The sequence below is a fragment of the Lepisma saccharinum genome, chromosome 4 (genome assembly GCF_977018435.1).
Source record: "Lepisma saccharinum chromosome 4, izLepSacc3.1, whole genome shotgun sequence".
NCBI lineage: Eukaryota > Metazoa > Arthropoda > Insecta > Zygentoma > Lepismatidae > Lepisma > Lepisma saccharinum.
Window position 1 is genome coordinate 110744737 of NC_139232.1, and position 288358 is coordinate 111033094.

At 39.5% G+C, this 288358-nt stretch overlaps 2 protein-coding genes, 1 non-coding gene and 2 pseudogenes across 5 annotated transcripts; 2 read left to right on the forward strand and 3 right to left on the reverse strand.

The window, feature by feature from the left end:
• Nucleotides 1-10670: 10670 nt before the first annotated feature.
• Nucleotides 10671-173954, forward strand: LOC145986758 (5'-3' exonuclease PLD3-like). Of its 3 annotated transcripts, none has more exons than XM_083121140.1 (11): nucleotides 10671-11294; nucleotides 153559-153815; nucleotides 156708-156888; nucleotides 157810-157935; nucleotides 159587-159709; nucleotides 160177-160245; nucleotides 161574-161705; nucleotides 164272-164411; nucleotides 168010-168175; nucleotides 169175-169274; nucleotides 171572-173954. In XM_083121140.1, exons 1-11 carry the CDS (start codon nucleotides 10998-11000, stop codon nucleotides 171757-171759), a joined length of 1779 nt encoding a protein of 592 aa, XP_082977266.1. In that variant the 5' UTR covers nucleotides 10671-10997; the 3' UTR covers nucleotides 171760-173954. The 3 variants fall into 3 exon arrangements, with proteins under 3 accessions (XP_082977266.1, XP_082977268.1, XP_082977267.1); XM_083121142.1 differs by lacking the exon at nucleotides 10671-11294 and adding an exon at nucleotides 96107-96178; XM_083121141.1 differs by lacking the exon at nucleotides 10671-11294 and adding an exon at nucleotides 148099-148238.
• On the forward strand, nucleotides 163578-163648 carry TRNAS-GGA (transfer RNA serine (anticodon GGA)). The gene has a single exon. It is a non-coding gene; the product is annotated as a tRNA-Ser (tRNA).
• A 19249-nt stretch (nucleotides 173955-193203) lies between the features above and the next one.
• Nucleotides 193204-194820, reverse strand: LOC145986760 (sepiapterin reductase pseudogene; annotated as a pseudogene).
• Nucleotides 194821-194828: 8 nt separating this feature from the next.
• On the reverse strand, nucleotides 194829-201084 carry LOC145986761 (coiled-coil domain-containing protein 32). The gene is made up of 2 exons (XM_083121144.1): nucleotides 200932-201084; nucleotides 194829-195145 (listed from the first exon to the last, which is right to left on the reverse strand). Exons 1-2 carry the CDS (start codon nucleotides 201062-201064, stop codon nucleotides 194829-194831), a joined length of 450 nt encoding a protein of 149 aa, XP_082977270.1. The 5' UTR covers nucleotides 201065-201084.
• Nucleotides 201085-209550: 8466 nt separating this feature from the next.
• On the reverse strand, nucleotides 209551-210636 carry LOC145987331 (sepiapterin reductase pseudogene; annotated as a pseudogene).
• Nucleotides 210637-288358: the final 77722 nt, after the last annotated feature.

The following is a 288358-nucleotide window of genomic DNA, read 5'->3' on the forward strand; positions in this document are numbered from 1 at the left end:
ACGCATGCGTTCAGGAGACGCCTCTGATTGTAGTGTATTTATGCTAAGATACCTAAGCCTAAAATTCTAACGTAACAACGAAGGCATTCCGCGCTTACATCGGAAGGCGAAGGGCGAGGAAGTTGTTTGAGGTTTGTGCGATAAGTGAGACCCCCCCCCATTCGATATTCGCAAGACATTCGTACTATAATGTGCTCAAGATAACAACAGACGCAGGATACGCCTTTATGGCAGTGACCCTCTGTTGCCGCGTTTACCTACAAAAAAAACTTGATGTCGGACAGCCAATTAGGTCTAATGCTGCCCTCGGATTCGGCAACAAGCTACCACCTTAGAATCCCTCCTCCCCGAGGAAACAGAACATTGTCAATATAACCGTTGTGAGCTGTGAACGGGGGCCAGGAGATAGAGTGGCCGAAGTCTGCCATCACTAGTCTCGGGAGAGGGGGAGAGGTTGGTCCATAGTGTCGTGTCGTCACAGTGGGAGCAGCACGCCTTCGTAATTATACTCTGTTCCGTTTATGTCTGGGGCAAGGGCGCGAGAAGGGGTGGGCCGAGCGAAGCAGTACGCATTGATGCAAAGGCTGGCTACTGCAGTCGCTCCCCCCCCTCCACGCAATCCCGTTCCCACTCACGTATTCATTGATGGAGCTGCCTCGCGTCACTTCTTGCTCAGAGACTTGTTTTCGTCCCCTTGCTCAAGAGATAACCGAGACGGAGTATACTGCAACACAGGCGGACCAGGCAAACTTTTGAAAAGGAGTGGGGTCTCCCCGATGGAGTAGCGGTAACGTTGTCGCCTTGTATTCAACGGAGCTATATCCAGTGGAGGCATATGGGGAGACGCATTCCGAACGCAACCTTTTTCTTTACAGCAACAGAGAAAGGAAGAAGAAACGACATGAGACTTCCATTATCCTGGCGTCGCTTCCAGCTGTCTCGCTCAATACAGGTGAGCTGAAATGGGTTTCAGCAGCTGGGGAACTTCAATTTCAGCTCAACATAACAGAAGGGAAACTTCCTTACTTCTACTCTGCATTTCGAACTCTGGAGTAAACAAAAAAAAAAAAAAAAAAAAAAAATCTTTGCACAATTACCGCGCATTAAAATTTTATCGTGTCTTTGAGACTCTTGTTCGAATAACCGGGAATACAGCTACGTCATTATGAAAATCGAAAACAAGCATGAGTTAATGGAAATCGGAGCTTGTCAGCCCAGGGGGCCACAACTTTTGTACATTTAGGACAAACGAACACCTGGAGTGATAAGAATTTTAATTACTTCCACGACAACTCTTAACCCCTAATTGGAAAGCAAGTCACTTGAAATTTCAATTACGCACAGATTAATAATTATTATTAATTGAAAATAAATTACCTCCAAGAGTATTTAACTGACTGAAAAAGAAGATGGAAGAGGAACTAAGATTAATTTTGAATGGAATAGGCCAACATAAACTGCATTTCTGGCTGCCTTTGTGCCTCATTGATTTCATTTGTTTCTTTTTTAATGTTGCTTTTCCGTCTCACAAGGCACCGAACGATGCTGGGGGACAAAATAAATGAGCGTCGAATACACCGCTCCCGTGGCGGAGTGGTTAGCACATGGCGCTACGACGCCTGGGGTCACGGGTTCGAATCCAGACATTGGCATGGATGTTTGTAAGTATCCATTCATCAATTTCATCATATCATCCCTCATCCTCAGCTTCGCAAATTAGCGAAAAGTGGCACAAAAAGCGAAGTAAAATGAAGCAAATCAATAAACAATTGAACAATTGACAAAAACAGACGTACGCTTGACAACGTTGTAACGGGGAGAGTGATGTTACCTCTACAGCTTGTACTTCGCAACTGAGGTTCTTGACCCTCATCGAGATACACGCCCTCGCAGACAATTGGTGGTCAGATAGAGCTAGGTAGCAAAAAGTATTTCAGCCGCCAATGTTCCCATGTTCATCATACAAGTAGCGTTTCACCTCCACCAACTAGGCGTTAACACCCTGTTGCATACAAAAATCAACATGCTCTACGTTTGCTCCATATAATATACAAATCTATGCGTATATTATATTTTTTCTGTGTTATTAGGGCATCGCCATTTCTTTCAGTCGAACGAAACGCATGTAACACACTGTGTTTTTCCAAAGGAGAGGCACTCCATCCAATGTTTATGATACACAGCGAAAACTTTGTTGAGCAAAGTGGTGAGGAAATGACAAGAAAATGTTTGGATTTAAGTTTGTTACCCTTGCTTATTTTGATAAATTTATTCAACATTTATAAAGAAAGGAATAGAAAATGTATAAGGTAAAAAGTTAAGGATTGTAAATTAAACGATAGGTTATGACGAAAAAGAGTAGAGTTGATTGTTCCGATAAATAAAACATTATGACGTAATCGAAGGAACACCTATCAAAGTTCAGACAATGTTGATGTACTAATCTTTATGTAATAAATTAATGGCTGAAGTTTTTAATCTTAGATTTATGAGTGTATAATTATTTAATATAAATGTGTAAGTATTTGTTAACAGTAAATTATGTATCAAACCTTTTGAATGATTTATCAAACTCAACTTTTGTAAATATTACACATTATAATGTAAATGAAGAAATAGTTTGTCTTTATAACCTACTAGTCAGGGGTTCGAGAATACAGAAATCGGGTATAAATACGACGACAATTCATGGTAAAAGGGAGTGGTTTCTTGATATCCGCTCTTGCGTGGGTCTGTTACCAGACCTAGTGTTGAGTCTCTCACACCCCGCAAAACTGAGCAAAGTTCGTGGTTCCAAATCCGAAAGGGCCTGATTTCTTAGTCTCGCGCTCCTAGTTTCTGTATGAACTTACATCAATAAAGACTAGATAAAACTCATATCTCTTGGTTCGAGTTTTCGTTCTGCCCGCTTGAGATGGTTCTAGTGTGGACTGATGGAGTCCTCATGTTGCTGACCACAGGAGCTGTGGGTCATTAACTCAGATCTTATCACTGCGTGTGTCTGTCAAGATACAGTGTCGAATTACTCACACCCCGCAGTGGTAGGAACGTAACAAGTTGCTCAGTTCCGAAACTGTTCCATATTCAACAACTTATTCCAATGAATATATGGTTATGAGTTAAAAATAAAATGAAATTTTTACGTCAGAGGTCTGGCAAAATTTTGAATAATCGTACACTCTGTCAAAATTTTCGCTAACTTTCGAAGATTTTTCTTGAACAAATTGTGTAAAAGTTAACAAAACATTTCGTATTGAATGTGTAAAATGTAAAGATTAAAAAAAACTTTCCACTTTGTTGGAACAATATATACAGTTTCTCGTCTGCTAATCGTCCATTCATTCATTTTATTTAGCAAAATCGATCGTGTAGCTGTGTGATGTGTAGACCTCGGTTTTTAGGTTTTTAACCTTTTTTATTTGCAGGTAAATAATAAATAACAAGTTACGTCAGCGTTTCATTAAAAAACGAAACAAACTGATGAAGTTTTATAGTGCCTAAAATAACCTATTTTCCTCGTTAGAACCTATTTTAGGTTTATGCGCCTAAATCAAACCATTTTCTAGGTTTCTAAAGTGTTTTCAGGATTATTTGTGTGACACACATATATTTCCTTGGTTTCGTACAGAAAAAAAATCGATGACTAATGTGTTTGAAACAGCTTCTGTCGATTTCTCTCCCCCCAAGTCAATGCTGTTTTTAAAAAGCCCGAAAAGCAAAATGGCTCTCCCTGCATGATCCAAAGCGCTTGCAAAGTTCTGATCCGTGTGGTCTTGCTCACTTTTGCGTCAGTTCGGTTATTTGTGGCATTCACGGCTTGCGAAATAAAGATTCGGGAAGTGCAGGGAAGAAAAACAAAATGAAAATACTTACGATGAGGGGATGGGATGCTCTTCTCCACATTATGACAGTTCAAAATATAAAAATAATGAACAACGCCATATATATATATTAGTACATAATGGCGGCAGTGTATCTTTGTCACTTCTTCCCTGCACTATGACCTCTTGATGCTAAGCCTTGTCTACCAAGAGATAGTAAACTGTTCTTGCTCCCCACCCCCCAACCCTTTCAAGTTCATGGTTGTCATTATCATTGTTTCCGTCTGTAAACGACAAAATCTTTATATGTATGGGACATTTTATTATTTCCGAGGAAACATTTACCATGGGGGATGTTCGACACTGTAGCACGAGCTTATTTCAAGCCCTGGGCGTGTGCTTTCTCCTTTCTCCCATTCTCTATCGTTTCTTTCAGATCTATTCTCATGTATTTTCTCCATAATATTGCATTCTTTTCATGACATCACTTAAGTTAATAACTTTTCGATTTGACACCCACCCCTTGTGGAATATTTTGTTGGGTTCTACATGGACCTGGCTTTGCAAGGTAAGAAGACACCTGGAATAGAGACTATAATTTTATTTTTTTAAAAAAGTATACATAGAGTTATTGATTGCAAAGCTTCCGCCAGCTTTTCCTTTGGAGAATGCGCCTTACTATTTGCTCCGAGATCTCTTTCTCGTGTCACCTACAGACAGCCGAAAAACCTTAAAACTGCACACTACTTGCTTCTTCTTAATGTTCTTCTCCACAACCATAAAGCCAACGTTCTTTTCATGCTTCCCACCATACTTTGGTGCCGGTAAAAGGGTCACCAACCTTCTGTTACACAAATAAGTTCCATGTCATGAAATGATGCTTCAAGGAATTTAATGCTGATTCGCCAAAGAAATTCCTATCGGTCGATGGATGTTCTTTATATCTTCAATGTCTTTGAGATCCGTACTCAGTTCACCATGGCAGCAGAAGATCTTCTCTTCAATGACCGCTGCTACAGGTAAGCAAGCACTCTTAACAATTCGGTGAACTTTCTCCACAGCGAATCTGAGCACTTCGCCTTGCACTATTTGGCAAACTCGTAGATGCGGTTAAGGGTTCTATGTTCATGGTTCCCCGCAGAAGGAACAAATGCTGAGGGTGGAGAGTATCATGGTCTCTACGGACTGCTTCCCACCCTCTGTCCACGAAGTCTTCCAGGAATAGATAGTTTGATTCGGGAGGGAAGCAGCCGATCTTGAACAGTTCGAGCAGGTCGAAGAACGTCGCGTATCGGAGAAGCGAGCTCCAGAAGCACGAACCCTTTTCTTCCAGCGGAAACGAGGGCCGTCACCTCTTGCTCTGGAATGTTGATAGTCTTCGGAGCATCTTCCTCCTTCGCCTGAAGAGACCGTTTGGGAATTTTCCTAGCGTTAATAGTGGAAGTGGTGATCGTGAGGTTCGGCGGTGGATCCCCAGAACGCTCGCCCCTTTGGTGCTACATCCTGCGTGGACCTGTCACAGAGTTTCAGGACACATTTTGAGGCCTTCTCTGTTCACACATCGTCCACCCATCATGCGTGGTATCCCAGGTGACAATTCACATCTGAAACGGCATTGTTCAGATACAGTTTTCATTCTGTATTGTTTGTTGAATACATGAAAAATTGAATTTTAAGTTTGCAACACTGTCAGGAAGAGGCGATAACATAGAGCATGCGCTATCAGTCAGTGAACAGCGTCGAACTTTTAGGTTCCTTCGAAATTGTTATGTCTGATCTCATTGATGCATTTTAGTGCATCAAACCGTTTGATGCATTTCTGTAAATTTTGATGCACAAGAAGTGCATCATTAGCAGTTTATGCACATTAATTATGCATACTTGTGTGAATTGGCAAGTTTATCTAAGATTATTGCAACGTAAGAAAATCACCCCCCTTTCCCTCTTGTATCGAGTTACGCAGCAAGAAGCAGCCACTTCGGCCGCGAAAGACATGTATTCCTTTAACAGGACAACCACGGGAAGGAAAACTTCAATGATAGCAAATTCTTTGTTTGATACAATGTTGCCACTCCGGCGTTATAATTCCCAGAAACGCTTTTACGAACAGAATTTGCTTCAAGCGAAGCAAACTATTAGAATAAATTTAAGCGATTATATATCTTAACGTTTTATTTCCCAGTAAAAGTATGTATATTTTAAACCTCTCTCACCACAATGAGCCAGTGCACGTTCTATTTTTAACGATAACAGGACTTGGTCGACTGTCTAGAATGTTCGTTAACAATAGTATAATAATAGGCAAAGTAGAGTTTTCAATGTTTATAGCAAGCAATTTTCCATTCAAAAGAGTAGTAGTAATTAAGTTGAATCAAACGGAAACAGGACATTTCTCATAGCACAAGGGAAATTAAAGAAATAATTTCGATAATTTTAACAAATATTTCATTGGTTTCGTTATGAATTCTCACATAAATATAACTAACCTTATTCAGTATCAATCTAATTACATACCTTATTATTTTATGGTTATTAGCTTTCTTTATATTGTATTATCGTGGTAACTTATAAATGTTCATACGAGGAATGGCAAAGCAGTTGAATTTCTGTATTTGTGTTAATAAGTCTAGATCAACACCCCTTTCCTCATTTCCCGTTTACGAAATTATACTTTATCCTTTACCTAAGTCTGTCTATTCATCACACCAGTCAAGAGCTATCAACAGGAGAAGGATTTTCCCAGCGTATCTATTGGGAATCAACATGCAGCAGTTTGGCCAATCACCAGCGAGGAGAACGGGATTCGAACCCGAATCTGCACGCATCCCGACGGTTTAGCTTCCCAGGACAACAGCATGCAACAGCCATGTGAGCCAGCCAGCCTGCCAGTATTTTAGTACATGGAACAAACACTTTCCACCCTTATAAGAAGAAACTCCCAAACCGGACAAAATTCTTCAGTCCCTTTCCCCATCAATGCTCCCACAAAAGAAGAACAGAAGAGATGCAGAAAAGAAGAACAGAAGACATGAAGAGGGAGCAGGGAAGAGAGCAGAATACCAGAGAGAAGAATGAACACCGTAGTGTTGTCCCCAAAAACTACACACAATATGCTCCTGTTCCGAAAGTGCATCGCTTTCCACAAATATCACGGTACTTCAATCAAAAGTGCAGCTTACATAATCCAAGTCATCACTGTGTGTAAACGTTCCCCAAAATCTGCCAGTCTTTATAAATTTCACCCAATGAAGAAGCAGAAATTCATCAAGGACGTATCCTAGTGTTTACACTTCTCACCTCTGTACACTTGCATTACAGAATGTACATGACCCCTCCTAAAAAGTCATTCCGCAGTGTTTACGAAAGTGCATTTTTATGTGACATGTAATGCGTCACATTCAACTCTACAACTTTCATGTAAAGCAGTTTTACACCCACAAAGAAGAACCTTCCAGTGTGTGCAACCTGTCTTTTAACGTCATGCACAGGAGTGTACTCAGTGAGTTTCAACGTCCCATGTCTCATTCACTTTTCCATAAATGCACAAACTATGCTTATCAACGGTGCAATTTTACATGGTTTAAGTGAATATGCTGCATGACAAAATCGTGTTTCGCTAGTGTCTACAATTTTGTCGACCGTTTCTCACTTAGTTCCTTGAAAGAAACGTTGAAATGAAAATCTGTGTGCAGCCAGTTGTGCAACTTTTGCACGGGAGTGTACCATGTGAAAATATTTAAAAGTCGTTTATTCATCATTAAGTACACCGAACAATACTAATCAACAGTGCTTTTAACACATGCCCTTGTCGATCGTTTTCTTACCAGCTTTAAAGAAAACATCGAAGCAAAATTGCTAAGTGCATCAACCTACAAAGGGAAGTCTCACAGTAACTCGACGGCATGTTTCCCCCAAGTGTACATGTGTGCTTCATGGATTCCAAATATTAATTCATACTTACATCCGTAATTCCAGTAGTGCCGAGAGTGATAACAATCCACTGAACTATCGTGACAACTCCAAACACTTCCAGTGAATGCGTGTGCATTGCAATATAAAACAAGAAGAACCCAAGTGGAAATATATTTATTATACACACATACAAACACTACGTAGTGTATCCGCGAATTTACGGTACTTTTTAACTCAAGTGAAAATATGTGTCGTGTGAGTCCACTTGTGTTGACTACTAACGCACACGTGTGTTCACGCCCCCTTTTGGCGACCTCAGGTCATAAGCAGTCATCATTGTTGCTTGGCCACACCTTTAACATGTTACGTCAGTTATGTCAGTGATCATCACATGTCAATCTTCCGCATCTATTACAAAATTGACGGTACGCTCATTCCATGCATGATTATGTGAGCGAGTATCAAAGTGCAAGTTAAGCACTGTGCTATTTTTTTTTTACTAAGCAAAGATGCGAGCTTGTTATTTGTTTTTCTTACGGCCAGTTACACCAGACAGTACATTTATGCCTATGGCCAGTTCTCGCGTCTGAAGTATCGCCAAGTATTTACTCAATTACTATTCTGTTATCATTATTTTTTTTTCTTTTCGGTTTTGGCGGAAACTATGGTTTTATTTCATTTTTATTTTTCTATGTTTTTAATAAAAACTTCGATTTATAAGGATAGATCAACATGGATACCTTAAATATAAATTTCAATTCTGGAAATTTTTTCCAGAGGGGGTAATCGTATCAATCTCTTCTAAATTGAGATTTATAGCTAGCCTGAATTCATAACCCCTGTCGCCAGCCGTTGCTCTCTCAGGCATTCAAAGAATGTCACATCAGTAATTTACAAATCCTTCCTGGTCTATTGGAGTTAAGGTGCTGATCAGCTGGTATTTCAGGGCAACGACCAGGGAAGGAGGAAAGAGAACAAAACAGAGAGCAACGTGTGGTGTGGGGTCTTCTGCCTGGAATCGCCGAACAAGAAGGAACTGAGGAGATTGAGCGATCGAACACGTTTCGATATGAACAGCTATCAGCGGGGAATTGTATCATCAGAGACAGACAGGTATTGTTACTTCCAACCATGTTGATCTAGACTTGAAGGTATAAATCCGAAAGCTTGTGTTTTGCCATTTCCAAGTGTGTAGTTAGTACCTCTCGCCCATTACCATTAGGCTTACCTTGAAGGGCGAGTGCTCAAATGAAGAGGATGAATGATTAAGCGAGCTACATCACCCCCCTCAATGGTGAAGGTTCTTGGTTCGATCCCACGTACTCAGAGTACGTTACGATATGAAACGCCTGATACACGCAGAAACAGAAGGCGTGCTTTCGGGGCAGTGAAGAATGACCTACAATTAGTTACATGCCATGCGACAGCATGACACAAGGCAAACAAAACACGCAAGGCCACATTTTGTTTACATTAACAGACAAGCAAGTTTCTAAGAGGACGGAATGAGAGCCAATCTTCTGCATTGTGACGGCTGAGCAAACTTACCGAAGTAGTTACGAGAGCGGAACGGGGGAGAGGGGGTAAAAAATATTCCAAAATATTAAAAACAAGAAGAAAACACTTTTGAATTTTTCAGAACGAAATAAGACGAGTGGGCGGGGCGTTGTTCCTGCGCCTGTGCAACTGAGTGACCTTTCGAAAAGTAAACCTCTCCTCTTTGGACGGATCGATGACTGGCAGTGCTTCTAAGACGAGGGAAATATCCCTTGGAAGAGGGAAATTTTATGGGAATTTCTGAGGGAAAGGGAAAATTGCAGAAAACTCTTAAAAATGAGATAATAATCTTTTTCATTGGTGCAATCTAACTACACAACTTCAGCACAGTCTATATTTTTCTGTATAGTTGCATTACATTTGGAAAATATGTGAGAATAAATGCAGTTGTTTTTAATAATAGTAATTGCACACAAAGGTTTACCCACTATTTTTCATCTGGAGGTGTAAGCTTAAGGGTGTGCCATGGTAATTTAGAGCCAAAATAAGCATAACTTGGGCCTTTGTGAAAAATATTAGGGGTGTAGAGGAAATCTGGGTGTTACGGGGTGTGAATAAATCATTGGCTGCAGAAATTAGCAGTTCTTCTAACTATAAAAAAACTCTTAGATATTCGTTCTTAATTTTTCCCTGTTTATATTGAGAATTGTGATGTATCTAAGATTTGTTTTAATTTAGTTCTTTGCCAAATTGTGGTGATGCAAACGAATGTATGATATGGTTGAAGGAACAATGTCAAATCCACATGGTTACGTCACAGAACACTCCGGCTTAAACTAGTTGTTTCTTAAGACAGCTGAGACTCGTTAAAATGTGATATTCTACATGAGTATCAATCAATATGTATTTACAACCATTTTTTTGATTAAGTATTTTGAAAATTCTCTTCCGGTTGAGGGGATTTTTGTCATAGAAACTTATGTTTTTGTTAGAAACAGATAAATTTTCAGTTCTTTTCCCATTATTTAGGGTCACCTTTCTGCCACTTTCGGCTAATCGCAACAGTGATGATGGAATAAAATTGATGAAGGGACACTTACGAAGAACACCCATACCAAGACTTGGATCCGAACCCGGGACCCCTGGCGTCGCAGCGCGCTGTGCTATCCACAGAAATCGGCCAGTTTTTAAAAGGAACTTACCGTCAGAAAATTGAATTGATAACGTGAGATATTTTTCTTTTAAAGAGGCATTTTTCTCTCAGAAAACATAAACATTTCTGCACAATACTGACACATTTTTCTTTAAAAAGAGTTTTTTTTTGGGTGGGAAAGGGAATTTTTGTCACGGAAACGGGAATTTTCTCCCGATGCGAGGGAATTCCTGCGAAACGTGAGTAACCATCACTGCCGGACGTCTAGAGGCAGAAAGCACCGTGTTTCTAGACGGGCGGTTTGCAATTCTTGGAGCGCTGCCCCGGCCTCAGCGGGAGCCACGTGTTCCTGCGGGAAGAAAAGTTGAAAAAGGAAAATTAAAAAAAGCTCCGTGCAGCTAAAACAGCAGCCGCCATCGAGATTGTACTCCGTGAAGCAGCTTCAGGAGTTTTTGTTTGAATTGCGCGTAATGTTAACGCAAAATTTCGTGGTCGTTGCTTCAATACAACGGATGAGAACGAGTGATTACTAGCGACGGCAAACTAATTCGAAAAATTATGGTGAACAGTGTTGCCACGGGCATGAAGAAAGCGCTAACGACCTTGTGATCAGGATGCCCTTCTCGATCAGCATCCCGTTCTCCACCTCCCGCTCGGGCAGCATAGACGACTCGGCTGGCGGTCGAAGTCTCCAGGATGGACTCTGGCAGATCGGCTCGCAGGCTTGGCACATTCTCGTTCACGGACCCGGCGAGGTGACCGAACCCGGGCCCTCGACCAATGCTCAGGACCAGCTGTTCATGATATTCCCGCTGTCGGCGCCCCACCACGGAGCGAGGCCCAAGAGCAGCTTGAAAGAAGGACGGGCTCCCGGGTGCTCCAAACGGCAGAAGAAGAGGGTCAAGTTACCGGTAAGTTAGAACATTCTGCAGCTTCTTATTATCTTAAATAGTGGCTCCGGATCGAATTCCCTGGGTTTTTGTTATTTCTAGGACAATTAAAAACATGACGATTTAACACAGGGGCACTGGCGCCAACTTATATGCGCCCCTGGGGCTCGAGACAACCGAATATTATTATATTCTGTTTTAAAAATGAAGTCCCTGCTCTTCAGGAAACAAAATGTTTCAACAATATACACCGAAAGAATTATCACAACTTAATTACTGACTGAATGTTACCAAAATAATTCATAAAAAATTCCTGCATCTTCAATACTATACTTTTCAGTGTTCCACATATTATTTACACTATCGGTGGTTACGTTGTTGTTTACGCTGGCAAAAAAGCATCTGGTCAAAGAACAAAAATGCCATTTTAGGGGCTGCAGCCCCATCAGCTCCTGCCTCTGTATGTCAGTACGTGGAAGAGAGGTTTAACATTTTGGTGTCTTAAAGAAAAGGGACACCCCTTACAACCAAAGTAAAAGAATTAGGACCGTCTTTACTAGTAAAATTGTTCTGATCGGAACATCGACTTTTAAACAATGACTTTACCGAAAGGAAAGTTGAGAACCACTGCCTCAGAAGATTCGAAACCAGGAGCGCTCTCTTTAATGCAACAGAGCCTAAAATTTAACCAACTTTCAAATTTAGAGTGGTGTAATATTTCACATCGTGAGTTAAATTGCTATTTCTCTACCGTGGAAAGAATATTGCTTTACCTACGTGCTTTTTGTAACGAAAAAAAATATTTCAAAAGCATTTGTTACATCATTTTTACTTACTACTTCTCACTTGACAAGTATAAGCCTGAATGATTTGTGGTTCTTCGTCTAATGCTCTCTGGGAATATTACGCGGTTGCATGGTCTTGTTGACCTGTGAGGTGAAGGAACGCCGCTACTACTTCGTAAATTCTTCAATCTTCATAAAATACTCCCCCAAAATTTCTGCCTACGGACGGGATATTATGAAACGGATGTGACGGCAAGCTCTATGCTGTGCCTTGGTTGGTTAGAGGCATTAATAACAAGCAAAAGGTAATAAGGTTACTGCCTGCACATTGCAACATGCGTTAAAGGTGGAGGTGATGCGATCAGCACCACGCTCCGGTCATATTTAGCCCTCTCAGTACCAATTAATTGAAGACTTTGTGAAACCCTGAGCAGCAATAATATTGTTGTAAAAATTCCGATCTGAAATCGCCCACAACGGGAATCAAATCCGGGTTTTACACATGGTAGTCAGACAATGCTTTATACTTTATGCGTTTTGCAATATAGGTAACATCTATCGGACGTGAAGTCTTCCCCTGTTCATTGCGTTGTGATATAAAGGGCTCCGCTCATTTTCGATCTCAGCCATAGTTGTACATTATATTTTGATATCTTCATTTCCGCGTTATTTTCTTTCTTTTCATCTGAGAAAAGATGACCATACCAGGGAAGTAAGCAGCAGGATGTTCCAGCATATTTGACCAAAAACTAGAAATGTGAAGGAACTAAGACATTGGATTGAGGAGTTCGAACAGTTCAAAACCTGCATTTATGAATAAACTATCACTTTGTTCAGGTGTTGCCAATCTTTGCACGGTAATTTGCGTTTTTGTAATTGCAACGAAACCATGCGAAAACACGAATATACAAAAAAGCAAGATAGCACCGAAAACGGGGCCATTATAGTTTGTTATATACGTCTTATTTTCCGTTCAGCAAACGTCTTTTCTTAACTTACCATACAACAGCATCCAGCATACGTTTCTAGAAATAAAGAATATATTTCAGGATTTGTATGACCTGAAACTAATATTCTTTGTAGAAACACCGAATATTGAACAGGTTTTGTATGAGCTTGTCGATGGGTTGTAAAGTCACAAGTTGTTCCTCAAAGTCTGAAAATACGCCTACGTTTTATGCAACCCAAATTACACTACGATTACTACGATACAGCTGCATGCATTCCCCGCGTTCTATCCTCTGTTCGAGCTTGAAATCCATCTTATGCACAGATAGGCTAATTGGGACTGGACCTACAGTTTAAAGTCAGATCCAAACCCCCGGGTATCAAATCCGGGACACTTTGGTAACAAGGCGACGACGGTTTCAAGTGATCGGGAATGCAATGTCGAGATGGCACACCACTTGATCAGTTTAAGCCTTAGAAATATGTGAAGATATGGCTGAAAACGTACCATTTTTTGTGCGACAGTTTGATGTATTGGATCACTTTGGAGTGTTTTCGAGTAGACAGGCTGAAATAACTCCATATGAAAACTTTATTGTTCAATGTAAGTGATGCGTTCTTTAGAACTTTTTCCAAGTTTTACCTAGGTACAATTATTAGCAGTATTATTGAAGTTATTAGCAATGCTATACAAACTGACAATTTAGAAAAGCAATATCAACAAGAAAATAAAATACATAAACAGGTTGTAGCATTTACGTTTAATACGCGTTTCATATTTGTTGTATTTTTAAAATGCATTATCTGTTGTAATATGCCTCTTTATGCGAATTATGAGCAAGCATAGCATCAGGAGTATTCTACCATCTACTTCTTGTAGAAGTTAAATTATTTCATACTCACTTACTTCTTCTTCGCCTTCGTGCTGTTAGCCGTCGGGGTCCTTCAGCCATCAGCTAAAACTCTTCCTATCTTGTGCCATTCTCTTAACTCCCATTAGTGGCTTTCCTCTTTTAGTAACCATCTCTGACAGGTATTGCTCCCATTCTATCCGAGGTCTTCCTCTTCCTCTCCTTCCTTCTGGTCTCGCTTCCATTACTTGTTTTGGTTTTCTTTCTTCTCCCATTCTCATGACATGACCATACCAGCCCAGTGTTCTTCTCTCTATTATCTCTTCAATTGATTCTACTTGTAGCTGTTCTCTGATTTTAGTGTTCCTGATTCTATCTCGTCTGTACTACGACTATTCTAAGGTATTTCATCTCTGTTGCTGTTAATCTACTTTTATGCTTATTTTGGAGCGTTAAGTTTTCTATTCATAGAGCATTGTTGGTATAATTATAGTTTTGTAAATCCTTAATTTAGTATTTTCTTGTACCTCCTTTTTTCCTACTATTGTATTACTTATTTGGTAATATATTCTATTTGTTTTTTGAACCCTGCTATTTATTTCTTCTTCTACTTTTCCATCGGCTGTTATTATTGTTATTTCATTCATATACTTAATGGAAACATAATCCCAAGTCGATGGAAACATGATCTCCACTCAACATCTCACGAAACTAAGCGTACACCCTCTGTGTGGTGATTTGGACGAGTATGTTGCAATTTGAGCCTGTCTAAATCTCTGCAGGCAATCCATGTAGGTGAACGCACAGTAAAGACAGAAGCGGTTAAATGGTCGCGAAACGAATGACATGTGTAGGGGAAAAACCGCGACGAGATAAGCGGAATAATTCCATGGCAAATCCAAAACCAGTTACGGACAACAGGATGTCTACCAAAATAACACATCCCAAATTCTTGATTTTTTCTTGACCTTTCCTTCCTTTTTCTTAGCATTTATTTAATCGCCCCCTACTTAGGTATAGTTTCTCGACAAAAAATGAGAAATAAAAAGAAAAGAAATGCAAATAAGGTGTTCCGAGGAAATTTCACTTTCGCTCTTGTTCTTACGGTCTGGTAGAAATAATGATAATTAATGTTTTAGTAACTTGAAGTTATTTTGTAACGGCACACCACAACGTGCAGGTGTATTTTTAAATTTCTGTGTCAACTGAAAAAAAGGGGGGGGCGAACCGTGCCACCGCCCAGAGCGGCAAATATTCAGGGCGGCAAAATTGGAAGAGAAGAAAAAATAAGCCTATTGCAAACTTGGAAGTTATAATATTATATTACCAAAAAAAAAAAAACAACTTGGAAGTTAATATATGCCAACCCACCGTCCTGAAGGAACATATCAGTAGTCTCACTTTAAAACCTCTGAGTGCCACAAGGTGGGAAAGCAGATTGGATGCCTTAACTCCGTTGATATATCAAGTGGGAGTGCTTCTTTAAATAAGTGGCGACAATAAAACTCTCCGAATGTCACAAAACCAAATCACTTTCGAGGCTTTACATTCCTTTGCTCACTAGTTATCTGGTATGACTTTTACTCCACGTAATGTAATGAGCAAATGTCTTCAAATCATTAATCTACGATGTGTTAGATGCTGTTACATTTCTTACAAATATATCAGTGCTTTGAAAACAGCAGGAGTAACGAAAAATTTCTAAGTTTCTTAGACGGCACTTTGCAGTATAATGCCTGGCAGGGCCTCCCTCCCTTCACTCGTGGAGGCGTCGGGGCCGCCGACCTGTGAGTCCTGGTTGATGAGAAAGAATTGGCTTCGAATTTAGATACACATACATGATCCAAAGATGTGCAACACTGCAGAGGGCCGAAATAGAAAGAAGCAGTTACAGTATGATGAAGCTGTTGAAGATCCACAAAAACTGTACGAAGTTGATTTTCTTAAAAAAGACGATCATTTCGGCTCTAAGGGGAAAAGTTGAGCAGCTTAAACATCATAGTGGACTTTTCATTTTTTTAATGGTATTAGTAAGCTTAAAGATATGCCATCTGGTCTTGTCTGAAAAGTGTACAAAACCTGCCGGTATGTTAACACATAGAAGCTACTGATTTAACAGATGAACTAAAAGTGCTTTCGGATAAAGGGGTCATGATTTTGCACTTAATTTGAGTGTTACACTTCGATTTTTTTAACTTTGTCGGTAACCGTCGCAAGAGGCGAACGAAGTTGTTGTTTTTTTAAATTAAGGCTAATAGAAATACTATCTTCGGTCAATCAAGTCTGAAACACGCTTGTTTTCATTTTATGTATATAGCACCATGTCATGAAGGCACATTTAGGGGATTGGGATGGGGGCATACACATTCTCGATCTCGGCCATTATGGAGGTGACGTGATCAGCACCACTCTCCGGCCACCTTTACCTCCCAGGGTTAACCCCAGGTACCTATTAATTTGAGTCTGGGTGAACTCCGGAGCCGTTTTATGTGAGGACAACGCAGGGAAAAATTCACACCTTAGATCATCCACGCGGGTGATGTAATTCTTTTAAAAATCCAAGCATATATCATAGGCCTACAACGGTAAACATAAGAAGTCAAGCCATTTCTTTCATAATATTTGTTACATTTAAGATACGTTTGAGAGACAAGGTGAGAGAGAGAGTTTTCATAAAATATTTATAATAATTGTCGCATTTTTTAAAGTTTTGCTGTGGCCGAGATATCCTTTTATGCTTAATAGTATTGCAAAAACCGTAAGAGGTTTTATCATTATTTATTTTATACGTAGTTTGATGTTTTACTTAAGAATATGTTGATTTTCAATTTCCCGTTGCTGCGTAATGACGGGGGAGGGGGAGGTGTTCGAAAGGGAGCGGCATCTACCGCCACCGCCCAGGGCTGCAAAATGACTAGCGGCGGCCCTGTTTCCACCATGGGGTTTCTATCAGTAAAGAAGTTTTCTCATGAAAAAAATTAGCAGGTTCTCTTGTGCCTCATACGAATGTCACGTTTCTGAAAAACTTTCCAGGCAGAAAATATTACATAAGCTGAAACAAATATGTTTCAGAATTTGTATGCCTGAAACACTTGTCTATCTAGAAACAGAATATCTTCCAGGATTTAATTGATCTAATAGAAAATATGTATCTAGAACCCACAAGAACACTTTCAGGATTTGTATGAGCTGAAATTGATTTGTTTCTAGAAACATCGAATATGTTTCAGGATTTCTACCAGTTAATAAAATATGCATCTAGAAACACAAAGCATGTCTCAGGATCCATATGACTGCAACAAATATATTTCTAGAAGCACAGAATATGTTCCAGGACTTGTATCAAGATGAGCCAAATGCTGACTAATTGAATTGATTCAATTATGTTATGTTCGTTTTTCTGACACTTTTGGCTAATCGGGACGATGAGAATGAGTGATAGTGTGATGAAGTAGAATAAGTGACACTCGCAAAGAACACCCGGGCCAGGATTCGAACACATGACCTTGGTGCCGTAGCGCGCTGTGTTAACCACTTCGCAATGGAGGTTCGGTCCAATTGTTTCTACAAACACATTTGTGGTTACATGTCTAGTACCAGAAATGGACCTTTATTATGTGTAGAGCATAAATATAGCGACAGTAAAGTTTAAACTACTAAAAGTATATTATTATTCTTTGTAATAATGGTGAAGCGGCTCCAAGAGACAGGCCATTTCTAGACCAGAACTATCAGACTAATGAACCGACCTTAGAAGCAAAACTTAAGGACTGAGGTGAAGTTATTGGACGGAAGATTTGAAAGCCAAAGAGAGTTCAACCGTCATCGATCTCTTGGCCTTCGCTCTCTACACAAAGCAAGCAACAAAGGGTGGTCAAGAAGAGAGAAAGAGGAGGATTCGGGTCAAGGAGGAATGCCTCTGCGTGCAAGTTCAAAATCCCACAATGGCGTCATGAATGATGTAGTGCAGACCAGGGTTGGCGTATCACCCACGCAAAGAGGGGAGAGAGGAAATTAATAGACGACGGGAACACGGAGCGGGTAATTATTTATTCGTCCACCAGGGGGGAGGGGTGAAGAACCTGGGAATGCGGGATAATTCGCCTTTGGACAGTGCTTCAGCAACCAGAGAGAGTCACGACAGCCTCGCCGCTAGCGAAAGTTCTTGGCAATAGTCCGTCTTGCAGTGCTACAAAAGCGCATCTTTTCAAGAGAAAACATTTGTAAAATAAAACTAAACAAGATCTAAAAGCTTAACAAACATTTATCATAGAGACACTTGTTGTTAACGGCTTGGAAGAAATATTGGTTATTGTAGGTACTATTGCAAGTACTGCAGTATTGTTTTCATGAGCGCCTTAGAAGCAACTCTGAAGAGATCTAATTTCTTGGAATCTAAAATTTAACACATCTTGGATTTTGTGCGTATCAATGGATGTCCCCACCTGAATTTGCACAGTGCGGCAGAGTCGGAATATAAGGTTGGAATTTTTCAAGCCTTGTCCCTGCATAAAACGGTTCTGGGACTCGCCCAGTCTCAAATCAATGGCTACCTGGTGGGTAAAGGCGGACAGAGCGTGGTGCTGATCACATCGCCTCCAGAATGGACGAGATCGAGAACGTGTGGGGCCCTACCCCCACATCTAAAATGTGTCTTCATGGCACGGTGCTGTATCCACGGGGCGGGGGCAGAATGTGCCCTGCTATTCCCCAGATAGACGTCTGTGGTTGGGACAGACTCAAACTCCAGCTGAGTCTTCTTCTTCCTCTTGTAAGTCTGGATAACCAAAGTCCGTTCTGCGGCTACAAAACTTGATCATTCCAGAAGCGATATGGTCTTCCTATATGTATTATTCCTTTGGACCTGTAATTTAATACGTTTGGAGGTAAACGTCTATCTGGCATCCTCAGAGCATGTTGATTCCACTTCAACTGATGTTTTAATATATCTTCCACCATTGCTTCGACCTTCCATTTATTTCGGATTTCTTCACTTCTAATTTTGTCTCGTAAGGCTACTCAGCTTAACCCTTTCATGGGCCAATTTTTTCTAAAGGTAGGACGAAATTGATTTCTGCATATTATTTAGTGTATGTGCATAGTATTTAATACTCTGTTGTTACTTTATGTCTTTTCCATGGTTTCCCATAATTTTATGGTGTGGGAAGTATTCTTCCCACTGGTCCAATTCACGTCACAGGTACTCAGGAAAGTTTTCATTTCCATTTGCAACATTATGTGTGTCCAATATGAAACATAAGATTAAATTTCAAATAAAATTACATTTCCTGCAAAATATTCAAGATAAATAACATCGTAAATGGAGAATAACAATGTGGTAACCATGACAATGATACCCTTTGAATGGTTTATTGACATTGGTTTTGTACGTACACACGCCAAACTTCTGTAATTTGATCATATGCGTTATATCAACAGTTGTTTTGCAATTTCATTGAATTTGTAATTATGCATTTCAAGTTTGCACGTTTCCCTAAAACGCCAATTTTTGAAGCATCTAGTAAAAATATGCATTTGATTTTTTCTACACAGGTGCAGAAATAATCAAACTTTAAGTACACAAAATCTTAAAATTATATGTACAGTCGATTATGAACTGTATGGTGTTAAGTTCCCCGTTCGTAAAAATTGGAAGAAAAACTACACTTTTCAGTGATTTTTTTATTATAGTAAGATAACAAAGTTAAGATTAATTTTCAGATAACGCTTATTAAAAAGTAGATACTTGAAGCTTTCCAATGAGGTATATTTCAATTTTTTCCTCCCACGGAGTACAATTTTACAAGCGCGTGAACAGAGGGCTCAATATTTCTGTCACGGATAATAGTTTTATAATGTTGACGAAGAGTCCAACATTTGCTGCCATACACAAGAGCCGATTTTCAAATTATGTTATGGTGTCTAATTTGAATTTCTTTCTTCATTTGTTTTTCAAATGAGCCTTAATCATAAACTAATGTTAACCTCGATTCTTAACAGTAACGCGATCATTTTGTTATCGATTTATCAGTAAACGAGCTAGCAGAACCACAAAACTTGCTTGCGTATCGTTAACGGCGGCCATTACAGCGTGGATGTTAAACGCCGCCTTCTGCGTGCGACAGGGAGAAACGATCACGAGGCTTCTAGGAGTTTCTGTTATTAGTTGAGCAAGATAGCAACGCTTATCGCTCTCCACTGTCCCTCGTGACACCTTGGAGCGCAATCTTCGTAAATTCTCGCCAGGAAATTTCCTCTTCATGAGCGATTATGGCAACCGATCTATCAATTTGGAAAGACGTTAACGTCGTTGGACGAGAGCGCCAGATGTAGCTGTCGGCAATCAAGCGGTTATCTGGTGGCGTTTCTGGAAAACCATTCCGTTAATCTCCTTCCATCTCGGTTTCGTGGTTTCAACTCTCTCTCGATAGGGGAAGTCCTACGCCCAGAGAAAGAAATGCATCAGATGAAACCAAAAAATGCATAAAGGCTGTAGCTCAAACAAAACGTTCAAGAGCAACATCGAGAAAGATGCAGGAAAGTGCATCAAAATACAACTAGCCATATACTAGCCGTTACCTTTACAAAGTGAAGGTAAAGTGCTCCCCTGTGCTTAGCACAACGCCATGAAGGCGTATAGGGGGTGGGGGGTAACGCCCCACACTTTCTTGATCCGGTCATGAGTGGGGGTGATGTGATCAGTATCACGCCCCTCACCGCCTTTACCCCCCAGGGTTTCTTCCCAGGTACCCATGTTATTCGACGCTGGGTAGGCGCCGGGGCCGCTTCCAATATTAGAAAAGTTCCCGGACAAGCGATATAAAAATGCATCGGACTGTAAACTTAGTTCTTGTTAATTGAATTTGGCAATTTAATACAAAAATCAATACATTTCTGGTGCATCAAATAGACTTGATGCATTTAGTTCTCGGAGTGTACCGCCGATTCTATTTCTCTCCTTTCCCTCTCTCTCGTTCTCTATTTCTCCCATTCTACCCCTTCTGTCTCATTCACCGTATCTTCGTCTACACAAGATCTACTGGCAAGGGCGTACGCAAGAATTTTTCTGCCACATTTTGCCTAATCGCGAAGATGAGGATGAATGATGACATGATGAAATTGATGAAGGGGCACTCACAAAGAACACCCATGCTCAGTCCGGGATACGAACCCGGGACCTGTGGCGTCGTAATTCGCTGAGCTAACCACTCCGCCACGGAGGTCGACTAATTATTTTTGCTATTATTTTTATTACTTTATAAAATTAAAACTGAATTGAAAATACTTTGGCGTTGTATACAAGTTCAGACTCTAGTCTACTATTTACATAGAAACTCGATTCGCCTTGAAACATCTCACACTAACAGTTCTATATATTTTTGTACTTTTTTACAAAGCACAGAAATCAAACCGAGACCACTTAATCTATTGTCCTTGACGGTATCTCTGATTTATGTTTTTACGTGTCGAAACGTACTGTAAAAAAATAATAATTCAAAATGACGGGGTATAAATTATCAAAGTCAGGGAAATGATTTCCTGACATCTCGTAATCCCGAACAGCCGAGGAATTCCAAAGGATCTTATTTAAGAGAGGTTAATTCTTTATATTTTCTGTGCTATAAGCATCTGAAATTTCTTCACATTAATATTATTTCAGATGTGCAAGAACAATCCCTTGAAGGGGGCATAGTGTGTACAATTCGAGAATTTCAAGGCATCGGAAAATTTCAAAGATTTTCTGACGTGGTCTTCAAATGGAGAATTTTTTCAGTCCCGAACGTCAGAAATATTAATATTTCCTTTGCAATCCCGTCCCGACCAAAAATTTACTGTTCCGCACAGTGGCGTGCCCAAAGGGTTTGATGAGGTCATACTCCCAGTATTCCTTAAAAAAGAATGTCAAAGGATAGAATGTTGTGGAAAAAACAGGTCTTGCTTGGCTCATGAAGGGCATTTCCATTAGTATTTTGGTGCATATTCTGCAATTTTAATGGATGCTAGTCCTCGTTTTTATAGTGAAAAAATATCAGATCAGTGTTGCCATATGAACAGAAATTTCCCTCGGTGCAGGAAAATTTAGGCAGAATTTTTAAATAGAAAAGGAAAAGACAAATTTTATGAAGGATATCAATATTGCAGGGAAATTTGAAAACAATGGACAACGTGTGTCATTGCGATTTCAATTTAATCTAAGTTGAAGGGAAAATTTTGATGACAAAGGAAAATTTTGGTCTTCCTAAAGGGAAATTGTATTTTCTTGTTACGGCAACACTGAATCAGCTTCAAATTTTATGTCAGTGTTTACGTATCAGCCTGCTTCCGTAGTCTGCTGTGCATTGACCTGCAACAAACATTACATTGATTGAAATAAAAAAATTGGGGTGCTTCAACACTTGGATTATTTGCGCCCGTTACATTATAAGGGGGCCAACCCCTTATCGTAACTTGCCGAGGCTGTTAAGGGGCACTCAGCACATATAAGGACAAAACACAAGAACATTAGAAAGACGATGAAGAAGTTATTTGGGCCGAAGCCATTTCGCGTATCCTTCCGTGAAAGTGCAATTTCCGCGTACTGTCCCTTGTTCCTCTTGAGTATTTCCGGAGAGCGACCTCTCCTCCTCCCCTTTAGAGACGGAGAAAGAGTCCTGTGTGTCAGCAAGTGCCTGCATCGATCAAAGAAAGAGAAGACGTACCGTCGCTTCATCGCTGACGACAGACTTATAACTTTGGCGCCCGGACAGGGACGATGGAGTAATGCACGGGGGCCACTCTTCCCGCTACACGGGTTTCCCATAATGGAGATGCATGGCGGGTTGCGTCTGCGAAGGGGAAGCAATAAAAGCATCGTCGCACAATTGCTCGAGGCCACTAGGCGTGGGTGACAAAACACTCTCAAATTGGCTTTCACGTGAGCACAAAGCCTTGTAGAAACAGTGACACAGATATATCTTACCATTTTTTTTTGTTTTCAAACTTCTTACAACACTTTTCCTCCTTATTTATACTGATCGCATGGCTGGGAAACAACGATCAGTTGAATTCCCTTCGACTGACATCGGGCATTTTCGAGTCACAAGGTGCCGAAAGTTCCTGGATGGTGCCAAACGTACTCTTAAACGGGGGAGAGAGAGAGTTGATCAGCGCTGTTAGCGGATAAAAGATGTACAATAGTACACAAAGCACGGAAAATTAGTACGCAAAACACCCAAACACTGTACAAACAAGCTAATAAAAACAAGTGACAAGAACAGACGTACGCTTGGCAATGTTGTAACAGGAGAGCGATGTTACCCCTGCAACTTTTACTTTACAATTGGTGTTGTTGGCACTCATCGAGCCACCCTTCACCGATGATGATTGGTGGACAGATAGAGCTATATAGCAAGAAGTAGGTCAGCTGACAATTGCGCCCGCGATCAGTATAGCCCAATACCAACGATGAGGAAGAGAGAATGAGTCGGCACACATGGCTATTTTGAACCCTTCACACAATATCAGAAATTCTTTCCTACAGTTTAATGATTGATAACGATTTCGCATTTCTACCACTTTTGCCTTACTGCGAAGATAAGGATGGAAGGTGATGAGTAGGTCTCGGAAGTTGAGGAAAATTCCTTTTTTTCCCTAGTGTCCGAAGACGAGGCCCAACATAACATACGTTCATTTTGGGTCATTGTAGGCCAGAATAAAGGTGGGTTTTATTTGTCCTTTTTTTGCCTTTTTCGACGTTGTTTGGCTTATTGATCCTTTTTTAGCATTTTTTTAGGTCTTAACGGCTTTTTTTTGGCAACCTCATCTTCTTTCGACTACGTTCTTACTGCCCATTCTCAATTCGAATCATCATCAGTTCATCACCTCTTAAATATCCTTTGTGTGGTAAAATAATAAAAGAAAATAAATAAATAAATATACTGAACCATCCCTGAAACGAGAGAAAAACAGTTTTGGACTGAGAGAAGATGCATTTCATTCATATAGTTTTTTCGCACTGTGTGTTTCATACCACCAGAATTTTGTATTTTTTATTCATTATTAATTAATTAATTTGGATCACATTTATACGTCCTTTTTTTCGTTTTTAGGTCCTTTATTTGATATTTTTAGGTCTTTTTATAGATCTTTTTTGGCAATTTATAGGTCTTCATCTTCCGAGCCCTAGTGACGAGATAAAATTGATGGAAGGACAATCACAAACACACTGTCATCATCTCCCAACATGGATGTTAAGGAGTCGAGAAGTTGAAACGTTTATCTGAGAACATTAAGATCTGCACATTCGATAAGAATATTCTGAACCTTAAAGCGAATGATCCAGCCCTTGCCGTATATGGCCATGGGTGAGACACTGGATGTGTCCAGCGTTACCTCTTCTGTGAGAGGGACGGTATGAGGAACGTCATGGACCAGTGATGATCTTTTCTAGTCCATAAATCACTAAACGAGATATAAGAAAAGTTACCTCTAACTTTCGAGAGCGAAGCCCGGTTTCGAGTAGCTTCCTAGCTGTCAACAATCCTACCCGGGAACGTAAGAACAAAAAAACGAGAGCTACATGGAATTCTATGGTTGAAGAAATTTCATATCAGTGTTGTTAAAGGTCCAGGAATTTTAAATAAATTCGATTCCGGTCCAGGAGAGAAAATCAGCAAGCGTAAGTGGGTTCTGGACCGTAAAGAACCTTTTTATCTGTAAAGTACAGAGTGTCCGAAAAGTCACGCAACCCGGTGTTTACGAGCGTATAACGGAATAGCGAAACGGAATGAGAAGAAACGCTTTCTGCCAAGAGAATGCCCTGTATATTGGGAAAATTTAGAGAGACAAACATATGTAAGAACATGCATATTTTAATAACAAATAAGCAAAGTGTTGCCAAAGGCGGAAAAAAAATATTTGCAAATCGTGTATATTGATGCACAGAACTCACTGAGGTAAATTATTGCAACATTTCACAATACCAACGAACAATTTGGATGGCCATCTAATGAATTTGACAGAAAAATAACTTTGACGAAGTTTCAAAAACATTGCAGAAGGGAATAAATGGGCTGTTCCAAAAATCGATGTTTTCACAATATTACGAGGGACACTGGCAACACTGTTGGTGTCACGTGTCACTAACAGACGTGTTTCACCTCAGGCTATCACACTAGGGCACTTTTAAAGACAAAGGAGAAAGTTGGTTATTCTCGAACATATGCAATAAATTACATACACCTTGCAACCCTGAAATGTGGGTACAGAAGAACGTGTATCAATTGTCATGTTTTCTGTGCCTTAGGTGGTTGTTGTTTGTCGCGAACGGCATTCCAGATTGTGTCTACTTATGCTGACGTCGTGTGTGTGTTTTTAAAATGCCATATTCTACACAGGAAAGAGTGTTTATTGTTAAAGAATATATCCGAACATCGTCATATTCTTGCGTGAAGCATTTAGGGATACCCACATTTCAGGGTTGCAAGGTGTATGTAATTTATTGCATATGTTCGAGAATAACCAACTTTCTCCTTTGTCTTTAAAAGTGCCCTAGTGTGATAGCCTGAGGTGAAACACGTCTGTTAGTGACACGTGACACCAACAGTGTTGCCAGTGTCCCTCGTAATATTGTGAAAACATCGATTTTTGGAACAGCCCATTTATTCCCTTCTGCAATGTTTTTGAAACTTCGTCAAAGTTATTTTTCTGTCAAATTCATTAGATGGCCATCCAAATTGTTCGTTGGTATTGTGAAATGTTGCAATAATTTACCTCAGTGAGTTCTGTGCATCAATATACACGATTTGCAAATATTTTTTTTCCGCCTTTGGCAACACTTTGCTTATTTGTTATTAAAATATGCATGTTCTTACATATGTTTGTCTCTCTAAATTTTCCCAATATACAGGGCATTCTCTTGGCAGAAAGCGTTTCTTCTCATTCCGTTTCGCTATTCCGTTATACGCTCGTAAACACCGGGTTGCGTGACTTTTCGGACACTCTGTATTTCAATTCGGTCCAGGAACCTTTTTCAGGATCAATTTAAATACGGTCCAGGAACATTTTTTTCAATGAAAGAATAATCAACTTGTACCGAAATTAAATTGTGCGAGGAAAAAGGTTCGGTCCTGTAGCGGAACCCAATAGAACCCATTAGAATTTATAAAAACTTGGTTTAGAAAGGAGAGAAGACATTTATAAATCCCCGACCAGACTCGAACGGAATTCTCCAAGCTGCCTGTCCCTCAACACTGCGCATTTGTCACGAGAGAAGAGGAGAACGAGTGTTTGCACTGCGGAAAGCGGTTGAAAGGAAAGTGCTGAGGTTCGTCAACACACGGAAGGAGCGCCATCTTGACATGGCGTCAACAAATGAAGTTCGGTTCGATAAGAACGGGGGCAGTAAGTGAGGGGTAACATCTAACACATGCGACGGTTCTAAAATGTTTTGTGCGGGATGTCAGTTATTTTGTAAAACCATTGCCCTGACTTTTTCGAGAGAACAGATATTAGAGACGTGACGAAAGGAAGGCGAACACCTCTTATCACAGAATCACTGTGCAATAAAGCTTTAGACTTTGGGGAGATTCTCACTTAGCGAGGTATTTGTGATTTCACTTCGGGAGATAGTTTCTTTTATTTTTTATTTTTTTTGTTATGCAAATTTGTATGAGTTACCAATCAGTAAACAACCTTGCGGTTCCAGAGGCGTCTCCTGAACGCATGCGGTGCATGCGTCAATTGTTGGAAAAAGGACAGCTTGCTCTGCGACGACATTAATGAGCATTTCTACATTCTAATTTCTTCATATAGGAGAAGTATTTATTTTACACGAGAGCGCTCAACTAATATTATATTACATTTCTTGGATATGAAGTGAAAGAAAGTAATAATTATTTTCCCACAATTGACGCATGTGTCCCTTCAGATCCAAGAAATGCAATATAATTTTAGTTGAGCGCTCTCGTGTAAAATAAATACTTCTCCTATATGAAGAAATTAGAATGTAGAAATGCTCATTAATGTCGTCGCAGAGCAAGCTGTCCTTTTTCCAACAATTGACGCATGCACCGCATGCGTTCAGGAGACGCCTCTGTGCGGTTCTAAGTGCCTTAGAACATCGGTTCCAACCTAGGTTATTAAATCTTGTAACATTTACACATAATTTAGAAACACTTTGTATATTTACATTCTAAGAAAACACAAACACATGTACAAATAGAGCTACCGAACTAGTAACACCCAGAACTTGACCCAATTGTCACGAGGCGGAAATAAAATGCACTGTCATCACAAAAAAGCCAGCCAGCCCCCGGGTGACGAGAAGTCGCCAGAGAAGTGTGAAGAGAGCGGCAAGGCGAGTGATTGGTCTATACAACTTTTCCGGAATGTCTGCAGTAGCGACGCGCAGAGGCGAAAGCTTGTGGGCGGGGCCAGACTAAGTGGAGAAGGGTGTGATTGGCTAGTCGAGTCGCCCCCTCCCGCGCGCCCCTCTCCTCCGCGCGTTCATTGGACGAGACCCACAACCCGCAACGTGCGCCCAGGACGAGTTCGCGTTCTCTTACTCCAGACATTCCGGAAAAGGAATATAAGTGGTGCGACTCGTGAAGTGCGTCCGTGCAAAGGTTGGGCAGTACTCAAAGTACACACCGTCAACGAACCACACGGCGCCGACGTGACCTAACCGACGGACCAGATCAGGTACAGTGATGACACTAGTAATTAAAGTATCAGTGTTTAGTAGTTCAAACCCGACTCGGGCATGTTCAACCCGTTACCTGTTCGGCGTGTACATAATGAATAGGTGAAGGACAAAGGAACATTAATTATTCCCCCGTCTCACATTTAAACCCATCTCGTAGCCAAGCTGTTAGGCCGGAGAACGACCTATCGTAACATGGTGGAGGCGCCGGGCACGGCTTCGGCCTTAGAGGCGTTCAGGCTTCAGCCGACGGACGTAGCTTCGCGCCAAAAAAATCCACATGCAACATTCAACATGGATGCAGAAGAGTTTACATAAGAAATCTGGACAACACGTGAAGAGATTAGAGAAACACAAGAAACACACACGAAAAGGAGAATGAAAAATGGAAAGTAGCAGATCATGCATGGAATGAATCCCATTGAACAGATGAGCAATATGGCAATACTAGACAAAGAACCAAAGGCAAACTGTTACAGAAAATCATTCCTTAAATATGGCTACTCTTTCTCAGGATATTAATAGAATTCGCCATTTAAGGGAGAAAGAATGGTATGAATTTATGGGTGCTCGGTAGAGTAATGGTTAAAATGATTCACAGATGTGTCAAGGTGTTGGCAGAGGAGTTCACGCGAAAACGAGAAAAGAGGTGTTCCCTCGAAACAGGTAAAAGTTATAACTAGGCAATGTGAAATTACTCAATTAAGATAGAATGCTAATACCTATAAGAATTATTGATTAATTTGGTTTATTTTACTTCGCTTTTTCTGCCACTTTTGGATAATCGCGAAGATGAGGATGAAGGGTGATAAGAAACTGATGAAACGCATACGAGCATTGAGTTTTGGTTCTTGCTTTATGTCCTCTTTATGCACAGATAAGCTAATTGGGACTGGACTACAGTATCGAACCCAGGACTCCTTGATTACAAGGCCACGACGTTACCACTACACCATCGGAAAGTTGAAACACATATGAACAGGACACAATCCCCGCAAAGGATTATATTGACTGTGAGTCCAGACGCCAGAGCATCGTTAGTCTTCAAAATGCAGTCCTTGGTGTACTACGTGGACGAGAGGTTGATGTTCCGAAAAGTCCACCCCTTTATACTTCACATGTAGCCTAGCAAATGTAGATCTTATTTTTGATTTATCACGGCAAATTTTCTCGGATGTATTTATTGCTGTCCAGAAACAATCTAAGGTAAATAAAGTTGCTCCTGTGGGTTCCGTTCGAATGTGGTAGTTGTATCTTGGGGTTCCATCCCTCTGGGACTGCTGACGTCACCATTCAATTTCATGGAATAAGCATCTCGTGATGGAAAAGCCAGGACGGGGACCCTGAAATTTGCAAACACGCTGTCATAAACATGTCGGCGGGGGCGAAAACAATCTGCATCTCTGCAACGACCAAACATCCCTGCGGAAACATTCGCCGACATCCAAGGACATCGACCGCTGCAAGAAGGGAAAGGGGAATTGGGGTTGGTTCCCCTACGACAGATGAAAACGTTGTTCATCACCATAAGCAAATGTCGGTGCCGTTTGCTTCCGGACACTGGGAGGGAAGGAGAAACGCGGTATGATGTTTGGCTGCCAATCGGGGGACCCTTGTTCGATTCCCAAGGTGCATTCCCATTCTTGCAGCAATGTCCCATGCACATAGTGACTCTAGGGTTAACATAACCCCTGATAAATTGATACCTGAGGGGGTAAAGGCGGCAGGAGCGTGGTGATTACATCACCTACAACAGTATTCAAAATTGTGAAAGTGGTGGGCCCTACCTCCTCATCCCTCATAGCTCTTTGCAATATTTTGTTTCCTGGCATAGCTGTTAAGCATCCACATGTCGCAGTACGAGGATCCCAGATTAACGTTCAGATTCAGGTGTAGAAAAATACAACGCACCCGGTCCGGTCACCATGGAGTCTGGAAATTTTCACCTGGCGCCTGAATTTTCAAATTCAGTGCTACTTTATTTTAAATTTTTGAGCTTGCTTGTGGAAATTTCCATTAAGTTTTTTTTAAAAAAATAACGAGTACAATATGTGTTTCTTAATGTTTGTGTGTTTTCTGTATCAAGTGCATCATTAAATCAGAATAATAAACATGCCACTATAAGTTGTTTTATTTTTACTGTTTCTGGTAGAGTCGGCCATATATTAGAATGTATTGCATAGTTATTCATGTTGTTACCAGTTGAGCCTCCATTAGGAGGGCCACTCTAGCGCAAGAATTAATTGCTTTTAATTCAATCTTGTATTAATTAATGCATTAAATGTGTTAAGACCATGTTTCAAAATGTGTAGCTTTATCTTAGTAGGATTCATGGTTTTCTTAGACCTTATTTGTCAAAAATATAAAAGCTAGCCCCCTGTTGATATGTATAGGGTGTCCCAAGAAGAACGCCGGATTTGAATTGCACCTTTGCCTTGTTGTTGTTTGAGGATGGAAGTGCCACGACAGTGAAAGGAGAACGTTACAGCAATATTGTTACGAAATGGTTGTGGTCTTATTTGAATGGCGTGGATATTGAACACTTGTGGTTCCAGCAGGATGGCGCTGCCTGCCACACCTGTCACGAGACGATTGCATTGTTGCTGACAAATTTCCGGGCCGACTTTTTTCGCGCAACGGCGACCAGAACTAGCCAGCGAGGTCATGTGACCTGACACCCTGTGACTTCTTCCTTTGGGGGTATGTGAAGGAAATTCGACGTGTCATCGGCCAAATCGAGGAGCAAGTCTGTGTAAGAGTCACCGGAGTGGGGCACATATGATAGATATTGTTTTTCATACTTCACTGGCAACATGTACCCTTTGTATAGTGCAGAAGGCCTTAGAAAGATCGCTTCGCGGGCTTACAGCAGACAACAATATTGGGGGGGGGTGTCTGCGAGAACCAATCAGGTCCGCGAATGAGCGAGCCCGGTTGCCACAGCTAGCTCTCGCTGCACCCTTCTGGAAGGGTGAATGACCTCTGCCTCTTGCTACCTCGGCCTGTTTGTTCGGCTGAGGAGCAGAAGACACGAGAGTATCGGCAATAGTGTGCGAGCGACGTCTGCTGTTAGCCCGCGAAACGCTCTTTCTAAGGCCTTCTGCACTATAATAATATATAGAAATATATACTATTTCATGAAAATGATATATCTTTTTCAAGTTATTATATCCGGCGTTCTTGGGAAACCTTTATATCGGAAACGGGATTTCTACGGTTCTAAGCTTTCATGTGTAGTATCACGATGTCGCCGTAAGTGGCATTGGAAAAACAAGTGATTACCGGTAATTGATTGTAGAGTGTTGCAAATTTGAAAAAAAAAAATAAAGGTTTCTGAAAAGCAGTTAATATGTTCCTGCTTGGACGGGTAATTGAGCGACGTATAAGCAATCACTAAACAGCTGAACGTTGCACCTTCAAGCAGGCTTTCCCGTTTGATCCCTCAATAATTGCTTGATTCCGCTGCCCGCTCGCGAGATCACGTATCACCTTCCGCACAAAGCCCTCATTACCGCTCTGCAACCTCCGTCGCCAACGCTGTGATCCCGTTTCCCAAAACTCACATTAATTTTGTTTTGGAAATTGCAGCCTTAATCCCCTTTCACAAAAGGGATAAATAGAGGGACGTAGTTTGTATACTTCCTCTCGCCCTTTCATTATCCTTGCGTTTCCGTCTGGCTTTAGTCTATGGCCCTCAAGAATACAAATGTCGTCGAAATACCTTTAAATACCATCCTTGCGTGAGTTCGCTAAATATAGTTTCCTAGCTCAATACTCATATGCTCATCAATCTGCTCAGACTAAGCAAATTGCACCATGAGGCATGTACAGGAGGATGTGAGGGTAGGACTCGGCAATGTTGGGGTGATGTGATCAGCAACACGCTCCGGCCGTCTTTACACTAAGGGAAGGGTTGCCCTCAGGTACCCATTAAATTGAGCTGGAGGAGCCCTAGAGCCGCTTTATGCGGAGATAAGGATGGAAAAATCCACGCCTTTGATCACCACCCCGAGAATCCAACCCGGGTCTCCCGCGTGGCAGTCAGACGCCCTACCACCGCGGCTCCAAACATCTCAAGAGTAACTAATAACTTCACACAGCAGTAATTACAGTAATCAGTACATACGTACAAAATACACAAATGTATGGGATAAATAAAAATATCAGAAATCATATACAAATTATGATGCATAGTCTAAGGAAAAACGTTTTGTTGTTGACAGCTTTCTTCTGGCCAGTGCGTACAAATGGAGACAGGCAGAGTATTTAAGGCTTGAAGCAGAAAATAACAACAGGCAAACCTACTTCCAGTACTTCCTACTACCAGCGAGAGGGTATCATTATTTGAGGTAGAACAGATAACTTTTAAGATTTTTCTTGATTCATTTGGTTTAATTTACTTCGCTCTTCTGCCACTTTTTGATAATCGCGAAGATGACGATGATTGATGATATGAATATGGAACATTAATGAAATTGATGAAGGGACACTCACAGAGAACATCCATACTCAGACCAGGACTCGAACACGGGACTCCTGGCGTCGTAGCGCGCTGTTCTTACCATTCCGCCACCGAGGTCGACTTTAGGATTTTTCTGTTTTGAAAAATATATTTACTTGCATATACAGAGAGTCCCACAAAGGGGTTTACACTATTTGAATGTTAATAACAGAGAAAGTATTACAAATAACCTGATGGAACTTTTTGTATCTGGATCTGTCATGATTAATGCTTGTTGCCATTCATTTGTTTTTCTTTAATTTCAGTTCAGTTGCCAATAGTGACAAGTAATTGGCAAGATGGCCGGGAACCTTTCCTTTGAGCAACGGAAGTGGATTATAAAGTGTTTTTGGAAATGTGAGAACATGAAAGAAGTGCAGAGACGATGGCAGCAGAATTTCATGTATGGACTTCTTGGGGGATCTTGTGAAAGTTTGTACCACTGCTTCCATCCCTCTTTCGTCCGATACTGATATCTTCCTGCCACACCGTCCCAGATCACACACGTAATTTCGTAATTGTTACATGTGACGGTGGCGCAGTATCAAATTCTGCCCGCCATCGTCTCTACAATTCTTTCATGTTCTCACATTTCCAAAAACACTTTAAAATCCACTTCCGTTGCTCAAAGGAAAGGTTCCCAGCCATCTTGTCAATTACTTGTCACTACTGGCAACTGAACTGAAGTTAAAGAAAAACAAATGAATGGCAACAAGCACTAATCATGACAGATCCAGGTACAAAAAGTTCCATCAGGTTATCTGTAATACTTTCTCTGTTATTAACATTCAAATAGTGTAATCCTCTTTGTGGGACACTCTGTTCATTACTGTTTCCACTAATGCAAAAATTACACATTATTATAAATTGCAGCCATTATTGTTGCAGAAGTATTAAATTTTGTATGACAGAATAGAAGTATAAGATGCCTATCATATTTCATTTTTAGTTATAATTATCGGGCCTACTTTCCACATTATAGTGCTTCCTTGCCTTCGTTTTATTCCATTTTTACCTGTTTCTATTTTTGCAACATTACTTTACTTTAAGACGTCAGCGAGACAGAAAACGATAAACGTTACCAATTATGTGAACGCCTTCAATTAATCTCCCTCAGCCCCAAGAAGCAACTTCTTAAGCCACGGCTTCCTCTTTCGATCGTCTTCTGTTTAAGTAGGGAACGAAGTTCAGCCGGCTTTAATGCTCTCCTCGGCGTCCCAGATGAGAGCGCAGCGTCGCATGTCATTAGGGCCAAGTGCCGATGCATTATTCAGCGCTGGCGGAGCGCCATCAATCTTCCGCGGGGGGACGTCGCCTTCTGTTTTGGCAACCTCTTCGCTTCCATCGACCGCCGGGCGTTGGGAAATCCGTATTAATGCTGCCTTGCACCGTATCCATGTCTAATGCTGCTCCACGTGCACGACATGAAAGACATTCTTGTTCGTAAATGAACCACGCTCTGTCTAACATGTTTCCAAGCATGCACTTCATGTGCCAAGAACGACATCCATACTTCTTCGAGATAAGGTTCAGGTAAATAACCATAAAACTACTTGGCCATCAAATAGCCATAAACCGCCAACAATAAAACTACATCGTTTATTTATACATCTTCATATGTTTATACAGTATTCGAGGTGGGGCTGAAAAGTTCTCTGCCCCACCCTTCCCAAAACGTAGCGTGCCAATTTGCAGGATCATAACAAAATTTATAATTAGTTTGAAGTTATTGAAGGTAGAATGTGGGGATATATTCTGTTCTTGCAGGACAATGATCGCTCATACAAAGCTGGAAAGACACTTGTTGTTTGAAAGAATTTGGGGGTTTCAGTCCATACAACATCCACCCCACTCACCAGATCTTGCTACATCTGACTATTACCCATTTCCTAACCTTAGAAGGCACCGAAAGGACAGGAATTTTGAAAGGATTCAGAGGTGATAGAAGCAACCGTTACGGGCTAAGGTTCTGTTCCAGGGCTGGTCCCTGGAGACACAATTGGGGGCGTTAAAACATTAGTCGTACCGGATTTCACCCTCTGTGTTTGAGGGTAGGACCCGTTGACCAAGGGGCGACGAGTCAGAGGTAGAGCAGTTAAATTAAAGAAACACTAATTGAATAGTTAAGTGACTGAGTTTATTGTTTGCGAAGCACTCCAATATATTATTAAGAGGGAGAAGTTAGGGGAGAAGGATTAGCACCAAAAAGGGGCAGATACTTATCTCCGGATCTCCTGGACGCTGGAACGGTCGGCTGGGCGCTGGTTCCGCTGGTTGGCCTGAGGCGTCTCACCTCTGGACAGGCCCCGGCTTCTGGCCGGCCCTGTAGACTATTCCCCGTCCAGTATTGTCGCGCTCTTCGCGACCCGATCTTGATCCTTGGCGTCCTCGTTGACTTCTCCTCCTCAGGACGGTTGTTTACCCCATTTATAGTGGTCTCTGGAGTTGGGATATGCTTAGGATAGGATTTCCGGGTATAGCCGGTGATGTCCGGGTATGGCCGGTGACGAAACAGTGCTTTTTCTTTCAGGCCAGACAAAATAATTCCTTTTTGGAAGGGTTAGATAGACTTGCTACACGATGTGCCACACACGGCACGGGGTGAATATGTGAAATAGTTGGTATGTTCGTGTTTCTAGGTCATTTCCTTCTTTCTCGAGCCGAGAACTTCCAGCAGCCCCTCGTACACGGGGGTTCATAAGTTTCCCGCCCAAGAGAGAAATGGTCAGATGAAGAGGTTGTTTGATGAGCCTAGAGTAATGTACAGCTACCACATAAGCATACAATGGGGGGGATGTGGAGGACCGAACTGCGTTATAACCATTATTTGGCGCTTAAACCGGAAGCCAGCCAAACACGTCATCAATGTTTGTTTCCTTTTGAGCAGCGTTTAAATAGTTCGAATATTTCCCGCAGATGTCGTTCGGGGCAAATGGAGGTGTAGCACAGTTAATATTTGATGCCTTCTCTTTGTGGAAGGAAAATCTATTGACCTTGACTGTGACATAATTCCCTGAATTGGGGAGGAAGAAATTACGATGAAGACCTAATTTATCTTAGTTTCGACCGCAAACAGATTAGTGCGAGGTAGGGACTATATGCTCCTCACTCTGTGTTGACTTATGACCCACTATTACGGTAGCATGACCTTGGGTGCTGCGGTATTAATGTTTAATCATGTCGATAATTAACATTAATGGCCACCTTCGGAATGTTTCGGTGGATCTTGTTGGTTTCCACCAGTGGACTCAATTATCCGGGGGCGGAAGAACATTCCTAGAGTAAGCATACGATTCCCGGAATCCATAAGGAAAGATTTCCCCACAAAGGCGGAGAACGTCGTTCTTACCCCTTTGCTCCTTTTATTCCCTAATTTATTAATGTCTGTTTTATCCTCACTTCCATTTTTCCCATTCTCTCTTAATGTCTTCATGTTATGTCCGTTATGTTGTCTCCATATCTTACATTATGTTTCCTTGTTTTTCATTTTCGTTTTTGGGCCTCCCCGATGGCTTAGTGGTATCGTCGTGTCCTTGTAATCAATTTATCCCTGGTTCGATACCCGGTGAAGGTAGTGGTTCGGATCCGACTTTAAACTGTAGGCCCAGTCCCGATTATCCTTCCTGTGCATAAAATGGACTTAAAACATCAAATGAACCAACCAACCAATCATTCTCGTCTCTCCCTACCTCACTCTATCTCCCATTGGTGTTGATTCCAGAGGGGGGTGGGAGGGGGGGTGGAAATTGTGGGCTGGAGATTTAGATCACCCTTCTTCACTGATTGATTTACTTTATTTTACGTCGCTTTTCTGCCAATGTTGGCTAATCGCGAATATAAGGATGAGTGATGATATGATGAAATTGATGAAGGGAAACTCAGAAAGAACACCCACAACCACACCGAAATTCGAACCCAGGACTCTTAGCGTCGCAGCGGTCTGTCATATCCACTTCACCATGGAGTCGGGTGTTATGCCAACCTTCTGCCTACCTGAATGGGCTACCTGAGAAACACTCATGATCTGGAATGGGTTTATATGTACAATGTACATACATATATTCGTATGATGCTAAAATCAATGATATTTTGTATTATCTTTGCAAATCGTGTCTATTTATATATTTTCCTTATTTTTTCATATATTAGCTTTCAACACATATTTTGCATATTTTAGTTATATATATATTTTCCATATTTTCAAACATTTTTGAACATATATTCCACATTTATGCTATTACTATATTTTCCCTTTTTTGTTTGGATTGTTATTTTATGCACAGAAAGGCTAATCGGGACTGGACATAAAGTTTAATGTGGAATCCGAACCTCTGTACCATGTGTTTCCACCTAGTATCAAACCAGGGACTCCTTGCTTACAAGGCGACGACGATTATCCCTTCCGTATTAAATACCAAAGGTTTTTCCGTTCATCTGTTTTCTGTTCGTTTGGATATTGACAATAGGCAATGCATCTGTTATTCTAACTTCTCAGAGTTGGGGGAAAGTTGAACACGCGTGGCGGCATAAATAAGAGAAGGGAAAGGACGACCTTCGACGTACTGACGGCCCACAGACATGTCGTGCCACCTACATGTCCAATGCAAGTCAATATTCTAATCAATTGAGAGTACAGGAATAGTGCTTCATGGTCTGTCGATAACAAGTCTAGGAGATTTAACAGAGGAAGCTCATTATAGGTGGAGGGTTTGATCAAAGAATGACAAGAAGGTGATGTCATACGATTTGATCACTAAAATACCACTTCCTTTCCATCGAAATCTCTTACATAGGACGTTTTCTGAATGGTTTATACTAGAGCGAGAATTTTTTATTTGCTTTTATTTTACTACGCTTTTTGTGCCACCTTTGGCTAATTTGCGAATATGGGGATGAGTGATGATATGGTGAAATTGATGAATGGACACTCACAAACATCCATGCCCATGCCGGGATTCGAACCCGGGACCCCCGCGATGTGCTAACCACTCCACCACGGGGGTCGGCACTAGAGTAAGAATCACACACACATAGACGGATATTGAGATAGATAGATAGATAGAGAGAGAGAGAGACACGAGAAAAATAAAGAACTAGTGAACAGTAGTGAACAGTAGCCAACCTTCGTGGTGGAATGGTTAGCACAGCGCGCTACGACTCCACGGGAATACAGGGTTAAAATCCCGGCCTGGGTATTGGTGTGTTTGTGAGTGTCCCTTCATCAATTTCATCTTATTACCACTCATCCTCATAGTCAAAAGTAGCAGAAATGCGAGGGAAAATAACGAAAATGAAATGAGTTTAAACAAAAAAAAATATTTAGGTTATGGTGCAATGTATAATTATTTTCTGTCTTTAAGAATGATAACATATTGAAATTTAAATTTAAAAAAAAAACAACGTTGCGTAGCGTTTTTAGTGCAAATCAACATGAACACTGTTAAATTTTAACGGTAAAGTGGCGTCGTTTCTCCTTCTGTGAACTGCCGCAACAGAACCCATTTTGACATCTAATAACCGGCGTGCAGATGTCTGCTGAAACCTACGACCGTGTTTACACATCGAATAGGGTCCGGTGGCAGTCTATTCGAAGAAACAGCCGTAAAAGATACAGAACCATGTGATCTGATCATCAAATTCATGAAGAAGCGGGAAGAAGTATGAGAAAAGTAGGCCGGGAATGTTTTCGCAATCCTGTACAAACGCGCACCGTAATGGAGCATGGCTTCCCATAATAGTTTAATGACTTCTTTAAAAGCGCGGCGGGTTTTTACTGAACGCGGTGTATCTTTCGGAGTGGATTCCTTTAGAAAATTCCCGGCCGGGGTCCATTTCGTGCAACATTAAAAAGAGCGAGAGGAATTTTAAAAACACTTTCGTCCGTGGAATGGCCGAATCTGCTTCCATCGGAGACGGCTGTTCCCTGGTTATGCGAGCTCAGTGTTTTCATAAAACGCCGGCATCTTTTGCTACGACACCATGAAAGAACGAAAGAAAGAGAAAAACAGAGGAGGGAAATATACAATGAAGGGAGAGAGATAAGGAACTGAGGAAGGGCAAAAGAAGGAAAAGAGATAGAGTAACATAGGAAGAACGAAAGAGAAGAAAACAAAGAAACGGAGGACGCAAGAAAGTGTGAAAGAAAGGAAGATACAGAGGATTGAAGAAAAATATTCAGTAACAGAGGATGGATGAAAAGATGTAAAAGAGAGAGGAAGGAAAGATAGAGAAACAGAGGATGGGAAAGAAAAATAAAGATACACAGAATCAGAGGAAGAGAGTGAAAAACAATGAGAATCAATAGATGGGAGAATGAAAAATAGTGGATGAATATATAGAGAATGGAAGGATGGAAGAAACAGAAACAAATAAAAATAACAGAGGAAGAAGAGATGTAGAATCAAAGAATGCAAGGAAGAATGAAAGATACACAGAAACGGAGGAAGATAGAAGAAAAATAGGAAGAAAGAAGGACACAGAGAAAGATAAAATAAAGAAAGAGTATAAGAAAATATATAGAAGCAGAGGATGGAAAAAGGAAGAAGTAAGAAATATATAAACGAAGTAGTAAACAGGAACACAGGAAGAAAGAGGGAAAGAAATAGAAAAACAGAGAGAAGGAAAGAGATACAGAAACAGGAAAAAGGCCGAGAAAGAAAAAGAGAAATAAGACAAAAAGATATAGAACAGAGGAAAGAGAGACATGAGTCTAGAGAAACAAGAGACGAAGAAAGAGAGGAAAAAAGATAGAGGAACAAAAGATCGAAGGAAGGAAGAAATGGAGGAAGAAAGAATAGCGAAACAGAGAAAGAAAGATATACAGAAATGGAGGGGAGGAAAGAGGAGAGAAGAGGGGGAAAGAAAAGAGAAGAGGATAAGAGAGGGAAGAGAAGCTGAGAGGAAACGAGACTAGGAGAGGGAAGAGTGGAGGAATAGAGGACAGAGAAAAGCAGAAACAGATGAAGAAATAGAGAAGTAAAGGATTTAAGAAAGAAAAAGATGCAGAAACATAGAAAGTAAAGAAGGTATATGGAAACAGAAAGAAAGAAAGAGTAGAGAGGAATAATGTGAAAGATAGAAAAAGAAAAGAACGTTGGCAGGCAGAGCCGAGCCGGCCTGGAAACAGTTCGTCCACCGTTGAGCCCGAATAGACGGAAACCTTGGAAAGAACGTTGAACAGACCAATGTATCTGCTGAGAGCTCGATCCAGGCCAGCGTGATGGGGGATTTACCTGAGGACAAGCAGCATTTTAACTTCTGGAAGAGGAGGAGAGGATCCGACAGCGGATCCTTGGCTAGGGGAGGTTCCAACGGGAAGAGAGGGATTTACCTGGGATGGTGTTTCCTGAGGAACGAACCGGTATCAACATTTCCCGCAGGATAGAACAAGTCGTGGGAGCTTCTCCGGGGAATCCAGGTCTAAATTAACGTCCCAAGGGGAACATTAGCAACTCCCGACTGTGCGGGTAGACCAATGACATTTTGGTGCACAGTTTCCTCCTTCAGGAGCGATATCGGGGTGGTATTTGTAGGTTTTTCCCGCATCCCCCTCTCTGGTTCCACATTTGCGGGGGTGGGAGTTTCTATGTACAGGGCGAGTCTATAGTTCTTTGCAACCGAGTCACCAATCAAACCAGGTACCGCCTCACTTATTTTACCATTTGAAATTTTTCAGGTTCGCTCCTTGTGAACCATCACATATGTTCAAAATATCAACCCTCGATTTGTCCCATGCGTAAATGCACAGCGTTCACAATTACAATTTGGCACACACAGGACTCGAACCCGGGTCTCTGGAATACCGTGCTGGACAGAAAAAAATCAGGCGAAACCAGGTTGTAACTAAGCTGTAAAAAAAGGGTCCATCTCACTGTAGTCACGCTCAATCTCAACTGCTTAAAGCAGGATCTACCGTATACAGAGTGCCAGTGAAAGTAAGCTGTTGTCCCAGTCCATTCTTCTAGGAAATTATTTTTACGAATTCAAACCAGAACTTAGATCTTTTGAATTTTATTTTTAACAATGCCTGAATATAGAATTCTAATAAACACTTAGTTTATATTTCCATTTCTTTTTATATCAAATTCAAATAAATTTATATCCTACAACTTAATTGATTAATAATTGGGGGACAATACGTGAGTAGTGCCCGCGGCCATACAACCGAGAATGATAGATTAGGTTCCTGGATACTGAAAGTAATAATAATCTAATTATCAATTGAAAATAACAAACCTAATATTGAACAAATAAATAAATATCTAACTAAATAATTAGAAGGAACCCCAAACTACTTACATCCCCCATCGGATAGCCACACTCACCATTCACATGTACAGGAAGAGTCACTCCACTCTTTCCCGCAGGCTTGATTCTTCCTCATGGCTCTGAGCATGCTAGCCAATCAAAATGAGGCAAGACGTCATACAATGATACCAACTCACTTTGTGGGCAGAGGGTTATAAGGTCTGGCACGGTATCGCGGTTGGTGGAGCAACGGCACGGTATGCCAGAGACCCGAGATCGGGTCCTGGGCGAGCCTGAAGTTTTCGTTGGATCTTCTACGTTCACCGCTAGTTTTCGAAGCACATTTGTTACTAGTCAACTCAACTTACACAAGGTGTGGTGTGTTCCATACAGAGTCAGGCTCAATTTCAGGATTTCCACGTGTGAGATACAAGAAAGGAATAAAAAAGAAGTACTATGTACTTAAAATACAAATAAGGCAGTATTATAGTGCAAATAACAAAATACTTCATCAAAGTCATAGAGTTCCCTGCTATTTCATCGGTGATGAGTAGACGTCGGATTTTAAGTTTTGAATCTATTTTTTCCTTTACATTTATGTAACAAATAGTAAATTATGTCAGCGTGTCGTTAAAAAAAATGCAACAACTGATGAAGTTTTATAGTGCCTAAAAAAGACTATTTTGATTGTTATAACCTATTTTAGGTTTATGCGCCTAAATCAAGCCTTTTTTAGGTTTTTATGTATTTTTAAAGGTTTTACATGATTGTTATGTCACACAGAGACATTTGCTTTGTTTGGTCACGAATAAACTCAATGACGAACGTGTTTGAAACGTACACTCTGTCGATTTCCCTTCCTCCAAGTCCATGGTGATTTTTGAAAGCTCTAAACAAAGCAAAATGTCTGGTGCCACTGTTACCTGTGCAATACAAAGTGGTCTGATCTGTGTGGTCTTGCTCACTTTGCTTTGTGGCAAACTAACATTTCAGCATTGAAGTTTGCACCACTGACTATGTTTGTGTTGAAAGATTATTTTCAGCATATAAGATGATCCTCACAGACAAAATTGCGAAGTTTGACTGTGGATAGCATAAAAAAATATTGTTGCCTAACTATATGGCGAAGAGTGGATTTTAATAGCAAATTTCCAATGGTAAGTTCTGCCATTGCCGTAGAGTTAGGCAACACACATAGCGTTATGCAAGATAGTGCGTATTTCAGGATATAGGTGACTATACCTAATCAGCATTTTTCAGGAATTTTGAACTATCATAAGTTTTTTTGAACCTACTTCAGGATTTTTCTGGCCTAACTTAATATTTTTAGGATCTATTTTAGGATTTTTAGAACCTATTATAAGGTTTATCGAACCTATTTTAGGATTTTTAGAGCCTATTTTAGGGAGAGGAGAAGAGAGGAGACGAACAGACAGAATGAGAAGGAGAGGAGGGAAGAAAATAGAAAGACAGACAAAGATAGAAGAGGAGAGGATGGGGTGGAGGAGAGAAATGGAAAGATGGGCAAAATGGAGAGAGAGAGAAGACAAAAGGTGAGGAAAAGAAACGACATGAGAAAGGGGAAGAAGGAGGAAAGAGGGAGGAGAATAAAAAGAGAAAAAGGGAAGAGGAGCGGAGAGGAAACTAGAGAAGGAGAGGGAAGAGTGGAGAAATAGAGGAAAGAGTTGGTGTTTTAAGTCCACGTTATGCACAGTAAGGCTAATCGGGACTGGATCTACAGTTTAAAGTGGGATCCGAACCACTATGTGCCTCCACCGGGTATCGAACTCGGGACCCCTTGATTACAAGGTGTAGACGCTACCACTGCGCCATCTGGGAGGCCTTAATAGAGGGAAGAGAAAAGACAGGAGGAGAGGAGAGGAGAGAGTGGGGTGTGAGATAGGGAATATGCAACATTGCCATATGTACGAGCTTTGCTTCTGCCTTTGTCCTTGTGTGGAACTGCAAGAATTTGTTCTTCAAATGAGACTCTCTCAAAGAAAGGCCACGACTTATATAGGGTGACCAGATATTTGTTGACCAAAAAGAGTATAGTCTATAGGTTGAAGGTGCGCAAAAATCCCGCGCGACTTCTTGACGTCTAATTATCCTGGAAATTATGCAAAATTAAAACTTCCTTTTTATTTTACACTAATTTTGCACAAAAAACTATATTTTGTGACTACATAATATCTATTTTAATATTCTGATGCAATGCTTGAATATTCTAAAGCAAATTTCATGGTGCATATAATTGGAGGAGAATATTTACACACCAATATTGATCAATGTTTTGAACAAATTTTAATTATTGCAATTTTCAAGTATCGGTATCGGTGGGAATCGGTAAGAGTATCGGTTCAAAGTGGTATCATCTCAGCCCTAATAATTATCATTAAATTCCAATGAATTTGAAATATGTTTTGCTTGTTGATGGAGTATGAAAATGACTCTTGAAATTGTTCATAGGAAATTCTTGAGTCAAGGAGTAAATACTTCAGTTTGTTGACATCTTGACGTCTGTGGATTTTAAGGCATTTTTACGCGTAAAATAATGAATGAAATTAAATAGCAAGGAAAAGAGTATATTTGGGGATTTTTGCAAATTGAAAAGAGTATAGAGTATATGAACCTCTAAAAGAGTATAATACTCTTAAAAAGAGTATGTCTGGTCACCCTAACTTATAGTACACGAAAACGGATACTAAGCTTATCTGTCACTAAAATTTATCCAATGTAGATTCGAGACGATTGGGCCTGACTACAGCTCTACAAGACCTTCCACAGAGTGAGGTCGTCGCGCCGAGGAGGAAACATACGAACCCGAAACTAACTTTGGACTTCCGTTTGTGTTAGGAATGGGGGAAGAGCACGTGTTCTCTGCACAGACTTTCCACACATGCAGCTGTCGTTGGGGGTCTCCCTCGTTTCCCTTGATCCCTGGCGAGAAACGGCTCAGAATGATGTTTTCCCTTCGCGAGTCGAGTGGAGAATTTTGTCACCGGAAGTGATGCGCTGCGTTTAGATTGTAGGTTCCGAGCGGAGAAACATGCCGTGCTTAGGGTGTGCTGGGGAGGCCGCAGAGCCAGTTTATGGAGTCTCCCGCCAAGAGGAAGGGTCCGAGCAGAAGTCTGGCTTCAAGGTAAGTAGGGGAGTTTTGTGACATTATAAGTGCCTGAACAGGACGACTGACACGTATGTAGAAACATATTTCGGGGAGCGAAACAAGTGCCTCAGGAAAAATAATAATAATATTTAAATTAAAACACCATTAAGCCTTGTTTCCATGATTATGAAAAACTAAATATGCTGACCAAGGCAGTAATTTATTTTATTAAAAACATACTTGATACAGAGTCTGAAGAAGACCTTGCTAGAAGGTTGAAACGTTACGTTTAGTTTATGTTTTTAATAAAATAAATTACTGCCTTGGTCAGCATATTTAGTTTTTCTTAAATTAAAATAATTATAATTATATTAAATTAAATAAATACTAATTAAAATACGTATATAAATTAATTAATATTATATTGTCAGTATTACACGAATAGGTAAAAAGACTATAAGAATAGAGATATAACAGCACGTAATTCATTATCTATGTAGTTTACATGTAGTCAAGATCGGCATAATTTGTATAAAAACAAGGGCCCTGGCAAAGAAATTAATGTCAAATAAACGAAAAATTGAATATTTATTGAATAACACAAAAGGATGTTAGATCCAGTTGGTGATTATTGATTAATTTGGTGTTTTAAGTCCACTTTATGCACTGCAAGGCTAATCAGGACTGGACCTACAGTTTGAAGTGGAATCCGAACCACTATGTGCCTCCACCGGGTATCGAACCCGGGACCCCTTGATCACAAGGCGACGACGCAGCCACTGCGTCATCGGGAGCCTGATTAATATTTTGTGCAAATTATCAAAAATAGAAGTATGCAAGCATACATATTTGATACTGTCCTTCAAAGCCATATGATCTCAATATAATCCTTGGCTTCCAATAAGTTCAGAGGAAATTAATAACCATCGATTGTACAAAAAATACTAAACAAGTATATTTTCATTATTTAATGTTAGTACTTGGTAAGTCTTTCGGGGGAAGGGGGGGGGGGTTCCGGACCTCCTAGTCCCCTCTTTCAGATTTTTCGCTATGTCCACTAATAATGGAGTTGTCTTCTAGGACCAGACTTTTGAATCATCCTGTATATAACATCTCTCCCTTGCATCGCTGTCAAAAAAATTCTACATCGTTAAATATTACGTCTCTGCTTTCACTGTATACGTAATAATGATAGAAACACTTGGCATCCAATACAGGTGACGATGATGTGTTCAAGAACACTGCACTTTCTGGCAACGCAGGGACAGAATTACTACTTAAACATCTGATTGTATCCCCCAAGCTCATTCCCCTTCCTTACAGTTGAAAATTTGACGACAGTGCAAGATGTTTTCTATTTTCATCTTGGTCAACCTGTATATGAAATGCAGTAAGTTCGACAGCTTGTTGATAATTAATGGATTTATCAGAAATTCACCGGTTACCCTTATTTACTTTACCCACTGGGTGTTGCATCACGGCTTTTTAAATTCTTTTTTACCTTTATTTTTCAAGACTTGACATGAAGGGCTATTGGGTGTAGGTGCATTAAGTATTCGCTTGCATGACTGCAGCGCCGCCCAGTGACCTTTCTGGAAATTAGAAATTTAGCCTCGGTAGCTGCAAGGTGTCTCCTCCGGGAGACGTAGTGTTCCCCTTCCAACAACCTGCAAATTGAATTTCCTCCGGGATTTGCGTCAAACTGGAAATTAGCAGCCTAAGAGCGAAGGATTCTGGGTCCTCTCCTTACGAACCCTTGCCGCTGGTCGGAGCTCTGGTTGCGGCGCAAGGATTGGGCGGATTCGAAGCAGGGTTGTTAAAGATCCAGGAATTTTAAATTAATTCAATTCCGGTCCAGGAGAGAAAATCAGCAAGCGTAAGTGGGTTCTGGACTGTAAAGAACCTTTTTATTTGTAAAATATTTCAATTCGGTCCAGGAATATTTTTCCCGGATCAATTTAAATACGGTTCAGGAACCTTTTTCAAAGCAGCAATACGCAACTTGGACCGAACTTAAACCGTGCGAGGAAAAAAAATGTTCAGGTCCTTTAACAACCCTGATTCGAATCTTAGCGTTCGATACTCGCTGGAAGCACACGGTGGTTCGGATCCCACTTTAAACTGTAGGTCCAGTCCCGATTAGCCTTACTGTGCATAAAGTGCACTTAAAAAAAAACAATCCGAACCTTAGCAGTTTGAGTTTTTGTTCGAAGTCAGCTTTATGCATAGATAGGATATTTGAAAGTGGTCCTACAATTAGGATCCGAACGTTATGTGCTTCCGCCGGGTATCGAAACTGGGACCCCTTGATTATAAGACGACCACGTTAGTAGTAAGCCATCGGGGAAGCCTATTTGGAAGACAATCGAATATCGAACCCTAATAGATTCGGATAATGAAGGTTCGGATACTGGATGCAGGTTTTTAATATCGGATATTTTCGGATACTGATAATTTGGATCCGGTTTCCTAGACTGGCAATGTTCTGCCTACCTTCAGTAACTCACTCTGTTTATGAAGGGAAGGGAACGATAGTTCCAGTTTAATTCACTAAATAAGATTATCAAGCACATCTCTTGCTTGAATTGATTTAATGCTCTGTTAGTCACATATATCTGAAACGCGCCATCTGCATACCATAATTTGAAACTTTGGTCTATTCTGACTTAACTTACCGGAGCAGAAAGTGGTATTCATCAAATTACACATTATTAAAATTATTACCATATTTCTTGGTTAAATTAATACAAGTACTTGACGAATAAGTAGAGATTATTTATAATAATTTATTTATCGCGTGGTTTCACAATTTCAACATGAGAACAAATAAAATGTAACAATTGTATATTTTTAATGCATTTTTAAAATTCTTGTAGTTTTAGGTTATGTTTGCTAAATATTTTGGAATGTTCTGTTGTCCAATACTGTGGTTTTGGATACCTTGTAACATGTAACCTTGTAACCTTGTAACATGTAATACTGCTGTATTAAGGCTGAAAAGCTGTTCTCGGCAGTTTAAAAACATTTTTAAATAAATAAAAATAAATAAATATGACAAAACAAACTATCTTCTTTTTGTCATTAATCATTTTGTTGATATCGAACAAATTCCTCTGTTTTGGTGGCTCGTAATTTACGTTTTAGTGAAGGAATGAGTTTCTTAGTTTCGTTCTAAGTTCACTTTTATGCATCGATAGGATATTTAGGGCTGGATGTACAGTTTAAAGCGGAATCCGAACCGCTAAATGCATCCTCCGGGTATCGAACCCGTGACTCCTTGATTACAAAGAGGACGTAACCACTATCGTTTTAAAAGGAGAACTCCTAAACAGCAGTTTTCCCCATCTAAACATTGTATCAATATTTTTTCTACTTTTTCATTCAGGATTTCAGGAGAGGCAAACATGTCTTACCCGGGATTCGAAACCGGGACCCTTGGCGTCGTAGCGCCCTGTGCTATCTACTGCGCCACGGAGATCCACACTACGCCATCGGAAAGGCTTCAATAAAGGAATGTTTGCTGCATATAACGGTCACGAAATTCCAGTGCATAAAATGAAAATTGTTTTGGGGGTGGAGGTTGTTCAACCCTTGAGGCTAACTAGGAAGATGTTCTTATGATCAACATGGTGACAATGAGTCAGCTTTGTGTAAATGTTTCTAGCTGGGGAGGTACCATCCACCCGCACCCCGTCACTTCGAGCTTCGTTAAATACAATATTCTACGTTGTGATAAATTATCTATTTACATGAAGTAGTTGTGTCCAAACGGATGATTTTTTTGAGTTGGTGTTTTAAGCCCACTTTATGCACGGTAAGGCTAATCGGGACTGGACCTACAGTTTAAAGTGGGATCCGAATCACTACGTTCCTCCACCGGGAATCGAACCCGGGACTCCTTTCATTACAAGGCGACGACGCTACCATTGCGCCATCTAAACGGATGTACGGTATCCGATCATGCTAGGAGTTTACCAAGCTTACATGTGGCAGCACTGACAAAATTTGAGCAACTGCAACAAATATGGCTGCTTTTGTGTTTTAAAGTTCAAACGGTCCAAGAATTCAGAACTTGCAAGGATCGTTTATCCGCTTTAAGTTCGGAGCGATTCACTGGGACGTCACGTTGCTCTCGGTAGTTTCGAATTACGGTTGCCGTGTTTTTCGCCATGTGAACCGTTTCCTATATTCCGTACCGTGAAACTAGAAACGCGCCTCGCGTTTGAGATATACTTCCAGGAAGGAAGATGTTCTTGCGTGACGTAATTCCGGTGATGAATCCGATTGTGCAGCACGAACAGAACATACATGGGAGATGAAAGATTATTTTGGTAATGTTTCTTATCCATTTACGCCCACCTACGTGGCGGCATTGTTAGCACATCGCGCTACGAAGCCAGGGGTCCCGGGTTCGAATTTCGGCCTGGTCATGAGTGTTCTAAGTGAGTATCCCTTCATCAGTTTCATCGTCGCGCTTAGCCAAAAATGACAGAAAAGTGACGTTCAATAACAACAATCAAATCAAAATAATATTACCCGTTTCGCGGCATGAAAGAAACTGGTTTTCAAATATTTTTTTCATGTAATTTTGTAATTTTGCTTAAATTAATTTATTGAAACTTGAGCTGTGGGTGCGTCAGCACACACGCTGTTCCACTGAGTACCGACTCATACTACTGTACTGCTTTGTTACTGTACTGTAATCACGAAACACTGATTGTAAACACGAACTTTCAAACGAACCAGTATCAGGTGCGTCACATCAGCAGGGCCAAGACTGAAAGCACACGTCCGTACGATTGGCATTTAACGTCAGAATCGCCCATACGCACGCGCATGCCCACGCAAGGACTAGAGAGACTGTGGCGTCATCTCCTATGACGTCACCATTCTTCTCATAAACCAAGGTACGTCCGTAGCAAATTTCATTACATTATGATCAATAGTTTGATTTGTATAAGCGAAAATGTGGGGTACATATCATCACTCATTCTCATCTTCGCGATCAGCCAAAAGTGGCAGAAAAGCGAAGTAAAATAAACCAAATGAATGAATGGCAGGTTTTCCATACGTCCGCAACGGCCGCAAAGCATCCGATGGTCTCTTGCTCTCATTGTTCTCCACCTGCCATTTGTCAGTCCGGCCTTGGTACTTGACAGAAACAGGGCGGACATTGAAACGGTGCCAGGGTAATCCTCACGTCTCCAGAACAAGTAGAAACGGGCCGTTTGAAGGTTCAGTGATAGATGCACTCCACCTGCGATTTGAGCCAGCGGATGTTCTCCAGAATGTAGGTCGATTAATTGCCTTTTCAAAGACCATTTTCTGTATGAGAAGAGGGAGGGAGTAATGACCGCACCTAGTTTTCGAAGGTGAAGCGTTATACGTAATTGAATTACGTTAGTTTATTCTTATATCTTTACTTTTAACCAACCTTCCCAGGGATTTCAAGGATAATTTTAAAGAAAAAGTTATCATTTCAGTAATTGTTACAGTGTGAAGTACACAATGACATTTAAAAATAATAAAATAACCCGAAAATATGACCTCGAAATTTCGACTGCATTTCATTTGAATTTTTAAGATATGCACAGTTAGGCTAATCTTGCCTGAACCTACACTTTAAAGTGAAAAGCGATCCACTATGTGTCTCCACCATGCATCGAACCCGTGATTACAATGCGACGACGTTACAATCACTCCATCGGACAGACCCTTGAATAATAGTTATTTTTTTTACATAAAGGGACGGATTTTTTATGGATATTTTGAACGCTACTTTTTTCTTTCTTTAAAATAAGAAACATTTTAATTGCATACTTGTGGGACCTTTTGACTAAGTAATTTTTTTAAAAGTGTATATTTTGTGTTTGGAGATTTTTTTAAGGGGGAAATTTTATAAGTTCTTAAAAGACGCTTTCTGATATTTTTAAGAAGGATTTTTTAAAATGAGAAACTTGTCTTGTGTGTTATTTCATGTAGCGCTTGTGCCTGTCTGGCATAATCGCAACAATGAGGATGAACTGTGTTTAATGATATTGATGGACCGCGACTCGATCCCTGAGTCTTCTGTAACAAACTCGTGTGTCGAACACTCAAGATATTTGTTAAATGTGGGGAATTTAGCGCAAAAGATCCATCAGCGTGCTGTTCTCACGGGAAAAGGGTTATAAAACGAAGGATTTCAACCAAAGAAAGAAAGAAGAGGCGCTGGGAGAGAGAAGTCGAAAAAAGTAGGATATTCCAGGAGAATCCAGGTCATCCTCCCTGGACCATGAAGGGCGGCCCTTTCCCACAAAATGGGCCGAAATAAATGTCAGGCGCCTAATTCTCCCGCGAAGGTCGACGGGACGGAAACAGATGAAAAAGAAAATCGCCAAGAACGAAGAAAAAAGCGAAACGTAGAAGCAACCGATGAGAGCATCATCATTGTGCTCCGATGACGAATTAACGACAATTGTTCGACGCAACGTGCATTAGGATCCCGCTCGTGAAGAGGGAAATGCGTTTTTTGCCTCCAGAATCGGAACAAATACCTTGCCTTGCAAATCCAAGGAGAGCAGTCGTTCTCTTATTGCAAGCGATGTAAGGAACGGGGGGAGGGGGGAGTCGAAATGGGGGCGACTGCTGGGGAACATTAGGGTAGAAAATAGGACAACGAAGCTCCAAGATTTCAAAGTCGGCGTTTGACTTGGCTCATGAATAAGGCGGGTCGACGAAAAACGTCGACGAAAAACGCCTACGAGGTTAGGTTAGGTTCCATTAGCATAAATACAATGAAAATATATTATTTAGGCTAAGAGAACTTAACATAGCTAGCCTAACCTAACAACGAACGCACTTAGACTAAAATTAAAAAGCTGTGTCCCGTGACGTCAGATCACATGGTTGGTAAGTGTTGTGCGATAAGTGAGACGCTGAATAAGGCAATGCAATTGGCGATCTTATTTTGATCTTAAGAATGCAACGGTCATGCTTCTACTTGTCATCAGAGCCGATTCATTCATTAATAAGGTCCCTTTACAACGAAGCATTTCGTGTAGCATTCCGGTTAGCTTTTGCAAAGTATAATATACACAGCATATAAAGGCACACAGAGTTACACGGCGTTTACAAACGAAACAACTAAATTATTCTTCCATACGTGCACTGCATATGCTTTAAAGTATGCATTTAAGCAGCGCCATTTATTTGTTTACTTGATACATTATTTATTTTAAAAGCACATTTCAGTGCAGATGCCGATTCTTTTTATTTTTGTAGTTAATTTTTTTATTAACAATGACACCTGCAGCATATTTTATTGCTGCCAATATAGCAGCCTCTTTATTATCCATTATTCGCATTTATTCCAAACAAAACACAGTCGATGTCGTTCCTAAAGTCGCGATAATAACTACTTTCACCAGGTTCACGAGGCCAGTTACTTCCGTTGTATTCGTGCGTTTCGTTTTTTTAGGTTTTTAACCTATTTTTTCCTTTACAGGTATGTAAGAAATAATAAGTTATGTCAACGTTTGATTAAAAAACACAACAACTGATGAAGTTTTATAGTGCCTAAAATAACCTATTTCGCTTGTTAGAACATATTTTAGGTTCTTGCGCCTAAATCAAGCCTTTTCTTAGGTTTTTATATATTTTTAAAGGTTTTACAGAATTTTTATGTCACACAGAGGCATTTGCTTTGTTTGGTCACGAAAACATTTAATGACGAACGTGTTTGAAATGTACACTCTGTCGATTTCCCTTCCTCCAAGTCCATAGTGATTTTTCAAAGCTCTAAACAAATCAAAATGTCTGGTGCCACTGTTACCTGTGCAATCCAAAGTGGGGTGATCTGTGTGGTCTTGCTCACTTTGCTTTGTGGCAAACTAACATTTCAGCATTGAAGTTTGCACCACTGACTTATGTTTTTGTTGAAAGATTATTTTCAGCATATAAGATGATCCTCACAGACAAAATTGCGGAGATTGACTGTGGATAACATGAATAAAGATTGTTGCCTAACTATACGGCGAAGAGTGGATTTTAATAGCAAATTTCCAATGGACTATCTAATCAGCATTTTTCAGGAATTTTGAACTATTTAAGTTTTTTTGAACCTACTTCAGGATTTTTCGAGCCTAACTTAATACTTTTAGGATTTTTAGATCCTATTTTAAGGTTTCTCGAACCTATTTTAGGATTTTTAGAGCCTATTTTAGGAGTCTAAAAGCACACTTTTTAGAAACTAAAAATCCGAGGCCTAATTCCTACACGTAATGCCTCCATATGAACGTCTAGGTTACCATAGAGCGCATGGATCCAAGGTCACCTCCTTCCCTCATATTAACGATGGCTTTCACATGGGGAATCCACTTAGGCCCCATCGTTCTCATTTCTGTTTGCTTTGCCTCGTGGAATTTTTGCCTCCTGTAAACGCAATGTCGAGAATCGTTTGTTGATCGAAAGCATTTGGAAGGCGCTGCTGACACCATGTTTGCTTCTTATGAAAGCTTCGCGTTCTCGAATTGGGCAGGAAAAATACAAAAACCGTGCGGACGACTATCGTTTGCTGCTAGCGTCATGCTTCTTTTGATGGCGTTTAAATTACTCATTGGGCAAGCTATTTAAAAGAGAAGAAAGTCCTGCTAGGAAATTAGACTTTTGCACATTTTACTTGAGTGGGCTTAAAGTGGAGGAAACGTTTCCATGTTAGCTCTGCTTTGGTGGCCAGGTCTACTACTACTCCCTTTCCTTTCATCTTACCCCTTTTCCCAATTTCTTTTTCTTTTTTCCTCTCTTCTCAATGTCTCTGTCTCTTTTTCTCTTTCTATTTGTTTGTCTGGCTTTCTTTATCTCTCTTCCTTTTATTTTTTTATTCTATCTAACTTAATCTTTCTTTGTCTCTGTTTCTCAATTTAGTTATTTTCTCTTCTCATTCTTTCCCACTCCCTTATTCCTTCTTTTCTCAAATTCTTTCTTTCGTTTCTTAACATTTCTTCACCCTTCTTCCTTTATTTCTCAATCTCTTCCTCCCTTTTCTCCTTAGTTCATCAATTTCTTTAGATTTTATTCCATTTCTCAATGTTTTATCCTTCGTTCCTCAATTTCATTTCGCCGACCTCCTTTGCGGAGTGGTAAACACAGCGCGCTACGACGCTACGAGTTCCTCGTTCGAATCCTGGCCTGGGCTTAGTTATGCTTTTTTAGTGTACCTTCATTAATTCCTTCACATCATAACTCATTCTAATATTCGCGATTAGTCAGAAATGGAAGAAAAGCGACGTAAAATAACCAAATTTCAATCACTTCCTTTCTTTCTCCCTCATATCTCAATCTCTTTGTTTCCCATTAGTTATTACTTTTCATCTCTCTCCCTTTTCTTTATTTCTTCATTCTCTTTCAAAAATTCTCTTCCTTTTTCTCTATTAGTGACTCTTTCTTTTCTCGCTCCCTCCCTTCTACTCTCGCTCTCTCTCTCAGACACTATTCTTCCCTTTCTCTATCTACCTATATCATTCGGTCTTCTTTCTCTCTTATGTTTCATTCTATCCTTATCGCGTTTTCCTGTTTGTCTACTCTTGCGGTTTTTCTAATACTCGCGCGAATTATGACGGAATTGAAGCAAATGTTTGCCTTATGCAAACCGAAAATACTTTATTGTATGGATGTGCCGAAGCCGATTACAGATGTATGAAAATCGGCAGAAATTGACACATCGGCATCGGTATCGGAATCGGCAAAAATCCGATATTTAAACCGGTACAGATTATACTAGAGTTTTTACCTTTTAATAAGTTTTATATTCTAGTTTTGTAAGATTTATTGAAAATTTGGCTATGATTCGTCATTATTGTAGAGTTTTTGTAATACAATTATTGCAAACTCTCATTCAGAGGATCAGCCTAACTCAAAATCGGAAATAAAACAGTACATTGCTGAACCAGGATCTGCTGTTGTATTGGAAATTTAAAAATGAGTATTCAAACCTGAAGCAAGTGCTGAGAAAATACTTGGGCATACCTGCTGCATCATTATTCAGTGAAGATTGAGTGTTCAGTGTTGCTGAACAGATTTGAGATAAGAGAAGAAGTAGGTTACTTCCTGAAGTGCTTCCCAATCTCGTGTTTCTGAAGTTGAATCTGGCAGAACAGGAATTCATTTTGCATTTCAAAGAACTGCTTGTGTACTAATGTTTAATCTCTTGAGAATCCACGTTCTTCTTAAAGGTTCACATAACCTTTTGTAGATGCAAATGTACATTCGCATCTCTTGAGAATACATATGTATATACATATGATATGCAATAGAAATGTTCATAGCAAATTTATTTTTGTCATGCTGAAAATAACATCCCATTTCTGTTTAATAATCTTATGTATCGGAATCGGTTAAATATCGGCATCTGTATCGGTTCCAAAAATTATCGGTGAGTACATCGGCATCGGAAAATTTTCAGCTTCGTCACATCCCTACTTTATTGTAAACTGAGAAGGCATTGGGAAGAATAAGAACCTGCTGGTAGGACTTCCCGTTGGTCTGTTTCTTCATGACATTCCGAGGCATTCCTCGGGAGGAAGTCATAGTAGACGCGGAGTTGATTATGAGGACGGAACGGATTTATATGTAGTTAAAATGTGCTAAATATGTCATATTTACATTTTCACCAAAATATGGAGTTAAATATGGACTTAAAATTTTACACGAGTTACATAAAATACAGTACACTTACATTGACATAGAACACAAAATGTGTTTTAATTTTCTATTTCCAAAACAATGAATAGCAAAATTTTGTTCGAACGTGAATTTCCTAATGTTGTCTCTTAAGATAGATTTATATGGACTGAAACTGCGTTGAATAGTAGTGAATTTCAAATTTGTCAGTTATTTGAAGGAAATTCACCCAATTTTTCTGTCACACATGTACATGTATAGTTATTGCGCGAATATGGAGTATATGTTGAGAAATATCCTGAAATATTGATATAACATGTAAAAATAACTAAAATATGTAAAATATGAGCCAATACCTAATATATGTACAAATATGGAAAATAAAAACTGATTTTTTCGAGTCTACTTGCCATGATTCGCAAAGATAATATAAAATATAACTGATTTCAGCTTCGCATATAAATATGTATTTACATATAAACCCGTTATCTGATTTTGAGGATTGGACGCGAGCACAGAAGTGGCGATTGTATGTGAAGATCAGGAATTTGGATATAAAATTCGTGAGGTCTCTTTCCTGCCCATGTTCGGGTCGCGGAAGTGAAGACATGGTAATAAATAAGAGGAATTTCGCCAGTTAATTGATTGAATGATTGAGTGGTTTATTTTACCTCCCTTTTCTGACACTTTTGGATAATCGCGAAGATGAAGATGAGTGTTGATATGATGAAATTGATGAAGGATAACTCACAAAAGACACCCATGCTCAGCCCAAGTTTCAACCTCTGGCGTCGTAGCGCGTTGTGTTAACCACTCTGCCACGGAGGTAGGCTTTTCGCTACATTACAGCCCCGAATAGGCGCCTTCAACATGATAGGGAAGCTGGTTGTCGATTCCAACACCTCTAGTGTCCTCAACATTCCATTCCAGCAGCGTAAATTGGGATCTAATTTTGTAGATAGAACATGAACCTCGGGTTCCAGAAGATTTAATTGACTTAATTGGGTTATTCTTCGCTATTCATTCAGTTTTGCTTAATCAGGAAGGTGAGGATGAGTGATGGCATTGGTGACGAGACACTCACAAAGAACATCCATGCCCAGGCCGGGACTCGAACCAGAGACCCCTAGTCTCGTAGCGCGCTGGGCATGAAGGTTTACCTAAAAAATACCCCTACGATGTATACCCCTAAATTTCAATATACTTTGAAATTTTTAGTTAAGGGCGGAGTGAGTGTCCCACTTGTCCCCGCCAAGTTACGCCTACGATTCGAAACCCGGGTGATTCTGGTTGCCACCAATACGTTCCGAAGTCTTGATCTCTGCAGAATCAGGAAAGCCACGAAGAATGAATATCCCAACTTTCAAGAAATCAGCCATATTCCACCTCCTCAATTCCGTCTCTACCCCCTACAACTTTAATGCCCGGTTGGCGTGCAACTTCGAAGATTACTCCCACCTTTCCTCCAACTCCGTACATTGCGTTATCAGAGCGTTTGAGGAGCTGTCGTGTCACAGAATCCAACACGAGCATCTGGTAAATAAAAGAGTCATCTGTCCCTTATGCTCCTCGTCGGTGATATTTATAATTGCAATGCGCTGGTAGGAGGAGATAACGCAAAGCTAATAATCGCCGGATGGGGTGAAATCTGCAAAAGATATTCCGAGATAATGTGGGGGGAAAAGGGGGACACGAAGGACGTCACTGAGAAATGTATACAATGCAGAAGCCCGTGTAATCTAACCGATCAGCGTGGCGGAGTGGTTAGCTTAGCGCGCTACAACGCCAGGGATCACAGTTTTGAATCATTGGCATGGGTGTTTGTGAAGGTCTCTTCATGAATTAAATCATTTAATCGCTCATCCTCATCTTTGCGATTAGCCAAAAGTAGCAGAAAAGCGAAGTAAAATAAAGTAAATCAATCAATCTAATCTAACCGATACGCCGATCTCCGTGGAGGACAATTGTGATGGCGGACAATTGCGATGACGGACAATTGCGATGAACATAGTTAGAAGTGAAAAGGCTGGTGGACAATTGCGATGACATTTTAAATCTTCTATCAAATTGAAGGGTGGCCCCGTACCATACCTCTTACAAGAGAATTATGTGAAATATTGATATTTTCGAATAGAACACTGATTCCTCTCACACTTTTACCGGGCTTGAGACTGGCAAGGTAGCTTGTAAACGTTGTAACGGTCGGATTGACCATTACTGGTTTTGGTAATATGTTAATTAATTGTTGGTCAGCTACAAGGTGTAGGGTTGTTAAGTAATATGTTTCCATGAGTGTACTTTTATGTTATTATTGCATGTAAGTATATATGCTTATTGGATTGTGCTTTGCTGGATGTTAGATTCCCCTGTTTTTTACCTCCCCGGTTGGGGGAGCTAGCTGTCTTTCAAAAGACCGTTGCAGTGGAATTTTCCAACGCTACGGGGTCCACGTCCACGGACGTTTACCCCGACTATAAAAAAGGCCAGTGGGCTTTAGCCAAAAAACAGTGTTTCCCCATTGATCGACGAAAGAGGAACGTCTCCTCAAGTTTAGTCCACTTATGGTGGCTAGACTGGATATAATAATGCAGCATTTGGTTAAGCCAACCCCTGTTGCTGTCCCAAGTCCCCTTTTAGAAAAAGCTTTGAATATGTGGATATTTCCGTATTGAATAATTGATGCCCAAAAGAAGGAGTGAAGGCGTAAGGAAACGCATTTGTAATGAACGGAATATCGTTTAAGCTGAGGGTAGGCCCGCAGAGATAGTTATGCTAACTCTGCGGTAAAGGAAGTACCGATGGTTAAGCCATAGGTGCGCAATTATGTTGATTTAGAGATTTGTTAATTTGGTCTATGCAAGACACACATGGAAACGCAATGTAAATATATATAACTACGTATAAGAAACCAATATATCCTACTAGAATGTTATGATTCAAAGAACTACGGTACTGTCCATTTAAAACCAGTTGTATATTCACTTGCTGTACGTGTGTAAACGAACCAGGGACATAAAAATATAAATTGTTATGTGAGACCCCCCTTTTGTAATTCCGGCGCAAATATAATCTGCTCGGTTGGCACCCAGGGTGAGGTGAAAGGAGAGATTAAGGGATAAAGCAGGAAGTAATCCAGAGGGCCGGATATGTGGGCCGAACTTTCACAACGTACTTGCATTACAACCACTTTGGCGTGTTTGAAATCTGTGTTATTCCACACATCGTCAGTCATAGGTATTTCCTCATTCTCGTATTTTTGTCTTTACTTTTCTCTCTTCTTCTATTTCTTGTCAGCACGAAAGTGTTTCGTCAAACTTGGCTGGGAATTTGGTTCAATCCAGTTTTTGAACATGGACTAGAGCCAACAGACACCTTTTGAAGTCACCCGTTTCTTCATATATGCGAATACACTTTCCAACTCTCTCGTCGATTTTATTGTCACGCTTCTTCCTTTTCTGACCTTCTAGATTAAGTTCCATCCGCATGTACTTGATGTTGGCGTCTTCTGCTTGGCTCTTGAGGCAGGCCAGAACATCATGAATTTTTGGATGCGGTCTTCCAAGCCACCTATTTATTTTATTATTCCAACCTTCTACAGCATTATGAGCTCTGTAGCGCCTTTGGTTAGATTAGGTTAGGTCCTGATCATCCCAATTGTCCTACCATTAATTTGTAAAATGACCTTCACCGTGAAAATCATCGAAATTGTCCGTGATTTTGGCTTCATCGCAATTGTCCTAGATTTGAGTGGTTAGCTTATTGCGCTACGACGCCAGGGTTAATGGCGGTTCGAATCCCGACCTGGGCATGAGTGTTCTTTGTCGGTTAATTGAAATTGCAATTGTGGGTTCGTCAGCACTTAGGCAATTTGCACCCGCCACATAGCTAATATCAAAATATCTGTCTCTGAGAACTAAAATCTCCACACCTAGTTAAAGCTGAGGCTGTAAAGGGGGTTGCAGTCGCCAAAGCCTCGTCGGCCTGCAAGACTGCAGTTACCGGGTTGTACTACGTGGGAGTAAGTAATTTTATTATTAAGCCTCACTTTCTTCTTCCACCTTTTGACTCATCGCGATGAGGATGAGCGATAATTATTTGGTACGGTCAATAAATAACCGGATTAATGCAGTGAAAAAGCGAAATAAAGTCACAGAGCAGTAGAGGCACTTGGCCGGTTGACAATAATCTTTTGAGGCTCGAATCATCATTTGAGGCTACCCTAACCTACCCTAACCTACCCTAACTAACCTACCCTAACCTACCCTAACTAACCTACCCTAACTAACCTACCCTAACCTAACTAACCTACCCTAACTAACCTACCCTAACCTAACTAACCTACCCTAACTAACCTACCCTAACCTAACTAACCTACCCTAACCAAACCCAACCCAACCTAACCTAACTAACCTACCCTAACCAAACCCAACAAACTAGCAGTGTTTCCAACTCGTCGTAGTGCAATAAGCCCGGTTCACAAACCGAAAGTGGAGCTCGGTGGAGCTCGCCTTAATGGTTTTCTCTTGTAAGGCATGAGCTCCATTTTCTTGCAGTGTTGCCAACTCCTACCTACACCCCCTTTTTTTACTTGGCAAGGGCTAGAGAAAGAAAAAGATGGATGGATGGCAACACAGTATATGTGTGCGTGTGCGTGTGCGTGTATAATATGTAGCATTATTAACTAGAGAGTGTTAGCAACCCACCTACAACTAAAAAAAAAAAAAGAGAGATGCCAACGTTGCTGTAAGATGAAGAGAGAGAGAGAGACCTATAGCTGGCAACAGTGGTGAGCGAATGCGCCATATCGTAATTTTCCAAGTCCCGGTCAAATGTTTGTATATCGTGACCTTTGTAAACCTCTCTTTTTTTTCGGGAACGATGTGCCACACACACACACACACGCGCGCGTGCCTGTATTGTGACGCAAGCAAAAAAAAAAAAATAATAATAATAATAATTGTTCTTTTTTTTTTAGGATTTCTGGCCTCTATAACCCCGCCAGGAGTGCGTGGTGCCCAACACCAAAAAAGTTCTATATAATGGTCGTGGGGCTATCAAAGCCGCCAACAATGCCTCTGTAGAGAGTTTTGTGAATTATTAATTTTTTTTTATTTGCGCACCGAACTAACTTACATTGTATTTTATATAACTTTGTTGATTTTTTTAGTATGTGGCAATTATTTTACGAATTATTTTTTAAAACTGCTCTGTGACCCTCTCGTTCTTCACGTCGTGGACGAAGGACTTCTCTGCGACCAGGATGACGCTGCATAGAGTATCGGCGGGCAGCGGACTGTTGAACTCGCAGACGATCTTGATGTTGGTGCGATCGTTGACCACCACCTGCTTTCTCTTAGATGTGTTGATGACGAACATCGGCCTGTGGGTTTTGAATTCGCTGGGCGTGTAGTACATGTCTACGTTTCCCTCGGTCACGCGTTTGTAAGCCGAGAACGCTTCGTAAAGTTTGAGGTAATCGTCTTTGGTCATGTCGAGGTTGTAATTCTCGCGCGGGAACACTTCGTTCCTACCATTCTTCAGATAAATGTTCTTGATCTTGCAGTCGTCGAACTTGCTGGAATCTTTTTCCTGGTTATTATCGCGCCCGGTCTGAAAGAGCACCACGACGAAATCTGGCATGTCGAACTGTATGTTGTTGAACTGCGTCGTCACGTCGAATTCCATGTGACTTCCGGACGCTAACTTCTGCACGCACTGGTAACCGTGAAAGTGAATCGACACCTGGGGACTTTTCAAGATCTCCGCTTTGTACTTGAGGGCGTAGTTCGTTTCGTATTCCACGATCGGCATTCTCAATTCCATGCTCCGGATGACGCATTTCGCCGCTTCGGGTAATGTGTTGGCTATCGGCGTGCCGTCGGCGTTCAAGTTGGTGTATCGCATCAGTGCGTCGTTGTCGTTGGCCGCTCTTCGAAACGTGACGCGCAGTCCTCCCTTCCACATGATCTCCTTATAGTCGGAGAAGAAACCGGGCAGCAGACGCATGGGAAAGAGCGCCGTGTGACTTGTCGTCGATATTTTGGTTCCTGCTTCGAAGCCCCCGGCCTGATAGTACGCTGCGTCCGTTTTGGATAATTTCAATGTTCCCACTGCCGTCGACGTGATGCCTGGATAATCGATTCTGTCGATGACGGTACCGTGTTTCCTCACCTCCACCTGCGAGAACAGGTGAGGCACGAAGTTGTCCACGAGTATCAAATTGGCATTGGGCGGAAAGGCTTCTCCGCTTTCTTTCTTCACCACGTCGAATTGAAGGTAGAGGTCCGCTCTGTGAGGATGAACGAACCCGTCGCCTACGTCCACATCGTATTCGATCTCCCTGTTCGCCTCGTTGAGATTGGCGAACGTGCGACGGTTGGGAGGGAAAGATTGCAATTCGTAACTTTCGATTTGCTCCATTCTCACTATGTGTGTTATTTATTATACGCTGATCTCCACGATGGCAGTGGTCGTTGCACCTGCGAAATCCACCACCTCTCCTTTCTCGTTCGTCACCACCAACTCTATGTCGTCTATGCGGTTACGACATACTGGAAAATAGATCGGCGAAGAGGGCGTGTAGATGATCGGTTCCATGAACTCGGAACTTGGTTTGAACGTGGCTATGATTCCCGTCTGCTTGTGACTTCCTAACAATCCGTCCGAGGATTTCGTGATCATTCCTTCCGCCACGTTGCAGTGTACGTTCAGAGTCTCTATGGCTAGAAATTTAGGAATATTGACTGCTACGTGCTTGATGCCAGCTTCGAGTTTCGTGTCGTTGTCGAAACCTAAAAGTTCTCCCATGGTGCCAAGGTCCACGGTCTCCGTCGCGGATAGGATTTCCACTCTGTGCGTGACCGAATTTTGAGAAAGGTACGTGCCTTTGGGTAACTGAGCTTGCAAAGTGGAAAGATTGTATTGGCCTGGCGTGACGACGATGTGTTCGCTTCCGACACTAATTTTGTTGTTGTGATGCGTGACGTTAGGTATGAGGTACATGCTGTAGAATGCACGCAGAGCCACGGATTTAGGATAGACGATGTCGTCGTGCAGCGTGAGTTTCAAGATTGAAGATTCGCTCGTGAGATGGAACAGGCCCATCGTGTTTCAGGTTCCACAGTGCTTTCTGGAAATCTTCGATCGTAGGGTTATTTATTTTAGAGAGAAACGCGAGCACGGAGAGGCAGAGATGACCGCAGTTCACGTCTCCGAAATCTTGAATGCGTTCGTCGTTGTAGTATATAGAGGTTTTGTTCGTTTTCAGATAATGGGCTAAATTTGTAGGTGGAACGCCTCCGAAAGAATCGAAAACGAATGCTTTGTTATTGTCATCGTTTTTGTGGTAACATATCCAATGCGTGCCAGGATTTTCTTGATTGTCCAAGTTGACTACTCCACATTCTCTTCTTTTGACGGTTGAAGGTAACGAGTCGGACATGAAAACTCCTCTGAAGTGTTTGATTCGTAACGGTTCGATCAGAGATTCAATGTCTCGGTTGGTGAGTGCTGCTGTTTCTTTTTTTTAAACTTTTTCACCACGCCCTTTCCTCCTTTCTTCTCCATGGCCAGGTTGTGACGTTTCTGTTCTTCCAACTCGGCCTTGTTCTTCTTCGAGTCGATGACGGTTTTCGCGATGGCGGCACTTCCGCCGGCCAAACTTCCAACGGCCCCCAATGCTGCCAGGATGGCCGGGATGCTGAATATGAAACCTCCGATCTTTTGCTGTTTCCGCGAACGCTGCAATCTTTTCAATTGAGGTGTGCTGAGCAGCAATTTCATTCCGTGTCCTTTCGACAAGCAAGAACGTTTCTTCTCGCGTTGTTTCTTGGTGAGTAACCCATCGAGGGCACCTAGATTTTTTAAATTGGAGTATGGTATCTGGTACACGACACCCTTGGGCTTCATGTTGATGCTCTATGTGTTATTTTCACGGTATGTTATTTATATATAAATGTTCTGAGATTTTTTTTTCAATGAATGTTATTTTATATATACTCCGCGTAGCCCCGTTACACAAATTCTATTACATGCTTTGTTTTCTTACCAAGAAGTTCCTTTGTCCCCTTGTACACGATTCGAGTTTTGTTCTCGATTAAGATAGCTAGCTTCTCGTCGGATAACATGCTGGCGTATCGATCTGGTAAAAATAGACTGTATTGTCCGTTGAGCAACAGACGCACCTTGGGACCATACTGGGTAGAAACGATTGAACCAGAAGTTATCGTGTAAGGTTTGTCGACTTCCAATTCCTGAATTTTTACATACTCGACTGACAAATTTAGCATTTGTTTTAATGCTTGGAGGTCACTCATTTTTTCACTCGTCATATCAAAGAGAAATTTCAGGGTGTTAAAGAATTTTTAATTTTTCACAATGTGTGTTATTTATATATATATTTTTTTTCACGAGATTTTTTTTTGTATCGAATATTTTTTTAACAGAGGAAGAAAGTTCGTGCTTCCGAAAACGCGATGATGTGCGTGATGATTTCTTCCGTCTCCTGCTTAGATTTTCTCCAATCATCGGTGCCCCGTGTTCTCCCCTGCCTCGCCTCGTGCAGTTCGTCCAACCTCTCGTTCAATTTTTCCCCTGCAGCCGACAGAAGTGTGTCGAGATCGCCACACCTCATTCCACTGATCTCCCGAAGACGGTCCTTGAGAACTATTTCGCATCCCATGTGAAATGCCGGCTATGATCACAAGTTTATTAACATCTCCGTTAACTACCTTTTTGAATATTTTAGATAGTAGTTCGTGCGGCAAATCAGTTATGCAAGCCATGTTGTTGTTTTTTTTACTGTATGTTATTTATATACCCCACCCCAATTTTTGTTTTGTGTTCATGGCGATGGTGGTACCCAGTGCGGCGACCCGTTCACCCAACGATGCGTCTCTGCTCACGAACCTTTCGAAAGCTGCATGTTCCAATTTCTTGTCTGCTTCGTGACGTGCGTCCAGATTCGTCTGCGTGGTGTTGTAGGCGATGTCGTGATCTTTGCATGCCGCGTCCAACGGATTCACACCCTTGTCTCCTCTCTCCAATCTTTTCTCGAGTTTGGTACCCGGTCCGCAGTACTGGTAGCCAGGTAGATGCATCTCGAAAGGTAACTTGTTGATGATGTCGTTCACGAGTCCCTTTCCTTCAGCCACGTTCCAAAATTTCGGAGGCAGCGTGTTGATGATTTTGATCAGGTAACCTATGCCCTTGTCGTCGTTCACGATGAAGTTGGAAAGTTTCGTGCTGATCATGTCCACGATGCCAACCTTCTCGTTGTAGAAATTACGATTGCCTGCATTCTCTTCGCCGGCTATCACCAACAATCGGTCCACGAGTTTCCTAACGTCGTCCACCCAAACGAATTCTTTGGGTAACGTGTTGTAGCGTTTGACGCCGCTGCCTGTTTTGACCTGGTTCCAAATCGGTTTGATGAGATTCCTGTACTTCTCGCCGCTGCTCGATTTCACCCTATTCTGCGAGGCGTCGTTGTTCTGGTACAAGGCATCCGTCATGATCAGAATTTCCTTGTAACTTTGGTAATCTTCGTCGGTGTAATCTTTCGGCTGCTTTTTGGCGACGAGTTCCCACAGTCCCACAGTGCCGGGATACCTGTTCCAACTATCCTTGTCGCCTAAATTGACTTTAATGTCGTTGCCTTCGAAGGTCACCTTCGATTTCCCAATCTTCCACACCACACCGCCGCCTTCGTTGCTTTCCATGCTCGGATACAATCCGAACACTTCATCCTTGTCGAACTTCCCCGTGCTCAGGTAGTCTCGTGCCAAAGGTCCCAACTCGATCTTATCCGAAGACGACGTGCTGCCTATGGCTCGACGTCGTGCCGGTACGTCCTTCAGTTCGAACGGCGTCGAAGGAATGCTCGAAATGGGCGTGGGTACAGCGTAACTTTTAGCTGCGAGTGGTACGAGTTCGTTGATCAAATTTTTATTTTGTTCCGTAACACTTTTAATTTCTTTACCTAGACCGCTGATGGCATCGATCACGGGTTGATCCTGACGTTTCTTCTCTTCGTAGAATCCGCGATTCTCGGATTTCCAACCTTTGAAGCGTTTCGCGAGGTATTTTCGCAACTTGAGATTTTCGTCTTCGATTTTTCGTTTCGTCATGACGTTATTTATACACGTCGTTTCTCACAACGTTGCAACGTTTAGAAAGTCGTTGATTTTGTTTCTGTATTTTCCGTCGATGGGTTTCCTCGTCATGTCGATCGTCGCGAATCCGAAATCGTCACTGTTCCAGCAAGAAGAGCAGCGTTCCGAAAATTGATTGTAGTTCATGTCTCCGCCTACGTAGTCATCGTACGCGTGCTTGAGGTTGGTGTGATCTTGACGAAACAAACATATGAAATTAGCGTTGTCGCGTAGTAACTGTTTTGGAATTTTGGAAAACGTTTGAGTTAGGTAAAAGCAATCCATTTCTTTGTGACGACCTTGCGTGAAAAAGTTGCGAATTTCATTTTGATTTTCCAGGATGACGTCGTCGAACACAACGACTGAATTTTCACGACAATCGTCGAGTGGTTTTATTTCCGAAGCGAACGTTGCAATGTCCAGACCATCGTACACTTTCATCAGTTGCTGGTATTTGGATTGCTCCAAACTTTTCGAGAACACGTACAGGTGCCTGTTCTTCCAATCTAACCAATTCGGTGCGAGGAGAAAATTGTCCACGAGCAGTGTCGTTTTCCCACACCCCGAAGGACCTACGATCAGACAGCGGATGCTGTCGGGAAGCAACTCGCCGTTCTTTTTTTTTTCTCGTTTGACTTTCCGGATCCGGTAGACGCTTCACCACATTCCACGTACTCACAAGATCACTTCGCTCGCGTCGATCCAACTCTTTTCCGGAAGTCCCAGCCATTTGACAAGCAGTTTGTTACCTTTCCTGCGTAATACTTTCTCGATGAGGTACGTGTCGGGGTGTTTCGTTTTAGAGAGTTCCTCTTCGTAAAATCTTCCTTTCAAAATCTCGCCGCTACTATCTTTTATTATATACGTGTGTCGGTTTCCGGGTAGAACTCGAACCACCGTAAAAAGTTCCGTGCTCCAATTTTTTGTGAATCCCTTCTCGAAGGTGCGTTTGAATTTGCTGATCCTCACCTGGTCTCCAATTTTGTATTTAGCTTTTTTTGTCGTGGGTGTGTACTTTGGACAGTAAACTGTAGAAATTAAGCGCTGCTCGTCAGATTTCGTAACGTCAGCTGGCTTCATGCCTATCGTTCTGTGTACCGTATGATTATAGGTGTCGACGAGTTCCGGCAGGATGTCGACCCATTTGTAATTTCCCTTAAGCGTGAATCGTTTCCACATGTGTGTTTTCAAGGTTCGATTGAATCTTTCCACGATGCTGGCTTTGATGTGACTGAAGGTCGAATAATGTCGAATATCATGTTTTTGAATAAACTTTTGGAATACAGCGTTGTAAAATTCCTTCCCCTTGTCCGTTTGCAGAAACCGTGGTTGTCTGCCGCCGCTTTCGCGAAAAATTGTCTTGAATGCTTCCGTGACGCATGTTCCCGTTTTCGCCTTCAAAGGTAGAGCCCATGCGAATTTCGAAAACGTGTCTATGACGGTGAGGAGGTACTTGTTGCCCTTGTTCAATTTATGTACGTTTTTCAAATTGCCGCTGCTCATCTCCACGAGGTCGCTTTGCCAGAGGTCGTCGATGCCCTTGGTTACCACAGCCAAACGTTCGTAGTTGCGGCGTGCAGGTTTATGCAATTCTTCGACGATGGCTTGCCTAGACATTTTTTTTAGAGATTACGTTTCAAAAGAAGCACCAGCGTGATGGGATTCAAAGAGGGTGGCACCTCGCTCGTGTTTTGAATGATCAGCTTATCGCCGGCACTCACGTCGAAAACGGTAAGATCTTCGTCTTCGTGTATTTCATATATGTTGCGCGCTTCGTTCCAACGTGCCAGAGGAATGTTTCCTGCTTTCTGGACACCGCGATTCGATATCAAAGTCATGGTGGGAACGCTAGCTTTTCTGCCGTGAGACCAGTACGAGAATTCGTTTATCTGAATCGTGCCATCGAGGAGAAACTTGTAGTACGGATGATAAGGATGCAACATGTACAGTTTGTTACCTTCGACGAACGTGGAGATTCTCTGTTGATTGGGTACGCTGTTGATTTCGATGGCCTGCAGAGAATGCAGTTTAGCGAATTTAGTGTCGACGCCGAGCAGATTACTGTGAACGTGTCCGAGTTTATTTTCGATGGGCAGCAAATGCTCGACTATGGTATCCGTTACGGCAGACAACGACGGTTTGATTTTCACTTCCACGTTCAACTGCTTGTAGTTTTCGTTGAGTTCTTGTAACTTGGCACCGAAAGAAGCCAGCGTCGATTCCTGCGTGGATTCCAGCACTCCGACTTGATCTCTGATGTTGACGACGATGTTCTGAAGGTTCTCGACTTGATTCAATTTCGAGCTCTTCTCGGTAAGATCGTTCACGATGCTTCGCATCTCTGTAAACTGCGTGTGAAGATCGGCGACGCTCTGCGAAGTGGGCAGCGTCGACACCAGCGAACTGATTTCGTCTCGAATCTGTTCCACGTTCGCCGTTTCCGTTTCCAGTCGTTTCAGCATACGTGATATGTTCCTTTTCAAAGCGTGCAATTCTTTGGAGGTGGGGAGATTGGCCACCCTACTCTCGAGATCGCTCAAAGAAATTTTGATGTCGCTCGATTCGGATAGTGCCGTCACCGCCGTTTTCAATTTTTCCAAATCTTCGCTCGAAGGCACGCTCGTCCGTAACGATTCCAAGTCACCCTGTATGTTGTCCAGTACGTGATGAAAATGAGCGAGATTGGATTCGACGTTCAAATTTTCTAAATATTCGATCTTCTGCTGAACCGTGCTCAACGTGTCTTGAATGCTCGTCAACGCTTTCGCTTCAGCGTGAATATTTTTAATTTCCTCGTTGATCAATTCCAAGGACGCCTGAAGCGTAGCGATGGTGGTTTGAATGTGTTCGAAATCTCGATAGGCCTCCAATTGAATTTTTATGTTCGCGACGCTTTTACCGATGACCTGCAGTTCGTCCGACGATGGTAGGTTCGTCATGGTATCTTCCAAAGTCTGTAACTTGGATTTAATTTCTTCCAACGTGCCGGTGAATTCTTCTTGTAATTTGGAAACGACGACCTGCAAGCGTTCTACGTCAATATCGTTCACCACGGTTTGAAGTTCGGAGAAATTTTTTTCGATTGCGGAAGTTCGTTCTTCGATTTCGAGTTTCAATTTTTCCAAATCTTCATTTTTCGCTTGAAATTGCTGTAATTTGGCCAAATCATTTTGAAGCGAATCCACGCTCAACTGTATATTTTGAACGTTGTCGTAAGAAGGTACGTCGACATAATTTTTTATGAGCGTTTTCAGTTCGGAATCGATTTTCAGAATGGGGTCGAGACATTGAGTTTGGAGCGTAGCGATTTCCGACTCTAAACTTTTGTTTAAGGTCTCCTGCAAAGCGATCAAATCGGTCCTCAACTTCTTAACACGAACGTCCAACATGAGAATCTCTTCTGCATGGTCTACACGCTTGGTGTTGCCGAAAATGTCGTTAGGCATTTTTGGTTAATGGTTATTTATAATAGGATAGACGATTCGTAATTCTACGAAGAGAGGAATGAGTTTGTCGTAATCTCCGAGGAGTTCTATGTAAAAATAATCTCCTGCTGAAACATCGTATGCAATGTTAGAAAGCATCTTGTCGTGTTTGATTCGAAAAATGTTCTTGCCGGTAGAAATTTTGATTTCGCCTACGTTTTCCGGATTCACAGTGATTTGAAGTTTCCCACCGATCGGAATTTCGTAGAAATGTAAATTGTTATTGAAGACGTAAAAAGTTTTGCCGACGTCCTCATCCAATTTCGTCCAAATGCTGTTGAGGTGAATGATCAACAGACCGTTGAGTTTAGGTAACATGGAAGGTAAGACTTCATGATCTGGTATGGTTTCCATGATGATCTGTATTTTGAAACCGAACAAATTCATAGGCATGCTGGTTATTTAAGACTACGGTCAAAGTTTTATTTTGTAATGACAGTCAAAGTGTTTTTTTTTTTACTGAGTAACAAAATGTTTTTTTTTTTTGAGTTAGTGAAAATTCTTGTGTGTGGCGGTGAGTGCTAATTATTTGCACTGTGCGCAATTCTTATTTATTTCTAAACGACGATGCCCCCAAGGCAATGTGTGAATACCACATTCAAGAATACACCTCTTGTCGTCGTGTGCATCTAGAGCAACTTTCCTAACAATATTAGTTGTAAGCACATGATCAACGCTTTGGATACGATGCTCTTTTTGTAGAATGGGCGATTTTGTTCTGAGGCACTCGAGGTAATCCTCAAACTTGAGGTGCTCCCGAACCACTTGCCTGCTTACACCCTTTGCCTTTTTTGTTACAGAACCCTCAGCCCGGATCGCATAGGCTTTGGCCCGAAGTCCAGCAAACTCCACAATCACATCCCCGTCTTTCTTGTCCTTGAGTTTGCCGGGTATTTTTTTGTTTCGGGGCAGAATTCCATACCGGTTTGGCTGGGGATAGCCCGATGTGTCGAAGAGCTTGACAAGAGCTGGAACTTTGGCTATATCACCATACGCATCGGCCGTGCGAACATGGTACACCAAGCTGTCTGTGTCTGTGTAGAGGAGCGAGATATTGTGGTTGTAGTGTGCACGTAGTATGTCGTAATATGTCTCGAACATGCACAACTTGCTCAGATCCAAAACTGCAGCTCCCACATAGATGGGCTTCTTGAGTAACACCTCGCCCCGGTTCATGTGAACCAGAGACATCTGTTCCTTGTAAATTGTTCGAGACCTGAACAGCGGGCTTGCAACAAGTCGACGACACTGTGTTTTCTTCGTCACCAACCTCACATCAACGCGATTTCGCACATTCTCCATGGTCTTCCCAAATACCGCATTGTTCATTAATTTGAAAAAATCACGATCAAGTTCCGAAATGGCGGCAGTGCGATGTTCGGTGTTCAGTTCGATGTACGACTTCAACCATGGAGACTGCCTGAACAAGAGCACGCGGTGAACTGCTTTGACCGAGACCCCTTGCTGCATTAACCACTGGAGGTTCCGGTAGTGTAGCACATAACGTTTTTTGGGCTCCAAGTCCATGACGAGCTTTGGTTGATCCGAGCCAGGTGGACATTTGAATTCCGGAGCAGGCGAAAGGTCACAGAATGTATCCTGCAGCTTCTCGGGGAAGTCAAGGTCCACCTCGGTAAAAAACCCAAACTTGTCGCACTCTTTTTCGATGTCGTGGTATAAAGGATCAACCCACTCAAACTGTCCTGTTGGGAGTGGCTGCATCATGGAGTGCCCGTAAAGGTTGTTCACGTCAGTGTACATGATGTAGCTTGATGGTTGGGAGGGGTCGTAACCAGTGGCCATGTGGTGATTGTTGGCGTGTGCGAAGCGTTGCGACACTTGGACCATGCCGCCCCGGATAGCTCTCTCGATGAAAAGCATGATATCAACATCGAAGATAAGTGAAAGTTTAACTTTAGTCAGCAGGAGCATGGCCGACCATGCCAGTCCAGGAAGGCTGTAAAAATATACAGGGTCCAGGTTGTAAATGTTTATCGCAGTCGCCCGAAACGCCTGGAACACATCGGCAAGAAGCGTCACATCAAGCTTCAGGTATGCATCGTGGTAATCACCAAAAGTTCGGCAACCCAACTTGACCCACATAGACTGAGCATGCTTGTACTCCTCGTCGGTAATACCTGAACCTCTCAGCTGGCTGTAGAACTTATCCTGGGGAGGCAGCAACTTTTCTTCGAACTTGGAAGGGTCGGTGACGTATTCGTAGGGGTAGACCCCTTTACGTCTGATGAGTGCGACATCTAAGTTCGGGAAACTTGATGTGGTAATGGCTAGTTGGTCGTCTCTGAGCTTCCCAGCAAGAGCATCCAGGCTTGCCTGGAGGAACCTCAGAGAGTCGAGGAACCGAAGCTCGATGCTGCTGTCTTTTAAGTCGGGGATCGGCACCCACTTGCTGATGCTAATATAACGCTCCTCGTTCTGTGCCAGGACCTTGATTCTCGCATTGTCGTACCCTAGATGTGTGACCAAGTGATGGAAATCATATCCCGAGCCATTGTGAAAAAAAACCGGTATGAAGCGCGGGTCCCTGGCTCTCAAGTTACATCTGTTGCACCACGGGCCAATGTAGCTTCCGGTCTCATAATGGTCATGGTGGTGGACCTTTTTGTTATCGTCAGTGAAGACTGAGTTGCAAACAGGACAATTTAGAGCTATTTCGTGCTGATGCTTGTCTTTGGGAGACAGAGGCAGCATGGGCTTGGGGGCCAACAGCACCTTCCCTATCTTGATGGCTTCCTGTTGCATTCTCTCCAGGAAGTGTTTGACCGGGTCGGGACCGCGATACACATAGGGCTCGGAGGCAATATGTTGGTCTCGCCACACCACAACATAGGAGTAACTCGAGACCTCGTGGATTTGGAAAGGAATGGTAGAGGATGTTTCGGGGTTGGGCTCGCAGTTAGACAGAGGTTGAAGAAAGGCCTCGAAGTCTGCTACAATAAAGGCAGGATGCTTCACCATAGCACTGTGCATGCGAAAGCTCTCTACTGCACCAGGTTCGGGCAGGATAGTTCGTGCAGGCTTGTTGGTACCACAGTAGAGCATGTGGCGAGCTAGCTTCTCAGCAGCAATGTTGGGTCCTCGAGAGTGTTTGAATTTATATTGTTTTCGGTTGTCGAAAGTGGACAGGCACCTGCGACACACCTCAACATGGTGACTATGACTGCTCCGTTGGCTCGAAACAAGCCGAGAGAGGGAACGGATAAGGGTGTAATGGTGATGGGTTTCGTTTTTGATGAGTAGGAGGTCAATTCGCTGTGCACTATCATCATCTACATCACTTACCCGAATAGGGTAGACGTTGTTTGCCTCGGTGAGACCGTAAACATTGATGGCTAATTGCAGGCCCAACAAGTCACGAGCACGAACCTCAAACTTGCGAATATGCGAGACTTCTACAGGGTAGGCAATCCCGGTCATTGCATCCTCCAGTTCCGACTCATACTGCTTGTAGTGTGCAACATAGCGTGGACTGTTTTCCCAAGGTATAGGGTGCAATGCTGCCAGCACCGACCAGAGGAAGCATTTGGTGTCTTTGTTCTGAATATTGAGAACCGCTTTCCTTGCTTCAACCTCGGGTGGCAGGGCAATATAGCTAGACCCTGCCAGTGGCAGGAATTTGTTAAGTTTCAGACAAAGTTCGTGGGGGTCGCCACACAGCGAACCGCCCGAGCCTTCAGCCTGATGCTCCTCGTGCTTTGCCACAAGCTCCTCGACAAACTTGTCGTAGATGCTGTCGAGGTCAGTGACATCTGCCTGATGCAGTGTTTTTGCTTTTGTGGCATGGAAGAATTTATATATTTCATCAGTCGGTTTCTTATACTTGCAGCATAGCACAGCATAGAATTTAGTGGAGTGTGTGGCCAATGCATCGTTGAGGATGGATATTATCTTAGCTCGCTCGCTCCCCAGAAAACTACGCACATCGCAGAAGCTGTCTGATGTTATGTCAAAGTCTTCTAATAAATGCTCAAACACAAACCGGTCTGCTTTCTTCGCCAGCTTGACGCGTTTGGCAGGTGCCGATGCATCGAGGGAGGTTACTTCTACCTTTCGCTTGGAAGGTTGCGATAGAGATGTTCCAGTGCTCTTGCAAGTAAGCTGGTGTCGCTTGAAGTTGGCAACAGTAATATTTTTTTCACACTTAGAGCACAGTTTGGTCGCACATATTCGCTTTCCCGGCACACAAGTACGACAGTGCCTTTGAAAATTTTTACTTGACACAGCAGTTTGGCACGTAGGGCAATTTTTTACAGAACGCATAATGCAGAGATTTTTTGGGGGTATGTTATTTAATACCCATTGCTGTGCAATGCAAAATATAATTGTTAACTTTTTTTAACTATTCTCTATGACCTTACTTGGTTTTTTTTTCGTCAAATTATATGCTTCTAGTCTCCTATACAATACAATATACGTACAATATTGTCAACAGTATCATATTTGAGCAGGTCGCTTGTCTCCTACACACTACAGCTCACAGGTTGGTAAAATCTGACATGAAGGCAAATAATATGCTTAAGTCTTATTTATATATAATTTTCACGGGCGTACAATATTGTCAACAGTATCATATTTGAGCAGGTCGCTTGTCACCTAAACACTACAGCTCACAGGTTGGTAAAATCTGACATGAAAGCAGATAATACGCTTAAATCTTATTTATATGTAATTTTCACGGGCGTACAATATTGTCAACAGTATCATATTTGAGCAAGTCGCTTGTCACCTAAACACTACAGCTCACAGGTTGGTAAAATCTGACATGAAAGCAGATAATACGCTTAAATCTTATTTATATATAATTTTCACGGGCGTACAATATTGTCAACAATATCATATTTGAGCAGGTCGCTTGTCACCTAAACACTACAGCTCACAGGTTTGTAAAATCTGACATGAAAGCAGATAATACGCTTAAATCTTATTTATATATAATTTTCACGGGCGTACAATATTGTCAACAATATCATATTTGAGCAGGTCGTTTGTCACCTAAACACTACAGCTCACAGGTTGGTAAAATTTCACATGAAAGCAAATAATACGCTTAAATCTTATTTATATATAATTTTCACGGGCGTACAATATTGTTAAGAGCGTCAGTTTCCGTAGAGCTCTCTTTTTCCATCCTCCCTCTATACAGTGAAGCTGTAAAAAAAAAAACGCAATAAGCTAAATTTACTCAAGCTTTTATTTTTCATAATGTCAAGAGCATCTACCTCTAGCGCAGGTTGCTTGTTGCTAACTTACAGACTGATAAGAGCTTATGTAAGAGCACCCTGCTTGGCGACGAGCTGTAGAAGCCACAATTACCTAACCTATTTTTTTAAATATATTTATAAAATCCATCTAATGTCTGAGGTTAGGTTAGGTTAGGTTAGGTTAGGATAGGTTAGGTTAGGTTAGGTTAGGTTAGGATAGGTTAGGTTAGGTTAGGTTAGGTTAGGTTAGGTTAGGTTGGGTTAAGTTAGGTTAGGTTAGGTTAGGTTAGGTTGGGTTGGGTTAGGTTAGGATAGGTTAGGTTAGGTTAGGTTAGGTTGGGTTAGGTTAGGTTGGGTTAAGTTAGGTTAGGTTAGGTTGGGTTAGGTTAGGTTGGGTTAGGTTAGGTTGGGTTAAGTTAGGTTAGGTTAGGTTAGGTTAGGTGAATTTAAAAAAATATATATTATATTTGTTAACTGTTTAAGGAAATTTTTTGCAAAATACCCCGACAACGTTTCAGCTACTAGGACCTCATTACCATGAGCCTAATCCTAGTAAGCCACATACACACCTGTTCTTCGTATCGCATATGCTAGTAAGTCAGATGACATACTGGGAGAATCACATTTCCCCCAATGATCCCACCACAACAAACGTCGCACATGCTAGAAGAAACAGGATCAGGATATTTTATGCTAAATTTACGGCTGCCTGTATGCAGTTATAGGCAAATCATTAAAAGAGCGCTCTAATATACAATGATTTCTCCTACCATGTACCCTAACATACAATTTAACATAACAAATAAAATTTCGATTTGTCTATATATACCCAACAAAACTCAAAAACTGTCATACGCGAGAGCTAATATTTTGCAACAACTATAATTACCCAACACTAGCAGCAAGAACAAAAAAAAAATATATCAATTACTTGTATAATATTAATTAGTAACTTTAGATAATATTAATTATTAGTTTTCAGTTGTAATTAATTTTAAAAAACAATTAATAACATGTTAGGTGATAATAACCAAGTGCAAAAAGCATTGCATTTTTTACACACAAACAAAACACCACTTAGTTCACAAAACCTCCAACAGATGGCAGATAGTTACATGGTTCTAGTTAGGATGATTTTTGGGTTTTTGGATTGGGGTTGAAGAAGACTATTTGTTGTAGTGACCACAGTATTGTTTTTTTTTTTGTGTGTGTTTTCTGTTCTCTTACGAGAATTAATATAGGTTGTCATAGAACCCTCCAATTCATGACTTAGGAAAAATCTGTTTGCGGATTCATCATGTACACCTATACGTGAGAAAAAGTATGAATAGAACCTATGTTCGGAAATCCAAAATGGCGACCGGAAGTGGGGTTATCTTGGAAACGGTAAGACTTAGGAAAAAATCTGTTTGCGGATTCGTCATGTACGCCTATACGTGAGAAAAAGTATGAATAGAACCTATGTTCGGAAATCCAAAATGGCGACCGGAAGTGGGGTTATCTTGGAAACGGTAAGACTTAGGAAAAATCTGTTTGTGGATTTGTCATGTACGCCTATATGTAAGTAAAATATGAATAGAACCTATGTTCGTAAATCCAAAATGGCGACCGGAAGTTGGGTTATCTTGGAAACGGCAAGACTTAGGAAAAATCTGTTTGCGGATTCATCATGTACGCCTATACGTGAGAAAAAGTATGAATAGAACCTATGCTCGGAAATCCAAAATGGCGACCGGAAGTGGGGTTATCTTGGAAACGGTAAGACTTAGGAAAAATCTGTTTGCGGATTCGTCATGTACGCCTATATGTAAGTAAAATATGAATAGAACCTATGCTCGGAAATCCAAAATTGCGACCGGAAGTAGGTTATCTTGGAAACGGCAAAACTTAGAAAAAATCTGTTTGCGGATTCGTCATGTACGCCTATATGTAAGTAAAATATAAATAGAACCTATGCTCGGAAATCCAAAATGGCGACCGGAAGTGGGGTTATCTTGGAAACGGTAAGACTTAGGAAAAATCTGTTTGCGGATTCGTCATGTACGCCTATATGTAAGTAAAATATGAATAGAACCTATGCTCGGAAATCCAAAATGGCGACCGGAAGTAGGTTATCTTGGAAACGGCAAGACTTAGAAAAAATCTGTTTGCGGATTCGACAACTGCAAAATCAAGAATGTTTATCTCAAAAATGGACGCAACGAAGTGTTCCCGCGCGAAAATTACAACCTCGACATGACCAAAGACGATTACCTCAAACTTTACGAAGCGTTCTCGGCTTACAAACGCGTGACCGAGGGAAACGTAGACATGTACTACACGCCCAGCGAATTCAAAACCCACAGGCCGATGTTCGTCATCAACACATCTAAGAGAAAGCAGGTGGTGGTCAACGATCGCACCAACATCAAGATCGTCTGCGAGTTCAACAGTCCGCTGCCCGCCGATACTCTATGCAGCGTCATCCTGGTCGCAGAGAAGTCCTTCGTCCACGACGTGAAGAACGAGAGGGTCACAGAGCAGTTTTAAAAAATAATTCGTAAAATAATTGCCACATACTAAAAAAATCAACAAAGTTATATAAAATACAATGTAAGTTAGTTCGGTGCGCAAATAAAAAAAAATTAATAATTCACAAAACTCTCTACAGAGGCATTGTTGGCGGCTTTGATAGCCCCACGACCATTATATAGAACTTTTTTGGTGTTGGGCACCACGCACTCCTGGCGGGGTTATAGAGGCCAGAAATCCTAAAAAAAAAAAAAACAATTATTATTATTATTATTTTTTTTTTTTTGCTTGCGTCACAATACAGGCACGCGCGCGTGTGTGTGTGTGTGTGGCACATCGTTCCCGAAAAAAAAGAGAGGTTTACAAAGGTCACGATATACAAACATTTGACCGGGACTTGGAAAATTACGATATGGCGCATTCGCTCACCACTGTTGCCAGCTATAGGTCTCTCTCTCTCTCTTCATCTTACAGCAACGTTGGCATCTCTCTTTTTTTTTTTTAGTTGTAGGTGGGTTGCTAACACTCTCTAGTTAATAATGCTACATATTATACACGCACACGCACACGCACACATATACTGTGTTGCCATCCATCCATCTTTTTCTTTCTCTAGCCCTTGCCAAGTAAAAAAAGGGGGTGTAGGTAGGAGTTGGCAACACTGCAAGAAAATGGAGCTCATGCCTTACAAGAGAAAACCATTAAGGCGAGCTCCACCGAGCTCCACTTTCGGTTTGTGAACCGGGCTTATTGCACTACGACGAGTTGGAAACACTGCTAGTGGGTTGGGTTTGGTTAGGGTAGGTTAGTTAGGTTAGGTTGGGTTGGGTTTGGTTAGGGTAGGTTAGTTAGGTTAGGGTAGGTTAGTTAGGTTAGGGTAGGTTAGTTAGGGTAGGTTAGTTAGGTTAGGGTAGGTTAGTTAGGGTAGGTTAGTTAGGGTAGGTTAGGGTAGGTTAGTTAGGGTAGGTTAGGGTAGGTTAGGGTAGCCTCAAATGATGATTCGAGCCTCAAAAGATTATTGTCAACCGGCCAAGTGCCTCTACTCAGAGCGATTAAACTTAAGGGATATATAGGCCAGGCTGGGGTACGCCACATGTCTGCGAGACGAGTTCCAGACCGCGTCGCTAGGTGGCAGCACTAGCAGGGAAGGGAGGTTGTGTATGTGCAATTTGCCTCCAAGGCGCCAGTCAGTCATTCATTGAGCTGAGTCATGGCGTTCAGCGTCAGGTGCCTCAACAACGTAGGGGAGTATGCCATTACTCAGCTCATACGGGAGTGTCGGGGGATTAGTCTGAATCAGATTGCAACCGAAATCGGCAGTAGTCATGGTACAGCATACGCTATTGTTCATGAACACCTTCACTATGGTGTTGCCTTCTGCTGTCAAAAACTGTATCACGGATCGCTGAACCTCCTTTGTGGCACCTGACACTGTGAACGCCATGACTCACCTCACTGAATGACTGACTGGCAGCTTGGAGGCAAATTGCACATACACAACCTCCCTTCCCTGCTAGTGCTGCCACCTAGCGACGCGGTCTGGAACTCGTCTCGCAGACATGTGGCGTACCCCAGCCTGGCTTACATATCCCGTAAGTTTCATCGCTCTGTCACTTCATTTCGCTTTTTCACGGCATTAATCCGGATATTTATTGACCGTACCAAATGCATAATATTGATATAGGAACAAGGGTGAACCTCCGAAAGATGACCAACCTCCATCCGCATTCAGAAGCATGTTCTTATCGCCCTGGTGCCTTTAAATCAAACCCAGGGCAGGGCGTCTGTATCCTCGGAATTGTGGTTCCCCCTTTTTTTCTTGTGTTCTTTATTTGCTTTATTTAATTTTGATTTACAATAATTCCTTATTTTACAATATATGGTGCTATGGATTATTTGTTTGTGTATAATGATATGATATAGGAACACTCTAAAGAACATCCCAGGCCGATACTCGAATCCGGAACTTCGGTTGCGAGACCCTTTAACGCATTCAACCTCCGAGCCAGCAAAGTCCATATAATGGAACATTAATATGAGAGCCTATTAGTACAAATCGTTGACATTCTAGGGTTTAATGCACCAAAATGCAACGGAAAAATGTAATTACGTAACATTATCGTCACTTAATTACGTAATTATTGTCACTTAAATTACCAGGTCTGTATCAAGACATATAAAAAAATCTAAATTATTCCATTCCTTCACCAATACTTCTATTATTAATTTGCACAGAAAATATATTAATTTTTACACGTTTCCGGATAAATAATCTTGAAAATTTAAATGTCTCCCAATTTAGCTATTACACCCTTACATTAAAAGAGGAACATAAATTGAGAGTATTAAAAAATAAACCCTTAGAATAATATTTGGACCTAAAAGGGATGAGGAGACAGGTGATTATATAATTTAGAACTTTATAATTTGTAATCATGTCCAATTTAGAACTTCATAATTTGTAATCATGTCCAGATATTATTAGAATAATTCAATCAAGAAGGCTTAGGTGGGCAGGCCATGTGACACGAATGGGAGAGAAAAGAAGAGTTTACAGGATTCCTGTTGGGAAACCTGATGGTAAGAGACCTGTAGAAAGACCAAGGCGAAGATGGATGGATAGCATTGAGATGGGCATGGACGTCCGCAGGATTTTTTCCAGGGAGGGGCAAGGAAGGTATTTTTTTCCAGGAGGGGCAAACAAGGCACATTTTCTCCAAAAATATTGTTGTTCCCTAAAAAAACATTGCTTAAATTTGAATTTATGGTGTTCATGCAATAATTAACACATATTATTGTGGCTAAAATGAAATCATATGTGTGAAATACATAATTTTTGGTTGACTTTCATTTTCCAGGTGGGGCCACGCCCCCCCCCCCTTGCCCCCCCCCTTCCGGACGCCCATGGAGATGGGCGTAAAAGAAATCGGTAAGGATGGAAAGATTGGATGATCTTGCCCAGAATAGGGACAGACGGAAAGCTTGTGTTGCTGCAGCCATAAACCTTCGGGTTTAAGAAGTCTAGAGAGTTAGTTACTTAGTTAGTACATCTTTAACGTGAGGGATCTGGTTCGTTCCCCTTTAGGCAGTTCCTTCGCGAAGCGCCTCTGGGGATGCATCAATCTCTTGAAACATGACGTCATCTTGGAAATTGCGTTCATCGTTTCTTTTTCGTCAACCTCCGCACCCCATCCACCTGCATTCCTTCCCGCCCTTTTGAAATTTACAATTACGAGGGATGTTTTTTTCAATATATTCCGAGGATGACTGACTACAAGGGAAGTACAAAACAAAATATGACGCAGGGATATATTGCCTGATTTAACTTCCAGTACGCTTTACATAATCAACATTGAAATCGCAACCGTGGGAATGGCTATAATCAAGGCAACAATGACGCGTCTCTCCCACACCATATTACGTTGTTTCTAAAACTTATCTAGGTTAATTGCGACGATGAATTGATGACATAGAAGGGGTCAAAGGGAATGGACTGTGCATGTCTTACCCAGGATTCGGACTTAGGACGCTGCCCACTTCAATGGAGGGTTTACGTTGAGAATGACTGATAAATACGGATCACATCCGTTTAGATGGCGACGATACTCTTAAGAAGCCTGACAGTGAACATTTGTCAACCTCCGTGGCAGAGTGGGTATCACAGCGCGCTACGACGCCAGGGGTCCCAGCTTCGAATCCCTCTCTGTCCATTAGTGTTCTTTTTTAGGATTCCTTTATTAATTCAATCATATCATCGCTCATTCTTATCTTCGCGATTAGCCAAAAGTGGCAGAAAAGCGACGCTAAATACAAAAACATCAAATCAAATCTGACAGTGAACAGTTTTACTTTTGTAGGTGGTAGAAAGAGGCTGTGTTGGCCCTTCAACCAACGAAAGAAGATTCGTTGTCATTTGTCGATTAGCTTTTGTTTTGTACCGAGATTGCCAAACCTAACAGCCGCAACGGTTCAGAAACAGCGATTGGGTAACTATGTAGGAACGCCTCTGCCTTTCCCTAACTTATTGGCTGCGAACGGACAAGGATGGTTTTTTATTGATTGATTGATTTGCTTTATTTTACTTCACTTTTGTGCCACTTTTGGAGATAGGGATGAGTGATTCTATGATGAATGGACACTCACAAACATCAATGCCCATGCCGGGATTCGAACCCGTGACCCCTGGCGTCGTAGCGCGATGTGCTAACGACTCCGAAGGATGGTTTATGGCGGGTGGAAATAGGGTGAGTTGACCCTTGAAAAAATGAAAGTAGGTGCGTTAATATGATGTTTGTTCTGTGCAAACCTAAGACCCGCAAAGGTTTAGCAATGGGGGTTGGTATATTACTGGAATGTTTTTGATCTCCAAGAATATTTTGGTTCAACCGCGAATGGAAAATAGACGTTGAGTAATCAACATTGGCTTCTTCCTTCATTTGGAGCCTGTTCCTTAGTGAGCGTGGCTCGCTTCCTTAGCGAGCAAATATGTCCTTCGCTCACTTAAGAATTACCTCAGAGAATGTTGGGTCATTCCACGTCAATTCATCCAGGCCATGTCATCCACCATCCCCGATATGATGAAATTCGGTATGCTTATAGAACTTTTGATGCTGATTACAAAAATGACAACTTTTTAAAAATTGGTCAAGGGGTTCAGAAGTTACGCACTTTTTAAGATCTCCGTGTACGCCACATCCGGCTACAATTTGAATGACACGCATTAGGTTATAAACGATCAGATCTTCCCTCGGGTTTGCCGTAGAAACTTCAAGTTTGTTTTCTTTTGTTCAGAATAGTATGAGCTTTCATTTAAATAACGTTTCAGATGAATGCATCAGTAAACATGTATTTTTATATATAGTTTTATGTAATTTTTTTAGAAAATAAATGACTAACTTCAAGAGCGAATTTCATGCAATGAAATTTCAATTTCAATTTCAATTTCAATTTCAATTTCAATTTCAATTTCCCCCCAATTTTATATGTAGGTAGCTCAGAGTGTGTACTAATGCCTGATGAAAAAATTGGGATGGGCGGTTCAGACAGAGGATGATAAAAAAATCATTTGCATAAAATGACATTAAAAGTAAATCTTATTAAAAATGCTTATGTATTTAGCACAAAGCCTGAAGTACAATATGTTTCAAGTTACATTATTCAAAATTTATGTTCACTAAGCATAGACGTAACCTGGCGGGGGCAAAGGGAAGCACTTTCCCTCTCCAAAATTTATAGATTAATTTTAAAATTTGCAAGTAATAATTACAGTGGAAACCCGATTTAAGTTCCTCGATTTTACATTTTTCTTCATTTTGCATTCAATCTTGATGGTCTGGTTAGAAATTTTCCATGATTTTATATTTTCCCGCGTATTAAGTTTTTTCAGTTTGGTCTCTTGAAGTTAGTCATTTATTTTCTAAAAAAATTACATAAAACTATATATAAAAATACATGTTTACTGATGCATTCATCTGAAACGTTATTTAAATGAAAGCTCATACTATTCTGAACAAAAGAAAACAAACCTGAAGTTTCTACGGCAAACCCGAGGGAAGATCTGATCGTTTATAACCTAATGCGTGTCATTCAAATTGTAGCCGGATGTGGCGTACACGGAGATCTTAAAAAGTGCGTAACTTCTGAACCCCTTGACCAATTTTTAAAAAGTTGTCATTTTTGTAATCAGCATCAAAAGTTCTATAAGCATACCGAATTTCATCAAAATCGGGGATGGTGGGTGACATTTTCACAAAATTCTGGATGATTTGACATGGAATGACCCTGTTTTGAAATGAAAATTAATTTCTCCTTATGTTTTCAAGCTCTAATTCATTTCTCGTACGCAAGATTTTATTTTCACTTCATGGTTTACCAAAATAATAATAATAAAGTGACTGTAAGTTAGAACTCTAGCCAGAATACTGTCCTTTTTCACAGTCATTAACTTTACAATATTTTTCTCTGGGTGTTATGTAACTAACCAGTTGTATGATGGAAGTTCTGTTACTTATTCTGCGTACAAAGGCAAAGAACAAATAGGATTGCAAACCCTTTTATTTCTTAAATGCCGATCATCGCTTGTTGTTTTAAAAAAATAACACAAAAATTTCAGTCTCCTACTTCCATATTAGCAGCCGCGGTGGTATAGTCAGTAGGGTGTCCGACTGACACGCAGGAAACCCGGATTCGATTCCCTGTGTAGGTGATCGAAGGACAGAAATTTCCTGCCTTGTCCCTGCATAAAACGGCTCTGGAGTACACTTATCCTGAAATAAATGGGTATCTGGGGGCAGCATGGAAAGTAAAACCAGCAGAGGCGTGGTGCTAATCGAATCACCTTTGTTTTTTTTTAAAAAAAAAAGATGAGATCGAGAATGCGTGGGGCCCTACCCCCACATCTCTCCTACATGACACGGTGCAGTGTGCACGGGGAACTTTACCATTTACCTACTTGTATTTAAGCCTTACTCACTTTTGTTCGCAAGTGTACGGGTTGAGGGGATGGATGCGATGGGTGTGGCTCTCTTGGAGGCATGCGATCGAATGATATCCCGAACAGGTTCCCCCCTCTCCCTATCCCGACATGCCATTCCCACAGGAACAGGTCGGGGAGTCTGGAGAAATGAGAACACCGGTGGAGTTTCGTATCGCCAGCGGGTGTGACCTACTAGACGCGTTCTCTGACTGTGCCATAGTCTTAGAGGAGAGCAAGTGGAGTTCGTCTATATAGTGCAACATGGGTATGTATGTACGCTTTGTGTGGTGCCACAAATACAGCCTGTTTTCTATACTGTCTAAGGAGTCTGTGGAGCAAGCGAACGAAAAAGGAATCCCCTGCACAAGTAGTTGGTGTTTTAGGTCCACTTAATGCACAGAAAGGCTAATCGGAACTGGATCTACAGTTTAAGGGGATGAGGGACAATTTCGCACCAGTTGTGCATTTATTTCAATATCGTCCGAATGGGCAGTGCTACTGAGAAAAAAGCTGGTGTTCAATAGAGCATGAATTTCTCCACATGTTGCAAGTGAAAGTGTTTTTTTAAAGTTGATTATTAAGCTAGATACGATGTTTGAAAAATATGATGAATAAGAATTTTCAGAAACCCATGTATTCCTTATGGGGAATCAACTTCAACTTAAAGTTACGGCTAATCAAATGGAAGTTTCGACCTTTCCGTCTATCAATTACTACTTCAGTCTGTCCTTTTTCCGTTGATATATTTTCTATGCCATCGGAAGTTTGATATTCTCAAGAGAACAAATGAAATATTACTTCCATAAGAGCAGCAATGTATTTCTCCTTGCCTCCTACGGCCATTCTGGCAGTGTTGCCAAACCTGATGCACATAAAAGAGCAAAATTTCACCGTAAACGGAGTAAAAACGTTCAAGGAGCTAGATTTACGAAACATGGATAAAGTGCCTCCTGGGGTAATTTTAGGTGTCAAGTGAGTGGGGGTGTGGGTGAGGAGGCGCTGTTATTACCGTTAGCTTTAAAGTGTTGGCAATTTATTCCTAGTTTTCACCGTCTAGATCCGGCGGCATCACCCATCTCAATAATCCTCCGATGGTCGTATGAAATCGAAAATAAAGTATTCCCGGATAACAATATTACGTTCTCTTCACGTCAGCGAAGATGCTATGAAGAAAAAATAGCTGGGGATGTAAGATTAGGTGGGGCGACGCAGCCAATATAACAATATCACGTCACATGCAAAATGTATACTTATGACAGAAGTTGCCTAGGTAAACCGGAGCCAGTGATGGCATCTTAGTGGGACAGGAGGCGGGTGCCATAGTTCACATCCAAACGGGTGCACGAAAGATCCAGATCTGGCTCCAAAAGAGCGCAGCTGGCAACATTGATCGGCAGCTGCCAAAGAGAGAAGGACCTAGGGAAAATTGTCCCTCTCCCCCTTAGTGCCTACATGCGAATCGAATCCGAAACCTCTTTATTACAATGCGACGACGCTACCACTGCACCATCGTAGTTACTCGAGGGGATCGGCAAATGAACGCGTGAGAGGGAAAGGTGGGAAACGGAGGACCAACGCGACGTTTCGCTAAGTCCACTCGCTTTCTCCTCTTTTCTATCATTATACAGCAATGAAGACCTTACAAGACATTCAATAATTTAAACAAATTCTGTAAGCTACTGTCCAACACGTTACAGTGCATGTGAACAAACAATTTTCTTCCATGCAAAGCATGGCTGTGTGATCATAAGAATAAGAATAAAAAAATCTCGCTGTGTTATGTTTCATATATAGATGCTAGTGACAATGCATCGTTATTAGCATGTAACGTTAATTGGACATTATCAATTGACTAGTGATTTTGCATTACAATATTTTGACTATGCTTCATGTGAGAGCACCTCCTCTCTTGCTTTCATTCAGGTGAACTAATTTATTTTTGCTTGTGGTAGAGATCGAACCTACAACACTACAACAAACCTGAGATTTTACTACAAATACGGTACGCCGTTGAGTAGTTGATTAGCGCACCAAGAACTCCAAGGTGACTTTTTATTATGGGCTCAAATAATGACGACTATTCTCTTCACGTTTAGCGCCAAATGTTGCGCATTGGCCGCCAAGTGGCATAAATGTGGAAGTCCAACGAACACTGGGACAGAGTATTCTCAAAGTACTAAAAATAAGTTATCGTATTAAGTGTAGCAAACCGAACTCTTGAGAAAAGTTTTAGCTGCAATGCGTGTCGTTCTCGGAAGTTAGGAATGAATGAATCAGTTAAAAAAATTATTTGGGTGCGTCGGCACAAATGGCTATTTTACACCCTTCAAAGTATACGAGGAAAAATCCCCTTATGTAGATATCCCTACCTGAAAGTTAAAACGGGGGTGTAAAAGTCCCTCGAGAAAGGTTAATAGTGCAAGATTGTAAATGGACCTGCACAGGACAATTTTGCAACTGCACAACACTTTAAAAAAGGCAAGGAGGCACTGAAAGCTTCCTCGGAGACAGTGGAAAGGGCTCGTTCTTCTCAAAAAGCTAAAAACTTGAAACCGATCTTGACGCACCCGTTATAAAAGTTGACCCGCCCTCGCTGGCGAAAAAAGGGCGGCACGAGAAGTTAACGTCTTTTCTAGCGAACAGTTGATGTGCGTTGGGGAGAAGATAGTCCGGGTCAAGCATTGATACGATTAGGATCCGTGTTATATTGGTTATTGGTTTCACGAGCCGTGAACAACTGTGAGTGAACTAACGGCCATGATCTCTGCCGGAAAGAGAGATAGTGTCTATAGAATAAGCTGCAAGTGAACTAACGGCCATAATCTCTGCCGGAAAGAGAGATAGTGTCTAAAGAATAAACTGTGAGTGAACTAACGGCCATGATCTCTGCCGGAAAGAGAGATAGTGTCTAAAGAATAAACTGTAAGTGAACTAACGGCCATGATCTCTGCCGGAAAGAGAGATAGTGTCTAAAGAATAAACTGTGAGTGAACTAACGGCCATGATCTCTGCCGGAAAGAGAGATAGTGTCTAAAGAATAAACTGTGAGTGAACTAACGCCCATGATCTCTGCCGGAAAGAGAGATAGTGTCTAAAGAATAAACTGTGAGTGAACTAACGGCCATAATCTCTGCCGGAAAGAGAGATAGTGTCTAAAGAATAAACTGTGAGTGAACTAACGGCCATAATCTCTGCCGGAAAGAGAGATAGTGTCTAAAGAATAAACTTTGAGTGAACTAACGGCCATAATATCTGCCGGAAAGAGAGATAGTGTCTAAAGAACAAACTGTAAGTGAACTAATGGCTATAATCTCTGCCGGAAAGAGAGATAGTGTCTAAACATTGTTATCGTAATTATCCCAACATGGATGACAAACCGTTGGTAAGCTTAAAAGTGTGTCTAGTAAAATTAAAATCGTCACATTCGAGAAGGATGTGCCGAACGCTTAAAAAAACGGTGCACGGATAGCACAGCAAAAGATCCTGCCCTTGTAGCAAGTGATGACGTGGGAGACGACTGTGTCCAATACAACGCCGAGTTAAAACTGCCTCGGAACAGTTATGATTTCAGTTCTTATGTACAAAAATAAAAATAAATAAGTGAAAAATGAAGTGTGTACTTACATTGACATCGAACCTAACCCAAATGGAGGAGCTCCCTGGTCTTGGCGCATAACTGAATTTAGTTACCCCATTTTCAAAACAAGGCAGCTCTGAAATAGAAAACAACGGAAATACATTTTAATGCCGATTAATTATAAAAAATATATTTATTTTTAATGGAAGAGTGAGGTATACAGAACTGAAAGCTGATTTAGCTGTTAGCCCATAACCCAAGGCGCTGTCAACGAACATAAGAGTATACGGATTCCTGCTATTATTTTGTTCTGTATCAGAAATCATTACACCAAACTACGTTTCCAGAAGAAAAAATATACGAAATACTAGGCCAGAAGATTTTAAAATGCAAATAAATGCAATGCCGGAGAGGGAGAGGGCGGTGAGCCCTTAAGAGTAATACGGAAAAACCCAATTTGAAAATCGTTACATCACAACGCACATCCACTCCGAAACTTTGATTAGAACACAGTTCTGTAGTTCGGCATTAACGTGAGACTTGATTGGATTTTCAGGACAAATATACTCGTTGCGACTCAATCACGTGATCACTTTGAAAATCTTGTCGAACGCAACACTCGGATAAAAGCAGGATAGGTGGCAGGACATTCAAAAAGCCAGCTTAGAAAGTTATTTGTTTACTCAAATACAGGGTACCCATGAAGTCTCGATCCAAAAATATGGGGGTGAGGTGTTACAGGGAAGTAGAAGTCTGCAAACGTTACTGAAGCCAACAATGAGTTCTACAATTTATGAAATGGGAAGTAACCTTGGAAATAGAATTCGGTCTCTGGTGGGCAGAAGTACAACAGATGCGTTGCAAATTGTTTCCGGAGCTTGAACGCTATGTTGGCTGTTTTGTGGCCAAAGGGAGGGAGCCACGGTCCATTCTGCACCCACGAAATAAAACTCTCTGCCCCATTACTCCATATTTTTCACCCTAATGATAATGAGTCATGACTATGGGCATCTTGTATACCACGTTAGTTAAGAATCATATTATGTTAACCCTATTAAGCCTTTTTTCTGTGTTTAATTAAAAATACTGATCAAGGCAAAATTTATTGTAAAATAAGACACTATAAACGTAACGTTTCCATCCTCTAACAGGGTCTTCTTCAGACAAAGGTAATACTAAATAAATTCAATTTATTGCGAATTTTTGTCTGAAGAAGACCCTGTTAGAGGGTGGAAACGTTACGTTTATAGTGTCTTATTTTACAATAATTTTGCCTTGGTGAGCATTTTAGTGTTATATTAAGAATCATATCTGCATGTAGTTTTAAGAATTTCCCACAGACCATTCTGCATACTTTATAGTAGCCCCAGTCCCGATTAAACAAAAAAATAATTAAGAACTCAAACATTCTAATTACAGCCTTAAATGAATGTGGTGTGGTCAGCACCACTAGCAACCGCCTTCTTTCCGTAACATCTGTGTATAGAAGACTGAGCGAGCTCCAAAGTCGCTCAAAGCACACAGTACAGTTCTCAGAGCAGTTGCAAATGGAATTCCGGCAGACGCCCCATCGTCGGTACAACTTAGTAAAGCTTAACGAACACTACATATAAGACGCCGGTTGTGGCGCATAATTTGTTCGTGTAACCAAGGACGTATTTAGGAGGGGTCCGGACACCCCCCCCCCCCCCGAAAGACTTATCAAGTACTAAAATTAAATAATGAAAAATATATTCGTTTATCCTTTGTTTTATAATTTCCTCTGAACTTATTGGAACAGGATTATATTGGAATCATATGGCTTTGAAGGACAGGAAGGATGTATTCAGGTGGGTCCGGACCCCCCCTCCCCATCGGAAAGACTTATTAACCCTTTCAGCCCTGGTGTTGTTCGTGAACAACGAGATGTTTAAAAATGTATTCTTTGTAAAATAAGATTATGCCGCCATTTATTCCGATTTTGTTTTCATAAGAGAAGAATGGAAATTGGTCTCTTGCAAGAAAAACAGCCTGTGTCTTCATTTTGCCAATTTTTTACGCTGTTTCTTGGTTGTGTGTTTCTCGTGTTAAAAATGGCCTTGCAGGTTGACTAAAATTTGTGGCATTGTTGGGTTCACCTTTCCATTTATTGTCGAGAAACATATATTCTTACAAAACAAAGACTCGCTGGACTGTGATGTTGAAGTATGTTTGTCATTGTTTCATTTTTATTTTGCTGTGCGATGTTGCCAAATTTGTTGTTGTTCACAGACAACATTGGGTTATAATGGTTACGTTTCTGTGCGATTCCGAACAGCACAGTTCTTTGTCAGCGAGCAATGTGCAGTGAGTGAATCTCTGCAACTTTGAGAGAATCGTTCCCTATACTGGCAATATAGCAAGATGAAATCTCTTGGATTATCTGTAGAAGATATAGGGGTAATTATAGCAGATGGTAACCTGTCGGAAGTGGGTGACATTGGTTCTGACATTGACGACGACGAACTTGATAGATTACTTGAGGAAACGTTTCCAACGGATGAAGTGCAAGGTACTGAAGATTATGGCTGTGACTTGGAAAATATTTCTGGACATATTGTGCCTAGTAGTCCAGATTCTCCTCAACCCAGTACTGAGGCTAGTTCGTTACAAGATTCTCCAATAGTTGGATGTAACCAATCTTCCTCAGACAAAGTACGATCACAAAAAGACTCCAGAATGAACAAGTGGAGGTTCAGGAAGTTGGACTTCGAGTCGCCTGATGTAAGTTGGAAAGGCTGTATGCCTACTCCTTCTGATAATGATTTTACACCATATCAGTATTTTAAGAAATTTATTCCTGACTGTATTTTGAAAGAAATATCGGAACAAACAAATCTGTATGCACATCAAAAAGATGGCATCCTGTTGAAATGTTCGAAAGATGAGATCGAACAGTTACTTGGAATATGGTTGCAAACTGGCATAGTAAAGATGTCAAACCTTAGGATGTATTGGTCTTCTCAATGCAGGTACCCACCTGTCGCTGAAGTAATGAGCAGACAAAGATTTGAGCAACTAATGAGGTATTTTCATATTAGTGACAACAGCCAACAGAAACCAGCAAGTGATCCAACCCATGACAAACTTTTCAAAGTCCGTCCCCTTCTGAATGCAATTTTGACTGCCATGCATTCTCTTCCACCTGAAGAATATCAGTCTGTGGATGAACAGATGATACCTTTCAAAGGACGCAGTCACCTAAAGCAATATGTGAAAAACAAACCACACAAGTGGGGTTACAAAGTATTTATGCCAGCGGGAGCTTCTGGAATCATGTACAATTTCAAAATATATACTGGAAAAGGCACTTGCGAGGAGACCGGTCTAGGAATGTCAGGGGAAATAGTGATGGCTTTATGTGCTACACTTCCGTCGGGTCAGAATTTCAAAGTTTACTTTGACAACTGGTTTTCATCACTTCAATTGGCAGTGGCTCTCAAGAAAAGACAGATATTTTGCGTTGGAACTGTTCGAGCAGATAGAATTGGAAAATGCCCTTTGGACAGTGAAGAAACTTTGAAGAAGAGGGGCCGTGGAAGTCAAGACTGGAAAGTGGAACTGGAAAACAATATTGCTTTGGTGCGGTGGTATGATAGGAAGGCGATCAACTTTATTTCCACCTATGCAGCTATTGAACCAGAAGGTAAAGCTAAGAGGTGGTGCAAATCTGAAAGAGCACATGTGGAAGTAAGTCAACCGTTTGTCGTCAAAGAGTATAACAAATTTATGGGAGGAGTGGTCAAAGCGGATATGTTGCTTGAGCTCTACAGAATTGATCTACGGTCAAGAAAATGGTACATGAGGATTGTGTATTGGTGCATTAGTGTAGCTGTGGTGAATGGTTGGCTCATCTATAGGCAACAACGTGCACAATTAGGTCAAAAGAGCGAATACTCACTGTGTCAATTTCAGTGAGAGATTGCAAGTGTCTTAGTGAAAGTAGGTAAAGCAGAAAGGAAGAGAGGCTGCCGTCTCCAGTGCCTGAAGTGAGACATGATAACGTTGGTCATTGGCCCGAATATGATGCAAAGCAGGGAAGATGTAAATTCTGTCCAAATGGTTATGCTCACATAATCTGTAGAAAATGTAAAGTTAAATTGTGTTTGACAGCGAAGAAGAACTGCTTTCTCAACTTTCATACGAAATAATTGAATGAAACTAATAAAATATTAAGATTGTGATTATGTTTACCTGTTATGTTAAATGCAACCAAATTGTGAATCATTATTAGTGCCACAATAATATTTATACATGATTTGTACTTCATTTTGTAATAAAGAAACAATTTGCTCAAAACAGAACATTAAATCCTGAAGTTGTTTCTGAACAACAAGTAAATTATTGACAAAATGTACCTTAAGGTCCAATGTTGTTCAGGAACAACATTACGTCACACCCCCACCTTTTGAGATTTTGGGGGAAAAAATGTTATTTTGCATTAAGGGGGTCCAAAGTATAATGAAAATTCAAAAAAATATTTTTTTCACAAATACAATCATTGTTTCGTCCTGAAAGGGTTAAGTACGAAAATTAAATAATGAAAATATACTCGTTTAGCATTTGTTATATGATTACATCTGAACTTATTGGAACACAAGGATTATATAGGGATCATACGGCTTTGAAGGACAGGAAAGACGTATTTAGGGGGAGTCCAAGGGTCCGAAAGACTTACCCAAGTACTAAAATTAAGTAATGAAAATATTAGCATTTTTTGCATAATTGTATAATCGATGGGTATTAATTTTCTCTGAACTTTTTAGAAGGCAAGGATTATATTGGGATCATACTGCTTTGAATGACATTACAAAGACATTGACATTACTATTAATTTGATTTAATTTAATTATTTTAATTTATACATTAGCTATTATTATTATTCCTGAGACACTTGGTTTGGACCCCCCAGAACATATTTCTAGATACGTGCCTGCCTGTAGCATATGAAACTACCTGTCGGTATTGTGTACGATTGGGGTCGAAGTAGTGATCTGCGTGATCTTTCTTGAGACCTTTGGACTCGATTCTCGATTTATTCTTCTGCAAATACGTTCACCTTTCCAAGAAAATTAATATCCCTCCCCCTCCCTCATATTGGGCCTCAAAAGCCTTCAAAGGCCAGCTTTTCATTTCTGCGCAAAAGAAACAATTATATTACAACATCGAAATAGCTCACCCTATATCAAAACGTTTACGTAATATCCTGCAATAGGATTGCATCAAACTTTGTATTAACTTCATCTCAACCTCAAATCGATGTTGCCAACTTCTGCCACTAAATGTTATTAAGATGTGCTCGTATATATTTCCCCACCGCAGCAGACTGACCTGGCAGTCTTGTCTCGGCTTGTTAATGAAACACCCTGTCTCGTCCTCGTCTTTAGGTTTTCTGCCATTTTTTGGCTATTCGCGATTAGATTAAGTCTTCCCGATGACGTAGTAGTAACGACTTCGCCTTGTAAGCAAGGGGTCCCGGCTTCGATACCCGATGGAGGCACATAGTTGTTCAATCCTTGTCTATACTATAGGTTCAATCTTGATTAGCCTATCTGTGCATAAAATGGACTCGTAACATACTTCAAACGATTATTAGATTGAATGCTCACTGCATTAAATTGACGAAGAAACGCTCACACAAAGGAACACCCAGGAATCAAACCCGGTACCTTCATTGGCAAGATCGTGAGTAAACAACTCAACGAGCTCTATCATCAAAGCGGCCAAATAAAAGGTATTAACATCCTTACACGTTAAACAAGACACATAACCTAAAAAAATAAAAATAAAAACTATAATGAAGTAATTTTAAGAATATTACCTATAAAATTACTTTAGATATTAATATGTAATTGATGGATTTAGTTTGTTTATCTTACAACGGTACGCCATACCGTACATTTTATTTTGAAGAAAATTGCGTGTGTATGTATGCGTAACTATTAATAAATGGATACACGATCATTTGTGAACATACTACATTATTTTCAGTGGTTCTTATGGCAACACAACAATAAACCAATCAATAACATTAACAAACCAACTTGAAGAGTACCAGAACTTCTTCTTACAGAAAAAAAGCACAGCTTGTAGGCCTACTTATTTTTGACAATGTTGTGCCACCTGGAAATAGCGGTAATTTTTCATATTTCAAACTCTTTGCGCAGTCGGCAGAAAAAGGTATGAAGAAATAGCGAAGTTTTGCGGTGTAGATCCGTATGAACTTGACAATAACGAAATGAAAAGAGGCCTAAACCTTTGGCCAACTGCAGTTCACGTGTGTTTATTTACTTGACCCACCTACCTGGAATCAATTTGTTCTCGCATTTATTAGTGGTTTGGTTAGGCTTCTCCTCATGGCCGTATTTAGAGGGGTGTTTCTAGGGTTCAACCCCCCCCCCCCGAAACTTCTGACATGTTGGATTAATGGAAGTTCAGAAACCAAAATCTGTAACAAATTTTCAATTTTTTTTTTCGAAGCATCACAAAAATACAAGGAGACAATGTTGAAATGATCGAGCTAGAATTTTCATACATTTGGAATTCTGAAAGTTGAGTGAAACAGGATTTATTCTCAGAATCGTAACCAACCCGCGACACCTCCATTTTCATTTCTGCTGTCATCTTTCCAGTGTTGCTCCTGCGTCACAAGGAATATAGACTGAAAATTCCCTTATGATTGTCCCAAAATTCCCTTTAAAGCTTTTAAATTTCCTGTCCGATAAAGTTGAAAATCCCCCCTTGATAGGAGTTCAAACCTAGGATCTCCAGTTTCGTAGCGCTACGTTCGCGATTGAGGTTACAATCCATGCACCAGGCTAAGTTTTTAAAAATAATAACTGCTTCCACACTTTTCAAAATTCCAAAAATGTAATTTTAAAGTTAAACAACAACAACTTTATGACTAAAATTTCCATCTAACTTTTAAAGCTTTTTCTTGAAGGTGTCTAAAGTTTAATGACGAAGTATAATAATTGTGCATTTCAGTACACACTGTATGAAACGTAAAAAAACAAAAAGAAACTTGTGCTGGATATTCACTCATCTGCTGGATTGAGTAAGCCCCCCCCCCCCTCAAGGATATAACAATAATATAATAATAATAATAATTATTAGTATTATTATGGAATAAAATTGTTTTATTATTATGAAATTTTAATAATTATTGTACAATTATTGTTATTATTTCTATTATTCAAATTTCTGGCGACGCCCATGGGAACAATTATGAATGACCCCCCCCCCCCCGAAACTTTTTCCTGCCTACGGCCGTGCTTCTCCTTGAAACATTTACACCCAGTAAAGGTTAACTGTAAATTCCAAGGTTTTGCCATTATCATCTCTGTTTCCTTTTAAGGTTTGTTGAAGCGCTGTAATTTAAAATGTTGAGGTGCTCGAAAACAGTAATTTCACACTTGCTTTAACAATTTGCGATATACCGGCCTCCGTGGCAGAGTGGTTAACATAGCGCGCTACGATGCCAGGGGTTCCGGGTTCGAATCCCAGCCTGAGCAAGGGTGTTCTTTGTGAGTTTCGCTTTATCAGTTTCAACACATCGTCACTCAACCTCGTCTTCACGATTAGCCAAAACTGGCATAAAAAAAACACTCCTATCAAAGTATCCCAAATTGATTGATTGGTTTGGTTTATGTTTTTTTTCCTGACAGTACGCAAAGCCTACTACCGGCACCTTTTCTCATCGATCGAATAACAATTAATAACAGTTTGCTTAACGAACGAAATATAACAAATAACAAGTACAAACGTACAATTATCAAGATGAATTAAACTTTGAAGGTTATCATTTTTATCGTCAAACTTATCGGAAGTATCAGCACCTTTCTACCAAAAAGCAAGGAAACACTATTGCAAGTATGATTAAACACGCAAGTTCGATCAATTTGTACTAAAAGTCACAGAGAAAGGTGGCATATGATTCATGAACTTACCTAAGAGGAAATGTTCACTGCATACTCTGTAATGTTCGCTTTGTTCATTAGTGTTGGCACAATTTATATTCGCCAACCAGACGACGCGGTATCTTCTGATCAACAATTATCGAGTCCCGTGCCGTGAAACGCACCTTCTGTTCTTCCTCGGAAAATTCGAGGATAAACGTGAGTTTCTGTTATGCAGCCGAATACTGCACAGTAGTACCATCGTAAACAAGGTTGCAATCTCTCGCCCGCTTGAACTGCGTATCTTTACAAGAACCGGCCTCAATTCAATCATGGCTGCTCGATCCTACAATGCATCATGTTTGTGACGTAGGTGAAACACATCTATTGTTACAGTCGAATTACTTTCGGAACATCTCCAGCGGACTGCGCGAGTCTGTCTAGCGAGCCTAGTGGGCGTGTAGAACCTGAGGAAGGAGCTTAGCGATAGGTTCTGGGTTGAGATGACGTCAGCGGCTCGTTTGGTCAATTGGCTGCTTCGAGAGTTGTGACTCGTTCCGAAGCTTCAAATGCAAAACTACCAAAGATGTTACGGAAATAATCTCCCTCTAGCATAGGTAAATAAGCGCCAGACATTTGACGATGTCCAATTAACATTGCATAATACTAAAAGAAATGACCAAGACCTCGAAAGAGATCAAAAAATGCGAAATAAAAATAACGGAAACGGACCACTGTTATGTTTACTCCTCACCCCAACTTCCGATCCCAAATTTTTATGGACTAAGAAAACGCGATAACCAAATACAGTTGAGACTACTTTATACGTAACTGAGTTCTGGGTAATTCTGTTTTATACGTAAATTACTGTAGTTACTGGCAAAATATAATTTAAAAACATGTTAATTAAACCTTATTTGTACGCAGTGATGTGCCGTAGACTATAAGTTTACGTCTACATGCGTTGTCTACACGTAATCTACGCGTAGATTACATAGGGTTGTAGTTTACATAGGCTACGTAGACAATCTAAAGTGCATTAAAATTAATTTTCAAGGCTTTCATGAAAGGAAAGTGACATTTTCAACTATATTGGTTCCTAACGAAATGAAAAGAACCCTATTTACAACAAAATTTCTCTTCTCTTCTATTACCAACTATGGAAGAAGATAAATAGTATGCAGAAAACAACAACAGATGACAGTCGTGAGGCAAGAGTGGTCTTTTCCCCATAAAACACTAGAATATTTCCTATATTAGGTTTCTTCCTAGGTGAGAAATTGTTCGAATTTGGAAGAAATAGTATGAAAAGTTCTCCTCACACATCAGCAACTGATACGCAGTATAATTTTCTTTTATTTCCACGGCGTCCTTTGCTAAGTTATCGCCTTTCGCCATGTTGTTTATATAGATTACGTAATCTACGTGTATAAAATAGTCTACGTGTAGAATGTAGACTATCGTTGTTTACGCGTAGACGCACATCACTGTTTGTACGTAATGCATTTATACGTAATTTCTGTGTTATGCGTACTAATTTTCATAAAATACAATTGATTTGTACGTAACCAAGCTACAACAATGTCACAGAAGTGACAGTTTTCAGTTGCTACTGGTCGGCCATGGAGAACAGAAAGAGGAAAAGTTAATCAGAAAGTAAAATTTATACGGGAAGTGGACGTAATACACATAAAACTAAAACTGAATACAGTAGACTCGCGATTAAACGAGGCTCCGGGTTAACCGAGGGAGTGGTTGGAAAACATCGCACTTCATAACGCACCCTCTGTTTGTTTACTAGTAAGTTGCAAGTCAAGTCACCTTCCGTGATGCACGTGTTCGTTACATTGTCCGTGTATCCGATTGTTACGGTGGTGTTTAAATCTGTGTAGGCCTATTCTAAGCGAGTAATGTAGTATGAGTGGAAAAGGAAAAGGTGTGTGGTTTCTCTGGAAACAAAATTCAACGCAATAAAAAGGTTGGATAAAGGTGAGTCTATTAAAAAGGTTGCTGCTGATTATGGAGTCAGGGAAGTGACTGTTGGAGATTGGAGACGTAAGCGGAAGGACATTGAAAAGTGGGTGAGTCAAATTGTGAGCGGGGGAAGTGGTTTAGCACGGAAAACGATGAAGAAAGTGAATATGAGCGGTCCAAAAAAACTATGAAAGACTTTTTGAAAAAGTAATCTTCTCATTTATGTTGTACTAGTAATAAATAATTACTATACAGTTTTGAGTGTTGTTTCGTCATTTAAGACCTATTAGCACATTATCTCCGTATTATCCGAGGTTTTCCGTATCCGAGGTAGTCTCGGTCCCAATTAGCTCGGATAATCGCGAGTCTACTGTACGTGGTTGCCTACCCTTCGAAGGTTTTGGCTTGTAACTTTTAACTGGGGCCATTTCCGGACCAGGGTTCCTTATCTAATGTTTAGCGTTTGTTCCCTTCCATCAATTATCCCTGCAAGTCTGTAACACGGTCACAGAAACACCCTGCATATATATAATACACATCTGGGGATAGCAACACTTCTAATAATAAATAGAACCAATTATATAGCAGCACTAGGATTGCGTGCGGGTCCAGTGAGATATGATCTTTCATTTTATTGAGCACTTCCGCTTACGCTGTAATGGGGTACACGCACTCACGAATAGCTGTGTACAGGCGACGAGGAGTTGGCGCCAAGGCACCGCATTGGTAGGTGTCCAACAAAACCATTCAGGCGTCGATTCAATAGGAATCAGAGTGTCGAAAGCCAGGGTCGCCGTTTCCTCAGCGAAGCCAAAAGTGAGTACTACTTGGTTTGGTTCAGTTTCCTTGTGAGGCTCAATCAGCAAAGATGTATTTGTGGTGCATGATGCGTACACTCGCCTCCATGGGCAGCTTAAGGCCGGACCCCGTCATAAGAGGGGCGTCAAACCGGGGTGTCCCCCGTGAATAACATCAAAAACTTATTTCTGATTACTTAAGCGTGGCTCCACTTTATGTACAGAAAGGCTGATCGGGACTGGACCTACAGTTTAAAGTGGGATCCGAACTAGGGATGGCCAGATCCGGATCCGGATCCGTTTTGCCATCCCACATGAGCGCTTCTTTGGAAAGTAAGAATGTGTTTATAACATATTGTTACCTGCTAATATACATATATATATATATAATATACATACATATATATATATATATATATATATATATATATATATATATATATATATATATATATATATAGTGTGTGTGTGTGTGTGTGCGTGCGTGCGTGCGCGATTTGTAATTAATACCCTTACAAGGGAGATCTAAGTCTCCCCCTCCGATTTCAATGAAACTTGGTAGGTGTATAGAGGGGCCAAAAGGAAGAAATATGTGTTTTTTTGTTTCGGCTAAAAACTGTTTTAGGGGGCAACCCCCCCCCCCTTTCAAATGTTAAGATGAGGACAAATTGAAGTGGGAATTGACCCCTGTGTCCCTCTCCGATTTCCATGAAACTTGGCAGGTGTATAGAGGGGCCCAAAGGAAGAAATACGTGTTTTTGTGTTTCAGCTAAAAAAAACTGTTTTAGGGGGCACCCCCCCCCCTCAATAACAAGATAAGGAGAAATTGAAGTGGGGATCTGACCCCTAAACCACGTAAATATGCCATAGGAAGAAACAGGGGGCATAGCTCCCCTCTATACACCTGCCAAGTTTCATGGAAATCGGAAGGGGACACTTAGAAAACCTCCCTTGTTAGTCTTACACTTTGTAATTATATAACACTGCATATATTATAATGTTTTATTTTAATTTGTAAAACTGTAACTGCAGAACCATTGTATAATTTTTGCATAACATTTCTATCTTGTTGCATGTGTTAAAGGTTTCATCCTGGAATGGAATGTCTCACATTTATTTGTGTTTCCATTTCCAATTCATTCGAATGAATACATATTCGTTTCAATGCCATTTACAAAATCACCTCTGACATTTTATGTTAAACAAGTAAGATTATTTTTGTACACGAGTGTGTTAGCGGATGCGTATTTTAGGAACAACACTTGAAAAAAAATCTTGAAGGACTAACTAATGAAAAATGTCTTTGTAATCGAAGATCATAATACCTTTTAAGGTGTGGTAATAGTATAATGGGATTGAGACACCAAACTCTCTGATCCGGATTTTCGGATCCGGAACTTTCGAATCCGGATCCAGATCCGAAACTTTCGGACCCGGATCCGTTTGGCCATCCCTAATCCGAACCACTGCGTGCCTCCACCGCGTGCGTGGCTACTTCTTTTTAAAGGAGCTTGATTTATTGTTGACAAGAATTAATTATGTTACTCGTACATAACATAATACGTTTGTTGCAAAATCATGTAGCATTTTAAACTAAGAGATTACTGTTATTTTGATGTCATTATGTAGGTATGAAACAGACCAGACACATGCCTAAAATAAACGTGTTCTTTGACAGTAACCCTTAATATATTTTTAAAATAAGGCTATTATTTTCCGTCATGAGTTCTTTATTGGAGGAAGGTGGAAAATTGGACAAGGGTACAAAGAAGCGGGGGCCAAAAATCAACCTCGCCCAGCCCGGGTGAAACTTTTACCTTGAGCCACCCCTGCTCGCCTCATAGTTCCCTAGTGCAGTATTGTAAGCAGCTGTGAGCAGTGCTTGTTATCGGTAGTATTTGCATCAGCGCTACTGTAGTTAGCTACAAAACTTGTAGCAGTGCTGCAATTATAAAATTCCAGGTGTAGCTTCGCTGTAATAATCTTGTAACTTGTAGCGAAAATTTAGATACAACTACATTTCTTCTCGGCGTTTTGAGGTAAATTTTGTATGCGACAACAGTGTCAAATCTTACAGAATAGCCGGCCCCCGTGGCGGAGTGGTTAGCACATCGCGATACGACGCCTGGGGTCCCGGTTTCGAATACCGGCCTGGGCATGGATGTTTGTGAGTGTCCATTCATCAATTTCATCATATCATGACATCACTCACCCCCCCCCCCCCCCATCTTCGCAAATTAGCCATAACTGGTACAAAAAGCGAAGTAAAATAATGCAAATCAATCAATCAATCTTACAGAATAATATCAATACTGTAGACGGAAGAGACTAAAATACAAATAATTCAGATGATAAATATCCTGACATCACAGATTATAGATATCTGCGTAATTTAGTTCTTGAGTATCTGAATAATTCTGATAAAACAACTGGCAAGGACGTATGTAGGGAGAGAACCCAGGGGGTCCTGACCATCCCCCTCGAAAGACTTACCAAGTACTAGAATTACACAGTGAAAATATACTTGTTTATGAAAAACTCAATATGCTGACCACGGCAGAAATTTATTTTATTATAAAACATAAACTAAACGTAACGTTTGAACCTTCTAGCAAGGTCTTCTTCAGACTCTGCACCATGTACAAATGTAACAAGGTACAAAACAGGACGATATATAATGTTTGTATATATATATCGTCCTGTTTAATACCTTGTTACATTTGTACTTGGTGCAGAGTCTGAAAAAGACCTTACTAGAAGGTTGAAACGTTACGTTTAGTTTATGTTTTATAAAATAAATTTCTGCCTTGGTCAGCATATTGAGTTTTTCATATCATGGAAACAAGGCTTAATGGTGTTATACTTGTTTAGCATTTGTTGTATAATCGATGGTTAGTTATTGGAAGGCATGAATTATATTGGGATCCTACCACTTTGGTTGACAGTATCAAAAAAGATTTATGCTCGCTACAACTTTTGATGGTATGCATAACATATTAATCAGGAACTTTACTTTTCGTCAACTGGACCTGACATCCTTTAACAACCTAAACGTAACATGTATAAGTAACCTAACAACGAAAGCATTTAACCTGACTTCAGAAGGCTAACTTGACGAAAAAGCCGTTTGAGAAATGTGCGAAAAGTGAGACCTTAAAATCATAGGAAACGATGAGATCGGCTTTAAGATGGTGTAAACATGGCGATCGGAAGTTTGTGGGAGAAAAAAAAATTCCTTTTAACTCCCAGCAAGTTGTCTCAGCTGCCAGACTCGATAGAGAGGACTCTGACCTTTGTGGAACTTTGCAAACCGGACGCTACTTCATCGCTCGACAGCCATTGAAACTCTGTCAAATGCTGACACTTCAACTTTTCTACTTCCTGGTTCAGAAGGGAAGCTTATTTGTTCTTTGGGAGTTCTCGTCTCTGACTTTAACTGCGAGTTTAACCTGGGTTAAACTGACATGTTAGTGTTCGAGTTCATAAAGTCTCTTCACTTATCGACTTCCAGGCGCGGATCTACGGGGAGGGCGATAGGGGCGATGGCCCCTTCCAACTGCCAGGTTTTTGGATATATTATTGATTGATTGATTGATTGATTTAGTTTATTTTACTTCGCGTTTTGTGCCTCTTGGCTAATTTGCGAAGATGGGGATGAGTGATGAAATGATGAAATTGATGAATGGACATTCACAAACAACCAAGCCCGACCGGGATTCGAACCCGGGACCCTTGGCGTCGCAGCGCGATGTGCTAACCACTCGGCCACAGGGTCGGGCAAGATATATTATTATGCCTAATATTTTTGAAGACTCAAATGTTGTCTTTTATCACCAAGTTTAACAGGCTCGAGAATACTTTCTAAAGTTTGATTTTATGCTCATGATAGGCTGATCGGAACTGGACCTACAGTTTAAATTTGAACCCGAATCTCTGTGCAGCATGCCTCAAAAGTGGATCGAACCCGAGACCCCTTGATTGATTGATTGGGTTGTCGCTTTCTGCCACTTTAGCTTAATCGCAATGATTGATTTGATTTATTTTACTTAGCTTTTTTTGGGCCACTTTTGGCTAATTTCCGAAGATGGGGATGAGTGATGATATGATGAAATTGATGAATGAACATTCACAAACATCCATGATCAGCCCGGGATTCGAACTCGGGACCCGTGGCGTCGCAGCGCGATGTGCTAACCACTCCGCCACGGGGGCCGGCTCCTAATCGCGACAATGAGGAGATGAGGATATGATGAACAACTGATGCTCATGCCCAAGCCGGGATTCGAACCTGACATTCCTGGCGTCGTAACGTACTGTGCTAACCACTTCACCGGAGAGATAAACACGAGATCTTTTGAAATATTAGTAGGATTTTGTTTTCTTCACTTTTCTCCTCATATCTGATCGTACAGTTTACGCGACAATGGGAGAAATTATAATAACTACATACAACAACAGTCATCTGTTCCAACCCTGGACCACTGTTCTTGTAAAACAATGCTCCGATCTCTACAACATGGGACGCCCGGGGTCCCGGGTTCGAATCCTGGCCTGGGCATGGATATTTGTGAGTGTTCATTGTAACGAACCTGAGAGTTTAAGATTTTATATATGTAAGACGTTAAGATTTTTAAAATGTTTGTTACTTCAAATAATGTTCAAGTTGTCACAGATAATTATAGTTAGACTGATACAGTTGTAGTTGGCACTTTTATATATGTTTATAAATACGTCAAAATCTGTTCGTGTTGACGTCACTTTCTCATCCCAGCCGAGGAAGTGAACCCACCTAAATGTTCCTCACCTGACGACAGACGGAGTTTGAAAAACAGGTGAAGGTGAAAAATAATAAGAACTTGGAAACGGAGAGAATTGAAGTATAAATTTTGGGATTTCGAGTTTTCTTCTTGCCGATAAGTTGAAAATAAGCAAATAATTATGTCATTTGACTTTCGTTAAATGTGAGTGATTTGCCCACGTTAGTATTGAATGTTCTAGTGTTTTTATTGGTAAGTGATTAGGAAATATAAGCGATTATAAAACTGTGTTTAACTTTGAAAAGAATGGTGTTGTTTCTTTTCTACCCAGCAAGCCCTGATGAGTGATAAAAGAGTCTCATGTTCCCGACAAAAGTAGCAGCGGACTAACTTTGTGACGACTGGTGTACAGCCGGGGTGGACGTTGCATTGTTCATACATCAATTTCATCATATCATTACTCATCCCCATCTTCGCAAATAAGCCAAAAGTGGCACAAAAAGCGAAGTAAAATAAAACAAATCAAGTCTACAACATGGAAGTCAGCTTGGTTCCTATTTACAGTACCAGTGTAGGTTAGAATTCATTCTCGGTGAGGTGACGTCCCCGATTGAAATTCGCCCCTCCCAACTGCAATTTCTGGATCCGCCACTGACTTCCACGCATTTTATCTTAACATTGTTCCCATCGATCTAGCCGTTTGCTAAATTGCTTCTTCGATCTGTGTCGTTCATGTTGATGAATTTTTCCCCATGAACCATAACCTAGATATAGTACGTTCATCTATTTTAACGATCACTTGCGAAGGGGGAGGAAGTGTTACGTTCGTGAATGCGCATGCGTCACGTATTAAACATATGAGCTCGATGGACCGGTAAGTGGGGCACTCCGCGAATAGAAGTGAACACAAGTGTGAGGAGGTGGTCAATCAATCATTCTGTAAAATAAGGAATGAAGGAAGGGTCTTGCTACAAAAGAGGAGATGGCGTTCTTGTCATGGAGGTCACCTTTACTAGGTATTAAAAATGTTTTGCCACAGACTGTTTTAATTAAACGATTTCTTTAAGAGAGGAACAACTAAACTAGAACCTTTTCTGAGTTTCCTCTCATCTCTTCCTATATATCTCTTTCTTTCTCTCACATACAAACTAAATTGTCCCGGCAATAAAAATGGGACATTTATATCCTGAAATACTTCCGTGCAAGGTGTTATGTGTGTGTTGCCTAACTCTATGGGCAATACTGATAGTGAAATAATGATAAAAATGTAAGGTAAGATTTTTAAACGAATTACAAACATTTCTTGCTTGCATCTAACGAAAAACTGGAAAATTACCCCATGATACAAGTAATTGTGTAAAAAATTAGAATGTTTTCATCCAACACATTTTTTAACATTATTGCCCTTTCCTTATTACATTCCAAATAGAAGAAAGTATATTCGTCTTTCGAGTATAGAGCCTAAATATCGACATGGCTATTAATCGATAGTTCCTTAGACTACTATTCGAGTGCGTTGTCTTCCCCCACCAGATGGTTCTGCTTTACTGGGGTATAGTAGCCTGTGGTTTGCAAAACGTGTTCGCACAAGTCAATGGAAAAAGCTACCAATGTCCCATCCTGTAAAACACATTATCCTTGGGAACGTCGTCGCCTTGTAATCAAGGGATCCTGGGTTCGATGCCCGGTGGAGGCACACATAGTGGTTCGGATTCCATTTTAAACTGTAGAACCCGATGGTGCAGTGGTAGCGTTGTCGCCTTGTAATCAAGGGGTCCCGGGTTCGATTCCCGGTGGAGGCACATAGTGGTTCGGATCCCACTTTAAACTGTAGGTCCAGTCCCGATTAGCCTTCCTGTGCATAAAGTGGACTTAAAACACCAACTTAATCAATCAATCAATCAATAAACTGTAGGCCCAGTCTCGATTACCCTTCTGTGCATAAAGTGGACCTAAAGCAAGAACTTAAAACCTAAAATAAAAAATCTTAACCGAGAGTGACTATTGGATTCCGTCTTCCCTCTCCCCTCCATTGAAGTCGGTCTGTGACAACAAATGAGCCATAGTTACTACAAAAAGTAACTAGTTACAGTAATGTTTGTCGGGATAAAAGTAACCATTACTTCCAAAGGCTGCCCTATCCGTACAGAATACTTAATTGCGAAGAGTTTTCAGAGAACGGCCTTGACACATCCAGGCTCATTTCTCCACAAGCACCTTCCATGTAAACACATGCACATAACACGATCTAGAACAGGCCAGACGCCCAATTCAAACAATGCCGCTATTGGGTCAAGAGTCTTGTTTTCCGACCAGGTAAATATTTGAATAAGCCGCGGAATTGTTAAGAAATCAATAGGAATAAATGCGCACAAGAGAATTGATGAGATCTTGTCTTTCTTCGAACAGTCAGTAAACACGGCTGCTAGCATAATATGCGTCAGCTACAATTCACTCTATTTGAGGTTAGACTCTCCCTTTCCTGTTTACACTGGCAGAGGATGCGAAAGAATAAGCAATGGCTTCCAAAATTCTTACATCTAACTTGCCAACCTCCGTGGCGGAGTGGTTAGCCTAGTGGTCTACAACGCCAGAGGTCACAAGTTCGAATTCCAGCATGGGTGATCTTTGTGAGTGTCTCTTCTTCAATTTCATCATGTCATCACTCATCCTCATCGTCGTGATTAGTCAAAAGTTGCAGAAAAGCGACGTAAAATAACCTAATTCAATAAATCAATCCTTAAACGTAATTTGCTTATCAGGCGAATACGTCAACATTTCTCGTCTCGGACTATAAAAGAAATAGTATATATTAAAAAAAAAAGCATTAAGGGCATGCGATAGTTTCCACGGGAGTCTTCCCAAGCCCTTCCGTCCGCGGCAGTGTGCCAACTCAGCTCTCTTGGAGCCAGGTCTGGCTCTTTCGTGCACTCGTTCGGCTGTGAACTGGGACGCCCACCCCCGTGCCACACTATGATGCCATCACTGGTTCAGGCACACATAGACCAACTTTTGTCATAATTATACATTTTGCACGTGACGTGATATTGTTATATTGGCTGCGTCGCCCCACTCCCTCTTATCTCCCCAGCTACTTCTTTATAGCGCAATGTTTGACGTGAAATTGATATAATATTGTTATCAGGGAATTCTTTATTTTCGATTTCATACCACCATCGGTGGATTATTGAGATGGGCGATGCCGCCGGATCTAGATTTTGAAAACTAAGAATAAATTGTCATCAATTTAGAGTTAACGATATTAGCAGTGCCACCCCTTTGACAACTAACATTACCCTAGAAGGCACTTTACCCAGCCTTCGTAAATCTAGCTCCATGAAAGTCAGTTTTAACTCCATTTAAGGTGAAATTTAGTTCTTTCATGCACATCAGGTTTGGCAACACTGCCAGGAGGCAAGGAGAAAAGCATTGATCATGGGAGAATGATTTGATTCGTTCTCTTGGGGATATAAAACTTCCGATGGAATAGAAAGAGATGTCAACGGGAAGGGGGCAGTTTGAAGATGAATTTCACCAGCGGAAAAGTCGAACTTTCCATTTGATTAGCCGTAACTTGATGTTGAAGTTGATTTCCCATAAGGAATACATGGGATTCCGAAAATTCTTATTCATCATATTTTTCAAACATGTTGTCTAGCTTAATAATCAACATAAAAAAACGCTTCCACTTGCAACATGGAGAGAAATTCATACACTTGGATACTTGGATACACCCAGGGTTTTTTTAATACCAGTGCCCATTCGCGCGATATTGAAATAAATGCATAATTTGTGCGTAACTGTATCTCCTCCCCTTAAAACAAACTAAAAAGCATTTTTTTGCACGTTAAACAACCTATATAACAAATGCCTCCTTGCAAGTTACAAAATCTGATTAAGTCACATAGTAAAGCAATTTTGGTTTACACCCTGTCCCGGGAATCTGTGGAGCAAGGCCGCGCATATCGGTAGAAAAGGGAAGACTGCGAGTTGGCGGAGCCTGCAAATGGCTGGTAGGCGCAGTCACTTTTCCTCTCACGAATTTATTGGCCGAGCTCTCTCGAGTCACTACTTCCGCAGAGACTTGTTTTCGTTCGTTCGCTCCGTAGATACCCGGGATAGAGTGTAGGTGAAATTTCCAATACCAATGACAGCGCCAAAAAATTAGTGGGGAGGCAAAGAAATGGTGGGAATATTTTCTAGGGGAGCGGTTAACGCCGTAATATAATAGAAATAGCATATTCGGGCAAAGAAGGTATTTACCTAGTTTATCTTCTATACTTGTGAAGCGTCACTGCTTATATTTTAATTTACTACAATTTCGTTATGTGAAAGAAGATATCCCAATAGCTAGTCTCCGTCTCGTCTCGATTTTGTAAACCTCTGTCTCGTTCTTATATTAGGCGCATCCAGAAAGTAAGTTTCCCACTCGCCCACAGGTGGCAGGCCATGCGTATTGAGACCGGTTTTGCGCATGCGTGAGAGGCACATGCCCTGGCTAATGAATGTCCTAGAAGACGCCTCCCGAAAGTCCCCAGTAGCGTCGCGGCAGCGATGAAACTTGTCGGCTCTTATTCCATCTCCCACCGAGTGCAAGGTTCGTTCGGTGATCAAGTTCTTGAACGCACAAAATATACAGCCGATCGAAATTCATCGTCAGCTGTGCCAGGTGTATGGACCAGACGTCATGAGCAAGCAGATGGTGCGTCGTTGGTGCAGGACATTTACTGAAGGCCGGCAAAATGTGCATGACGACGAGGGCAGTGGGCGGCCATCAGCCGTTATGGACGAGCTTGTGGAGCAGGTGCAGCAGCGCATATTGGAGGATCGTCGCGTCAAGATCACGGAACTCAGCAGCCATTTCCCGCAGATTTCTCGATCGTTGTTGCACGACACTGTTACCAAACGCCTCTTGTTCTGGAAATTGTGTGCCGAAACACCTGACGCCCGAACACAAAGGAAAACGCATGGGCACGGCGCTGACATTTCTGCAGCGTTACCATGATGATGACGATTTTCTCAACCGGATCATCACAGTGGATGAAACATGGGTTGCATACAGAACCCCAGAAAGCAAGCATCAGTCCTTGCATTGGCGTCACAATGGCTCTACATGCAGGACGAAGTTCAAACAGACTGTGTCGGCGCGAAAAGTGATGTGCACGGTGTTCTGGGACAGACAAGGCATTCTGCTCATCGAGTTTCTGCCCAGAGGTGAGACTGTGAACGCTAACCGTTACTGTGAAACACTGGGGACATTGCGACGAGCAATTCAGAATAAGCCACGCGGTAAGTTCAGTGCAGGGGTGATCTTGCTGCACGACAATGCGAAGCCGCATATGGCTAGGAGCACTGCAGCCCTTCTGGACAGGTTCGGTTGGGAGGTGTTCGATCATCCATCGTACAGCCCGGTTCTCGCTCCCAGTGATTACCACCTGTTCTTGCACCTGAAAAAGTTCCTGTTCGGTCAACATTTTCACAGCGACGAAGCGGTTCAGACGGCTGACACACAGTGGTTCGGCGCCCAGGCGGCGGACTTCTACGACGCAGGTATACAGAAGTTGGTCCCACGCTATGACAAGTGCCTGAATTCCGGTGGGAATTATGTTGACAAGTAACTGGACAAGTACTGTATCTGTGGCAATAAATCATTGAATGAAATAATGTTTCCTTTTTGTGCACGACCCCAGGGAAACTTACTTTCTGGATGCACCTAATACATGATCATCGTGAGGTGGGGGGGGGAGTCGTTTGGCAATCTCCTGGAAATTGGCATTGTTCATTTAAAAATAGAAAAGGAGGGAACATAATTGAGATAGTCGACAACAGAAATAAAATTGGATGTTGTACTGCAATACTAATTTACCGAAAGGGTACAAGCAGGGGTTGAAATGGACCGGAACAGTGTTCCGGCTCGTGAATATATGGAACCTTCCCGTTCCGTCATGTCATTGTCGTAATCGGAGACAAAAACAGACAAACATGTTAAAGAAAATCAAGCGTTCCGTTTCGTGAAAATTTCCATTTCGAACCATGGATACAGTGGGATCCATGAGTATTACTGTGCAAATTGTCCATGACTATTTTCATTATTTTTTTCTCTTACATGCTGTGTGTTTTGAAGCGATGGATTTTTCTGTATGCTGGTGCAGAAGTTGTCAACAGCTTGTTTTGAGTTTTCTTTTAATTATTGAAGCTCTTATTGGGGCAAATAAAGTGCACGAACATGGTGATGGACAATTTGCAGGGTAATACTAAAGGATCCCACTGTACAAGCCACGTAGCTAAAAAAGAAAAATTCGTATATTAATACACGTAGCAATATTTTCAAACAATTTTAGTTTAAACAAATATTGGTAAGCTAAAAATCTCCCCACTGAGATGAAAGTAAATTAAACGTAGGCTATGTTTCGAAACGCAGTGGCGGCCGGCGGCAACTATGATGGGGTAGTGCCAACGTGATCAAGTAAATAGAAAAAAAAACTCCGCAATGCCCCCCCCCCCCGCCTCCTCCTTGAGGTTGCGCCACTGGCCAAGATGTTTATCCTCGTTTGGTAACATGGAAAACAACATGTGTTTAAGTAATAACGTACTAATCCGATTCATCTTCACTCACTAACCTATCTTTATACACTACAGGACACTTCCCTAAAAATATAACAATTACAAGAGGAAAGGAAAAACAAATCCTATCACCTTCTCCTCCTCCATGCACACGTATTCTAACTGGATATCGAAAATATCTTTGTTATGAAAAGAAATTGTCGAAATGCCAAAGGAAACTCGCATCATCATATGATTTTTACTTTTATATTATTAAAAAAGTCTCTCTTGGTGCATCTATCTGTTATCAAAAATGTTCATTTAACTTTGGAAAAATGTTAGGTTCGTTTCTCCAAAAGTAGGCAGAAATTACTTCCCCAACGGGTTTTACAAACCAGTCGTATTTAGCGACTTTTTTCTGAAGGTGGCAACTGTGTCGTGTCAACACTGCGAAAGTTCCCTCACCAGGCCAGGCGAAGACGGGCACGGTTTCTTATGGGCTAACCCCGCCCCCTGCCACTTTGTTCTCGGGTCATGGTGGAAATGTTCCTCGCTGAGACTTCTTCAACCCTCTGCACGTATGTCAACTTGGTTAGGTCCATGGGTTAGGCCAGCTCTTCCGCGGCACGGACGATGCAGTGAGGAGGTTAGGGCGGTCGTCACGTCAGCTTGACCGATTGCAAGATTCGATCTCCTTGTCTGTAAACTATCAATGTATTCATTTAACTTTACTTGGCGACGTATGCGTATCTTCTGAGGGTAGTGCCATGGCACGGCGGCTCTACCCCTTGAGCATGGACGTCCGCAGGATTTTTTCCAGAGAGGGGCAAGGAAGGTATTTTTCCAGGGGGGGGCAAACGAAGGCAAATTTTCCCCAAAAATAGTGTTGTTCCCTAAAAACATTGCTTAAATTTGAATTTATGGTGTTCATGCAATAATTAACACATATTATTGTGGCTAAAATGAAATTATATGTGTGAAATACATATTTTTTGGTTGACTTTCATTTTCCAGGGGGGGCCACGGCCACCCCCTTGCCCCCCCTTCCGGACGCCCATGCCCTTGAGCCGCCGCTGCCGAAACGGAAGAATGATTTCGTTATTTCTTTCTCGAGTCAAAAGCTTCCAACTCAAGAAATTAATAAATAAACTTCTAGGACTTTTTTTTTCTGGAAAAATATGTTCCGGAAGTCTTCATAAGTAGATTAGCTATGTTCGAAATCGATGACATCCTATCATGGGCGTCCAGAAGGAGGGGCCGTCCCCCCCCCCCCCTGGAAAATGAAAGTCAACCAACCAAAAATTATATATTTCACACAAATAATTTCATTTCAGTCACAATAATATGTGTTAATTAATGCAGGAACAAGATATATTCAAATTTAAGCAATGTTTTTTGAGGGAACAACACTATTATTAGGGAAAATGTGGCTTGTTTGCCCTCCTGGAAAAAAATACCTCCCTTGCCCCTCCCTGGAAAAAATCCTGCGGACGTCCATGCATCCTACCTAGGTATTACACTGGGGAACAGTGAAATTGCGGCACAGTGTTTGAGAGCTAATTTAGGGCAATTTCATGCTGCTGAATAATGATATAATAATATATTTCCTGAATTGGCTCTAATTTATGAAATAAATGCAACTAAACCAAAATGGCGGAAACATAAGACATACATATAAATGAACTTCCAACAACAATTTAATATTTCTTTTTGTGATTACAATCATTATTATAAAAATAAATTTATATAGGCCTATGATCAAAATAATGCTCAAGGTCCCGGGTTCGATCCCCGGCCGGTTCAAATCCGGGAACTTTTCTAAGGTTGGAAGCGGCCCCGGCGCCCACCCAGCGTCGAATAACATGGGTACCTGGGGGAAACCCTGGGGGGTAAAGGCGGTCAGGGGCGTGATGCTGATCACATCACCCCCACTCACGACCGGATCAAGAACGTGTGGGGCGTTACCCCCACACCCCCTATACGCCTTCATGGCGTGGTGCTATGCACAGGGGAGCACTTTACCTTTTTTACCTTTTATGATCAAAATAATTAAGAAAATATGTACACAATGAAGTAACAAACTATGTGAAACGTTTTCTATACGATTTCCTGCTGTATTGCTTTTGAGGACAATCCCTCTGTAAGCTCCAACAGTAGTCGGCCATCACGTGGCGATCCCACCGTCCCTGGTACCTTTCTTCCATTATCCTTATATCCTGATGGAACCTTTCTCCCCGTTCTTCGCTAAATCACCAACGTTCTCAGGGAATCTGTCAATGTGGCTGTGTAGAAAATGTATCTTCACACTCATATTAGCTCCCAATTTCTAAAAAATTTTCAACATATTTCCAAATATATCGGAGTACTTTTCTGCTCTGTGATTCCCCAAAAAGTGTTTGACGACGGACACAAAGCTCAGTGAGGCCTCAGATTCGATGTAAGACATGTAAGTTGTAAAATTGGCATCATTTATGAGTACAAATTTGTGGTGGTCCGTCAAAGATTCCTGCCTTCAATTTTTCAATACTTAGTCCTGGAAAAGTGTGGCATATATATTTGAAACAATCACCACTTGTAGCTAAGGCCTTGATAAACTATTTTATCAACCCAAGTTTAATATGCAGTGGCGGAAGGATGATTTTGTCCCTATCTATCAGCGGTTCATGAGTGATATTAGCTTTTCCCACTAATATTTTCCCGTGGGGGCCAAACTTTTATCGTCCAATGCTTTTCTCTAGCACGACTATCCCACAAACATAGGAAACAGGGATACTTTGTGTACCCACTTTGCTGTCCTAGTAAAAAAATCACCATCTTCAAATCCACACACACGAGCCACTTCTGTTCAGCATATTCAATTATTTTCTAAAACCATTTTTATATTTTGGTATTCTTCCTTAAGGTTTGTTGAGTGTCCGATATATTGCCTAGCGATGCTTCATAAGTTGCCTAGCAACAATTTACAAATAAATAAATAAGTTTATTATGGGAATTTCAGCCCATTATCAAATTTTCATATTAACGAGAAAAGCGTAGAGTAATTTTACCTCCTATATTTTCCATGGTGTGTTTATTTTTATAACTGGAGTCAATTCAACTGAACCAATCATACAATTGGCAATAATAGCTGTCTTGTGTGCTGAAATTGTTATTAAACTTTATGCCGCAAAATAAAATCTTTTTTTTGTTCCCCAGTGTTATCATTGGCTATGGTGAAACTAATGGATAATAATGATGCAAAGTATCGTACAAATGTACTGGGGTTACAAATAATTTTGGATGTATCATACTTTCACACATATTTATAGATATCCACATTCTCTTGTTAACACAGACGATTACTAGTATTTATCAGTGGCGTGCGGTGACATTTAAACTAGGGTACGCAACATGGGCCATCCGAAATGGATTATGGGGACCAGAACCCCCCCCCCCCTCTGGCCATCATGTTATTCAGAAAATAACTTCTTTCTACAATTTTATAATGGAAAATTTCTCGTCCTTGTATCAATATCCAAATGTAACGAGGTAAAATATATGTATGATATTTTATATTCGCAAATATATTCGGATAGTAGCTACGTAGAGTCCAACAATTCAACTTCGATTATTTCCTGCATGCAGTGCGATGAACAATGAACGGAAAGAAATGGCACAATCATTTTCCGTCCTTTCAAATTTCATGTAATAAATTTGATAAATCTCAGTATCCTCTACTATTTCACACCTTTCGCAGAGGAAACCAACGAATAAGGCCAACAATAAAGTTTCACTGTTTTTCTACTGTCAATCACTCTGTAGAGATATTTTTTTCTTCTTCTCAAAAATCAAAATGCCTAATATACTACTTACCATCCTTCACAACTCCTGCCTGAAACAATTCTTCCAAATCATGAACAGACCTTCCATTTCGGATTGTTTACACTTTTTTCGTAAATTCCGAAAATCCCTTCTCCAGTATGTCATCAATAACTCCCGGTCCCCCTATTTTATCACTTCACAGCACCGACAAACAATAGAGATCCTGTAATGTAAATAATATGAACGAAACACTCGCTGCAAATTTCACACGACAGAAGAAAGCAAAAGTCAACCTCCCACGATACGTTGTGTCCGGTCCCGCTATGCCCGAAAACCACGCGTTCTTGTGGACGAATGAATCGGAGTTGCCAGTCGACAAAGTATTTTGTAGAAGGGAGATAATTAAGGGCAAGTAGAAAATACGTCAGCATAGATCCCAGAACACTTCAAAAGCTAAACTACCGTACATTACTTTACAATGTCTGGCGGGAGGGGGGGGGGGGGCTCATTCAAATTCCATTGTAAGTGTTGTGTTTTATTATGTTTTTCTTTTATCATTCATTCATATCGTCGGGTCACCAATCAACACCCATGCTATGGAACTCAAAGGAAATGTTGATCCCGAAAGGAGATAAACAGATACTTTCATACACTGAGAATTGTGCGAACACTTTTCCCCTCGACTCGACACAGTGACAGTCCAGTCTTGTCCTCACCTCCCTATACGAAAAAAAACCTTGCTAGTGTAACTTTACCCTCACATAAATATTTTATATGTGATAGTTTACGCGTATATTAAATATGATCTTCCACCACTACATATTCTTGCCCTCCTCTCTGATTCCTGTATCACTTTTTATAATGTATTTTTATTGCAACCCAACACAGTGATCTATCTACGCGTGGCTGCTAAATGCTAGTAAGCTAAGCATTCCAGAAAAAAAAATATATGTTGACTACTGTCAATACTGCATACGCTGTCAAAATCTTGGGTACCCTCGCCGCTTAGAACCGGGAAAAAAGTGGGAGAGAGGGTAAGCGCGGGCAGACCCAAACACGTGGTCGAGGCTGATATGAGCCAATGGGGCTACCTTCCGAATTTCTAGGGTACCAAGCAGAAGAAACAGCGTCTTTCTGCGGAAATCGGCAACGCGGATCGGGTGGGTGCCGAAGTCACAATCGGGATCATTCGGGACTGCCTTCAGGAAGGCAGCAGCGTGTTCGTGCGGAAATCGGAATTTCTTGCAGTGGAACTGCTTTCGGAGCGATTACTGTTGAATTTTCATGTTCGGGAAAGACGAAAAAATGTTCATTTTTTCTTATTTCGTTGTGGGTACGCAGAGCGTACCTTACGTATCCCGAATGCACGCCGCTGGTATTTATTGCTAAGTATGAAAAAATATCATATGTCAGATTTTGACGAAAATGGTAGCATAGAAAAGTTAGGGAATAGAAGTGGAAGCTACATTTAAACCTCGCTGCGCTTTGAAATTGCATTTCCATCGGTGGCCAGTAGATGGCGCGGCCGTCTTCTTTTGCTGCTCGCAGTAAATAGGGGGGGAGATTCATTGTCCCACTGGAGTGTCCTTCACCACAGAAAGGACAGGGGTGGGTTGTGAAACAGGTTTTCTGAAAACGAGGGGGAATATATGTCTTTTTCTGATTTCATGCAGTTCGTGAATTTACGGAATGAGGACTTTGCCAGGCAGCTACATACCCTACCATGGCGCGAAATCATTGAAGATTGATTTTTTTTTTCAGGGGGGGGGGGCGCAAGAAGATTGTGGTCTACACAGACATACACAAACTATACATATATATTATGTATGTGCATGAAACTTTTCAAATTTTCTACCAAGCATCTGAGAAGAAAGAGCCTATATGATTAATATTTATAATGTTATTAAATATAAATTTAAATTACTAAACATGTAAAAATACATTAGTATTTAATACATATAAGGGAATTTATTTGATATTTTTTATGTATCAGATATTTATAACTGCCTTCTCGATTGCGCCGTGAATACGTTTTCGCCTTGCAATCAAGGAGTCCCGGGTTCGATACCTGGTGGACAGGCACGTATCCAAGGAGGGGGCTTAGGGGGCTCGAGCCCCCCCCCCCCCGAAAGTTTTCAGTTTACCCTAGATAAAATGAGGTTTTTGGTTCCTTGTGGTGTGAAATAAAATAAAATAAGGATAATTTAAGAAGATAATTAATTATGGAAGAAAGACGGAGAATGTTCTGTAACTATATTATTGATAATAGCTCGTATCCAAGTTGGGAATCAGGGGGATCGAGCCTCCTTCCCCAGGAAATTTTCAGTTTACACTAGATAAAATTAGGTTTTTGGCTTCTTGAATAATGTGACAATTATTTAAGGAGAGAAATAATTATCGAGGCAAGACGGGGAATGTTCTATAACCCTGTTAATAGCGTGTATCCAAGGTGGGGATCATGGGCTCGAGCCCCCTTCCCAGGAAATTTTTTAGTTTACACTAGATAAAATTAGGCTATTGGCTTCTTGGATAATGTGACGATAATTTGAGGAGAAAAATAATTATCGAGGCAAGACTGAGAACGTTCTATAACATTGTTATTGTTAATAGCACGTATCCAAGATGGGGATCAGCGGGCTCGAGCCCCCGTCAGTAAAATTTTTCACATTTCGTTAGGTTATTGGAGATTTAATAATATGATGATAATTTAAGAGTAATAATTATAGAGGCAAGACGGAGAATGTTCTATAACCTTATTATTGTTAATATCATGTATCCAAGGTGGGGATCAGAGGGCTCGAGCCGGCCCTTAAGGAAATTTTTCAGTTTACACTGCATAAAATTATGTTTTTGTCTTCTTGAATAATGTGACGATTCAAGGAGATACATAATTATAAAGACAAGACGGAGAATGTTCTATAACCCTGTTATTGTCAATTGCATGTATCCAAGGTGGGGATCAGGGTACTTGAGCCCCCCTCCCACACACATACACACAAACAGGAAATGTTCAGTTTACACTACATAAAATTATGCTTTTGTATTCTTGAATACTGTGACGATAATTGAAGGAGATTCTTAATTATAAAGACGGAGAATGTTCTATATAACCCTTTTGTTGATAATATTGCACGTAAACCATTCTTGTGCTTTTGGTGTTGTCGCAGCAAACTTTTTGGAAGCTGCACAACAAAGGTAGCGCAACTAGTAGGACGATTCGTTGTAATTTTTAATCTCTGGAAAGCACGAGAGGGAACGTTCTTGAATAAGAGGAGTCGAACTACTGGCCATATTAACGAATCGTTTTATCTGCGGAACGTTCTAGAATATAATGAGGATATAAATATGCTGCTTCAATTTACCAGTTGATTTGTACAACAGAATCGGTTAATGAGACTTCAGAATTTCCAGAGTATGGCAATTCATACAGTCGATTAATGATCTGTGAGTGTCCATTGCTTGCTTTGTAAGATCTAGTGATTCTAAAATAAAATGGACTGAATATCGTAAAGTAACGAAGTCTACTAGTTCGGGTCCAAAGCTGAAGACATTGACGACAGCGGAACTTCCGGAGCCTCAGTGTAGTGCAGCTAGTTCAGGTCGAGGGCCGAAGAGATCGAAGGTCTCTCTCTCTAAAGTGAATATTTCAGAGGTTTATTAAAACAGAAATATGCTTCACAGATCAACTGAAAATCAAAGTTTTGAGTGATGATTTAGTTGTGCCCGAACAAAATTTCATGTATGCAGTCCGAGAATTTCATGGCATAAAAGAAATAAATTTGTTTAAGCCTACTGGGTTCACACACACACAAATACTTAACTACCATGAAGGGACAGCCGAAAATTTCATGAATGTCGAGAAGAGAAACAAGAAGATGTTGCATATGTAGTTATTTTAACGGAAATTACAGGCTCTACCAGGACCTGAATCAGGGCTCTGGCACACCATGCCATTGCTCTACCAACTGATCCACGAGCCACCCTTGACTTCGACTGAGCTTGCGCTAAAATGTATAGGCTACATAGTACATGTTCTGTGTATGTCAAATTGTAAGATGTTACCTGTTTTATTAACAAGCACAGAAAATAAAGGAGAAAGAAGAAAACTGATGGGCATTCCCACCGGTTGAGGAGACATTTTTCTTCGGTGGTCAACACGAGCTGCTGCTCGTGGCCTATTGATGGAGTTTTCACACTGTGTTGCCCGAGGATTTCACAAGTCGAACGTTGGTTTGTGAGGCCTTTTGTGTCGCTACGGTGTGAAACGTTTTGTTCATTGTCTCATTCCATACGTCATGTATCGCGTATCACTTCGGTCTGAAATCTACTTAAGTTTTGAAGATCCAAGTCACAAGGGTGGAAAATTAGGGCTTTGTTAAGGTTAGGTGCGAAGGCAGGCGAAAGCACTCTAAAGGATAAAATCCAAACCTGCAGGAAGACTTTACTTAAGTCTCGAATACGAAATGATAAAAACTTCTGGTGAGTTGATTTTAAAAAAAAAATGTGTCCGAGATAAAGAATGGCGTTCCCAGGATTATCGGTAGGGAGAAGGGTTACGAATACTATTTTTGGTAGTCAGTCCTCATTTTGCCATCCTTTCCTGTCTTTGAAGTTTTTTTGTTTTTTTTGTTTTAAGGAATACTGGATCAAATGGAGTTATGACCCCACCAATGCTCCCTTCGGCACGTCAATAGAAATAAATAAGTAAGCATTTGATCATATTGGGAGACGAAACATTAGATGTGTTGGGAACGGAAGGTTTTTTAGAGGCCTGAATATGAACAATTTAGTGGGGTTCGGCTTTTATAAGAGCTGCAAACATGGGAGGACAAGACACAGTAGTGGTGTTCAGGCTCGAATCAGAGAGAAATATTCGAGAACTGTCTGCGTCCAACTCGCAGCCCACAGTTTCAATCTTGCATTGTCGAGTGGATTGTCCATCCCGTGCATGTGTAACGGCTTCTTAAAAACACTCAGGCACCATAGATGTGTTGATGCCTGATGAGAAGAACTGGACAAACACACACACTCAGATGGTACTGGTACACAATGTTAATGCATGGAAAGAGGGGAGTCGAGTGATAAAAAACGTTCCGATTTCACGTTGATTAAAATGGCAGCCTTAAACAGTGGCAACAATTTACTTTATAGTTGCTCCCCATTTTTTTGCCTCTTATTCCTAGGCCTTGTCTACCAAGAGAAAGTAAACTTTCCTTGCACCCCCCCCCCCCTCCGTTTTGGAACCCAATCGCCACCACAGGCCTTAAACATACAATTGTGAGGTTCTATCTATATATCTTAAAGAGATGATGTTCAGCCCCCCCCCCCCCGAAAGGAATTCCTGGATACGTGCCTGCTGGTGGAGGCACATAGTGATTCGGATCCCACTTTAAACTATCGTTTGATTGACTTGTTATTGATTTTTAGTTTTGGTTATTATGTATAGTTTTTCTACCTACCTGTGGGTGATCGCGGCGATAGGGTTGAAATAAAACATTATCTCTTATGCCTTTAGAATCGGTTTGGATGGAAGGGGGAAGGGTGCGTGGTATTCGCATTAACACAAGGTTAGTCGAGCAACTGTGCAGAATAAGGTTGACTAACAATGGCAGTGAGCCTAAAGTATCCAAAGTAAACATATATTGCTTAAATATGTCTGCATTATACAGTGACTCAACTACAGGGGGGACAGGAGCTAATGCGAGCAATTACCCCTTCGATTTCAAATTTTATGCAAATAAAAATTCATTTTGTAAAATTTTCTTCCTTGTTTCGCTCGCAATATCTGCTATTCTTGTTTTCATCAAGTTCAGAGGGGCGGCGGGAGCCAGCCATTGGGCACGAATGATCTAAAAAAAAAGTTGTAAAAGAGAGAATGCCATGGCGTCCAGGGAAATTAATTGCGCACTAATAAATCAATATTGTTTTCAATTGCACAAATTGGATCTAAAAATTTTTGAGGTATCTATCTGCATTTTTACGGACCTTCTCATCGGACTAAAATGTATGATATAAAGTAATCCCCTCACATTAGCCTTCTAATACTAATAGTAACTAATGTATTCAACAATGTGCTCATTTCTGTTTTGGGGGTTGAACTGGACCTCTAGATTTCTAGTGTTAACCCAGCATCACAAGTTCAATTGAAATCTAGTAGAAGGAAATATGGCGGAACTCCAGCCTTGAAAGACGGGTAATAGGGCGGTGATGGGACTTCATTCACTGAAAATTCGTCACTCAATGAAAGTCGATCGGAAAGACTGAATTCCGAAAAGGATTTCAATTTTAATAATAGTGGACATTATTAATAATAATTTCAACAATAGCATTTCTTTTCGATATATTTCATGAAACAAGACCTTTTTATATTAATAATAGATCGTCAGTGCTGGAGTTGTGGGTGTGGAGAAGGAGTGCAGAGGGGTGCTTTTCCCCCAGTTATGTACATTTCCATTAACCATCGCCTCCTGCTAGGATAATTTGCATAAGCATCCCCCACTTCTTCATTGTCTCCATGCTGATCTACACAAAGACCCTCCTCGACCAAGAGGCCTCCCTGATGGCGCAGTGGTAGCGTCGTCGCCTTGTAATCAAGGGGTCCCGGGTTCGATACCAGGTGGAGGCACAAGTGGTTCGGATCCCACTTTAAACTGTAGGTCCAGTCCCGATTAGCCTTACTGTGCATAAAGTGGACTTAAAACACCAAATCAATCCAATCCTCCTCGACCAAGCATACCAGCTATAGGAGTATCCACTTCGAGCACTGTAGATCATAAAATAAAAACACACTGGAAAGAAGGAAATGTCCACAGAATTTCAATATGGAAGAAAAATGAACTTCACAAAATGCCCCCAAATAATGGTAACATTTAACCCATACGCTGTGAACCCTTAGGGCAAAGGGATAATTCGACTCCACATCAAACTGAGTTTTGGGACCACTTTGAAGTAACATGGAACAGGTGTAAACTATTTTAGAGTTTTTTTCAGCTCTTATTTGAATATAAAAAGGCTTAGAGCCATCTTGAAAATATTTGATGTGAAGTTACATTCAAATACCACACGTAAAATTAAAATTAGTGATAAAACTTCATGATTTATCAAATTTAATTCTTTATATTGTGCAGCAACAAAGCAACGACTGGTTGAGTAACTGGATCTTTCTATACTGGATTCATGCAAGAAATAATAAGTTATGTCAGCGTTTCGTTAAAAAACGCAACAAAAGTTTTTTAGTGCCTAAAAACCTATTTTGCTTGTTAGAACCTATTTTAGGTTACACTGTGACCTGTGCAATACAAAGTGGTCTGATCTGTGTGGTCTTGCTCACTTTGGCGTCACTTCCATGCTTTGTGGCATTCACGCCTTGCAAACTAACATTTCAGCATTGAAGTTTGTACCACTCACTATATTTTTGTTGTAAGATTTTCAGAATATAAGATGATCTTCACAGACAAAATTGCGGAGTTTTACTGTGGATAACATGAAAACAGATTGGTGCCTAACTATACGGCGATGAGTGGATTTTAATAGCAAATTTCCAATGTTGAGTTCTGCCATCGCCGTAGGGTTAGGCAACACACATAACGTTATGCAAGATAGTGCATATTTCAGGATATATGTGTCCCATTTTCATTGCCGGTGACTATACCTAATCAGCAGTATTCAGCAATTTTGAACTATTTTAAGTTTTTTTTTTTAACCTACTTCAGGATTTTTCGAGTCTAACTTAAGATTTTTAGGACCTATTTCAGGATTTTTAGCAGTGACGTGCACTGAGGAGTAGCTAGTCTAGCAGAGATAGATCAATCAATCTCAAATCTCTAATTATTTTCAAATCACAATATTTATTGTTTTGTTGAAGCCACAGTTTATATGCAACACTTTTTTCACGCGCTTCTCGTCCCTCGGTGCGTTCAGCGGCCTAGCTCGCTCTTTCTCCGCCTCACAGTTCCAGGTAGAAACGGGTTTTCGAAAGGGAAGATTTCTGCCTCTACCTCCCTTGCCCCCTCGCCCCCGCTGCAATGGTTGAAAGCCTGTGCTTTCAGGTCCTCCAGTCTATCTCCTATAGGACAGATAGGGGATTGGTTTCCCTTCGATTTCTTTGAAATCCTCTAAAGAACTAAGGGGAAATTTTCCTGCAGTACTTCTGTCTTCTGTATTTACACTACTTTTTACACGTTGTACAATATGTATGTATACTATGGGATGTGCTTTTATCGTTTATGCAATTGGAACGTCTTCTGTGCAGACAAAATTTTATGCTTTTTTTTTAAAATATGGAATATATAATGGTTAAATAACAAATATGTGCTCACACTCTCTCTTGATCTCGTTTTAGTAGTGTTTTATTAAAATATACAAATCTCTTGGCCTCCAATAAAAAAATGGATAAGCTAAACAATCATAAATACGGATTTATTTATTTGGGAAAGTGAACGCTCGTTCTAATTCTTGTTGTTGGTTTATTTTACTTCGCTTTTCTGTCACATTTGGTTATAGCGAAAATGAGGATGAGTGATGATATAATGAAATTGATGAAGGGACCTCGCAAAGAACAATTCAGGCCGGGATTCGTGACGAGCGTGCATTCTTGTTCTTATGTGTTGTACTCTGCCTGCAGTGGATAATGAGAAAATTAGAAATGAAAAATGTATCCCAGAACTCAAAAAGCCAAATGAATATCATTGAAGAAAGTAGAAAAATGGTTTGTTTAAAGTTGTGTTTTGTTACCCATCGCTTTTCCTAGCTGTATAGATTTAATCGGAATAAGTAGCTAAGAGCTTGGAAAGTCGTGAGGGACAATCATAAACAGAGAATTCTAGGCTCCTGATTTCACAGTACCCTGCAGATGCACTGGGAGGAAATTATTTGTATTTTCTTCTCTCTTCCATTGCTTTTCCTAATTTCTGCCATGACGATGAACGTTGATTAAATTAAACGAGTGAAGAGTGGTTGCAAATAAACACTCATGCACAGGCCAGGGCTCGAGCCCGGATCCTTCAGTAACGAGATCGTGAGAAATTATGGAAATCAAGCAATGCAAAATTTTTTAAAAAACGAAAGATGGTATTTCAAAAATTCAACTGAAAATTACTACTCAGGAAAAATGCAGTTTGCTTTACCGATACCCACGTATCCGAATGGTTAGCGCCTTCCTCACATGTTTGTTGTCGGCCGACCGGATCTGTACCCGATGGAGGCCTATAGTGGTTCGTATCCCACATTAAACTATAGGTCTAGTCCCGATTAGCCTTTCTGTGTGTAAAATGGACTTAAAACGTCAAATCAACCATCAAATCAACCAACCGTGGGGGAGTGGTTACCACAGCGCGCTACAACACCAGGAGTTCCTGGTTCGAACCCCTACCTGGACATGGGTGTCATTAATTTTGTCGCATCATCTTCGCGATTAAACAAATGTATAAAAAAGCGAATCAAATCAAATCATTGATTGATTGATTGTTTGATTTAGTTTATTTTACTTCGCTTTCCGCCATATTTGGCTAATCGCGAAGACGATATGATAAAATTGATGAAGGGCAAGGGACACACAAAGATCACCCATTGCCAAGCCAAGATTCAAACCCGGCATCTCTGGCTCAGTAGTCAAATCAAATCGTTTTTGATTTTCGAAAGTGGGTGGAAGTTATGTGTACAATTTTTTGTAGTCATTCCTAACTTTGCAATTTTTCCTGTATTTGACGTTCTTCTTTTAGGAATACCGGGCTCTAAAAAAGGGGGGGGGGGATTATGACCCGTTTGGCACGCCACTCATTGCTACCCCAAGTGTCGACGTCACTGCACGTCACTGATTTTTAGAACCTATTTTAGGGTTTTTCGAACCTATTTTAGGATTTTTCGAGTCTAACTTAAGATTTTTAGGACCTATTTCAGGATTTTTAGAATCTAAAAATCCGAGGTCTAGTTATGAGATATGGGATTTTTCCTATAGATGTCCACCTGCGAGCAAGGAAGTTAATTCTGCATTTCGGAGGAGGACATATGTTAAGTTAGCCGGGCCCCTTTGGCCGAACCAGAACGCCCCTGCTTATTATCGAAGATGTCGTATCATATGTTACTGGAAACCAGATTTCTGTCTTGTAAATTAAATTATTTCATAAGCGACACTTCCTGTTGAATTTCTAAGCTATATAAAATTTCAGAAGCAGAGAGAGAGAAAGAATATTGCGGGGCTGGTTCTACACCTCGCCACACCCTGCATTGCCGCTAATTATCATGATCAATTGAGCTTTCGTGACTGCCTTCAGTAGCTGTTATGTCAATCTTCGCAGGTTTCAGATTCAAATCTTCTGTGGAAAAATAGCGACGCATTGGCTTCGAGGAGGAGAGGGGGGGGGGGGTAACCTTGAGTTAGGACTCACTCACTGCCGTAATGTTCCCAAGTTTACGACCGCAACCATTACCCCCCCGATGCCCAAACTGCTCGCGGATCTGATTCAGGTTTGGCCCGCTTTTGAAGGTCCTACAGGCATTTTCTTCCCCCAACTCTCGTGTTTACAATCCCGCCAGAGCCAGTTTCTCTGTGACGCAGGCCCGTAGCCAGGAATTTTTAGTAGGGGGGCGAAGTCAATCCTAGAGGGAGCAAATTTTTAATATATTGTGTTGCATTGGAAGATGCCCCCCTCCCCCTCCTCCAAAAGTGATAAGTAACAGGAAAGGGATGATATCTTGAAACTCCAACGAACAAAAAAAGTTCGAGCAACATCAAATAACAATATTTCGATAATGACATTTTCGGACTACCAAAGAATACAAAGATAAAGTTTAACATAAATAGGCTAATCGGGACTGTATCTACGTTACATTTACAGGTCAATAATGTTAATACACGATTAATATGTACCAACAGCTTTGGGCTTCTCTGCAGAACTGATTAAGGAAGACGTTTATAAATCGTGCTTCATAATGTTTTCCTCTAGTTTCCAGTATGCAAGATTTTTACGCTCATAGGAATCTAACGAGAATCCAAGAACACCATTGTGTTGTGTTAGGCAAGAAAAATAGAATTAATTAAATAATAATGGTTACATATTATCTACACTTTGATGAATTGTTTAAACATTTACATTTTTTTAAGGCCTACTTGCTAAAACATTAAAATGGGTCCCTTAGTCCACCATGGATTCTATTTGCTTCAAATGAAAGACTCTTGCATCACTTCAGACAATCTTTGCCTACGTTAACCATTTTGCAAAATATTGTGTTGACACCTGACAAACAAATAGGAATCCCTTGATTGATCAGCGACTTCTTGGATTACACTGTCATCATTAATATTTCATGTTTTATCAAGTTTTATCGAGGGAAATGCTGTATCCTCTTTACATTTTGAAAAATACCTTCCTTAATGACTATGGTACGAAACCGAAAGATATAAGGGGCCTCCTTCGCTTTACCCCATTTCCGCGGCACGAAGTCTCTGAGCAGCTTATCGTCACCACTTTTTGAGCAGAAGAGTACAAACCCCAAATATCAGGGATTTTTATTCTGATACTAATTTTTACCAGTCACACAATGGCTTAAGATATATGAATAAAATTAGGAGAATCCACTACATAGCAGAAGAGTTGACATAATTATTTGTCAAAAAATTAGGTTGTGCCTGAGGTAGGTTTAACAGACAACTTCTGCTACAGACACAATTTATTATTATAAATATAAGAAAATAAATAGAATGTAATTTGAGAGATTTTCAATCGTATTTATTTCACTGCAGCTTTTTTCTACTTGTCATTTTCTTGAACCTATATTCATAAGGTGCCGCCTGATAACATCGACAACTTTCACAGTGTGTGCAGGACATCAATGCAAGCAACTTTTCTCAGTCACTATTTGCGCCTCTAATTCAACTTTCGATGTTACAAGGAATCAAAATAGGCATCTTCTGTCCTTAATGAATGCAATCCCATTGTAAGCTTCGTAGTTGCAAATGTCATTTATTTTTACTGCCGTTTAAAATTCTGAGAGCAATATATAACATGCTATTGAAACGATATCATGCAAACAGTCAGGGTTAAAACTTAACTTTTCCTTTATAAAATGGATATCATAACACACACCTATGTTGCTTACCATATTTGATGCGTTTGCATAGAGAAATGATTCATAAGATTTGAAATTGATATTTACACTCCATAAGATGCTTAGTGTAACCCTATCGAACTACAAATTTTATCGCTTTCTAACCGAAATAATAAATGTGAAACACTATCACATTTTCATCGTGTTTGATAATAATTTGAGCCAGTAAGCTGTCCTACATCTTTCACTAGCCGACCTACATGGTAGGATGGTTACATAACGCGCTGCGAAGCCAGGGGTTCCAGGTTCGAGCCTGGGCATGAGTCTTCTTTGTGAGCAGAGGCGAAACCACAATTTTTTATCTGGAGAGGGGGTCAAGTACCAGGACAAACGTGCCAATAATAATAATAGTAATATAGTGCTGGTAATGGTAGTAATAATAGTAGCATTACAAGACGTTATTATCGTCGTAAATCATGCAAAAGGGGATAGAAGTCGGTGCTAAAGCATTTGTGTTTGAACAAATTATTTGAAATATTTTTCCAACACGTTCAATTTCATATTAGCTAATAATGGAAAACAAGCACACAAACCGTATTTTTCAAGGACAGAATAATTACGAACATTATTATTTTGTACATATGACAAGTATAACTTTCATGTATACAACATATATTTTAAACATATGTAACATAGAGCGACATAAAATAAGAAAACACATATGCAACATGTTAACGCTAAATTGTGTACGTATTCAAAGTTTCCTTAATATATATATATATATATATAAAATTTAAATACATTACATTGTCAATTCATCCGCCAAATTGTCTCTCAAATGTGAACGCTCCATTTCCTCAAAAGAATTGTTCATGCATTTAAGCAGCAACAGTCTGAAGTATATATATCTGGCCTTACCTCTCTCTCGGGTAATTTAGAATGCATTACAGAAAATAATCATATTGGGATCGAAGCGAGCAGGAAAATCTTTAGTATCAAATATTTGCAAACTGAAAACAATATTTATTTAATAGGGCGCAACAAATTTCACGGCGAACATGGCATTCTCTTTAACATTTTTTTATTTAGATCGTTTTGGCTCCCAGGGCTGACTCCCGCCGTCCCCTAGCTATAGCTCTGAACGTGGGACTATAAGAATAGTAGATATCGAAAATTTTACGAAATGTACTTTTATTTGTAAACAAAAATTGAAATCGAGGGAGCAATTGCCCCTCTTTGTCCCCTGCAAGTGCCCTTGGCCGTCTGGAGGAAAATAGCAAGAAACACTTGAAAACTAATTCCAACTTGAGTATCCATTTTGTTCTACTATACTTAGATTCTGCTAGTCATGTTTCTTTACTTCAATGTTTGCCCCCTCCCAGATTGGACTTCCGTTCAAGATTGGGGGGGGGACAATGCCCCTACCCCCTGTGGTTGCAGCACTGTTTGTGAGTGTCTCTTCATCAATTTCACGTCACTCCCTCTCTCTATCACATGAATCGCTATTACCAAAAGGTAGACTTGGGAAACAAAAAATTATGCTGTTCAAACTTCTTAGCAACACATCCAAGAAAAACTTCCAAATACATTAGGCACTTTTAATACAAGACTACTCAAAATATCACAACTGTTCTACATACAGAAAATTGATAAATCATTTCCCGAAGTTTGAATCTGGAAGAGATTTTATTCCCCAAATCCTGATCCGACATTATACGGAATCCCACACACCTTCATAAATCACAAAATCAATAAATGTCTTTGTTATGTTGCTAGAGTAATACAGGATCAAATTGTAAAGATTAGTGAGAATTCCAGGTAGATATGTATTCTGTATTTTTTACAGGGGGGGCAGTTGCCCCTCTGCTCCGTATAGCTACAGGCCTGCTGTGACGTCACCTACGTAGGTGAAACTTCTTCCGAGGGTCGCCATTTCAGCAACGAAAACATGTTGATTTGAAGAAGATTTATGTCAGGCTCACACAAAGCATTTGTGAGGGGGGGGGGCAGATTCGAAAGTGTTGAATGCTCAATTGATTGAATTAGGTTATTTACGTCGTTTTCTGCCACTTTGGCTAATCACGGCGATGAGGATGAGTGATGATATGATGAAATTCATATGAGAAAGCTTATGAAAAGTCTGTATTGCGAAAGCGGGAACGGCTATGATCAAGGGCATTATTGCTAAAGCACGGCGTGCTATGTGTTTATTTATTCTTGCAAAATTAAATTTAAAAAGTAAAATACAAAAAAGTGAAACTATTTGCCTCCGATTTGTGTTAGCATTTATGTAAATAATTAAATAAAACTGTTAAATATTGTAAATATTCGCTATTTTTATGGGTACGTCAACACTAAGGTTCTTTGCACCCGTCACATGTCCTTTCTTTACAAGTCTGTTGCGGACATTAAAACACACCCATGCCCTCGCCGGGACTCGAATCCGACACCTCCGGATCAAAGCGAGTTGAGCCGACCACCCAACACGCTCGGCTACCGAGGCCGGCATAAAACTGTTATGTTGGCCTCTTAATTTAAATACATAGCCTACTTTTAAATAAAAATGTTAACTGTTATCTAAAAAACAAATGAGCAGACACACATTTTTCATGTTACATTTCATTTGCATGAGGAATATAATAGCTGCTTAAATCTGCTATACGAAGACGTAATTTTTATTTTTAAGAAAGGGAGGGAGTGAGTCATTCATTCATTTATTTCAGTGATCAGAGCCACCCCAATAATTTTGACAAGTCGGCGCCCCTGGGCACCCAGGGCACGGTGTTATATGCACGGAAAAATTTACATTACCTCTACCTATGGAACTCACCAGAATACATGTTGCTAAATTCCACTGAGTCCATTTTTGCGTTCAAAAGTAAATTTTAAAAAATTGCAACGCATTAATCACTTCTAGGCTATTCAGAAAGCACTTCATCAACATTATTTACTGATGTAGATGTAGATTCAGTACCACTTGAGAGTTCACAAGGGGATACGTAATCAATACCGGGAAGAACGTTCGCAATAACGACGACCCAATGCGACGAGGCAAGGAATTTTCACAATTCTGGCAAGAGTCACCGCGTGACTTTTTTGGGGGGGCGGGGAGCGGGAATGCAAAATTGAATTTTGCGGTGGCGGTAGCTTACATGGTTTAGACATATCAAAAGTTCTCAAACGACACTGTAAAGATTTGTGATAAACCTCCAATACCGCTCTCCAAATTTTCCATTATATAATCAAAGCTCAAGAATGGGTTTAAACTAGGGATGGCCAAACGGATCCGGATCCGAAAAATCCGGATCCATTCGGATCCGGATCCAAAAGTTACGGATCTGAATCCGGATCTGAAAATTCCGGATCCGGGTCTGAAAGTTTCGGATCTGGATCCGGATCCGAGGGTTTCGTATCTCAATCCCATTATAATATTACCACACCTTAAAAGGTATTATGATCTTCGATTACAAAGAAATTTTTCATTAGTCCTACAAGAATTTTTTTCAAGTGTTGTTCCTAAAATACTTTGCTACGCATCGGCTAACACACTCGTGCAGAAAAATAATCTTACTTGTTTAACATAAAATGTCAGAGGTGATTTTGTAAATGCCATTGAAACGAATATGTATTCATTCGAATGTATAGGAAATGAAAACACACATAAATGTGAGACATTCCATTCCAGGATGAAACCTTTAACACATATAACAAGATAGAAATGTTATACAAAAATTATACAATTGTTCTACAGTTACAGTTTTACAAATTAAAATAAAACATTATAATATCTACAGTGTTATATAATTACGAAGTGTAAGACTAACAAGGGAGGTTATCTAAGTGTCCCCCTCCGATTTCCATGAAACTAGGCAGGCGTATAGTGGGGCCCAAATGAAGAAATACGTGTTTCTTTGTATCGGCTAAAAATCTGTTCTAGGGGGCAACCTCACCTCAAATGTCAAGATGAGGACAAATTGAAGTGGGGATATGACCCCTGTGTTCCCCTCCGATTTCCATGAAACGTGGTAGGTGTATAGAGGTTCCCAAAGGAAGAAATACGTGTTTTTTTTGTTTCAGCTAAAAACTGTTTTAGGGGGCAAAATCCCCTCAAATGTCAATTGATTGATTTATTTTTTTATTTTACTTCAAGTTTTGTGCCTCTTGGCTTTTTTGCGAAGATGGGGATGAGTGATGATATGATGAAAGTTATAACGGAAAATCACGCCTTACAGATTAACAAATCTGATTAAAATAATTATAGATTAAATTATTTCATTTAAGACACGTATTCAGTATAATTCTATACTTAGTATAATTTGAACTAAGGCAAGGTGCAAGTGGATAATGTTTAATGTTGCATTTGGCCACAACAAATCGTCTCTGAAACAGTATTTGTATAGGTTCTTATGGACATTAACGAAAAAAAGAAACTTTTGATCTAGTGGACCGATTGAGCAGAAATTCAAGACCATGGTAAAACACATTCTAAAAGTCAAGATTCCGAAGTTTAATAAAAATCGAGTGAAGGATAAAGCCGTAATTGAGGATCAAAAATCACAGAAGATAACAAAAGGGCGCTTGAGAAGATAGCATTCACGCTGAGCTGTCCTACTTTCCATGCTGATGGACAATGAACGGGTCAATCACCTAATCTCGTCAAGGGTGCATTTCATCAATACAGGGGTAGATGGCGGATAACAAGTTTTTCTGAAGGGAAAGTAGAAAAGGACTTAAGCATAGAGGCTAGACATGGAAGTCTTCGCGCGAAGCTGAAAGAAAACACAGTACTAGTGGAATATTCGTTCGGATCGCATCCGTGCTAGCTGATTTCGCAAAAGAGTCTTTGTTAGTTTTCGAAACGTTGAACAGCCACATCATGGGTGAGTAGAACGCTACAGAGCCGCAAGGGGCTTTTCCCCTTCCGATCGCGCCTACGTCTGCGACAAAATTCCATCTGTCGTCGCGAGAATTTGATTACCGCCGTGATAAATTATAGCCCGATAATTACATAACATCGTAGAAACGCCGCCCGAACTATATTTAAAGATAACCGCCGCATTCGTAGCCCTGTGAACTCTGATTTCAATGTGTGAGAGATCGTGAACTGTTGAGATGCCGAACCATTGTTGAGATGCTGAACCATTGTTGATGTGCCAATCCACTGTTGAGATGCCGAACCATTGTTGAGATGCTGAACCATTGTTGATGTGCCAATCCACTGTTGAGATGCCGAACCATTGTTGAGATGCTGAACCATTGATGAGATGTCGATCCATTGTTGAGCGAACTTAAGATCCTTGCTTCAACGAAGATTACTCCAGAGAACGGAAGAGAGGAATACGGGTTGACAATCGTAAGTTAAGTACTGGAAGTGAAAGTGATTCCGTTAATCGAGTGTCCATCTGAGATGTCATCCCAAGTAGCTATGACCCAAGTCCAGCCGTAAGGTAAGAAAGCATTTTATAAACGTCGGAGATCATTCCAGAATATCGGCGCGTTATTCTAAATATTGGATTACACAAGATTCCGTAGCCAAATTGACATAAACATTATCTACTTCGCATATTAACAAGTAATAAGCATTTGAGTATAATTATTAGTCTAAAAACCACATTGCGTTGAGTAAAAAAAAATTGCTAACAACCGTCTTTAACTGAAAGCCAGACAATGATATTATTCCACAAAAAATGAAAGTATTTGTAGTAGAATTAGTATTGTGTAATCTGCCGATGAATGTGTGAGTGAGTGTGTGGTTTGTGCGTAAGAGGGCAGCCTGTATAATATAAATTGATTTATTTAATTATATAGATTTCACACCCATTTTGTCGTGTTACGTAATTTACAGAATAGAATAATATAACGGTATAAACAAAGTTACCTCGCTTTAAAGGTCCAACTGCGTAAACACGATCCCTGAGACCATATTTATTATGATATTATTATATTCCTTATGGCTTAAATTACAGTTATACTTGACATTATTGAATTAATTAATTAGTGTACATTTTACTTTAATTGCTTACCACCGAACCCGTCGTCGCGCATCTTTACAAAGTGATGAATGGACATTCACAAACAACCGTGCCCGAGCGGGATTCGAACCCGGGGCGCCTGAGGTTGCAGCGCGATTTGCTAACCACTCAGCCACAGGGTCCGGCCCTCAAATGTCAAGATGAGGACAAATTGACGTGGGGATCATCTGACCCGTGTGTTCCCCTCCGATTTCCATGAAATTTGGCAGGTGTATAGAGAGGCCCTATGCACCCTGTTTCTTCCTATGTCATATTTACGTGGTTTCAGGGTCAGATCCCCACTTCAATTTCTCCTCATCTTGACATTTGAGGGTGGGTGCCTCTATACACCTGCCAAGTTTCATGGAAATCGGAGGGAGATACTTAGACCTCCCTTGTAAGTGTATTAATTAATTACAAATCGCGCACGCGCGCACACACACTATATATATGTGTATGTATGTATATTATATATATATGTATATTAGCAGGTAACAATATGTTATAAGCACATTCTTACTTTCCAAAGAAGCGCATGTGGGATGGCAAAACGGATCCGGATCCGGATCCGAAAAATTTTAAGATCCGGATCCTAAGGATCCGGAACCAACCGGATCCGGATTTCGGATCCGCTAGGATCCGGATCTGGCCATCCCTAGTTTAAACTCGGTACACTCAGTATACTCCACTGATGTTTTTATTTCTATACGCTTCCACGTGAACACATCACAGGAAGGCAAGTTCTTCAAGCCGATGTGACGATGACGTCACAGAATTTTCAGACCGCGAGGGTTGACAAAATCCCATTCATTCTCTTTGCAAAAGGGGATGAGGCCTTGCTCGAAAAAGGTTTTATATCCCTGCAAAAGGAGACCTTCAGGCAGTGGGCAGAGAACACAACGTAACTTGACTGCGGGACAGAAGGGATGCCTTCTTGCGAGGCATAGAGGACCAGTCGTCCTTGAGCGAGGGAAGGTTGGGGGAGAGACGGATCCATTGACCATAGTTTGATGTCGTGCGTCAACGATTTCTTTAAAAACAACCCGCAAACTCCGTGCTGTGACTTCCTGCGTGATGTAGGCTTTGTCTTGGTTGGGACCAGAGGCGCAAACACGAATTTTTGTCTGGGGGGGAGGCAAGTACCAGGATAATCGTACCAATAATAATAATAATAATGTTAATAAAATAATGTTAATAATAATGTTGCTAATAATGTTATTGTAACATTATTATTATTATTATTATTATTATTATTATTGATTTACTTTATTTTACTTCTCTTCTTGTGCCGATCACCACTACTAGTTAGCAGTCTTAAAAATATTCCCGAATCAAACGATAGTATTATATATATTGTAATATTGGGCAATGTTTGTTAGAAGTTTTAATTTAAAGTTTAGATTAACTGAATACTTAAGAAGAAATGATGCCTCTCGCTCAGGGTTGGCAATTTTTTTTTTTTTTTAAAGAACAAAACAAACTGTTTTTTTTGTTTAAAATATGTTTTTTTGTTTTAAACATAGTTTTAAACATGAGTTTTAAAAAACAAGTTTTAAACGTGTTTTAAACAAAAGAAAGTCAACTTTTTCCAGTAAATTATAGTTAAAGTCGTTAAAGAAAAAATAGGGGTGTGCGGAATCCCGAAGAGTCGGGACCAGGATCTGGAAAAAAATTTCCCGACTTTTCGGGTTCCCGAGCAGTTAGTTTTTGTACCAGAAATGCAAAACAAGTACTTAAGATGAAAATTACGTGTAGAATTCGAGATTTTTAGAGCTTCGGGAAATTTCGATCATTTCCCGTCCCGAAAATTTCCTGACTTTGTCGGGAAATGGCAAATATTTCCCGTCCCGAATGTCGGGATTTAAAAAAAATTTCCTGTCCCGATCCCGTCCCGACCAAAAACATTCTGTCTCGCACACCTATAGAAAAAATACTCATTTTTATGAATCTATATTACTGAAGTACAGTGGCTGCAAGGACAGTTTATATCCCTTTGTAGATAAGGTTTACCATACTGTAGGATAGGGGTGTGCGGGACAGAATTTTTAGGTCGGGACGGGAAATTCTTTAAATCCCGACATTCGGGACGGGATATGTTCGAAATTTCCCGAAGCTCTTGTAATCGCGAATTCTACACGTAATTTTCATCTTAAGTGTTTGTTTTTGCACTTCTGGAACAAAAACTAACAATTTCCGATACGTTCCAGACATACATTTACATTGAAGAAAATGTTCAGAATTGGCGACTTTTTAAAATGACCATTCTGTATTTCCCTACTGCTTGGAACCTCAAAAAGTGGGGATTCGGACGGGAATTTCTTTTCCCGATCCCGGTGCCGACTCTTCGGGATCACGCACACCTCTACTGAGGGACAAAAGTAGGGAGTAATACCCCCATTTTCCGCCACTGCTGAAGTAGATTAGGATTCATATTCATCTAAATCTCAAGAAACTAAATATTATAGAATTACTATCTTCGTCGTGTAAAAATCAGTGTGAAATAGTTCCTGCTGCCTGAACAGTTTATATAGGAGAAAACAACCTGCAGTGTCATAATAGATTCTCCAGGTCAATTTATCTATCCAAAGTACAAAATTGTGTTACCAAAAGTAAGCGTCTGCGCTTTATTCAGTTATACAAACGAATGAATCCTATCGCAAGAGAAAAAAGTCACATCATCATCAAAATCACGCATTGTGTATTCAGATACTTCCACCAGTCTCAAACTTACAGGACGGTACGAAACAAAGAACTGAGAAGTTTCCATTTCTACAGTAAAGTACGGGCCCTTCTTGTCGCAAAACAGTTTTTCTACCTTGTGCATACATAGCTAGCCTGCCTAACCAACGTAGCCCGTGATGTCAGAACATGAGGTTGGTCAAGTGTTGTGCGATAAGTGAGACCCGTAAAGCACGGATTAATTGACACTGATTCAATGAAAAGACAGGGTTGCCAAACAAAAAAATTATCACAGACTATAAAATATCAAGTACCAAAATGTGTTTTAAACACTTCTAAAAAAACATGTTTAAAACACATTGTTTTAAACGTTTAAAACATTTGTAAAAAACAAAGCCGTGTGTTTTAAACGTTTAAAACAAAGTGTTTTAAACACTTTTGTTTTAAACATGCCAACCCTGCTCTCGCTCGAGCGCGTTCGTCTCCCGAGTTTTCCCCGTTTGCTTCTGAAAGAAGTAATCAATTCCACTTCTCCGTAACTATTGGACTTATGACCTTCAAATTTTTATGGGACACTTTTCAAAGGTTTATTTCATAATCCATTCATTCAAATTTTCATTCTCACAAATGGTTTGATATTTGGTTTTATTTACATTAAATTTGGCAATGTTCATTCCAAATGCCATAAACAGGCGAAGTCAAAATCGACCCTTTACACGGAACGGGGTCTTTCCCGGCGGTTGGAGTTTTTTCCCCCTCATTTCGGCAGGACCGCGAAGGAAGGGAGGGGTGCTGCTAATGAGTGCCAAACCTTCGTTGGAAGAGTAAACCTTCAAGAAATAGAAGATCGAAGAGAGAAAAGGCGCAGAATACCACATTCAAAGGTTCCAAAGAAGAAATCTCGGCAGGGTGCTCTTCTTCGGAATTAATGGAAAAATCACAATTAATCTCTTTTCATTTAGATCGTTCGGCGCCCAAGGCCGACTCTCGCCACTCCCAGCTACGGTTCGGAACTTGATAATACTAAGAAAATCAGGTACTGCTAGCGAAGCGAGGAAGAAAATTTTACGAAAAGTATTTTTATTTACATAAAATTTCACAATATTTTTTATTAGCTTTATTTTTACTTCAACTTTTGTTCACTTTTTGGCTAATTTGCGAAGACGGGGATGAGTGATTATATGACGAAATTGATGAATGGACACTCACAAATATCCATGCCCAGGCCGGGAACCCGAGACCCCTGGCGTTGGAATGCAATGTGCTAACCACTCCGCCACGGGAGCCGGCTGAGTTCACAATGAAAATTGTTTGCATGTCCGGGTAAAAACAAATATTTAATTTCGATTTTGTGGTTTGATTGAATTGGTTTATTTTATTTGCTTTTCTGCCACTTTCAGCTAATCGTGAAGATGAGGATGATTGATGTTCTGATGAACCGACACTCACAAAGAACAACCATGCAAAACCCTGGCTTCGAACCTTGCATCCCTGGCATTGTTGCGCACAGTGCTAACCACAGCGTCATGTAGGTCGGCGATTTGGTGTATTAAAAATAAACAGAGAATCCTTGTGTATTAAATCATTCTTAAGCGAAGTGATAGCAAGGGACACCAGATCACCAAAAATAAAAATAAATAAAGACAAAATGAAATAAAAATAAAGAATACTGCTTCGGTAGTCTACTCGGTAGGGCGTCTGACTGCCACGTGGGAGACACAGTTTCGATTCTGGAGGTGGGCCTTGTCCCCTCATAAAGCGGCTCTGAGGCTCACCTAGCCTCTAATCAATGTGTATCTGGGGGCAACCCTTGGGATAAAGGCGGCCGGATCGTGGTGCTGATCACATGACCGAGACCGAGAATGTGTGGGGCCCTACCTCACATCCCCTAAATGTGTGTTATGGCACGGTGAACTTTGCTTTACCTTACCTGTGAAAATAATGACGTCCTATACAGAAATTTATCCACGCACCCCTAACGACTACAAAATTTCTCAACTCTCACCAAAAATTTTTCACTGAAGTCAAATTTATGATTATTTCGGCTCTAAATTTACCCTTACACTTCTGTAAAATTCTAGGTTGACCCCTGGTCATATAAAATCAGTATCGTTCGGCTTGCAATTGCAAAACAGTGATAGACTTTTTGCTAGCTTCCTAGTAATACAAACTTTCTAGTAGAACCATATCAAATTCTTACTTATTATACTTGGAAAATATTTCTACTTAGTAACAACTTTTCTCCCGAAAATTTTGGCCAGGGTATGAGGCCGGAGGGCACTCACCATCGTGAGCAAATTGGGGAGCTACGAACGATTAGTGTAATCAGGTCGTGGAAACCTATAACAACAACTGAGGGTTCGTCGTGCTAATCACACGTCATCCCGTAACTGGTAGCATGACAGAGGCGGAACCACGAATTTTTTAAATTTTTGTCTTGGGGCGGGGCAAGTACCATAATAAACGTACCAATAATAATAATAATAATGTTATTATTATTGATTTTCTTTATTTTACTTTGCTTCTTGTGCCACTTTTGACTTATTTGCGAAGATGGGGATGAATGATATGATGAAATTGATGAATTGACACTCAAGCCGGGATTCGAACCCGGGACCAACATTATTATTATTATTATTATTGGTAGTAGTAGTAGTAGCGGTAGTAGTAGTAGTATCAAAGACGTTATTACCCTCGTAAATTATGCAAAAAGGGGTAGAAGTTGGTGCTAAAGTATTTGTTTTCGAACAAACGATCTAAATTATTTTTCAAGACGTTCAATTTCACATTAATAACGGAAAACAAGTACTCAAACTATTTTTGAAAGATAGTAATGCTTGATAAATGCATTCCAAATATAATTCCCTTTTACATTAACATGTATAACTCATGCACGATATATGTTTCGCACATATGCAACACTAAATTGTGTACGTATTCAAAGTTTCTTTAATGCATATTATATACAATATAATATATTATTTAAATACATTACACAATAAATTCATCCATCTCACAATAAACCAACAGCAAAAATTACATAAATTGTGCACGCTCCTTTTCCTCAACAATTGCTCATACATTTAAAACAAAATCAATTAATAAAAGTGTTACTCTCTCTCTGGTAATTTACAATGCATTACAGAAAACAACCTGCGAGCAAGAATATTTTTAGATCCATTTTTTTTTAAATTTAATAGGGGGCAAATAATTTCACGGGACGCCAACGCATTCTCTCTTTTACAACTTTTTAGCTTCCCCGATGGCGTAGTGGTAACGTCGTCACCTTTTGATGGAGTCCCGGGCTCGATACCCGGCGGAGGCACATGACAGTGCTTCGGATCCCACTTTAAATTGTATGTCCAGTCCCTATTAGCCTTTCTGTGCATAAAGTGGACTTAAAACCACAATTCATCTCTTTTCATTTAGATCGTTCGGCGCCCAAGGCCGACTTTCGCCATTCCCAGATATGTTTCGGGACTTGATAATACTAAGAAAAGCAGGTACTGCAAGCGAACCGAGGAAGAAAATTTTACGAAAAGCATTTTTATTTACATAAAATTTGAAGTTGTGGGCGGTAATTGCCCCTTGCAGATGCACTTGGCCGTCAATGTTTCCCCCCCCCCCCAGAACTCATTTCCGTCCAAGGTTGGGGTGGGGGGCAATGCCCCCCTGTAGTTGCGCCACTGTTGCATGATCTCCCTCTGCTGAGGCATGTGGGAGTGATGCCGGCAGTATCTTGACCTGCTTGGACCTTTGCGCCATGGGTTATAATTATAATTATTGTTTACACGGAGAGAGAAATTGTATTGTATACGCTTCATCATCCTCATACTCGCGATTAAGCTAAGAATTATAAAAGCAACGAAAATAATAAATACAGTCAGTTTATGTGAATTATAAGACTGTGTTTTCCATAAAGACCTCGTATGCTTTCTTTCAATTTTCTTTATCTTGAAACTTTTTCCCATCAAAGTTGATCTAACGGTGAGGTGAATATAAGTGTAATAAACTTAAATACATTGCTCTTTATATCATTAGATTAAGAAAGACGAGATGGAGGAATAAAAATATGAAACTGGGAGGAAGAGCCTCCATTATGGTTGCATCTCAGAATTTATCCGGAGTGATTAAGTACAAACTGATACACGTACCTATATTTTCTACATTTAATGGACAGCCTCAGTGGCCAAATGATTTGAGTTATCGACTCAAAATCTCACCGCCGAAGATTCCAGGTTCGAACTTCGCCCTGGGTAATGTACACGTTTTCTTGAAAATTCTATTAATGTTTGAATTAGTAAGATTTTCGGACAGATTTCATTAGTGTATATCCCACGACATATATTGATCGCTGATCATATAAATTAGAAACTATCTGTTGAAAATATAAATTACAAATTTGCGCTGTCTGGATGTCGTTCAATTTGTCTTTCGAACATGGATTCGTATAAAGTGTACGCAATTGAGGCTTTTCAAATCTCATTTCACAGTGGATGTTTTTTATGTGGAAGCAATTCTGTGAAGACTGAACTAAATATAATCTAAAAACTAATTTCTGACATAAGCACAGAAATAAGCATAATATTTCTAATGACGCCTTCTTTGACGAGATCCCAAGAGAAGAAATGGAGGACCTCTTCAACCTGGACATTAACGATAGGTTAATTATCATCTCTTAAACATGTAATTCAATTTCTGTAACAGTGCATTAATTATTATAATAGGCCCGAACCCGAAGTGACATTGGAACATGCTCTTCACAGGAATATTAGAAAATGGAATCCAAGAAGTTAAATGAAGATAGAAGTGTTTTAGTGTTCCAAGGTAAAAACCTGCAATTTTGTGACTGTCTTCGTTTGGATATCACTTTAATTCATTCCTGAATTAACAAACTTACGGACAGAAAACGGCAGCAAAAGTTTCACTAGAATAACTTACAAAAAAAGAAGCTCAGTTGTAATAAAATAAGCCAACTAATTTTTCAGCGAGTTTGCAGATTCAAAATAAAATACCAGGCTGTTCCAGAAGACCTGCACCATACTAGAACGAAAACGAAACACAGAATATCAGAAACAAAGACAGACTTTATTCAGCAAAGTACAGGCCTCCATGTTCAGTTACCTTCACCCACCTCTGCGACAACAGTTCAATCTGATGGCGATACCAGGTGGCAGGTTTAGAATTGAAAACCTCACGACAGGCAGAATTTACCTCATCATATGAACTGAAGTGCCGACCACACAGGAAATGAGAGAGAGCGAAACAAACCGTAATCCGATGGTGCAACTTCCAGACTATAGGCGGGATGAGGTAACAACTCAAATCCGTAAAGCTCAGCTAGTGTGTTGGTCACTCTTCGAGACCGGTGACTGGGAGCATTGTCATTTTGCAGCAGTAACCTCTTCCTCCTCGTTAATGCCGGGTATTTCCCGTCCAGAATGGCATACGCTCGGCGTAATTGTTCAGAATACATTTCACCTGTTACAGCATGGTCTTCTGGAACAAACTCATAATGGACAATCCCGTCAATATTCCACCACACACTCAGCATGAGCTTTTTCCCAAATCTGTCCTGTTTCACATGGGCGATGGCCTCCTGCCTTCTTTTCACCCACTGTTTACGTGTATCGGGGTTTTCAGAAACACATACTTCTCGTCTCCTGTCACAATTCTCCTCCTAAAACGAAGATCATGCGGGTTTTGTAGCAATGTCTGGCAAATTGCAACTCTGCGCTGGGCCTGCACCTCTGTCAGCTCGTGTGGACTTTGTCGAGACTGTGTATTGGTGTAATCCATGTCATGCAAGCGAAGTTTTACTGTCGATTTGGATGCCCCAACCACTCTGGCTAACACGTGTGCTGGATTGTGGTGTAGCATGCACAGCATCCTGCAGAGACTCGTTAATGTCCATCGGAGGTCACCCCGTGCGGGCCTTGTCCGCGAGGCGTACTTCACCCGAAGCGAATTTTTTAAACCAACGGGAAGCTGTCCATCGATTCACCACTTCTTCGTTCTCCACACGACAAATTTCCTCCGCTGCCGCTTTTGCTGTTAGACATTTTTTCCATAAAAAAAAGCTAGCACTGCACGAAGTGCAATTTGGTCCTCACTCATCGTGCCCACTTTAATTTCAAAGGAACACTCGCTACACATGCTGCGCGTGCCTTCACTTGATCCCACGAACCTGTCCTCTATGCCTGCCAACAGCCTTTCACCGGTGGCGCCACCCACCCTCGCAAACTTCATCTCTTAGGGCTCAGTGTGCTGATGGTGCAGGACTTCTGGGACAGCCTGGTATTAGTGTTGAACTAGTGTTTATTGACTAAATTATATATTTTACGCATGTACATATTTGTTGTGTGTATATGATAGGACAGGGTTTCGCCGATAAGATGTCATTCTTCTGCTGGCTTCCTGCTTAATTGACTTCTATAGTGAGTACAGTTTTAATTAAAATTATTGATTTGATTTGCTTTCTTTTACTTCGCTTTTTGTGCCATTTTTGTCTAATTTGCGAGGATGGTGATGAGGAATGATATGATGAAATTGATGAATGGACAATCACAAACATCCATGCCCAGGCCGGAATTCGAGCCCAGGACCCCTGTCGTCGTAGCGCGATGTGCTAAGCACTCCGCCACGGGGGCCGGCAGTTTTAATTACACAATTAAAATCAATCAATTTAATAAAACAATAATCAATTTTATACGGAATAATATTATATATTTTTTATCAGAAAGGGGTTTGTCAATAATAATGAACAGAAATTAATTTAATGATGATGGCTTGAGGAACTTATATGCTATAATATTGCTTTGCTCCAGTGATTGGTAACTAATTTAAATTTATATTTGTCAGTCTTTATGATTATACCACACTTTCCAATTGTTAGTATAAACTATAAAAAAAATGAAAAGTATTTACGAATAAATTTGTTGGGATTGGGCATCGTCCTATAAAATAAAAAAATACTAGGCCGAGGTCTCGAAAAGGTTGAGAACCACTGGGATAGAGTAACCAACCTACCATCTGCTCTGTGTTCCTATGGACACAAGCAAGTGGAGAATAGAAGCTGCTGCGAATTTTGTCACGCTGCCCCTGCCCATGGCTATAGTAAAAGACCGAGGCTATTTATTCTGGAGGAGGCAGTTCACTCCCCCCCACCCCCTCTCTCAATCCCTCCCATCGGGCGAAACACTAGAAACCACTGCCCGCTTGGTCCCGTCGATTCTCGAAACCTGTTTTGTTTACCCTCGGAATCGGAAAGTGAGAAGCCGACCATTTAGTGAGGCAATTGTACGCTGTTACCAAACTCAATATAATTAAAATCAAGTATGAAATCATTATTGCTACAGAGAATTTGAGTGAATAGATTATGAAATAAACCTTTAAAAAGTGTCCCATAAAATATGAAGGTCGTAAGTCCAATAGTTACGGAGGAGTGGAATTGATTACTTCTTTTACAAATAAACGGGGAAAACTCGTCTTTCTAGGAAAGGGAGGGGGAGACGGTCGCGCTCGGGCAAGGGGCATGATTTCCTCTTAAAATACTATTTTTATATTTATAAAGTTACTGGACAAATGACAGTTATACAAAATTTTATTGCTTGAGACCTCAATTCGAGATGTTGGAATGAGCTCTAATTTATATGACTGAAAATGTAAGAACATAACCATCAACAAAATTTTCAATATGCAGTTATTCTCACAAAATACTTTAAAAATGAGTATTTCACAAAATAATCGTTTATTTTTTAAAAATAGATTTATTGATTTAGTGTGAAAGTTTATACTATTTGGAGCACTTCTGAGAAAACCAGACATTCATAGGCGTCACCGTTCCCGAGAAATATCAAACCAAAATAAATCTAATACGGTGGACTATTTTGAACATGGGAGGCATCGGCACGCACATAGCGATTGGCTCCTCGACTGAAAATTCCTTAAATGGCATAACAATTATACTACCAAGTCTCTTGCTTTTATCAAAAAGTGTAACAATTCGTCAATCATTAGGGACTTAGCCGCTGGACAGTGAACAAGAGTGTGGGTACGAGTCCTCTATTTGGAGACACATCTTATGGAGATTCTTTGATTAAATACATTAAAAGTTATATCAGTTTAACGCTTGTAAATTAGGCTATAATTTTTATTCCAAATAATATTCTGTCGCATAATTTATCTGATAGTTACAATCGAGAAAATTCTAAAAGTACAGGAAGACTTGTCTCTATTTTACAGGGGAAGACAAGACTTGTCTTTATTTTAAAAGATGATTTCTTACATAACGTGAAAACCACTTACATTCGTATCATTGCCTATCCTTCCAATTTTCATTTATTTCGAATTGAAATAAATGAATATCCCACATCTATCACCACGTGGGATCGTACTACGGGTAATGTAGCTCATTCATCATTCATCACCCCCAACTATTGGCATACTCGCTGTTCATGGCAAACCTGATGGTAAGGTGCAAGTGGTACTGACTAAACACATACGTGTGGCTAGGGTTAGCACTTAGCAGATCGCTGTAAGGGAAATGTAGGACATGCTATCCAAAATGTAGGTAGGACACAAAACATTCTCAATAAATAATAGATATTTCTATAGAACACTTTAGAAAGTAGTTGAAAAGTGACACTTTTCAGTTTTAAAAAAAATAATTCTTAATGAATTTTTAAATGCAAAATTTCAAAACTTGCAATCATACTAATCAATGCACCTCTCACTACATGATTTAAGCGGTACTTCTCAGAGGAGACAATCTTTATCAAAATTTCAGGTTTAGCCAAACTATATTTATGTTAGAGTGGACAGTCAAACTCTTTGAAATTATAGGGACCAGTACCAAACAAACATTTTACAGACTTCATGAAAAAATAATTTCTCTCGTGAGTCTGTTGTGCTGATGGTAATGAAAGTACTCTCTCAACATTTGAATTATGACCTGTAATGGCAAACAAATATTCAGCAGTTACCGTAATTGAAAATGGTTCGAGAAGTTTCATCTTGAGTAGTGTCCAGGGTGTCTACCAAAATAACACATCCAGAATTCTTGACTTTTTCTGGACTTTTCTATACCTTTTTCCGTTTTTCTTAATGTCTATTTATTCGACCGCTACTTAGGTAAAGTTGAAAATTAGTAATTAAGAAAATAAATATTTATTTAATGAAAAACCCTACTAAAGGGTCTGAACTGTGTTTGGCAGATAAGCGAGGCTTTGGCGTCTACTCATGTGGGGCTTGTGTCGGTTGTCCCTATATGTTTGTGACTGTCTCTTCATCCATCTTATCTTACCACCATTCATCCTCATCTTCGCGATTAGCCAAAGGGACAGAAAAAAGTGAAGTAAAATAAACTAAATCAACCAATCAGTCATTATGATAGCAAAACTTCTTGACAACAAGAATAATTTATTGCCTTTTTATTGACTTCTTGACCTACTTGTTAATATATTTACTTTTTCTTGACTACCGTGACTTTCTTGACTGGCAGACACCATGAATAATTTTGTTATCTATACCCCTGCTTTACAATCAAATTGTATTGAATATTGAATCAGAATGGGCAAGACCTTGTTCCATCAGTATAAACCCTAAGGCAAGAAATTCTGCTCAGGCATTGAACAGTGACGTTATCAGAAAGTGGTCCCAAAACTTTGTTCATTAAGTGCTTCCGTTTTCCTGTTTGTTTAATAGCAGGACAATTTTTTTTTTTTTTGGGGGGGGGGCAATGACTCATGGCCGCGTTCACCAACTCCGATTATTTCGAAGTTCAGATGAACGAGATCAATTTTAATCCACAATAAATGAACTTGGTTTAAGGATTTGCATTGCACCAACGAAAAACGACGTTCAGGAGGTTCCGTTCAACTGATCCGAGATTAATTTGTAAGGCTATACCTGATTGGTTGGCTAACACAAATCACAACCAAGAACTCCATAGAGTAATGTGATGTGGTAAAGTATCAACATGTAGGAGAAGAAGATAATTCGGGCTGCAAACTTCTCTGAATTTGAGAGATGTACTAATCAACCTTGTCAATATGTACAAGGATGTAGTGGAGTGTAAAGAAATAATGATATTAAAAAAGAACTGACGGCACAACACAAAAGGAGGAGAAAGCATGGAACCTTCTTCTACGGGACTTTAATGCCTTACGAAATACATTCGATTTTGAGAGAACAGTGTACGCTGAACCTCGCCCGCAATAAAGATATATTATTATTATTATTTCTATTATTACTGTACTGTGGTAACTATTTGAATTTTTCATTTCTTAATTCTTATATATTTATATTGTCGTGTCGTGTAAATAGCCAGTAACATGTATTTTCGTAAATTTATACAATCATATTTCCAACACCATGTAGCAATATCGTAAACATTGCTGTGTTCTAATTTACCTTGCGCGTAATATATGACATTTATATATGTTTTGTGTTCTGGGATAGAAAGTACAGTATTTATAAATATTACAACTTTGCACCACAGAACCACAAATTATTATTATTATTTTAACAGTTTTTAGTTTACATAGTTCTCGAATTATTAGCATTGTACATCCAACATCTCTAGCGTTTGCACGCCCTCGATATCACTTTCCGCTCTTTTTATATTAAAAAACAACTGCCTGCAGTCGAAGCGTCAGTATCGTGAACCAGGATCACACACCAAAACGGTCGCGAATGGCCGATCAGAAGGCAAACAAGTGTTGAACCGTCTTCGTGCAATGGAATTTTCCAGTGATCCTTTCCCGATCCGAGTTTAAAATTTGATCTTCGTTCGTGCACACGGACATCAATGACTGAAGCAAAATAAATTTCACTATTGAGTTTGGAAGCGTAGTCCATAGACTTGTAACTAGCATGATTTCTTTCTGTTACCTATTTTCCTAATTAATATTTTGTGACGCTCAAAATGTAGGACTTTTATGATATTTTTCAAATTCCCCCCGGACGCCGGACATAAGGCTAAAATGTAGGACATGTCCGGGAAAAACCGGACGTCTGGTAACCCTACGTGTGGCAAGACACACCACTTGAGTTTTAAACCCCCAAAGACTGGATCAACATGGCTTATTGGAAAGGGTATACTTGTCTCTGCACTACTGAAGATATGCGATGAGAGGTTACGCTCGAGACTATACAAAGAGTCTGACTTGCGACTCGTCTCGACACGGTCTTCCCAAGGCGTCCTCTTATCTCTCTTCGTAATCCTCGTACTCGCTCCTCGATTGACTGACTTAGAACTGACCACTGACCTCTCTCCTTCCAGACATTTATTCCAATCGAATTTACTAAGTAATGCCGACTCAGTTATCTGTAGACTCTTCCTTGATTGCGATCGTTTACACCTGTTTGCAACGACGGCGATCAAGGAAGCTCGGCAATGTCTAACAAGACATTCCTTAGATGGTTCTAGCAATTTCCTGATTTGGAAAGTGATGGCTAAATGTCTGGGATTTTAGAGTTCGTTGTACGTTACATTTAAAAGATTCTACAGATCGTTACGATGCCCCTCTCCGGAAAATAATTCCTTTGAATTCGTCTTTATATGTGATCCAATCTTATAGGGGCATCGTTCATTACCAAAACATAAAATCCTACAGATCGTTACGCATTATTGAACAACGAAACATTACCTTTTCTTCAGTCTATCTAATGAGGATCAAAAGTTTAATAGAAAAATAACTGCTTAGATATAAGCCAGTAACTAAGAGTCTGTGAATCCGATGCTTGAGGGGAAGCACAGGGGAGAAGGACGTGAACTTTTGAGATTTTTTTCTTCTAGTAGAGGTCTAACAACTGACCAAAATCCATCTTTTACGGAATCATTCCCAACATTCGTCGTTTTCAACTTAATTTTTTTTTTTTTTGGCTAACACAGAAGTTTTCACAACACTCCCACATCTCGTCCCCATGAACGCGGCTAAAAATATGAAAACAGTAACGTATAAATTAGCAATAACAGCACAAAATAAAGGCTATTATCAAGAGGAATATCATCTGTCCCTGAACAGTACGTATGTATATCCTCTAGCGCGACACAAATGAAAAGTCTCATTATAGCTCAGTTCATTGCTGATGCAGGACAAATTTCAAATTCATTTTTCTCTCTTATATAAAAAAAAAACCTTCATAAAACTTTATTAGTATGAAGAGGAAGGATGGTAGTTAAAAATATTCAAAAATGAGAAAAATCGATGAGGGGATGTTTTGAGCTGTTCAAACTTGAAATTTGAACATTTGAACAGTGTGTTCAAATTTTACAAAGTTTCAACATTTTATCATCTCATAATATGCAACCGTTTTTCCCCTTTACAACGAGCTCAAGAACGCTTCTGTATCTTCGTTCGTTCCCGAGATATACTTAATTGAAAAGAGCATGATGCTCAAAACTGACATTTTGAACAACCCTCATATAATTCGTAATAATCATATTTCAGCAAAATCCTTTCACAGGTTTTGGAGCAAAGCAAAGCTGTGTCCGAAATATCATCAACATCGTGACTATGAGGGTCAACTCCTGCCTGATTTGACATGGAATGAATGACCCGACCCATATTTATATATATAATGTCATTAAATGTCTCAAATTATTTTATAATATATACAATATATTATATCGACTGTCTTTCAATCAAAATGTATAATTACAAATAGATGAACAATGATGTGCATAAGGGAGGAGGGATAAAAATTAAGATATATTAAGATGATATAGTTTCATGTATAAAATTCACATATAAATGCTATTACGTGTTTTATTAATATATCTATGTACTTCGTGGTTGCTAACGAAAGACGATGAGAAATGGAGAAGAAGTAACAAGTCGGTCCAATTTCTGTGTTCTGGGGATTGCTGGGTTTAGTGTCCTTAGAGGTGAGGCTCTTTGTTGTCCGTTCTTTTTGTGTTCTCGATATTATTCCAGTCATGTATATTCGAATCTCAAACTAATTGTTTATATTTGTTGTTAAAACAAAAACTCTTCCCCCCTTGGAAGAATTTTTGTGGGGGGAGGGGGGAATTTCAAGACAAGATCGTTGGTGGGAGGAATTCCCCCGTCCCCCCGGGATTCCGCACCTTGGTTTGGAACATTTATGTTACATATTATGCTGTTCATTAAATCACATTTTTGTAATCTGTAATTTTAAGGCAGTATATTGTTTGAAATAAAATATGCCAAACCATTTCAAAGGTAGAATTACAAGTATTGTCAACTGACCCCGAACATATCGTCAACTCACTCCACATACAGGTTGAATTGACAATTGTCACTCTTCAAAAAAAAAAAAAAAAAAAAAAAAAGCAATAATTTTACAAGTTTTTTGGAGCATGGTGAATTAAAAATTTGTAGTGGTTGAGGAAAATACAAATATTGCTCGTAGGATTTCATCAATAGTATATCTTAATTTTTAAAAGCTGCAAAAATTTAAACATAAAAACATGGTCAAGTACGATTTGATGTTGCTCTTAAAGTAGGGTGACCATAATATTTTGACCCAAAGGTCACTTTACTCCCTCCTGAAAAATTGGTTAGGCCTAATTAGCTATAAAATTATTGTCATTAACGTATTATTATTATTATTTATAGTAACCGCTGTAGCTCAGTCGGTGGTCGGCCTCCGTGGAGGAGTGGTTAGCATAGTGGTCCCGGGTTCGAATCCCGGCTAGGACTTGGATGTTTGTGTTGTCCGTAAATTTAGAAAACCGAGAATATAGAGAAAAACTGATATGTACGAATGTTGAGAAAATGTGTGTGAATGACGGGGGATACCACCGAATAGGGGAATTTCTTTATTTTATATATAAAAAAGTCGGTATTGCGTCTGACTACCATGCGAGAGGCCCGGGTTCGATCCCCGGCTGAGAGAACCGGGACTTTTTCCACCTGTTTATGCGGCTCCGGCGCTCGCCCAGTGTTGTATAAAGTGGATACCTGGAGGAAACTCTGGGAGGTAAATGCGGCCAGGGGCGTGGTGCTGATCACATCACTCCAAGCTTCGGCCGAGATACGCCTTCATGGCGTGGTGCAAAGCACAGGGGAGCGCTTTACCTTTTTTATTATTTATTATAGTATGGATCACATAAATGATACATCATGAACAATATCTATGTAAAATATGATCTCTCGTTGTCAAGAGCTATTAATTTTTATAATCTCGGTATGACTACTATGCCAGAAGTATTTTGCAGAAGGACCAATCTTCTTGAGAACAACTTTATTCTTTACTAACCGTTAATAAAGCTCCCCGAAAAAGTTGCATCACATATTAATATCTAACACAAAACGCGGGATTTGACATTTGAATTTCCGCCAAGACACAGAAAGTCATTCTTTTTAAGAATCTCTCAAATTTAGACTTGGTTTTCAAGCTAATTCCTAGACTTTTAAAAAACGGGACAAATAGTGTTTCTTGTATAATATCGACGGGACAACTGGGACACGCCTATGAAACGGGACTCTCCCGGTCAAAACGAGACGAATGGTCACCCTATCTTAAAGAAACGATTTTATTTCGAGCAAAGTGAAACAAAAATTATTTGAATTTCACGCTATTCAGTTCATTTTCATTTCTTGTGCGGCAAGGCCGAGTAAAGATTGTTGCAGTCAAGAAATGATTGTTGCGCCGGTGCATGGAATTCGCCGCCCCCCGTTTGTACTTCAGTTATGAGCTATTATTTTTTTCTTTTTGCTCAGGCCAATCGGGACTAGACCTACAGTTTAAAGTGGGATCCGAACCACTTGCAGCTCCACCGAGTATCGAACCCGGAACCCCTTGATTACAAGGCGACGACGCTACCACTGAGCCATCGGGGAGGCCCACACACTGTACTCGTTATTTCAAAAGTGGTAATGAAAATTTCCACAAGCGAAGTTGAAATATTTTTTAAAAAAAGTTTTTTGAGAACTGAATTTGAAAATTCAGGCGCCAGTTGAAAATGCCTACATTTTACATTCCCAATTCCGCCTTCAAATAAACACTCAAAGAATCTGTTAATTGCATAGGAAAGGCAACCTTACTTTCGAGTAAAAGATTCCGAAGAACTTTGCGGTGGCGGAAACGCATCACCCATCCCATCTCTTCACCCCACCCCTAACAGCGGTGCTTGGAAGGGAACCAGCGAAAAAGGAAGCCCTTGCCATTGGTAACAGCCTTGATGGCATACAAGAGATCTGACCAATAAGGACGTTTGAAACCCACGTGACTGTCACCGAAAGAGCTCTCCCCCCAATTTGTGCTGGAAACAGCAAAAGAAGACGGCCGCGCCATCTACTGGCCACCGATGGAAATGCAATTTCAAAGCGCAGCGAGGTTTAAATGTGGGATAATCCTCTACTCCCTAACTCCTCTATGATGGTAGCTATTGCTGTGGAATTCGACTTTTCTTGTGTCAAAATATACAAATTGAGTGGGAAATAGTTTATTTGATATGTGAAGAAATTTATCTTAGAAAATATCATAATTATATGTGACACTTACCTTAAAAAGAAATTATGTTGAACACTGCGAATTTATTACATTTTGAACCAAAGAGGTCTGTGGATGCAGGGATCCTTTTGATTTGAGGGTCTTCCTTGTAGCACAACAGTTTTGCTACCTTGTGTTCTGATGACAGACGAGAAATGCCTACGAGGTTAGGTTAGGTTCCATTTGCATAAATACAATGAAAATATATTATTTAGGCTAAGAGAATAAACATAGCTAGCCTAACTTAACAACGTAGGCATTTAGCCTAAAATTAAAAAGCTTTCTTCTGTGACGTCAGAACACGAGGTTGTTCAATTGTTGTGCGATAAATTTGAATCCTCTGCCTTCTGCTATCGACTCTCGAACTCGAACATTTCGATTTTTGTTGTATTATAAAACTGAATAGTATACAGCGTCCTTGTTTGATCTCATTTATCCATTTATGACTCTTTTCTTAGAAGTAAACTCATTTTCATTGATTTGTTTGAAATTTCAACTAAATAAGTTATACTGAAAGCCTTTATCCAAAATCTTATGAAAATAAAAAATGAGTTTGAAATTAAAGTATGGCAATTACACTGTACAAAACATCATGTTTGTTTATTATGATTCGTGTTTACGACAGGAAAAGGACGCCGTGGGAAAGTTATTAAAAATGAAAATTAAAGTAAACAGGCCTTATTTTCTGAAGCGAAATAATAAATTATTTGAATTAATTAAATCTACCAAATCGTATTTGCCATCTAGACTTCATCGTAAGGTAAGAGTTCTTCATATGGACGATCTTTTCTGTGCAGAACTTCTCCAATAGTGTAGTTGTTAACGCACTTGCTTTACAATAGAAATGTTTCCAAAGCACCTAGTATAACTGCCTATGACCGACCACCAGTATTCCTAAATAATGTGGAAAATAAAAGATTCTACAAATAAAAGTAAATATTCCCACCTTTGATATTCGAAGCAAGAAAATAAAATTACGACATGGTGGAATATAATTTTTCTCTCATTGTATCCTTCATGTAATTTAGAGTTGCTAGACGTTTACAGAATAACTTGTGAAAATTTACATCATGTATTTCTTTAATACATAACATAATTAGTATTAGAATTCATAAAATATATCACTGGTTTGTGTTAGGGTATCTAAGAGTATATATGTACAAAGGAACCAAAAAAGGTCTTGCCGTTCTACAGCAGTGATAAACAAAGAGCAATACAGTTGACGGTACGTACCTTTTTAGGTTTCGAAGTAATCTCCATCAGCATCCAACACATTTTTCCAACGTTCCTGCAGCTGCACAATACCCTGGTGATAAAACTCGGCAGTCTTGGATGCAAAGAAGTCCGTGAGTGCATTCCGCAGGTCTCCCTCATTTGCGAAGGATTTCCCACGGAGGTGGTTGTCGAGGGAATGAAACAGGTGGTAATCTGTTGGTGCAAGGTCCGGTGAATATGGTGGATGGCACAGTGTCTCCCAGCCAAGTTGCTGAAGGGTCTCCCGGGTCCTGTTTGCCACATGTGGCTTGGCATTGTCATGCAGGAACAGAACACCCTTGTAATTCACCAATGCCGGCTCCTTCTGCTGCAATGCACGGTGCACCCTTTGCAACTGCTGAGAGTAGAGGTCAGCAGTGATGGTCTGACCAGGTGGAAGGCGCTCATAATGCACCACTTGCCGACAATTCCACCATACAGAGAGCATAACCTTTCGTGGGTGCAGAGGTGGTTTTGAGGTGTGAGGAACAGGGTCACGTGGCGACAACCAATGTCTGGTACGCTTGAGAGTGTCATAGAGGACCCACTTTTCGTCACCAGTGAGCAAGCAATCAACTATGGGTGTGTTCAGGTGCTGAGTGAGCAAGAACAAACAGGCTGTCACTCGTTCCTTGTTGGCTGCTGACAATGTATGGGGTACCCACTTGCTTAACTTGTAAAACTTCCCTATCCCATGCAGGTGCAGTCTGACTGTTTCAGCGGAAACATGGAACCTTTCTGCAAGTTCATCACACGTTAGACCACTGTCCTCCTCGATGGCTGCTTTCAGGGCCTCGTCATCCAACACATGTGGTCGTCCACTGCAAGGTTCATCCGAAAGGCTCACATCTCCTGAACTGAATTTCTGGAACCAATGCCTGGCAGTGCGTTCATTCACTGCATTCTCCCCAAATGCCTGGCAAATGTGGCGACTTGATGCGGCATCTGACAGGCCCACTTTAAAGTCATACAACAAACACACACAAACAAGCTGCTTCGATACCTCCATTTCTCTTCGACACTGGATGAGCTATGACTGCTGTGTGTGCGCAACATGCCTGTATTACTGACAGTCAATGGTCAGACTAACTCCCGATCGCTTGGCAGGCACGTGTGTCATTTCGTTTTCTCTCTGTGAGCGCATGATTAATGGGATGGCAAGAACTTTTTTGGTTACCTGTCTTACTCGCAAGAAAAAAATTTGGTGTGATTACTTTCAAGTGATACTCAAGGATTACACTTGCACTTTATATAGATTTTAGGAATCATATATTTCATATCAGGGTACCAGTTTCATAGATTGGAGACACATTAAAATCGGATATTTTGTGTTTCGCATGGTTCGTACTTATCAATTGTGTATTGCAGAACATAGTTCAAGGTGCCATTATGCTTTTTACACGAAAACAATCACTATTTTTGGAGCGATTTTACAATACCGGAAGTTTCTCCAATTTGTTTCAAATTTGACATACTCACTAATTTTGCCCTCCTAATCACGAATCTGCAGTTAAAATTTGGCACTCACACGTACAAATTGCAAAATAACTGAAATTAAGTGGTCTGCGATCGGCACAATTTCTCATTATTTATCGGAAAATTTTCTGTTTCGAGTACCTATAAACGATATATACACCCCTGAACAATAATCTGGAGCGCGGAAAGAAGTATTTATGAATGTATAGCCGTTTAAAGTTAAGATATTGCTGTTTTAAATTTTTGAGTCCAAATTTCCAACCAATTACGGGCTCCGCCCCTGGGGTAATTGACCTACCACACCCTACCGCTACCGCAGCCCCGCCTCCGCTATGCTCCGGCTACCTGGCTCTCACTAGAGTCCCTTTTTAAGGGCATGTTAGAAATTGGCCGGAGTCACCTGCTTCCAAATGAGCGCCAAATTGCAACTGCACATTCATGATTACAAAACCAAAATTAGTAAGTATACCGAATTTGAAACAAATCGGAGATATTTGCGTTACTGAAAATTAACGTAACCTATCCTTACCGTCAATGATTCGTGCAACAAACATACAATCAACACTATGCAACACGCCATTTTCTCACATACAAATGAACGCTCCATGCAACTGGTATAACTTTCAGCACAACACTCTAGGAACCGCACAGTTGCCAAACTTACCTCTATTCGAACCCCCATTCCACAACCTCTTCTCCCTCCATATCCTCATCATCACTGTAAATAATTGCACCACATTAACAATCTTTTCACTCCTTCCCTCCTCCATTGTTCCACGATCAATGATCTCCAAGTGACTAATTAACAATGTCGGAATGCTGGAGACAGTGTATCGACAATCATACTGTTAATAATTGCACATAATTTCGCAATTTCTATACACCAGCACCAAATTTCAACTTTAGATTCATAATTAGGAGGCCAAAGTTAGTGAGTATCTCGAATTTGAAAGTAATCGAATGAACTCCCCATATTGTTAAATCATACCCAATTTTTCACATAGAGAGTAATTTTTGTTTTCGCTTCCTTAACACACAATATGGTAGGCAAAACTTGACTACTGTAGTGGGTATGCAGTGCTTCCAACCTTCTTCACCGAAAAATACCTACTATCATGTTCGTCACGTGTGCAAATTGTATATTATGCACAGGAAGCTGACCCATGAACCATTCACGGATAGCCCAACGAAACCATTCCGATAAGGTTAGGTTAGGTTTGGTTAGGTTAGGCAAGCTTAGTTAAAATAAAAAGGGGGTTGGAAACACTGACAGGGGGTTACGTCATTAAACATACGCAGCATCTGGCTCACGTAGGGAAAGCAATGGCAATTGTGCATCTGTGAGATATTTCTCTTGAAAAATACGTGATTTCCCGGTCAAATAGATTCCACGATGAAAGAAAATACCTCGATGGACGTTGGAAACCTTAGAGAAACTCATTTCCGGAAGTAGTTTCTTCATTAACAATGAAGAAATGTGACTCCGATATATGAAACTGTTACCCATATCAGTAGTTGATCGCAATTAGCGTGGCACTTTGGACTCCTTACCTCCTCTGCATATGTTTTGAGGACCCATCAATTGGGAACTATTGTCGTAGACATTGGTTCAAACTTCCAACAAGTTAAGTGTACAATTTATGCACAACTTAATTATGACAGAACCTACAGTTTTATAAAAAGTCAAAACCACTTTGTACACATGAACTGAGATTCCTGTAAGATCAGTAGTAATCTGGAGTTAGTGAGTTCATGATTGTGCATTCCAGATGGTAAACAAAGTATGGGTGAAAGACATGTATTGATGTAACCAATTAGGAGAAGAAGGTTGAAATTTTCTGTTTTCTGATCAGTTCCTGATCCATTTCTTTGTTGTCATAATTTGTAACATCAACACACTGCAATTATAGTAAGAATAGAATAGAATGGGTCTTTATTTAAGCAGGTGTGTTTTCGTCTTGTGGTATTCTTACAACCAACCTTTTTCACAGATACAATGATTTAATAAAATAATAATAATGATCATGATCAGGGGTAGAAAAATACAGGGTGCCCAGTCACCATGGTGCGTGAAAATTTTCACAGATGTTGTTAGAAGAGCATGAGTTCAAAGTAAGATGAAATCTTATGCTGAATTGAAAATGAGTAATGAACCATTTGGACAACATAACAAAAACAAATGTAACTACTATGGTACATCTGTCAGACTACTCACTGAAAATAGAATTCAATAAAATTTGAACAATTTCAAGTTCTCATGACCTTCACAGCCCTAACTGAAAGGTATGGACAAGGGTTCACTTGTAGTTGGAGGGGTGCGAGAAATACAGTAAGAGAGAAAGAAATTCAGAGAAGTCTGGGAGATGGTCCGTAGTATAGTAATTAAAAGTTAAACTGTAGGCCCACTCCTGATTAGCCTATCTGTGCATAAAGTGAACCTTTAAAAAATCAAATTCAAATAAATGCCTTCCTTGTACATATATATATGATTCATAGGTGTCATATATTTCACACTTTTTTACATTGCTAACGTACTATTTTGGAAAGCGGAACATTTCCTAAGGTGAAATAATGCATTTCTAACTAAGATAATGTCTATTTCTTACATTTACGAGTACTTACTGTTACTTGTTATTTCGATTCTGTAACACATTATGGTGGGCAATAGCGTACTGGTTCAGGGCACCTTGTGCGAGTGTTTTGTCGATTTATGCAGTGTTGCAACCTCGTTCACTGGAAAATACCTACTTTTGTGCCTGGATTTGAAATTATGCTAATACCTCGCAAACCATTGATGTTAGCCTCACAAACCATTGACGTTAGCCCCACAAACCATTCACGTTAGCCCCACAAATCATTCACGTTAGCCCCAAAAACCATTCACGTTAGCCCCACAAACCATTCACGTTAGCCCCAAAAACCATTTTCCGTAAGGTTAAGTTAGGTTAGGCAAGCATAGTTAAAAAAAAATTAAAAATACTCGACACGTCATGTTCTAGTGAAAACACGGCGAGGTTGAAACACTGACTACGGGGTTACATCATGTAACATACTTAACATTGTGCTCTCGTGCAGAAAGCAAATGGTGGCAGCACAAACAGCATGTCAGACAGAGATTTTCACAGAAAACAATATGTATTCGCATTAAAATGGATCAAAACTACATTCATGAACTTCCACAACACTACAGAAAATGATTTCCGTAAGTACTTTCTCCTGTAAATTTGAAGAAATCCGTCACCCCTATACTATAATGTTACCAAATACTTTTGCTAGGGTATGATGATGAACTATATATTTAAAACTATGTTTTTCATGTTTAACCAATTGCCTTCTTTTTTCCATCCCAGACTGTGGTTGAAGGTAACGGGAAACTGGATGTTGGTGAAGTAGAACTTGAACTGTGGGACTCTCACTATATGTTAAAGGACGAAGACACAGAAGAGAAATGGCACGGTTGGTGCAAGCCTTCATGTATACCAATCAGCATCATCCTCGTTCTCATTGTTTTGGTCGTTCTACTGCCATTGTTGGAGCAAAAATGGGACACTGAACAGAGGGAACCAAAAGCACAACCCCAACCAGAAATATGCAATGACACGTGCAGGTAAGGCACTACAACTTCTGATTCAGATTTATTGTGGGCTTACCAAGGTGGTTTGATTTAAATCGGGTATTTTTTTTTAAAGAAAATCCTTGTTTTAAATCACTTTAAAGAAATAATTTATAGAATAATGTACACAAGAAATTTGTAGAAGTCAGAATCACTTTTGGTGAAAGTACATTAATCTTGTAATCATTGAATGGTGTTTATTAAGCTCTAAGAAAGGAAATGATAGGAAACAAAATATATGTACTGATGGGGTGAAGCTCATACGGAAGGAAATGTAATATGTAAACTGTAAACACATTTAAATTTCTCTTCCTTTAAAAAAAATAAAATTCATTAATTTATATAGACAAAGAAAATACTAATCATATTAAACTGTAAATAGTGTCATAACATTAAGCTGTGAATAAACATCTTCTTCTATGGCGCTCCGGTCTGTATTCGGTCCATGGCCTCCCCAATCTTCCTCTTCCATCCCGTCCTATCCAAGGCTTCCATTTCTTAGTTCTAAGCAGTTGTACTGCATCTGCTCCAACTGCTTTTTCCCCATCTGTTTCTGGGTCTCCCCACTGATCCTTTCCCTCCAAAACTTCCTTGCGTCACCTTCTTGGTGATTCGGCTGTCATCCATCCTGATTACGTATCCTGCCCACTCTAACCTTTTAGCTCTTATATAAACTGAGATGGGTACATCTTTGTAAAGTTCAAGTAATTCCTGATTGGTTCTTAGTCTCCAAATATCTTGCACTTTTATTGGTCCAAATATTTTCCTCGGTATTTTCCGTTCAAACAAGTCCACCATTTCAGCTGCGCTTTGATTTAAGGTCCATGTTTCACTCCCATATATAATAATGCTTCAGGGTTTTATACAACATAACTTTGGCTCTATGGTTTACTCCATGATATTTAATCAATGATAGTAATGAGAAGTATGCTTTATTGGCTCTTTGTAATATGTATATTTCTTACTTCTATCATCTCATCATTTTTGTCTGTGATCAATACTCCTAGGTAAGGAAAACTTTATACCACTTCCAATTCATGTTCTCCAATTTTTATATGATTTACCTTAGACTTTGCTTTCTTTGTTTGGACTAATATTTTTGTTTTATTTGTGTTAATTTGTAATCCAATTTCCTTCCCTTTCTCATCTAGTGTTTCCACCACTTCTTTAATTGATCTTATTGATCTTCCTATAATATTGATGTCATCTGTGTACCCAACTATTTGGGCCGACTTATATTCTAATGTTCTTCTGGTATCTATCATTAGTTTCCTTGTCACATATTCCAGAGACATATTGAACAGGATTGATGCCTTGTTTGAGACCTTGTTTAACTGAAAAGCTCTCTCCCATATTTGCTTGTTTGCTTGTATCTTCACACATGCTTTGGTGTTCTGCATCGTCATTTCTACCAATTGAATTCATTTTGTAGGTATGTACTCAATATTTTTCCAATTTTAATTCTATCAATGGAGTCATATGCTTGTTTAAAATCGACAAAGACTTGTGTTATTTCTATGTTCCCAACACTTCACCAGTATCTGTCTGACTGTGTGTATTGGATCTATTGTAGACCTTCCTTTTCTGAAGCCGGCTTGGTACTCTCCTAATGCTTCTTCTGCATATGGTTGTAGTCTTTCTCTAAGTATGCTTGTCAATGTCTTGTATGCTACACAAAGCAAGGATATTCCCCTGTAATTTTCACACATATGTTTATCCCCCTTCTTGAATATAGGGCAAATTTTTCTCTCTCTCCAGTCATCTGGCATATGTTCTAAGCTCCAGACTTTGCATAGGTGTAAATGTAGGGATTCTAACAACTTCTTCCCTCCATATTTCCATATTTCTACTGGTATCCTGTCTTTCCCTGGTGCTTTGTTATTTTTTAGTTTCCGAATAGCTTCTCAAATTTCTGCTAGTGTGGGGGGCTCTTCTGGTTCTTCTGACTCTTCTTGTTCCCTACTTGGTCTCATTCCCTGGTCCTCATTTTGGGGTTCTGTGTTGTTCAGTAACTGTTCAGCCCATCTATTTAATATTTGCTTTTTATTCCCTAGTAGTTGATAGACCAACAATAGTCAGCAAGCATACTTCCGTTGCAACCACTTTTCAGAAAAAGCCCACATGTGAGTCCAGAAAGTATAATTTGAGGTACATGATATCCCATGATATGGAATCAGTGTACCATGTCACGAACAGTGATTCATATTTGTGTGCTTTGACATTACCCAGGAAACTGGAACACACCAACTTGAATGCCTGCCATGATGCATTTGTTGGGTCAGAAAGTGCCCCTCAATATGTGCTAGAAGCATACGGCTTTCACACTTCAATTCTGTATCCTTTGTTTAGTCCAATTCACATGATTTCATCTAAAGGACAGAAAATGTCTTCAAATTTGTTGTGCAGTGCTATCTGTCTATCCCTGGACAAAGGGAATGCCATGCAATAAACAGTATCATTTCAAGCATATATTACCAAAAGCCTTACTGAATTTCATATTATTTCATGTTAAATATTTTTCTGCTTGCACTATTAAACATGCACACTTGGCATGCATTTACATATGTGTATGTGTGTGTTTAGTGTTATATGTATACATATTCTCCTTCATGTATGTTTACAGTTCATAGTGCTACTTTGATTTTCAATTACTCATACATTGTTCTTTCATCTTTTTAATTTTCTGTTTTGTTTTCTTTTGTTATTTATTGCATATTTATACTGTTTGTAGGAAATGTATGTTAACTATGGATTGTATTCTGACAAGTGTTAGGTGGGAGAACACTATGTGCTGAACCTCGCATGAAGAAAAGTATTTGCGCTAGAATGATTTCTGTTAACGTAGCTTATGTATAAAATCATATTTTATGCATAATATCTTTGCAGGTTCTCTCTTGTTGAAAGTATTCCAGAAGGGTTAACATTTCCAAATAGCAGCATCCATCATCAATCAACCTTTGAGGCATGGAAAGACTTGATAAAAATTGCTGAGAGTACAATTGAGCTTGCATCGTTCTATTGGACCATGAGAGGGGTTGATGTGGTACCAGATCCATCGGCAAGACCGGTATGTTTTTTGTGGATGTCTGGGATGGTGAAATTATAAACCCACACGCTATAATTTCATTTTATGTCAAACAATATGCTATTTCACTATGCCATATGGTGGTGTAGCAAAATAGGCCATTACAAGAATACTGTAGGGACTTCACAGTTTGGTTGTTACACCACAACACATTGCAGATGAAATTTGCTGTGATGCATTTGACATAATACCTACTAGCATAGAGTTGTCAGACATGTAATAGTTTGATCATGTTACAATGTAAAACCAGAACAAAAAACATGTGCCTGAATATTCTAATAGAAATTTCTTCATTCATGAACAAAAGCTGAATGTATGCGTCTATACACAAATGCACGCTTGTTCAAGCCCTGATGTTACGTGAGACTTGTGTGTACTATGTCTTTGCTCCAAACCGAGTCGTTCCCTACTTTATAAAGTTTATATGTAACGAAAGTTTACTGTTTGTGTCTTTGTCTTGTTCCATTTTCTCTCTTTGCACTTATTTTCTTTTTATGCTTTCCCCTTGGAGATTTGAACCACTGTGTGTGTCCAGTATCCCGAGCCCAAAGCCTGATACCTTAGACCGCACGGCCACGGTGCAGGAATATATATTACCTCAGTTACTTTTTTCAGAAATCACACCATGACACTTGACCTCAAACCACAAACACTAGGATTTCACCTCAATGCTATATTATGTGACCTAATTCATGTCTGAATTTGTTTGTTCATGGGTCAAATAAACAATATGCACTAAGTTTTCCGATATGTGATGTAGTTACGTCATGTTCTTATTTTTCCCACGGTCATAATAGATGTAATTAACAGAAAAAGATCATAGATTGCATGTTTTGCCCTAATGTAGATTGTGTGAAAATTATGGTGCAGGTGTTACTTAGTAACTATTTAATTCTATTGTAGGGTGAGGAAATATTCCACAAGCTGATGGAGGCTGGCACGGAAAGGAAATTAAAAATTCACATTGCTCAAGACAAGAAATTTCCCAACAAGGACACTGAATTGCTGGCCAAAAGAGGTGCTGCAGAAGTAAGTGCCCAATATTAACACATTTCCATATCCCATCCCAGTTGTAATACAGGGTGTTTCACTCGCTCTTTGCCTCTGATTTTCACTTATAAAAACCATACTATTGATCATAATGTAATGGAATTTGCTATGGACATACCTTGGTGTGTGAGAAGCATGGTGACATCATTGGAGATGGTGCCACAGTCTCTCGAGTCTTTAACGTGGGCAAGTGTGTGTGTCTGGGTGATTCCACCGTTAAATTCCAATCGTACGGACGTGCGCTTTCAGTCTTTCTTGGCCCTTCTGTTGTGATTTCTTCCTATGGGGCTGAAAGGAACAGTCTATCGCAACAAGCCGTGGACTTTCATGGAACTGCAAGACAGCATTCAGTGGGGAAATTGACACTGTGACTTCTGATGTGTTGGTACTGGCTACCTTCTGTAACATGGAGAGGTGTACGCAGGCATGCATTGATACTAATGGCGATCACTTTCAATGCTGCCTGTGACATCACCATGCTTCTCTTACACCAAGGTATGTCATAACATTATGACCAATTGTTTGATTTTTATAAGCAATAAACAGGGGCCGAGTGAAATACCCTGTATATCAGTTAAAGTGCTGTTGTTCAGAGATTACCGAATTAATATTCTTTCGAGGAGTTATTAACCCTCCGTTGCTGGATCCTGTGGCCAAGTGGTTAGCACATCGCGCTGCGATGCCAAGGGTCTCGGGTTCGAATCCTGCTCAGGCTTGGTTGTTTGTGAATGTCCATTCATCAATTTCATCACTCATCCCCATCTTTGCAAATTATCCAAGAGGCACAAAACACGAAGTAAAATAAACTAAATCGATCAATCATTAACCCTTCGTTGCTTGCGCGGCATCTACGAGACACCAGAGAGTCTATCAGTAACGATAACTTCTGAAACTTCTGGTATTCCCCGGCCCGGTACCTTCCTGGTATGAGCAAATGATTATTCAGAACGAGCTACGACAGTTCAAGTTTGTGAGGTGAGAAGTTATTAGTGATATTGTCTGCACTGAGTCTCTCAGATGCCACGCGAGTACTCGTGTTACAAGATTGTACATACATCATGTTATAAAACACGAGTTCCAGAAACAACAAGGCTAAGTCGTAGTTATTCTCTCTTATTTATAAGGTAAAATTAAATATTCTTCTTGCAGATGGACTGCAAAAGGCTTTATAATCCTTTGAATGTAAGTTTTGTATTTTAGAACACTCAACGAATATTTGTTGCATTTGTGCCCAAAACAAATAATGTGTTTTATCCAACTAAAAATGTAAGTTTTTGTTGTGTATTGCTCGAGTTTTGTATTTTTTATTAAAGATGTAGGTTTTGTATTTTTTTAATAAATATATTGGTTTGGAAAACAATAGTGTTCATGTTTCGGTTCACCTGAACCACAATAATCCTCAAAAAGATATGTTTTCAACGCAGGTCATCACGTGAGTCTGTCAGATGCCACGCGAGCATCGGTGTTAAGAAAATTGGCGCGAGCAACGGAGGGTTAACCATCAGGTTTACCATGTATAGTAACTATGTGTATGTACTTGTAGTAACAGTAGGTCTACGGAAGACGTAATTCTATTGTAACATTCAATGGTGATTTTTTTTTTTTCCGTAACATCTCTGTTTCATTGCAGGTGAGGTCATTAAACTTCCCCCATCTTGTCGGGGGTGGAGTTCTTCATACAAAAATGTGGCTGGTGGACAGGAAGCATTTTTATATTGGCAGCGCTAATTTTGATTGGAGAGCTTTGACCCAGGTTGGTTTACTGTGATTGCATGGTTTTTAGCAGGTTAAAGCATATAATCTTTGCTCATTTTATTACTATAAATTTTGGCAATTGTTTTTAGTAAGATGTTGGGGGAGAGTAAATTTTAGCTATTGTTTTTTGTTTTTAATTAATATGGTATTGGTTCTAATTATCCAAGTAAGAACTTCTAATTTTTCTCTTAACATTAAATATGTACTTGTATTTAACAATTAATCATTTCAATCAACAATACACAATTCTTATTTTTGCAACAGTTAACAGAAAAATGTATGAAAATGTAAAGGATGTTAAAAAAAGGGTTTTATGTAGATAATTTCTTTCTTCCCATTGTATGCAATGCAATTTTGTGTTTTGTTTTTCGATTGTCTTTGTTTTAATCACAGGGATGTTCTAAGTAAATGATATCAGTGTTCTTATCATTCTTCCTCCATTCTTTTCAACTAACTCTATTTCAGGTGAAGGAGCTAGGAGCTGTTGTGCACAATTGCAGTTGTCTAGCTGCAGATCTTGGCAAAATATTTGATGTAAGTTTCGTTAAAGCATTTGATTATTGTTTGAAATGAATTGTGTAGATTCCTTTAAAATTGTAGTGGCATGCATTCGTTTTTAGCAGTCCTATAATGTCCTATTTTCTGTATATCAGATGTTGTTTTTTATTTCCGGAAACTCTGGAATAAAGTGAGAGGGGGGGGGTTAACCCTTACTCTCTCTCTCTTGTGGAAAAGGCACTGTTTTTTTTTTTTTTAGCATCATGGTATTGGAGAATTTAGGTGCACTCAAGTCTCTCACAGAGATTAATAAGTATGTGTTCGTGCCCCAAAATTTTATGTTTAAATCTGTAATGAAAAACTAAACTCCTAGGTGTAACAGTCATTGTCGGGTCAAGGTACACGAAGCAACTTTTCATTGGTGTAAGTCGACACATTGAGTCTGATCATTGCTGTTGTCTAGCTGTCTAGACCAGAGTACAATTACCCTCATGATGCAGGGAAAACATTGACATTTTTGGGGCTCTCATAAGGGCAAGAGTTCCCAACATGGTTAAATGGTTTAACACATCCTCTACATATGTGCCAATCTTAATTTCCTCGGATACACTTTTAACGTTTCCAACGATTTACCGTCCATGTTGGGAAATGATGACAGTGTTGTAACTAATGTTTTTAGCTTTTTGAGAGGATCGGGAGAAGCTTTTAGTGTATCCTCGCCTTTTTAATGTGTTGTGTTTGTCGTATGTAGAGGCTGAAGGGTGCAAAATGACCATATGTGCCATGCTCCCAAGAATTTGAACTCATTCATTCCTTGGTGAGAGGTCCAAAATTTTGGTGTTGTGAGGACAATTGAGAAGCTGTTTGAAAGCAAACTTTAGTCTTGAAAGGCAGAAAACAGGGCTGACGGGACTCGATGCACTGGCCACAAATTTAACTGAACTGGCCAGATTCTCCAGGGGAAAAAACAGGACACTTCAGTTTATAATTGCTTCAGTACTAATCATCCAGTGTGTTCGATACAGCAGCTAAAACCACATGAAGTCCACAGCTATCAGCAACTCTAGAATCTTTAAAATTGAAAGAGGGAAAATTTGTGAAACCAAGATAATTAAGCATTTCAGTGATGTATCTTGAGTACGCCAGGATGTTTAGATGAAAAGTGTGACTGGGATGTTGTGGTGCTCCACTTGTAACCCTATAAAAAGTTACCTGGCAGGACAAGATTTACAGAAACGCTAAAATTAAATTTCTAAGCAGTATTTCTTCACTACATCATAAAATATAGAGAAATTAATTTAGTTTTGTAAGTTCAATAATTTTTCAGTTCATATTATCTATATTGTGAATTGCTTTGGTTGCAGGCATATTGGCTGTTAGGACAACCTGACGCTAAGGTACCACCTAAATGGCCAGATGACTACAGTACAAAGTACAATAAAGATACTCCAATGAACCTGACAATTGACGACACACCTGTTGAAACATATTTATCTGTAAGTAAGCTTTTAAGTAAATCTAATTAGTTCCACACTAACACTCATTCTAGAAGAGAAATGCTGATTTTGAAAGTTGTTAGGTACAGTGAAGAACCTAAATAGTTAATTCACCTTCTTAACCCTTTAACCTATATCTGTCATGCCCACTTGTTACCTGAGGTGTGTTTGATGGATATATCCATCCTCACTTTTGACAACAATGCCCCCTCCCCCTCTGACCATGACCTGCTTCCGCATGTTGAGAAGGAAAACATTAGACAAACGATTTCCTCATACGTCACTTTCCTGCAAGGCATGAGATTGTAAACAACCATTGTAACCAAGCATTTACAACGGTGCCAACTCACTTCTGTGAGCTTTGTCATTCGATGCCTCTTTTACTGTGCCGACAAAGAGGTGTAAATTTAGCAGCTGCTGCTGACGTCATTAGGGAGCTGAAGAGCATCAGTGTCGCTGTCGATTCATATTGAATCATGGATTCAATTTCCAGCCACTTGGAGGCATGAGCATCGAAAGTGAACAGGGTTGCAAGGCAACAAAAAAAATGTTCTGTTCCATCGGTCAGCATATGACCTTTATGTAGAGAAATTTGACAGATTTTATGTTTTGTGATACACATTGCATTGTTATACACACTGCAAGTACTTCATGTGACCACCTTTGGCGTTCAACTTTGGCTCTTTTTGAGCCCACTTTAATCATTGTTTGTGTACAATTCCTTTTCACTCTTTTTTCTAAACTTCAAACCATGTGGTTCATGAAATTACATGTTGCTCCGAAGATACAAATAAAGAACACCCTTACAACAACCAGAATTAATATTATTTCCTTCGTTATAACCAAAAAATAGCATAAATAACATGGTAAACAATGTACGTATTGTTCCAGGCATTTTTCGAATATGCAAAGAATCGTGCTGCTAGATTCTTGGGACACAGTAAAAGAAAGGATTGTGGGAAACAAGATTGTATCGAAGCAGAAAAGCAGTTTAATCCCATAAAAAGTTATAACAATCGTCAAATATATTTAGTTAGAACACTTTCCAAAACAAGGAAATGTGCTTTTTTTACAACGAGTCCAATAATAATGTATGTTACAGAACAAAGGTATGTGAATTATACCCTACACAGAATGTAAGAGCCCTGACAAGTCTGTTTAATTGCCTTGTTTAAAGCAAATTAGAATATGCAAATAAAGTTTGGTCACCTTGCACACAATGTAATAAGACTGAAAGAATACACGAATTTCTCTGTTACAAAAATAATCATGTCAAAATCAGATTTCATACAAATTACTACTAGGTGAAGCCACCTTTGTACCATTGATTAATTTTATGTAAGGTAGTTAACAGGCTAGTTGATAGTCCAAACCTCCTCCGAACATTACATTTTAAAACAAAGAGGGATCCATTCAGCACAGTGCTGTAACTAAAATATTGGGGGCCCCAAGTGAATTGTTTTATGTTAAGAAAGCATACTAGATTCACATTATGTGGCTGATTTTTAGTGAAAAAAGTATGTGTGCCTTTAGTAAAAGCCTGTTTTATTTAATAGGTAATTGATGCATGACCTCCAGTTTTATTGTTATTTATCTGTAGTACAAAAAGATATACAATTGTTCTTTCCAAGTAAAAATAAAGAAACAATGGCTGGGAACGCCAGGGGTTTTTACAACACTGATTGAGCATCCATTAAATTAGGCACACACAGGAGATGTACTAATGGATTGACATCTCTACGCTGGGAGGAACCAGGCAACGTCGACGTGTATAGTGTTTCAAAGGCAACAGATCCCCGTTGCAGTAGCACTTGCAGAGACGATTTCACACAGGTAAAACAACGCCAGCGAAAATGCAGGGGAAGCCAGGCCGGCTCGGTAGCTCAGTGGTAGAGCAATGGCACGGATTGCCAGAGACCCGGGTTCGAGTCCTGGTCGAGCCTGCATTTTTCGCTGAAAATCTACTCTGATTGAGCAGTGTATCAGAGTTTGCCTCTGATGAGATTACATAAAGCACAATGAAATTGTCAGAAATGGTTGAGATTTGCATTTCACTTTGCCATTTAAAAAGTTCATCTCATCAGTGCAAAGGATACAGAGATTAAGCTAAAATTTTCTCTGCTTCCCCTCCCTTGCTGCTCCCTCAGTGCCTCTCCTATTTTAAATAAGTATGCATTAAATAATGTTTTGCTCTTATATTTTTATGCAGTTTTAAATGCTTCTGTGTCATCAATTTTTTTTATATAATTCCTTCATTCTTTCATATTCTAATCTATTGCGCTTGTTATAGTGGGATAATAGCTCTGTTATAGGTAATATGTAAATACATATTTTTTTAAAAAATAATAACAGAATTATAGAATTTTGCATTACATTACAGGCTGTTTATATATATAATTAATTATCATCAATTTCACTGGCACCAATATGCCAATAGTCTATTCGTAATCCTATGAATGTTGCATTATTGTACTAATAGTGTATGCATATGTGGACTACAAAATTGCAAAGAAATTCTGCAATTTTTGTTCCAAAATTTAATTATCTGGTTTTTTTCTTTGTCTAGACCTCTCCACCAAAGTTGTGCCCTAAAGGTCGAACCGAAGACTTGCAAGCAATCATAGATGTTATTTCTCATGCCGAGAAGTTTGTTTACATAGCTGTGATGGACTATATTCCCCTTACGTTATACACACCAAAAACCAGGTAAAATTTGTGACAATAAGTTCTGTGAATACTTATGGTATTTCGTTGTTTATGTTGAGTATGAGAAATTTATTTTCTCTGTGTATCAAAAAGTACAGCTTAGATCTCTCTCGACATAACTTAACAAGCTGAAAGATGTGTAAAATACATCAGTTTTATTCTGATAATATTTTGCTCGTTGCAGCCTTGTTTCAATGCTATGAGCCATTGAAAAATTACATTTTGAAAAAAAACACTAAGTTGCTGACCAAGGCAGTTTATTAAGATATAAAAACACTTAACATGTAACGTTTCAACTTAGTGTTTTTACTATGGAAACAAGGCTTAATTATATTACAATTGTACATTTTGAATCCTTTAAATATGCAATTCAAATTCATGGTTGCCACTGCATTTATATTTTCAGTTGGAATGTTTGAAAAATCTTTAGTCCACCACAGGGAAGCGCTACCTTCTGGTGTATCGATCAAAACAATGCTTACAAAACCTGAATTTAATGCAGACTCATAAAATGCAGTAACAAACATGGTGATAAATGCATAATTTAACATCATAAGTCCAGTGACATAACTTGACTGTGCCTCTACTGGCTTGCTTTGCATAGTATGCTATTGCTTTGAGTACATGATCTACCATAAAAAATAAATATCAGTGGCAACCTTGAATTTCTAACATACATTCAGTATACAATTCAGCTGGTATTTCTTATCTATCTGTATAATTTGCCAAAATAACATCATAAATTTTGGTCAAAGTAAGGGTTTCTTTCAGTAACTTCTCAAAACACTGATTCTGGTTTAATGAAGGAGTTTTGTTTTGTATGTGATTCTTACAGGCAAACTAGAATAACATAGTGTTTTTGCATTGATATCGTAACCTGTGTTGTTTGTCATGCTGAAGATTGTGAATTGCTGTACATGGGGATTTAAACCAATAATCTCTATCTTTGTAAGCCAATTAAAAGAGCTTTATTTCTAATAACAGTTCAAAATGAAAGTACATTTGTTTTTTCTTCTCCCTCATTGTGGAGTTCATTCTTTTTGTACAAGTAACTACATTGACGACAGTCCATAAGTTCGTGGACTGGCACCTCGAGTGTAGACAGCCACGCAACATGTGTACACTTACACAGATTCACATGGTCCATCAAAATATTCGCCGTTGGCTGCTAATCATGTCAGCCAACGTTGGTATAACTGTTGGAAACACTACTGAAAGATATGGGCAGGAAGATCCTGTACGACTCCTCTTGTGGCAGATGCCCACGTACAGGGTGGCTACTCACCGGAAATTACGTGTGAATTCTCTGTGAATATTTATCCGTTTAAAATTGCAACTTTTATTAATCCAAATCCAATTGATTTTATACATGCCGTGAGGCAATTTTTTCACAGTTTAGTTTTTATTTTTATCGAGGAAAGCTGCATGGAAAATAAAATAAAGTTCTCTCAATCCGTTTACTTCGTTAGTGTCCTTTGCTGAACATTCTGACATGCGAAAAATTATTGCAAGATAATATCTTGAAGTTGATTAGGCAAATTTGAGTTTGATATTCTTATACAATTAACTATTTTCGTAGATTTGTATATCCTGTAACATTTGTTACTTGAGCTTGTAGATATATTTAGAGTCTTGAGTATGTAAAATGGCACCTTAAATTAAATATTTTAAATGTATATGCCGTTTAATTTAATTAAATTAGAACTTTTGGATACTTTAGAATTGCACAGACCCTTCATATTGTTAATATATTTGTGTGGGGGGGGGGGGGTGAGAGGTGGTAATATGTAAGGTTAAAATGGAGAAAACATCTGCTTGTACCCTTGAAGTTTTAGAAAGTTTGCCTTGAAAACTACTTAGCGGTTTTGCCTAATTTTTGGTAGAATTTGGCTTTACCCGTTGCTCAAACTGCGACATTCTCGAGTTCCACCACTCGCATTCTACTACCCTTCACAACAGAGAACGTAGTTCTGCTTACACTGTATGCACGCAAGTTGTAGCAACACTCTGCAGCCAGTATATGAACTTATTGACTGTACTACGTAAATAGCAAAGTGGTTATTCCTATCTCCTAATCATTGGTCTTAGTAGAAGCTCTTTAAAATGAAAGTCCAGTTCTCATGATACCTCTGCAAAGAAAATAAACTTTTCAATTTTGAATTTCTTCTATTTGTTATTCTTTCATGTCACATTTTTGCATCACAATAATGAGAATGAATGATGATCAGACGAAATTGATGTTCAGATTGTAGGTTGACTGCTCAACATGCTCGGCCACCAGCACCTTCAACCATTTGGATATTTTTAAGAGTTGAAACGTGGCCTTTCCAACATCTTGCAATAACTGTAGCACTTGATGACTTTTTCCATAGAAATCAATTATTTCATACATACCTCTGAGCAAAGAGTAGACGATGGTGTTTCATCTTTAAATGAGACTACCTTACGGTCAATAATACTGTGTTTCTTTAAATATCAGTCTATATGATGACAGTATGTGTGTTGAAATTAATTAGAAAGCATGTTGTAGTAATTTTTAGGGCTGAATCGATACCTATGCCAATGTATTGGTTTCTGCTGATACAAGTAGTGTCAGTGTCACACTATTGGTTGGATTATATTTACCAATACTGGATGTTTCAAGTGTTTTGATTTTTCATGGGGTCCGCAAAAATGCCACTTTTGCAGTCTAATTATTCTGGATTTTGTACCAATATTATGTGAAAAACTGTATTTTTTTAATTATAACATGTATTCTGATGTAATTTTTTAATATTTTAAAGCAAATCTGACAAATTGATGCTTATAATTGGAGTGAAATACCTACTAATGTTAATCAATATTTTCAACTACTTTTTAAGTACTTGTTAATATCAACATAAAACACACAAACATTTTAAAAGTTTTTCCAAGCTTTCGATTCCATCTCAGAATCATCAGGGCTGGTCGAGTAACGACAAAATGGACGCGGTTGAAGTTCCACTGACGCTACTTGCTGTGTCAGAGGCACCTGGCACCTCGAGTGTAGACAGCCACGCAACATGGTGTACATTTGCACAGATCCACATCGTCCCTCAAAATAGTCGCTGCTAATCATGTCTGCCAACAGTTGGTAACACTACTGAAGATTTTGGCAGGAACATCCTGTTTGGATTCTCTTGTGGCAGTGATTATCTCCTTGGCCCAATATGCCCACATACAGGGTAGCTACTCTCAGAATTATGTGTGAATTTTGCATGAATTTTTATCTGTAGACGTGCAAAATGTAGCGCCAACGGAACTTCAACCACGTCCCCTTTGTCATCAGACCTGATGATAATTCCGAGATGGAATCGAAAGCTTGGAAAAACTTTTACTTTTAAAGTGTTTTTTATCGTGCTGTTTATGTGTTTTGTATTGATTTTAAAAGCATGTTGCCAGCACGTGATGTGAGTTTTTTATTGTCATATTACTTTTTAAGTGTTTCAATTTTCAAGCATTGGAATTGGTGAGAGTTCACAAGAGTATCGGTATCGATTCAAAGTGGTATCAGATTAACCCTAATGCTTTTGTCTGTAAAATATTGTTTTTTAAAATAAATTGGTATTTTCTTTCTCAGGTTCTGGCCTGAAATTGACAATGCGCTGAAAACAGCAGCCGTGGAACAAGGAGTTAAGGTCCGGTTGCTCATCAGTTGGTGGAATCACTCCAGGCGTGCAGAGCCGTATTTCCTCAAGTCTCTGGCTGACATTTCCAATGACTACCTGGGAGTGTCCATTGAAATTGTAAGTTTGAGGAACACAAGGCCTTGCACGGTCTGAGAAACATTGTGCCATCTCATTACCAATCTCTCTGTGATCCTAAGTTTGAAAATCCCAGGCCCTTTCTTACAGTGGTACAACACAAAGCAATTGCCGCATTTTTTCTAAGAGTAATATATTCCTGAAATGTAGAGATCCATGTTTAAAAAAAAAAGCAGTACATATATTCAGATGATTTGTTAGGGCTTATGTAAGCATACTTTTATATTTTTCCATGATTAAGGACACTGTAAGCATTTTCTGCTCATATTCAGTATATATTTTTATTTTCTTCTAAGTGTAAAGAACTTTGTTCACTGTGCTCTTTCTAATGTGGTTAAATTTTGCTTCTCTTGTGTCAAAGTACAAACCTTTCCTGGCACATTTGAAAATTTGGACACAAAGTAATCATTGTTCCTGGTATTGCAACTTCGGATTTGTAAAAGTGAACTAATATAAAATATGTGAATATAGCATTATTACTAATCTACATATCACTAATATCATTACAACATTTATATTTTATTAAATATCTTTTAATATTTCTAGTGTTAGTAACAGTGCCACACCACACCAGCACGTTGAGGATAAAGCTAAAAATATTTTAACGATGAACACAATAACACACTAATAATAACAAACCAACTTAAAGTACTGCAACCTTTCCTCCCAGGAGAAGAGAACTGGCTAGTAATATATATTACTTACTATAGTTATTTATTATAGTGACCAATATATAGAAGGAGGTTATAATATAAAGTCCTTAAGTACCTCGTTTCTTTTATCTGTGAGATGTATAATATTTTTAATTCTGTCACATAATGCTATTAAAATTTCATACTTTTTACGTGTGTACTGTGTTTTTCTTATGTAAACAGTTCACCCCATGAAGTAAGTTATATTGTTAGGGCATATTTAAGAAAATAGTAATTCATAAAAATCTCCACGCTAATAATTTTTTTGATGTAATTTTTCTTTTTCCAGAAACTGTTCAAAGTTCCTAGCACATCGTCTCAAGCACAAATTCCATATGCAAGAGTAAATCACAACAAATATATGGTAACGGACAACGCAGCATATATAGGTAAGTTCTGGGGTATATTTTGGAGAAATATGTAATAGAAAATTGTTTCATGAGGAATTACGTATCAACTGTTATCAGAAAGTACTGATTCCGTACATCTCGCCGATGGCATAGTGGTAATGCTGTCGCCTTGCAATCTAAGGGACCAGGGTTTATTCCCCACTGTGATTTGGATTCCACTTTAATCTGTCCTGATTAGCCTATCTGTGCCTAAAGGGAACTTAAAATCAACTTTGACACAAGCACACCCATTTTTTAAAAGGGGGAGTTCAACTGCAAAAACAATATTTTGTATGACATTATGAGTACAAAGAGTTATTTTACCTAATTTTCTTCAGGGAAATTGAAAATCTAAAGTGAAAACTTCCGATTCCCCCCAACTCCCTTTCAGTGTTATAATTAGTTATTGTATTGTTTTTATTAATGCTATGCTTTCTATTTCTATTGTATTGCACTGTAACACAAACTACACTACCGACAAAAAGTTTAAGACCACCAGGAAAATGTGCCAAAAATCAGTAGAAATGAATGTATTTCATAATTAATGTACAAGAAACATATGTAAGAATCTGCTTGGCAATGTACAAACATAGGTACATCCACTATACATACTAATGTCACCTCATATTTTGCTTTCATCAATATGTCCACCATGGGCCTTAATGACAGCAGCGCAAACATGTGGCATGCTCTCCAATAGTTTTTCCAGATAGGATAGTTGACTGTTACGCCAGGCATCGTTGATGACTTCCCATAGCTGTTGAGTGTTGCTGGGTACCTTCTTCCTGATGTTCCTATCGATTTGGTCCCGTAGCAGTTCAATTGGTGAAAGATCAGCAGACTGTGGTGATCACGTCATGAGAACTAATGACCCTTCTGTTGCCTTGCATTCCAAATACCGCATGCACAATGTGGATGTATGTTTGGGATCATTATCTTGTTGAAAAATAAACCCATTACCAACAAGACAACGACCAGAGGGGACGGTATGGTGCACCAATATCTGATGATACCCTTCTTTTACCAATGTTCCCTGAATTTTACGAAGGTTCCCCATCTGGTTTCCTGCAAAACATCCCCACACCATTACACTTCCACCCCCATGTTTCACTGTGGGAACAAGACACTCTTCTTTCATTCTCTCGCTGACCTTTCAACACACAAAGGTTCGCCTATTGCTGCCAAATAATTCATATTTGGATTCGTCGGTCCAGAGTACCCATTTCCAGTTATCCACAGTCCAACCTTGGTGCATTTTAGCCCAGGCCAATCGTTTTGTCTTGTTCACACATCGTAACAATGGCTTTCTACCAGCTGCTCTGCTATGCAGCCCTTCTTCACGCAACCTATTCTTCACCGTGGATACATACACAGGTGTCACTCTGCTGTTATTCAGGGAAGCAGCGATGACTGCTGCTGTTAGGCACCTGTTCCATTTGCTAGTTACTGTAATATATCTATTGTCAGCTGCAGACATTACACGAGCTCTTTCACTACGTGCACGGTCAGCATGACTGTCGGTTTTACGGTATCTGTCCAATGCACAATGAACACCAGTCTTGGAAATATTCAGTTTTCTTGCTATTTCGCGTTCCGAATAACCTTCATTTTTCAGTGCACATATCACAGCATGCTTTTCAACCGAAATCACCTGTTCCCCACGATGACGGGCCATTTCACTCAGCTCCACTTACTTTGCACACCTCACACACAATAATGGGCTCACAATGTCACCTGCATGAACAGCAGCTGACCCTGAGCCACTAATAAGGATGCGCATGAGGCTGGCTACCATACTGACTGGTTTCACGCACACAGCTGCAATGTTGCCAGCTTCAGCAACGTTTTTGTCACTTTCCATTTTGCCAACCACATGCTACACATTCGGAAAAAAATTGGTTTCGCGTTTTGCGAAGTTCAAACTAGACTACATTGCATTTTCCATGTGTATCATCGTCACGTCTTTCTTGGACAGGAACCGTTGGTTCCATACAACACTCCATCCTGATTTTTTGGCCGTTTTTCATGGTGGTCTTAAACTTTTTGTCGGTAGTGTATTTATTCAAAATTATAGTATGGCTATGTAAATAGGTTAGGTAAACTAAACAGAATGCCTAATCTTATGAAGCACATTCTGTAATACTTGTTTTTCCAAATCCTATTTGTTCATTTAATTATGTCCTTTAAATAAATAATATTTAATGATAGTAACAAAATCAAGAGTTCTGGTGGATAATGAGTTAAAACTGTAAAGTATGCAACACTTGAATTCTAACATAAGTAAATTTTCTTTAAAGGTACTTCCAACTGGGCTGCCGACTACTTTATCAACACCGGAGGTATAGGATTCATTACTAAAGAACCACTGAAAGGCCGGCTGAAGAGGGAACACTCAGATTTCAGGCTACAACTGCAGGAAGTGTTTGAACGTGATTGGTCCTCGGAATATGCACATCCACTCGAGGTGAACCCCACAGCTCGGTAGCAGAGAAACATTGCATTTTGACCATAATGTCATTCATTTCTTTGACGTCAAGCAAAATGGTTGTTCTTTATACTCTCTTGTTCGTGGTTCGGTTTCAAGATGTGATAGAGACATTAAGCAGGCAATGTGATGTTAATGGAAGCCAACAAGTTTTTTGTGAACTCAATAATGTTTTTTATACGAAGACTTGTTTTTATGGTTCAAATATAATCATGTTGATGAATTTACGCTGAAATGAAACTAGGTGTACTAGTATATAGGAACTTCATAAATTTTCTGGAGGTCTTTTGCAGTACAATCACCCTCCTTGTATCTTTTTCATTTCTGGACATACGTGAGTTTAGAGGAACACGTAAAGTAAAATATTTGAACTTCAATAGATAATAATAACTACTATTATTTTCCATTGACTTCCTGTGATTAATGTTCATTTTTGCTACATCTCTCTATGAGCAACTTACCTGCCTTTCTCAAAATAAAAGCCAGTCCCCCAAAATGGGGTTAATGGTCGTAGCATTTTCAAAAGTAATTTTAACTGCAAATTTCCAAATTTTCACTAATATTATCCTAAATTAAACAAGAGGTTTAACTGTTAAACACCTAACTTAATACAGCAAAATGGCTGAGTGGGCCTCCCCAGTGAATGCAATGCAGTGGCATAATGACCTCCAACAGGATCGAACTTGGGACCTCTTGATTACAAGCATTGCCACTACACCACCAGGGAGACTCAAGAGGTTTTTGTATTTGTGTAAATTTATACAGTATTATTTTTTCATCTTTAAGAACAACAACAACAAATCTTTCACATCAGTAATGCATTATGAGGGATTGTAGCCTGTGAACTGAACTATCCAATTTGTGGAAACAACTTATTTCAGTTTTTGAAATTACTTTCATGCAGAATGGTTGATGTGAAACCATGCACAACTATTACAAGTTTACAACCAATGATTATATATCCACACGTCCAGGAAATTTATGAAACTGTTGCATATATTTAATTTTCTATGCACTAAGTAGTATATGTATTACATGCATAACACCTGTTTTTATCAAAGCATGCGTGTTTCTCGATAGAAATATATATACTTATATTTTAGATCAATTTAGCATCGAGGAGGATAACTTAGTAAATATTACATAAACTGCAAAGGTATGTTATTAGAGATATGATGAAATTGATTTTCAATATATGAATATCAGAACCTGGTATCAAATCAATAAAGAACTGGTATATAAACCGATTCCAATATTCAGTTTCTTTCAAGATGTTGATCATAGAGGAGACCTAAAATGTGATTTTGAAACACTGTTTTCTTGTAATGATTTCAAATTTCATAACTTGTATCACTAAGTGCTCGAAGTGCAAATTCCTAGCTGAGATGCTTGTATGGATAAACATGAAGGCAATGCAGTAGATGGAGGGATGCTTTATGAAAAAAAAAATATTTCATGACATTCCCCCCACCCCCACTTCGAGTACTTCTCATTAATACATGAAAAATGTTACTGAACTTCTGTAAAATATCTAAGCATATTTATAATACCTACCTCAGTGGTGACCAGGAGCATTGAGTGGTCATCTACGATCTCACCACTAAAGGTTATTAGTTCAAATCTTGGCTTGGGAATGGGTGTTCATCAATTTTACCTAATCATCATTCATCTTCGTTTCAAATAGCCTAAATGAGCAGAAAAGCAAAGTGATGAAAAATGTTAAAATGCAAGATATTACATAATTTTCATTTTAGCCATGCTGAAAATAGTTCTATTTTTCTTAAATAGTCATGTACATTGTAATGGTTAAATTTCCTGAACCATCACATCGTTAAAAATTAGTACTTATGCAGGTTTTACTATACAATTTACATGATCTAAGTGTATAATACTAAGTGTCGAAATCAGTTGTATTTTCCTCTATGTATTCTACGGGTTATTACCTTAAAGGATTTACTCTGTGTTACTATTATAGCCACAATATAGATCTAGATTCATAGACAATCTCTCGTTATACTGAATCAGGGTGCTATTACATGTTATGTAATGTTCTGGTAATGTTTTCTTGTATCTTTTAACACTCACTTGACATCATTGTTGATTTTAAGAGCAATTATGCTTTACAAGCGACATTCAAATATGATGAGAATTTGTCTTTCTTAGCATGAGAACATGCAACGTACCGTTTTCCAATAGTACCCACTAACTAAAACACTTCACCAATATTCTTGTAGCTCGTAAATATCACCTTCAAATGTTTCTTTTTGCGCATTTATCCAACCATGCTCACTGTAAGGACCTCATCATTGGTCAAAACAAATGAAAGATCGAGAGAGCCAAGTCAGGACTATATGAAGGAAGAGTAGAGATGCACATTGTCATAGGGGAAACAATAAAATATTGTCATCTACTTGTAGGAGAAAATCCATATCTAGTTACCCTTTAAACAAGCTGATCAATTGTGGAATCATTTCAAAGAGTCATATAAGTTTTTGACTATTTGCTGTGGGGTCCGTTCTCCACACAGTCCTGTCCTGCTTGAAACACCGTTGCCTGGGACAATCATCCCCCAACTGTGCTTTAAGCCTAGGAAAAAAATTCAGACAGAACAACATACTTATTCATCCAAAATGTCATGATTATTTTCAGCGGCACCAACTTATATGGGCTTGAGCTCATCCAATCTGTAATTTCTTCTTATATTTGTCATGATTTGTGAAATCACTATGTAACAGTTTTTTTTATTTATTTTAAATAAGGATGCCACTGTTGCTGGTAATTAATATCATGATACATGGAAAGGAGGATTTCTGAGATTTTTTTGTAAACAAGTGTTTGGGCCCACCCAATTTTTTTTTTTTTTTTCAAAAGTTGGCACCACTGATTATTTTATATTCTGATTATGACTGACTGATGCAACAGAAAGCTTGACACACTGTGCTTATTTCATGTGTTCCTGGGAACCAATTCTCATATTTTTAATGTCCCTTGTAATTGTTAGCAGAATTTGAGATGTTTAGTCAAAAGTATGCAGTCTTCATGCAATAACATGAAATTGCATGGGTAAGTGCTCAATTATGAGGTAATGTGTAGATATAAATTTTTAAAATTATTTTCTAAATTCAACCATGAACAAAATCTTCATTAGTATTAAAGTTCATCTGAACTGAGTTTGGGAAATATGATTTTACTCTCGTTCTTTCCCCACCTCTCTTCCCCTGTAAGACTATTTTTGACAGACATCAACAGATTGGTGCAAAATTCATATTCTTTTTCCCTTGTGCTTGCTCAAGAAACATGCATGTATATTATTTCGGTACAAATACTAACGTGTTGATTTACTGTTACTTTGACAAAGCTATACTGCAAGGCTGTATATAGTGAAAATAATAATTTTGGCACAAATACAATATGTTTGTTGGATTAATATTAATAATATGCTTTGTATTAATAAGAATGAGGAATTCTAACTTGGTAATTTTTCATGAATACAGGGTGGCCGCGGTGGCTCAGTCGGTAACGCGTCTGACTACCATGCTAAAGGTCCCGGGTTCAATCCCCGGCCGGTTCAAATCCGGGAACTTTTCTAACGGTGGAAGCGGCTCCGGCGCCTACCCAGCGTCGAATAACATGGGTACCTGGGGGAAACCCTGGGGGGTAAAGGCGGTCAGGGGCGTGATGCTGATCACATCATCCCCACTCACGACCGGATCAAGAAAGTGTGAGGCGTTACCCCCACACCCCCTCCTTCATGGCGTGGTGCTAAGCACAGGGGAACACTTTACCTTTACCTTTACAGGGTTGCCCAAAAGTCCCGCTCCATAGGCGTATGACGATAAATGTGAAATGTTTGCGATTTCATCTTGTAGATCCATGTTGACTACGGCAGAGCAGGTAGAAGTCATTCTGCTATGTAGACTTGAAGGCTACTACTGCACAGAGAGGGGGTCACCCAGATCGAAAGCCAGAAGCACACACCACTATTGACAACAAGGACAAACAGCATCTGTATGAGCGGATTGCTTCCGAGTGCTGTGCTATTTCGCGGGGCGTGGTGATCCACGTCCTGCGAGCAATGGGTCCCCTACAGTTGCGTATTGAACAAATATTGTAATGCAGCCTATTGTGCGGGACTTTTGTGCCACTCTGTATATAACACAATATAACTAAGTCACTAGTCTGAAATGCACAGTTTCTCAGTATTATTATGCACCAACTTGTTCGAATGATCTCAGCATTTATAAAAACACTGTCTCCAGTGCATTTTTTTCCTTAGTTAGACTGGTCTTAAATTAACATATTTACTTATGCAACTAGAATAAATATGATGCAAATAAGTTTGTTCATTGTGACGACCAGTTCTTGAAGTGGAAATGTCTAGGTGGGAGGATGTGTATGCAAATATTCCTAGCCGGGGGATGCTTTATGAAAATGTTTGTAACTGGAAGGATAGCATTCCCCCCCCCCCCCCACTTCGAGCACTGGTAGCAACAGATATTATCGTAATAATTAAGTTAGCATATATTGGTAATACATTTTATGAATATATTTGCTACAAGTTGTGTACTAAGTGTGGAAATTGACAGGGCAGTTGCAACATAAATTGATTGTAGTTTGAAAAATTTTGTGTGTTTTCCAGTGAAATAATTATCCATTTTTTATTGATAATGACTTTTTTATATTTTTATGTAAGTGTATTAAGAAATAAATACTGTAAGAAATATGTATCTTATCAACACATGCATTTTTTATTATATTAGCATTGTAACAAACATGTTTTTTAATTTCATTCCATATTTTTACCATTTCAAAGGCTTCTTCAATTGATTTTTTTCAAGTCTTCCTAGGTCGGCCATGCCTTTAGTTTTCCTGAAGGTTTACGATGGTCCTCTCATCAATTTCACATCACTCATTTTCATCTTCATCTTCATAATTAGCCAATAAGTGTCAGAAAGGCGAAGTCAAATAAACCAAATCAATCATTTATATATTTCTATATTACACTGCTTTTCTACCTCTTGGGTTAAATGTGATGAAGAGGATGAATGATGAGCCGAATGAATGGAGATGGGACAGACATTATACAACCATACCTGTCCAAGGTCCAAACCTTGGACCTCTGGTTTCGTACCGTGTTATACTCAGTGGAATTCATAATTGGGAAAAGAGAGACGCTGTAGTATATAAATACGGAGAAACTAGTACTCACTTTTATCCGCGAAGCTGTTTTTTCCAACGAGGATGGTGGCAGTGGCCACTGAAATTAATCGAAAAAGAAGAAAAAACAGCTTCGCGGATAAAAGTGAGTACTAGTTTCTCCGTATTTATCTGTGGAATTCTTAGGAACAAAAACTGTAAAAGTGGGGTGAAAAGAAGCAAAGTTGTATGATGCATAAAAAGCCATGTTTAGTTCTTTTAAAACCTTCCAATTATCGAGTTCGTGTTTAAAGTCCACTGTATGCACAGTAAGGCTAATCGGGGACCCGAAACACTATGTGCCTCCACCGGGTATCGAACCCGGGACCCCTTGATTACAAGGCGGCAATGCTACCACTGCGTCATCGATGAGGCCCTAGTGATGGGTCGTTCGTGAACGAGTCATTCAAAAGTAACGACTCTCTCGTGAGCGGTGAATGACTCGTTCACCAGAATTGAATGACACGTTCAAAGAGTCGTATGTGTGCCACGACTCCTCCGCCCGCCAAGCAACTATTATTCCCTCTCCTTTCCACGAATTTTGCGAGGAAGGTGCATGCGCAAGTGTATACTCGCCTGGCAGCCGGAATTTTTGAAAGAAAGCAAGTCGATTCTGCGGGCAGTAAATGGGGACTGGAGAGGGAGGGGGGGGGTCCTCTCTGTTCCTTTTACCTACCCCTAGTTGAGTGAAGCTGGCTGAAACGTGCCGTGTACGATGAGAGGGGAAGGAGTCACTAAAGTGTGCCACGACTCTTTGAACGAAGGAAAGAGTCGAATCGCGAGCTCGTGACTCACAAGTGTTGTTTGCAGAGAGAGAGCACGCAACCCCAGGCCATAGACAAAATTAGAGCTAAAATTACAAGAAATGAAATGTTAGTAAAAAATATTAGGAGAGTCTTGTGAAAATTTTGGGAAGGTGTTAGATAGAGACCTCTTGATTACAATATTCCGATTAGCCTATTTTGAGTTGTTATTGTTTAAGTCCACTTTATGTGCAGATAGGATAGTCGGGACTGGACCTACAGTTTAAAGTGGGATCCGAACCTCCACTTTGTATTGAACACTGTACCCCTTGATTACCGGTGACGTTATCACTATGCCATCGGGGAGACCCGATTAGCCTATTGGAGCATAAAAGTGGACTTATAACAATTTTTGCCACACAAACCATTTTAATACATGACAGCGTTAACCACTATGCTATTAGGGTGAATCAGAAAAAAAATTTGATGAAGTGACACTCAATTCAGGGATTCCTCTTAGGGCGCTGTTCTAACCACTCCTCCACAGAGGCGACTGAAACTGTGGGAAGTGAATCAGTTTCACAAGTAGCAGGACATTACAAAATCGCAATGAAAACAGGGCCAACCCTTCCAAAGTTGGTGAGATGATGAGACACACACTGTGTAAAATCTACTGTCCGAGAATCTCGTCTCATTGGAGTAACGATACCGATTTATGCTTTAGAAATCGATAAGCGAACAAGACCAGACAGGTGTTTTTAACTTGAAATCAAATCGCGAACAAGATATGCATTCTCATTCACGAGTTGAAACGATGTGCCAAGTCATCTTGTCTCACCACGATACCCGATCGAGTTGCTCTTCCTCTTTGTGCACATGTAAACCTTTTAATTTACACATTCAATTTTATTTATCCAAGAAAACAAATCTGTTAACATGAGAATGAACAGAAGAAATAAGCTACTACCGAGGCTGTTCAGCGTATATTTGACCAAACGCGATTCCTTCCCCTCGTGCTCAGAATGAACTCGCCCAACCTTGGTCGGGCACGTTTGTAAGTGTAGTGTGTGAGCTGTAAAAGAGTGGTTGTGTTTTCTCACTGGGCCGAAAATCCCGCCCAAACTGAGCCACTTTTGGGAAGAGTACGTTGTATAACTTTCCAAGTGTTTGCGTTTTCTCGCTTGGCCGAAAATGCTGCCAAAACTGAGTCGCTTTTGGGAAGGTTATGTTGTAGCCCTTTATGACGCAAAGTTCAGTGTGTCAATGATCAGGAAGTAGTGTAAGAGCAAGGATTGTGACGTTCGTTTGACTTTATTCAAGAATGTGATCGGCAAGTATAAGGATTGCATGGCCCCAGCGTTCGGTTCTCCAACAAAGGGAACGAGAACACGACCGTGCACACAAGCCACCACCAGTATGCAGGTGCAAGGTGCGGTTAACAGTTTCCAAAGACAGCATACTGGTGGTGGCTTGTGTGCACGGCCGTGTTCTCGTCCTCTTTGTTGGAGAACCGAACGCTGTGGCCATGCAATCCTTATACCTGCCGGTCACATTCTAGAATAAAGTCAAACGAACGTCACAATCCTTGCTCTTACACTACTTCCTGATCATTGACACACTGAACTTTGCATCATAAAGGGCTACAACATAACCTTCCCAAAAGCAACTCAGTTTTGGCAGCATTTTCGGCCCAGCCAGAAAACGCAAACGCTTGGAAAAGTTATACAACGTACTCCTTCCAAAAGTGGCTCAGTTTGGGCGGGATTTTCGGCCCAGTGAGAAAACACTACCACTCCATTACAGCTCACACACTACACTGACAAACATGCCCGACCAAGGTTGGGTGAGTTAATTCTGAGTGCAGGGGGAAGGAATCGCGTTTGGTCACATATACACTGAACAGCCTCTGTAGTTATTTTCCCATTAAGGCACAAACATTTTTCAAAATGCTATAATTTCTTATAAATTAGCATGCAGTAATTATGTTTTATAATTTATTAATTCAATTTTAATATTTTAACTGCCTAACATGCTTTGTTGTATTTTATGCATCTTTTATACCTAATTACTTAGTATTGACAGTGAGGATGAATGAATTTTACGTACAGATAGGCTAATCGGGACTGGATCTACAGTTTAAAGTGGGATCCACCAGGTATCGTTACAAGGCAATGACGGAGGATTAGAGTAATTGACAGGTTAAATACAGATTGCCACTCATCTCTGGGCAGGGGTTCGGACCCGGAACTTTCGGTGTCAATAGGCTTACTTTGAGGAGGGCGACACCACTTATCTGTCACTCCAAGATTTTTTCAAGCTGGCCAACATAGAAACCAAGAAACAAAGAACATGCACCATGGAGTTTGTTTTATTTATGTTATTCAGCCATCCTTTCATTCCTTGTTAAATCCTGGTAAGGAAATCGCTTCCTGTCTCGGATTCGATCCTCGGTGGAGGCACCTTGCCCAGTAGCTTCACTCCCGATTAGACTATCTGAGCATAAAGTGAACTTTAAACATTGTCTGATAAAATCGTTTTCATAGGACGTGAAATATTTCATTAACATTAACGTGTAAATATTTTACTAATGAAAACAGCATTAAAGAATAAATATAGAAGTTTAATTATAAATTTCATCATACATGATACTGCAAAAAAGCTTTTATTGAATGACTGCAGAATTAGGAACAACTAAGTAAGATGGACATGGGTCATGTTCACGAGTGATATAAACAGCTGTTGGCCATCTGCGGTGAGCCTACGTGTTAAGGTGTTTTACTAGTAGAAAGCAACATTAAAAAAAAATGCATACGTATAATTTGGCCCGCTTTATAGAAATTCGATCATACATTATGATATTGAAAAACACTAAGTTGCTGACCAAGGCAATTTATTATTAAGATAAAAACACTTAACAGGTAACGTTTCGACCCTGTATCAGGGTCTTCCTCAGACGAAGAACTAAACTAAAATGATGAAATATACTTCACACAGAAAGATTACATACACATATCAGGGTCACTAGCCACACAACAACAAATCAAGTTGACAGTCCTTATCTAGGAAGATTTCCCCAAAGGAATTAAACATATCACTTCCTGACAGTTGTTGACTAATTGGTCTACTAAACTGACAGGTGATTGACAGGTCAAGATTAGCAAGAGTCTAGAACCACCTGATTACCACTACCCCACCCCTCCTGCCTTTTTGGTTATGGATGAATACCTCCTCCTCTGGTCTTCTTCTTTTCTCTTCTTTCTTCCTTGTTCATACTTCTTTTTTCTTCATTCCTTTTCTTCATCCTTTCAACTTTCTCTAACACACTCTTCCATTCCTTGTTTATCTTGAGTCCTCCATTCCAATTCATGATGTCATGAGGCCAACAGGAGAAACAGGACATGAAGTTGAATGGGATTCGGCAAGGCGAATAAGAAAAGAGAAGAGAGAACTAGTGAGAAAATGGAAGGAGGCCAAAGAAATAGAAAAGAAAGGAGAAGAGTGGGTGGATCCCACTTTAAACTGTAGATCCAGTCAGCTGGCGAGACTGCCGCCGCTGCGCCTTGTGTAAGAGAGCTCGCGACTCGTGAACGAACGATGAGTGAGGAGAAGAGTCGCTAAGGTGAGCGAGTCGTTAAAGTGCTCCACGACTCTTTGTGCCATCTCGAGAGTCGTGAACGATGAGGGAGGAGAAGAGTCGCTAAGGTGCTCCATGACTCTTCGTGTCATCTCGAAAGTCGTGAACAAACGGAGGGAGAAGAGTTGTGGTGCTGTGCTGTGATTCTTCGAGCTGCCAGGAGAGTCGTGAACGAATGATGGGGAAAGAGTCGTGGGACTGTGCTGTGACTCTTCGTGCTGTTTAAAGAGTCGGCAAGCATGTGTCGCAGCGCAGATCTGGAGTGCATTTTGTTGACTCGCTTTCTCACATTTGTTGCGATATTAAAACCAGTGATCGAATGCAAAAAACGAAGAATATGTAAATGCATGTTATTACTAATAAAAGGTTGATATAATTATATAGCATTTCTGTGCATGCTATCGTACTGCATAATTTGCATTATCCGCAGCATGAAATGCAAACAAACAAGATACAAATATAGAAAATCTCACTCATGAGGCAGAGTAATGAAAACAAGTATGTGCAAGAAATTTTGTTTGTATGTGTGTGTGTTTACTGTTTACACATATATGTAATCGTACAAATATCTGATTTTAATAATGTTTAGTAGTAATTAAATTTACTTCATTAACAGGATTAAACATCTTGTATATGGTAAGTTGCAATATACCAAGAAATTCATCTTCAGCGCATTTACCCCTCCCCCCAACCTTTTCGTCTTTAGATGGCGGCTGCCAATAAGGGATATGCCCCTTCCTAAATCAAATTCTGGCGACCAGCCTGATTACCAGGGATCAAACCTTGAACCTTTCAATTGCTTGATTAATTGAACTGGTGTTTTAAGTCCACTTTATGCACAGTAAGGCTAATAGGGACTGGACCTACAGTTTAAAGTGAGATCGAAACAACTATGTGCCTCCATTGGGAATCGAACCCTGGCAGGTTGTTGAACCTGCCGAACCAAAGACGAGAGCGTAATTATTTGAGCATGTGGGAACTTTGTTTTATCCAGTGCCATCATATATTCAGTTTTTTCACACACAAATAAGATTAATTTTAAGAAATTAGACGTGTGCATAAAAATTCTTATCGTCATCATTCTCCAAGTGAACAATCAGATGCCATAGAAGACTAGGGCCCACCCTGTAGAATAGTGCTTAACTCGGTCACCTTGAACTAAGAGATATCAGATTCAATTCCGGTATGAACTGTATACATGAGATGCCTAGCACATTTCATATTTGCACTATTGCTAATACTTGTAAACCTGGTTCCAGCACTTTATATTTAAAACCACAGAAAAGGGTTTTATCTACTCTCAATTTTCTTCCAGCAAATTTACAAATCTGAAGACGTAACATTGTTCTTGGTGTACCAGAATGAGTTCATTCTGCATTTATTTTCCCGAATAATGGCTGTGGATTTCGCGAGAGTATATCCGTAGACTGTTGGGGGCTACAGAAGAAAATGATGTTCCTTTCCAATTTATTGATTGATTGAGTTGGTGTTTTAAGTCCACTTTATACCCAGTAAGGCAAATCGGGACTGGTTCTACAGTGTCAAGTGGGATCCGAACCACTATGAGCATCCACCAGGTATCGAACCCGGAACCCCTTGATTACAAAGCGACGATGCTACCATGCGTCACCGACGAGGCCCTTGCTCCTTTCCTTTCCAAGACAATATATATATATATATACAGGGTGGGTGCAAAGTTGCTTTCCCCAATAAATGAAGCTACTTGTTTTGGGGAAAGTGACTGTGCCCACCCTGTATATACCCAAACTGATGAAGGGGAAGGTATTAGTCTGTCAACAGCAGTCATTGGTAGTGCATTAGTATATCGTACGCTCTCAAGAGATGCTGCAATGTCAGACCTGACAGAGTTCCAAAGAGGCATGATTGGCTGGAGCCACGGTGACAGAAACTGCAAACCTTGTGCTATTGTGGGGTGTGCAAGGAGCACAGTATCAGCCATTATGACAGCGTACACAACACAAGGTAAGATGGCATCTTCAAAGCATAACAGTGGACGAAAGACAAAGCTTGCTGCTCGGGACAGGAGGGTGTTGAAGTGCATAGTGGCCAGAAAGCACAAGCAATCGTTATCCAAGATAAAATCTGAAATGAACAGGCATCTCCAGGACCCCTCTTCAACCAAAACTGTCAAAAGGGAACTCCATGATGCAAACGACGCCAATGGTGCAGAGCTCACAGAAGTTGGTCCCCACAGCAGTGGCAACAAGTCATCTGGTCTGATGAATCAACATTCACATCCTTTCAGACCACCGGGCATGTTTATGTGTGGAGAGTGCCCCGAGATGCGTTTCATCCTCACTGCCTCTTGCAGACTGTGAAGCAAGGAGGTGGGTCCATTATGGTATGGGGTGCGATATCTTGGCGCTGTGTGGGACCACTTGTATTTCTGCATGGGAAGATCGACGCCAATCACTATCGGAGCATTCTGGGGATCATCTCCATCCTTTTGTCCAGACTTTATTTCCTGGGGAGCAGCCGCTTTTTCAAGACGACAACGCTCCTATCCACACTGCTGGGTCTGTCCAAACATGGTTCGAAGAACATGACGAAGTAGGACATCTTCAATGGCCCCCCACAGTCTCCTGACTTGAACATTATAGAACATTTGTGGGGATATTTGGAGTCCAAACTGCATGCTCGAAGTCCGCCTCCAGCCGCACTTTCGGAATTTGAGACTGTTCTGGAGGAAGAATGGCTCTATATTTCCTTAAACATTGTGCATGACCGCTATGCGTCCATCCCACGTCACATACAAAGTGTACTTTAGTCACAGGGTGGTCCAACTCCATATTAATAAAGATTTTCTCTAATTTCACAGCTGTTCATAATATTTTGTCCCCCATCTGTATGTGTGTATCTTATGTTAAAATAACCAAACTTTATTATCATGTATTTCTATTTTACTCCGTGAATAGCCCACGTGATGAGGTCAGTGGAGTCCTTTCCCCTCCCTTTAGCTTCAGGGACAGTTTTTTCCGTCAGGCACCCTCACCCCCTCCTCCCCGACTCAGCTATTGTCAATCGCCGCTCCCCAACAGAAGCTAAGCAACGGCCTCGAGTCATTCCCCAAAAAACTGAAAGTGTGCCACTTCAACACGGAAGGTCTGCTAAATTCTTTTGACGAATTTAAATACATAATAAACAAATTAAATTTTCAGATCATAGGAATTACCGAAACGTGGCTTAAACCACATATTTCGAATAACACGGTAGCATTAGATAATTATGATATTATCCGTAATGACAGATGTGATAGGACTCGAGGAGGCGTTTGTTTATATATACACAAATCATTACAATGGAAAGCACTCGAATTGCCTATTCAAAAATATAATGACGTCGAAGCCTTAGCTGTCGAGGTAACCGTACAGAAGGTGAAGGTCGGGATATTAGTCGCATACAAACCTCCTAAAGTTAAGTATACACATCTAAGCGATATTGGGGATATCGTGCAATATTTTCATTTGAATTATGCTCATTACGTTGCGATTGGTGATCTCAACGTAAATATGCTGAAACAAAATGAACCCAACACGCGATTCTTAAACGACATCATTGCCGAGGCTCACGGTAAGCAAATTATCACAAAGCCCACGAGGGTAACGTCAAGGACTTTAATCGATGTTATCATCTGCTCTGATAACCTGAAGGTGACCCACGTCGATCAGAATATAATGTCCGGTATATCAGACCATCACCTAACATACGCCGTGTTCAGAATCAACTGCACCAAAAAATATAACAAATTGGTTCAAGTCAGAAGCTTTAAGAACTTTAACGAAAGCGAATTTAACAAAGACGCGGGAAATATTAATTGGGAGTTAATATGCAGCAAACACAACGTAAACGAATCCGTTTTTCTCTTGAACAGCAACATTATTGCGTTGGCTGACAAACATTTTCCAGTAAAAACGTTTCGAGTAACTAGACCACCCGCCCCTTGGATATCTGCAAAAGTAAAAGAATTTTGGAAAATACGCGATTACTTTCACCTGAAGTATGTTAACACCGGAGATCAAGACGCGCTTCTCTCTTATAAATATTTTAAAAATCGTGCGAAAAAAGCCGTGAGAAACGCAAAATTCCACCATTATGACCGGGTTCTCAATGAAAAAGTTAAAAACGCTATAGCATTTTGGCAGACATTAAAACGAGAGGGAGTTGTTACTAATAAGTTTAACCAAAAATTACCCTCAAGTGTACTCAATGCGGATGCAATAAATGACTTTTTGTAAATTCTGCTTGTCAGCAAACAAACACGACCGAGGTTCAGAAATTAATCGAGTCATATAAAACACGGCAGACAAGCGGAACCTTCAAACTGAAGAAGGTTAATGAGGCTACCGTGTTGAAGGAGGTCAAAAAACTACATTCCAATGCCAAGGGTCATGATGGCATCAGTCTAAAAATGTTGAGACTCTGCATCCCGCATTGCCTACAGAGCCTAACTCACATCATAAACTGCTCTCTTTCTCAAGGGGTATTTCCCGACGATTGGAAAAAGGCCGTAGTGACGCCCGTACCGAAAACCACTGTTTCCCTTGATGTTAAAGATCTAAGACCAATAAGCGTACTGCCAATTATGTCTAAAGTTATAGAACGCATAGTAAAAGAACAATTAGTGGACCATCTGATGTTCCATGACCACTATTCTCCACATCAATCAGGCTTCAGGAAACAGCACAGCACGGTAACTACTTTAGTTAGCGTTGTTGATGACATAGCCAAGGGGATGGATAATGGTAAAATTTCGTTTCTGGTACTCCTTGATTACACCAAGGCATTTGACTCCATAAACCACAACCTTTTGGCAGAGAAATTGAAAACTATCGGCATAAGAAATAAGGAATTGTTATGGTTTTGGTCTTATCTAACGAACAGGCAACAATGTGTAAAATTAGTACACGAGAATAAATCGTGCATGTCTAAATGGCTTGATATCAAACAAGGAGTACCACAAGGAAGTATTCTAGGACCTATCCTATTTTCGCTATACATCAAAGATTTTAATGATTCACTAAAACACTGCAAATACCACCAGTATGCGGATGACACACAAATATATATACAAATATATATACAAACACCATTAAGAAACAGTGCAATGGCCCTAGAAGCATTGCAACAGGACCTAAATTCAATATCTAAATGGTCTGAATGTAATGCACTCAAATTGAATTCATCCAAGTCTTACATTTTAACTTTAGGTACAACGAGTAACCTCAAAAAGTTAGAACAATTACAACTCCCCCTCCCTACACTGAATAATTCCAAAATAAAGAAAGTAGAAACAGCACGCAACCTTGGCATAATATTGGACGAGAATCTACAATGGGGTTCTCATGTCACACATATAATTAAAAACTCAATAGCCAAACTCAAATCACTTTTTCCATTAAAACATATGCTAAGCAAAGAAACGAAAACTCACCTAGTCAACACACTTGTAATGCCAAAAATTGATTATGCTTCCCCAGTTTTTATAAACATCCACAGTGCTCTAAATTACAAGATACAAAAACTTCAAAACAGTTGCATAAGATTTATACTGAATGTCAAAAGAAGAGAACACATATCCCCGTACTTACAGGAACTTAATTGGTTAAACGTTAAGAATAGGAGAACATTTTTGGCATTGTCTTTATTGTACAGGATCCTGAACAATAAGGAACCAAGATATTTATATGATCAAATTGCTCCGTACAGGAAGAAAGGAAAACAAATTAACCTTCGTCAAAAAACACACTTCACGATTCCTGTACACAGAACAACATTCTATGGGAATTCTTTCATAGTCACCACAATAAAAGAATGGAATGACCTCCCCCCACCACTGACCTCAGGGGAGCTTAACCCTGCAACATACAAAATAAATCTAAAGAAACATCTGCTGTCCAAACAATAGTGCCTGGCTTTGTCTTTTCTGTAATGAATGGGAATGAGGTATTGGTTGTAGTTTTAGCTGTAATAATTGTATTTTAATTGTGGTATTTAACTCTGTACCTTCAGTACATTAATTGTTTACATTATAAGTAGGAATGTTTTTTTTTTTAATTTCTTTTTTTTTGTATTTTTTTTCTATTTTTTTTTCTTTTTATTCTTTCTACTGCAACAAAGATTTTCAAGAAGTGGAAAGTGTCAATTGTAATATGTTTTTTAAAGGGTTTGTTGTAAGAACGGCCCGCGAGGCCGAAACACGCCCTCTCAATAAAGACGATATTATTATTATTATTATTATTATTATTATTATATACTACAGATGTACCTACTTGTACAAAATTGTAGTCCTTGGATGCACATAAATCATATCATATATATCATATCATAGTCATAAACTTGGATTTTTCTCATCTTCATCTGTTCTAGGGAAACTAGGGCTTCAACGGCTACTCAAGCATACAGTGTTGGTGATTTTAACCTGTTTTTTTTGTGAGTTTTAAGGGTTTTTAACAAAGGTAGTTTTAAATTTGTATGTGTAGAGCGCCATGAAGTGTTTTTAACCCCAACCTTTTACCTAGTATCCTCGTATGACACTTCTCCGACGTGGCTTGATGTTCCGAGCCTAAAATACGACCACCTGAAGAAGGAAGCAGAAAAGCTTCCGAAACGTAGTTTACAACAAATATATACTCACTTACATAAGTAGACGAAATTTAATACTTTTAACGTATTTTTGTTTATCCATGGAAGAACATTTCTTAATTGTTTTCTGCTACTGGTATGTCCTTCAATATCAAAGGGGTTACAGCACTGTGTACGTACATAATAGTTCTTATCCATTGTAATCTACTGCAAACAGATCCACACACACACACTTACCAGACGAAATGTTAATAAGCACACTGGCACAGGACACCTCTCACTGCTTGAAAGACTGTAGCTGCACTGAGAACAAAGTGACTGAGCACGTCTGAACTTGCTTCAATCTTCAGTGCAACAACTGCCTAAGTCCACTGCACCAGTGGACAGTAAATATCATAGCTCCTGTTTCCAATGCCATCCCAAGATGATACTTCTGTCACTCATAGACAACATCTTAATGCCATATGTATTAGTTTCAAAAATTTCAAAAATACAGTTTTGAAAATTTTCAAAGTTAACATGAAGATTCTAGCTTACCTGCAACAACAGTTATTTTTTTTCTTCGGCAGTGTGTCAAATTTTTCACCTTTTCCCTAAGTTGGCAACCCTGCTACATGAAAAGTATGCATAACTGTTGGCTGTTATTGGGCAAATATTCTTTGCTCCTCAAATACTACTAACTTTGAGAGTTTCATGAAATTCGAAAATGGTGAGGTCAAAAATTCCATTTTTTTGAGTGATTTGGCATGGAATGACAGTATTTAATATGTAGGAAATGTTACACACCGTATTCCAAAGTTACATCCTACAATATGCTTATTCTGGGCTCACTCATTTTTTGTGTCCCTCCCAAAAAAATAATCCTGGATCAGCTTATGTGCCCAGGCAGCCCCTGTGCACATGCCTATGTTTATACACTGCTGTTTGTGAAAATTGCAACACCAAGAAGGATACATCTGATTGAAATGAACTTCATACCACAGATTAGGTACATGCCAATACACAAATTATTAGATTAGGATTACAGAACTATCCATGATCTCTGACCTTGAGAATTCAGTATGGTGTGAAGCCCCACGTGCTGCATACAGAGCCTCTACAAGTCGTGGCATTAAATCAAAGAGGGCCTGGATATGTTTCTAGGGAATTTCCCTCCACGCAGTTTGTATGCGAGTCCACAAAGTATCAACAGTGGATGCTGGAGGACCGTGACAAACAAGTTGCCGACCAGCCATATCCCAGACATGTTCAATGGGTGACATGTCAGGCGAACGTGCAGGTCAGGGAAGCCGGGCATTGTACTGCTGAAATATGGAATGTGAAGTTGCCTGAAGGAGGGGCAGTACCTCAGGCTCTAAAACCTCCCTGATGTAGTGGTTACTGTTCAGATTGCCTTCAATACGTAGGAGGCAAGATCGCATGTTGTATCCAATGGCGCACCAAACCATCACACTTGGTGTTTGTCCGCTATGCCGCTAAACAATGCAGGCTGCCAGACTGCGTTCACCACGGTAGCATCTAACACGTATGTGGCCATGACTGTAGGACAAGTTGAAGCAGGACTCGTCTGAAAACACTACATTTTGCCACTCACCACGCCAGCATTCATGTGCCCATTGCAGTGTGAGGTGTGAGGCAGTACCTCAGGCTCTAAAACCTCCCTGATGTAGTGGTTACTGTTCAGATTGCCTTCAATACGTAGGAGGCAAGATCGCATGTTGTATCCAATGGCGCACCAAACCATCACACTTGGTGTTTGTCCGCTATGCCGCTAAACAATGCAGGCTGCCAGACTGCGTTCACCACGGTAGCATCTAACACGTATGTGGCCATGACTGTAGGACAAGTTGAAGCAGGACTCGTCTGAAAACACTACATTTTGCCATTCACCATGCCAGCATTCATGTGCCCATTGCAGTGTGAGGTGTGAGGCAGTACCTCAGGCTCTAAAACCTCCCTGATGTAGTGGTTACTGTTCAGATTGCCTTCAATACGTAGGAGGCAAGATCGCATGTTGTATCCAATGGCGCACCAAACCATCACACTTGGTGTTTGTCCGCTATGCCGCTAAACAATGCAGGCTGCCAGACTGCATTCACCACGGTAGCATCTAACACGTATGTGGCCATGACTGTAGGACAAGTTGAAGCAGGACTCGTCTGAAAACACTACATTTTGCCACTCACCACGCCAGCATTCATGTGCCCATTGCAGTGTGAGGTGTGAGGCAGTACCTCAGGCTCTAAAACCTCCCTGATGTAGTGGTTACTGTTCAGATTGCCTTCAATACGTAGGAGGCAAGATCGCATGTTGTATCCAATGGCGCACCAAACCATCGCACTTGGTGTTTGTCCGCTATGCCGCTAAACAATGCAGGCTGCCAGACTGCGTTCACCACGGTACCATCTAACACGTATGTGGCCATGACTGTAGGACAAGTTGAAGCAGGACTCGTCTGAAAACACTACATTTTGCCACTCACCACGCCAGCATTCATGTGCCCATTGCAGTGTGAGGTGTGAGGCAGTACCTCAGGCTCTAAAACCTCCCTGATGTAGTGGTTACTGTTCAGATTGCCTTCAATACGTAGGAGGCAAGATCGCATGTTGTATCCAATGGCGCACCAAACCATCGCACTTGGTGTTTGTCCGCTATGCCGCTAAACAATGCAGGCTGCCAGACTGCGTTCACCACGGTACCATCTAACACGTATGTGGCCATGACTGTAGGACAAGTTGAAGCAGGACTCGTCTGAAAACACTACATTTTGCCACTCACCACGCCAGCATTCATGTGCCCATTGCAGTGTGAGGTGTGAGGCAGTACCTCAGGCTCTAAAACCTCCCTGATGTAGTGGTTACTGTTCAGATTGCCTTCAATACGTAGGAGGCAAGATCGCATGTTGTATCCAATGGCGCACCAAACCATCGCACTTGGTGTTTGTCCGCTATGCCGCTAAACAATGCAGGCTGCCAGACTGCGTTCACCACGGTACCATCTAACACGTATGTGGCCATGACTGTAGGACAAGTTGAAGCAGGACTCGTCTGAAAACACTACATTTTGCCACTCACCACGCCAGCATTCATGTGCCCATTGCAGTGTGAGGTGTGAGGCAGTACCTCAGGCTCTAAAACCTCCCTGATGTAGTGGTTACTGTTCAGATTGCCTTCAATACGTAGGAGGCAAGATCGCATGTTGTATCCAATGGCGCACCAAACCATCGCACTTGGTGTTTGTCCGCTATGCCGCTAAACAATGCAGGCTGCCAGACTGCGTTCACCACGGTAGCATCTAACACGTATGTGGCCATGACTGTAGGACAAGTTGAAGCAGGACTCGTCTGAAAACACTACATTTTGCCACTCACCACGCCAGCATTCATGTGCCCATTGCAGTGTGAGGTGTTTGTGGTTTCTGGACAATGGAAGCCGACACAATGGCATGCGTGCCACGAGTCCAGCCTGCAGCAGACGGCGTCCAACCGTCAAAACAGTCAGATCCACAACTGTTGCATTGCTCCAGCATCGAGCCAACACTGTGCGGTCCGTTACAATCATGCAGACAAGATGGCGGTCATCCCATGCCATGGTCACATTGTGTGGTCCAGTACCTGCCCGTCGCTGCATATAACATTCTTCTATCCACTGGTTCAACACACGCATCACTGTCATAGCAGCATGCCCTGTACGAGCTGAAATGTCACGGTATGACAAACCCATTTCACAGAGACTGATCATTCAGCCCCTTTCGAACTCACTCACGTGCTGATATTGTGCCTTTTGACGTTGACAAGGCATACCGGAACTCGCTTTCACGTTTCCACTTCGTTTGACGGCTCTTCACTGACTGAGCTTGGCGTAACACTGACCTTTCTGGTCACACAAGAAAGCACTGCTGGGCATATGTGCCTACCATCTCTCTGCAATCCTAATCATATATTGCTGGTACACTGTTCTACACATCCTCAGAGTTTGGATTCTTTCTGGGTATTGCAATTTTCACAAACAGCAGTGTATATGAAGTGTAGGAATTTTTCTAGTGATATCCCTGCAGAAACATTTCACTCAGTCTGTAATAAAGGATACCTAGGGCCAACCCTGGTTTGGTAACAGCAAAAACTGAGTGTGATGCTGATCGCATCACCTTCAGAATGTGTAAAACCCTCCATCTCCTTGGTAAGTTGCAATGTGTCAAGTACAATTTTGGAATGCACAGAACAAAACTATCAATAAATATTAGGGACTCATTGTGGTAATATAGCATAGTGAGTGTGTCCAAGACCAACAAAGGGTACATGAACCAATCTTGCGACCACTATAACTATATAAATAAGGAACTATGACTTTGGGCCAGTGACTTTAGGACGTAAATCACATAGTTTGTTAGATATTTGCTGTTATTTGTGTCAGAAACAAAGTTTTACACCAATTCTAAAAATTAAGTAAATAATTGGAGTTTTCTAATTCAATTAGGATGCAAGGTAGCTCCATCAAACAAAAACCATAACTTATAAAATTTTCTGCTCTAACATTTTGGTTATCTTCACTTTTTGTGTACAATTCACCATTTTCGAGATATTATTTTTATAAATTTTCAAGATGAATTTTGGCGCCATTTTTTAAGATGGCGGCGATCCTACAGGTCAGAGAGTGGTAAACTCTTTAAAATCGGATTCTTCACATTTTTAACTATAAAGGCAGTTGGTTTCATTTCTGTTGCAATTAGTTCACCAGACGACATTACTTTACTAGACTATAAGGTGTTTCACTCAATAAAGATTTTTTTATTCCTAGTCCCAAGACCATCCCACCATAAAACTTACACCAAACAAAGATTACACTTAACTATATAAATATACCTTATTTCCACAAAAATTAAAGATACGTTTTTTAGGTATTCAAGATCAAAGGTCATGTGACACTGAAATGAAATTTCAATATTTTCATGAGAGTAATTTTTATGAAACTATGCTCCCTTTGCTTCAAAATAAGCCCAAGATGAAAGTTATACCATAATTAGAAGAAAAGTTGTGAATTTTGTTTTGACCTTGTAAGCATAAATTTGACAAACACCATCCATCACTGATGGCTAAAATTTTACACATATACATTACTTCATGTCCCCTACCATTGTACCAAATTTTATGACAATCTGAGGTAGCCGGGTTGAAAACTTCATTTTTTGTGATGATTTGGCATGGAACGACCCCTATTCTACAACTTAATCCCATAATTATATGATTAAATGATTAAAAAGTTCAAAATAATAATAAAATAAAAATATATTTTTATGCGAGAGGCCTGGAAAAGTTTTGAATACCTGTACACTTTGATAAAATGTTTCTGCGAACCTTCAAAGATTTTTCTTGAACGAATTTTGTAAAAGTTAACATACCGCACTACTACCTTGCTAGCATTCCTCTCCTCTGCAACCTGCAAGCAAAGTGCACTTCTCCTGCCTGCTAGCAAACTCCAATGCAGCATGCTGCATTACACACACATATATATAAAGTTCAAAAGTTCAACATTGTGTATCTATGCTATACATAGCACAACAATGAACATACACAAAGAAAAAATAAGAAAAGAATTCAAGAAAAATAAAATTATGTTGTGAGAATGGTGACAATACATAATACATGTCCATTGTTACACAAAATGCTATGTAAATTTCTTGACTATTTCTGCACTTGCCAAATAAGATTAATTTTACTGGCTGTAACAATCATTGAGGGCTAAATCAAAAGTCAACTTAGCTCATATCACTCCACAATCAACTGTTTGGTATTTACAATAAAATATCACATTAATATCTAATCATTTTTATATCCCATCAACAATATATACATTAATAATGAAAAATAACATGTTGTCCATATTTTGAACAAAAAATGATTTGCTAAGATTCCAAGACAACTCAAACATATTAGAACCTAGAAAATATGACAAGTGTTTACAACACCCCATGAAACAATACTGAGACTTATAACTTTCTTCTTTAAAGAACCATATCATCATAGTAAACAATCCCCCTCCCCTTTAGTAACAAACTAATTCTTTTTTATGCTGATAAGTATGACTATTCTACATCAAAATAATCAATGTGGTCACCTGACTGAAATTTTTGATCCACTAAAATCCTTATCAGTTTGTTCACAGTTTGCTCTGTGGTAAGAATTGTCCTTTCCTTCCGCATGGCAATGTAATTCTTCCTCAGCTCATCATCACTGCTATCGCCTATGAGAGTATCAATCATGGCAGTTTCCACCGGGCCGGGAGAGTAGTTGAGGACAGTTATCGAAGGGTCTTCAAGTGCCAAAACCTTGAAGAACATCTCGCGCGATGCCTTCCCCGTACAGTATTGACTGCAAGACTTGAATGGCTGGATTGCACAGAGAGATGTGATGTTTATAGCCGTTCGCTTCTTCACATGCTCTGTGAAGATGCTGAAGAACTTTGTATTGAGAATTATCATTGAAAAGACATTAAGCCTAAAATAATCCTCCCAGCTTGAAATGTTATCCATTGCGATCGCCTTTCTTGTAATATCGCCTAGCGAACCAGCATTGTGTATTATCATTGCATGGTCAAAGTCTGAAGGTTTAACGTTCAACACATTGAAAGAATCTTGAATTAGTTGAGTATAAGTACCGCCATCTGCCTTAGACAAGTTGACAGGATAAACTTCTACTTTCACCGGAATGTGAGCCATGCTTGCCTTGGTGTCATTCAAGTTTGTCTCGTTTCTCGCAACTAAAATCACTACGGAACCTTCCTTGAGAATTTTCGCAATTTCAATGGCGCACGTTCTTCCGATGCCTTGACTTGCGCCAGTTATCAGGCAGTATGTTTGCAGGTTGGAAAAACTCTCGGATGTTGCCATGTTGAAAATCACTCTGGATTTGCAGTCTTCCCAATATCTTCCTTGTGCAGTTCTTCCTGGACGTTACTGTTCTCCTCTTCGAGCACCTTTGCCAGCTCGTCAGCCTTTAGTAGCTCCACCAGTTCACCTAAAGTGAGTGCTTGCCTGTCCGGCGCAACCTTTCTCAGGACAAAGTTCGAATTCACGGGAGCATCCAAGTCATCACCTTGCAAGGAAGAGTCACCTTCGGTCATCAACCTGACGATGGCAGACTTGTGAGTCTCTTCCAGCGATTTCACGAGATCCTTCTTTTGATTGCCGCCTTTCAACCTCCTCAGCTTCCTCTCTATAAATATACATCAGAGAATATTGATACAAACTAGTAAGCTTCTATTTTTTCGAAAGTTCATGCAACCTACCTACCACTCATCCTTCACATTAAGAATGGGAGGAAAGCGGGACACAAGACGTATTGGAACAAGAAAGATGGGAAGGGCTGAAGGGCCATATGTATAGGCAGTGCTTTTTTTTTTCTGACGGTACACAATGGTATGTTGTACCGGCACCTTTTTATAGGTGAGAATAAACCTCATAACATTTTAGCGCAATGCCTGCCTGCCCCTCTCCCTCTCTCTCTTCTCTCCCCCCCCCCCCTTTTGCATGTGTAACTACATTGATGCACAACTTTTTTCAAAATCCAAACAGTGCTCATTACTTTAAGCAAGGTTCAAATTATTGCTAAAATTCTAATTATAATTAGTATTCCTGCTAGGAGAATTTTAAAAATATCATAAAACAATCGGAACCATTACCAAAAAAATATACGGTACCAGTTTCATAGATCGGAGACACATTAAAATCGGATATTTTGTATTTCGCATGGTTCAGACTTACCAATTGTGCATTGCGAAACATAGTTCTAGGTGCCATTATGCTTTTTACACGAAAACAAATGCAAATTTTCACATTCTGAGTGCTTTTTTTAATTCCTTTCTTCGCTTCTATAACACAGAATATGGCGGGCACATCTTGACTCACGTTGTGGGTATGCAGTGTTTCAACCTTCTTCACTGAAAAATACCTACTATCGTGTTCGTCACCGGTGGAAATTATACATGGATAGCCCCACGAACCATTATGCACGGTAGCTGACCAATAGCTCCATGAACCATTCATGGATAGCACCACGAACCATTCACGGATAGCATCACAAAACATTTCCAATAAGGTTAGGTTTGGTTACGTTAGGCAAGCATAGAAAAAAAAAGAGGGATTGAAACACTGACAGGGGCTTATGTCATCAAACGTATGCAGCATCAGGTTGTTGTAGGGCAAGCAAATGAAAGCAATGGCAGTTGTGCGTCAGTAAGATATTTCTCTTGAAAATAACATGATTTCCCGGTCAAATCTATTCCACGATGAAAGAAAATACCTTGACGAACGTTGTAAACCTTGGAGAAACTCATTTCTGTAAGTAGTTTATTGTGCAAAATTGAAGAAATGTGTCTCCGATGTATGAAACTGTTACCCAAAAATTCATTGGTGTACCAAATCCATGTTTTGGGGTTATTTGAGGTTATTCTCCATCAAATCTCATCTAGTATTCACTTACACTCATAGTCACAAGGGATTCAAATTAAGAAATATTCCATGTTCCAGCACTAAAAGATTCAAGAACACACAACTCCTGGCACCATGTTTAAAAGAATGAGAATCTCAGAGCTTGTGTAAGGTTCTCCAATATTTGTTGTATTAGGCACTAAATTTGTTCTTCCTTCTAAAAAAAATATTTGTTTCAGTTGCATTAGTGATCGAGTTACACAATTATGCACAGTTTTCCAGCCAAATTTTATCTTGTCTGTTTATTTGCAAATAGCTAGTGCATGTAATAGCAGGCAAACTATTCTCTACATTGTGTATTCAGTGTGGCATCATGTATGGTTCATTCAAAATAAATTTTGAGTCAAATGTACCCCTTCTGTGAACAAATTTTAATTGATTTCTTTGGGGGTGTTCATATTTAAATTAATATTTAAGCAAAGTCAATAACACTGAATCACTAATTATGACATTTATGAGTAACAGACAAAGAATACTTTGCCAAGAAAGCAAAGGGGTGCTTTGCTTTGCAAGGTGAAATGTTAACCATCTTGCCATGAAAGCTAGCATATCTTTAGTTGAAAAACTTAACAATACACTTTATTTTTATTTGCTTTTAGAACAATCCCAGAAATATTCAGCATAGTGATTTAAATATTGCAATTGGGATTACTTAGTACACAGTGAAGTGACCATGCATATAAAATTAAATTCAACTGATACACAGAGCAGATAGTGGAGAGTGTTAGGAGAATAGTACAAGATTGGAACACCGTGGAAAGAAAGGAGTGGTGGAAGAACAGAAGAAAATGGAGAAGTTTGACTTCTATGCCGACCCAGCCAGAGGCAGGAATGAGCCAAAATTCAATTAAAATACTTCAAATCTGAGCACCAACCATTTGTTTTATACTTGTTTGTTTTACCAAGATGATATAACAAAGTTCTCAAAAGAACTTGTCCCCTTACAGTTAGTTACACAGCAAGAAACCAGTTGTGGATATGTTCGTTCCATAAAATGAAGTGTTTGAGAACTGAAATTAAAGCTCTAAGAAAGCAGAGAACCAAGTCCACTCCAGCATTGGTGCAACTGATTCCGAAGAAACCAATTGAATGTAGAAGAGAATGAAACTAGCAATCGACAATTTGCCTACCATTGCATTCTTATAGTGTGTTATAGTGCAATACAGATATCTTTGCCATTGCGCAGATACCAATTTTCATTTTGTCTCTCTCTCTCTTAGCATCACGTGTTCTACGCTGCTCGCCGACCTTCGCCATTTTGTCATTCCATTCCTGGACACACTCGCGCAAACATCATTGAAAACAACTGAATAGAGCTCCAGCTCGCGGTTCACACCGTTCAGCAGGGATGGTAATGTGGCAATATAGCATGGCGTAGTGGTTGCTTATTTTATGCAGAGCATGTTCATTGGCTAGCTAGTGACTAGTGATGCCAAATGTAAATATGAAGCACTATTTCTGTTACGGAAGGAGAAAGGCAGAATGACTGTGAGTTTTGTTGGATTGTAAACAGCATATTTTTATTTTAAGTATTTGACTGGTTTGACATTGTGAATTACGTGTGTGTAAGTGAAAGTTCATGTGTTTGGTTAGTGAAAGTTTAATTCCATAATGCCTCCAGTACTATTGTTCATATTTCATCACTTCAGAATCGCTCAAAAGAAATAAATTAACGTGGATGCATGAGCATTTCAACCCTCGTCTCCCGGCACGTGTTCTTGTAGGAATTGTATGATGGAAGCTGTTATTTTTGCTGCTTAATATGATGCATGTTGGTCTTTTTTTGTGTGTGTATTAAAATTGGCATGTTTTGATGAGTGACAAGTTCATAACAAAAGAATAAGCCACGCGGCTTATCGTCTGGTGCCAATATATGTACTTCTTATTCTTGTTGCAGAAGCAGACATCCTTTGTAAATGTACAACAAAGGCAGCTGACTGTCGGCGATCACAGAGAGGCAATAATACTGCTTAAGGAGGAGTGTTTGTGGTCCAATTGTTGCTGTTTAACACGTTCGCAAGTTACACTGTTCTACAAATTTTTCACTTTTTTCTGTTACAGAAAAGAAAGTAGCTCTTTCTTACTGAAATTGACCTCCTGAACACGAATTTCATTTTCTGAGATTGGCTCTTAATTTGAGTTACGGCATAATTCATGTTACCCATAAGCAATACGTTGGTTCTTATTTTTCAGATAGCATAATTCATGTTACATAACAATTAATCATAATCAATGTGGGCATAACTTAATAAATATATTAAGTGTGTCTGCAAAAGGAGGCCAGGGGAGGCACTTGGGAAGAATTAATACAATTCAAATTTTGAAATTAAAGCGTGAAAACATAGATGAGAGATGCCGTGAAAGACAGATGCAAATTAACTTAATGCTGGTGATGCTTTATGATAATTCTATTAACTGGGGGAAAACATAACTCTGCACCTGTTTCCTCCACTTTAAACACTTCCGTATTCAGCATCCTCATATTAGTAAAGATTGGGTACTCTCATTTCTGTACCAAAACATTTGTAGAACAGTGTTATTAGTTCTCAAACCAGTGGTAGTGTCAGTCGTGCATCATATGTCATTGCAGTTCCAGTACCAGTGTGGACGGGCTTATTGGGAGTGAACAGTTAAAATGCCCCCAGGTCCATTAATGCAATGGAAAAATAATAAATTGTTTAATTTTATTTGAAATCACTATGCAGAAGTCTTTACATCATTTTGGGTAATTTTACACAAGGATTAGTCCACACATAGCGGTTTTAGTCCATATGTATGTACATATAAAGCCACTTGTTAGCACATATAAATCCCAGCCCTGGTTATAATGCATGGCGTTTAAAACTCAACGTTAGATAGAGCTGAGTTCTCTAATTTCCTTGTTCTACGAACAGCTGTGCCTCGGCGCACTGTAGCGATTTTCTATCGAGCAGATTAGCAACACTGGTTCTCCCATTCTACTGCGCCGATCACGCAGGAATATCTGGGTTTGACTATATGTAACACAAATACATTTCATATGTATCTCACTAATATGGTTGTTTAAGAATGTATTCAAAAGTAAAAAAAAATACATTTTCCATGGTCTAAAAATCATTTAATGTTGCCTTAAAAAACCTACATCTTATAAAACATGCATTTTTGACAAATCCACGGAACAGTTCTGAATCTTTAATGATCTTCACAATTTTGACAGGAGTATTAGGAAAGTTCGAAGCTTGGAGAAACTAATTAACACAGTTAAAACTTCTATTATTTACTGGAGAAATTATGATTTGAAAATTAGCTTACTCAAGTTGCCAATCTTGGTTTACGGTCGTCTCAGACATGCAGTTCTGGCAGATTTTCTCACCAGGCTCAAACAGGGTTTCGTGCTTGAGACTAGATATTATGTGAGCACGTGCTGGAAGGATTTTTGGACATTATTTTAATGCAAAGAGCCATAAACCTGGCCTACTTAACCTAACTTAACAGCGAAAGATTTTGCAGATGTAATACCCTTTTGCTGCTCACGCACATGAAGTAGATGGCAGAAGCCAGAACTTTTTTTTTTGGGAGGGGCTCATTCCTTTTCAGCAGCCGCCACCTAAAGGTCAAAAATGTTCCGCTATGCATATGAGGTACGTAGAAATGATTTTTATTTGAAGATAAACGAGTTAAATGTGTCTCCGGCATATCTAACTGGTACCCTTTTAACTTCAAATTCGTCATTAGGAGGCTTCAATTAGTGAGTATGCCAAATATGAAGAAAATCGGAGTCCGGTCATCTTAAGCCGTTCCTATAGGAGTGTATGGAAGGGAAATATCGTTCTCAAAACAAGATGCAGTAAATAATCAACGAGATTCTGAAGTACAGTAGAGCGTCGATTATACGAAGTAATTGGGGGACATGGGTGTTCGGAAAACTGGTTTGTTCGGATAATCGAACTGTACATGTTTATTTGCCAAAAAGAAGTACTGTACAGTAAATTTATTCATAAAAACAGGCATCTCTTTAAGTATGTATTACAAAGTAACGTACAAAGGCAACTTTAGTAGGAATATATAGTATGTGGTACAGTTTATTAAACAAAAATATGTACATATTACATACGCATTTTGCATGAACAATACACACAGTACACAAAATTAACGTTTAAAAAAATCCTTTATTTTGGTCTGTCTAAGCAAGCCTACACGCTTACGAGCAGCTAAGTCACGTACTTTTTTCATTACAGATATCTGAAAGTGAGCGAGTACACAGTTCGGTTAAGCGGTCGTTCGGTTGACCGACGTTCGGATAATCGACGCTCTACTGTATATGTTAACATACATAAGTAGAAACTGAACAATGTAAAAAATGTCTGTGCACCATGATTAATTCCGAATTAAACATATGGAACTTGAGCCCACTGTACATTTTTTCCGTGAATTGGAATTATATCAGTGTTCTCAATTTTACAGTCACATTTTATTATAATTATTCCAGTACAAATGTTGACATTAAATATAAAAACTATAAATGTGTCTTACCTAAAGATGCTAAATATTCTGCTGAATCTGGGAGCCGATTGTAAGGTTTAAAATCGTCTTCAAATTCGAGACCACCTTTGCTTTCTCCGGACGGGACTTTTGACCGTGTCAGCTCTGTCAACCAAGGATCCATGTTTTCGTGGAGTGTCTCCAGTACCACTGAATATAGCAGAGTTCCAAAGTTGAGATGTAGCGCGTTTTATGCTTTAATCACGTTTTATTTACCCTTATGTAAATGTTGGCGATTTTTATCTCCTTGTATATTGTGCGATTAAAACATGACATCAACTTTAAATTAATCATGAGATGACAAAACTGGACATCTTTCAACAAGCAGATTTTTGTTAACCCGGCGGTTTACCGAAGCTTACTGCTTAGCATTTATACGAATTTGAGCGATACTGGAGGGTTCCGTTGCCAGCTCATATCATCCAGCACAAAGTAGTGAAAGAACTCAATAGATGGCAGAAGTGCAGTTTGTATGAATTAACGTATGTTTTGTTAGTTCCCAGATTCATCACGAGGTACGCATAGATACTGTTGAGTATCTGATTTTGATTCTTTTTTTGGTTGCGTTAACACTTGGATTATTTGTACCCGTCACATGAATCAAGTGTTGGCGCACCTAGAAATTTTAAATTCAAATCAAACAACAGCATATATGTGCACCTCGTGGCGAATGGTATCTTTCCCACTAAGCTAAAAATAGCAAAAGTCAACCCAGTATTTATAAATGGAAGTAAAAACATGGTTCAAAATTACAGACCAATTTCATTACTACCTGTGCTAAGCAAAATTCTAGAAAACTTACTAAAACGTCGCCTTCTACAGTTCCTTAATAAACACAACATACTATCAAAAGAACAACATGGATTTATTGAAAATAAAAGCACAGCAAGTGCAACACATACATTAATCGAAAACATCTTGCAAGGTATAAACGATAAAAAATTAGTTCTCGGAATATTTTACGACTTGACAAAAGCCTTTGATTTAGTAAACCACAAAATATTAATTTCTAAAATGGAACACTATGGGATAAGGGGTAACGCGCTTGAAATTATGAAATCATACTTATCAAACAGAATGCAATGTCTTGAAATTAGCCACGAAAGAGAAGGAAACGTAAGAAAATACAAATCCACTCTAAAGACATTAAAATATGGAGTTCCCCAAGGATCAATATTAGGCCCACTACTTTTTCTTTTGTACATAAATGATTTACCATTTAATATACATAATACAAAGATTTTGTTGCACGCAGACGATACTAGCGCAATAATAAAGGGAAATGATGTGAACGAGTTAGAAGCCAACATTGAAAAAACAATGGAAGAAATGAAATCTTGGTTTGACAGTAATAAATTACTATTGAATGAACAGAAAACAAATTACGTGCTATTTCACACAAAACAAAACAATAAAATTAAAGATGTAGTAAAGAATAGCCATCTTCCAGTAATATTAGTTAGAGAAACAAAATTTTTAGGAGTTACTATAAATGAAATCTAAATTGGTCAAACCACGTAAAAATACTTGTTAAGAAACTAAATTCCAAGATATTTGCACTGAGGTTATTAAAACAAACACTTCAAACAAATTCACTAATTCAGGTATATTATGCAATGTTTCATTCACTAATAAATTATGCAATAGAATTTTGGGGGAACTCACCAGCAAGTTTAGAAGCATTTAGAAAACAAAAGCAAGTTATTAGGATTATAGAAGGTATAAAGCCTAGGGAATCGTGCAAAACGTTGTTTAAGAAATTTAAAATATTAACCCTCCCTTCTCTGTACATATATGAAATGTCATTATATGCAAGAAAAAATATTGCGCTGCGAAGTTCAATAGAACACACATATAACACCCGAAATAAACAGCTCTTAAAGCCTTAATTCACCAGGCTAACATTAGTTCAAGAAGGACCCCAACAGATGGCAATTAAAATATTCAACCATTTACCAAATGACATAAAAGCAGAAAGTATGACAAGTTTCAAAAATAAATTAAAGAAACTATTAGTTAATAAGGAATATTATAGTGTTAGTGAATATCTAGATTGTAAATTATAGAAAATTTGTAATTATATATTTTTCTTTTATATGAACTGTACTGAACCCTCCAAATACCAATGTATATGGTTTATATGGAGTAATAAAATTGAAAATTGAAATTGAAAATTGAAATCTGGTGTTATTATCTTCAAGAGAATTACCAATTTTCAATTTCTTAAATAACATGCTACATTTCTGCTGCCACTTCCCCAAGCAGAAAATATATTGTTTATTAATCACCAAGTTTTTGACCGAACACACTTAAACAAGCAAAATCAACAATAACAACAAACAGTTCGAGTACTCACCAGGCACGTATCCAGAGGGGGGGCTTAGGGGGCTCGAGCCCCCCCGAAAGTTTTAGGTTTACACTAGATAAAATGAGGTTTTTTTGTTTCTTGTGGTGTGAAATAAAATAATGTGACAATAATTTAAGGAAAGAAATAATTATCGAGGCAAGACGGAGAATGTTCCATAACCCTGTTATTGATAATAGCACGTATCCAAGATGCGGCACAGGGGGCTCGACCCTCTCCCCAGGAAAATTTTCACTTTACGTTAGATAAAATTAGGTTTTGGCTTCTTAAATAATGTGAAGATAAAAAATTTATAAATCTGAGAGAAATAATTATCGAGACAAGACGGAGAATGTTCTATAACCCTATTATTGTCAATAGCATGTATCCAAGGTGGGAATCAGGAGGCTTGAGCCCCCTTTCAGGATTTTTTTTCTGTTTACACTAGATAAAATTAGGATTTTGGCTTCTTGAATAATGTCATGATAATTTGGGAGAAATAATTATCGAGACAAGATAGAGAATATTCTATAACCCTGTTATTGTTAATAACACGTATCCAAGGTGGGGTTGATGTGGCTCGAGCAGCTCCCCAGGAATTTTTTAATTTTACACTAGATAAAATTAGGTTTTTGGCTTTTTGAATAATGTGACGATGATTTAAGGAGATAGACAAGTATCGAGGCAAGACGGAGAATGTTCTATAACCCTGTTGTTGGTAATATTGCACGTACACTTTTCTTGCGCTTTCGGTGTTGTCGCAGCGCACTTGAGCACTATGTAGAGACTTGTCAGCATTTGGAAGCTGCACAACAAAGGTAGAGCCACACGTAGGGCGATTCGTTGTAATTTCTAATCTCTGGAAGGCGGGAGAGGGTACGTTCTTGAATGAGAGAAGGAGTCAATTACTGGTGATATTAACGAATCGTTTTATCTGCGGAACGTTCTACAATATAATGAGGATATAAATACGCCGATTCAATTTTTCGATTGATCTGTACAAAGAATCGGTTAATGAGATTTCAGAGGTAAGTGTGACAATTCATACAGTCGATTGGTGATCAGATCAGTCAGCGTCCTCTGGTTGCTTTATAAGATATAGTGATTCGAAAATGAAGACATTGACGACAGCAGAACTTCCGGGGTCTCAGAGTAGTGCTAGCTCGGTTCGAGGGCCGAAGAGATCAAGGCCTCTCTCTCTCTCTAAAGTGAATATTTCATCAGTACCGGATATTAAAACAGAAATAAACTGCATAGATCAACTGAAAATCAAAATTTTGAGTGATGATTTAGTTTTGCCAGAACTAAATTTCGTATATGCAGTCTGAGAATTTCATGATATAAAAAAATACTTTTGTTTAAGCCTTCTGGGTTCGAAACACATTCAAACACTTAACTATCATAAAGAGACAGCCGAAAATTTTATGAAATGAAGAGAAGAGAAAGCAGGAAGATGTTGCATATGTAGACATTTTAGGTGGAAATTGCAGGCTCTACCAGGACCCAAATCAGGGCTCTACCAACTGAGCCACCTAGTCATCCTTGACTTCAACCGATTTTTCGTTAAAATGTCTACAAAGTACATGTCCTGTGTATATCAAATCGTAAGGTGTTGCCTGTATAGTGAACAAGCACAGAAAATATAGGAGAGAGAAGAAAACTGAGGAGCATTATAACCGGTTTAGGATAATTTTTTTCTGTGGTCAACAAGAGCTACTACTTCAAGGTGACAATGACAGTGGCCTAATAAGGGAGATTTTACACCGTGTCGCCTGATATTAGGTTTGTGCGGCCTTTTGTGTCGCTACGGTGTGAAACGTTGCTGTTGATTGGCCCATTCCAATCGACATGTATCGCGTGTCCCTTCGGTCTGAAACCTTCCTAAGTCTTGAAAATCCAAGTCACAAGGATGGAAAATTAGGTTAAGGTTAGGTGTGAAGGCAGGCAGACGACAGCACCCTAAAGGATCATATTCAAACCTGCAGGAAGAACGCATCATACTTCAATCTCCAATACGATGATAAAAACTTCTGGTGAGTTCATTTTAAAAAATGTGTCTGAGATAAAGAGAGGCGTGCCCAGGATTTTCAGAAGGGAGAGGGGTTACGCATACTATTTTTGTTAGTCAGTTACTGATTTTGCCATTTTTTTCCTGTCTTTGACGTTCCTCTTTTTTCTTCTTTTTTTTTAAAAAAAGGAATACTGGGTCAAATGGGGTTATTACCTCACCAACCCTCCCTTGGGCACGTCACTGGAGATAAATGAGTAAGCATTTGATCATACTGGGAGACGAAACATTAGATGTGTTGGGAACGGAAGGGTTTTCACTGTGCATTAATTGTTTCGTGATCCACCTGTATTCGAGAAGACTTCCTTTATTTCGTGCCGATATATGACAAGACAGCGGAAGCTGTGACAGGCATTTTTGAACACTTGTGAGTGCTAAGGCCTGAATCTGAACAATTTGGTTATTTTCGGCTTTTATAAGAGCTGCAAACATGGGAGGACAAGACACGTTAATGGTGTTCAGGCTCGAATCGGAGAGAAATATTCGAGAGCTGTCTGCGTCCAGTTCGCAACCCACAATTTGAGTCTCGCGTTGTCGAGTGGATTGTCCATCCCGTGCATATGTAACAGCTTCGTAAAAACACTCAAAGATACCATAGATGTTTTTATACCTGATGAGAAGAAATGGACAAACACACATACTGAGATGGTTCCGGCACACATTATTAATGCATGGAAACAGAGGAGTCGAGTGGTAAAAAATGTTCCGATTTCACGTTCTGATTAAAATGATAGCCTTACAGTGGCAACGATTTAAGGGATAGTTGCTCCCCATTTTTTATTTTTCTGCCTCAACATTATGGCCTCTTAATGTTAAGCCTTGGCTACCAAGAGAAAGTAAACTTTCCTTGCAACGCCCTCCGCACCCTCCCCCCCCCCCCCCCGTTTTGGAACCCAATTGCCACCACTGGTCTTAAACATACAATTGTGAGGTTCTTACTATACCCCTTAAAAAAATGGTGTTTAGCCCCCCCCCCCGAAAGGAATTCCTGGATACGTGCCTGGTACTCACTATTCACGAATTGGGGAAAATGTATTCCACATCAGTCTGTTTCGTAGTAACTAACTAAAACTAACTCCCTAGCCTTCTTAAATCCGAAGGTTCATGGCTGCAGCAATACACGCCTTCCATCTTTCCCTATCTTGAGCAAGTTCTATATACTCTTTTCCATCCCTACCGATTTCCCTTAGGTCCATTTCAACGTTGTCCCTCCATCTTCGTCTTGGCCTTCCTACAGGTCTCTTACCATCAGGTTTCCCAACAAGAATCCTGTAAACTCCTCTTTCCTCTCCCATTCGTGCCACTAGGCCTGCCCACCTAAGTCTTCTTGATTTAATTATTCTAATAATATCTGGACATGAATACAAATTATGTAGTTCTAAATTATGTAACCTTCTCCACTCACCTGTCTCCTCATCCCTTTTAGGTCCAAAGATTTTCCTAAGGATCTTATTTTCAAATACTCTCAATTTATGTTCCTCTTTCAATGTAAGGGACCAAGTTTCACATCCATATGATACTACAGGCAAAATTACTGTTTTGTATATTTTAACTTTTAGTTTCTTAGATATTAAACGAGAAGACAAAAGTTTATGAAGAGAGAAGTAACATGCATTTCCTGAATTAAGCCTACTTTTTATTTCCTCTTTAATGTAATTTTCATTTGTTAATATTACTCCTAAGTATTTGAATTTGGAAACTGGTTCAAACGAGTTGTTATCAATAATTAGATTTTGATTATTACATAACACTTGGTTTCGGCCTGTAAGCATATATTTAGTTTTCTCTTTGTTAACTTCCAAACCTATCTCTTTAGCAGTTTTGAAAAATATTTTAGCATTATTCTTAATTGTATTCACATCATCCCCCAGTAAGTCTACATCATCTGCATATGCTAACAACTGAGTCACACCATTTAATTTTAGTCCTTCTTTAGTTTCTTTTACCTTCCTAACACTGTTTCGTAGTGCAAAATGTATTATTCACTGCCACTCAATGGATGGGTCTTTTGCCCAAAGTCATAATCACCATCGAGTGCGCAACTCTTTTTCCTGCACATACGTAGTTGTTCCTCCTGTGGTGATAGACTCGCATTCTGGCTATCGAAAGTTCGGGATTCGAATCCTGGGTTAAGCATGGGGGAGACAGTGAAAAATCATGTAGGCCTAATAGCCAACAAACAGTAGCTACATTTCTTGACCGTTTTTAGTTCGTTTTCATTGTTTAGTGGTTATTGAAAGCTCCTAAATGTAATTTCCACGTACATCGATTGTTGATTTATTCCCATCCGTGAAATTGTTGGGTATTCATCTTTATCCCAAGTTAACATGGAATGTTCATACTCAACAACTTTGTAGTATTTATTTATTTTATTCCGTACGCCCTTGATTAAAGAGCATGTGGTGTAATATTCCTATTCAGTAATTTGAAATCTTGTGAGAGACAACTATTGATGCATATTATGCCATTTTTCATTCCCATATAATATACAGGGAACTTTGGTGTTCTTGGTGTTTTAGTGGGAAAAGAAAGCAATTAGGTGTGTTAAAGGACTAACAAATATGGTATCGTGAAAACCTACTTTTCAAGAACTTAGATCACAAGTGTTCTTCTGTTCTAACTAAAAAGGAATATTTCTCAATTTACAGATAATGCTGTACATAAGTATAATACTGGATATGATCCCTCTCAATATGTCCTTCGCTGCAACGTTGTAGTATAATGGCACATATTTACTTTAAATGTTAACTTTGGTCTGTCCCAGGGAAGAATTTCTTGGAAAGTTACTTTCGTTTCTAAACAACCCGACCGTCACAATACTCCACATTTTGAAAAATTACATCTGATTCGAATTTCTTCTAGAACATTCAAAGGAGTTTTCTTGCAATTTGCTTTTATTGTGATGGAAAACTCGCTTCTGGTGCCACGAATCCACTGCACATGTCCAGACAACGGCGAAAGTAGATCACACAAAGATTCAGTTTTATGATCTAGAAGTAATTCTAAGGGGACGTAATTCTTCAGAAGTTGGAATATAGTGACGATTTATTTCAAGAGGGTTATTTTCGCAGAAAGCCTTGGCTTTAACTGGAAAAGACGGAAGTTCTGTACTCTCTTTTTGAAGAATATATTATCACTTCACTATGTGTGTGGGGTGTAAGTGGGGTGATATTTTGAAAGGACACCCAAAAGTCAACCTCACTTCTATATTGTACACCCAACGGCAAAAGAAACAATAGGCGAGTTGTCCACCACCATTTTCATTCGGTCTGTATTGCACAATGTGATGACAATGAATTGAAAAAAAAAGACGTCAATAAGCAGAGGGCAATGCCTGTTTCGCACCAACATAATTTCATTCCTTAAAACAACACCGGATGTAGAATAAAAAGTAATGAAAATAACAATGGACAATTTGCCTACCATTTTCTTTGCCGTTGACTGTACTTACATCCCAGTAAGTTCATTGTTTAAGGCCAATGTAGTTCTAGCGTCTGGATTAATTGATTTAGTTTATTTTACGTCGCTTTTCTGCCACTTGCGACTAATCGTGAAGATGAGGATGAGTGATGATATGATGAAATTGATGAAGGGATACTTACAAAGAATGCCCAGGCCGGGATTCGAACCGCTGTGCCTGTCACTCCGCCAGAGCGGCGCATAAGGTCATTTTGCACCCTACAAAGTATACAAGCGAAAATGCTCATATCTAAAACTCTTACCGTAAAGTTGAAAAGGGGTGTAAAGAAACACTCGAGAAAGGATTGTAGCGTTCTATTTATAAAGGCTGTGAAGGGACCTGCACAGGAGAAACACAACACATTAAGAAAGATAAGACTAGACTAAAAATTTCCTCACAAACCGTGTAAGAGGCTCGCTCTTTGCAAAAAGCTAAAAACATTGGTTAAAACACATTCACCATGTCCCACCATGGACGTAGGAAGGTTAGAAAACTGTCTGAAGAAAGTAAAGTCGACACATTCTAGAAAAATATGGCGAACACTTAAAATGACATTACATACAAGTCACAGCGGAGGGTCCAGTCCTTGCAGCAAATGACCATGGGTGTGTCCAATTCGAAGTCGAGTTAAAATGACTTCGTATCGACGGGATGAACATCATTCACCAGCGGTGGGCTATCACTGCATATGAAGGAGTATCAGAGAAATAAATTGTTGTAGAAATTGTTTTATATATATATATATATATTTTTACTGCCCTTTATACTATATCAAAATAATCAATGTGGTCACCTGAGGTAAATTTGTCATACGCTAAGATCTTAATCAACTTCTTGATGGCTTCTTCGGATGTCAGATGAGTCTTCTCCTTCCGGGTTGCTATGAACGATTCTCTCAGCTCTCCTTCGATGCTGTCCTCGATGAGGGTGTCGACCAGATCGGTTTCCACAGGGCCTGGGGAGAAGTTGAGGACCTTTATGGAAGGTTCTTCAAGAGCCAGGACCTTGAAGAACATGTCTCTGGAAGCCTTCCCTGTGCAGTACTGGCTGAAGGTCTTGAACGGTTGAATGGCACACAGTGAGGTCATGTTCACCGCGGTTCTTCTCTTCACCTGATCCTCTGTGAAGACGCTGAAGAACTTCGACGTGAGGATCGTCGTCGAAAAGACATTGAATCTAAAATAGTCCTCCCAGTTTTTCAAGTCATCCATTCTGACCGCTCTCTTTGTGATGTCGCCCAGCGTTCCAGCATTGTGGACGATCATGGCGTGGTCGAACTCGCTTGGTTTTATTTGCAACGTGTCGAGAGAGTCTTGGATCACGTGAGCATACTGAGCGCCGTCGGCTTCTGGCAGGTCGACTGGGTATACCTTCACGATGATCGGAATGTGGGACATACTAACTCTGGTCTCCTTGAGTTCTTCTTCACTTTTGGCCAGCAGGACGACTACGGAACCTCGCTTCAGAACTTTGGCGATCTCGATCGCGCACGCCCTCCCGATGCTTCGGCATGCACCTGTAATCAGACAATACGTCCGCCATGTTGAGAAGCACTCGCAGGCTGCCATCTTGCAACTCCTTTGCTCGCCCTTGCTCTACGAGATTCAGCTGTTACAACTCTCGTTACGATTCCACGAATACTTCTAGGGATTCCTGAAGATTAAGTCCTTGCTTTGTTACAAAACTACTTCGAATAAGTAAGAATTCAGTTCAGTTAGAAGAGCTTAGATATCTTTTTCACAGATATCACACTTTACCATCAACATTCAACATGTATCCTTTGTATCTTCTAGATCCTTTTCTTGACTACCATCTTCCGATTCATTGAACTTCCTATCTGAAAATAAACAATTTAACAAATATTATGAACCTCACACTCTCTCCTATAACAAAACACTGTATGGCAACTGCGCTCTCGAAGTTATGAATAAATAAGCAAACATTTTATTTGTGCAATGTCTATGTTCTTTTAAGCGAGTAGCTCATATACCGCATGTTCTCCCTACCTCAATGAATGTAGCCGGAAGATCCACGATCATTATACCGAAAGTTCAAGGTTCGAATCCTGACCCGGGCATAGTTGTTCCTTTGTGTGTGTGTCCCTTCATTAATTTATCCACTCCTCATTCATCTTCATCGTTGCTATTTGCCACAAGTGACAGAAAAGCAATGCAAAATAAGAAAAATACAACTATAAACATCCAGTGATATTCAATTATAGGCATAATGTTAAAAAGAGACTAACCTCCAAATATGTTAAACAGTAATTTTCATTTAGTTTTTTTTTAAATTTGAACCATTGACTGTTAAAAAAAATAGTCAGCTTTGCTAAATCTGGCAATCAAAATAGCTTCAAACATAATTTCGTCAAAAGTGACAACTGGCATTTAGTCAGTTTATTTCAGTGTATTATATATTGAGATGTAAGAAATCTATTTAGTCGTTTTTCTAGTAATATTTAGTCAAAAGTGAAGAATAACTCACATTACAAAGCAACTGCACTCAGCCTGGACTGCACATTACAAATTACAGCGATCTATCCACAACACCCCTCCACCAAATTTTCTTCAGCGTTCCCTCAAAGGTTTCACAAAGGTAATATTGATGGTCATTTTAACACTAAATTTACACTTACACCACCTCATAAACGACATTATACCTCCAAATGGGGAATTCTGGCCCTTGCATTACAGTTCCTAACTTTGAATATTTCTGTGACTGACTTATCTGTAAACCTACATTATTTAGTACAACAAACGTAACATCAAGAATCGAATCGTGAAGTGATAACATGTTACCAAAGCTAGATAAACAATCGTGGAAAAGGAATTACAGCACAACTATTTGTTTGACTTTGAACGCTCTGAACTGATGAATCTGGTAAGTTGGTGATCCTGAAAATAGAATTTTTATGTTGTTTTTCTTAGCCTTGTCTGTCCATGACGCTTGTTGATACTGGTAAAGTTACTGGATTGGTTCCCACTGCTATCAGTGAGGCGCGTTACGGATTCACCTTAGACGTTTACAATGAGGAGGAATTTGGCAAGATTCCCTTCTCCAAAATAACATAGTTTCATGGTCGAATGTTGATTGAATCGGCGGCCAGATTCTGCAAGTTACGAAGAGGAAAGCGTTTAGTAGTGAAGCATATACACTTTGTGCAACATTAGCTAGTTACTGGCCAATTGAATCGGCAGGTTTAAGAAGGGAATAAGTCCAAAATGTAAATTTGTGGGAAATCAAGAAAAACTGTAAAATAGGTTCAGGATTCAGTTCCTTCTTACACCTTTCGTTGATTTCAGGGTTCTATATCTTCCTCTAGGGACTGATTTTTATCTTTCTTCACACTCACGTGTAGAGCGACGCTTTCCGATGATGTCGAGTAGTCGACGCGCTAGCTACGTTAACGACCGGCTGGCTTTGAAGTCCACGGAGCGCGCCCAACAGCTGCAACAATCGCATTCAACGCACAGTGTTGCTACTCTCCACATCTACTCTACGCCACCTTGTCCCTCCGTGCACAAACACCTTCCCACGGTCTCCATATTGAAGTTGCAAAGTACGGCAACAGCGTATCCGCAGTCATGTGACTGAGACTCCACGTGGAGTAGACGAGCGGAATGACAGCTGCGCCCATTGGCTGAAGGTTGAGTGTGATTGGACGTAAACAACTCGCCCGCTATTTATCTCCACCCACGTTTGAGGCGGCGGCATTCTTCAGTTCTTCGACGTTAACGAAGTAAACGCGTGGACTATACAAAAGATCATTTTGCCATTTTTTGGTCTTCATTCCCTTCTTAATCCTGCCGATTCAATTGTGATAACTTTCTATGGTGGTATATAATAGGCTTTGTGATAAAATCATTGACATTATATTGCACAGAACTCTAGTGTCAGAGTAGAAATATTTTTACGCGTACTTAAGTTGCAAACTAGGAGCCACTAGCGTACGCTACAGCCCCTCCCATAATTTAGAGAAAAATCAAAATTTTAAAATGAAAGCAGTAAAGAACTCTGGAAATACCAAAGTGAAAATGCGAACCCACATTAAAATGGTGCAGATTACCATTTTTTCCCCTTTGAACTAATTTTAAAACAAGTTAAAAATTGAAATTACGAAATATTTTATAGCGTGCAACGCCAACCCCCTAGAACGCAGCTATGCAATATTCACCTCTACTTGTTCCAGCCCCCAGAATAAAATCCTGGGTACGCTAGCGCTTGGAGCCAACAACTTTCAGGCTGGATCATTTGCTGATTTAGCGAGGGAATCTTCCCCCTTCCAAAAACAATGGCTAAATATTATTTAAAAAGTGATTATATAGTTATACTCCAACAAATTAAACTATGCGAGCAACATAAAATAGACCCCATCCATAGCTCGTTTCAGTTATATTATGTTTCAAAGAAAACAACACAGTTTAGAACGAATATGTTAATCGACACTGCGTCTATTGTACCCTGAAATTAGTGTTGCTCACGGGACGGGACATGTCCCGTCTCGTCTCGTGTCTCGTCTCGAAAACGAGACGAGACACGAGACGGGACAAGCCTTTTGAAATTCGAGACGGGACGAGACGGAATGCCTTTCTCGTCTCGTTTTCGAGACGAGACACGAGACGGGACGGGACGGCTTTTGAAAAGTCTCGTCTCGTCTCGAATGTCTCGAAAAAATAAAAGCAAAATTTTTAATCAGTTGCAAATACTTGTTTGCTTGGAATAAAGTATCTCAATTAGAAACGTTGATAAGCGTGTATTAAGTCAAAATAAGAAGACTATTCTAGAGAGAGGCATAAATGAATACCTAAACTTATTTCCTGTACTCTTTCGAAACACAGCGTTACTCCCCATTTTTTTTAAAAAAAAATATTCCAGGTTAATAACTTTATGTTACGATAGTACTCCAGATACTAATACAATTCTGAATAACATCAAGTAAAAGGGCAGGTAGAGAAGGTTGAAGGAGGGGCCAAAAGATCGTGGAATGTCTGCGTCCGTGGTTTATCTTGTAAAAATAGTCTCAGCTCTATAGGTTGGAAAGATAAACGGACCGACGGATATGGTTTATTTTTATTATTTAATTTTTACATCAAAGGGTATACAGAAGTGATTGTTATTAGGAAGTAGGAAATGCATTGTAGGAAACATGGCAGTTCAAATTCATAAGGAGTTGTTGGGAAAGTTATTAAGGAGTCCAAGATATAAGCAAGACTAAGAGAAGGAGATGATTAGGGCCAAATAATCTTGCATTATCCCACTCCGAACAGCTGAGAGCTAAAGAGGAGGAGAAAATACGGGAAATATGGAAAGAAGTAATTTGGTGATTTTAGTGTTTACAGGGAACCACGACAAGATTTTACTACATGATTATTTGCACGGGTTGCGAAATTATTAGAATGTTATGGAAATTTCGGATATGTCTTTGTTGAGAAAATTCTTGTTGTTTCCCTCAGGCATTCTGCAGGTGGTTGGATTCGATTTTTTTACGTCCGTTTGAAAATTATTTCTAATGTTTTTTTATTTCTTTACTTCTTATTTAAGGAGAATACTATTCCTTGGATTGTAATAACGAAATACTGAGGCTGATATAGAATAGATTTCAAATGAAGGAAGTGCACTAAGTTCTGTATAATCGTCGTAGAAGGAAACTTTGTTCTATGAGGGGATTCCCCGATGGTACAATGGTAGCATCGTCGCCTTGTAATCAAGGGGTCCCGGGTTCGATACCCGGTGAAGGCACATTGTGATTTGAACCCCACTTTAAACTGTGGGTACAGTTTAGCCTTTCTGTAAATCAGATGAAGGAATGTTGTAGCTGTTCTTTTTATTCTGTAAATTTAGCCTTCAAGTTTATGAGCAAAATACATGTCGTATCTACTGTCTACATTTTCACTCGTTATTAAACACATTTCACAAAGTAGTTTTATCGAACTTCAGAGGGAAGCTGACAGCAATGTCAGGGTGGCGGGAGCTTGTTTACGACCAGGGTGTATTCCGAGACTATTTTTCGCCGTCCCCCACTGACAAAGGTTTCGCTTTGAACAATGGACACCGTTGCTTCAGGGGGCAAACACCAAACATAGGGCGAGGTTGACCTGCAGTAGAGGGTACGTGCCATAAATCCAGGTCTAAAGTATGAATGAAAGTTGATGCAAGGGAGGGGCAATAAAAATTCTGTAATTTGGTTAGCTTGCTGACAGGAAGTTTTGCAGGAAAAACTGAAAAGGAAAACGGCAGACTTTGAATGAAAGACAGAGAGTGACCACAATTTCTTTGTATTATTTGCCGACACACAAGCTTCCATTTCGAAGGTGAGGCTATCTGCAGCGAAGTTTTTAGAGGGTTGGAAGCAGTGACGACGCCAGAGGGGGCAGGGGGACGCCCCATGTCTGACACTTCGCCCCCCCCCACCCGGGCCCCCCAACTGAAGTTAATTAATATCGAATAATAAGAGCGTTCATTTATAAGAGTATGACGATTTTCACCTTTTCAAAGTGGTGTATTCTGCATGATATCACTTTCCTGCTTATAATACCAACTTGATTAACAAATATTAATTTGCTTCGTCCAAGATTCGAGCGCCGACCTGGGCATAGGTGATTTCTCATTCATTTATGTCCTGTAATAGCCGAGATTAACCTAAGTTTTAACCAGTCTTAAGAACTGGGAAAAAATATTGAATGTGGATGGTTTTAAAACATCGCGAATATTTTGAGGACCGCAAGACATCATCTGTAGTACGGGCAAATTATTCTAATCGTGGTCGTTAGTGACAACGCTAATTAGTAAAAGACATTCAAAGTTGATTCAAGATTTGGTTGGTTGGTTGATTTGATGTTTTAAGTCCACTTTATGCACAGTAAGGCTAATCGGGACTGGACCTACAGTTAAAAGTGCCTCCACTGGGTATCGAACCCAGGACCAAAGGTGATCGAAGAAAACCTGACACTCAATGTCAGTTGTTGTGGATTCATCGCGGTTTCTTACTATTCAGGGACTTGAATTTCGAGATGATGAGTCTGAGGAAACCTTAACAAAGGGATTTCTTCGATACTCTTGAAGCTAATGAGGGGATATTATTTGGAAATGTATTGAACGTTAACCTTAAAATGCAAATTACACTTAAAATTTGATTCAAAACATATCGCGGGCAGGTAAAAGAACGCTTATTAGGATTTGCCACTCTTCAATCATTAGATGCAGGTTCGCTCTTTCTCGTACATATCAAAATCGAAGAACTTCTTCCCAAGAACTTCATAGGTGCCTGTAATTGGGTAGCACAGACATACGTTGGAGTGGTAGAGTAAGAGTAAGTATTGCCAGGGTCAGAACATTTCTTGAATCATGAGATAACTGTAACCTTTGTCTGATTTTTTATCCTGTGATAACATTTCCCTGAAAGGTGAAACACAAATTTTGCCCAAAACTCTTCAGCGTTACGAAGATGGTTGTCCTTAAAATCTTTGAAAAGGCTTGCTCGAAACAGGATACTGGATGCAGACTGCTTCATTTGGCTGTTCTTGCCATTGAGAAGAAATGTCAAGTCCTGGACGTACCAAAGATGCGCAATGTGTTCTCCAAAGCACATAGAGCAGAATTCTCCTACAGGAGAATTGCACTTCACTAAGTGCCTCACATTGTTTCTAATACTTAAGAAGATTCATTTCTTCCAACGTCAGTTTATTTTGCAAGAAAATTAAACTCTTAGAAGCATTATTTTCATCATTTATATTATTATCTTATAACTTAAATATTTATATCAGTAGTTTCATCTCAAGAAAGACGATGAATTTTAAAATTATGAATGTCTTTCAATACTGAAATAGGCCACTAGAGACAACGCAACTTACCAGTAAAAAGAAATTAATGTCTTTATTAAAATGAATCATGTGGAGATAAACTCGTAATCAAGAAGTAAATTTAGGCAGTAAACGTCCACTCTAAATAAAAGACACACACAAAACACCATACATGAATATAATAATAATTATAATAATAATAATTATTATTATTATTATAATTATTATTATATAAGTATATATATGTGTAGTGTTTTCGGGCGTTTTAATGTGACTGTCCCCTTACAATATTTTGTTGCCAGCCTTCCTCCCCCCCCCCCCAGTCAAATTTCCCTGGCGCCGTTACTGGTTGGAAGTAAATTTATTAGGACGAGGAAAGTAACATTAGCTGTTGACAGTGTTGCACCAAAGGACGTGATATGTGCTACTGTTTGTATAAATGATAGGAAATGTAAGCAAAAATTTATAATTGTTGAGACTTGAGAGTTGTTTCCTTCATTTATTCTTAGGAAGAGGTTTTCTGAGACAGAGTGGGATTATTTTACACATACATGGGAAAGGGTGGTTGTTTAAAGATAGAGACGTATTTTGCACATTTTTTAAAAGTTCAAATAAAACGAGAATTTAGCCTTACTGTTATGAAAAGAAATAACGCAGTACGGGGAAATAATAACTTCACATTTTTCGCACCTGGTGGGATGCAACACAAGAGTATTGCAGGAAGTCTATGAAAGAAGATGAAGAAGGATATGTGAAATTTGACTTACCTGCGGGTGAATTAGTTTATTCTAATATTCTTAAGGTTGATATTGTTGTTTTTTTTGTTTTTGTTTTTTTAAGTCCACTTGATTCGCAAATAGGCTAAATCGCGAACCGACCTACAGTTTAAAGTGCGATCCGATCCACTTTGTGCCTCCATTGAGTATCGACGCGAGGACCCTTCATTACAAGACCTCGACGTTATTACTACGCCATCGGGGAGGCACCTAATTTACACAAATATGTTGATTCCAATAACACGTTATATGCATAATATGATAATGATGCACTTTGGGTGCATCTAAACATATTTTTTCAACTATAGCATGTCTAAAAGAATCATTGAAGTTGGGATTTTCATAACTTCAGGAGGCGCGGCTCTGTAAATGTGCGATATAAACTAATGCAGGTTTGCCTTCCATACGTGGTGGTTTTGTCACGTTTCTTCGCTTCGTAAAACATACACTTTTGCAGGAAAGGCTTCTTGCATCCTCCTGGGGCCTTGCTCTAGCTAAACAAAAAATATATTTGTTTAGCATAATCGAGGGTTACATATTCCTGCCGAACTTACTAGAAAACAAGGATTCTATTGGGATCATACTGCTTTGAATGACAGTATCAATGAAGTTTTATGTACGCTACTACTTATAATAATGAGCATAAAATATTAATCAGGAACTTTATTTTTCGTCAACTGGATGTAACATCTTTTTTTGTTATCCAGCAAATACTCAATTCATCACCTTTTTTGACATTAATTTTCTTGCCAGGACAGCTGTTTTTATGCAGATTTTGACGATCTTAACTACACGTAAGCTAGTTATTAGCTAATATTTGTGCTGTCATATTACTATTCTTCTACCATCTTTGTAACATGTCATGCAATAACAATAATAGAATTGATTAATTTACATATTCAAGTGAATAGACCTATGAATTATATTAATGCATTAATTTAAACATTTGCTTAATTGTTGTCGTTAATGTTATTATTATTATTATTTTCTGAAACACTTGGCTGAGACACCCTCCCCCGACATATATTTCTAGATGCGTGCCTGCCGAAGGATAAATTAGATCAAGCGGTGGTGGTACCGGACTTAGAGGCTAAAGGGAAAACAAAGAAGTATGTGCGTCATAAGCTGAGCATAAGAAACAGCACAATATGACAAAGAAACACTTGTTGAAACTTATGTCATAGAAGATGTTTAACAATATTAAGAACAATAAATGCTTTCTATTTGTAATATACTAAATATTGAAATTTTAAATAGTTTTTTTTTGTTCGTACTACACATTGAAAAACTTTTTTGTTGCTCCCCAGCGCCAAGCTTAGAATTTAAAGAAAAAATGTACATTTTCATAGTGCACGGAATTCGACATTCAGAAAGAAAGAAGGTCTATTGGAAAACATTTCAAGACTTCCAAAAGGTATAGCAGTAATGAAAAAGAGCACTCACTTATACCGTGTTTGTTACAACCTGTCCGGCTTCCCGCGGTAGCTGATCGCTGGCTTTTCTAGGATAAACCAAGCGGTGTTGCTGCTGAAGACCGCCTGAACTCCGTGCTGGGGAAAGCCAAAGCCAGGCAGCAAATTAAAATACGCAACGTGGCAACAACGTCTACGTAAGCTCCTCTCTTCTGGGTTCCATTCGCTCCTCGCTGCCCAGCAGACGACTTTTTTCTCGTTTCTCATTGGCACCAAAACTGTCGAGCGATCGCTAGCGCGGGAAACTGGACAGGTTCTAACAAACTTGGTATAAATGTACGATGGATAGACAGTTGTATGAAGCGAGAAAAAACACAAGGTAGATTTCATAAGATACCTAGCAATCAGTAACCAACAAACCGCATTTTTAATATTAATGTCCTCATGATTAACGAACCTTATTTATTCTCACCACGCAATGGGTAAAATATTTGGAGCATTATCCCACTTTCCGGAAAAATATTTCGCGTTTCTGCTACTTTTGACTTTTGTTGGCATGATATCCCGGATCAATTTTACGAGACGAGACGGGACAAAACGAGACGAGACGGGACGAGACGAGACAGAACCCTTCGAGACGGGACACGAGACGGGACAAACGAATATTTTCGAGACGAGACACGAGACTAGACAGCATTTTCACGAGACGGGACGGGACAGACCAAAGTCTCGTCTCGTCTCGTCTCGTGGGCAACACTACCTGAAATGTATCGACACCGGAAATCTAATCCTGAACTTCCTGATTACGACGAGAATGTCAATATTACACAACCGGGAGACAGTTCAAGAATAATGTAGTGAAAGAAAGGTATTGTGGCAGTTTCGCTCAGGGAAGTGGATGCTTTATATCTTTAGGCATAAGCATCGTTATCTTTGAGATTTTTGGTGGTGGTGGTGGGGGGAATGGGGTGGAGCGAGGAGCATGAAGTATAAATACAGATATCTTCCCATAATATTTTGGGGCATGTCCCTAAACTCCGTTTACAAACACAAGTATTATAGTCATAGGCGTAGCTAGAACTTTATATTTGGGTGTGCACAAAAAAAATGAGGTCTTGCACCTTTTTAATAGCATATTTTGCAACACAATCACTTGGCTCTTTAACTGCACTGATGTTTGTAAAGGAATATAAATTCACTAAATGACAGTGTTGGAAATTTCTGAATATATGTAGTAGAAAAAATCAAATTGCATAGAAATTACACACACGCAAAATGTTCATAAATGTTACAAACAAATACATCAAAATACACGTCATCTATAACAAGAGACGTCTGTCAAAGGGTACAATGTTCTTAAACTCATCAATAACTTCATTTACATCAATAGACTAAGTTTTTCCTGTTCCACAAATAGCAAGAGGAGGGCTTCCAATCTTTCCTGCTTCTGAGTTGCTCTTAATTTAGTTTTAACTTGGTTAAGCTTGGAGAAAGCTCTCTCACACGTGCAGCTTGTAACAGGTATAGAAGAAAAGCGCTGCAGTACAGAGTAGAATGCAGTAAATATCTTCTTTCTCCAATGACAACAAAAATCGAAAAACTATAGACACTCGTTTCATCAGCGATAATGCACACGTTTGTACCAAGTAATGACATTTTCAACTTCTTACAAACTGCCGCATATTTTCCCTCTTATTGAAATATCTGTCTTTAATTCTCTTTGATAAAGTAGCCCATTAGGGTGTGCCTAGGCACACCCGGCACATCCCGTAGCTACGCCTATGATTATAGTGTTTCTCCTTCACATAAAATAACACTGTCAAAGGGTCCTTGGTTCGGGGCGTTGCACAGTGTAGTTCGACTCTCACTTTAAACTGAAATCCGAGTCCCGATCAGCCTACCTGAGCATAATGTGGACTTAAAACAAACTTTGACAAACTTCTATGTTTTCTCTTGTGACTAATGATCTATGAAAAAAGATTGCAGTCGATTTTTGAGCGCATACAGTGTGCACCAGAAGTAAATAAACTTGCGAATTGAAACCAAAAGTTCAAGATTAACTTCCTTCTTGAACCTCTTTTCAAACTTGAACCAAATTGAACCGATTTCGGGGAGGAACTTTCAAACAGTCATCCCTGTTCCATCGCACGTAACGAGTTAGGTCAATATTCAAAATTGTTGATTCCGCGATTTCCTCCAAGAAGCTCCGAACATCATTCCTCACAGGAATTCCTGTTTGATTAACCAGTGTCAAACACGAATAGAACTCGCCCAAGTTAGCTGATGGAAGTGAAATTCAGAAAGCATCATCTTAGGCAGTTTGCAGGTAAATGTCCTGGTTTTACACTTGTACATGGACGTCCGCAGAATTTTTTCGAGGGAGTGGCAAGGAAGTATTTTTTTCCAGGGGGTCAAACAAGCCACATTTTCACCAATAACAGTGTTGTTTCCTCAAAAAACATTGCTTAAATTTGAATTTATCATGTTCGTGCATTAATTAACACATATTATTGTGGCTGAAACGAAATTATATGTGTCAAATATATAATTATTGGTTGACTTTTATTTTCCAGAGGGGGCACGGCTCCCCCTTGCCCCCCCCCCGCCTTCCGGACGCCCATGCACTTGTACAGTCATTTTAAAATATAACTAAACAGTGGGCAAATCGAAAAAAATGCCGAGAAATATTACATTATAAATACTGCATTTGATTTGATCTTTGTTATTTAGTGCCGCTGTTCTACCACTTTTAGCTAATCGCGACGATGAGGATGGGTGATGACATGAAGGGACCCTCACAAAGAACACCCCTGCCTAGGCCGGGACTCCAGGCATCGTAGTGCGCCGTGCTAATTACTTCGCCACGGAAGACGGGAAAATTGGTGACATCCATAACTTTGCCTAAAGCAAGCAAGCAAGCAAGCAAGCAACGAGTCTCTTATCAAAAGTCAGACTTCTGGTTCCCTCACTGAGAACGAGACACAAAAATGATATATTTTTAATTAAGCAAGCTAAAACTGATATTCTAAAAATATCACCAGTATGTAGAATGTGCAAGAGTTACAACTGTCTAGTAACTAGGAACCAAAAGATCGACATATTTTCTATAAACCTAAAATAATACAGAATAAATATGCCCAATTCAATTCAAACAATAGACGCAGTAAGTTGAGAAACTATATATATATATATCGAATATTAACCCATTTACGTGTATATCCTTGAACTTGGTTTTTGAAAAATGTATCAACGTTATTTTTATTATTGAATGTATTGTATAATTGTATCAGTTAATTTTATAATAATTATTATGAATGAGTACAATACCAGATTTAATAATAATATTTATGTAAGTGCAAACCATGTTATGATTACAGAAAGCATTTTAAATTTCGGTAAGATGCCATGAATGAGATTACAACGGTACTCAAATCAGTCTGTGTTATTTGCATTGTCACACTTGAGTTTAGAGAAAGCTGTAATTGGACATATGCCTGTTGTTTTCTTATAAATAAATAAATAACTGAAATTGCGTGGCATCTCCGGTGGCGTAGTATTAACGTCGGCGCTTTATTATCAAGGGGTCCCGGTTTCGATATCCGGTGGAGGCATTTTAAAACTGGAGGTCCAGTCCAAATTAACCAATCTGCGAACTTAAAAAGAAAATAATAATAATAATAATTAAAGACCTCAATAACTGAAATTGCATATAGCGCGCATCACCGAAGTGATGGTGAGTAAAAGTTGATTGGTTAATTGGAAAACCTGCCCCCCCCCCCCTCTCTAGAATAAGTTCCGACGTAACTGGTGCGAGTTGCCTTAACATATAAACATATATAAATACGGACCTGGGCTTCCCCATTTAATCCGAACGCCTAATAGGCAAATTGTTCATGAATTCGTTTCATGGAAGTCTTCTCTTGGAGATCCCTGATAAAATGTGCAGGGAATGAATGATAAATTTAATCCATAATCTTGTACAGCCAGGTTCCAATAACAAACCGTTACAAATCCCTCCTTTCCACTCGACAAGTTATCGGATTCATCAAATAATGGTTTGTGTGAAACTGTTAACTCGCACTCAAGCAATATTCTCTGCGAAACACATCTTTGCTTCGTTTTAAAAAATGAATTACGCCGAAGAGAGCACAAGCGCATGGATATTACGACTTCTTTTGATGAATGAAGTGTTGAAATAAAAGTGTACGCGCCGTAATATTTACATGAATTCACAATGTCTAGGGTGAAAACACTCATGTAGTTTTATCGAAACGAATAATGAATGCATAGGACTGGATTCCACCGCAAATAATGGAACTACATTTATGAGAGGAGGTAGCAAGCGAGTCGAGGCTGGGACAAGAAGGCTGGGGTAGTTGTCGCAGTTTTAAAAGTTATTTCAATCGAAATAAGATTTGCAGTCCAGAATTGAAGTATATTTTGGTTGCGGTATAGAGCTAAACATTCAGAGTATATTTCGATAGATTAATACCTGATGTAGCTCGTCAGGTTTCGATTTGTACGAAATTACATGTATCGACTGAAATTTACGTTTTGGTTCGTATTCTTGAATTCGTTTCAATTACGGCCGGATAAATTGTAATATATCTTGGCGTTTAAAAATGATTACATTGTAAAGTATAGTGAATCGTGTGTTTTAGTGTGTGTTAAGCGTGCCGTGATGTGTTACAAGTGTTGATCTTCGTGTGTTTAGTGTTTAGTGCCATTGTGTTGGAAGCCTGCAGCCGGAACAAGGTAAGATTATTTTTAACATTTTTGCCGGTCTAAATTCATGAAGAAGCGTTTTGCTTCAATGATCAGAAGAAAATATAAATTGAAGAGTGTAATTGTCGGGAAGATAACAATTTGAAAGTTAGGTATAAGGTCAAAGGTTGTTCGATATGAAGGTCTTACCAAGGACATCGTCCATTACTTGTGGTGCATCATGGGAATAAGCGCCCCGGATCAAACCATGAACAAAATGATCTTAAACTTTGTTCCACTGTTGCATTTTTTCTCATTAATATGTGTTAAGCCACATTTCTTATATTGTGGCCAGTCAGTGTCTCATTCCCCCGTATACTACTGTGACGGGAGCATGTAAGTGATCACTTAGTCAACGGCTACATAATTAAACGTGAAATCTCACACTAGGAAATGCTCACACTAAATTGCGTCCAATTTTGGTAAAAACAAGTTGAAAGGTGATCCGATCGAATCGAGTCTTAGAGACAACGGTGATTTTTCTTCTATTTTGTTCCTTCCCTATGGCATAGTGGTAATGTCGTCGCCTAGTAAACAAGGGGTTCGATACACGGTGGAAGCACATAGTGATTCGGATCCCGCGTTAAACCGTGGGTCCAGACCCAATTAGCCTTTCTGTGCATAAAGTGAACTTTTAAAAAACTGAACTGAACGGTGACTTTCAACAGTGAATCCGTGATTACTGACTATTATCAGACGTGAATACTAATGGCACAAAATTACGTAATGAACATCAATCAGATGGTTATATTATTTTTCTCATTTGCTGAGAAGGTGGGGAAAGGGGTGCCACCATGGTAAACTGTTGTTGGGTTGTTGCCAGCCCTGAATCAAGGTTATTGCACATACATAATTATACAGATGGGACAGTAGTGATTGCACAGGGGGCGGGCAGGGAGATTAACTTGCCCTGTAGATCAGCTCGCCTCCCTTCTGCCCTCCCAGCAAAAAAGTGAAACAGTATTTTAGCCAGATACAATTTTTTATGATTCGTGAGTCGGGTACGCTACTGACAGCGGCGACTCGTGACTTTTCACAGATGCGTGCTACAGGTAGATGTTGTTTCTTGCATTTACAATAATCCCCCCCCCCCAAAACACATACACATTTACACACTCACTTGGAGACGCTAGCGTACGCAGGGTTTTTTCCCGAGGGGTCTGGTATTGTAAAGGTCTGTATCACATAGCTGCTTTCTACGTATGGCCGGAATAAATTATAACATATTTTGCAATTTCGCCGATTTAAACTTACATTTTAAAAGCTATTCAAAGACAAAAATGGTAATCGGATATAATTTTAAGGGGTGATTGCATTTAACACTGTTTCTTGTTTCAGAGTTCTTTGCTGCTTTCATCCGAAACTCAAAATTTGGAGATGGTATGTAGCCCCCATCAATTTCCTCGCCCCAGCCTCGTGTAGGCCACTGATTGGAACAACAGTCCTTTACAAGGACTGCTCCATATGCCACGCGCATGACCATGAACCGCGCCAAAAAAATTCGTGTCTGCTGATTCTGTAAAGCTATCCGCAAACTTTCTTCTTATAGTGAGATGACAACACTTACCGTGCTGTGAATCTGTGTAGCACGCTAGCAGACGGATTTCCCGAGCTGATTGGCTCCGATCCTACCTCCCCTGCAGAACCGACGGGCATTCGGCCAGATTCGGCGCGGCGCGAGGTGGCGAAAACGTGCTATGAAGCCAATAGCACAGTATTCGTTGTAGCTTACCAGAGTGCGGAAAATACATAGCGCGCTGCAAATTTTTGAGCCTCTCTCTTAACGTGAGACGTTTCATTTCACTTCAGTGTTTTATTAAACTTCTTCAATCTATGAAATGTGTCCTTTTCTTTCTTTTCATTTTAGTAAATTGAGTTACGTGCTATAGCACGGTAGCACGTATTAAGCAGCCGCCACTACTGAGTTGCGTCAATTCTGTAGCCTTTTCTTTATGTTTATTTGTGTTTTTAAGTCTACTTTCTGTACAGAGAGGCTAATCGGGACTGGATATAAAATGTAAAGTGTAATGCGAGTCACTATGAACCTCCACTGGGAATAGAACCAAGGCCACCTTCATTACAAGGCGTAGACCACCACGCTTTCGGAGAGGTCCTGCGTGGTCCTTTTCAACCCCCCCCCCCCCCCCAACTGGAGGCGCTGGAGCTGTAATCCCTAAATCCCTCTTAAAGTAGAGCTATTTGCGATGATAAAAAATGGTGATTGGATGAAACTGATCAAGGGACGCTCAAAAATAAGTTCACACTATTCTCCGGCCGCCGTACCAACCGGTGTCCATTCACAGCGCAGAGCGGTTATTTTGACAAAATCCTGTTTCCCTGCTTTGGGGAGGAGGGATTTTAATGTTGCCGCTTCTTGCCAAAGCAGTAGGCCTAATTGGTTGTTTGAACGCGAGTTTCTTCGTAGGTAAACAGAGGCAAAAGAGGCAACAGAGGGTCACTGTCGTAAAGGCGGTCTCCACGCTGGAAGCTAGGCCGTCGCGGCTTTAGCACAGACTATAGTGTTAACTCCGAGTCTCGAACCCGAAACCTTCGGTGACGAAATTTTGAGTCGATCAATCAGGACCACCGTAGAGGCTAGACAATATGGTGACGATTCATTTGTCCCTTTTATATCCACGGGTTTCGGATGCGGTCGCGCGGTTCCCCACGTGCAACAAGACATGCACTCCAATTTATCAAGCACCGATGGCGCCGTTTATTTCCTGCTGCGATATAACCGTCCCTGGTGGGGCGACAGGCAGCTACGCTTCTAGTGGAACAAGTGGGAATAGTACTTCCACGGGGAGAGGGGAGGGGGAGATTTGCATAATAAACCGCTTAACGTTGAAATACAGGGACATCCTGCCGGTAGAACGTACATCCAAAAGGTTTTATTTTTTTCGCTTATGAATATGTGCAGGGATACTTGTGATAGGAGAATCGTACTGAGAGTCAAGCATTTCATTGTTTTTGCTTTGTGCGGAATAAATATTTGCCAGTTCTCATCTGCAGAAACGGTTAAGGGGGGTGTGCAATGCGGTATTTCGAAAATTGCCAGTGGGGGGAATGGGTTCCAGTAACTACTCTTGAGGTATCGTTTCCCAAATTGTCAAAAATTAACAATCCCCCGCTCCCCTTCGTTGTGAATTACGTCATTACACCAGGACCTTCGTTGATTGAGTTTGTGTTAAAAGTCCACTTTATGCACAGTGAGGCTAATCGGGACAGGACCTACAGTTTAAAGTGTGATCCGAACAAATATGTGCCTCCACCGGGTATTGAACCCGGGACCAAAGTAGTACCTTCGTAGGTCTGTGGCCAGGTAAATTTACTTTTTAATAGTAGATACCACGAGCCCAACAGTTTCACTCGTAAATACTAGCTTTCCATTTCTATTAACTTTATACGTTACTTAATATGTACCCTTGGAATTTAATATTAAGAACTTAATAAGTCAATTATGGCATAATCGTAGAGAGTATTAGTTCGATTACGTCTAGGCTTGTTGAAAAATATAAAACATGTTTTAATTTAGTTGGCAACAACTGGATGTAATGGAATCTTCGATAACTGATTATGCTACTGATTGTGAGTATTGTTCACTAATGCATTTAAAAGTTTATAATTAATATTTCTTAATATATCACTCTACAAATCGACGTCCACTAATTATATTAACAATTACAATTCTGTTTTTCATTATGTACATCCAGATTTTTCGAATTTTCAAATTATATATCAACATTGTTCTGTGCATTTTTAATATTTTTTTCTAATTTTGGAAGTTGTAATTCTGATACAGTTATTCTGAAGATATGAATAAAATAAAATTGTTGAATATGGAGAATATATCGTGGAATACTTCTCAACTATAAGATTTATTTTCAAAATGATTTAAAAATTACAGTGTTTTGATCTAATGTTGATAGTTTTAGTCAATGAATGCAAAATGTTTATAAACCATTAGGAGAAGTTTGGACTCGTTAAACCCTCCCATTATGTACGACTATAAGTGAGATGATAGGTTTTCTCATATTCTTTTTGGTTTGTTCATTTTATAGTTATTTTGAAAACTATTTCTCCTTCTCTGAGTAGTCTTAGTAGCTGGAGCCCCAACCCCCCTCCCCCGCCCATTTAACCAGAGCTGGTTTTAACCTTGCAGGTATAGAGCTTTATACCCTCAGCATTCACGCTTGAGTAGTGGGATTTGACCTATAACCAGCACCACTTACAAGTGTAGAAAGTATGAACCCCCCTCAAGCAGAATTGTCTACACTTAAACCTAGCTCAACATGCCCATATGAGCTTTTTGCTCAAGTGTGGAACCCCCTCTAATCTAAGATTTTTGTAAAAAAGCTCTCATGGATTCCATGAGAAAGTATGACCCCCCTCAGATTGATGTGCCTACACTTAAAAAAGGCACTTCTGTGAGATTGTTGTCCATAAATTTGTTAAAAATATGCCCCTCTTGATATTGTTTTTGGCCACACTTAAAACTAGGCCAAGACACACCCACCTACACACGTATATACACATACATACACACACATATTTACTTCTGGTTTAAGTTCAATTGGATACCAGCTTCAATTTGTTTATCTAATATTAAAACAATGTAATATGCAGAGACCCTCTAGAATTGCTCCGTGACTCTCTCATTTCTTACATCATAAACATATGATTTTTCACCTATGAGAATAACACTACATATGGTGTCATCAGGTAATGCCTCATGGAATTCACAGATAATTTTAATATTTGTTCTGTCATTCACCACAACCTGCTTTCTTTTTGAAGTGTTGATTACAAACATGGGTCTCTGTGCTTTGAATTCATCTGGTGTGTAATACATATCAGTATTGCCAGTAGTGACTCTCTTGAAAGCCGAAAATGCCTCATATAATTTAAGGAAATCATCCTTGGACATGTCTAAATTGTAATTTTCTCTAGGAAATACCTCATTTCTGCCATTTTTAAGATATATGTTCTTGATGTTGCAGCTATCAAATTTACTTGAATTTTTTTCCTGATTGTTGTGTCTCCCAGTCTGAAACAATACTACCACAAAATCAGGCATGTCATATTGAATACTGGAGAATGAATTTGTGGCATCAAATTCATAATATGAACCAGATGCGGGCTTCTGTACACATTGATATGTATAAAATTGCAGAGGAACCTGTGGATTTTTTATTATATCAGCTTTGTATTTAAGAGCATAACTGGCCTCGTATTCAACAACAGGGATTCTTAACTCCATAGTCTGAATAATGCATTTGCCTGCATCTGGTAAGGTATTAGGCAGAGCTTCTCCTGTGGGGTTTATTGCACTGTACCTCATCAAGGCATTATTATCATTTGCAGCTCTTCTAAATGTGATTCTTAACCCACCCTTCCACATAATATCTTTGAAATCTGAGAAGAATCCTGGCAATAGGCGCATAGGGAACAGCACAGTGTGGTTTTTAGATAATATCTTATCACCAGCCTCAAATCCACCGATTTTGTAGTATGAAGCCTCGGTTTTGGATAATTTTAATGTGGCCAAAGCTGTGGAGGTAACAACGCCATGCTTTCTGATCTCAATTTCAGAGAATAGATGCGGCACAAAATTGTCTACAAGTCTTATATTTGAATTTGCCGGATAATCTGTACCATCGAGCTTTACAACATCAAATTTGATGTATAAATCTGCTCTGTGGGGTGTATAAATCCATCCCCTACATCAAGATCAACCTCAATCTCTGTGTTGGGTTGATTTAAATTTGCAAATGTCCTCCTGTTTGGGGGGAATGATTGTAGCTCATAACTCTCAATATTTTCCATTTTTTTTGTATGTATTTTTATTTAAATATTAATCTCTATGATAGCAGTTGTTGTGGCTCCAGCAAAATCAACTAATTCTTCTTTTTCATTAGTGACCATCAATTCAATATTATCTATTCTATTATGACACACAGGAAAATATAATGTTGGGGATGGATTGTAGATAATAGGCTCCATAAATTCAGAATTAGGCTTGAATGTTGCAATGATGCCAGTTTGTTTGTGAGTGCCTATGCCATTTGATTTGGTGATCATACCCTCAGCCACATTACAGTGAATATTCAGAGTTTCTATGGCTAAGAATTTAGGTATATTCATAGCAGTGTGTTTGATGCCTGGTTCAAGTTTTGTGTTGTTCTCAAAATCTAACAGCTCTCCTATAGTACCCAGATTCACTGTTTCTGTGGCAGATACAATTTCTACTCTGTGAGTGACAGAATTTTGAGTTAAAACTACACCTCTGGGTAATTGAGCATTTAGAGTGGATAGATTATATTGCCCTGGAGTGATGACAATTTTTTCATCCCCAACTGCAATTGTGTTGTTGTGGTGTGTAATATTGGGGATCAGGTACATGCCATAAAATGCCCTGAGAGCTATTGTTTTGGGATATACAATATCATCATGCAATTTGAGTTTCAATATTGAATTTTGGCTGGTGAGATGAAATACCCCCATGATGTTTCAGATACCACAAGGCCTTTTGAAAATCTTCAATTGATGGTTTATTTATTTGAGACATATATCTAAGAACAGATAAACACAAATGTCCGCAATTAACATCTTTGAAATTTTGAACACGGGCATTATTGTAATAAAGATTAGCTGAATTTAGATATTTTATTAAATTTTCAGGAGGAACACCTCCAAATGAATCAAACACAAATGCCTCATTTTTTAAATATTTAAGATAACAAATCCAGTGAGTGCCCTGATTTTTGTACTCATCCAAATTAACAATGCCACACTCTTTGTTGAGTGGTTGTTCTGGCAAAGAATCAGACATGTACACACCTCTAAAATGTTTGATGCCCAGTGGCTTGATTAAAGCTTCAATATCTTGGTTTGTAAGCGGCTCTTGTTTTTTTTAAACTTATTCATGGCTCTCTTAACACCTTTGCCTTGTTTCTCCATTGCCAGGTTATGGCGCTTCTGCTCATCTAATTCTGCCCTATTTTTCTTGGCATCTATTACTGTTTTTGCTATGGCAGCTGATCCCCCAGCCAAGCTCCCAACAGCCCCGAGAGCAGCTAAGATGGCAGGGATGGTAAATATAAATCCCCCCACATGTGATTTTTTTCTTGATTGCTGTAATTTTTTTAATTGGGGGGTACTAAGTAACAATTTCATACCATGCCCCTTTGCAATACAAGAATTTTTTTCTTGCGCTGCTTTTTGGTTAAAAGACTGTCAATAGTTTTAAGAGATTTGAGACCTGCATAAGGTATTTGATACATAACACCCTTGGCCTTCATTGTAGGTTTATTATATACATATTCACAACCCCCACCCCAGTTTTTGTTTGGTGTTCATAGCTATGGTGGTTCCCAATGCGGCTATTTTTTCACTTAAAGAAGCATCTTTGCTTACAAATCTGCCAAATGCAGCCTCTTCTAATTTCTTGTCTGCAACATGTCTCTTGTCAAGATCAGAATGTGTGTTGTATGCAATATCATGGTCTCTACAAGCAGCATCTAAGGGATTAACACCAGGATCACCTCTGTTTAATCTATGATCCAATTTTGTGCCTGGACCACAATACTGATAGCCTGGAATATGTAATTCAAATGGCAGCTTGTTTATAATGTCATTAACCAAGCCCCGACCCTCAGAAATATTCCAAAATTTGGGGGGTAGAGTATTAATAATTTTTATGAGATATCCAATCCCCTTAGTGTCATTCACTATAAAATTAGACAATTTGGTGCTTATCATGTCCATAATTCCAACTTTTTCATTGTAAAAATTGTGGTTCCCAGCATTTTCCTCCCCAGCAATCACCAATAGCCTATCTACAAGTTTCCTGACATCATCAACCCACACAAATTCTTTAGGCAGGGTGTTGTATTGTTTGATTCCACTGCCAGTCTTGATTTGTGACCATATGGGCTTGATTAAATTATTGTATTTTGCCCCACTGCTCGACTTAACCCTATTTTGTGTGGGATCATTGTTCTGGTATAGAGCATCTGATTTTATTAATATTTCTTTGTAATCCTCATAATCCTGATCTGTATAGCTGCCAGGTCTCTTCCTGGTCATGAGTTCCCACAATCCAGGTGTTCCGGCATATTTAACAAAAGCACCTTTTTCTCCAAGTCGAGATTCTGAATATACAATTATATCATCTCCCATAAATGTTACTCTGAAATTGCCAATTCTATGTATGATGCTACCATCAAGCTCTGTGTCAGCATATAAGCCAAACACCTCATCCTTATTGTCTTTAGGTGTGGTTAAATATTTTTGAGCAAGAAGACCCAATTCAATAGGATCTTGACTAGCCTCAATTCTTCTAGGAGCAATAGGACTAGGTGTATGAATACTTGAAAGTGGGGTGAATGGATAATCTAATATGTTCCTTGCAGCTACAGGTACAAGCTCTGTGATCAAATTTTGATTTTGCTCTGTAACAGTTTTGATATTCTTACCTAAATTATTAATAGCATCAATTACAGGCTGTTCTGTTTGTTTGTGTTTTTCATAAATTCCACGGTTCTCTGATTTCCATCCCTTAAATCTTTTTACAAGATAATCTCTTAACTTAAGATCATCAATGATTGGCCTTTTCATGGTTATTTATTTATGTTTCAATGTCTAGAAAATTGTTGATTTTATTTCTGTATTTGCCACTATTGGGTGTTCTTGTCATATCAATTGTGACAAACCCATAACTGTCCTGGTTCCAGCACTTGCTGCAAAACTTGGAAAAATCATTGTAGCTCAAGTCCCCACCTACATATTCATCATGTATGTGTTTGAGGTTGGTATGGTCTTGATGAAACACACATATAAAATTGCTGTTGTCACGGATCAGCTGCTTGGGTATTTTTGAAAAAGTCTGTGCCAGGTAGAAGCAATCAATGTTTTTGTGCCGGCCCTGTGTAAAAAAGTTTCTAACCTTGTTTTGATTATCCAATATAATGTCATCAAACACAACAACAGAATTATCGAGACATTCATGAAGTGGCTTAACATCTGGTTCAAAAGTGGCAATATCCAATCCATCATATAGCTTCATCAGCTGCTGATATTTTAATTGTTCCAAGCTCTTAGAAAAAATATACAAGTGCCTGTTTTTCCAGTCTAACCAGTTGGGTGCCAATAAAAAATTATCAACCATTAGTGTAGTTTTACCACAAGCAGATGGCCCAACAATAAGACACCTAATATTTTCAGGCAGCAATTTTCCATTTCTCTTATTCTGTTGTTCAGGTTCTGGCAGCCTTTTTATAACATCCCAGGTGCTCATATTATTATTTTGTTTGCATCGATCCAGCTGTGTTCTGGAAGTCCTAGCCATTTGACAAGTAACTTGTTGCCTTTTCTGCGGATGATTTTTTCTATGAGATATGTGTCAGGCTGTTTAGTTTTGCTGAGCTCCTGTTCATAGAACCTGCCTTTGAGAATTTCTCCTCGGTGATCCTTTATTATATATGTGTTAAGGGTCCCGGGTTTAATTTGAACCACTGTAAATAATTCAGTGCTCCAGTTTCTTGTAAAGCCTCTCTTGAATAAGTGCTTATATTTACTGATTCTTACTTGATCCCCCACCTTGTATTTGGCCTTTCTTGTTGTTGGCTGATATCTAGGATAATAAACAGTGCTGATCAATTTTTGCTCATCAGATGAAGTTACTTCAGAGGGTTTCATGTTGATTGTGGAATGGACCGAGTTGTTATATTTTTGTATAAGTTCTGGAAGAATATTAATCCATTTATAATTACCTTGCAGTGTAAATTGTTTATACATAAGATTTTTTAAGGTTCTGTTGAATCTCTCTACAATTGAGGCTTTGAGGTCACTGTATCTCGAATAATGTTTTATTGCCTGGCTTTTAATAAATTGTTGAAACACTGAATTATAAAATTCTTTGCCATTATCTGTTTGCAAATAGCGCGGGGATCTTCCACTCTGATTGATGATTGTTCTAAAAGCTTCTGTAACACATGCCCCAGTCTTGGATTTGAGTGGCACAGCCCAGGCAAATTTTGAAAATGTGTCTATTACAGTGAGTAGATACTTGTAGCCCTTGTTGGTTTTGCTTAAGTTTTTCAACTGTCCACTTGCCATTTCAATCAAGTCGCTTTGCCATAAATCATCTATGCCCTTTGTGACTACTGGGAGTCTCTTAAAATTATGTCGGGCTTGTCTGTGTAATTCATCAACAATAATTTTTCTAGACATAATATGTAAACAAGAATATTGCAACTATGGGGTGTTCAGCAGCTGATACTGCAGGATTTTCTAAATATAATTTGTCCCCTATTTGTATTTTAAATTCCAAAGAGCCATCATCTTCAGTATAGGCTGTTTCTAATGTATTGGGATCTGTAAAATCCTCCAATTCTACACTGGTGATTTTCACTTTGTTATCAGCATTTGTTATTGATAAGGTAGGGTAGTGGTGTGCCTGTGGCTGAAGCCAATATTTGATCTTGATTGGTCTCAATGTGCCCCCAACAAAAAATTGGTAATAAAATTGTGCAGGGGACAGCATATATATTTTGCCACCTGGTGTAAATGGAGAATCATATTCTTTGTTGGGGATGCTGTACAATTCAAGAATTACTGTATGTTTGGGATTTTCAATTATGCCTGTTATTTCCTTTTCTGCTGTGAGCAATCTGCTTGTTACAGATTCAAGGTGCTCATTGATGGTCCTAACAACATCATCATGGCCTGGCTTGATTTTTATGTCCACAGCAAGTCTCTTGTATTGTTGCACAATATCTTGAAGCTGGGTGGCAAAAACAGACAGGGCATTTGCTTGATTGGATTCCATGGTCCCTAGCTGTTGCTTGATATTAGCTACAATTTGTTGCAAATTTTCAACAACTGCCAATTTTGAATTTTGAGCTGTAAGATCATGGACCTGCCTTCTGATATCCTCAAACAGGGCATGCAATTCATTAATATGTTGATTGGTTGGAAGAGTGGCCACTGTCTGTGTGAGATGTTTGATCTCTGCCTGGATATTCTTGATATCTTCTGATTTTAATATCCTATTCACGGCTCTCTTAATATTTTTAAGTTCCTGTGATGTAGGAAGATTTGACACTGTATTTTGCAAAAATTCAAGTGCCAATTTCACATTGTGTAATTCAGATGCATCGGCCACATTTTGCATAGCATTTTGGAGCAGGGCTATATCTGCCTGAGAGGGTGTGGATTGTTGTAAAATTTCAAGCTTTGTTTGGATATCATCTATCAAGTGATGAAAATGGGATAGTTCAGATTCAGTGTTGAGGTTTTCAAGCTTTGTGATTTGTTGCTGGACACTGACAAGGGTATCTACAATACCAGGCAATCTGGATTCAAGTACATTTGCCAAATCACTTTGCACTGCTGCTATTGTACCTTCAAGATGGGTTATGGAACTTTGAATTTTTCCAAAATCTTCATATGTTTCAAGTTGCAGCTTAATATTTGCTACACTGCGAGTTATTGCATTCAAAGCATCAGAAGATGGCAAATTGTTCATAAAATTTTCAAGTGTCTCAATTTTTTCTTTAACCTCGGCTATGGCATTGTTCAGAGGGTCCAGATTAGGTATTTGGAGCGACTGAATCTGTTCTTTTAGAGTGGAAATCACTAGATCAAAATCTTCTTGTGATTTTATGCTTTTGACAATTGTTTGGAGCTGTGCCTGGACATTATTTATCTGCTCTTCCAATTGTTGTTTCAATTGCTCAGAGTTGTTAGCCTGGGTCTTAAATTTGGCTTGAAGAGCTGCTACAGCTTCTTCCAAACTTTGAAAATTATCTAATGTGGCCAGGTCAGTATATTTCTGAAGCAGCAATTTGAGTTCAGAATCAATTTTAAGAAGAGGGTCCATGCATTGTGATTGCAAATTTGTAATTTCTAATTGAAGACTGGCATTGAGTGTTGTTTGTAAAGCTTGTAAATCACTTCTTAATTTCTTGACTCTGACATCAAGCATCAGAATCTCATCACTGTGATCTTCATGTCTTGTATGGCCAAAAATATCATTAGGCATTTTGTTTAGTAGTTATTTATTATTGAATATCTGATTCTTAATTCTATAAAAAAGGGTATAAGCTTGTCATATGATCCCGGGACTTCAATATATAAGCAGTCACCAGCAGAAACAGTATAAACAGTGCCAGAAATCATGTTTGAGTGCTTAATTCTGTAAATATTTCTCCCTACTGAAATTTTAACATCACCCTCAGGAGTTGTAATAAATTGCAATTGCCCACCTACAGGTAATTGGTAATGATTTAAATTATTGTTAAATATGTACAATATTTTGCCTGTTTCATCATCAACATCTGTAAATATGCTGTTCAGATGAATAATTAACAAGCCACTCAGTTTAGACAGCATATCAGAAGAGGGTTGTGGTGTTGGCAGCTCCATAATAGCCTGTTTTTTGAACCCAAATAAGTTCATAGTCATGTTTATTTATTTCAAATCATGCTCTGTGCTTGTGCATTGTTTGCCATTTTTCAAATCACAATGACCCCATGGTAAAGTATGAATGCCACATGATAAAATGCATCTCTTATCATCATGTGGGTCCAGAGCCACTTTTCTTACAATATTTGAAGTCAATAAGTGATCCACACTCTGGATTCTGGATTCTGATGTTTTGATTAAATTCTGGGATTTGAGACAATTTTTATAATCTTCAAATTGGAGCTCTTTTTCAACAGTTACTCTGCCAATGCCCTTGGCCTTTTTGACAACAGCACTACATGTTTTAAAACTGTACATCTTGGCACTCAACCCAGCAAATTCCACAATAACATCACCAAGTGTCTCATCTTTTAACTTGCCGGGCACTTTTTTGTTGTGGTGTTGTTGAATCTCATTATGTTCACTGGTATCAAAGTATTGGAACAATTCAGGCTGTGCCATATCTTGATAAACATTTTCTGTTTTAATATCAAGAACAAAACTATCCGTGTCCATGTACATCAATTTTATATTATCACCATAAAAAGGTTTCAACACATCATAATACAATGTTAACATATGTGATTTGGCCATTTCCAATATTGCAGCCCCTACATAAATAGGTTTATCAAACTTAATCTTTGTTTTTTTCATGTTGAAAAGTGCCATATTTTCATCATAAATTCTTCTATAATTGAAATTAGGCTTTGCAACCAATTTTTTGCTCAGGCTGGGGTCAGTAATTATTTTAACATCGGTATGTTTTCTGACATTTTCAATTGTTTTGCCATACACAGAATTGACCATCAATTTAAACAAGGCCTTATCAAATTGGCTCTTTGCAGATGTTCGAAGCTCCGTGTTTGTATCAATGTATGATTTCAACCATCTTGAGTGCCTGAACCTCAAAACTTTTCCAACTTTGGTCACTTGGATACCATGTTTCATCAGGAACTGGAGGTTTTTGTAATATATGACATAGCCCTGTTTTGACTCCAGTGTCATCATGAGCTTCTTCTGTTTAGAGCCAGGTGAGCACTGAACCTCAGGAATTGGGGGCAGATCAGAAAATTTGTTGTGTAAATCATCAGGAATTGTCAGATCAACCTCTAAGAATAGGCCATATTCACGGTCATCATAGTTCTGAAGATCCTCAATATTGAAATCTTCAACCCACTCAAGCCCTGCATATGGCAGTTTTTGCATCATGGCATGACCATAGAGGCTGTTTGCATCCACATACAATATATAATTTGATGGCCGTGCTGGATCATAACCACGAATATATTTGTTATTTGCTCTGGCATATCTCTGAGAACATTGCACCACCCCTCCTCTTATACCTTGCTCCATAAACAGATACATATCTTGATCTTGGATCAGATCCAATTGCATTTTAGTGTTTAAAAACATTGCAGCCCATGCTAGGCCCGGGGCACTGTAAAAATACACTGGGTCCAGTCCATAATTTTGCATAGAAGATTTTCTGAATGTCTGCATTATATCTGCTAAGATGGTCACATCAAGTTTCAAATATGCCATGTGATAATCACCAAATGTCCGGCATTTTAAATTGTTCCACATCAATTGGGCATGGTGATAATCTTCATCTGTGATTCCAGAACCTCTGATTTTGCTGTAAAACTCTTCTTGTGGAGGCAGGGAACACTCATCAAATTTAGAAAAATCTGTAGCATAATCATATGGATATACACCCTTCCGCCTAATTAATTTCAGATCCTGATTTGGAAACAAGGCACGTGTGATTTTGAATTGATCATCAGATAATTGAGTGGCCAGTATATCCAGGCTAGCAGATAAAATTCTGTATGAATCAAGAAATCTTATGTGAATAGGAACACCATTAACTTTAATTATTTTGCTAATAGCAATATATTTCTCATCATTTTCAGCTAAAATATTTAAATTCTGCTTGTCAAAACCCTCATATCTGATCAAATGATGGAAATCATAATTGGATGCTCCATGGCAAAATATGGGGACAAATTTTGGTCTCTTGATCTTAATATTACAGCTATTACACAGGGCCATTTTGAATTTACCATCTGTATGAGAATGGTGTTTCACCTTGATATTTGTATCTGAAAATTCAGAATCACATACCGGGCATTTTTCTGCATTGTTGAAATCTTCAATCTGTTTCTCTGTTAAAGGCAACATGGGTTTTGATTTTAATAAAATATTAGATGCTATGTCACGGCACTCATTTTCTATTCTATGTGCAAATATTTTGATGGCATCTGGCCCCATGTATGAATATTCTTTACTAACAACACCATCCTGTACAACCACATAACAAAAACTGGAAGGTTCATGTAGCTGGTATGGTGTAATTGAAGATTCTTCAGGATCTGGATTGCAGGATGCAATAGATTTGAGGATTGATTCAAGATCACAGACAATATATGCTGGGTGTTCCAACAAGGCTTCAAACTTTTTGAATTTGCAATTCTCACTTGGCATTGGCATCACCATATGAACAGGTTTATGATTGCCACAATATTTCAGATGCTCAATTAACTTGTTTTTTGCAATTTCTGCATTTTTTTCAGGAACCCTATTTGCCATTTTTTGACCATCAAATACAGTTAAGCATCTTCTGCACAACTTAAATATTCTATTAGATTTGTCTAGTTGTGTTCTCACTAAAGCTTCAAGATTATGTATCAGAGTGTAATGATATGTGCCATCCCCTTCAATTAAGAGCAAATCAATTGGAATAGCAGATTCATCATCAATTGTACTGATTCTGAGAGGTTCTATCGGGCAATTGCCAGTGGAACAAGTAAATACATTAATAGATAATTGTTTGCCATTCATATCCCGGGCCTTTTTTTCAAATTTATAAATATTATGAACAGACATTGGATATTCTAAACCCTCCATTGCATCGTCAAAATCATGTTCATGTTGTTTGTAATAATTTATTCTCTGAGGATTTCTTGAAACTGGAAACAAAGCAGCTAATATACACCACAAAAAGCATTTCTGGTCGGTATTTTCTATATTAACCACGGCTCTTCTGTTTTTAATATTGTCAGGTAATGGCAAATATGTAGAACCTTGTAATGGGCTGAATTCAGAAATATTAACATATAACCTGTGTGAAGAGCCGCATAGGCTCCATCCAGACTCTTTTGCTGCAAATTCAGAGTGTTGAATATTCAATTGATCCATCAACCTGCTTATTATTGTGTCTGAATTTGCATTTGAATATACCGGTACAGTTTCTGTTATGTGGGGCTGTGTAAATTTTGTGCCATTTGGCTTCTTATATTGTGTATACAATTTGAGGGACAGCTTATAAGAGCCATTTTGTGCATTTAGAATTGCCTGTATATCAGGATTTACACTGTTCAAAAAATTCTCAATGCCACATCTTGGCTCTGATACAAACCGATAATCTCTTATTTGGCTATTAAAACTGCTATGGATGGGTTCATAGCGTGGCTGCTTTGCTGCTCTGGCATTAAGAGGTGCTTCATGCTTCCTTTTCAGACCAGATGTGGATGGTTGTGGGGGCAATGTTGATGACTGTGCAGAACAAGTATCTTTATGTTTATATGTGAAGTATTGCATGTTATATTTTCTATTGCATTTGGGGCATATTTTTGTGGGAGTTCTGTATTTGTCTGGGTCACAAATCTTTTGGTGCTTGGCCCAATTGGGGCTGGATATATTCTTATTGCATTGATTACAATATTTTTGACTTGGCATTTTTGTTTGTTGTTTATTATATACAATTTCCTGGGATTCAAATCAAAACTTTATACTGAATAAAAAATATAAGTTGGGTTCAGCAGTGTGATTTGTGTGTATATATATGTGTGTGTGTGTGTGTGTTAATATTTTTGGCCTTGGTATTTTTGTTGTTGGTTTATTATATAAAATTTCTTGGGAATCAAATCAAAATTCTATGCTTAATAAAAAATATCAGTTGGGTTCAGTGCAGACAAAAAAACTGCATAGCTCTATGTCAATTAGTTCTTGAGATATTGTATTTAGGAACCACTTTGGCCCCCCTGCCAAAAATTGGCTTTTATTGCATCAGTGTATATTGTTTCTATGATCAAAATTCTATGCTTAATAAAAAATATCAGTTGGGTTCAGTACAGACAAAAAAAACTGCATAGCTCTATGTCAATTAGTTCTTGAGATATTAATTATTTTGTATTTAGGAACCACTTTGGGCTTTCCCCCCCCTCTTCCCCACCCCTGCCAAAAATTTGGCTTTTATTGTATATTGTTTCTATGACCTTACTTGGGTTATTCCGCCAAATTATATGCTTCAAGTCTCCTATACTTTGGTGGAGCCTGTTCAGGTTCTGCCCCCCACTTGTGGGTTCCACTGCCGATCCAGCAATGGTGAAGAATCTGCACTGTGCCCTGGCTTATATAGATTTACAGAGCCAATAGGAACTCTGCTTATTTAAACCAATCAGGAAACACCACATCATCACATTATGTCATAAGCATTTAATCAATTAATATTGCACAACATGATGCAATAGAACTGGACTGGGAAGTAAATATGTATGATGTGGGTGGGTGTGGTTGGGGGTGGGTGTGGGTGGGTAGGTGTGGGTGGGGGTGGGTAGGGGTGTGTGGGGGTGGGGGTGGGTGGGGGTAGGTGGGGGTGGGTGGGGGTAGGTGGGGGTGGGGGTGCATCTTGGCTTAGTTTTAAGTGCTGTGTTCAAAATAAAAATATAATAGCTGGTAGCTGTATCCAAGCCCTATTATAATTTTTGTTTCTCTATTCTGTCACTAATTTTGATCCTAGGATAATTATATTTATGGGGGTGACTCTGCATGGCCCCCAGAGCAACATACTGAAATTTTGAAAAAATCGATTATTTTATTTTTGCAATTTTCACTAGTTTTGATCCTAGGCCAGTTATATTCCTGGGGGTGACTCTGCATGTTCCCCAGAGCAACATACTCAAATTTTGAAAAAATCGATAATTTTTTGGATTTTGATTATCTCTGGAACCATAAATCCTAGAGACATGGGGTTTGTTGCTTTGGCCTGGGCATGGCAAAATGCAACTTTTTGATCTCTATAATTTTTCAAAAATCTCTTGTTGTTCTCTAAATCTTGAATAACTTGCCTATTTTTCAAGATAGGAGCATGGGGGTTGCATATTTGAAGTTTAGAAATTTTGTGAAAAAATCGATAATTTTTTGGATTTTGATTATCTCTGGAACCATAAATCCTAGAGACATGGGGTTTGTTGCTTTGACCTGGGCATGGCAAGATGCAACTTTTTGATCTCTATAAATTTTTCAAAATATCTTGTTGTTCTCTAGATCTTGAATAACTTGCCTATTTTTCAAGATAGGAGCATGGGGGTTGCATATTTGAAATCTAGAGGCTGTTTAGAAGTTTTGTTAAAAAATCGATAATTTTGTGAATTTGAGATTTTTTCAAAAACTATCAGTGCTGGAGACTTGAAATTTTGTAGGTATATTCTAGGCATGATTCTCTACATTTTTTGTCTCTATAATTTTCCTGATATATGCAATATTTAAGCTGTAAATCTCTGATTTTTATAAATAGAATTTTCTGAAAAATACAATATTAACAAAATTTTGAAATCTATACCTGCTAGGGCACTATATCAGTCACTATACTTTAAGATATGATAAAATATCAAGAGGGGCATATTTTTAACAAATTTATGGACAACAATCTCACAGAAGTGCCACTTACAAGTGTAGGCACATCAATCTGAGGGGGGTCATACTTTCTCATGGAATCCATGAGGACTTTTTTACAAAAATCTTGGATTAGAGGGGGTACTACACTTGAGCAAAAAGCTCATATGGGCATGTTGAGCTTGTTTTAAGTGTAGCCAAATCTGCTTCAGGGGGGTTCATACTTTCTACACTTGTAAGTGGTGCTGGTTATAGGTCAAATCCCACTACTCGCTTGTGTCCGTCCAGTAAAACAAAATTTTCTTTCGTGGCTTCTCAGCCTTTCTCGAATAAGTAAAAACTTCTCGTAAAGACTCAAAACCGAACAACATGTCCATTTTCACAGTCATTAAAACGTTTAGCAGGTGTTTACCATCTTCACTTTTATCTCGTTGCTTTAGATAACTTTCTACTTTTCGATGGAAATTCAGCGATTTTTCGTGCCCCAACGGTAGCAACACTGAGTACAATGGCTGTTTGAGCCTCTGCGATGGAGAAGGTCTTGGTCTAACCCTTGAGTGCCAGTCTTGCGAAAGACCCGAGTCCTTACGACCAGGTTGATTCTCTCATTGAAATTAAGCGCCTTATCAGATGGGGTCCCTCCGAAGCGTTCCCTGGGCAAATATGATGGCGGACTCCGGAGATTGCTCTCATCAAGTCGGGATTGAAATTGCTCCGGGGAAGACTTTTGGCCGGAGCGGCAGCTCCCCGGGATTCTATCAGAGGGCGTGTGAGCGTTCGCGTGTCCGTCGTCGCAAGTTGAGAGAGAAAAGTAGTTGCATTGGAGGGACAGGAGGTTGAAGAGGGGGAGGAGTTAGAGGGTGAGTGTGTGTGTGTGTGTGTTTTTTTCATTAGAACACAAAAATTAGAGACACTCGAATTTTAGATGAAAAAATTCGCCAAAGTTCGAAGGTGAATATTTATGGGCGACCCCTGCCCACCGATGAAAGGGTAAAAATGGGATTTTCACAAGGGATATGTGGTAGACACGCAGAAAGATACTTCTGACATCGAATTACTCTTTTAGTAACGCAATCTGCAGAGGTGAAGCATATCTCACACATGCTGTGTATTGTGTGTTACGAATGTGTATGTTTATGTATGTGTGCACAAGACTATCCTGTAATATGTATCATACTTTTGACCCTGGTTTCTTTGTTTATGCTCATGCCTTTGTACTAGGATAATCTATAGCTATATTCTCTGTTGAAGGCAAATAAATAAATACTAACTAATTCTCTAGCCTTCTTAAACCCGAATATTTATGACTGCAGCAACACAAGCCTTACATTTGTTCCTATCCTGGGCTAATCAACCCAATATTTTCAATCCTTACCGATTTCCTTTAGGCTCATCTCAATGTTATCCCCCTATCTTCGTCTTGGCCTTCTTACAGGTCTCTTACCATGAGGCTTCCTTAAAGAATCCTGTAAACTATTCTTTCCTCTCACATTCGCGCCACATTGATTGATACATTTAAATTAAATGAAGAAGACTTAGGTGGGCAGGCCATGTGGCACGAAGGTGAGAGGAAAGAAGAGTTTACAGGATTTTTGTTGGGAACCTAATGGTAAGAGACCTGTAGGAAGGCCAAGACGAAAATACTCGTATTATAAAGTTTCAAGTGAATGCGCCAAGCAATTTCTCATACCCGAGCGTTGGTTCAAGAATTCACCACAGCCAGCGAATGTTCACTTGCAGCAGCCAATAGAATGAACGGCTTAAAAATCTATCCAGATCATGCGATCATTGTTTTGAGGTGAACCTGCGTTGAATTTCTGTTGCTCTCGTTCGACGGTGTTCTTTGATCTCTGGAGAAAGCAATTTTTCTCCAGCAAAGTCAGGAAACATTAAAAGCAGATGGCGGAAAATTTCCTTCTTACCCGACCCCGTCCTTCCTTGACTTTACGACGAAATAAAAATAAACCGAACGTTTGGAAAAGCTGTTCGGGCTTTACTGTCCCGGTCCGGATGGCCCGTTTGCATTGGTACTAAAAGCAGCATGGAAAATGATAAAGTTCCAGTTCTCATCGTTTTCCTTGTTTCCGATCAGGGACCTTTTTTTTTTTTTTTTTTTTTTTTTTTACTCTTATATTGAGTTCTGTTCGGTTTAATATGATCTGTTTTTGTGTAGTATAGAGTCTTGGACCTACCGAAAATTTCAAATATCCTTCCTCATAATCTTAATAAAAATATACGATGTGCATTTGTTTCACTATAGTGGGACCACTAGCAAAAGAACCTGCGCAGAACCGCGTGTCGTGTGCATCATACTCGTGCGTGTAAGGGAAGGGTAGAGTGGGGCAGGTTTCCCGGTGGTCCGAGATGAAGAGATGGAGGGGACAATGCGCGAAGGCTTCTGGCCGAAGGTTCTTTTGATTGTGGCCGCTCTACGTATAATAGTGTCAAATTTGCAATCTGATAATATCGGTTCTATAGTTGCATCGTTACCCTGGAACATCCGGAATTTTTTAGGGTGGGTTAATTGATGAACAAACATTTTGAGTATATTTATGCACAAGAAAACGGAACAAAATATTTATACTGCAATATTTTCTTCAGGGAAATATAGTCCAAAGAGAGGTTCTGACCTACATACCCCCTCTCTTTTTCGGTCTTCATTAATAGTTTCAAATTTGCAGTTTGCTAATCTTGCATATTATAAAATACGATTTAACGGTTCCATGAGTCAGTCCAATATATACATATTGTATAAACTAGAATGCTGCAATGGCCGTTTTTCGCTCGAGCGGCAAATAGGTCGCATGGGCAACGCTAGATGGCCCACAGAATTGATAGTTCTTCCGCTCGAGCGAGAAACGACCGAACGAGCGAAATACATTCGAACTCTCGAACCCTATTAGTAGACGTATTTCCGTAATTTGGCTATGATAGAGGGTCCTCAAATATGAATCCTGAAGTAAAATACGAAGTGAAATTAAAAAATAAGTGAACATAGTCATCATCTCCATGTTAAAATCCAGTTTTGTGTATCTTACCTAGATATTGTCACGTGCCAGTTTCGATGACACAATGAAAGTTGCAAGGAGGAATGGTTTCTCGGAATCGACGAGAGATGGCAGCACGCTCTATAAAGAGGAGCAAAGGAAATTATAAAAACTTAGAGCGGAGAAGAGGGATTATATATATTATAGTAAATTGAGAAATATATAAAAGAAGAGTTCAAATACTATAAAAGAAATAAGTAGAATGTTGTATATAGTAAATTAAAATAATTAAGAATATGGCCGCATATGAAACGTTTAGGAAAGTTATTAAGTAAGCGAACGAATTCAGAAATCTATCTCTTTTTGATTCTCTGGCGAGGACAACGTCGCCATGTTTTGGTTGCTTGTCCCCGGTGGCGCTGTTGTCAAATTAGACGCCCCGAAGCACTTTACGATTGCGCTCTTTATTAGTCGCACTGGGCCATCGGCATCGCTTGTTATTAGAGATCCTGGTTATTTCCCTTGGTTGTTGTTTTAGGAGGAGGCGCTATTGTCAGATTAGACGCTCCTAAAAATACTCTATAGCTTTGGTTCAATTCTCTACAAGGAATGCAGCATAATGATTTGTCTATATTATTGAGAAGAGATATGATAAGAGAAATATTTGCGATAAATGAGAGAATAAGATTTTTTCCAGTGGCAAAAAAGAATAGAAGAAATAAGAATTTGCTGTGGAAAGAATAAATAGAAGAATTTATCAAGAATATAAGAATATCTCATCGGAATATAGAAGATAATAAGAATTGCTGCTGAAAGAAGAAATAAGAATTGATATGAATAGAGGAAATAAGAAACAGCGATGAATAAAAGGGGATGACTATCTTTTGTAAATAGAAGAAAGAGATCGTCATAAAAGGTAGAAGAAAGAAAAAGAAGATTATCCTTTTACCAAAGAAAAGAAGTGGAAATTGAAGCCTTTCCATAATAAAAAAAGAAGAAGCCTATTCTATAATCAAAGAAGAAAGGAAGAAGAAGCCTTTTCCATAATAAAAGAAGAAGAAACCTTTTACCAAAATAGAAGGAAGCAAAGAAGAAGAAGCCTTTTCCATAATAAAAGAAGAAGACACCTTTTACCAAAATAGAAGGAAGAAAAGAAGAAGAAGCCTTTTCCCAAATCAAAGATAGGAAGGAAGAAGAAGCCTATTCCCCAAAATTGTGAGAAGAAAAGAAGAAGAAGATTTCCTTTCGATTATACATATATTTATTATATATTTCAATGTATATACATCGCTATATATTTTCTCTGTATTTTGTATAGTTCTCAGAATATAGATCCGCATTTAACTATATCCTCTTGGCTATAAAACGCTTTCTTATTTGGAATTCTCGAATAAAGAACCTATCCCCTGAGATTAAGATATCTGTAGCCGTGGTAAATAACATTTGAGTACGTACCCCCAAGGGACGTAGCAATATGTGAAAATGAAATAGATGATTATGGGCTAAAACTGCGTAGGCTGACATTTTATGTTTCTACGATTATTGTCACATTGAAATGATGTTCGATTGAATGTTATAACTAAAGTTCAAATCACAAACCCTGAGACCTTCTGTAAACAAAACCACGTGCATACAGAAAGCATTGCAAACTCATAGAAGTAAAATAATCCACACGAAAATCCAGCGTTGTTACAGAATTCATTACATAAGGTAAAACAATGGCCAATTTGTAGTATGGGATACGCTGCCGCAAATGACGTCTCACTTTAAACCCAATGCTCTTTCTTTTGTACTTATTGCTTCACCTTTATGGTTAACTCTTTGCACCAGTAATGATTTCCCATAAATTTGGCTTCTTTCTTGCATGCGAATTGAATACATTTTACTTGCATTTTTTTTAGACAAAATGATATAACATGGTAATGTATATTTTAAGGATGATATAGATAGGAGTGTATTTGAAATTTGTTTGTAGATTTTATGTAAATTGTATCTTATGTAAATAAAATATATAATGGGCATAAACAGCCATATGCATTGCTGTAAGTCCAATAAATATATTGATGATGATGATCAAAACAAGACAAAGAAAGTTCGTAAATTTATTGCGGTTGGAAACTTTGACAAGCATCCTAATAACGATTTTTGTTCTGCTAAATGTAGTGCACTTCGTAAAATAACTTGGTGACATGGCAAGGCAAGATAAGTGTGAACATTTTGTAGGAATATGCATTGTAACTTTCAATGAGCTTAGAGATTTGTGTACATAATGATATCTTATAACATTGGTTATTTTCTAAAAATAATCATGTGAACAGCAAGAAAGTAGTGCAACTTAGTAATTTTGCCTGACTTATCCTTAGAAAAATAACATGCCGTGTTCTATGCGTGCGGGAAAGTCTCCGTGTTCTCCGAGCTTGTTTTCAAAACACCAGCAAGGACAGCCTTTGAAAAGGGGTGAGAAACAGATTCTACTCAATATTTATGTAACGTTCTGTCAGTGGTATCCTGAGAAACCAGTAAATGAAGTGGTTAAGTTGGTATCCCAGTGCAGTGGTGTGTCAGTGTCTGCAGTTTTAAGGGTTATGAAAGAGAGAATGACCGGGAGAGTAACAATGTGGCTGCATATTCGTCTGAGGTACCAGTAGTATAAGCCGGAGACACATTAAACTAGTTTGTTTTCAAATAAAAATCATTGCTACTTACCTCATATGCATAGCGGAAGATTTTTTCAAGCTGGAGATCACTTTTTTCCCCATGAAAAAAGCGTTATTTTTAACATTATAATCATTTATTGGTCGTTGCTAATTCGGCGCGCAAATTTTGACTCACGTTGTCTATCGTCAGCTGATATGCAGTATCGTCAGCTGATGTGCAGTGTTTCCAAACTTATGAACCGATAAATGCCGCATAAACTTTTCACAAAAGGTTTTCAAGCGAAAATTGAGGCTAGACTCTACTTTACGTCCTTATCTGCATGGTGATTGTTTCTTTGCGTTCGCGGTGCGCGATCGTTGTGCGGCACCCGACATCTCTTCGGGTAAATACCTTTTTCTTTTTACACTTTCTGTTCACGATAGCCCCACTATCCATTCACGGGGTCGAGGTATGCCTACGAGGTTAGGTTAGGCCTGTTAGGTTAGGTTCCATTAGCACTCATTTCACCCCTAAATATGTGCTTCATCATATAAAAAATTCCTCAGTACGTTCAATTGCGCATATCCGGACAACATCGGTTTTTCTCGATTTACTCCTTCAGGAAATTTTTGCTCGCTTTGGGATTTACGTTGTTCAATTCCTTATAAAATAAGCTTTCCAACGATATATGACACGTATTCCTTAGGAAAAGGACGTAAACTAGAGTCTTACCTTACATTGGAAAAAAAAAACCTCGCTCACACGTCATCTTGTCAAACTACCGCGTGGTTGCTACACTGTGAGGGGGTTACATAACCGAAGGCACGGAACATTTGATTCACGTAGTCGACGGTAATGGCGGCACGAGCTATCGTACAACGGAGATGCATGATTGACGAAAAATACCTTATTTACAGGCAAAATACGTTGCACGATTCCAAAAAACAATTTCCCCGGCTTCAGAAAGTCCCCAAGAACGCAATTCCGTAAGTACTTTCTCGTCTTTTCTCCTGTAAATTTTACCTTCAAAGGAAAAAATAGGTTAAAAATCTAAAATCCGAGGTCTATAGTGTAAATCACCAACCCTGAGACCTTCTGTAAACAAACGGTCTCACCGATTCGATGTATCACTCCGCGTCAGCTGATTCATGACCGAAATCATCTGCTGTTACACTCATAGTTCGCCGCACCTATTCATTTTATATAAGAGCCTCTGAATGTGAGAACCCGCTCTCAAAACATCAGACGAAGGTAACGGTAGATGTCTCCGGCTTATACTACTGGTACCCTGTCTTTCCCCACCCCCTCTTTCAGTTTTGGCACCCAACCATCTTTACTGCCAGCACAGTCCCAAGTGAGAACTTCTGATCTGTGGGCCTTGCTCACTTTCACGTCAGTTTGGTCCTTTTTGGCATTCACGCCTTGCGAAGTAACGTTTCAGCATTCAAATTAGCACTACTGACTATGTTTCTGTTGAAAGATAATTTTCAGCACATGAAATGATCCTGGAGTTTGAATGTGGATAACGCAAAAAGATTTATGGTGGTCGCTAGGACCATGATAAAATTCAAGTATAATTCCTGGTTTTCAAGGCAAACTTTCCAAATATTCAAGGATACAAGCAGATGATTTCTCTATTCCAACCTTACATATTACCGACTCTCACCCCCTCCCCCCCGCCCCACACACACAAGTAAAGGATTGAGAATATTTTGTTTCATTTACCATGTAGCTTTCTTTTTCTTCCTAAAGAAAACTAAAATGAGAGAAACTTGCCTCAGAGCATTTATAAACCTGCATAAATTTTATGGGATTTGGATTAATAAAAGTTGCAGTTTTTCACATCTATGGAGAAAAAATGGGAAGAGAAAACATCCGCTTGTACATTTTCTCATGTTCTACCAAAATTCATGAGTAATTTCCAGAGCCAATAATTCACTCATATTTCCTGGAATTCAAGTAATCCCAAGTGAATAGCCACCTTGATATTGTGCAGCAAATTATACATACGTGATTCATTTTTCATATCAGCAAGTAACTTTTGCTAACAGCACAAGTGTAGTATTATAATAATTTGTAGATAATTTTGAAAATGATATAATGAAATGAAAATTTGTTTAGAAAATTAACATTTGGATATTACGGTTCTTGTGAAATTTTGTTTTTAACGATTGTATGTAATCAGTCTTTTTCAGGAATTTTGTGCCAATATTAGTTTTTTTGCAACTTACTTCAGGATTTTTCCGAGCATACTTTAAGATTTTTAGAACCTATTTTAGGAATTTTAGAGACTATTTTAGGAACGTAAAAGCACACTTTTTAGAAAATAAAAATCCAAGGTCTAGAACCAAGGTTATGTTATAACTGCATTTTATTATTTCGCAGAATATGATTATCCTTTTCGGTAGGGTAAGTGAACAATGATGTACACATACTTCTTGCACTGTGATATGATATTTGTAATTTTTAGGCAGTTCTGTGAGCTGTTCCACCTCCACAAGAATGTTCCACCTCCTTCCCTTCTCACAACCACATGTTTACACTTGCAGCGTCTCTTTCTCTGCATCATAGAATAGAAATAAATCGTATTTTGTAACTCGTTGCTTTCTTTCATAATCGATTTCAGTAGCACGTGCTCTGATTGGTCAACAGTCCGTCTTGAAAAACTCTACATAGAATCATTCCCATGTAAGAATTATTGAACGTTAATATTGTACACAAGGATAAATATGATGTGTGCTCTGACATCGCTTCCATATAGCGTCCAATTCAACGTATTAGTATAGGGTTATTTTATCGTGTGGTGTATGGACGGCTTTAACCCAGGGCCGGCGTTAGCCATTTCGCGGGCTTGGGCAACCGCGGCAAATGCCGCTCCCTTTCGACCCCCCTCCCCCGTCAATACGCAGCAACGGGAAATTGAAAATCAAAATCAATATGTTCCTAAGTAAAACATCAAGCTATAACATAATAAATAAAATAAATAATGTTACACTATTGAACAAACGGATGTCTCTACCACACCAAAACTGTAAAATATGCGACACTAAATTACAATTTCATTATGTGTATCTTAAATGTAACAAATATTAGGAAAGAAATGCCTTGAAGACTTGTACTCATATTTTTACCATTGAAGGTCTATGATATGATTGGATTTTTTAAAAAAATACGTGTAATGTTATTTTTCGTATGGTCTCCTTTGGTGCACTGTTCTGTTTTATGACAGTGTGAAACGCCCTCCCTTGCCCGGGAAAACAAATGCTACCACTACCTAGATAGAGGCGGCAAAATTTCCCTCGGACAAGCGAAATAGCGTTACGGTCCAGGTTGAGTTCGTGTGTAGGAGCCGGTGACCAACAGTGCATAGTAATTAGCCGTATCGAATAAAAAAAAACATATATACTTTCAAATTACCACCTCTTTACCTGTAGCCGGGAATCGGCTAGCTGCATACTGAAAATCACGGGTAGCGACATGCGTACGAAATGATATAGCCCAAAAATTAACATGAAAATAAAAAAGTATATTCTATTCATAACCAACAAAAATCAATTTACTACATCTCCCCCTCTTTTACTCTCACTTTCACTCACAGAATCAAACCTTTCCTGGTCATCAACACAAAAAATTATACATGACATGTACAGGTTTTATGACGACAAGCCCTAATTATTGCATTCTCAATTAATTTTACCTTAATTTTTGTCTAATCGGGTCATTTGTTATTTTTCTCCAGTGCTACTCAAATCCTAGCCAGCCCTTACTTAAGTTCACCTTTTTAAAAAGAAACTAGGTCGGCGCGGTGACAATACATTATGTGTCCGGCATAAACAAAGGCGTCTCAACGGCAATTACGCTCACGTGGGCGGACGTTTTCCTTTTACAAGACCTCACGTGGTTCCAAACATAACAATAACCTCCGTTGAGTGACGCAAACATATACTCTCTAGCAGGCGGGACTTAAACACTTCGCCGCGACGAGCAATTCATATTACCAGGCAAATACTTAAACAAATAAACACATATGCGACCTGACGTAGCTAGCAGCGACACAGCACTGACACATAAAAAATGAACAAACCTCAAGTAGATTAAACAATTAAGTGGGCGCACTTTAATAGTACGCACTTTAAACAAATACAAAGGAGCACAAACAACAATGAATTTAAGATCATTAAAAAATATCACAAGGAATAAGAAAAATTGACCTGAGACGAATAAATTACAAATGACAAGCGCGACGGGAGTTTGGTATGAAGTTCGAGTTGAGTGGACGTTTTCAAAATGTTGACGAATTTCAAGGGCGTTCTCTAAATCAATCGGGCCGTCACGTGCTGACAATCACACAGATGAATACATTACCATCTCTCAGCTTCCGAGGTGCATCCTGGCATCTTTATGGGCGATTGAAAACACATAGTATTCACACGAAAGGTTTCCTTGGTCGCGACGATGAAGATGCGAAGAGCGTTCATACGTCTGGTTCCTCGGCTTCTCTCCCTCTCGGGATCGGTGAACATCTCCGTGGTCTGGGCGTCGGGACGTCAACATGGCGGCGTTCAACATCTCTCTCTCTGTGGCGGCTGGTAGGCGTCGTCGGGGCATCAACAGGGCGGCGTTCGTCGTCTCTCTCTCTCTCCGTGGCGGCTGGTAGGCATCGTCGGGGCATCAACAGGGCGGCGTTCGACGTATCTCTCTCTCTCTCTCTCCGTGGCGGCGGGTAGGCATCATCGGCGTAGCTCGTTGTTTCTTGGCATGTTGTAGGCATGGGTCGTAGTCTCGTCTGACATCGGTCGAATCGACGGTAACGCCCTCATCTCTGTTCTTCCTCTAGCCCGCCATAGTTTTCGATGTTCCTCGTTTCACAAAAATTATAAACGGCGTAAGGTAATCACGGAAACACGGTCTCGCTCCAACTACCCCCAGCGGTTGAGGTAAGCGCACTCGTGTAGACTTACTGCCTATCACACACTGGTGTTCGCAAAACACAACAAGGTCCACTGTATACGAAGCGGTAGCACGAAGGCGCTGTCGCTACAAGAATCGCGGCAAAACTGTATACGGAGAGGTAGCACGGAGGTGCTCTCGCTACAAGGATCGCGGTAAGACTGTGTATCGAAAAACCATGTCCTTCGTTTTATTTGGATTTTGAAGAAGGACGCTAGGCGCTCGTTGAAGGGACGCTTCCGGAGAGGTCATTCCACTTCGCTCTATTGTCTCCCAACTTGGACGGGCCGTGCTCGAAGTTCGGTTTCTGCGGATTAAGCTTCCGCCTCGCTGTCGCCCATAGCTCAATTGCAGTCGGTGCCCACAAACTGATCAATTACAACCGATTTGATCTGGCGTCCGTAATTGTTGCTTGATCGCGACGAAACTACACACATCCGTCCTTGCACACATGCTGCTGCGCTGGTATAAGTTTCACATGAATCTGACTTCTGGAAACCGAGATATTTAAATGTTTGTCATTACGGTCGAATTTCCTAAGCTTTAGACGCATAACGTGACCCTTCAGGTGCTCACCCATAAGACACGCGAACGTCTCCTTCCTCCCGTCGGCTTGGCAAAATCAAATATGTATTCTTACAAATTAAAACACTCAACACTTTGATTCAACACATTTTTTACCGCTACAGACATGAATAATAATAATAATAATAATGACGGTAAATCTGACTGTCACAACAGTCAGCAGTACTTTCAGTTCATCTTTTAAATCAGTAGGGTAAATATATTTGGAGCCTTCATGTGTTAATATACAGGCAACTTTTGTACACTTTTGAGACAAAGGATGAGATGCATGGGCGTCACCACATTTTTTATAGGGGCGGTCAGGCCATTGATAAAACTTGAATAGTAGTAATAGCAACAATAGTATTAATTATTAACACTGTCTTGATTATTATGATATAATATCTTTCATAAACCAATGAAAATAAACCCACTTTTTCCAAATTTATTATTATTATATCGTTGGGGAGAGACTTCTAATCGATCCACCGAATTAGTGAATACTCGTATCCACTTCAAACAGTTAGCGTACTGAAATGCATAGCTATTTTACTTTGTTGTTAACTTCTGCATAACTTTTCCAAGGAAAATATAAATATTTGGGAAAATGTTAGTAATAAAATTCTGTTGTTTCGCCTCACCACATAGAACTAACAGAACTCACTTTTTTGGAATTTTGAAAACTGCAGGACCATTTATTATTTTGCTTTAAATGGTAAAATATGAAAACTTAACCTGGTTGCTGTATTTTACACTACTATATTTTCGATCTAACGCTGTTTTTACTTTGGTTATTCTGTTCGAATATTAACTGGTCGTTATTTCTTCAATTAACAATAAAAGTAACGAGCTCCAGATCTGACAAAACTTTTTTCTTCGAACTTTAAATAAATTATGCCAATTTCTAGGAGTGATCGACGGACCGGTTCGAATCCCCTCCCGACGTCCATGTTCAGATGGCATATCTTTCAGCTTACTAATATCAAGCAAGAAATCAACTTTGTACTGTGTTTGCGGATCTTCGACAAGTTTCGTCATACTGGAACTAATGCTTCTTTCGATTTCGGACCTGTACAGTATCGCCTATCTTTGGATCGTCTGTATCTAAATTTGATGCCATTCTTTCGCATCAACTAAGTACAGTGGTGCGATTAGAGGGGGTGAGGGGGAAGTCCCCCTCACTTCTCGCCACTTGTGCCTCCGCACTATGCTAAACCTTATCTACAAAGGAAAGTACACTATCTTCCTCCCCACCAGTTTTGGCACCTTGCCCCCCCCCCTGTTTTTGGAACCCAGTCGCCGCCACTGACTAAGTAACTGGAATTTTTCATCACTTCTTCTCATTTCAAAGTGCTCTGGTATATTTGCAAGAAATCTAACAGCATCTATCACATGGAGATTAATGTTTTGTAGATATTTGCTCACTACATTTATGTGGAGTAAAATTGAGCCTATTTCGAACAAGTTTTATCAGTAATATTATAACTTCCAAGTTTTCAATAGGCTTATTTTTCTTATCTTCCAATTTTGCCGCCCTAGAAATTTGCCGCTCTGGACGGCGGCACGGTCCCCCCCCCCCCTTTCCGCCGGCCTTGCTTTAACCACATAAACACGTTTGAAGGCGGAATGTGAGTGCTCCATATAAATTTTACGTATTTGGAAAATGTGTAGAATCATTCTTTCAAGTCATGATCACACAGTTGCAAGTCACGAAGATAGGTTTTCTAATTTGTTTCCTTTTTAATTTTCTTTCTCTTTACGAAGCAAACAGAGGAGTCTGTCTGTGAGAACAGAATTGTTGACGTTATTCGGGCACCCACGCCAATAATATTCTGCGGGAATCGTGTCGTTCAACCGATGTATCAGTATCGGCTGTTATCAGTGGTATTGAATCAGCACAGTGATTTAGTCACAAACACTCCTAGAAAGAACTACCACTCATGAGACAGTTACCACGAATATCCAATGACTAGTGGTAGACCCTTGTCAATTCTTCATCTGCAATGAGGTGCTAAGGGGAAGAAGAAGAACCACACTTTTCACGGGTCAGTTTGACGTTTGTGGGGTGAGCACTGAGCAGACGACGGAACTCCACTCCTTCGTGGAAGGGAAACCCAGCTGTACGTACTACTGTTGCCAACTTAGTATTTTGGAGCAAGGTTTGTCCAAATCACGAATCACACCAAAGAACTATATTTTCGTGTATTACCTAACTGGTCTCAGTTGTAGTTCAATCCAGCCTTGGCTCTGCAGTCTACCTCTAGTTGCTTCAGAGAAATTCATATTTTAGGCGGATTTTTTTTTTCTTTTCTGCCAATCAAATGTGACAACACTGGCTGATCCAATAGGTCTGAACGGCAACAGGGCCCCTTAACAGGCATATGAATAACCACAAAGCGTTGCCCCAAAGTCCTTTCCCGCTCTTTCCGTGCATTGGCGCCCTCTTCTCCCTTGTTGCCTCTTCAGGGTAGCGAAAACGGCCTCCCTCTTCGCTTCTGTCGGCTGCAGAAAAAATGTCCTAGGCAATATCTACTCGACGGCAACGGTGTTCATTAACGTATTTAACAATGTTGTCATTTTATTGAAACAACTTTTCAATTCTTTACATTTTGCTGTTACCTGCGGTAACACAGACTACATGCACGCTAGAGGTCTGCACGGGCTCGGGCCAGGCCCTCGGGCCATAAATAACCAGAACTTCTCGGGCTCGGGTCGGGCCCGGGCCTCGTGGCTATTTTGTTAGCGAATATTGTCATCGAAAAATAATTTTTAATTATTGAAATTATGGTTTACTTCGAGAATGAGAATACATTTTTTTATAACAGCTAGTTAACGAAGTACAACAGTGCCCATTTTTTTTTCAAATGCTGAATTGGAAAGTAATTTTAATTAAGTTTTCGGGCTCGGGCCGGGCTCATGTTTACTTATTATCGGACTCGGGTCGGGTTCGGGTTTCTTTTCCTCGGGCCGGGCCGGACTCGGGTCTTACAATTTAGGCCCGTGCAGACCTCTAATGCACGCCACGCCTCTGGTAAGAGTATCGGTTCAAAGTGGTACAGATTCAGCCCTAGTTAATTATATTTTTCTTTCAGCGTAGCCTTTTCGAACAATTTTTCACCCGACATGTTTTTACTGAATATGAAAGAAAGAGAGAAATATATTGCAGAGAGTGGCTTGATATTCGAAGTTTTAACCGAATTCCGTAAAAAAAGGAAAACAGCCGCTACTTTATTACGTAAGCTAGAGGCACAGAGGGAAAAAAGAAGAAGAAGAAGCAGGTTTGGAGTTGCAGAGCCAAACCACACACGGTGAAAAATTCTCCACTGCGGATTTTACGGGCAGAAACAAAACACGATAAAAGCCGCCAGCATAATGCAGCAGAAGCGACCCATTCGCGTGGAATGTGAGGAATCTGTTTTTCGTAAAAATTCCTTGTCCCCCAATTTCTTTCTCACTCTTCCGTGTCTTTCCATTGTAATGAACTGGCAAACTTGTACACATCAGAGAGAAATAAACTATGAATTTGCTTTTCATTGCTTCATTTTGTGACAAATAAAGTAGAATTTTGTGATGCAAGAAATAGATAATTAAAAATGAATCTGAATAAAGATGTTAACGACATGTGACGGTTCCTTTTTAAGTTTATAAATGTACTGTTCACTTTAATATGTATCCTGATACTGATGCTATATCTTCAAACTGGGATGCTAAATGAAAGTCTATGAAATGTAAATTGCAAATAGTTTGCGATCCACGTAATGATTCATGAAAAAAACTTAAAATGTGTGAATGCACATTTTCCGTCATTTGTAGGGTCAGATCAAATTAGATTTCACATACTTCACATGAGAGCTGGTGGACTGTTCGAATTATGTTTTTATTATTTGGGTAGGTTTGAATTTGAAAAATAGTTCTTAATACAGTGCAGTCCCAGCTGTTTACATACACAGGTGTTTACTTAATCTGTAGGCATGAAATGAACAATGGTGCGACTTAAATAGTGCTGCATGAAAGAACTGTTAGAAGAAAGCTAATTTCCCATGCTTTATTGTTAGTAGATACTGTTTCGAAGATACGTATTTCTGAGGTGGCACTTCTAAACTAAAGTACCCATAGGCCCTTCCTTTCTCTTTTAAGATCCGATATAAGCAATCATCCTGGGGAAACGACGTTTAAAACTAATAATAAAGCTTAAATTAACTTAGGAAGTGTAATGAAAAAAAATCGTCCGCATCCTCCGACAAAAGGTAGTTTTCCGCCACTAGTCCTTTTTCGACAGATTTTACGGACTTCAAATGCTTTTACGGCTATACCAAGCGATAACGAGCACTGAAATACAATTAATACTGTTATCTTTCTGTGTGAATATTTTCTCATGTCTATGATAAAAGTTGTGCTGTAAATTACCTAGTTCATCGCTAGTTAAACTGCATTGATTGCAATTTCTAAGGCGTGGTACGAGGAAGAGAGTTGAGTTCGTTTGTGTGCATATCTAGAGATAAGAATTTCTCATTGTACTGAAATGTTATCAGTAGTACATCATACTGACACGTAATGTATTATCAGCAATTTAAACAAAGATATGCATTCTCGTTCCTTGAGATCTTGCGGAACTCATGTTTATTGTATTACATTTTCATCAAAAACATTGTGCTCGATTTTGTATTCTATTGTCCGTAATGCTACGTCTAACCCAAGATGAAATTACACAGGTGGGCTCATACAGGATATTCATTGAACATGATTATATGACGTCACGTGGAGGATCTTGATTTTCTGAAGAATAGGATTATAATTTTAACAGTTTCAAACAATAAATTAGGTATTTTGTTGTTACCGACGAACATTTCGTTAGTTTAAATACATGGAAATTATTAACGAAATAAATGGGCCAAACTAACTTCATGCAGTTCAGACTCATTTTTAATTTCAAGGAGAAGACTCCAGGTTGGTTGTTTTTCGTTAGTTTTTCAAATTGGTCCCATTTGGTTGCCGAATAGATAGTGGAGTGAAACTACAGTGTGCCAGCATCAACACTTAATTATGAGCAGAAAATTGTTTATCGGCAAATTCTACTACTTAGTATTGGTTAATCATGAAAAGGATTGCTTACCTTCCAAATGTATCAAATGCATTCACGAAATCAATGCATGGGCAAAGTGTGAAGTTAGCTCGACCCAATTTTAATTTCAAACAGAAAACCAACCAGATCGGATGACTTTCGTCAGTTTTCGCATGTTCTCGTATATTCTTAAATAAATGTGTGAAGTTGGCCCGACAAGCTTTTGCACCTTGTTTCTGACAACTGTTCGTCGTCGTACGAAAATTTTGATGATTTTTGGCATATTTGTTTGTGATCTGAGGTCACTACAGTTCTGCGATGTCTTTTTCCAATTAATGCTTTCTAAGGATAAGTCAATGTAAGTCATATGTGTTCGTGGTATATCCCCAACGGTCCCTACTCTATGAATTCAGCCTTGAATCTGCGAAATCACGGTGTTCGAGCATTTCTGAAATTTCAGCCGAGTTCCACGCTGTCTTTTTCTGCCGCCGGTAAATAATGTTGCGAGTCTGAAGAAGAAGATAGCATATTGTATTCAAATTGTCCACAGGCGAGGCGTGGGAATTTTTCTACGTTCTGGGGAATAAAAATGCACTTCCGTTTGTAATTTACGACGCATAAACTTGCCAAACAGAAAGAAAAAAACATTATAATGGCATTTGTAAGAACCTCTACGTCGTAGAAATAAAGAAATAATGGGCATTAAATCGCACGGGAATGTGTATAATCTCTTTACATTTTTTACATTTCTTGTGATGTAGATCTAAGTTGATAAACTGATTTAAAATGATAGCGTGTTGGTTTCTTTTGTGTTACACTAATATGTGTGTTTAGATATATTAGCTACTTTCGCGATCGAAATCGGTTACGTTTATGGTTCGTTAAATAAGGAATGGTAGGTATGTGCGTGAATTTATTAAATACGAGAAGTTTATGATATTCTTAACAGTCGCGAGAACACCAACGATAACGTATTCTTTATAGTCTGTGCCACAGACAGCTAATATGTATCAAACTAGAAGATCCCATTAGTAAAACTAAAGCCGAAAAAGGCACAATGGCCAATGAGAGCTCTATTTCATAATGATTGGTCATCATACCCTTTGGAAGTTAAAGTCATCTGCAGGGACGTCGTTAGGGTGGGGCCGGGGGGGCACTGGCCCCCCGAAACGTTCACGTGGCCCCAGCAAACTGTTGCTGAAAATTTTACTTTCATGACAAATATTGCAAAATAGTTTTTCAGAATTATTTTTTTCCAGTTAGAAACACTGTTCTTAATTTGAGTGGCATGAACCCAAGACCACATTTCTTTCTCGTTTTCCTGGTTCTAGCTATAGTGGATGTCAGTGTAGAAACCTAGAACTTCGTTGTTTCTCGGAATTTTGAGGGAGCGGTCTTTACACCCCCAGCAGTCGCAGATCAACAACAGGCAGGGTTGGGCGTTGAGTGTTGCCGTTGCGTCCAAACCATGCCTTGAGTTTGAGTAGATTGATGAACGACCGCCTGTTCAGCGGTAAACGACATATATGCAAACAGTTACAACTGGTCCCGAATCACAGCGCAATACACGCTAAATAAGCATAATGGTGGCAGGATGCCTCATATCTCCAGGTAAGTAGTATTATTCGCACCAAATATCTATTCTACTATTGAAACAGTCTAAAACACGCAACGTGTTAAAAGTAATTATCTTCACAAACTGTACGATTTCTCGAGTCGCATATTTTTCTCGATATCATGAAGACCAATTTTGAGAATCCTCCTCAACAAACGATGCCTCCCCGATTGCGCAGTGATAGTGTTGTTGCCTTGTAATCGAGGGGTCCCGAGTTCGATACATGAGTGGAGGTACACAGTGGTCCGGATCTTACTTTAAACTGTAGGTCCAGTCCCGATTTGCCTTACTGTGCATAAAGTGGACTTAAAATCACCAACTCAACTCCTTAACAAACTTTACGAAGAATCGAAAATTTAAACAAGAACAAGTAAATACATTTTTTGTAATTTTGAAGCAAATTATTATTATTATTGTTATCATTTTGGGTATTTTTGGTTCGTATGAATCTGCCTCACACAGAAGTCACTGGAAAGACATGAGGTTGCACATACATTTAAGCATCTATAAATAAATAATAACCTGTGGTTCGACAGCCCTGGAAGGGCCTTGGTCTATCTCCCGACTGCCAGTCCCTCCCACAATCCTACCTAGAGGTGTGGAGATCTTTAACCAGTAACGGGGTGACGTGGGGTCAGCACGTCGAACCCCCTAACCGTTATAGGGGATATCCGTAAAGAATAATTATATTCTTGTGGTAAGGAGTCGTTGTCATTTAACAAACTTTATTGATTTATTCCATCAGCATTATTTAAAATGTAGTGCCATACTGAACTTACCAACTTATCAAAGGCACATTGATTGCTAAATGAGGCATTTTCCTTGTCTTGCAGAGCAGGTTCAGTTTTGTAGTATTGCAATGTTTTATACAGTCCGTTCGAAGAATTTTGAGAATATTGATGTTTTGTCAAAGGGACCACCCCCGAATAAATATCTGTGGATGTTTTACAGGTTTCATCGGTATTTAAGAAGGTAATTTTTCCGGTGCAACTTTCCTCCGTACAACATGTCTTTTGCCACTCAAGCTGAAGAGCCGATTCATAGGTGCAACGACCTTGGCAGAAAGAAACTCTGATTGGCACCATGTTGACAAAAGACTCAAGAAGTCCCGCAACCGACAGAACTCGAAGCGCTCGGATCCTACGGTGACATACACTTTGGTTGAACACAAACGGATGCATTGGTAGGAAATGCGGTGATTTTATGGGCCGACCCTTTCTGGGAAGTCGGGGACCTTTTGAAAACACACTTTCCCTTCATGCACACCAGGGGGCCTAAGCTAGGTCACCCCCTTCCCACAAAATCTTCTCTTCATCTGGCTCTGGTTATCGTCCGTGCCGAAACGCACTGCAGGTAGCTAGGACTTTCTGGGTTAATTACTTTAGGGTTCAGCATGGACATCGGCTTTTCAAATTGCAAGAGACAAAATTCTACTGTTTGTCCCTTTTCTGGCGGGAGATGAATGACAAATATGTCGCGGTTCCTTCAGGTTCCCACACTCAACCCTTGTGCTCATAACCTGCAATGAAGGGAAAGGCCATAATAAGCTCTTGTAATGTACCGACTTTATATCCTTCTGCTTCTTTTTGCCCTACTGTGTTGATTGGTCGACAATTGATGACTGTCAGCTAGTTCGAAGAACAGTTTGATCCAAGAAGTGGTTTCATAGTTACCTTCCGTAAATGTGAGACTCCTGTAGGATCACGGAGTGCTTGAGATCTCATTTTCATGCAATGAAATTTCGATTGATTTGGTTAATTTTACTTTGCTCTTCTGCTACATTTGGCTAATTGTGAAGATGGGGATGAGTGATGATATGATTAAATTGATCAATGGACACAACAAACACCCATGCTCAGTCCGGAATTCAAACCCGGCACACCTGGCATCGTAGCACGATGTGCTAACCACTCCGCCACGGGGGTAGGCGAAGTGAAATTTCGAGTGTGAAGCTGCCAGCTCGTTTTCCTCTCGAAAGAATTGAAGTAGGATCGACTGATCGACCAAATGTCCAACACATTGACTTTCTAAATTGGTGTCCGACTACCACACACAAGACCGCGTTTGACTCCCAGGGCGGTTGATCTCACATGTGATGAAGAATAAGTCACATTTCAATTAAGGAAGCAAACGAGGTATGTAGTCAACTTTATATAGTAGTGTGCATGCTCTAGAAATAATGTTTTGTGATTTTTCTTCATTTAGCCTTCACTTGGGTTGTCAAAGGTACATCTACCTATAACTTCTATGGGTTTTATTGGGTTCTGTTGCAGGACCGGAACCTTTCTTCTTGACAATTTAAATTCCATTAAAAAGAGGTTACTCGATCGTATTTAAATTGAACCGGAAAAAAATCCTGCACCGAATTTTAATTGATCGCGGAAAAAAGGTTCTTGGACAGTGTTTAAATTTAGCCGCAAAACAAGGTTCCTGGACCGTATTTAAATTCATACGGAAAAAAGGTTCCTAGACCGAATTGAAGCCTAGAACCCATTTACACTTGCTGATTTTCTCTCCCGGATGGGAAATGAATTTATTTACAATACCTGGACCATTAACAACCCTGGGATTGTTAAAGATTAGGGAACGCATATATTCTTATTTGTTCTATAGGATTCCGTTATAGGACCAGAACCTTTTCTCTCGCACAATCTAAATTTGTGCCAAGTTACGAATTGTTTCATTTCAATGCGGAACTTTGACCCTCTTTAAACTGAATCGGAAAATATGTTCGTTGACCATATTTAAATTCTTCAGGAAATAAGGTTCCTGGACCGAAATTAAATTCATCTGGAAAAAAAATAAATGGACCGAATTGAAAACGTTACAGATGAAGAGTTCCTTACTGTCCAGAACCCATTTATGCTTGCTGATTTTCTCTCTTGGATGGGAATTGAATTTATTTGATAATCCTGGACCTTTAACAACTCTGGCCTCCACCAGCAAATGCAGACGCTGTGGCTGCTGCTTAGGCGGGAAAGTTCACTACACATACAAATAAAATTAATCCAAAGTTATATAGCGAATAATAGTTACTTCCATAATAATATCATGAAATATGGAGAGCCAAATTATTTATCAAGCATTTTCTGTTATTTGTCTATCCTAGTGGGAGCGAAAATCTTTTTCCCTTGCTGGTGAACTCGGTACCTGCAAATTCAAGACGGCATTTTCTAATTTTCATTTCTATTTGGGCCGACAACTCCGTGGTGGGGTGGATAGCAGGTTACGCTACGAAGCAGAATGTCCCGTGTTCGAATCCCGGCCTGAGAATGTGTCTTCTTTGTGATGGTCCTTCCATCAAGTTCATCTTAACTCATTCTCATCTTCACGATTAGCCAAAAAGTGTCAGAAAAGTGACGTAAAATGAACCAAGTCAATCAATAATTTCTATTTCGTTATTTTACGCCGCTTTTCTACCTCTTGGGTCAAATGCGACGATGAGATTGAATGATGATGCATGTCCAATAGAATTGTGGGTAAGGGTGTCGCCTTGCACTAAAGGCAGCCGGATTCGATTCTGGTATAAACAATATACATGGGATGCCTGCATTGAACTCAATACACAAACATTTCATTTTTGCACCGTTGTCATACTTGTGCACCTGATTCCAGCACCTTTTTATATCTAAACTGACGGAAGAGGGTTTTCTCTACTTCTCAATTTTCTTCGAGCAAACTCACAAATCTAAGGAGTAAGGACTAATGACATTGTTCTTGGTGTCTCAAAAATCTGACATAAGAAAAAATACATGGATTTTTAAAGACTGTCTAGATGCCATTAAGTTAATAAGTTCAGTCTGCATTTAGATTCCAGAATAATGGCCGTGGATTTCGCGAGTCTATATCCGTAAATTTATTTATAGGATATATATATATATATATATATATACTTATGTAGGCCTATATGGTATATTAATAGTTTGTTAGTTTTTAATGGTTTGATAGAAAAAATCTTAAGTTTTGGGCCCCGCCGAACTGATCAACCTAGCTACGTCCCTGGTCATCTGTAATGAAGGTTTGTATATCAAAAGGGGATTCAAACACGTTTTTTTTTTTTATTTAGTTATTTTCTGGGCTCATACTAGCATGAAAAATATAGTTATATACAAAGTAAAGAGGGCAGGTATCACCTGTACAGTGACCAGCAAGGCCGTGAAATCAGGGGGTAATCGTTAATTCGTTGAAGTGGATAGTAGAAATGCGTGATTTCTACGAATTACTATCACCGCTATTTGTTGTATGTAAACAACAGGTAGTTAGTGGTCTGCGTAATTTTTTCAGGGACTGCCAACATAAAGTTGTATAATCACACTCCTCACAGTCGACGCGCTAGTTACGTCCACGGAGCTTGCCCAGCAGCTCCAACAATCACGTTCAACGCAAAGTGTTGCCACACATCTACTCTACGCCACCTTGTCCCTCTGTGCACAAGAACCTTCCCAAGGTCTCCACGTTGAAGTTGCAAAGTACGGCAACAGCGTATCCGCAGTCATGTGACTGAGACTCCACGTGGAGTAGACGAGCAGAATGTCAGCTGTGCCCATTGGCTGAAGGTTGAGTGTGATTGGACGAAAGCAACTCCCCCGCTATTTATCCCCACCCACGTTTGTGGCGGCGAGTTTCTTTAGTCTTCGACGTTAACGAAGTAAAGGTGTGGACTATACCTTTTTTGTAAGTTCTAATGAACTTTATACAAAAGTAAACAAGTATTTTGCTTCCCATGACCCCGGTCTAAATACGTCCTTATCTTCAAGCACATAATCTTTCATCTGTTGTCCTAGCATTCAGTCGATCATACAGTCCCTGTATTCGGAGCATATATTGTAGACTGGGTAAGCTATCTGCGAAGTCTAAAGCCTAGAAAGTGAAACACGGGAGAAAAAAACGGTTAGGAACTGCGAATAAATTTACTCGTTTCAGTAACAAAATAATGGCGATTCTGAAGTTGGCAACCTGAATTCTTAGGAGTTGGCAACCGAATTCTTAGAAGTTTGCAACCTGGCTGCCGTTGGGATGGCAACGTGGCTTCCTTAAAGAAGTAAAGAGCGAGCAAAATGTCTAACCAGTTATACCGGAGGTTTATGCGAGTCAAGTCTTCTCTTTTCCTCCATAGCCAGAGCTAGTCCAAGTTTTGGATTGGATTGGATTGGATTGATTTGTTGTTTTAAGTCCACTTTATGCACAGTAAGGCTAATCGGGACTGAACCTACAGTTTAAAGTGGGATCCGAACCACTATGTGCCTCCACCGGGAATCGAACCCGGGACCCCTTGATTACAAGGCGACGACGCTACCACTGCGCCATCGGGGAGGCCCCAAGTTTTGACTCAGCATACGCCACTGCCCTGTATGACTGTGACGTCACCATCATTATCGAGGGGGACTATTCGCGATTAAAATTGCCAGCTGAGCGCTAGTGTCGCTTCCAATATGGCCGCTCTATGTAGGATAAATGTTTGTTTACATTCAGTACGGTAGTAGTACGTAATAACAGCGTGTTGTCATGGCTGGTATGAAATAAACTTTTAAATTACGCGATATATTTAAATATTGCGAATGCGATGTGAATTGCAGGAACTATAACGAAGATAAAGCTGTGCTGACAACAAAACATTTAATTATGAAAAGCAAAAATAACACGGAAAACGCAGACGAAAGTAATGTATACGCACTGGTTGTTCAAAGCAGTGCTGTTTCATCTGCACCTCAGGTTGTAACGGGGCTCTCGGAAATGATTTGAAAATAAAGCAATTCACCTCTATTTTGCAAAACTTGTGCAGGAGGAAAATGTAAACATACCGTTGCAGTTCTTCCCCCCCCCCAAAAAAAACCAGACTGGTTTAATAACAACACAGAGGATATTAATAATAGAATTGACAATTTCATCGAGGCTATCTTCACTGAAAAAGGACTTTAATACTAAATGAAACAGCAGCGTTAGCATGTCGATTTTCTTTTCCTGGTTACCTTTATGATTACAGACATTAATTAATTCTCAAACTATTTTCATCTTCGCTCCTAATCGACTTGCACCTGTTCCAAGTTTCCTACATAATATATTGTTTTTTTTTTAAAAAAAAAGTTTTATTCATAAAGAACAATTTAACACTTTACCTTCATGGTAATAGAATCATCATTCGGAAAATGAAGTGAACAGACTCGTGCATTCTTCGTAATTTAATTTCCTTTCCGCATTTCCCCATGCGAATCTACTGTCAATCGATTCTGTCTTCCCTGATTTATTTACAAATTTCATTTTGTTGATTCCACGGGGTGGAAACACATGTTAACTTTTCACTTGTCCTGACCCACAAAACGATTTAGAGCAAAAAACTGAACAGTAGACGTTACTCTTTCGAATATTTCCCATGCTTTGAACTCCCTTCAACCGTATCCTACATAGAGTTCCGGAAAAGCCCACCAGATGGCATATCGGATAATTTTAATCGCGAATTGGAACAGCAACAGTTACACCAAGCAGCACATTCCCAAGACAGTTGTCTAAGTTTCAATAATTCCATTTGCTCACATTGCATTCGTATCCTTCATCTCCATAATGCGAGATAATCAGGGTTGCCAGAAGATCCTTGCTAAAGAACTGTAATCAATTCAACAAGGCACTTAGACCATTCCCATGGCCAGAAGATTCCTTTTCCATCGCGTTAATGACAGGGTTTATTAGTTCGCTGTGCAGCGCCTGGTCATCATGTCCCCCGACTCCTTCCTATTCAACCCAGGTCATTAAACAAAAGACTGTCCATTAAGCAACACCATGTAAGGTGTAAAATCATGAACCCAATTTTTTGACGATCCCTCCTTCTGAGGTTGATGAATGAAAATGCCGCTGAAAGCAGGAAGCTGGGATAATCACCGTGAGAAAGTAACAAGGGAAGACAAAGGGAAATGAAGATAGAGAGCTGATGGAAAACTGGAAACATGAACGAGGAAAGTAATTGCTATCTTCCCGGAGCGAATAGATTTTCTATCCTCCGTGCCTTTACCATCTTCTTCGTCTTACCTTGAAGTCTGGGCAGTGTTGCCAACTCAACTGGCATGTTGCCACATTTAGACGTTAACGGCATTATTGTTGCGACATCAAAAGTTAGCTTATTTATCCTATTTTTGCATTTTGAAGCAGATTTTTCGGTTGTAAAACATGAACATATGATCATGCTTAAGCCTTATTGCAGATGAAGAGAAGAAGTGTGCATAATGACAAGTGATTACACATGAAACATCATTTATTTGTTCGTAGTGAACTCAACAGACTGATGCCAGTTCAAGAATTCACACAACAATGATTCGTCATACAATAAAAATATAATACTGTACAAGTTATCAACATTCTTCGTTAAGAGTTATTTGACTCCCTATATTTCATAAATGACGTAACGAACATATGCATCTCCGTATTCCACATTTCCACGACACGTATTCTGCTGGTAAGCGATCTTTCCACATTGGCCTCTTACTTTACAACCCATTTGGTAAAGGTTCCATTGTCTAAAAAACAGTATAGGTGTGTTTCACCTACGTCACAAACAGCTGAATTGTGGCTTCGAGCAGCCATGATTGAGGCCAGTTCTTGTAAACATACGAAATTCAAGCGGGCGGGCGGGAGATTTCAACCTTGAATACGATGTTACATTGTGCAGTATTCAGTGCTTCAAACAGACACTCACATTATTTCAAGATATTTCCTTCCAGACGACAAACAAAATTGGCCGCAAACATGGCGTCTTTGCGCCTCCTGACGTCACATGAAACCCACCTGTAATATTGACCCAAAAAGACGCGCTCTGCTATCAAATCGATGACGCGACTTCGATTCCCGGATTTTACACATGTCTGTGTACTCAAGTACAGTGGCCTACTCAAGGGGACTATGTCTTCTTTTTTTTAGAAGCCATCTTTTCCTAGATTCGACGTTTATTTAGGAATGCTGGATCAAAGAGAGGGATTAAGTATGGCCGCCACCAACCCGTCTTGGGCACGACATTGTCAATCAATTCTAGCCTCTGATTATCTAAACATTTAGTGTATTCGTGGAGATTCGAGGCGATGGGAGTATGGTACAGTCACGGACACTGCTGGGTTGTAACGAACCTATAGAAATAAATGGGTTTGTTACAACTCAGAAATGTCCGTGACTGTACATACAATTTAAACTGCTATTCAAAAACTATAATGCGTGAATCATTCATTATATCTCACCTAAGCTTATCTATCTGCTTTAAGAATATCACTATCTTTTGAGAAAATTTTGATGACTGATCTCTTTCTGGGGTACAGTCACGAACATGTATTGGTTGTAACGATCCCAATGAAACTCGATTCACGCCCTCACAATAATGATCAAACTAATTGGGTAACCAGGAATCTCGTGGCAAGATTCAGGATTCAAAACTCAGGTGCCCTGGATAATGACCGAAGTACATAAAAGAAATTGAGTAAGGTGTTTGTGATTATGCCAGTAGACCGCCGGAAGGTGGGGAAGGGAGGGGGTTGCTCTTTGGTCAAAATGACCGTGAAATAACGAAAAGATGGCCAAATATTAGATTGATTGATTGATTTGATTTATTTTACTTCGTTTCGCTTTGTTCCACTTGTGGTTAATCGTGAAGATGAGGATGAGTGATGCAAAATTGATGAAGGAGCACTCACAAAAGACACCTATGCCCAGACTGGAATTCAAACCCGGGATCCCTTGCATCGTAGAGGGCGCCAAAAGTTAAACTGCCACAAGGAGAAGAATATATTTTCCACTCTCTTGTTTATGGCCATATCGTGCTTACAATATTCCTGATCATGGTAATGGTTTTGTGATGACGCGTGTGTTCGTTTGTTGTTCCAAGACTTATTTTTCTAGACCAACCAAGACTATTCTGCCATTTTCTGCATCGGCCCAAGGATATTTCTGGATGTTCAGTAGATAAATCTGCCAACGGATCATTTCCTATGCTACTGGGGACGAGACTCGTTGTCTTGGCCCCCCCACGTCCTGCCTCCTCCTGATTAAGCCCTTGGGACGGGTTGTGTGGATTAAACGCATCATCAATCAAAGTTCTGCAGGAGAGAATGAAATTTGTCCCCTGTCGTTGACGGAAATGTTCAATTTGCGAAAAATGTCCTTCCACCCAATGAAATTCTGTTTACTCCGGATTAACCTGTCTTTGTTTTTGCAGAGGAAGAAAATGAGAGTAAAACGAGCTTCGTCATTACAGTTTACTTAATCACTCTCTAATCCAAAATAGTCATTATGCAGTGCTTTCAAAAAGCTGTGATGCACTGAAAGAAGCCATTAATCACCAGAAGGTATTTAAGCTGTATTTACGGATTTACTTGAAAATTAGATTTGCTCACATTGCCACCCTTCAGTAAACGTATCATAATTTAGGGCAAGGTGATTTGATAACATACACCGGTAGACCCATCATACTCTTTTTGTGTTGGGGATTTTTCCTGTAGCGATATTTCCTGGGCATCTTTTGTTTTTCAATTAAAGCTTTCCAGAAACATCTCAACGTAAGTTAACGCACATTTGAAAAATTAATTACATATAATTGTTAAAATTATAATGCAGTTTTCATCAGAATATATATGTATATATATGTGGCAAGACTTCAAGCTGACGTCATTTAACCGCATTGATTAATATCATGAATAGTCCTATTTGCATGAACCTGCCTTGGTTAATTATAATCACATTAAGTACATTTATGTTTTTATAAACAAAAGTAATAAAGAAATATTGGGAACATCCTAGGAAACGAATGTAATTTATTTTGAAACAGTTGTAAAATATAAATAAACCTCTAGGTTTTGTTGCCTGCAATTCCCTCCCCGGTAAACTAGGGTTGAAATTGTATCTGAACCACTATGCAATATGTGTCCACTTGGATTGGCCAATATCTGCCTCTTTACTGCTACATCATGTAAATTTATTTTAGCTAGTTGTAAAATATGTCACTACAAACCTGTAAACTCATAACAGTAACTTCAAGTGAAATAGGTTAGCTGTAATTGGTAAGAAGTCAATATTTCCTGTTTTTTTTTTCAATAAAGCCGGCTTTTTATCGGAAAGAAACCGTCCCTTCAAAAAAGCCGGCTTTTTTGCAACTCTAGGTAAAACATACTTTGCTTTTCTTTGTGGCAGGAAAGCAAACATGCATAAAGTTTGAAGCTCCAAGTTATAGATGATAAGAAGTGAAAGATAGATGTTAAGTGATGAGATGTACGGCGAGTGAACGTCGAAACACGGGTAGAAGCAAATACTCAGTTGGAGAAGGTTCTTGCAATTTGTTTTCATATCAGCCTGTTGGATGAAGGCGTCGCTTCTTCCTGCGTGTTGACGAAAATAGCAAAGGAGGAAGTGATATAATTTCCGGTTTGCGAACAAGTTATTTCAGCACTGGGGAAGGGGAGGAAGAAGATGTTGAACTTCACCAAATATCGATTCTCAGAAAAGGAAATAGTCTGTGTGAAGACTTGGTTAAGGAAAGTATTGCTTGAACACTCTACATAGTATACTCTTTCCAGATTTACGAACTGAAAACGCAATACAATCATAATTTTCACGAACATATAACTAGATAGAGATAAACGAAGAATAAAAATGTTATTATTCTCTGGTTTAGACTTCAAACATGTCTGGAGTTGACGGTTACACTCAGTGGCGTAGCAACATATCGCGAGCCCTGGACGAGATTAGAATGCGAGGCCCCCATCCGTTCTTTGAATTTGAAATCTCAATGTGAATCGATACAAAGTCTTCAGGGATACATCAGCAGATTATCATATTTAAATAATAATAATAAATTACTGACAAAAATTATATTTAATTATATGCGACAGAGAAAATTTACACTTGGCAGAGGTATATTCTTGTAACGCACTGCTGGAATTTTCTTTAACCAAGGTAGTAGTAATAGTACGTTCCTATTTTGATTGATTTATTTAGTTTATTATACTTCGCGTTTTGTGCCTCTTGGCTAATTTGCGAAGTTGGGGATGAGTGATGAAATGATGAAATTGATGAATGGACATTCACAAACAACCAAGCCCAAGTGGGATTCGAGCCCGGCGTCGCACCGCGATGTGCTAACCATTCGACCACAGGGTCCGGCTAGTACGTTCCTAACGATGTTCTTCAGCAACTAAGACATACCTGAAATATCCATAAATATCCTTTTTTCTTAAAAAAAAATCAGAAATGAAAACTAGGAATCTTTAAATATAACCTATAATATTTTTAATGAGTTTTTCTTTGTTTCCTCATTTCAAAATTTGCAGGAAGAATCTTTTTCATTGAATGATTGAGTTGGTATTTTAAGTTCACTTTATGCACAGTAAAGCTAATCGGCACTGGACGTACAGTTTAAAGTGGGATCCGAACTACTATGTCCTTCTACCGGCTACCGGGTACCGGGTATCAAACCCGGGACCCCAATTTGAAGTAAGAAAATATCGAAGGGCACACACAAATTGTCGGTGTTTGGTAAAGTGGAGGTAAGGGGGACCACTAAACCACAATCCTGCTTAGGGCGGCATAATATCTAGCTACGAGGCTGGCTCTTCAACACAATCAGTTTTAGTATTAACAAATCTTTTTTTTTCTTCTTTTTTTCTTTTATCCTTTTTTTTTCTTCAAGAAAAGATTAAATTCATGGAAATGCCCAAGCAAGCTATTGTCAATTTTTGCGTATATGTTTCACATGGGAGAAAATAATTTTTACTATTTTTCTGGCCCCCTTAGGCCTCTGATTTGACGCATTCATTCAAATTATAACGTTAAACTAAAATTTAAAGCCAGCTAGAAGCAGAATGTTCTCATTTTATTGTCAATAAAGATTAGCCATTTTCATCTATTTTTCTCACTTCCATTTATTACATTTTTTGTATGAACCCCATGCGAGGCCCCTTCCAACGCGAGGCCCCTTTAAACGCGAGGCCCCCGGCGGTCGCCCACTTCGCCCACGCTTTGGTACGCCACTGGTTACACTATATTCATGGTTCGGTTCTGATAATATTGAAATGGGTCAGCTTTTCGCCTTTGGAAGTATTTGGAAAATTAGAAATATTCTACATATTTTGTGTATAAAAATATCCCATACCGCTTACCTATGTATCATCATGCGCAAACCCAAATTTTCTACTTTAACAAAACAAATAAAAATAAGCAGTATAGATTGTAATGGTTCAAATGGACACTTCCATCTAGCACCGCCATCTTTAAACTACCTATCGCTATGCTTGAACTGTTCTTCGTGGAGTACTTGAGGTCTTTGGATTTAATATCGCTTCTGAGCAAGAGCTGGGTGTTGTTCATTTTCTTTCCTGTTGCTGTCAAATATTTTTAATTCGGTACTATCATCTGGTCCGAAGTTTCGGCAATACCCGAAAAGAATGTTTACACCAATTTTGTTTTTTGAAGACAGGTATAAATATTGGTTGCCATATTGGTGGGTCTCAAAGACAGAGGCATCATTGAAAAAAAAAAGCTGCAGCTGGTTTTGATTTTGTAAGTAGGCTACATAAACAGTTTTTTGTCGGTTTTAATACAAGCACAAAGGAACAAACCCTGTTTACCCACTTATTGCCCAATGAGATCAAGCATATTATATGCAACTAGATAAAATATTGCAATGAAAGCTGATTGGTGTAAAGAGCAAATGATGTTTAGTTAGGCTTAATGTTTGATGTAGATTGTATCATTGGTGTGCATGTCATAATATTCTACTCTATTCGTAGTGCACTGAAGTATGTCATATTGTCTGTTCGTTCGCTTTTCAGTTATTTTACGTCACTTTTCCACCTCTGTAGGTAAATCTCGACGATGAAGATAAATGGTGAATTGATGAAATAAATTAAGCTACGAACATAGTGAAACGCCCCTGCCTTTACGTCAGAGGAAATTCCCTTAATCCTGTCGCTGAAAGAGTTCATTGTAGGTTGTTCCATTTGACATTTTTATGAATTCCCAGGGTGTCAAAATGGCCAGGCGGAACGTGCAATATATTCGCTCAATTACCGATATGATTAATGAACTGGTCAGCGGCTGTGATCGATACTGCAGCGACGCAGCTTGCTGGCACGGACAGTCACGTGTTCAGAAATGAGGAATTGATTTTAAAATCTTCAACGTGCCCAATACGCTGCGGCTTCTTCACTTTGTTCTTTCTCTATTTATAAAATCATATTCATTCATTACATTTTAGTGTAATAATTCGAGTTACGACATATACAAGTTGGCCAATATAAGGTATTAAACTGGCATTTGCCGAGAAGAAATTACGCCAGCCAAAACTTGATTTTTTAATGAAATTCAGAAACCCCTATTGATGGCAATGCGACGGGGGTGGGGGGTGGAAGACTTCTCTCATTACTTGCTGAGCAAGGACAGAAGAGAAAAAAATAATTTCTGGAACTCTGCCCAGAACTCGCAGACATATCTCAATCGTAGATCAGCAACCGAACATGCTTTTCGCTACAATGAAAACGAGTTATCCTCTATTATAAACAGTGGTGGTGAATTTTTAAAAAAATATATAAAATACTGCAAGCCAAAGATAAGGCCAGCTTTCAAGTCCATATGCGCAATGCGGTATGTATATTGACGGAATCCTAGTCGAATGTTACCCTGGATCCAGTCATTGAATATAGCTCAGTTTGGTGAGGATAAGGTCGAGCACTCAAATCCGAGCAATAACAATTCGAAAATGATCGGAATGACTAATCTTGGATTCGTTACTCTACTCGATCACTATTCTATTCCCGAATCTTGAAAGATCTGTTCGGGAATAGGGATTTTACCGTTTATGATTTGCCAAGGCAGAATATATTCATGTGGATTCATAGGACGCTTTTGAGTTCGGTAACTTTTTATATGCCGTAGGTTGGAGGCCTACACAAATTTAACAAAACAATTTGCCCGGCATTGCTCGGCAAATTGTCCATGGTTATTTTCATGATTTTTTTCTCTTGCATGCTGCATGTTTTTAATGGATAATTTCTTAAGTATTGGGTGCATAGGGTGTCAGCGCCCTGATTGGCATTCTGTTTAAATTTCTGAATCTCTCATTACGTAAAATAAACTGAATGAAACTGCTGATGGACAATTTGCTTGGTAATGCTTATGTACCACACACTACGTAATTAATACGATAGACGTTTCACTTGTAGAAACTTGCTAATCAATCAGTTCGGTATGTGCATCTTCGTCATCTTTATGTCCATTCCTCGCTATGTGAGAGTGGTGATACGCTTCTTCAACTGCGAACTAGTAATTTCAGGCCTTGGTAATACTCTTCATCACCATCTTCCGTCGCAGTAAACGACTCCAATTCTGGTCTGAAACTAAATCTCTGTGGTCTCAAACTTTTCAGTTTGCCTCTTTAAGAACTAGTGCCATTGTCAAGATTCTTCAACGTGATTGAACAACATCTCTCAAATAAAAGGCGAGCACAATCTGATATAAAGTAGGAACGGCAACTTCGACATATTTTATTCACACTTTTCCATTTTTTCCTGAACTATGAATGTTGTTAAAAAAAACTTATCTCTGTATATTAAGTTGTTATCTCAGAAAGAGAGAGTCAGGATGTTGCTATTCAAGCAACCTCTCTCTTGTTCGCACGAAACCATATTCCCGCAAAACTCGATCCCTGGAGAGACACAAAAGGTGATGATACTATAAAAAATATATCAAATTGTGTGCATTGCTCGTCATACGAGGCGGGAAGTGCAGATACGTCCTTTATCTGGCAGAGGATGAATTGGCCTCAAGTAAAAGTAGAACATTCACTTTATGACCCGCAAAATAAAAACAAGGAATAATAAGCATTCAGTCCCTCTTGTTGTAGGAATCGTAACTTTGTAAATATACAGACAGAAATTTTATTATGTTTGTTACTGCTATGACACATAAAGTTTAAAAGTTACGACAAAACAGAATCTTATCGAAAGAGTTAAATGAGCTCGAATCTAAATGTTGCAAGTATCCATTCTTGTCGGATATTAGAATAGGCAAGTGGGCTGAGATATGGTTTAGAAGCATTCGTATATGTTCATGACGAGACAACTGGAGGAATGCGATCACAATGCACTTTGGTGTTCATGCATATTTATTCGTCTCCTCTCTGGAAGATGGGATGTTTTGAGAAATTATAAGTAAGGTGGTCCCTGTTCTTAGCAGCCTGCCTCCAGCATATTTTAGTGAATTTGTGCTCCCGGGCAGTATGTGTGCGTGCGTGCGTGTATGTGTGTGTATACAATCTATACAGACAGATGGGGGGGGAGTAAATTTTCAAAACCTTTTTCTTGTATAGGCTGTATTTCTAAAGTGTAAAGTACTACAGAGGCAAAAAAATACTGTATTACTGGGGCTATCATTTTGAATATGAGATATGTATTGATTTTTTTTTGTAGAGGATAGATAACTTGAAAGATTTGTCTGGTATTTTGTTTGAGCGAAATCGGTCAATATCTTTCGTGGAGGCGGACGAATAGGGCGCGCGCCATATATAGATTCCATATTTGATTTTTGAGAAACTAAAGTCAATGCAATTTTGAGGGATCGCCGGGGGATAGGGTGGTGGAATTCCACCCTTTTAGTTGGCTATCCTGAATTTGTCGTATATGGTTCGACACATAAAGAGGAGAGAAGCATGAATTTTTGAATGATTGGCGAATATGCTGTGTGATGTGAGAAATATGTGGGATTAATATGTTTTTAAGTGTCGTAGAAGAGTTGGCAACTCTGCTTCCGCCATGCGCACAAATTGTCACGTACGATGAGCAGACATGCCATTACACTTTGTCTCCGATGTCGTCCATCAATCGTCCACGCATAGAAGTGCGTGCGAAGCCCGTACATCTGAGCAAACACTCCGAAATGAGGTTTTCGCCCTGATAAGCCGAATTTGGGTTGCGCGAGGAGCGAAACGAGAGAATGATCTCTCTCTCTCTCTCTCTCGGGTGGCAACACCCTGCGCGGCCATCCAGATGAACGCCGCTGAGACCAATGCGTTGCGTGCATGTGTGGTGAATGTCGCCTCGTGTGACAAACTGCGCCGACGGAACATTGCGTTGTCCTTTGCCTCTCCTATTGCGTTTATATCACCCTGCCACCCGCTGGGAACTATATTTCAGTCATTTACAGCGACGACCCAGCAAGTAAGCTCCATTAACAGTGTAACGAGGGATGTTTTGCCTGCCCTTAAAGGGGATAACAGAGGCTTCCGACCTTCTATCTGCAGCAAAGGATCTTGCTTCGTCAAGGAAGAAATAGAAGCAAAAGAAACTGTGGATGATAATTGAATAAACAAAGTAAGAAAGACGGCAACGTTTCGTTAAATAGCGCGTTATTTATTAATGTTTTGAATAATAATCACTTAAGCATTGTGTGAACAAAATATAATTTAAAACTTGTTAGATAAATACCTTTTTCTTCTGCATTATGTTTTTTCTCCACCAAAGTGATGACGCGTCGTACTTTTAAATCGAGTAGACTATATCGTTTTCTTTGGCGTTGTTTCACATTGCATAGTTATAGCCATTAAACTATATATAACATAGTTCAATGGTTATACCGATGGATTTACTACAATCAAAAAAGGCGAAAGGATATGAACTGGACAGACTAGGTGAGAAGCAATGTGAGTGAAAAAGACGCAAATTGTAATTATTAAACTATTTCAAAATTACCTCCATTCTTTATCTTTAGGATGTCAACCACGTATCATCGAATCCAAAATGAAATTTATACAGGTGAGATTGTTCGTAATATTCAGAGAACATGCACGTGACGCCATCTAACCAAATTAACAGATTCTACCTTGTCGTTGTGACCAGAAAAAAATAATTAAAAGAAATATTAATCAAATAACGGCAAATTAAAAGTTACATGTTATTTCGGGTTTTACGAATATTACGAACAGCCTCACAGTGGCGGCGATTGAGGAGGCGAGAGGGCAGTTGCCCCCACTTTTCGCCACTTTTGACCCTGCACTATGCTAAACCTTATCTACAAAGGGACATTTACTGTCTTTGCCACCCAATCGCCGCTACTGCCTCACCTGTATAAATTCCTACTTGGATTCGACGATACATTGTTAGAAATATGTAATTTGATATCATATTTCTATGAAAGAGTATCTTACACAACGTGAACTAAGTTTATGTATATGACTAAATTGGAATGTTCAATTAGTCTTAGCGTAAACAATTTTAGTAGCCGTTACAAATGTAGAGCAATGAACACACCAGCAGATGTCTATAGAACATTTGCCTTTTATTGACAAATTCTTCAATGTCGTGTCTGATCTCTTAAGGTTGTTAGTCTTGTTAATCAAAGAAAACTGACTGTTTATGTACACTCCCGCTCACATGGAGTGGCACATTTATTTTATAGGGTTGGACAGTTGAAGCAGTTAAAGTATGTGCAACTTTATCTGAACTGGAGTGTACATTTTGGAAGGAAAATTGTTGTCTACTTCATAACTTCCACATAAAAAATTAATCTGCAAGGAAATATCGTACAATTGAAGTAGTTAGCAAAATTCGTTTCACTTGAGGAAATGGCTTGGCTTAAAAACACGGTAGGCATGATTATCTGTACGATAATAATGGATTATGGATTCTAAATTGAACCAATTCTCCTTGAGAAAGATAAAGGAAACCGTGAATAAAGAAATAAGTTCTGAGAATTCTCTTGGATCTCGCTAAGCTACCGTCTGAATAAATAATTACGCAATCCGCTAAAATTTCAGCTTCAGACTTTCCTTTGATTGAGACGTGGAACTGAAGTGCGTCAAGGATACGCCCGGGGCTCCGGGAAGTTTGAATTGAAGTTCTCCTCCGTGGATGAGGTCTTTTAACCCGGGTCACGGTATGTTAATAATGCATGCATTTTACAGCGGAAAGTTGATGCTCCTTAGGGCACGAGCATTTACTATATGGCTGCTTCGGTTGCCTACAAAAGCTCTCTAGAAACCAACTCCTTTATGGCAAACCCCTTTTATACGTGTGATTTCCTGCGTAAATTATTAATATACTAAATGGGTATCTGGTTTATGGATGGGAACCGGTGAAGTTTGACGTGGTTCAAGGCCTTCAAAGGGGTGGGAAATAACAGTGACGGATTCTCGTTATAAGATGGCGGAAGTCGTGTTAGACGTAACTATTCATATCACGAGGGTGGTGATAAACCCAACATGCTTCGCGAGCATAAAATCCACAATAACCTGCCATAAAGAATATTGCGAATTATGCCGTACATAATTACGTAGGGTGGAATGCATTAATAATTATGAGGCAAATTGTCCATCACCATGTTCATTTCATTTTGTTTTATGTAATGTAAGTACAAGGCTTGAAACAAAACACCAGCAAAGAAGCTAAGCACCAGCATTAGCACACTTTCATTTCTTATAATAATGTATGATGCAAGAGAAAAGTCAATGAAATTAGTGCTGGACAATTTGCTTGGTAATGCGTCCCACTGCACCAGCCAATGTACTTTTGAAACGGAGTAAGCTGAAAAAAATGACTATGAATAAAATTCCATATTTCTTTTACCAATATAAAATAGTTAAACGATGCAAATGTGGTCAAGATTTGTACCGATCTAGGATAAGTAAAAAGTTCTCAGTACGTACAATGTACTACTACAGTAAATGTACGTACTACTATACACACACTGTATCTAGATTGAGAAATCACAGATAAACAAATATAGTTTGATTAACGAAGAAATTTATATCTAGATAGTCATTCTAAATATTTTTTTATTAAAATTCATTGCAACAATTAATATTAATTTGTCCAAGGACTGTTTTATAGCAATTGCTTGCCTTTTTATTTATCGGGTAAGGAAACACGACATCAAAATCTATCCTAGAACTAGAAATTCACTTGTTACTGCGCTAAGTAAGCTAGAAGCGAGCTACAAAACACCAATGCTGTTTCCATTTTTTTACCTAGTTTTGTGACAAAAAAAACTGTTTTCACGTAAATATGTATTTTCTTGGCATTCAGAGACATCTACTGAGAGGAACGTGACTTTCAAGCACACAACAAAGAATAAGGTTAGAAATCCGTAAACGACTTTAAATTTTTAAACTAAGGCTTAAAATACACTCCACGTGAAATATAGTACAGGGTAACGACACCTTTTATTGGTTCCTTGTTCATCCTAAACAAGAATCCGTCATTTAGGCCAAAGTAGACAGCACTTTTACGTCTAGATTTGTCCACTAATCCTAGATGGGAGTTTAGGTGAAGCTTCTTTATTGAATCGCTGTTCGTAAATGTTCAAATGCGTGTCCCACGGCCTCCTAAGTAATTTATCACGAGTAATCCCTACTGTGTTACTGAGAAAAGGAACCTTCCCGTTCCCTGCCTACTAATTCAGGAAGAAGCGAAGGATTACAACGCACTAAATTCAGGGACTAGCGAGACCCGAACGGAACATTGTGGAATCGCTGGAGCATTGCCAAACCGTATTTTCCTCCTCTTCCCGATCTTACTGCGGTTTTCCAACTAGAATATTCAAGGTTGAACGATGAAGTATGCTTCGGCGCCAAGTTCATGCTGAGAGAATATGGAATAACCATTTCTGTCCCATAGAGTAAAGTCATGTTCTATTAGTACATCAAAGGGCAAAGATTACAATAGGTAAATTGCCCATCGCTACCTTCATTCTTTTTTATTATTATTCTCCATCCTTTGTCGCGACGACAGTGGCGGAGTGGTTACCACACCGCGTTACGAAGCTAGGGTCCCAGGTTTTAATCTCGGCATGAATGTTCTTTGTGAGTGTCACTTCATCATATCAACACTCATCCTCATCTTCTCTCGGGCTCGAATCCCGGCCTGGGCATATCCCTTCAATTTCATCACCTCATCACTCATCCTCATCTTATCGATAAGCCAAAAGTGGCAGAAAACGGAAGTAAAATAAACCAAATCAATCAATCAAAGATAATGACAAAGTTGAAGTACTCACAATTTGATAATTGTGAAAATCAATTTTGAAATCAGCAATTATACACACACATCGCATTAAAGTAGGCTACAGTTTTTCTAAAGGTTTTCTAAACGTTACAGCTTGTTATAACTTCTATATACAGTAAAACCTGTCTATCCCGGAACATGATGATTCCGAGCAAAATTTTCCGTCTTAACAGTTTTCCTTCTTATACAGGGTTGACTTTAAATACAGTATAGAGCGCTGCAGAAAATAATGGAAAGACAGATTTACATTTCGCATTACTTATAATGTAGAGTACTAATGCATGTACGTACATGAATAAAGATGCGATACAGTCGCAATAAGCATAGCAGAGATTACAATTATGTAACTACGCAACATGTTAGTACACTTTTTACAGTATTGTAAGAACGTACAGTACGTACTTATGTATCTTTTCGAACCCGGGACCCCTGGCGTCGTAGCGCGATGTGCATAGAGGGAAGGAGAAAGATTGAAAGGTGGAATAAGAGAGGTGAACAAAAATTGAGATAAGTGAAGAAAAAAGAAAGAAAGAAACAGAGATAACAAAAATAGAAAGATGACGAAAGAACAGAGGAGAAATAGACAAAGAAAGGTGGAGAAAGAGGGTAAGAGATGATAGAAACAAACGGAATCGTAACAGCTATGAGTATTGTAGCGCATTCGTTCATATCGACAATGTTACTGATAAGCGAGTGGCAACAGAGGCGTGTTCCACTTACAGTATTGCATTGTTTTCTTGCGAGCGACAAAAATAAAGGAAGAAATTTCCGTCTTACTGAGAATAAAAACATCTCGTTGGTCTATTTCCGCCTTAAGCAGGTCATTTTCAGGTATAAAATCTGTCCGTTCTGGGGACTTTGTTTTCCGTATTTACAGGTTTCCTCCTTATAGAGGTTCCGGGATATGCAGTTTTTACTGTATATATCTTGTAACAGAAGTTGTTTTGACATAGTGATGCCCTGTGCTTATTGGATTTTATTTCAATTCATGGTCATCACAATGTGGAAAACAGACTCAATGAAAATGGTGATGGTTAATTCGCCTACCATTTCTTTTTCCGTTAAGTGTACATGGCTTGGAAGTTGTTAAATTGTAATATTAACAGTATTTTAAAATCTCTATAACGATTGTGCAGACAATAGTAACGTAATATTACGAAATTCTTATCTGAGAACAAATACTCATTAATGCGTAATAACCTACGGCACGAACTATCACAAATGGGGACGTTACCGAGACCGAGACGAGAACGAGACCAGACTTAGACCGGAGAGTAGTCAATCAGACCTACGTATATTTAACCATCTTTTTCTGCATTTGAGTTTTTTTTTAAAAGAAATAATTAATTTGGTTTATTTTACTTTGATTTTCTGCCACGTTTGGCAAATAACGAAGACAAGGATGAGTGTTGATGTGATAAAAGGATGCCGATGCACACGCCATGAGTCGCACCCGAGTCCCCTGGCGTCGTAGCGCGCCCTGCTAACCAATCCGCCAAGAAAACTTGGCCAAAGGGGACTTATGGCCCTCACCAAGTGCACTGTTCTGGAATGTTTTACTTTTTTAGGAATCCAATGTAACATGGTACATTACATGTAAAATAAATCCCATAAAAACTGTTCAAATTATAATACCATTACTCAGCAAATAAAAAGTCACAACCTCGTGACGTCATAGCTCTGGGTTGAATGTCCAGGACGGGCTCACCTGTATACATTACAACTTCTGCATATTCCATACAATTTATCGATTCGTTGCAATTAGCTACTTGTTTAATACTGTAATATTGCCGCAATGCGGTCTCTGTGAATTTTGACTGAAATCGTATGATCCATTGACAGTGGGAATTTCGTTTCTAATCTACCAGCAACTGTTGTTCTTTTAAGGAAATTTTACACAAAAGTGAAACGCTTATCTCTTCACTTGAGTAATTCACCAATCGATTGCCAGCTTGTGCAGCCTGTCTTTCTCTAACTGTGTGAAACTGAAACGTTGCTTTTGATTCTTTCGTTCCTAATGCAGCTTTCAGATGGAAGCGACAATCATCACACGTCACATGTCGCTTGGGAACGAACCAATCAATATCAACATGTCACGCCGTATGTGATAATGAGAATAATATGCCGCGGAAACTTGCCTTCGATTGGTGAAATCCTCAAGTGACACGTGCAGCTTGTCGCTTCGGTGTGAAATCTTCCTTATACTGGCGTGTGTGTCTCATAGTTTATTTTAACACGGGTAACAACCAAAGTTCAAATCACCAACCCTGAGACCTACTGTAAAAAAAACCACGTGCATGCAGAAAGCATTACAAACTCACAGAAGTAAAATAATCCACACGAAAATCCAGCGTTGTTACAGGATTCATTACGTAAGGTAAAACAACGGCCAATTTGTAGTATGGGATACGCTGCCGCAAATGACGTCTCACTTTAAACCCAATGCTCTTTCTTTTGTACTTATTGCTTCACCTTTATGGTTAACTCTTTTCACCAGTAATGATTTCCCATAAATTTGGCTTCTTTCTTGCATGCGAATTGAATACATTTTACTTGCATTTTTTTTAGACAAAATGATATAACATCGTAATGTATATTTCTAAGGTTTGATATAGATAGGAGTGTATTTGAAATTTGTTTGTAGATTTTATGTAAATTGTATCTTATGTAAATAAAATATATAATGGACATAAACAGCTATATGCAATGCTGTAAATCCAATAAATACGTATATTGATGATGATGATCAAAACAAGACAAAGGTCGTAAATTTATTGCGGTTGGAAACTTTGACAAGCATCCTAATAACGATTTTTGTTCCGCCAAATATAGTGCACTTCGTAAAATAACTTGGTGACATGGCAAGGCAAGATAAGTGTGAACATTTTGTAGTAATATGCAATGTACCGTGCGTCCATTTCGATCTTTAGCCGAGAGATCGGGAGAAGCGTGGCGGGCGGCGCTGACGGAGATGCCGACATTTGCGGCCTGTAATGCCCGCTTATTTTTATGGACATATGCAGACATTTATATAAATATTGCAAAACGAGCACTAACCTGTGTTATAAGAGTTGTTCAAAGTGATGTCCACCTACATTCACACATTCCTGGCATCGTTTGATGAAATTTTCATACACACGCAAAAGTTCTTCTTCAGTAATTCTTCTTTCAGTGCTCCAGTATCTATTGTTCTGTGAACAAACATGACCACGCAAGTGAAACCATGCCTCATCCGAAAAAAATATTAACTGTGGATCAACAATACCATCTACAATATTCTGCAAAACCCAATTACAGAAAATTACTCTACTTACGTTGTCAGGGGGCCGTAATTCTTGCACTATAGAAACTCTGTACGGTTTTAATTTTAATAGCTTAGTGGCTGTATGTGCTGATGATTTTGACACGCCCATCTCCTGTGAAACACGGCCTAGAAGAGAACGTTCTAACGCTGCACCAATTTCATCGAGTTTTGCTTCGGTTAAAATCTGTCGTTTTTGCTCAGGTGTTTTACAATTTAACGATCCAGTTTCTTGTAATTTAAGGACAATATGTCTAACCGTATCTCTATGTGGATGTGAAACGCCTGGGAATTTCTGTACAAATTGCCTACACACGTCTCGACACGAGTCTGTTTTCACGTGTCATACATAAAAATTCTTTGTTCTGCGAGGGTTATAAGTTCTCGGCCTGACCCCCTTCCGCACATGTCAACAGTTTTTTGCAGACCAGGAGAAATCTTTTTTTTCGGAGGGGTTAGAGAAGTTGGAGCAACAAAGTGCCAAGTGTGTAGACTTTCGGGGAGAATACGTTGAATAGCCTGAAACTTTCGTGCCTGTAGCTAAAGTCCTTCTGGGTCGGGCCGAGAACTTATCAGCCCCCCCCCCTCCCCTCTCGTAACGTGAACCTTGCGGCTGGCATTCCAATCGTCTCACTGACACAACACACATACACACTGCAATAACACAAACAAGTAAAGGCAAGTAACCAAGAATAACACTCTTGCGCACAGTACGAAATTAACGCGCTCTTGGTTTACATCTGCTCGCCACTATATTCACAGCTCTGTCTTCATCTAGTCGCGAAGGAACAAAAAACTCGAGCTCGGAGATTTCGGATTGCAAGGAAGCTCACGAACACAATTGACTTTTAACGGTTTCGTCTACAGCGTAATATTGATACAGTGTTGCACATTCGAAACCTCCAAACGATCCCCATCGACACAAACTCTTTCAAGGATATAAACTTAAGCAGGACGTTATTGGTCAAAACTATGATTAAAATGTTTCATTATCTGTGGCTCTTAACATCGTTTGTAAAGCGTATTTTTTTGTGTATATAAGGGCCGAACTTGGATGAATTACAGATGATGAATTATAACACAGGTTAGTGCTCGTTTAGCAATATTTATATAAATGTCTGCATATGTCCATAAAAATAAGCGGGCATTACAGGCCGCAAATGTCGGCATCTCCGTCAGCGCCGCCCGCCACGCTTCTCCCGATCTTTCGGCCGAAGATCGAAATGGACGCACGGTAACTTGCAATGAGCTTAGAGATTTGTGTACATAATGATATTTTATAACATTGGTTATTTTCTAAAAATAATCATGTGAACAGCAAGGAAGTACAGTGCCACTTTAAACATGGCGAGTTCTATGAATGCGGGAAGGTCTCCGTGTTCAGTGATACATCGAATCGGTGAGACGGTTTGTTTACAGAAGGTCTCAGGGTTGGTGATTTACACTTTAGCTCTTAATCATTTCTCATATGCTCGGTTAAGTCTGTGTAACGAAATTATTTTGCCTCCCCAATGTCGTAGTGGTGACGTCGTCGCATTGTAATCAAGGAGTCTCGGGTTCCATACCCGGTCGAAGCACGTATTGGTTCGGTTCCCACTTTAAACTCTGGATCCAGTTCCGATTAGCCTTTCTGTGCATCAAGTGGACTTAAAAGCTCAAACTCAATTAAATGATTTTGTTAAGAAAAAACAAAAATAAATGTTATCTCAGGTTCGGAGAAAGTTCACTTGAAGTCGAATCCAGTCTCCCTGATAGTAGAGGCATCTACGAAACTGGACAACTCTGTCACATATTTTCTCGTCGAACCTTTTCCACCTGATAAATATTACGCGCCGCGTGCCAAACCAATCATTCATCGTTTTCTTCCTCTTCTTCTTATCAGTACCTTACAAGCTGTGGCATGTAAATCAGCGGCTGCTTGCTAGCGCATTTCTCTTGCCTTTCAGAGAAGTGTGAAAACTCGAAATTCAATATTTTACGCAGGCAGCAACCGCAGACCAGAGGTTATGAAAACAACATAAATCTCTTGGGTACCATATATTTTCTCACATGACCATTTTTTTTCCAAAGAAGATATTCGCGTTCTCCCAGGCTTCCACAAATCCTGGTTTGTCATTGGTCTCTGGTTCACGGTGCTGCCGTTTCGAATGACGTCACACGTTTCCATGGCAACTGCAGTTGCATTTTTCTTTATTGCCACAAAGTCGTTCCCGGCGAGGAAAAAGTACCCATGTGTTTGGTTGTTATTTATCCGTCCACTTGCTTTCATACCACGTCTGCGGTGGTTTTCTTTTATTTGTTGGTATTGGGTTTAAGAATCTAAAAGATGCATCAAAAATTTTGGAAGAGTGAGAAGAGAAACCAACTCGTTCGCGCTACTCTGGGATTACATCATGCTTAATTAAAAACATTTATTTTGAGTAAAATTGCGCGTGTAACCATAAACAAAAAGGACGTTTAAAAATAAATAATAAACAGCCTAATGAAATACAATATGACACTAAAAACGAAATATCAACTAGAAGACAATTGAAATCTCATATGTGTATTTAATTTTGTCACACAGCTAATGTTTCCCAAAATTTGTCCAGGAGTAAAATGTAAGTATAAAGTAACAATATTTGACGAGTCTGTATTTACGAACAACTTATTTGTTTATTGGACAATTATGTCACATACTTTCAAAATATGCCAAAAAAGATTAAATGTAGGACTTTTTTGCTAATTTTAAGAACAATGTCTGTCAAAAGAAAGTTAAGCAATTGCCATACATTGCAAGTATGTGACATAATCATCACACTAGGGATACTAGTATTCAGAATATAAGTCCAGTATATTATTACGCGTATAATCAAGAATTCATACGTTTAACAAAATTATTAAGACTCGACTTTTGTTCCCGTAAATGCATATTTTTCCATTTAAGCATATAAAGCGTTTTAATTATGTTGAAATCAATTTGGCGAGGTCTATATTGTTATATATTTGACATAATTTTATGATGAAGGACATATTAAAATTTTTATGACATTCTATCGCTTTTTAAATCGATGTTTGAAACAGTTAAAATATATTTAAACAATGTTTTTCTTTTATATTTTAAAAAGCACTATCTTTGACAACTCTGGTACTAACTTAGTATTAAGTATCAATTACATTTCTTTAAAAAAAATACTGTAGAATATACAATGTGCTCAGTTCTGTATATCCTAGCAACTTCATTTGAGCTTGTATCAACTGAGGTTACTTGAAACTTAAGCTTTTCACAGTATAAGACCCATTCATTCTTGGAGTAATGTTCTTTATTCGGCGTAAACGATGTTATTTATGGCAGCGGAATTTTGCTTGACATCCTGTCAATACTTTAGTAATTTTGCAGTTGGGAAATGAATAGGACGAAGTAACAAGAAATGAAGAGGAAACGGTGACGATTTCTTACGTCTACTGAGGGAATTTTTCGCAAGATTTCCCCTCGCATTCTGCATTAGGCACGGGGGAAATATCAATCCCGTTTATCCTTCTTCTCCCCTCCCACCCGCCGTCGTAACAAATCTATTCAGCTGCATTCAGAAAGAAAAGGAAATTCAATTTTTAACACTTCGTTTTTTAGGAGGAACGTGGCCTAAAAAGCACTCTTGTTCGAGGGCGAGGGAATTTTTTCCTGAATCCCCACGAGCTGTTATTCCCTCTCCACAGCTCGATGACAAATGTATTGCAGAGCATCGCACGACTCTTTTTAAATTACTGTCTCTTGTGAGAGAAGAAAATTCTCTTCCGTAGGAAATTGTTTTTCCGATACCTCCGAAGCCCATCGCTTATATGGAGAGAGTGTCGTCTCTTCCCCTCCCCCCTTTATTTCCACCGTGGTAAAGAATTGAAGCTCGCAACTGTGCAAATCAGACTCCCCGATATCTCCCCTTAACTTTCTTCTTTGTAACTGTTTAGTGGTGGTTTACCTGGACTCACAACTACAACTGAAACGGTGAAATTTAAGTAATATTACGGTGCAATTCTGTTAATATTTACGGTAAAATTTGACAGTGTAAAAACAACAACGTTTCAGAAATTAGTTTTGTCTCCTACTCCGGTGTAGTGTATTTTAAAGGGGGAGGACCCCCGAAAGATGCCCAACCTCCACCCGCATACATTCAGGAGTATTCTCTTATCGCCCTGGTGCTTTTAAATCTTATCCTCGGAATTGTGGTCACCCCGTTTTTCTTGTGTTCTTTATTTCTTTTATTTAATTTTGATTTACAGTAATTCATTATTTTACAATATATGGTGGTGTGGATCATTTGTTCATGTCTGAAGTTGCCCCGGTCTCCGAAACAGATTTAGATATTTGGTTTTACAATATATATGTGCTTAGCATATACATAAAAGGTAGTGTATTGTATTATGTGGTCATATGTAGGTAGTCACCACACACAGGATGTTCTGGGGAAAGCAGAAATGAACGGAAGAATAATTTAGCTGTGGCCAAGGCTCCATCTTGTCTGTACCCTCTCGCAGGAGTCTCTTGAGCAAGAGTCCTCTGCGCAGGTAGTGACTCGAAAGGGCTCGACCAATCAACGCGTGAGAGGGAAATGGAATGCATGGAGGGGTCAACCCAACGACAACTACAAGCCATTTGCAGCAGCGCATACTGATTCGCTCCGTCCAGTCACGTACCCCCCCCCCCCCCCCCGGTAGACTTCCGTGAGTCGTGACGGAGTGGTTACCCCAGCACTCTGCATCAGAGGGCCCGGGTTCGGATTCCAACCCTGGTCATGGGTGTTCTTTATGAGTGTCCATTCTAAATTTTATCACCACTCATACTCATCATCGCATTAGCCAAAAGCGATTTTAAATAAAGCAAATTAAATTAAGAAATCAATCGATTTCTCCCCTTCTCTAACGTTATGCGCTGCCTTACTCCACAGACTCCTGTGTTGGAGAGTATTAGTCTAGGAAGGTGGGCGAGCTTTGATGGTGAGAATCGGAGTGCAAAAGGGAACGGTGGGTGGGATTGCGCTAGCTTCTGCTACCCTTGTTTGGAGTGCAATGTCTGCCACTGGCTAATCCTGATGGAGCTACACTTTAATATGAGATCCGAAGTACTAGATCTCTCCACCGGGTACCGAACCCGGGGCTCCTTGATTACAAGGCAAGACATAATGCAAATTTATTATCTTGCGTAATTTTCTGTTTCTCACAAATTTTGCCGTATTTTGCACACAAGCAGACAGCGAAAATCGTAAGTTTTTCTACTCTGGAGATTAGGTATTCGGTAGCAAAATTAGTATTTTTTCTAACACAGTACTGATCAATTAATATACACTGTGACAGATACATTGCAAGTTATTTCAATGCTTGTTCTAACTTAATATTTTCAAACACATTGATTTCTTATCGAAAGTTGGACAACTTTCGGACTCTCCACTCCAGCCTTGGTTTGGCTAATCAGTGTGCGTAAATCGAAGAACGGTGTAACACACGCACTGGGAGAACCGTACAGTCTCAATTTCCCTTACTAACCGA

Coding starts and splice junctions, on each gene's coding strand:
- LOC145986758 (XM_083121140.1), top strand. CDS start 10,998: ATGCCCTTCTCGATCAGCATCCCGTTCTCCACCTCCCGCTCGGGCAGC. Junction 159,710..160,176: donor ATTGGAGAGCTTTGACCCAG/GTTGGTTTACTG, acceptor ACTCTATTTCAG/GTGAAGGAGCTAGGAGCTGT. Junction 169,275..171,571: donor GGACAACGCAGCATATATAG/GTAAGTTCTGGG, acceptor TTTTCTTTAAAG/GTACTTCCAACTGGGCTGCC.
- LOC145986761 (XM_083121144.1), bottom strand. CDS start 201,064: ATGGATCCTTGGTTGACAGAGCTGACACGGTCAAAAGTCCCGTCCGGA. Junction 195,146..200,931: donor AGAATATTTAGCATCTTTAG/GTAAGACACATT, acceptor GTATATTTATAG/AGAGGAAGCTGAGGAGGTTG.